The sequence below is a fragment of the Acipenser ruthenus genome, chromosome 8 (genome assembly GCF_902713425.1).
Source record: "Acipenser ruthenus chromosome 8, fAciRut3.2 maternal haplotype, whole genome shotgun sequence".
Lineage (NCBI taxonomy): Eukaryota > Metazoa > Chordata > Actinopteri > Acipenseriformes > Acipenseridae > Acipenser > Acipenser ruthenus.
The window spans coordinates 37914656-38199600 of record NC_081196.1 but is presented as its reverse complement, the minus strand read 5'-3'; the positions used below and the strand labels follow the sequence as shown (position 1 = coordinate 38199600).

Genomic DNA, 284945 nt, shown 5'->3' with positions numbered 1-284945 from the left:
CTAAAACCTAAACATACATACAAATGACACATTTCAAACCAGTCACCGCATATGTATTATAACGTCTACAAGAAAAACCGAATGCCATAATTTTACACTGATAACAATAGCGGTAACATACCACTTAATACACTTCAAATAATTAACTACCGGCACCAGCACCGCTGTTTATACTTGTAAAATATAAACACGTAGTTAACGTATTTGACCGGCGTTATGTTAACAAATAATTATAGTACTGGATATTTTCTCAAATAATTGCGGGCTGCCCCTGCAAAAAACTGCAAAGCGACAGGGATGTCGTGTGCAACATGTCACAGTACATAGAAGCACTGGACTATAAACGTTATTTTATTGAAATACAACAGAATAATCAATAATGCCACCAGATACACAAAGTTTACATGTTTATCCACACAAACGAGGTGAAAATGTCTATGGATGGGGAAATAAATTAGTCGATTAAACGTAGATTTGAATTAGGGCGAAAAATCGCCATTCTCCTACCTAACCCAGGCTGTAGAAAAAGAGGAAGTCAAGCGGGCAGACGCTCTATTTCTTCCGGAGAAAGGCCCGGCGCCATATGGGAAAATATACTTTAAAAACATAAAACCCGATAAAAAAAAGTATATAACCTGTAGCATTTACAGCTAATTACATATAAAATATGGAATTAGTTTTGTAAAAAATAATAACACCATACTACTTGCTTATTTGAAGCGTTATATAAACGAGATATATAACCGCGACGTATGATGGGTAATGTAGTTTATTTACTGTTAATAATTCGTGCGTGGCAAAAATGGTATGGCTGTATAATACAGTTCCGGTAAGACATATATACCTGGGTGTATGGCTATAAACGTGTGATAGAGTAAAAGTATCTTTTACTGCATAAAATATAAAACTAGCAAATTGATACCTCAGTGATATTGTAAAAGATGCCGTACGGTTTTATAAATATTTGCAATATATTATCTTGCCGTCCTAATGCTATGTATACCTCGGCTTATGACATTTAAGCTATACTCAAGATCAATTAATAAAACTATATAGCAGGAGCGTGCCTATTTTGGCTCACAGATAGCAAGCGGGTTCAAAGGGGAAGGAAGGTTGTGCCTATCTTTGCGCAACAGTTCTCAACAAGATTTTAATAAATTAAACATCTATTATTATTATTATTATTATTATTATTATTATTTATTTCTTAGCAGACGCCCTTATCCAGGGCGACTTACAATCGTAAGCAAACACATTTCAAGCGTTACAATACAAGTAATACAATAAGAGCAAGAAATACAATAACTTTTGTTCAAGTAAAGTACAAGTTTGACAAACCACAATTCAATAATACAGCAGGTAATAGTGATAGTTACATCAGGATATGATTAAATAGTGATAGTTACATCAGGATGTGATTAAATACAAAGTACTACAGGTTAAAAACTTGGCAGATTACAGTATTCTGAAGTACAGTATTAAATGCAGTAAAATAGGGGCTGATAAGAGCAAAATAAAGCACATTTACATGAAGGGTGATAGTGTCCCAGGATACAAACAGAGGAGTTCTACAGGTGCTCTTTGAAGAGGTGAGTCTTAAGGAGGCGCCGGAATGTGGTCAGGGACTGGGCAGTCCTGACATCTGTAGGAAGGTCATTCCACCACTGCGGAGCAAGGGTGGAGAAGGAGCGGGCTTTGGAGGCAGGGGAGCGTAGCGGTGGTAGAGCTAGTCTTCTAGTGCAGGCGGAGCGGAGAGGTCGAGTGGGGGTGTAGGGAGAGATGAGGGTCTGGAGGTAGCTGGGTGCAGACTGGTCAAGGCATCTGTAGGCTAGTACAAGAGTCTTGAACTGGATGCGAGCGGTGATCGGGAGCCAGTGGAGCGAGCGGAGTAGTGGAGTAGCGTGGGCGAAGCGAGGCAGAGAGAACACTAGGCGGGCAGCAGAGTTCTGGATGAGCTGGAGCGGACGGGTGGCGGACGCAGGGAGGCCAGCACTTCACATCCATGTCTTCTATGAGCGATGTAGCCCTGCGGATACATACAATTGATCTTGCTGTAAACAAAATGCATAAGCATATTTTTTTTATTGGATTTAACATGGCCCTGTCTACTGACTGTCAGGCATGAGAAATGGAGAGCTGAGAAGCAGATGCTAGAGATTTTGCATAGAAACTAAAGGGAACATATCTCAGGGAATATGATGCCCAGTTTGTGTTCAAACAATGACATATGATAGATGGAGTGTACTAAAGGTGGTGTATCCTGTGGTACACACAACATTTTAACGGGAGGGGTGTTGGTCATGCAAATGCTGAGCTGTTGTTTTCTATACAACCATATTAAATAAAGGTTTGTCATGTATTAATGGTACAGATGAACCTCCGTCACCACCGTGGACAATAGAAAAGGCTGCAAGTATATATTGTGCACTTCATGTCTATCTAGTTTCATCAGTTAAATGACCATCACTATCAGTCATAACAAGCCTGTTTATGTTACAAAACTATTAAACAACTGAGGTTCACGTTGCTATCTTGTTGAGTCGATCTTGTTGAAAAAAAGTTATTAATTTAATTAAAAAAAAAAACATCTGGAAAATAAAAGGACATCTTTTTGTTTTTCACAGCTACATTTATAACCTCCCAATGTTGCAGGTAGCTACTTCACAAAGTGGCAAGAAGGCTTGTGTGCAGGTAGATCTTTGGGGAATGTAAGCAAAACCTCCTCTCGATCCCCCACCCCCCACTGCATACTGATCCCACCAGAGACAGCTGGCCCTTGTCAGTCAAAGAGGGACAGGGGAAGTGTCCTTAACTGTGCTTAATCACTTTAAATGGCTGCCATATCACCCTCAGAATCATCAGCTGCTAAAGTGAGAATCATCAGGCCGAATGCGACTGCTTCCTTAATCACTATTATTCCTCAGTGTCTTGGTGCCCCAAACAGTTTCAAAATACTCTGTGCATACCATATTTAAAAATCCAAGTAGAAGATATAAACTACAGGTGATTCCTATAAAATGGTATCAGGAATGTGTAACAAAAACATCATTTGGGGAAAAAAGGGAGATCCACTTTATTTCTTTTGTTTTGCTCCTGTGATGTGTTAAAGTGAGGATGACAGATGACATTCATAACCTCCAGTTCCAGCTGCTATATGTTCAGTAGATCACAGTGTGGAGGAGGATTAGAAGGGACAGAAAGCTTGTGGCTGAAGAGTACCTAGGGGATTTAAACAAAACTGATTTCCTATTAAGTCTGGTTTCTGACTATTTCATAGTTTAGGCTGCATGTAAAAAAAAAGCATTATAGAAACACTGGATCAGTGAAAAAAGTGCCAGAACCTACCATCTTTCTTCTCAAGATATTGAAGCTAACACTGTAGCAAAGTGGTGCAGATGCTTTTATTATTGAACTGCATAACTAATGATATAAAACTAGTTGCATAGCAACTGTCATAGTGTTCCTGCTTGCAGATAAAGAGATCTATCATCAATCCCAGAAGCTTCTGTAATGCAGATATTCTTTGGTGTCGTTTACTTGATTGGATTAGCATTAAAAACAATACCCCATCCTTCATAGATGAATGGGTGATTGGGTCAGTAAGTGCTGAACATCTACTATAATCTCTTCTTAGTTTCAGAGTGAAGTAGGAATGTTTAGTGTTTAGAGATTTAGTCTTCAGTGTTAAGTGATCTGCTGAACTAAAACTGGGAGCCTTCTGAACAAATGCTGACAGGCTAACTGCTTATGGTAGTAATGTTAAAATATAGCCTGCTATAACAGAGTCATGTTGGCAAATGTCTGTCTCTTCTGTGTGTCTCTTTTCAGCATTTCACAATTGTGACACAAATCAGTTTTTGGTTTGTATGGGAGAAAGGCAATGGGTCATTTTGGCAAGTTACTTGTCATTTTTACTATTTCCGAAGAAGCTCCATTTTTTATAAGGGCTTTATTTGACCCCCCCCCCCCCCCCCAAAAGACTTGTTACACATGCAGATGTATGAGACAAGCGTCTGCAACTTTACACTGGCAGTACCCTGTAGGTGGCAGCAGCTCTGTTTTTGAAATGGCTAGAATCCAGAATGAGTTCTGGCAGTCAACCTGTGTGGAATTACACTATCCCCAGTTATGTACTGTACAGCCATGGTGCAGCAGCAATACCAGCAAAGGAAATCTCCTTTCAAAAGAATATCTGCTGCTTTGCATTGCTCAGTCTTTATCTAGTAATTGGTATGTAATTGGTCTCCCCTGTAAATGAAACATTTATGAAATAACAAAAACAAAAAAACATTGTGATTAAGAAGAATGGGCAAGTGCACTTCCTATAATAATAATAATAATAATAATAATAATAATAATAATAATAATAATAATAATAATAATAATAATAATAATAATAATGCAATTATATGGCTAAGAGGGATATTAAGATAAAAATACAACACACAAACATGGCAATGAGGTTATTATTTGGAAAACTTATTACCTTGACTTCAGCTCTATCGTGCATTGATAATCTTAATTTCTAATGTGCATGGTGATTGAAACAGGGTGATTGTAAAGAAAACAAATTTCACATTTCTATGGATTCATTGGGTGGGGGTCCTCAGTTAGCATGCCAAAAGTCATTGGGGGCCTTGAGCCATGTTTGGGAGCCCTTGTCATAGGCATCATAAACCACAAGGCTGTACAGTTTTTAGTTTGAAACCCTGAGTTTCATATTAATTCATGCTTCTTTCGATTGTTTCTTTAGATGCTTTTGTTGTATTAGGTTTTTATGGTTCTGGTTTCAGGTAATGCATCACAGCATAACTTAAAAAACAGGCTTAACAAATCCTCCTTGATCATTTGTTAATCAGTGTTTTAAAAAAAATTGTCTGAACAAAAAACCGACACATATTCAAAACAGGATGTCATAGGCATGACCTTTGAACTGCATCGGGAAGAGACATATCCTCTTCATTTTGTACTTTATTTGTCTTACCCTAAGAAGTGTGTTATATAATAATAATAATAATAATAATAATAATAATAATAATAATAATAATAATAATACATTCCACTTAGACATCCTGTTCCAACATGATTTTCTAACCCGTGAGATAGGAGAATGACACAGAGAACCAGTGGGAAGTGGGAATTAAACAATGGTAAGGGGAGGGTAGTGAAAAATGTACCGCAGGAAATATTGTAAACATGTGGGCATTTCATTCAGCAGGGTTTTCTCAGTCACGGCTTAGCATTTGGAATACAGTTGTATTCTTCATCTATGACGTGAGCTGGGATGGTCTATTTCACAATATGTGTACAAATGTAAATAGATTTTTTTTGCCATTCTCAAAGCTGCTTCTGTATTATGATGTGTAAAACATTGCTATATGAGAAAACAACTCTGATCTTACACCAGCCAAGGAGCAGTTAATCGGTATGAAAGTGTACAGCTGTCAGCACCCCCAAGACTGAATACTATATACTGTGATTTACTCTGGGCTGGATTCCATTTAAAGTGATACTCTCTGAGCCATGTTATTTCCCTGTTCTATTGTGCAATTCAATCAAACTTCCACACACAAGAAGAAAATATGTCACTGACCTAGGGAAAAAAACATAGTTGACATATGTTTGAAGTTTGCCATCTAACAGTGAAGTCATTTAGTCTGCTGTATTTTTGTATTGAAACCACCACCAAGCAATGAGGTCCAAACGCATGACCCACCCAGAGTGGTTTATATGACAGCAAATGTTTAATTTGAAATAGAGGGTCAGACTCTGCCCTTTCCCATCTTATACCTTAAATATCTAAACCTCCTCTTATAAAAGATTACCATGATGCATTTGCACAGTCATTATGCAGTTTTCACATGCTGTTTCCATGGTTTGCCATGTTTTGCCATGTTTTGTTAATAAAATTTACCCTAATTCTCTGGGCTTTACAATGCTTACCTATGCTTTATTGTGTTTCCACTATGCTTAATTAAACTTTGCTGTATTTTTACCATGGGTAACCTTTATAAGCCAGGTGATTTGTTTGCTGATAATTCTGCTCTAAAAGCAGTAGTCCTATCAATTTCCCTTAAAGCTGTAGTTCCTGTTCTTTTCACACAGGCGCCTGTTCACATTTTGAATTGTATTCATTACACTTTTCTAGACTGTATTTTATTTACCAAAATAGACTTATTTTTTAAACAAAAACAATGTTTAAATAAAGCTTTATAAATAGGGCATTTTTGTACTGTACAGAAACATATACTGTGTAAGATAAAGCTCAGATGGCTATGGTTTACCAGGCTTGTTTTTGGGGGTCTGGAAATCTGACTGTTGTGAAGAAAGAAATTATCTGTTAAAATCCGGTAATGATGGTAGCTGAGATGAATCAAGGAGTTGTGGATTTTCTTTTGCCCCAGGAATTTCCCGTGGACATTGGTCTTCATCTCAACAAACCTTTATCGTATGGGTCAGTAGATTTATTAATGTGCTAGCAGTAAACCTACACTATATATTCATCTGTATTTTCAAAGCTTTGGCTCCAAATGTAGTTGCAATCATTCAGAAGTTTATGTATGTATCTGTTGAAAGCCTGGGTTCCACAAATAGCCTTTCCTTAGTTCCTAAATGAGATGAGTCATTTTATATGTTAATTCGCAAAGCAAAGAGTTGGTTTTATATTCAGACCACTATTTGAGGTCTATTTGGGACGACAACAAGGGATGCATGTACTGCACAACATGAAAAGCTAGTTATTTGCCTGCTGTTATGTGTGGAGGTCCAACTCAATTTTTCATAACAAGTTAGTGCTTTGGTTTTATAACAATGGGCCTGTATGAAAGGTCACGTAAGTTACCCATGAAATAAAGGGGGCAGGGGGAGGTGTCTCCCAATTTATGTTGTTCATAAACGTGCCTCCCCCCCTCCCTCCGACTTCCTTCACATCTTTCCAGATTTGTCTGACCCCGCTAACAAAATGTACGTGACACTCCCCACTATTAATTACATGGATGACACTCAATTTTCAGACACTTATTGAGGCATGCCAAGATATGTAGTAAGCAAAACAAAGTATTCACTATAGAAAGGTGGTCTTTCTGAACACATGGTCTTTATTTAATACAGGTATGTCTGTTCTAGCACAGCTTGTTTGAAGTCTGCTGAATGAATCTAAATAAGAGTGCATCAGGTAAGATAACTCTGATATTTCCTACCCATACCGAGTTTACTTTTAATGCTATATTGCAGCAGAGTAGGGGGAGGAAATAATGAAAATGTAGTGCCGTGTGTTGTGTTGTGTTCACTTGTTTTAGTGAACAAGTGGTTTTTGTTACCATAAGCGGATTAGCTGTAGCTAAGACTTTTGCAAAGTTTATTTAGCACTCCAACTTGGAGTTAGGCTTTTGTTTGGTTTATGTTGTTTTTGTACATTAATAAATATACAGGCAGCGCCTGTTTTCACTTCACTTGCTGTTGTGAGAGTGCTTCTTTTACCACATGGTATAAAAGACAGTGAAAAAGGTCCAGAACATGACAAAACAATCCCTGGTTTGTCACAATATATTTGCAATTAATAATTTGTATTTGTAGTGTGTGGATTAAAACAATGATGTGAGTGCATAGCCACAATGTTGTCACCTTTATATTTTCTACTGGAATAGCTCCTTTGCTGCAACAGTGCAGGACTGGCTGATTACACACTGTTGAGTCTGGAGAACCTCTTGGTGCTCATCTCGCTGCTGTGGGATTTGATTGGCTCTGCTCACTGGAAAGCCTGTCAGATCCTGAGCACCTGGGAATTGTACAGCTTTGCAGCACAGCCAATTAACTGTGCATCAGCTGATTCACAACACATCTGTTAGGGCTATCTTAAACTTTTAAGACACACTGCTAATCAGGGCTACATACTGCTGCTTGAGACTACCAAATGTCTGTGAACATGTGGGTGGCAGTGTGTAGGTGTAGGGGTGATGCAGGTGCTCCAGACAACGACAAACACAAAGTTCACAGTTCAAGATCTTTTATTTTATTTTTAATGGTTGCCTTGACCGTATGAAATAATAATGCAGGCTCTACCCAACTATGGGTATTGCCAGCATATAAACCAAGGGGTTGCAGTTCCGAAATAATAATACAAAACACAGACACACAACACAGACACAGACACATCTCTGGACAGTGCGTGTTCTAGGTGCAGGTGCAGTGATTTAAACAGTGGTGCTTGTTTGTATACAGGTGCAGGGCAGACCAGGCTTTATCGCTGGCACTTCGCTCACCGTATTAGGGCGATGACTCCTGGTATTCCTGGTTGGGAGGGAGATTGTTGATTCAGATTCATTCGCTCTCTGTCACATATTCCACCGCTCAGAGTGGAGCCGAAGGAACACTCGGCTGAATCTACCTTGCCCATTACACCTCCCTCCCGGGAAAAGTAATTCACATTTTGATGGTCTTTCCCTGCACGGTGTGTCATGAAATACATGAAGAGTTGCAGCGCCAGATACCACGAGTTATCCTGGCATTGCTATCCTTCATCGTGCTTAACCATCTGAGTGGGGCGTGGTCAATGACAAGATTGAATGAATGACCCAAGAGGTAGTAGCGTAAGGTCTGAGTAGCCCATTTAATGGCCAGACATTCCTTTTCTATGACCGAGTAGTTGCGCTCCCGATGGAGGATTTTCTTGCTTATATACAGGATCGGGTGTTCTACTCCGTCGACCCGCTGGGACAAGACTACCCCCAGACCAACATCCGAAGCGTCGGTGTGAAGGATACATTCCTTTTCAAATTCTGGTGTGATCAGGGCTGGGGCTTGGCAGAGTCGTTGCTTAACGGTATCAAATGCCCCCTGACATTCTCCTGTCCATTTAATTAAATTTGGTGTGCTCTTTTTCGTGAGGTTCACTAGAGGGTTGACCATTGTGGTGTACTTGGGGATGAATCGTCGGTAATAACCGGCCAACCCCAAGAGAGACCTCACCTGGGACTTGGTTTTCGGGATTGCCGTGCCCATGAAAGCCTGGACTTTGGTGGCGACGGGTTTCACCTGCCCATGTCCCATAATAAATCCTAAATATTGTGTTTCTTCTTTGCAAATGCCCATATCCAAGTTGGCTGTCAGCCGGGCTACCCTCAGAGACTGCAAGACGGCTGTGACCCCAGCCAATTTGCTCCCGCCAGGTGGAGCTGTAAATAACCATATCATCAATATACGCTGCTGTATATTCATGATGTGGGCATAAAACCTGGTCCATTAGTCTCTGACAACACCTGTAAAACTCAACTCTTCCCTTCTGCCTTTAATGCACTTTAACTTGCACTTATCTGCTCCCTAGTTTACTGTATTTAATCCTGCACTTAACCCAATCTGTAGTATTTTGTATTTCACTTTGCACTTGTATCTAACCCTGATGTAACTATCAACACTGTTACCTGCTCTTGAACTGCCCCGATATCAAATCATACTGTTTTGCATTTGCTCTTATTAGGACTAAAGTCATTGTATTTTGTATCTTGCTCTTAACTGTACGGTAATTCTTGATATGTATTTTTTGTATACAACTGTAAGTTGCCCTGGGTAAGGGCGTCTGCTAAGAAATAAATAATAGTAATAATAAAGGCAGAGGGTGCAGCATGTAGCCCAAACGGCATTGTTGTGAAATGAAACAGACCACCAGGGTAGAAAATGCATTTTTCTCACGTGATCTGCGGGTTAAGGGGATCTGTCAGTATCCCTTCGTCAGGTCCAAAGTCGAGATGAACTTTGCCGTTCCCAGTCTGTCGAGAAGCTCGTTGATCTGAGGCATGGGATATGCATCGAACTTGGCAATAGCGTTCACCTTGCGGAAATCAACACAGGAGGGGTTGGTGTCGTCCTTTTTGGCGACCTTGTCGACTTTCCGGGATCCGGTAAGGTCTCTCTTGAACCGTGGTACCTGGGGGAGAGATAATGTCATATTCAACGAGATTAGTTCTGCCGGGCACATCTGAAAAAAACATCCTTGAACTCCTCAATTAACTTACGCAGATCTCTCTGCTGACCTGGGAGCAACTGTTCCCCCATCGGAATGTTATGTACGCTAGTGGCCTCTATACAAAATCATCCTCTACCTTGCCTGGAGATATAAATAAGGCCTCCCTTGCCTGTCAGGGCTTCAATAAATTGACATGGTAAATTTCCAGTTAATTGCGGCGATCGGGCTGCCGAATTTCATAATTGACTATCCCTATAGCCCGAATCACCTTATATGGGCAGTGCCATTTAGCATATAGTTTGGATTCCGATGTTGGAAGAAGCAGCATTACCTGGTCAAAATGTCAGAATTCATGCATTTTGGTTGTAATGCTGCTGTTGCCAGTGCTTTTAAATTGTCCTGGGCCAAACGACCGACTGACCGAATCCAGGCGATCACGGAGTAGGAGCACATGCTGCACTACATTTTTGGATGATCCATGCTCTTCCCACCCCTCACTCAACAGATTGAGGATGCTGCAAGACTGTTGGCCGTACAAGAGCTCAAAGGGGGAGAACCCTGTTGAACTCTGCAGCACCTCTCTCACTGCAAAAAGGAGGTAGGGAAGGAGCGCTGCCCAATGTTTCTGCTCTTGATTCACAAATCATCTCAGCATCTTGTTTAATGTTTGATTAAAACATTCCACCAAACCATCCGTCTGTGGATGATAAACAGATGTCCGGATGGGATGTATTTTTTATATTTTATACACCTCCTGTAGTATTTGAGACAGAAAGTTAGTCCCATGATCAGTCAGTATCTCTTTGGGGATCCCTACTCTCGACATAATCTTCAATAGTTCTTTGGCTATTGCAGCTGCACTAGTGGACCTCAATGGAACTGCCTCCGGATATCGCGTCGCATAATCCACCACTACTAATATATGCGTATACCCGGAATCAGAAGGTAGCAAAGGACCCACTATGTCCATTGCAATGCGCTCAAAGGGAGTTGAAATAATTGGTAGTGGGACCAAAGGGGCGCTGAGACTCTTGGTATCGTGACTCCTCCCCCTTTCTGAATGGCCAACTTTCGACTGACCCTGGAATGAACTGCCCAACCATTCAGTACGAGGCACGCAGTTTCTGTTGTACAGTGTCCTCACAGGTCGAGAGGGAGATTGTTGATTCGGACTCATTCGCTCTCTGTCACAATGCCCCACAATGATAATGTATACACGATTAAAATACACTTTAAAACTCAATTCAAACATCATGTAGAACAAACTTTCTTATGGAGGCCTTTAGTTGTTTTAAAAAAATAAAATGAAAATAGAATTCTCCAGGGTATTGTACCTTTGTACAAAAATTGGTCTTCTAGATTATATTTCTGACCAATTTGACTTATTTTTTATACTGTATGTTCTAAACATAAAATATATAAAGAATACATTTCATACAAATTGTATTTTAAAAAATGTGCTTGAAATATAATCAAATTACTTTTCGACAAACCATGTGTCTGCAGCCTTGACTGTCGGCAAATAAATAGATTTATTCAAACTCGAACCTTTAAAAACAGTTCCTGTGCAGAAATGTACTGAACTAACAGGGAATATTAAGCATATGGTCTGCAAAGGATCCCTTAAATTAACATAGTGAGTTATTTAATAAACATTTTATGAAATTAATATAGGATTTTCCTTTTAAAAAGAGAATGGTGCAAAACTTTGTTCTGCAGAAGATGTGTAGTGAATGATACATTGATCATGTTGTCCAACAAAATACCACAGTAAAAAAATTAAACAAAAACACACACACACACACACACACACACACACACACACACACACACACACACACACACACACACAAACAGTTTCAAAACCACAGGTTGAAGCTGTAATAGAACCTCATAGGAGAAAGAACTGCCAGGCAATAAATAACTGGTTTAGCACATTGAAGTGTGCTACAGAAATCAACCCACCTTTGCCAACGTCTTTCAAATATAGGCAGTCACAAAGGTGGAATTCTTGGTTAAGGAAAACTCTACTTGCTGGCCTTGATTTCAAATAATCTTGCAGTTTCATGGTCATTTCACCTGGAGAGTGAATTTGTCCCTACCTGTTCAGGGGCTTCATTACTGTCAGTAACCAACTAGCTGCTTCCCCTGATGACACTGCTGAGGTGCAAGCACCTAGGAAGTGCAAGTGTAACAGATTTCCTGGAAGGCAAGTCAGACAAACAGAGAACTTTCTTTCACCTTGCGTGGTACCAGATGTCATGCTTTAAAATGAAATACAAGTTTGCGATATCACATATTTGTTTCAAAACTGCATATTTGAGACCTTTATAGGAAATGAAAGTGCACCACAGGTAAGATTTATGTTACTAGCACCAATTCCAGTTTACATAAATAAAACATATCCTTTTCTGAACCGATTACAAATGTTGTCTTAACTACTGCACCCATCCTTTAACAAGAAAGCAGTGTGAAACTGTTGTAAATCAAAACAGGTTCTTGACACCAGGCTGTATTCATTTTCTCTGCCCTGGGTAAGGGTAAAAATAAAAAAACAAAAACCTCAGCCAAATTCAACTTAATATCTTCCTGCTGAAATGAATCCATTTTGTGTGTCTGAATTCCCAGATTGCCGTGGCTGATGGAAACAGAAAAGAAAACTCTGTGATGATTGTTTGTTTAACCTAAAAAAAACATTTTTCTCATTAGAAATGACATTTAAAAGCTTAATTGTACTTTTAAATATATAAAAGTAGCCAAAACTCATGACACAAATAACACTGTGTTATGTAAGCCCAGATACTAGGTATTCATTTTTATTGTGGCAATATGCTGATAGTATCTGATGGGTAAAACTCATCTAGCAACCAAAGGTTTCCCATCCTTTCCTCCTCCTCTCTGCTTCAAATAACAAACCAACTGATAACAAGGTTTGTTAGTGACATACTGACTGTATACTGTATATAGATAGATAGATAGATATATAGATAGATAGATAGATAGATATATAGATAGATACAGCTGTAAGAACCATGAAGCAAGCAGTTAAACAAAGAAATACAATCTAATGGACCATTAGCAATGTCTTCTAAACAATTAATTCACAGTTATGAGGGAGTTTAGCTGTTTCTAAAAGCACTTGGGGACATTTTAATTTAATCTAGACCTATATCTAGTAAAATACCTAAATAAATAAAACAATAAATATAAGGCAACCCAAGCACGTCATGGACTATTAAGAGCAAGTCCAGAGGAAAATACCTCTTCAGAGAGGGACAAAAATGTAATGGTGCAATTCTGGACTTGCTGATTTGCTGTGCTTGGCCCACGGGCAACACTGCTTTTGCCTTTGAGCTCCCATTGATCGGAACAAAATCAGCTAGGCATCGTCTAGCTCATCATTCTTCATCAACCCTACCAGTGAGGCAACCCACTAATCCAGCTGGAGAACTCCCAGGCTGGGCAATACCTCCAGGCTTCAGCAGCTTGGTAATATCCCTTGCTTTCGCCTGGACGGTGAAAACAAGGGGTTGATTTGACAGGAGGAATGGAGAGTGCCATTTTCAGGCAAAAAAGTTGAAAATGAGGTAAACTTGATTTAAAAAATCTATATTAAAATAGTAACTGTAAAAGTTTCTCAGGAGAAGACTTTATATTCTCATGTCTGCAACTAAGTTATTTTTACTCTGATTTACTACACTTGGCTTTGCTATTACTGTGGTATACTGCAGCTGTAAACTTTAATAAGGGTAGGTACAGGTAGAAGTTCTAAAATCCTGTTCTTAAGATAACTGTCTAGTGATCTTCCTGGGTTGATTTGACATCATCCAAGGCTATTCAATGATTTCTGTTTGGTTGCTATGCACGTGCAAACAGGGAGATGCATGTGGGGTTGGAAGGTGTAGTAGATTTGCAAAGGTGGAAGCCTTTCACCCAAAAAAGTTTGGGTATAATGTGAATATGTGTTAGTATACACTTAGGGGATGTAGAAGTCTTTTTTCAAGAAGGATTTTAGGGACCCTTTGGAAGTCTGTAACCCCATACTGGACAATAAGTTCTGCTCAGGGTCAGATATTATATGACAAATCCTGTTACTCTGTGATAAAACAATACAGTTTGGAACAACAAAAGTCATAAAGAGTCAATTGACAGTACAGTAACAGCAGCTGGGCACTACACCAAATGTATGACTGAATTTGGTTGAAGTCTGACTTTACTAAAAAGAATTAAAACCAGGATCTTAAAACAAGGAAAGAACGAAGTCCTTGTCCATTCTGACTTTGCTGTCTATGTCCTGCTTTAAGACAGGGATCCATAAGCCTTATTTTGATACAATATTATCTTGTGGTTTTAAGCCATTAAAGTAAAAGCAATGATACATATTTCACATTACACAAAATTCCTGTTAAAAATATAGCAGCTAATAATAACTGCAACCTATATGGCCAAGCATCAGTCAAACATATAAAATAAATATCTAATATGCTGTTAGTCGATTCTTTTTATTTTCTAATTTCAAAAATAATGGAATTGGAATTGAAATTGAAAGGGTAGTGCCACAGGTTTATTAGCATCAGTACTCTTTTTAACTGCTCCCCCTATCATTTTGTAGTTGAATTTTCTATGTTAATGCATTTTCTTCACAAAAAAGTGAATCATATATAAAAGTAAAACATAGGGCTGCTCTCTCATTCATGTTGTTCTTCAAGTTTTAGAGTCCCTCAATTGGCTGGTTAAATAACAGGAAAGCGACAGTACCTGGGACAAATCCTCAAGACAATGCTAGTCCCTGGAAACTACTCACCAAGTCCACAGTATAGTTGCTGATGTAGCGTCTTCACAATAAAATATTTTGATGGTACCAGTGGCAACTGTCTGTCATGTAGTAGCCATGCCTTTCAATTTCAAAACCAACCTTTACTCTTTATATTGGATTCTTTTGGCCAAGAATCCCTGCTAACGTTTTCATCAAACTCCTCTTCTCCATTAAATAAAGAAATACAGACAGGAAATGGTCAGATAAAATAAAGTTGGATATGTCTTTCCAGTTTTAATGACATTAAAACAATAAAAAAAATACATATATATTGATATTGATTAAAGAAAAACTCATGAAACCATTCGAAAGCATGGGGAGTAGGGTTGCCAACTTTCATTTATTTCAAAATTATGTGCCTATCAAAAGCTGAAATTGTGCTGCTCATCATGGTGACATCAATTTGTCCAACTGCTTTGTTGTTTCAGAAACAGCAATTGATAATTAAAGGCACAGCAGTCTGTCACAAATTTGCATCATTGGCAGAGCCAGTGGTGGCCTTTCAGCAACGTTGGCACTGTGTTAACGGGCAATGCGTGTCCAGTTTTCAGTGTACTAGGAAACCGGACAGCAGGTTTAAATGCATAATACATTAAATACAGTGAAAAACAGGGCATAGTACATTAAATATAACATAAAAAAATAATGCAAACACATTAAATATAGGCATAATACATTTGATTTTTTTTTTTTTTTTTTTAATTTATTTTTTAGCAGACGCCCTTATCCAGGGCGACTTACAATTGTTACAAGATATCAGATTATTTTTAAGGCCTTACATAATTATTTATGCATAACAATTGGCAGAGGATCGTTGTTACCACTTTAGTTTTGAGTTTTAAGTGAAATAATGTAGCTTTTGATTGTGGCAATATGCTGTATTGGAATAGAAAAAAATGGAGATAAAAAGCCATACTACTATTTTGACACAAATCATATCCTTAGGTTAGGAAATATACTGGTACTTGTGTTTACAACGTATTTACTTTTACAATTTAGCTCATCAAACAATTGGGGCCTGTCATTACATGGATGGGGCAGTAAACTTTTGAGATATTCTGACCTGGTGGTTCATAAATTATTTATTATTTATTTCTTAGCAGACGCCTTTATCCAGGGCGACTTACAATTGTTACAAGATATCACATTATTTTTTACATACAATTACATTATTTTACATACAATTACCTATTTATACAGTTGGTTTTTACTGGAGCAATCTAGGTAAAGTACCTGGGATTGAACCCACGACCCTCCAGTCAAGAGTCCAGAGCCCTAACCACACTACTCCACACTGCTGCCCAAATCTTATTATATCATAGCCAAATCTCCTAGAGCTTTAATCTTCTGTCGTTTTTGTAAAAAAAAAAAAAAAAAGTACAATATTTGACATTATGAAACTAATAGTTTCTTGAAATACAAATATTATAGGAATGATTATGTTTTGATGCATGTTGGTAGCAACCACTGCATTCCTTTCTTTTCCATCTTCTGCCAAAAAAAAAGTATCGCGAGAACTGCCCCCTTGTTTCTCTTCTCTGTAGGGTTGGTGCTCCAAATAAAGTCTCGCGGTAGTTACTGCTGTTCCATTCCACGGGCCAGTGGAAGGTGTCGGTTAAAAGGGCTCGAATCGAGTGCAGAGGCGGACAAGAGTAATACCACACGGAAAAAAAAAATATATATATATTAAAAATAATAATTTATATATAAGTTTAATCGGAACGGAAAAAAAAGAAACAGAGGCAGATAAGAGAAATATCAAAGAAAAACATTCTCTGCTAACAAAACAAATAATTGATATTCTTTAGTTATGAGTCATGTGGCCGTCGAAAATGCACTTAGTCTAGATCAGCAGGTGAGTTAAAGATATTATTTTTATTTAAAATTTAACCGAGAAAGTAACTTTGGGTGAAAACGCTGTGTTGTTGGTGTGGCCGGTGTTTCACAAAAGGGATAATCTGGCATGTCTTCTGTGCTTTCGGGTTTAGCTCTGTAAAGTAAAATGGTGGTGGAGGAGGAGGTAATGGTGATGATGGCGGAGCATCGCATTTCAATTTAGACTTACAATGGCCGCCTTTGTTCTACTACTGGAACCGGCTTTTCGGTGTATTCAGATTACTGCTACTTTAAAAACGTAAAACCAGAGCACGACCACTTGAAAACCATTGTCTTCTACAGGCTTCTGTATTTTCCAAATGTTGAAAAAGTATCTACGCAGTTAAAAAAAAAATTTTAAATGGGCCTTCCCGGCTTTATTCTTTTTTTTTTTTTTGCAACAACGCAATTGATTTTTTGACCGGCTTCAATAAGGTTTTTAAGAATCAAAGTAAGGGATCTGTTAAAGTTTTACACTAAATCTGTTTTTATTTAAATTACTCTTACTTCAACCATTAACCCATTTTTTTTAAATTAAATATTTAATTAAATAAATACGTAATGGAATTTTACAGTGGCCCTTTTTAATAAACATTTAGTTTTTATATCTAAATTGAGAACTTTGAAATTGGCCGTGGAGTAACTTCATATTACAACTAAATCGGTATCTGTACACAATTAAACTAAACAATTAACAACTAAAGTGTTGGTAAAATAAAAAAGGGTTCTAGAATTATGTTTAATAGTTTGTTAGTTACCTTTATATATTGCGGTTTAAGTTTCTTTATTAATGTGTCGGTATTCTGTCCGTCTATTTATTCCTTTTAATCGGTTATTTGTTCCATTTACATATGAATTTATGCGAAAGTTTAAACCCCTTGTCGGAAGCTGAACTTGTAATTTGAATTCCAAGTTTGTGGAAGGCAGAAGATGAAGCTGCACACAGTTAAAATAAAACGGCGTACCGGGCAGTTTGTTTTCTGACTAGCTGCAACGAATCTGTATGCGTCAACTTTATTTTTTTTATTTTTTAAAAAAGCAAAAATGTCAAACATCGTATGTAAATCATAAATCTTTGTTTGAAAATCGTAAACATTTTTACATAAGGTTAATTACTGCGTAATTTCTGCGTCATCTGAAGTAGGCCGGGGAAGCCGGTCTTTCCCTGCGTTAAATATTTAAACACGTGATTGTAGAATAGAAGCCAGAATTGATAAGAGCTGCTGGTTGGCTTGCCAGCATCTAATCATAAACCCAAATAGCTTGTTTAACAGATGGGGGTGGAGGTTAATTTTAACGATTTACCCATGGATTTTTGGTGGCAACACACTGTAGTCATTGGCCTGTTGACTAAATACCTGCTCAGCAGTTACTTTTTAAAGTACTTTTATTCTTTCTTTGCAGTTCTGTGTGCCAGTGGTATTCAGTTTAAGTGGTTTGTCAGATGTGTTTTATTTATAAATTATGTAACCTAGTCCTGAATTTGTATTAATTTATTTATTTTCCCCAGCTTGCTGGCCTAGACTTGAACTCCGCTGCTGACGGACAGGGAGGTGGAGTGTCAGGCAGTGAGTATCTTATGCTTTTTTTAATTGAACTTCAACTTAGATGTTAGAAATAAGTGTGCCAGAGGGTTGTACACTTGGAGGCAAACTTGACTCAAGTTCACAGTTCATATTCTTGTAAGCGTGTTTTTTACATTGGGTTAGAGCATCCTTCTTGAAACTAGTTGGCTGTAGGTTCCTTAGTGTGTATTCTTGCCTACTGGTAGTTTACGTCGCCCTTTTTTTTTTTTTTCTACCTAGGACGTTACATTCCACCCCATTTAAGGAACAAAGAGGCTTCTAAGAATGGTAAGCACTGAGCTAAGATTTTTGTCTTTTTCCATGGACATGTTATCCTGGTGTCTTTGATCAGTGACAAACATTAAGTAGGAGAATCTTACCAAATTGCAATCGTTAATATTTCAAAAACAATTTGATTGGAAAACAAGTAGCTATGTATTGCTCTTGTATCATGATAGAAGTTGTACCACATGAAGAGATTTCACAATTCAACCAGAAAAAATACCTCAATTTTGAATTAAAGTATATGCTTTTCTGTACAAGTTTAACTTTTAGAACCTGAACCAGAATTGACCCACATTTTGTGAATCTTCCAGGCACTTTTACAGAAAGATTACTCTAGGATAGGACAAATGGTGCGTCTTACTGTCCCAGTCTGCTATAGAATTGTTTTCTAAACCTATATACAGGTCTGCTGTGTTGAGTTCAAATATTTAAGTGTGTGTAAACACATACACATTATATATATATATATATATATATATATATATATTAAAAAAAAAAAAAAAAAAAAAAAAATAGAATTGCCCCCTGTTTTTAAAGCAGCATACTTGTTAGATTGAGACCCCAGCATTTTTGCATGGTTATATAGTAATAATTGATCTGAATCTTCAGCAAGTCCGACTTGGAAGTTGAACTTGAAAATAGGTCCGGTTACAATATGTGAAACTGGACTTGAGAAACAGTGCAAGCCAGACTTACTTTTAAGCCTGGGTAGGGGGTGGCTTGAACAGACTTGGCATTTCAAATCATAATCTAAACCAGTGGTTCTCAAACTTTTTGGGCTGTGCCCCCTTTTCCTGTTGGTAATTGGTACTTGATACCCCCTCCAACAACACACACATGTACATATACAAGTTTAAAAACGCTTACTACATAGTAAGCTGATAAACATACATTGCCAGATGGCAGTGGACTTCATCCAAAAATATGCAGGAGGCACCAGTCAGATGCACCGTGCCATCTACGAACTTTGACATGCCTGGAGGTGTTGGCAGAAAGATTTGTTTCAAGTTTATATACCGTATAACGGGAAACTTTGGCTGGTATTAAATTTGGCGGATTTGCTACGCTGGGTATTTCACAGCATGTTCGCAAAAAGTCAGTTTTGCATTTTATAATTAATTCCAGAGACATTTAAATTAATGGTTACTTAAATGTCTGCTAAAACAGTATCTCATTTACAGTAACTCGTTATAGCATCTACAATGTAACTGCAGCAACTTGGAGAACAACAAAGAATGCCTTCTAATCAGTTATAGTATATCGCGCTTATATGGTCTTTAAGAACCAGTAAACTTATGATGAGCATTTGCTATCTCTGTTTTAAAACTATGATTCACATCATAACCCAATGGAACGATCACAGTACTACCGTGCAGTAATTGTAGGGCAGTATTGCTACATGTGAAATCTTTAACAATAAAGCTGAAATGAAAATGCTTTTACTTGCTTTGAAATAATTTCAAACTGGTTAATAGACTAGCAAGCACCGGCAAAATCAGCTCAATTCTATGTGGTGCAAAACGTTTTGTTTCTGGACATTTGTGATGCCTGCATTAGTGGTATCAACAATAACAATCAACCATTTTGGTAGACTGATGCAAACAATTTTGGCTGTTACTTTATACAAGGGTTTAATTTATTTTAAAAAAAAAACACACACAAATACTTAACATGAACAGTCCTACTACAGGAGCAGGCGCAGTTTACACTGCCTCTGGGTTTCTGATCGCATCAGATCAATTCCAGATTTAAATCTATTGATGGAAATGTCCGGTTTACTTTTAATGTTTCCAAACAAATTGGTTTCATCACTGCCATTCTCATATCCACTTTGATATCTGACACTATTTCTCTTGGTCAGTGCTGCTTTAACCTGTTCTGCATACCAGTCTGACGGAGGGCGTGATTGCTACGGGTACTGTATGAAGTCCTCTGATTGGAAGTATTATTGGCGATCCAATCAAAATAGCCAATAAAGCCCAAATAAAGTATCTGGTCCGTGACCCCGTTCCACGGTTCTAAAAATACTAACAGAGTAACACTGAAAAAAGACTCTTTGGATACGAAAGTTTGAATTTTACCTATATTTAGAAATAAGAATGGTTCATTCCACGATAGGACTATTTCAGTGTGTGTCTTTATATATAGTGTGTGTATGAATGATTGATTAATAGGATTCAAATGTGTTTTTTTTTTTTTTTTGTGACAAATGAGTTATGTGAGTATGGATCATGCATGACTGGAGGATATTTTTGTGAAGTGTTAATAGACATTTAATTTTTCATTTTTGGCATAATATCCTCCATAGTCATGCATGTCACCGTTTTAAAATCGGGTCTATTTAAACGGCAACATGGGGATGTGTAGTGTTTAAGACGGATACGTTGCTGTTTGTGCACAAACATCAAAATTCTCCCAAGGATATGTGCATTGATGGCTGAAAATGAATCTGATTGGCTATCTCCTTAACCCAAACAATATTACAACTACAGTAAACACTGCTAGGTACAGATTTGATACATTAAACTAGACCTCGTTTTAATTAACACTGTACCTTTTAAATCGCATAAACTCTGTAGTCCCCATTTACTGCAGGGTTGAGTTCATGCTCCCAAGACTTGAGACAGTAAATGGCACAGAGACAGGGAGAAGTGTATGTTAATCCTCTATTGAAATATAGTAATGGTATTCAACTAGGTCGACAAACATACTTATTAGCTTAATAACAGTTCAGGAGTTAACTTTACAATTAAGTTGGCCATATTGTTAGTTAATTGTTACACGGTTGTATAGAATATTAGTCTTTCTCTGATTTTTATAAAGGCACATGCTATTTATTCTCGCTTTAGATTTCCTGTTCAAGTCCCACTTAAGTCTAACTTCAAGTCCGACTAGGTTAGGTCTTTTTATATTGTAACTTTCTCAAGCCAGACATAACCTAGTCTGACTTGACGCAGTCCAGCTTCGTCTGACTTCAAAACCAACCTTATTGCAACTGGCTCAATAGACTTTTTGTAGACTATACTAAAAGGCAGTAAGCATTTGCTTGTTACTGCCTTTTGAATTGTAGTACTGGTTTCATTTCTTTCTTTTTTTTTTTTTTTACAGCAGGAAATGCTTATACTTCTGGTACATACAGCGGTTATTCACTACCTACAGTAAGGAGCTGTAAGTTTCTCTTGTGACAGCTTAAGAACAGAAAAGCTCTGCTTCATGTTGCGTGCATAAGGGTTCAGCTTCAACATTAATGCCATAATTTGCTATGAGCTACACACTAATTGCAATTTTAAAGTAACAGACTTGGGCTTTAAGTTGTCTGTCAATATCAGGATGTTAACATCTTATTTTTCCTTGATTTCAGTGCAGTATACTTGCGGGGCTGGGCTGTTTGAGATCAGGAGTAGGTTCTGTTTATATAAGAAAAGTTCAACTGTCTGTTTTTCCTCTCCTATAGCTCGATCCTGAAGAGGGGAATGAGGGAGAAGTTAAAACTTAAAAAAAAATAATAATAATAATAAATACCAGTAACATTATTTAAGGTCAAATGGGTCTAAAAGTTGTTATGCAGCAAATCAAGTAGCGGACTGACATTTGTGGGAATTGCGCAGTTAAAATATTGTGTATCATTAAGCACAAATGTTGATGGAACGACTATATACAGTACAGTAATGCATTTTTAAGAAATATATAAATAGTCTAGTTGTATCGGTAAGCAAGTCCTGATGCTTTGTTTATTTAAATACACCCCTAAACTCATTTGACATTTTTTGCTGTGACAGTCTTGCATCTCCATGGCAGAATGGAGCAAGGCAAAGCTAGGAAACTGTTTCTTGTTTTTCTAAATAGGCTAACGGTGTACAATAGTGCTTTTGTTTCTAAGTGTGGTCTACACTTGGAGATCAAGTACCTGACTTCTAATAAACAACATGCCGATGCCTTGTTGGTTATTGCAGTTAAAAAAATATTTCGCCTAGTACCCGCCTCAAGTATGGATTAAATCAAGAGACAAAGTGATGGCAGGGGGTGGGGGACAGTTGATGCTGACGTGAGACTGTTGGATCCAAAAAAATGTAAGATATTCCAGGCCTCATCAACTCCTTTGGGGCGTGTGTGCAACTATTCTGTATGTCTGCTCATTTATCCCTTTTGATTTAATTTGTTTTATTTTAGGCAGGGTTCCTGCGGATCCTTAAAGTCTTGAATTTAGTTTTTCAATTTTTTGAAAGGTCTTAAATATGACTGATTTTCAGTTGAAGGTCTTAAATTATGTTTTTCTATAAAAATAAAAAACACGATACCAGAGATCAAGTTCTGAAAACTGCCATGCGTATCAGAGTATTAAATAAGAAACCGCCCGTACCCTAAACAATGATCGCTAGCAAACATGATTGTAAGTAAATGAAAACATGCAACAAATAAACTCAAATATCAGCACGAACAGGGCACAGTGAATGTTCAAGATTTAGATTTTGACTATAAACCGACTACACTTTTTTCATCACGGACTTCTATTAATTTACCGAACCAAAGAAGTATTATCAGTGTACACTTGTCACACAAAGGATTCGGTCAAATTAAGTGAAATGTAGTAAGCACATACACCAATGCAGATCATCAGAAAGTCTATGTGCTACTAGAACTTGTCTAAAACTTTAGGCATTTAAATTTTTATTTTAAACGGTATTGTAAAGATGTTGCAGTCTCCTTGAGTTGATACTACTAGCAAGCTCAATTGTGTTGTGGGGATTTTGGTTTTATGTATTAAAAAATGAATACAATATTCCCATTTAAAAAAAATGCTGCTTAACCTTTTTTTCTTCCTCTTGCACTCCAAAAAAAAAAACCTGCAAGCACCGTCTTCTCGTCATTAACGTTCTTTCAGTGGGTGGGCACTGCTTTTCAAAACGCACTCGATTGGCTATTGCTAGTTAGCACTTTGCTTCTCTTAACTAATAGGAATCCCTGCCGTCCAAACTGATACACGTAGCCCGGTGATTGACACCTCGGAGGCAGAGCAGCATTTTTATCCCCAAAAATAAAAAAATGATTAGTGTCTTGAAATTAGATGAGTGGCGTCCCGACAAATTTAATATGTCAGAAAATTTTAGTCCCCGACAAAGCAATTTGTGAAATGTGTGAGGGACTACGGGCCGATTTCTTGACTAATACTGCCAGTAGCCAATAGGACAAGCTAGCAGCAATGGTGACGAAGAGAATTGTTGTGCCCCGCAAGGTGTGGAGCCTCAAAATTGAGGAAAGGATGGTGGAGACGTGGCAGGAACACCCGTGTGTCTTTAACATAAGTGACATTTCCTATCGTGATTGCTCATTGAAGGAGCAAAGATGGAGGGAAATTCCTTTGGAACTTCAGGTACCTAAGTAAATAATTGTTATAACTTAACGCTGAAACAGATATTGTGTGTGGTAGTGTGTGCTCTCATTAGAAACAATTTCTACAGTTGCTCGTATTCAATATCCCTTTCAAACCCCTACTGTATGCTTGTATTGCTAATTTAATCAAATACGAGGAGGAGGAGGTGTGTGTGTAATAGAGAATGTAGATTACGTTGTTGCATATTTAAACCTATAACAAACTTGTAGTAGCTATTAAAGTTGTGTTCTAGTCTGTTCAAAAGCGCAGCACTTGCTCATAGTACAAAATATTTACGAAAGTCTTCAAATTATTCATCTGGCGACCGCTTGACGGCCAATCTCCCACGCCAATCTTTTAATCTAATAAATATTTTGTACTAGGAGCGAGTTGCGCTTTTTGAACAGATTCGATTTTATTTTGGATGCACCTCGACTCGAGTTGGTTCAGAGCACAGACGTCAATGAAATAAATATTGACATTGCTATAGCCTAATGTTATAAACTTTTTTTATCGCAATATTGAACATTTGTGTAGTATATGTCCCTGAAGTATAAGTTTGTATGCTGGAAGTTGCAGAGTATGACATTAGCAATATCCACAGTCCTATTATACACATAGGTATACGGTGCCATTCAAAATGCATTATCGTATCTATTCAATTGTATAGATACGAATAATGATACTGTAATATGTATTTATAATTTTTGGTCAGTGGTAGAAGTCCAAACGCAAGCAGAAAGCTGCTGAAACCTCGTCACAGTGGGAGTGGGGCAAAAGACCTCACTTCCAGGCAGAAATTGATTTTAAAGAGTCTTGAATTCTTAAAGCCATTTCTTGTGCACCGTCATAATGAAACCAGTTTGGAAGCAAGTAAAATATTTTTATAATGAGTATTTTTCTAGTATTTAATGTTTCATATCAGAGAAATATTAATAGCAAAATCTACATAAGCCAATTGCACGTCCAAATGGATCTTCTCCACATTTTCTTCTTTTATCTGCGCAAAACGATGCACAGACAACAGCGATCGCCTCCTCGCTTGAGTCCATGATTCTCCCGAATGATGTCTACGATTCTGCAATGAAAATAGGCGCAGTCCGCGACAAGATATCTCGTATAGTGTGTGTGTAGCTTGCAATCCCCCGATCTACAGTGAGAAATCGTAGCTTAATCGGCACGTGTGCGTGGCGCTGCGTCTCCCGAAACATTGAAAACATTGTCTAGTGTAAACCTGGCTTTAGGTGAACAATGGGAATCGGATCAGAGTCCCCATTGAATCGGTTCTTTTGATTCACCCTATGAACAAGCTACGTGGCGCACAGGAGTTGAGTTACCAGTCTATCGAGTGGCTGATTTATTTGTTGTAACAAGGAAACCGGGTTGTCTCCTCAACTTGTTGAGTGTTATGAAACTGAAGACTATATGTGCCATGTTGGATCCAAATTCCCGCTTACTTAGTGCATAAGAACTCTGTGTGAGCCAAAATGGCGTCGGTTACATCCTCCAGACCATAGCTATTTATCTCTGATCCAGACGGTGTGTACTTTCTAGAGAGCTGCTTCACTCTGTCAGTTTTACAGTTCTTCTTGGTTTACTATGTATGTAACCTTGTGTAAGTCTGCCAAACAAAAATAAATAAAATGAATCGCTACTAGTTGTAGCCTATGTGTTGCTGAATAAACACAACGGATTAGTTCCACAAATACCACTCGTTCGAGCCTCTCTTTGTTGTAAAAAACAATGTGTGATTCCAAATGTATAGAAAAAAAAGTAAGAAATGCAATATATATTTTTATATATTTTATTTATTATTAAATAATTTGTCAAACTATATTTAATTTAATGCTTATAACGTGTCAGAACGTAGGTCAAGTGAGTACTGTTTTTTTCAGCTTTGACAGCTCTCAATGTCATTTAAGATTTCATATATAATTGAGTTGTTTGTTGATCAGCTGGAATGAACTGCTGCTCTATTGATTTAAAGAAAGATTGAACAATAACCCTTGTCATCAACTTATTGCATTGGTACTGTGTATTGTACTAGCATCAATGTTTGATTCTTTTACATACAGCTTGAATAAATAATTGTTTAGATGGCATTTGAACTAGTCACAATTTTAGTATTTACGTTTGGTATACTTGATGTGAAAATGGGTCTTAAATTTTCTAAAGATTGGTCTTATTCTTAAAAAGGTCTTAAATTTGCTCAGCTGAGAGCTGCAGGAACCATGTTAGGGTTTTTAACCCTTTTAGGGTCCAAGCTATTTTTGCCTGTTTACTGTTTGATTTGTGCTATAACTCTTAACTATATAAAGGTTTACAGGTACGTGTCATACATGAAATGAATGTGCACAACATGTCATACATGAAATGAATGTGTGCACACACTAGGCTTTCATGAAAAGTTAAATAGTCTGTGACTTGCCCTGTTTAGTACAGATAACAAAAAACACAGAAGTGCTTTCTGCAAAATGTATTTATAAAATTTCTTAGCATGGCAAGCTCAAATCTGACGATGTACAATGAAACTTAAACATGTAGGGAACATAAGAAAACAAATTGGATAATAAAGTAATTATGGCCATATATACAAAAGGGATCAAAAACAGTAAAAACAATTGAAAAACGTGCAAAAATAAATGCATTCAAATAATTTGTCCGAAGCACCCTGATCATTTGGTGCAAGACAGAGCAATTTACTGTGGCTGGCTAAAAGCCCTGCAAGATGGCAACCTAACCCTAACAGCTGACTAGTTTTTGTGGCTCAGACTCACAAGACCAAATATATTTATTGGGAAAATAGTTCCTTGTGCCTTTTTGATGTTACCATTTCTCGTTTGTAAAGATTTTGTCTGAAAATTGTTTGTTTACTGCACTGAGGTAGGTCTGTCTTGCAGTGCTCTCTCCTGACATGGTCCAATGCTGGAAATGCCTCATATTTGAAGCTGACTGCTCTTCAAACCGAGCATTGCCGGCAGGGCTTTCTCTTGCAGTGCCCGAGTAAAGAGTTAGTGTTATTGTACACACTCATTTTTTTTCAAATTTTCATTGTATCCAGATTAGGGGTGTAAATCGTTTACAGTTTAAACGTTAGTGTGAAATGTTTTTCATTTTGCTTAATATTTGAACTTTGTCAAATGTGCAGGTCAAATGTTAAAAAGTGGGTGTCTGCAAATGACTGCTACTCCAGGTGTGTGGTTTTTTTTTTTTTTTTTTTTTTTTTTTTTAAACTTCCTGCCTACCGGTGGCATCGCTGTCCTTGAATATTCTCCCAATGTCCAGCATGCTTTTGGTCATGTGATTTAGTCTGCTTCTACTTGAAGCTGGATCTAGTGTGGAGTAGGTGGGGCCCAGACATGCAAGCGCAATGTGATAAAATTCGGGCTGAAAACATAACGCGGTTGAGACGATCGCAAATGGCATGCAAACCAATTTCAGTTGTGGAGGATACCGGATTCAACTAAGGTCTTTTGTTGAGCCAGATTACAGAAGATGTTTTTAATTTTTTATTCTGAGATTCGTGTAATTTGTGTATTTTTTTAATATAAACTTAACATTGCTTCTATTTCATTTTTTGGTCTATTTTTTATTGCAGACAGTTGGATAAGTACAAACTGTATTTATTCTTTGAATTAACGTGATACTGTACTTGGAATAGTCAGTGTGAACGTAACTAGTTACTGTTTTTATACAGTAAGTAGGATAAATTAGCAATTTGAATTTGAGCACTGTATGAGTAATTGGACTGCATAACATTTCTGTAGTAATGCAATTAATGCTCGCCTTCTAATCAAAATGGACCATTATTGTACCCCGATGCACTTTTTTTTTTATAATTGTATATAGAGCACAGGCGCTCCTTGTTTTTACGCATGTAACTGTTTTTAGAATTATTTGCCCTTAATTTCTAATAAGAGCAATGGACTCAAAATGAAACCTATGCTGTGAACTGTCACATAATGAGAGGCTTAACTTCAGGCGATCGTAGTTCACGCTAGGAGTATTGCATACACACACTGAATGCGTCATTGGAAAGCCCCTAGTCTGTACTTTTTTAAACAAGCCAGGAAGGTGGCTTTTACGGTGCCAGAGTAATATGCATGTAACCACCGCGGCACCGGCGCCCTAAAATCCACGGGCTGAGTGTAAAGAGTTAAATATTTGCATAAGTATGTACAACGGGTCATTTTGGCCACATTTTTTACGAGTCGGGAACGTAACCCCTGTTTATAACATTGTTCCTATGGGGAAAATGTGCTTTGACTTGCAACCTTAGACTTAAAATGCGACTTTCAAGAACCAATTGTCAAGTGCGAGGACTGCCTGTAATTTAATTTGATTTAATTGTTTTTTTTTTTCTTTCAAACAACTTAATGGGCTTTTAAATAGGCCGAGCCTTAATTTCATGTACGTACAAGATCACAGCATGTTAAGCGACTAATAAAGCTATAATGAGAAAGTGTTTTGCTGGACACAATATTACAGTCGTTATGACGAGTAACTATTTAAATTTAATAAAGAATTGCTTCGGCATTTAAATGAAAGCCCATTTAGTTCATAGGAAAAAAAAAAAAAGTAAATGAAACCAGTTTTACTATGAACGCGTTTCTCAGTTGATTTGAGATACACTAATGGATTAACAGCTATCAATTGTGGGGCTGCTACGATTTAAATCGATTTTTTCGATAGATTCCATTCCTCATTTTATATACATCGATATAAGTACTGGATATTTAAGTTTATCAACGAAACTACACAGAACACCCTGCCTTGCTAGTTACAGTATTTCTGCCACAGACGAGCAGTGGGCGTGCTCTTTTCCTGCTTGTGTTAACTAGCTTTGTATGTTTTGCATAACCTTTTCGCAGGAGCTTGGTGGTTGTATTTATATTCTAATATAAATATGTAATCCAGCTAGAGCACTTATTCAGCTTGTTTTTCTGAGGTTCTTAGATGTGTGTAGTATTTAAGTTAACCTGGAATATGTACTGATACACAAGAAATGCAACACTTGGGTCTAATGAATTTAATCAAATATTTTAAACAGATGTCAAACAATCGCAGACTGAACAAAAAGATAAAAAAAAAAAATCATAAGTTTGCTATGAAACGTGACACACTGAAAACATTACAAAGTTAATATCGGTGTATGACCTCCCTGAGCATTAATGCATTCCTGGCAGCGTTCATGCATAGACTTGATCAGCCTCAGGATAGACTGCTGTGGTATATTCTGCAACTTTCCTGTGCAGCTGAAGCCAGCTGGCGAAGGTTTGCTGGTTGCGGTTTTCTCCTGTGAATGGAACTGCCGATTTTGGCTTGCAGGAACACACTGTTGACTCAAGGACTGTCAATGAGCAGTAAGGTTGCCCTCAATCTGCACCAGAGGCGTTCTTGTGTTAAAGGAGAAGGAAACAAGTTTTCTTCCAGGACAACCTTGTACTTGGCTTGATTCATGCCAAAGCTGCCCGATTCCAGCCTTGCTGAAACACCCCCAGATCATCACCGATCCTCCACCACATTTCACAGTGGGTGCGAGACACTGTGGCTTGTAGGTCTCTCCAGGTCTCCGTCTAACCATTAGACGACCAGGTGTTGGGCAAAGCTGAAAATTGGACTCATCTGGGGGTGCTTCAGCAAGGCTGGAATCGGGCAGATTTGTCTTTGTGAAGGACGCATGAATCAAGCCAAGTACGTTGTCCTGGAATCTTTTTTGTTATTTTGACCAGTTGTCATTTTCTGCAAATAAATGCTCTAAATGACAATATTTTTATTTGGAATTTGGGAGAAATGTTGTCAGTAGTTTATAGAATAAAACAAATGTTCATTTTACCCAAACACATACCTATAAATAGTGAAAATGAATTTTGCAGTGGTCTCAATTTTTCCCAGAGCTGTGTGTGTGTGTGTATATATATATATATATAATATAAAAATATATAAAATTGTGTGTGTATATATGCGTGTATAAATCTAAACTTTTCAATTGGTGAAATTGTCAAGTGTTGTACAACCAATCAAGGAAATAATTGCTACAGAGTTATAAAACCCCTTTTGACACTGGTTATTGTAGTTGAACATTTTATATCCTCTTTACAAGTTTCTCTATATACATGTTCAGTTGGATAACTACTTTTCCAGCTTGCTTTGTGTCCCCTGATGCATTGTCATCTCTATTGAACACTTGGATTTGTCTTTTTTACTTTAAGATTCTTCTGGCTGGGACAATGGACAAGGAAGCAATGGCTTTGTGAATGGATATCATGATGATAGGGATTCTCGGATGAATGGTGGCAACAGCTTTGGAGGAAGAGGAGGATCCACACGAGGTGACAGAGGTGGGCGTGGAGGTTATCGTGGCAACAGAGGTGGTGGCTCCTTTAACCAGTGCCAACCAATTCAGAATACAGGTGGGAAGTACATCATGCCAATGTTCTGTCCTCAAACAGTTGCAAGGACATGAGAACAAGTGGGACATCACTTAATTTAGTTAAATGGTGAACTGATGAGCATTTTATTGACTCCACGTTTCAAGCTTGCAAACAGTGGCATGAATGTTTGGCATTTATCCTTGAGATTCAGAACGGTAGCTCTGTCAATAAGACCTTATTTGCAGAACCATTGTAGGTAAACAAATTAGTTTTGTAGCCAACTACTCAGGCTGTGTCCGAAGGTTCATTCGCTAGCCAGGGATCTGAAGATTGTTTTAAACCTTCAAAGGTTCTTCAGATGCCATTCACGCATTTTTTTTTTTTTTGTTCTTCCTGTTAACAAACTGTTTGACAATATATTAATACTATAAATGACATTAAATGTCATTCGCATGCAAAATTTGATCTTTTGGTTTGTATAACGCATATTACGTAAACAAGTTATTAATCTGCTACCAAATTGTTATATGTATAGCAACTCTACATGGCGTCACTGCCGTGTATGGAGCAGGGTATAGTATCCAAAGCAGTGGGCAGGGTACCTCCTAGTGGCTGTATTGCTTCAGTAAAATATGTACTGAATACCTAGTGTACAAGACAGTGTAAAGTGCTATGGTAGAATGTTTGAAACATACAAAATATACGCTAACTTTGAAAACTTGCACTGTCTGCCCTTCCTATTATCCAGAGGCAGACCTTTAATTTTTTCATTCACCATCTCGATAGCAAAGCGTTGCATAGTATAAGCTGTATTGAAAGAAATGTCTCGAAACCCCTCTGCTGAAGGGCATTTAACAAAAAAAATCCTAGACTACCAAAAAAAAAAAAGTTGAATGCAAACTGTGCTAGCGACTCGTATCATGGAGGTATAACCAATCACTTGGACCATTTGACAAGCGCAAGTTCATATTAATATTTTTAGTAATAAAATGTGACTAACCTGCTTGGAACAGTGACTGTTAAATATGCTTTGTTTTGCCTAAGTCTGCTGCAGTTGGTGCTGCTGCTGCAATGCAAGCTTACTGTATCGCAAGCAGCATCAATTACGTGTAAATGTGTTTTTATTTAATTATAAACAAGTACTGTTCTCCTAATGTATTTTTAAACATGTGAGTTTTATTCCATTTATATGGATTACCTGTTAATAGGATTTTCAATCAAATAAATAAGTAGCCATGGCGATGTCACCAGTAAATTATGCAAATGAGTACCATCGATGGTTCAAACCTTCCTTCGGTAACGTGTTCCAAACCTTCGAAGGTCAAAATGTACCCTTTGCTGCAGCCCTACTAACTACACAAGGCTTGTGCATCCCGCCTTATTGCAGAAGGTTGATGGGTGTCCCTTCACTTGCCCACCTGCTGGTCTAGCATACATGGTCTTGATGCTTGTATTCTAAAATGTAGTCGCAGTGACTTGCACTTCATGGTGTGGAAAACCTAAATGTTATAAAGTGGTTGACACTTTTCTGTTTTGTGGTCACGTGAAATGCTCATTTTAGGTCTCGACATTAATAGTTATTAAATGGCCAACTTAAAGCTACATTGTCACTAATATAGTACATGTGTTTCTAGGCTTTGCATATGATAAAGATAACTCTGGATGGAACAAAGACCAGAGGGACCCCTACACTAGCTTTGGAGGGCGTAACGATAGAGGAAAGTCCTCTTTCTATAGTGACCGTGGAACTGGGTCAAGAGGAAGGTAAGCAAAGTCTATGTGGTAATTATAAATTAACACTAAGGAGGGGGGGGGGGGGGGGGGAGAAACTCTCCAGCTATAAGTACTGTTGAAAGACTATTTTAAAGTGGTGCTAGGACGAACATGGTATTATGTTTGGATGTTCGTCCAAGAATGATTTGTTCAGATATTTTGTTGGTTTGCAAAAGGTGATGAGCCATTAAATGTAAAAGTAGAAAAACATTGGAGTTATGTTGTGTAGGACTTTTTGTTTTGTTCCTGAAAAAATAAAGGACACCACATTATGTATTAAATAGCCTAATGAATTGGCCAAAGGCACATTTTGATTAATTTAACATTACTTGGATACTTTAGGCCCTTTTTTGTAGCTGTTGAAGCTAACTGAACCAAGAATCAAATTGTTTTAATAAACATTTACTTGGCTCGCAAAAATGTGTAACAGGTGCTTTTCATACAATAAAAATAAATAAACTCGCTGTTTTTAGTTGTTCACTTATTAGTCTACATGACAACAGGTTGACCACAAAAGCAGAAACATTTTTTATTTATTTTTTAAACATTTCCCTTGCAAGTTGGGGTGGTGTTAGAAAACGTGAGGCTTGTTGCTTCCACCATAAGAGCGGGTCTTCTGTGATTGGCTAGATTGTTTTTTGCAAAAACTCAATCTTCAGATCGATAATGGAGGCTTGTTCCTCATCTTTGTCCCCAAACTGCTGTGGTCATGTTTTGCTTTCTTTTGGGCCTCACGTATTTTTGAAATGAGGTCGGTGCATCGGTATTGCAGACATACAGATTCTCTTCCCAAATCCAAAACCGCACCAGGGACCTCAGCTGGAGCACTATTTGCCAGTTCTGGGTTGCATGCGCATCCTTATCTGGACTCTGTCTCTTGACTTGTTTTTGCACTTCAGAAAAAAATAAGCATCTTAAATCAGGGATCAGGAGCAGCTGTTGGCACTTGTACAGATTTTGGATTAAAATTAAGAAACTTCTCCAATTTTAAGTTTGTATGTCTAACAGCAGTTGAATCATTCATTGCTGGTTTAACCCTTTGCGGTCCTATGTTGGACCAGGTCAGACATTACAATTTTCTCTTTCCGGTCTGTCTGACCCTGTCTGACATCAAAGAGCAGGTCTCCTAGTCATTTTTTCTCCAGGAAAAAGCCAAGAAAACCATTCAATGGCAGAGAGACCGAGAGAAGCCCCCAAAAAAAGGCAGATCTGAGCAATACACATAGCCCCGGCACCACAGAGATAACATGGCCATAAACAAACAAGATAGCTGCTTCTGCATCCAGCGCTCAAAGAATATCACAGACATTTGCAGAGCTTTTTGAGGTGTTACAGTAATAAAATGACTTTGATCGCATTGAGGAGTTTTATTACCAAACGACTGATCAGGAGATGATTTATCAGTATGCACGACTGAAGAGTTATGTGAAATACAGTGAACAAGGGGTGGGGTAGGGACAGGGCTGGAGATGCAGTACCGAGTAAAGCCACATTTTCCAGTTTGGACATAAATGCAATGTGTTCACCACCCCCAGCTTGGGCACTGCCATAAGTCACGTTTTGCACATTTTTACATTTCACAGCATAATATATTAACAAAATCCCACACATCTGACTGAGCCCTTGTTCCACTTGCCATTTATTGAAGCTGTCGCGCAACTCCTGGTAATGTGGTGAATAGGTGCAAGACAATACACGTTGTGATGCGTATTTTTCAATTATGTAATTTCTGGCAGACTAACCGTTTACACAGATGAAGCAATTACTTTGCTAGTTTAGTAACTGTTGTGCAGATTCTGGCAAGGTGGTACAGTATATCTGTGCAATGCAAAACTGATACGCATTCGAATTTCTGCCAACTAATTTGACTGACAAATTTTGTGTTCAGATACATGTAAAATGTTTGTTCCGAGATTTCCCAGCACTAATTTTAAAATGAACATTACACTTAAGTTAAAGGCTTGTTGAAGTTTTATGATGGGTTTATGCTTTGCAATTACTTTGCATAGTTCCTCAGCTAACTGCAGTGATGCAGAATTCCTCCATAAATCAAACTGATTCCCTTTTAACATTTTTCTAGATAAGTGGTAGCAAATCTTCATAACACAGCGGAATGCAAGAGTTTTGTTTTTTAGATGATGGTTATAAAAGCTTTGACTGTAATGTCTTTGTTAAACAGGTTTGACCGTGGAGGATTTGGCTCCCGGGACGGTGGCGGAAACAGCCGATGGGTTGAGGACAATTCCCGTGACGAAGATTGGTCAAAACCGCTGTCGCCTAATGAACGTGTGGAACAGTAAGTGGCCTGTAATGGTCATTGGGGTAGATATATAGTTACTGCAGTAAGGTAATCAGTAAGTTAGCATTAGTTTAACTTTAAATATCCAATTAAAAAAAAAAGCTGCACTTTTTTTTTAAACTATGATTTGTCTCATAAATAACTTGTTGTATAAATGTCATTGCCTAACTGATTTGTAATGGTACTGTGTCTTTCAGAGAGCTTTTCTCTGGAGGCAACACAGGAATTAACTTTGAAAAATATGACGACATTCCCGTTGAGGCCACTGGATCAAATTGCCCTCCACATATTGAAAGTGTAAGTCTTTACCTCGTATACACAGCCATTTCAGATTTGTCCTGGAAACCTGATATTGGGACTTCAGATACATTTTGTTTTGCTTTTATTATAACCATCAAACCTGTTCTGAAATGTAAGGGAGTGGTGGAAACTAACCCATGAATATTTCAGTTTTGTGAAATGTGGTCAGAGATGAATTTTGGCTTTTAAGAGAATAAGTGTGGGTTTATTTTTAAATGTTAAAGGTGAACCTTCATTTGTATTTCAGTTCCAAGATGTGGAAATGGGAGAAATCATTATGGGCAACATAAATTTGACCAGTTACACTCGACCTACTCCAGTGCAGAAATATGCTATTCCAATAATCAAATCAAAGAGGGACTTGATGGCTTGTGCTCAAACAGGTAATTGCATTGGGATTATGCCCATTACTTGGTCTCTTTTAATAGTTGTATGTTTTATTTAAGTGATGTCGTTGTAATATTTAATTATGCACTTCCAGGCTCTGGGAAAACTGCAGCGTTTTTACTTCCAGTTCTCAGCCAAATCTACACTGAAGGTCCAGGAGAGGCTTTACAAGCGGCAAAAGCCAACCCTCAGGTAATATTTAAGCAGTAAAGGCCTTGATGCACAAGACTCTTCAGAGACAATGTGTTTTTAGTATGCGTGGCTTGGGCAACAATATGAATGTCCAATGAAAACGTTGTTAGGAATAGTGTGTGTGTCTGAATAAAGACAGAACAAAACACTAAGGGTTGCTTTCTTAGGATTTTGAATGGGTTTTTCTTTTTGTTTTCTGTTTCAAAACTTTTGTTCTGTTAGAAAAAACTTGCCATTTTTAGGGAGCCAAGTTCCTGAAAACTGCAAAGTCTAGCACACAAACATTTAAACTTGTCTACCTCAAACACACAAATATACGTATCCCTTAAATTCACAAACCCTGGTTCTCAGCTTTTTCTGGATAAATGACTAGAGACCTGTTTTTTTTTTTTTTTTTACGTCTTTGATATCTGACAGGGTCCGACATATTGACCACAAAGGGAAAATTGCAATGTCGGACCAGGTCCGACATAGGACTGCAAAGGGTTAATGTTGTGATAAGCAATAAAAGAAAGGAAAGAAATTGCAGGCTTTGAGTCGGATAAATAGTTTTATTGGAGAGAAGTTCAGAGTTGCAAAGTTACAACCAGACATCTTAAAGGTTACATGGTGACAACAGTTTGCAGGTATCCTCTCTCCAAGCATGGATCAGAGCAATACAAAGAACATTTCAGTAATTTCAGTTTAAATGCAGTCATGATTTCTTTAAACCAATCAGAAAGCCACAAATCTCTTATGAGTTTCTTTGAAATCTCAACTGTGGGAATGAAGTGTTGGTCAGAAGTGTTATTTCCCTATAACACCTAGAGTAGGACACAAGTGTTTCTAGAGTTAAGCTTCTATCCTACAATTCTGGAGGATGTAGAGATCAAAGGTACTTTACCAGCAGGGCATCTCCCCAATTGTCCTCCTTTCCCAGAGCCGACCACAAATTGTCCCAATACCGAATTCATTTATTTCTAAATGTTCCAACAAATGTAAACCATTATTTCAGTTCTATATCTGGATTATTTAAATGCTGCACTGGAATTCTGTGAATGATAAACCATAAAATGGATATCTCTCTCTCCTCTCTATCAAATGATTAATTCTCTTGCAGCCAGTATATCCATTTTGTACTGTAAAAAAGTAAGTTGGCAATAGACTGTATATAGCAAAAAATAATCCCTTGTTTGAGTTTTGCATCTTAAGAATCAAACGCCCTTTTAAACATTTACTTCCTGTTTTCTTAACTCTGCGTACATTAATTTTACCATTTCTCAAATAATGCATTCAGTTGTAGAAATTAACTGTTACAAATGTACATTAGGGCTTTTGCAATTAAATGAATGATTTTTCAATTGATTAGTCCTCATACATAGATGTAAATACTGGATAATTGATTCAATAATTACATTAAATAGCAAGGCACCGAACACCCTGCCTTGCTATTTACAGTTTCTGACAGACAAGCAGTGGGTGTGCTGTTTTCCTGCCATTAACTAGCATCTAATTTGCAAGTACGTCCCTCTGTATTCAATGTAAACAAAAAAAAAAAACCTTGCTGTCTTGGATCTAGAGCAGGACAACAGGCTTGTATTCCTGGCAAACGGCCTGTAAATAAATTGTGCACATTGAAGAAAACTGACTGTATATAGGCTTGCGCTGCTTTGGCATTTCAAGATGTTACCGTATGAAGTAACGATCAGCTTGACCTGAAGTGGTTATGCATGTTGTGGTAAGGAAATCCAATTTGGTGGTGATTATGATTTAGGCAGGGATTTCCACATTGTGTGTGGTACAGCATTAACAAGAAGCAATCTGTGATGCAGCAGCTGTCGCTGAATAAAGATGTTTTTCATAAACTCATGTTTAGTTTATATACATTCCAAAGTACTGTACTTTGTTTGGAATAAATATTTTAGTAACACCCCTGTAGTATGTTAAACTTGTTTTAGGCTAGTTGCAAGTGTGTGTGTGTTTTTTTTTTTTTTTTGGGCTGATGCTACCAAGGAGTAATTTATCCCTTGCATTCAGTTGTGCGTAAGCTTTTGCTTAACTGCAATGATATAAATGTTGCGGGGAGAGGAATGGAGCAAATGTATATGTATTGAGGCTTAACTGACAAATTCAAACAATTGGCTCATCTGTGCATTTTATTTCAATGTGTGCATCCCAGTAAGCGTAGGTTGTGGAAAAGCTGGCTAAGGGTTTAACTTGTAGAAAGATGGGCCTCATTTACTGACAGATAAACCAATATTTTTATTTAATTGGGCCACCTGCTTATCTCAACGCCAAACTGGTTCCCCCTAGATATAAAAATATGACTCAAGGGGTATAGGGGTCCTTCTCTAAAGCAAAGCATTTCGTGCCGTTCCGCCATAACTACAGTTCACCAGTAATGAGTGGTTATTCTTGCCATGTCTGAGGCATTTATTTCACGCCCATGAAATTCTGTACTCTGGGAGTATTGATGTCTGTAAAGTGTTATACAGATTTACCTGATGGTGATGGTTATATCTTAAAATGAGATGCATATTGATTTAACTTCATTTATTTTATTAATTCTCTCTAGGAAAATGGAAAATATGGACGGCGTAAACAGTATCCACTCTCTTTGATTCTGGCCCCAACCCGAGAACTGGCGCTCCAGATCTATGATGAAGCAAGAAAGGTATTCCTATTTGCTCTCTGTGTGAAATAATGTATTTATTTTTAACTTTATGGGTCTACTTTAAATGTAAATTCTCCATGTTTTTTCGTGGGTAGGTTATGGAATAAAATTAGGAATTGACAGGTGGAGTCAGCTGACTAAGCAGTAGTGTTTTTGCTTTTCATAAGATCTTTACATCACATCTGCTTGGTGATTATTAAATACCTGTGGATGAAGTAAAACAAAAGATAACGCAGGGTTTATATCATGTACTGGATAGTGGTCCGAGAGGTAAATCACAAGTGTGGAATTCTTTTGGAATTGTAACAAATTAAAATAATGAACATGTGACTGGATTCGTTGCTTGTAAAATGTTTTTGTTAACGACCGCCATAAAACTCTGGTACATCTCTGTGAAAGCACAGGTGTAGCTCCTTTTCAACTGTTACAAAAGGAATAGACAGGTATTTTATAGTAAAGTGTGCTCGTTTTAATATGTTACTATGTTAAAATATATGCAGACCACTAGAGAGCTACCACGCTGTATTGCCTTGTGTAAACTCAATCAGTGGAGAATGGTAGAGATCTGTGTGAAATGTGAGTGTGTGAGTCGGTTGACGCAGGCAGTAGGTAAAGAACAAACACTTGTGGGTTTGGGTCGGTTTGAAGGTCTTAAAGTGGGTCAGGTCGCGGGATTCAGGCCAGGTCCTGTAGTAGCAGGTACGGGTCAGAAGCGGGTAATAAAAATCAGACCCGCGCAGATCTGGTCGCCTTTTAGTAAAGGCCATATATGCAGTGTTGTTGTCCTCCTGTACAGTACAGGTCACAGAAAAGCCAGTACAGACGCACTGTTAGGCTGATTTTAAAACGTTGTCATGTAAAAACAGTTAACCACTTCAACTCCAGATGTAAAAATGAAACCTTCGCAGGTACCAGATTTTGAAAATGTTTTCAAACCTGTAATTGTTATAAGATGTTAACATGATGAAAAACAAATTAGCTAAACCTGTTTTTCATGAACCCTTTATGCTCCAGTGTACTACATACCCACGGTCAATCCTAGTTTATTTTATTTGTCTGAACAATGAAAACAAACACTGCTAATAACAATAACCAGTAAGCGGTAACTTTCAAATATAAATAAAACAACAAAACGTGTGCCATTATCGACTTGCTGTGAAATGTTCAATCAAACAGAACCCGGGGTTGCCTTCGCAACCACTGCACATTTTTTTGTGTCCTTTCTTTCGTTTTCACTTTCGTAGCAGACCTTGCACCTTTTTTGTGGTCTCTGCTTCCCTTGTGTTGGAGAGATAGTCACAAATGCGTGTACAGGTCTACTTTGTGCAGGCATTGTGATGGATCTTGCTGCTGCAGACTCCTGCTTCATTTCCTTGTACCCAGTACTGTGTTTTGTTAGTATTTCGTCATAGCACTTCCATTTCAAACCAAACACCTTCCTGTTTGCAGCTGGTTTACCTGTAAAGTAGCTGCATGCTCTTTTGTTTGTACAATAACAAAGGTAAGTGATTTAGCTTTTTGGGAACAAAAGCCAAAAAGCACTCCAATGGAGAACGCAAACTCTCAGGCTCCATAGGGGGGTGCACATCTGTGTAAACGGGTGCAAAATCAAGTGATGGAGAACTGGCATGGCAGGGATCAGTAATAAACACCCAGTCCCCTGCTGTTCTTGGCTCCACATCCTGACTCCTCGTCATAATCGCCGAGTGATGTAAGCATCACTGTCGCTGGTATTGAAATCCTCCAAACACTCTTCGAAATCTTCATCACTCCTGTTGTCGCTCTCCACGTATGTTGACATGTAGCTTTTGCTAAAAACATGTTACAACTACAGTAAAACTAAAAACAAATCTAGAACACTGTAATATATATTAGTGTGTGGGACGAATAGGCACAATTTTAAAATTGTGAAAGTTGAACAAGTAAGAGTTCATAAACAACAGTAATTTTTAATGTTGGACAAATATTTAAACAGCTTAAACGTTTGTGTAGATGTTTCACGGAACACTTGTCTTTCCACTATCTAACACACAATGCAAGACTGGTAGAAGTCGTGCTGCTCATATTTTATAGCCGCCTTTTGGCTTCCATGATTTTGTGTTCGCTTACCAGCTGTGCTCAATCCAAGCATATTTCCTGGCTGACTTAATGCTCACATTTTTGGGAGAGCTTGGCTTTAGTCCACAAGACTGGATGAACGGCATTGCTGACGTGCCTGTGTCATTGTCATCTGTTCTAGTTATATTTAATTAGTAATTATTGTGTATTAGAGCAGCTGCCACTTCTGCCCTAATGACCCAGTGGTTGAGACTTTTGTGAGATTTTATTGAAGAGGTGGTGAGTGACACCAGCAGTGAGCTCTTTCAAAACTATTTTTTTTTTTTTTTTTTGACACAATTCCCAGGTAACCTGTCCTTGGTTTAGCGAGGGACTACTGTAAATTAGTATAACCAGTGGAATTAAAATGAGCAAACAAATGTATTGCTTATTTTGTTTACTTTAACCTGCAGTTGGGATTTAACTGTCCCACAATGTTGGGCAGCTGGCTCTTTGAGCTAATATATATTTAAGAAAAATGTAAATGTGTGTTTTTTTTTGCAGTTTGCTTACCGTTCCAAAGTACGTCCATGTGTAGTGTATGGTGGGGCTGACATCGGACAGCAAATTCGTGACCTGGAAAGAGGCTGTCATCTCCTGGTAGCTACTCCTGGTCGTCTTGTAGACATGATGGAGAGGGGAAAGATTGGTCTGGAATATTGCAAGTGAGTAGGCAAATTTTATTATTTACCAGTACTCTGACCAATCCATTGCCCATTGTGCCCTGACTTGTATCACCAAACCTGATAATCTATTTTAAAAATGCGTACTTTATCAAGAGATTGATTGATGCTTGAAACATTTCAAAACAGAAGTACCAGATGTGCTTGGATTTGATTCAGTGCAAAAGCTGCACTGTTATATTTAATTGAGCTGACGCTTGTTTAATTAGACCCAACATCCCTATCTACAGATGCACATTTGCTTTTCTAGCACTTAACTATCATTTAAATATTGGGACTGGTTAGGGTTGGCACTGACCACTCCTTAATGGCATTTATACTCTATTTTAATTCCAGGTATCTGGTGCTGGATGAAGCAGACAGAATGCTTGACATGGGTTTTGAACCTCAAATTCGTCGCATTGTTGAACAAGACGCCATGCCTCCAAAAGGAATCCGTCACACCATGATGTTTAGTGCTACTTTCCCTAAAGAAATCCAGGTAAGAAAACTACCAGATTTGATTCTAAAACGAGAATTCTATGTATAACAAGTGGCTGATGTGCTGTAATTTTGAAATTCTTCAGATCCTTGCTCGTGACTTTCTGGAAGAGTACATTTTCTTGGCTGTGGGCCGTGTTGGGTCTACCTCCGAGAACATCACCCAGAAAGTTGTTTGGGTAGAAGAGGGAGATAAGCGTTCCTTCCTGCTTGATCTGCTAAATGCTACAGGTAAATACTGATTGTACTGCTGTGAAGTCTGCTTTTGTTCAATTTAGCTGTAGTTGTAATTGTGTTAATTATTGAAAATGAAGTTCAGCAGTGTGTGGTGTGTGTGGTTTTTTTTTTTGTTTTTTTTTTTGTGCTGATTTAAGGTTCAATGTTTGTTACAGAAGTTTCAGATTCATTAATTGAGTCAATAATAATGTGACTTCTTTCAAATTCAAGGAAGCACTTCCTATAGTTGGCCTACTGGCCAAGAGCAGGTCTTGGGAGAACTATCTTGGCTCGCATTACAGCGGAGTAACATGCTGAAATGCATGCAAGATGACAAGTGCTGTAGAATATGCTTAAGAGGCACAGCCAATATCACTGGAGTTACATTCCAGGCTCCCAATACTGTATCCCTTCAGGAAACCAGTTACAATGGCCTGCTCTGCCCCTCCCAAGTGGTAGGCATGTTTTTGTAATTTTGGACGTACAAGTGCATATTAAATTGTTTAGTTCTGCTTGAAAGTATTATACGTTTATTGCGAGATTTGGTTTTATTCAAAGTAATTCCGAGTGAGGTTCAGGAAAACGCAAGTGAAATCTCCGACAAACCTGGTAAGTAGGCAATATTTTGTTACTATATTCAATATTAAGTGATAGAATGCTTGTCATTTCATTTATTGGCACTAATTGTGTAATTCTAATTGAGCTTTGCTTTTGTAATGTATTGTAAATGCCAATTAAAAGACCAATGCATAGCAACATTTTGAAAGAGCAGCCAAATTGACTTGTTTCAGAAATACTATTGCTTTTGCTGGAAGTTGTTTCTGACTTATGGTCTGACAACCAAATGTCTAGTTTCCCTTGAAGCTTCTTTCAGGGTTTCCTTTTAATCTTTTACTCCCAATTTTAACCAGCTTATTGCAAGTTGTATTTTAAAGCCCTCAAATGCTTGCATAACTTTGTGTGCTGTGACGTGTATGTTAGTGGTCCAGACTGTGAGAGGAAATTTAACATGTCCTGAAAACTCTTGGACAAAATGCATACAAGGAATGCATACGTTTTGGCTTAGAAGAAAACTTAACTTAATTTTAAATCAGCATATTAAATGGCTTGTGTTTTGAATTTAAATGATTGAAACAAGGTGATGGCTTTTTTTCCCTTCCCTGTGGCTTCCTCAGACAAATCCTATGTGGACTGCTGTATGTTGCATATTAATGTAGACGTTGGCCAGGTTGTAGTTTTGATCTGATTTCAACTGCTGTTACAACCGGCTATGCCAGTCAGTTTTAACAGGGACCCCAGAATACCGATTTTTACTGGTAGTTTATTGCATTGTACTCATTATTTAGCCAAGGAATTAATCTTTGCCCCCCAATTTGATATGATAGCTATTTTCTAAAGAAACAAACCCTGTGACAAACATTGAACCCTACTAACAATATATGCAGAAATAAGATTGTAAAGATTGCATTTTGGATATGTTCCATTAAGTCTGCAATTTGGTCTAAAGTTACTGTCATAACTTGGCAGTCTTGAATTGTAGAGCTAGTATTTAACCAAGTTCATACCCTGTTTTTACAGACCTCGTTGTTTTGTAAAATGATGCGTTCTACTTTGTGGTTGTCAATGAAGGAAACTGGCTAATTATGAATTAAGTTAAATGTCATGAAACATGAGTTTTTAAAATCAAATGCAGTAAATCTAGATATCCCAACTTGTAAATCTGGCACTGATTTGGCATGTTGGGCTGTAACCACTGCTATTATGCAAGTACATGAAACTGTAGCAAGAATGTTTTTGTTTGAATAGGCAAGGACTCCTTGACTCTGGTATTTGTGGAAACCAAGAAAGGTGCAGATGCCCTTGAAGACTTCTTGTATCGTGAAGGCTATGCTTGCACCAGTATCCATGGGGACCGTTCACAGAGAGACAGAGAGGAAGCCCTTCTGCAGTTCCGTTCAGGAAGGTGCCCAATTTTGGTGGCCACAGCTGTAAGTGCCAATGAGTTGAACATTAACAGTTAATGCCTGTGGGTGGGGGGGGGGAGAACAAATATAGACTAACTGATTTTAATTTTGCAGGTGGCTGCTCGTGGCTTGGACATTTCTAATGTGAAACATGTCATTAACTTTGATCTTCCAAGTGACATTGAAGAATATGTCCATCGCATTGGCCGTACGGGCCGTGTAGGAAACCTTGGTAAGCAATTTAGTTAAGCTATGATGCAACAACAGTTTTACTGCTTTTTCCTTCTGCTCATTTTTATGGCATCTAATGAGTTTTTACCAAAGTCATTAACCCTTTGCGGTCCATTGTCGGACTGGGTCCGACATTGCAATTATTCCTCACAGGTCCTTTGTCGGACTGGGTCCGACATCATTATAGCAACGCAATAAACGGGTGTTTAGTCGTTTTTTCTCCGGAAAAAGCCGAGAAAACCATTCGAAAAAGTCGAAGAAAAAAAAAAGGCGTATCTCATGAATAGTCATACATGGTATCAGATAACGGGGCGTTCATAGTAAACAAGCTGGCTGAGTGCGTCAGCGCACAGAGACTATCATGGACATTTGCAGAGCTTTTTTCAGATGTTATAGTAATAAAATAATGACTTGGATCGCATTATTGAGGAGTTTGGTGATAAAACGAGTGATCCGGAGATGGATCGGTATGTACGACATTATTATTATTATTATTATTTATTTCTTACATTGGTGAACGCTATAGCAAACGAAAGGGTGGGGCTGGAGATGCCTAGTGAGTGCTTTGTTGATATGCAGGGCCATTTAAACCCGTTTGACTGTGAAAAAATACTTTTAAACAGCGCGTATAAAATTAACTGCGCGTGTGAATTAATTAGACCTGGCGTGCCTGACGCGCAGTTAATAAATGGACTGCAAAGGGTTAAGGCTGCAAGTGTAAAGGGCTTTTATAGTGTTTATTGAAACGCTTTTATTTTGGAATTATTCATTTCATAGACAAATCGCAATTATTGAAGGGTTGGGATGTTCACTTTCTCTGGATAACTGCTTTATTTTTTATTCTCCTCTTTTAGGTCTGGCAACCTCATTTTTCAATGAGAAGAACAGTAACATTACCAAGGACCTCCTTGATATTCTTGTTGAAGCCAAACAGGAGGTTCCCTCTTGGCTGGAGAGCCTGGCTTACGAGCACCAGCACAAGAGTACCGGACGTGGGCGTTCCAAGAGGTAAAGTACTTCCCTTTTTCCTGAGGTTTTGTTTATAAAGTCACTTTTTTTGCTTGTCATTGTCACTACTATCTACACACAATCAGCACTGCTATAACTAAGGATTAATTAAATGTGTCTTCCATCAGGTTTTCTGGTGGATTTGGCGCAAGAGACTATCGTCAGACCAGCAATACTGCCAACAGCTTTGGCAGCCGTGGAAGCCGTCCTGGGGGAGGTCATGGTGGAAACAGAGGATTTGGTGGCGGTGGTGGTAAGCTTCCTCCCCAATATATAGAGCGGTTACTTGGGTAGATTTAAACTTGGTGGTATTTGAATGCCTTTCAAAACCAACTTGTATAGTTAGTTCAGCTTGCATGTAAGTGGTTGCCTATCCTGGCTGAACCCCATTTGATAAGTTGAAAGTACTGTTTTGGATTTTTATATTTTGACACTCATGGCAATCCCATCCTGACATGTGATTTATTTTCTTAGGTGGCTTTGGAAACTTTTACAGCAGTGATGGTTATGGAGGAAACTACAACTCCCAGGTTGACTGGTGGGGAAACTGAAGATCACATCATCACAGTGGAGGTCACCATGCCAAACTAGCTGAATGGAAACCACATGTAACTTAGCCAGACTATACCTTGTGTAGCTTCAAGAACTCTCAGTACATTACCAGCTGTGATTCTCTGAAAACATTCTTAAAGGGAGCTTAAACTAAACGAAGATGGCCTGCAGAGAACCAGAGCATCACACCTTATAAGACAAAACATGACGGCTTTTTTTTTTTTCTTCAAAATGCCTATAGAATCTTGGACTCTAGAGTTTTCAGCTGCACTTCATTTCTTTTGTAAACTGAGGATCATTTGTTTGTTAATGTACTGTGCCTTTAACTTTAGACAGAATTTTATTTTTTATTGTCACTGGCTCAAGTTGGCCAAGATCAATTGTTTTTGTGAGGCATAAAAGCTTGGACTAAATCAAACCTTGGCAAATACTGGGATGATATGACTTGAGTCATTTTTGTTCCATTTGAACTTCAAATTGTCACAGGGACAAAGTTTATCAGGTTGCCTACAATAAAGGCTTTAGCACAAGCAGCTTGTAAAAACACCAGAAGCGTTTGATAAAGGTATTGATTCCTTGTGTGGCAAACTGTTTTAAGGGATTAAGAGTTCAGATTTTTTGCTCACTCTATCCTGGATAGCTACCCATTAGGGACATGGTAGTCTTCAAAAAGCCATTCCAGGTGGTGATCTTAATAACCAATAATACACCTCGGTGCTTTTAAAAGCACTGGCTTTTAGATACACAAATGCTGGAACATGTTACTCCACTCTTCAAATGACTTGACAGTGTTAAGGCAGCTAGTGAAGTACCGCAAACTACCCATAAGTGGGGCAATTTTTTTTTTTTCCTTAACACATTCTTTTCAAGGGGTAATTTGAAAAACAATTTTTTTTAAAAAGATGTTTCTAAACTTTACATATGGGTAATCTTAGACAAATGCCTGCCATAATGAAACTGAAGTAGAATGGCTATAAAAGGACCACAGAGCCGAAAGCAGCCCTGCAGAAAGACTAGGCTGATTGTCTTATACGCATGCTAGTGTTGATGTTTTTTGGTCAAGAGGATAAAAACGGAGGAATTCTGCAGCAGGCTTTATTTTATTACAAACGTATAAACATTTTCTCTTTCAAGCTGCGTTTAAATTCTGACGGACTTCCTCGGCTTACTATTAACTTCTTGGGGAGAAAAAAGGCTCCTAAAATTAAAGTAAGCTGTATTGAGGATTGCGGAGGTCAGAAATGTACTAAGAACTGCACAAGGTGTTGTGGCATTCAGAGTGCAGTTTTATAAACCAGAGTTTGAGTTGCGTAGGTTTCCATTGCATAAACTGGCTGTATAATCCATTTAGATCTGGCCAAAGAGGATATATTTTTCCTCCTGATGGTACATTAATGCTGTAAACTACTTGGAGTTAAACTGCCTTGATGTGTATTTAAAATCATTGGACAGGGTGCCAGCATAAGCTTCTTTTTGGAAGCAAGGTGGCTTGGGGAAGAAAATAGCATTTAACTTAAGTGCAATAGATTTATTCTCAAGTGTGTTGTGCCTTGTTCTGAAATATATACTGCTTTGAAGCGGATGCAGTGACAGTATTGAGGTAACTTAAGGTGACTGGTGCTATTTAAGTTTAGGCCCTTTGTATGTCGTGCCCATCACGGTTTACAAAATTATTTTATTGCACATTTAAAGAGTTTTTATATAAATGTCTTGTGTGCGTGTCCTTAAGCTTCCAAATAGTGTGGAGATTGTGAAACGCAGCTTGTTTACAAAAGGGGAAGGGGCTTGATACTTAACCAGGATTTATTTGGGACCAGGGTGATTAGCAGTTGGGGAATTTAGCTATTTGCACACAGATTTCTAGATTCTACTTTTTTGCTGCTAGTTTTGTGTAATTTATTAAGCATTTTTTTGAGAAATATTTATTTTTATAAGCCTAAAAGTGATTTCTTTGAAAGTTTCAAAACTTGACCAAAAGACAGTACAAAAACACTGGCACTTGAATGTTGAATGTCACCCGTATGCGTGAAATTTATATATTTCGGGGTAGTGTGAGCTTTTTAATGTTAGTCATATTGGACTCGGTGTCAAATCCACACCTGTTATTGGCCGTTAGGCCAAATGTTTCTATAGAACAATACTAAATTTGGCAATCAAAATTTAAAAAAATAAACAAACATGCCAAGGTTTGGATAAAAGTTAACAAAATATTAGATTAAACACATTTCCTAAATGTTTATCAGTTCGGTGTCCAGATTCTCCAATTGTGTGTTTGGTGTTCTTTTTATGTAATTGTTTTTTTCAGTGAACGTCTGGCACATGGCAATCTTAAAACATGTGGTTATTCTCTTTATTGCATATTTGGTGCATCTGGTGTTTTTATTGGAACATTTAGCAGGTTTCAGCTACAGCAATAAGTCTTAACTGGATTGCAGGCGGATTGAGAAACCGCAGGCTGGTCTATGATGAAATGCTTTTGAACTTGCTACATGTTTAAACTGAACACTTTGAATGCCATAGATTTAGTGTTTGCTTTATGTAATAGTTTAGAAGCTATGCACTGCATGAGGTGACTCAGCTGTGCGTCTATTGTACGATTTTATCAACAATAAAAGTTTAAACTGCAGGATTGGTTTATTTTTTTCTCCAAACCCCCCCACACACATACAATGTTACTGGCCCTACCCTTATCTATACATGATCACGACTGCAGCACTGCTCTAACTTGTACCAATTTAAAATTTAATTGGGCAGAACACACTGTGTATCTTTACACAGGTGGATCCTATCATTCCTCTACAGATATTTCCTACAATAAAATCTGTTTTGTCTCTTTAACATCCATTTTAATTTCTTTACAAATCATTGTCCAATGTAATTTACCCCTTGCATTATGAACCCAGGTCTCGAGCTTTATTTTATAATGGGTGATGATGGATGCACAACATGAATGGAGAGATTTGACAGGATTAATTATATAAATGTGTTGTATTTAGGGCTTCTGCCCCCCCATTGGCATATTTTGACCTGCAGGATTGTAAATACATGCACCAATGATAACCTCAATGAAGATTACTTGGCTGCTTTTTGGTACTTCCATACATATAGCAACTGTTATCTTGCAGCTTTAGTGTATTTCAGTGAAGCAAAACATTTGTGTAATTGTTACATTTACAACATTTTACAGTAACTTCTATATAGCTTATTTTGAACATGGCATATAACATTAAGTCTTTTATGAATCACTTAAGCTTTAAGTGAACCTAAAATGGCAGTTACCTTTTAAAGTACAACATGTAACCATTTCTTAATCGTTGTTTACCTCCTTAAGACCTGAAACCTGAATATTCTATACCAAAGCTGCTCAGCCAAGCCTGTGACAATCATAGCCAGCCCCCGAGGGAGTAAAATGACAGCGCTTGCAAATCTTGATGCTGTTTTTTTCTTTCAAGAGCTGACCTGACAGGAGGAGCCTATCAGAAGTATTATGACTGATTTTTGCTAATTTGTTTACATTATTTATGCTACAGTGTGTTGTGTTTTTTTTTTTTTTTTTTTTTTTAAATTATACACGTATATTGTGCACTACAGCCTGTTTGTTACATCCCATTGCGGCCTTGTGCCCCTCGTGAAGCCGGCGGCTTGAGTTGCCCCTTCCCAGGGATCAAGCAACATAAGTCAACTGACTGCTCTCTTCCCAGACTGCCATAGATCCTCGACCTCAGACAGCTCTACCTGTATCTGACCCAAAGGAGGTTCAAAATGTTGAAAATGAACAGCTGTTGCAGTCAACTGGTTGTGAATGGGTTCACCACGATGTACCTCAAAGATGCCTTTTTCCACATCTCAAGGAAATACCTGTGGTTCGCCTTTCAGGGAACAGCGTACGAGTTCTGGGTCTTGCCATTTGGTCTCTCTAGCTCCCCGTGCCTTTTCGAAGTGCATGGAAGCTATCCTGGTCGTACAGACAACACAACAGATGGTGAGCCTCATTTGCCTCCCAGGAATTAACCCACTGTCCCCTCTGGCTCGCCATAATAGGAGGTGGGGACCCACGGGCTGTAGATGCCTTGGCACACCAGTGGCTGATGCTACTGTTGTAAGCCTTCCCACCGATCGCCTTGCTCCTGCTGTGTCTGGAGAATATCAGGCAGGACTGGGTCAAGGTGCTCCTAGTAGCCCCCTATTGGCCCAGGAAAACCCTGATGTAGCTCCTGAGTGGTCAGCTGTGGAGACTGCCCAAGTGCTGTGACCTGCTCAGTCAGGCATGGGTGATCTTATGGCATACTGACCCATCGAGCCTGTAGCTCTGGGTTTGGCCCCTGAACAGCTGCATTTAAGCCATAGGGCAGCAGTGTGGAGAAGTGGTTAGGGCTCTGGACTCTTGACCGGAGGGCTGTGGGTTCAATCCCAGGTGGGGGATACTGCTGCTGTACCCTTGAGCAAGGTACTTTACCTAGATTGCTCCAGTAAAAACCCAACTGTATAAATGGGTAATTGTATCTAAAAATAATGTGATATCTTGTAACAATTATAAGTCGCCCTGGATAAGGGCGTCTGCTAAGAAATAAATAATAAATAATAATAATCTGTGTCTGTCCAGTAGGGTTATTGACAACTTACAAAATGCCAGAGCAGTGCCCACATGTTCCCAGTACAGGTAAAAGTGGAGCGTCTTTCAGACATGGTGTCTTCCTCGTGGGTTCGACCCCACGATTTGTCCCATGGCAATAATATTGCATTTGTTGCAGGACCTGTATATTGAGGGGAAATCCCCCTCTACATTAAAGGTCTATCTGGGATCTACTTCAAAATTGACTCGGTCTCCCCAGGAGCTCAGCTTCCTGGCGGGGCAATTTGTGAAAGGGGTTTGGTGGCTTCGGCCACTTATGAAGGACATTGTTCCTCATTGGAGGTTAAACGTGGTTCTCAGTGCACTCTTGAAGCCTCCATTTGAGCCCATGCATTCAGCTGAGCTGAAGTATTTGTCATTCTGCAATATTACCTTTGAGACGGCTTTGGTATACTCACCCATTAGGTAATGTTTATATTTCGTACTCTGGTTCTCTGAAATAGAAATGAAACCATTTCACAGGCTCAGCTGAGCAGCTTTGGTATAGAATATTCAGGTTTCGGGTCTTTAGGAGATAAACACCCATTAGGTAATTAGGTTACATTTCTATTTCAGGGAACCAGGATTATGCTTTAACCTAATGTTTTTCTTGCAAATAGTGTATTCATGCATGCTGGTGTGGGAGATGTTAGTTTGGCTGTCTGGCAGGCTGTCACATGGATCTGGTTAAAATAATGAGATTTCTGACGAGGTCATCTGCATGAAATATGCTGTTGCTCTGTTCTAGGAGAGACCGGGTTGTGATTTGATCGGGGAACAGAGATTTTACTCCATCACCTCTAATCCTCCTTTTCATCCAGAGAATTTGTCAGCCATTAAGTGACAGCTTAATGAAGAAAATACATTTAAAATAAATTAATCCTAGTGGTCAAGGGAGAGAAACTAAATCCAGTCATCCACACGCCATGCAGGGAGCAAACAGGCTGGCAGTCAGGCACAGCAGCAAGGTAAACGGCATGTTTGTGCATGTTTACTTATTTACTGAACTGTTCGAATTCCAATATGATTTGTTATTTATGTCTGTTTTTTATGCAGGACACACACATTGTATATTTTGTTAACCATTACATGCTGTAAAATATTCTTTTATAGTCATGTTTTTTTTATATAGAATGTTTTAATGTTCTTTTATAGTCATGTTTTTTTATATAGAATATTTTAATGTTCTTTTATAGTCATGTTTTTTTTATATAGAATGTTTTAATGTTCTTTAATAGTCAGGTTTTTTTTATATAGAATGTTTTAATGTTCTTTTATAGTCAGGTTTTTTTTATATAGAATGTTTTAATGTTCTTTTCAGATGCTACATATGTATTTTATAGAGATGCATTGTGTTTTCCTGTGTAACGGAATTAGTATGAAAACACTTGAGCGAAGATTTCTTACTGTTATTTGTTATTATTTTAGATCTTTCCCACTTCTACTCATCCCCATTTAATCCTGAAATGCCACAAGTGAATAGACATTGTGATGTTTTTTCTAATTTTAAATGGTGAGTATTGATTTTATATCTACATTTGGAACTACAGTAAATTGCAAAATGCATCTAAAAATGAAATTTTATATCCTGTGTTGTATGGTGGTTTTGACACTTGTTCTCTGGAAGTCTGATTAACAGCTATGTTAGGACTGACAGAAGTTCATGTGACTTATCAACACTGAGACGGCTTTCTGTGGGTTATCAAACACACTCCTCCCGTCTTCTCCCAGGCCTGAGCAGTCAGGAGTAGTGCGAAGCTTGGAAGCCTGTGTGATAGATTACACTCTTTATTCCTACCTGTCAAGCAGGCCTTTCATTAAGACTTCTTATGTATCTGTATGCTTCCTGCCAGGTATATAAAGGCAGAAGAAAAGCTGAGAGAACATGAAGCCACATTGTGGCTTGGAACTTGGTTTCAGGAGACTGCATGGCACACCAGGAGAGACTTGGGGTTTGATACAGGAAAACTGCCTCAAACTAGGTCTCCTGGAACCAGATTTCAATCACTGTTCCTGAAAAACTGGCTTTGTGTTTCCTCTGCTTAATGTGCTAAAATCTTGTATTTTTAAGTTGTCCAAATAATAGTCCTAGAGGACAACAGGCATACACTACCACAAGTTTATATACAATAATGACTGCATACCTACTGCATAAATAACGAAGACAACTACATAAAATGTTATCGAAGCCGAAACATTTTAACTGTGTAATTCTAAGGTATGTTTCTATGCAGAAAGGCTACATTTATGTGACTAGACCCCGTTCCTTGTATCAAACACAAGATCTGTCCAGCAACACATAATGTATTGCATATAAATATTTGGGATTTTCAAGCACAGTATGCTACAGGGGGTCATGGCAAAATATTGTACTATATCTGATATAGTAATGTACATACAATATATATATATATATAAAAAAATTCTTTGGATGTATTTATATGTGTAAAACATTTCAAAAACAGTTCTTGACATTTCTTCTTCCTTCTCATTCCCTTCTAACCCCCTTCTCCAGTCTCTTTTCTCCTGATCCCCCCTGTCCTTGCCCCCTGGGCCTGTGCCCGTTCCTGCCCTGCTCGCTGCACCTGTACCCCGGAGCGGAGCTGCACTGTGCTGTGTGACCGCTCCAGCCTTGCTGACCTCCCCAAGGAGTTCCCCTGCGAGGCCGTGTCCATCAACCTGGACAAGAACAACATCAAGTTTCTGTCTGAGAGGGCCTTTGGCACCCTGCCTTCCTTACGCTACCTGTCGCTAGACCACAACAATATCTCCTTCATCACGCCAGGGGCCTTCAAGGGTCTGCCCAACCTGGTGGAGCTCAAGATGGCTCACAATGAGTACATCCGCTACCTGCACACCCGGACCTTCACTGCCCTCAAGCGTCTGGTCAAGCTGGACCTCTCCAACAGCAACCTCTTCAACATTCCCGACCGCATCTTCCTGGAGCAGGTTGCCCTCAGGGAGCTCCTCTGCTTCCAGAACAACTTCCGCCGGATCCCAGGGGCCATCCGAGGCATGGAGAACCTGACACACGTCTACCTGGAGCGCAACAGGATCGAGGCCGTGGCCTACAACTCCCTGCAGGGCCTGAGCAACCTCAAGTACCTGAACCTGCAGGAAAACCACATCAACATCATCCACGACCAGGCTTTCCAGGACTGCCGGCGGATCGAGTACTTCTACCTGAACGACAACCTGTTGAGTGACCTGCCCCGGCACTCATTCAAAGGTCTGAGGCGTCTGAAGATGCTCAACCTGGGCGGCAACCTCTTCACCAACATCTCCAACACCTGGTTTAGTGACCTAACAGAGCTGGAGGTGCTCTACTTGGACAGGAACCAGCTTACCTTCATTGAGGAGGGAGCCTTTGAGAACCTGACCAGCCTTATCTCCCTCCACCTCAACAGTAACAACCTGACCTCCCTGCCCTTTTTCGTCTTCCAGCCCATCTACTTCCTGGGACGGCTCTACCTCTTTCGTAATCCCTGGGAGTGTGATTGCACCATGGAGTGGCTCAAGGAGTGGATGGAGAACTACAAGCTGGTCAGGGACATTCCCTGCACCTCTCCCCCCTCGGTAGCTGGGCTGGACCTCAGTGTGGTGGTCTTCACCAAGTCCTTGGATGGTTTTTGCCTGGACCCTGCCGAGCTCAGTGTGACCTCCATCGCACCGACGCCCACCGAGGGCCTGCACTACACCACAGAGAACAAGTTCAGCAACCTCATCTCCAAGCTCTTGCATCAAGAACTCAGAGAGCCTGGAAACTCCACCGAGACCTTCAGGAATGCGTCACTGCTGGATGGAATAGATGATAAAATGTCTGCTGGAGTCTTGCACTCCCAGATGAATGTGCTGCTGCAGGCTGTCCTGCCCTGTTTAGCACTCTGTCTCCTCAATCAGTGATGTTATGGTTGCTTTCCTGATTGATAATCAGTATGTGTCCTTATATGTTGAACTGTGCCATCTTACAAACACCCCACAATTCATTGCTGGAGATCTGGCAGCACAATGGGAAGGCAACTTTGTTTGGACCTGGCTGTTTTCTGATGTATCATGTGCACTTTCCCTGCTTGCGGACGGTATGTTACTGATAAAGCACACTGATCCTTTTGAAAACCATTGTAACTTCATGCATCAATCTGGGTAAGACTGGGGGTTAGATGCAGAAGGCCTTGCAGATTGAGGCAGTTCATCTGCATCTAGAAAGGAAACTACACAAAACTGGTTGGATATTAAAGCCAACAAAAGTTTGTTCTGAAGCCTAGAATCTTACAATCATGTTAGTTTAATAATTAATTTGACTGAATTTGATTTGGATACACTACTTTATCAAGCAAGAGATCCCCTGAAAATATAATAAATTAATTAAAAGTGTTTTAATGGATGAATACTTAAGAACGTGACTTTAAATAAGACCTATTCTGACTTACAGACTATATAATTGCATGTGCTTTGCATAAGGTGTAATATATAATAAACATTTTAAATAACGCTAGACACAATATCTTATATGTTAGTTCTAAATAAGAAAGTGCCGTTCCTGTATGTGATTAGTGTAGAATTCTGGCATATTCAGGCAGGCAACCTTTTTTAAGTGCCACAAAAACCTCTGCAGGTTCCTTCTGTTACCGTACAGATGGTATGACCTGTTTTGTTCATTCAATTCAATGACTTTGGATTTCCAAGCAATTCATAAATGCATTAATCTTCTTTAAACGTCAGGCTGATCTGCTTTACGCAGAGCTGCTCTAAAAGCCCTTCGCTCACTTAAACAAATGGAGGAGATTTAGCATTTTGTTTCTTTCAGTTATGGAAATAGCTAGGACTGATACGATCTTTCTCTTCTTGAAGTTTAGCACAGAGCACAAAGGAATTACAGGGACAATTATGGTTCATTGTGTATCTGTTTTTTTTAAGGCTGGATGCAAATAAAGGGAAAACTTGCACGTAAGATTTAAAACTATGTTATTTCTTTCATGCCTGTTTTTAGCTAAGTAGATTTAAATTAATCTTGCACTTTTATATAGAGAACAGATCCGGCCATTTTGTTTGGTTTGCAGAATCAAACCTTAAATACAGGACATGCCTCGTTTGCGGCACATATTTGTGTTTATAAATTAATCTGTTTGAATATAACATCACAGACATAAGGCCAAAATAGAATGCACAATTATCCAGTTGTAAATTGTTAGTTTAGACATTACAGGTAGTCATTACAAGCTAACTCTTAAATGCACAATTCCTCTTCCTTTGAGTTTCTTCAAGGTCCATTGAATTATTAATGCCAGATTGCTGCAAGAGAACTTTTGTTATTATTGGTGACAAGGCAGGAAAATGTGCAAAATCCTATGCTGAGTGTTTTGTATACTTTAAAGACACAGTGTTTTTGTATGTGCCATGTTTGTTGTTTAATGTTATTCTCTTAAATAAACAGAGAAATAAGCCAATTACAGAGTTTTTGTTAACCTTCTTTGGTTGTATGTTATGAAATACATACGCAAACGTTAAGGAATGACAGGCTCGGCTCAGTTCACACTGCTTTAACGCATTAGTCTGTTTTAATGGATTAAAACTCAATATGAAACAAACACGATTATATCCTTGTAGACTGTCCTTCCAGTAAGGATTTAAAATATTATATATATATATATATATATATTTGAAAATGTTATTGTGCCATTTTCATAAAGCTGACACTGTGTTTCCATATATATTTTTTGCAGACCCATAGGCCATAGACCCATAGGAGTTGTTGTCATATGAGTTTTGATTCAGAATAAACACTACAGACATCAGATACAGAAAGTTTATTATCCTGCTGGGGAGGCAGTCATGAAACTTGGTATTAACATGATTTAGTGACAGCAGGAAACTACATTTTTGATCCTCACTTGGTAGGCAAAGTCAGTCTCTCTCTAATCATCTCTAGGATTTTATGTGCAAGTTAATTAATATCAGTAATTTTTTTTTGGGGGGGGGGGGTAATTAAACACAACATTGCAAAAATTCCATCTCAGAAACATTCAGAGCAATTACAAATCAAACATTAAAATAGCATTTTCAGCTACTTATTGTAAGGAATGTGCTATTATGGGGGTTAACTGCTGTTATGCACATTGCATGCCTGTTGAGATAGTGCTGAGGTTCCTCCACAACCCACTCTGTTCTTGACAGGACTGAACCTTTCTCTTAGCTTCTACAAACCTGTTACATCACCAGTGATGAAGTACAGGGGAGAACATGTAATTCCTCCTGTGACTGACTGGATAAAATCAGTTGTGGCAAGAAGTCTGAATAAAAACTTACAATACAAAAGTCATGTACCTGGGCAGTTTCATTTGAGGAATGACTCTGCATTCCCTCCACAACAACTGAAATACCTTGCAGACTTGTCATGTCCCTACAGCAGAGTCCCTCAAAGTTTTGCCCTCAAGGCCAGATGACATCACCTGGAACAGTGCAATGCTAGACTGCAACGTACTGGAGCAGCAGGGGAATTGAAGGTATTACATTCTACTGCTCTGTTCTCTAAATCTCTGTTTGGGTTCTGTATTTTAATGACATTTCATTTGACATTTTGAAATGAGGGGTTAGTTAAATGTAAAAGTAAAAGTGCTCCTTTTGTAGCTCTCATCTCTTGGTCACCTCTTTGTTTGCCAAAAAAAAAAAAATCAGGTATGTGCAATGAACATGCTGAGCACTGCAGCTACCCAGACATGTCAAGAATATTGCCGGAATGAAGGAATGCAATGGAACAAGAACAGGTTTTCTATTTAGGTAAAAGGTCAATACATATTGTTCACCCGAGAGCAGTAGAACTACTGTATTAACCAAATCAATTACTCGGAGCTGCGACATAAAACAAGCAGGCTTCAAGAGTAGAGTTGGGACTGTGTTGCGTCCCACACGAATTAGAATATTTTTTGTACATATTTATGAAGGTACTGCCACCCTATTGTTATAGATGTTCAATCCACATTATTGTGTGGAGAGTTAGTGGTAGGGTCCTGCATTCAGGTTTAACTTTAAATGTAATAAAGTATAAAATAGAATTCCTTTGTGTCTGTGTAATACTGTGCTGCATGTATTGTTTATGAGAAAGTAAAAACTGGACGACTGTGAATGTAAAGAGCAAGTGTGACACCTCAAGGTGTGGCCAAAGACGCACACCGTGCGTTACTCAAGCAGACTAGATGAATGCCTTGCTTCTCCTAAACGGAAACTCACAAGCGTTTCCAGTAAATGATTGAATAGCAACAGCTACCAGCTGGCTTGGTGCCTTACAGAGCCTGTTCCTGTTGTGGTTTTGAGTCTGCAGCTTTTAATGAGCACGTTCACCATTCAGCTATGGAATATTCTGTATATATATATGAGAGAGAGAGAGAGAGAGAGAGAGAGAGAGAGAGAGAGAGAGGAGAGAGAGAGAGAGAGAGAGAGAGAGAGAGAGAGAGAGAGAGAGAGAGAGAGGAGAGAGAATGAATGTATATATAGTATGTATAGTTTATAAAATATCTGAAATGAGGATAAGGGACAGTAAAGTTTAACCAGTGTTTTTTGTTTGTCTGTAGTTACTTGTGGGTGATAAGCACGTCCAACTTATTAACAATTTTGCTTGACATTGACCAGTGCTCATGTACAGTAACTGAGAGAGGTACACTCAACTTGAACAGAAGATCCTGTTGTCAAGGTTTTTATCCCTCTTGTGTCCTGTAAATGTAATGTTGGCAGTACACTGTAATGTCCAGTTTGAGACATATATGGAATTGTTTTTATAATGTCTCCCCTGAGAATAAATGGAATTCTGCCTGGTGTGTTTTCCTGCATAATAAATATGGGATATTTTCCCTTTTCTTTACCTCAGAAATTGTCTATTTCTGCATGTCCCCTGGCATCAGGAATGGTATTTTATCCAATACAGTACACTGATCCAACTAATGTAGGTGGTGAGGAAGCGTTGCAGACTGCAGTCACCCCTTTGAGAGTTAATTAACTGTATGCCTACTGCCTCTTACTGCTGCCCCTCAAGTGACAGGTGACTCTAAAGGTTTATGGGCACACTATATAGTTAATGGGGATGTGCTATGAGAATTAACGGACCCTGAACATGTTAGGAAGTTTATAGCAAATACATTGTGTTCAATTTGAGAATGCACTATGTTTGTAAGTGACTGTTTAATGGGATAGGTAACACAAGGAGAACACCTTGGTATCCTGTTGATTACTGCCGATATATTTTTGGTCATTATATTTTAGGTGTGTTTTGAAAGGAAAGGGTAAGGAGACAAAAGACAGATGACTGTGCATATATAAAAAAGTTGAATCAAAGGCGTTTTACTTGTTGAACACAGAAAAGGAAGTATATTTAAAAAAAACTGTTCAGACTAGAGCTGCTCATTTTCAGAGGAATTTACACAGGGCAGTTAGAAGACAACAGTGAGATGCACACAGCTTTTTTTAGTTTTGTCTTGATGCACAAACTGGCTCTTTGTTTACACAGTATTTGCTTGCAAATTGTGCGCACCTCCTTGAAACAATTACATACAGAATAAAAATCAGCATTTTTTTTTTCTTTTGATTAAACTTAATTAAAACATTAATACTCTCAGACGACACATTTTTTTGCAATGGTGAATCCGGTACATTTTCTTCCCCCTTTTTCTTACAACAAATTAAAATCGAGACAATTTACAAACACATCTCCACTACATGATTAATAAAAATCAGTTGTTTATAAAGTTGCCCAAAATGCAAGGGATGTGCATAGGTTTACATTTTTTTTCCATAAATATTGAATTCCCTTGGGTGCGTTTGTGTATTTTCCAAACTAATGGAATGTACTCTGCTGTTGATAACAGTAGTTTGACACTGATAACATCAACAGCATGAAAGCTTAAGCTTGCAACTGTCCACATGCATAAGACCTCATTCAAATCTCTAAAACATTTATGTACCTCTTTAAAGAGACAGTATTGCTGTGAGGGGCAGGCGTGTTAGAAGAAAGGTAAAAAAAAAAATGAACCGCTTTAAGAAAAAATAAAAACACCCAAATGAATGCATTTTAATACACATACACACTCCTTTCACTTGCCTGATTCAAACAAAATATCTAAGTGAATAAATGAGCAGTTTTTAAATCATGAAATAACACTGTAGTTTTACCTACTTAACATCTGTCTACACCAGGAGATGGGATATCATACAAGGCAGCATTCAGTATGCAGGTTACGCTTATGTTCGAAATTGAAATCTCTTCCAATTTAAGTACTGTATAACTGATGACAGATACTGTGTTATGGGATGCACATATATTTATGATAAATAGAATATGCTTTGTTATTATTTATTTTTACATTTAAAATCCGTACCTGTGAGTAATGTGATACTGTCTCTTTAAAAATTCTCTATAAAATGTTGCCTCCTATCTATAAGGACATGACAATATTAAAAAATGTTATGCAACACTACGTCTAGGTAGTCTGTAGGGGCCGAGACCTATTGACTTAAGGTCATTTACAACGAGGTTTCTCACTGTTTGAGGTGTTGTTTCAGGGAATGATGAAGTTCTGCAAAGAAGCATTGCCAGGAGGGTCTAATAGACCCAGGAGACAGGCACCCACTGTGGGGTAGTGCACACAACGTCGATAGCTTCCTCCAGGTGTCTGATGGTCTCATCAATCTCGTTGTTGATGATCGTCAGGTCGAAGTAGTGCGCGTACGTTTTCTGTAAAATTTCGGATTCCTTCTGCAGCCTCTGAAGGGATTCATCCTGAAAGAACAAGGAATCAAACTAAGATGAAGGACAAGGCCCTGTGTATAGGTCTGTTTCTCTTCTAGCAGCCCTGCACACATGGGTACTCAAGCAAGAGCACAATCTTATATCCTTCAAGGTCACAGTTCTGTGTTTTTAAGTTATTGAACTTATTAAACATGTCTTTGCATTGGACTGTTTCTTTGACTATGACCTTCAACACACAAGCTTTCATATAGCAAGATTATTTCAAATTTGACATGAACTCTTACTACATGCTCTGGAAGTTTGTTATTTAATGGCACAGACAGATGCACTGCTACCACCCCCCTTTTTTTCTGCTGCCCTGATCCTTTTTTACCTTGCATCAACCTGGTTTTTGGCATCAGCAGAGAAGTCAGACTTTCGTCTTTGCTAATGAATATCAGTACAGTGAAGCAAGGCTTTATCCCATCATAATAATAATAATAACTTTGCTATGTAATTGAAGTACTCCACCCCCTCCCATCTCTGTTTGGTTTAGAATAGCCTGAAAATTGTTTGCTACTGTTGCCAAGATGGATTTGTTTTGTTTTGACACTGGTCATGAACACACACCATGGACAATTAAAACATACAGGTGCTAAACATCCAGTGACTAACACAGATTAATATCTAATATCCATAGACTAACTACCACTAATACTTACAGGTAATTTTCTGCACCACCTGGGAAGCTAAGCAGAATGAGAGGGAATGCAAGAAAATAAAGGAAAACCATGCACAGTGGACAGCAAAACCAAACTATTTATAGAGGGGAAATAAAAAAGAGAACAAAATGATAACAAAACAAACAAAAGATGAGAAAGTGGATATATGATAGGAGGTGGTAGACACTATGGAGGCATTTGAAACGCATTGTACAGGACAGCCTGCCAACCTGTTTTACATAGAGCAGATGATGCAAATACAAGACACACAATTCAAGCTATAAAGAACTGTTAGTGTATGATACTATGTGTTTATACAAACAGCTACTGCAGTTCTACTTGGGATTTAGGGTCATGCAAGCCCTGCCTTGCCACGTGTGCAGTCAGACACTATCAATCCTAATAGAACTGCAGCAGCCGTATATATAAAGCCTATTTTGAGGAAGTGGCCTGTACCCATGAAAAGAGGATTGCGATGAGGACAGTAATTCAACAGTAAAGAAAGACGAAACCAAAGATGGCAGCAGTGGTGGTTTTGTTTTTTAAAGGGGTCACTGGCCAAAAGCTCAAAAAACAACAACACTGTTGAAATGAGCAAAATATAAAACCATTACAAAAGGTAGATAAAATGATGCAATTCTGGAAGTACAGAACACATAAGTGAAAATGGACTGAACAAGTTTCAATATACTGTTAGTAAAAGATACAAACACACAGGGACCAGCATGAAGAACATGAAATGGCTGGAAATGTGCACAGATTCATAGAGTTCTAGAATTCTCAGGAATGAATGTATTCCTAAAATAGATTCATCTATTTTTCATTTATCCACCCCCAGACTACCTAGTCAATTAAAACCTCCGGTTTCAAGAAGTTGCAGGAGAATATTTTTTTGGTGTAGTGGCAATATAGAAAGCTTTTAAAACAAAGAGGAAGCTTTGGTTGTTCCCCCATATTTTGGTTCAGTTAATTAGAACATATGTGACTCTGCAGAGATCATATTTTGTTATAAAGTTTAAACCCCTCTCCCTGATTTTTGTGTTTGCTGTGCCATCTCAATCTATTTGCAAGATCATTTCAGTCCATTCTTTGGTTAATCCAGAAGTGCATGCCTTTAACATTTTAATAATGTGTTGTTTACTCAGTCTCTGGATGTTATGTGCATTACAATAATAACAGCTGTGTAAGCCTGCCTGATGTAAGAGGTAAGCCAAGGGGAACTGGAATGAAAAAAGCAACTGTTTTGATTGTGGCCAGGGAGCAGAATTAGTATTGAAGAAAGAGCTCAAAACAGTGGAAAGCCACAGCAAGCTTTTCATTTTCAGTTCCAATAAAATGCAAGCACACTCCTGATAACAAAGACTTCTCTATTTTCTGCATTTTTCAGGGGGGGGGGGTTTACTCCCTTTTAGATCTATTTCATACCCAAACCATGAAACTAATTAACTAACTGCAGGAGATAAAGCACCCCTATGCATTACTGTAGTAGCCTGACGCAGATAGATCAATTACACTCCCATTCAGTCCTGTTAATAAGCAGCAGAGTGGGGAGTGCAGATAATTGCATTCTGGGACTGTGTATTTTGTTTAGCAGTGGGCTCTCACCTCATTGATGCCAGGGGTAATGGTAGGTGCAGCAATGAAGACAACGTAGGGAGCAAACTCGGCCGTTCTCAGGACTTTCAGAGCCTGTCAACAACAACCAAAAATGAAAAAACATAATCAGTCAGCTGACTTCAAGAGACAGTGAATTGCAGGTGTAACTGACAAACAAAAGAGCACTATAGAAAGACTACAGTTTGTAAATAGACAAATTGTTATTTAATCCAGCCTCCTACCATAAGAACGATTATATTTATTTATGTAAACAGCAGCAGGTCGTTTTCAAAACATCAACAGCTGCACGCCAGTAGAATAGTGCTGGGGAGCTCAGGGGTGAGATGGCGTACCTGTGGTTCTACGTCTAGTATTGCTATCAGTCCCTGCTCGTGGATCTTGCGTATCGTTTCCAGTCTTGTCCCGTACATGGCGTCCTCGTGGCTGCCGTACTCCAGATAATCGTTGTTTGAGATGTCCTGCATCATTTGGTCATGTGTTACAAAGTAGTAGTTCTTGCCGTTTTCTTCATCTTTCTTTGAAGGTCTGGTTGTGTCTGTGGATATTGCAACATAAGGAGAGTGGGTGGGGGTTAGTTCACAGCGTAACTTAAAAACAAGTTCGATTATTTCTCAGTAATGGAATGGCAAGTAAAGCAAGTCACACTAGCCACTAATAAATAAAAAGTGTTTCTTTAGAATACTGTGTTTATTTTTGTAGTCTGACCGACTTGTTTTAGTCTCTACTGTTTTTTTTTTCTTTTCTGCAGCCGACCCTGCCTTTGTTTCCCTTCTTGGTGTCAGTGTGCAGGACGGATAAACATGACAACCATTTTTTTAAAAAAAAATCTCTGTTCTTGGCTTCAATTATGCTGTTATTACAGGGTTATAGAACAACAAATGTCTGTTGTCGTACGGCAAGTACTGGTACACAGTCCTATAATTCTTATACAGGTGCACTCCACTTAGAACGGACTGCAAGGGACAATGGGATTAGTAGTTTATAAACGAAGTACATAGTAAACACAATTCGAAATGTTGTATGTAACTGCGAACATAAGTACCTTAAATATAAACAACACAAGAAAGCTTAATTGCCAAAGAACGGGAGTTTATTATTTGTACAAAACATGCCCCTGTGGCCCATACAATGTTTAGTACCATTTTACGAATTTATATTTTCGCTGAATGTATACATTATACGTTTAAACTGTATAACGGATGTGCCAACAAAAACACAGAAGAATAAAAGTAAACAGCAACTGTTGTTCCTGTCTGACGTCACAAATGCCACCGTGACTGTCATTTACTGTCCTGGATGTACCTTATTTGCACAAAATATCAACCTGTGGAACAGGAAAACTGTACGTATTAAACGAGTCAGTTTTAACCAGTGTAATTCCCCATTAAAGCCCATGTTGTTTGGCAGGGACAATCCTCCTCAATATGTTGTAAAGGGAACTCTGTTCTAACAGTGCACCTGTATATTGCTTCATTATTTTTGTATTCATGAGGTAGGTGGCTGATTGTGATGTCACAGTTTTGAATTTACTTTGCAATTGAATGAGAGGTGCAGGTAAGGTCAGGTAAGTTTTTTTTTTTTTTTTTTTTTTTTTTTAAGTAGGTGACTATCGTACTGATATTAAGAGTAAAGCACAGTAAAAACACAGTACGGTACGGCTGATGTTATGAACTGGGTTTCACCACAATGTGTCAGCAGGCAAAATGTGCGCTTCGATTGGCTGAATGATCCTCAGCAGTCTAGAATGCCTTGTAACATGCCAAAGCAATACCATTAGCCCTTGTGATACATGGAACATTATACTGTAAGTGTAAAATAACACAAATGAAAACAATTACTTTACCTGTGGCCATTTGAAGCAGGGACAATACGAAATACAATATCCAACCTTTTCCTTTAAAGGCAAGGGTGATGTATGGTCCAACAACACTATTCCTACACACACCCACTAGGGAAATATAGGCTACATTAGAAATCAAATTTATGCTACCTATACCTTGGCACAATGCAAGATGAGGTAATTAGGATTGGGATTGGTTTATGTATCTAAAGCCTGGTTCTCACTGGATCATTTCAGTGCTTCCAAGATTGTTTACTTTTTACACGGTTGATCAAATTAGACAAGCCAAGACCATTTACTGACTCTTTTCAACTTTTTTCCACCGGATATCTGATCCCAGATTAATTTTAAATGAGCTAATCTCACAATAAAAAATATAAACTGGATGTATTTATCTGACGAAACATGCAATAAATTTGCAAAACAGAGCATCCTAAGCCCCATACAAACTGCAGTAATCTATTTTAGTTCCCCTTCCTATCCCAATGTATTGAATTTTCTGCTATAGATCACATGCTAAACGAGCCCACCGAGACGCACTATTCTTTGGGTCTCAGGTCGGTTTGATTAAATCGCCCCAGGAACGACTTGCATCTATCTCACTGATCCTCAAACCTGGCAGCAGACAGTTTGCTCAAAGTGCAGTTCATCTCAGTAAAACCAGACATTATGTATTATATTCTCGCCAACATTTTACAAAACAGCAACAGTCAAAAGCCTTTGATACTTCTGTATTCAGAGAATGTGCACCTCACAGAAGAGTTGGCAGCTTTACCATTAGAGCATTACCAGAATCAATGTCCCTATTCCCTCTCCTCGTAGCTTAAAATAAAATGGCTTTGCATCTGCAATAAAACCTGGAGACTGTATTTCAGCCCTGGAGTGGTTCTTACCAGCCCAGATAAAAAGCAAGACTGAGTGTTGTGGTCTCAGCATGAGTTCAAAGTTGATTGAGGGACAGGGCTACAGTATCACAGCTGGGACTAGGCTACGCTGGGTTAACAGATCCACGTTTCAGCTAACAATAGCTGTATGCTATTTAAATCTTTTCATTTTGAAACATGAATGATGAAATAGCATCCCACTACTAGACGCGACTTTTTGTGAACAGATGTTTCCATCGAGCTGTATGCGATGCCTATAGTTCACACAAATCAGAAATAACCTCATATATAAATGGAGCTGACATGCAGAGATTTCTAGGAGACTTACAGAAGTCTTTGAGAACAAAGCGGTCAGCTGGTGCTTGCCTCATGACTGGATAAATACTGTGACACAGCTGGCGGGCCTATTTGCTGAGATTCCTGAGTATGTAAATTGCATTATAGCTTATCCCGTACAGTTCAATGTGATCCAAGTTATGAAAATGGAGGAAAAAAGCATGGTTTCCTACTTGGAAACCATTTAGACATCAAACCTTTAAATGGGGGACTGCTACTTGCCATTTTTTACATAGTTATTATTTAAAATAACTTACATAGTTATTTATTTCTTCAATTTATTTATAGATTTATCTAGTTCTATGATTGAATCTGAATCACAACTGGCTATACAGCCAATTATATGAACTTACGTGGAATGGGGTATGCAAATCTGTCGGGATGTTTTGTGATGAGTGTGTTCTTGATGTGTCTTCTACCAACTCCATGAGCACCTGTGATTAAACAAAAACTAAAACATTAGCCCGAAAAACACCGTTACAATATTTTTCAAGGAAAAAAAAAGAAAAAGAAGTTACCTAATAAGACTAATGTTTTCCTTTTGAATGCAGGCAATTTCACTACTTCTTCATATGTGACGAGATCTAGTTGGTCAAAGACTGAAAAGAAAGAAATCAAATACGTAAGTATACAAGAGAGAGAAATCTAATGCGGCAGTTCAATTCTAATGACTTATTAACAACACTCTCATGCCCATTACCAATAGGAAGAGGTGCCTTAAAAGATTGAGACTGTGTAGCAGCACTTGACAGTAATCCCACAGTCTGCTATTATCTCAAAACAAACTACTGGATACAATACTGACTGTGAAACATGCCACGAAACTCCTTTTAAAATAGCTTAAGTTTTTTTTTCTTTTTAGTGCTCGTATCAAGATATTGTTGCAATCTTATTCCATGCTTCACAGGCCTAAGTTCCCCATCCTTTTGAAGAAATTATTATTTAGGGGAGACATGGACGAATATGCATCAAGAAAACAGGTTTTAGCGAACCAGCATATATCCAGTTACCGACAAAGGTTACAAGACAATTGTATTCATTTTTTACCTCGTAGGAGCTGATTGTTCATTAAAGACTTACATTAAGCAGCATTCCACAAAAAATCTCTACAGGAGGGATGACCAATTCTAGTCATGGAAAGCCATCCCACCCCAGGTTTAAAAATAAGATCAAATTAAACACTGAATTACTCTAGGATAGGGTGTGGATGTTTCACTGGTTCAATTAAACAATTGAGAAATTAGACGGCGGAAAGATTTAAACTAATCAAGCCAAATTAGCCCCTTCAGAGTAATAGTTTAAAAAATAGAAAGAAATGACTACTGTGGATCTTTTTGTGGAAAGCGGTCATTTTAAAGCTACAGTATTCTATTCTGTCTTGCTCCCCCAAATTGTTATTCTGCTGCAACCCTGCCAAATATACAATCTTAATTTCCTGTTAGCACTTGATTGTTACTTTACGCAAGATCTGAATGCTGTAGTGTCGATACGAGAAACTGAGGATTAGTGTTACAACGCTGGCACACAGACAGGGGATACAGGCACCTGGACACTCGAAATAATGACTTTTTTGCAGCACTCCTAGAGCAGGATTAAATAAGAAAAATATAGGGTTACTATAGATGCAGCACCATTTTCAGTACCTGAAAGACCATGCCTCCAATACAACATGGCTATATCGGTGCTATAAATCTGATGTTATCCAGGTCCTGAATGGTGCTTGCTTGGGTTACAAGCAATTTTTCCACATACAGGGAAATGACCACAACACACAATTTAGATGGGCTGGGATGGCCAGGGAAGCAGGGGGCTTACTGTTTTCTCAATGTGCCCCGTATCAGGTGCTAACAAAAGTAACTGACTGGGCACTAAGCCACGTTAGGTACAGTAATGTTTGGAAACAGCAAGTGGAGTCCTCGCTATTCCCTGAATTCAGACAAAAGGACACGGGAACGCTTGCTCTCACAGGTGCCAACAGGAAAAAGACTTTCTAATAACACAACAGAGAAAGGGAGCGAGGGAGGGGTGGGGACAGCAAACAGTATTTTTTGGTTCCACGCTGGTGTTAAAGAAACCCAAAAAATATTAAATAAATCCATACATACATGCATTCTCACTAAATAAAAAAGGTAAGAAGCAAAAAAAGAGGCATTGTCACTCAGTGTTACTTACATGCACAGAGGCCATTGGGAGGAAGACGGCATGAAAAATGTACAGGGGGGTCATTGAGATATGGTTCAATTACATCAGTTAACCAAAAATATGTATCACAGAAAAAATACACACAGTAAAGCTAACATGCAGTATTTCAAAGAACACAGCAAATTCTAAAGTCAGACTTAGCAGTGCTAACACTGCAGTTAGATCAACTAACCATTGTTGAGAGCCCAGTGGAAGTATATAAAACATGCTTTATTTTTTAATTTTTATAATGTAATAAAACAACACCTTCGCCCAACATGCAGATAACACATATTGACTGATTAGCTTATATAAGCCCATAGGGTCATGGCTATGCAGTACTACAGGCTGTAGAGACTGAAATGTTCTAGCATCCTGAATCTAGGTCCTATAGTACATAACGATGATTTCGGACTGGCAAACTCCTGACTTCCCTGCACAACACTGTGAAATATTATTTATTTTGAATCCTTGTAAATCAAATAATGTACGTTAATTAAGTTTACAAATTTGAAGAGAAACATATTCCACAGTCTTCCATAGAGTAACAATTGGAGCATGACTTTTCTGCAATCTAGTAATACAGATACGTTGGCCACAGAATCATAATGAATTCAAGAAAAACAAGAACAGCTATTTAATATTTTTTTTTTAGTGTTACCAAATTTAAATTTGGCTCGATTGTAAACACGGTATGCTACATACATGCATCATCAGACGGTACAGAATTTTGAATCTGAACATGAATTTGGCCCAAGACACAAGAACTCTCCTGAATCTGGAAACAGGCTGAAAGCAATAAAATCATCTGGACCTCTGTTTAAAACTGTAAACTAACATGACACTTTTAATATCACATTGCTGAGCCCCCAGTACCACTTCTTACAGCACAGCTTGTGTTCCATGGAAAGAGGACTTTGTTGTTCTGTCTGATTAGGACAAAACCCTACTACTGAGATCGGACAACAACTAGGCTAGATTCCTTGTACAATGGATCTGGAAACAAAAGCTGAAGGTTGAAATTAAAACGATTCATATAAATACAGGCATTTATAAAGAGTACGGAAGTATGAATAATTGATGATCTTCTCCATTACACTGTAGTCTGCCCAAAGTGTGTAATGCAGAACAAGAACTGGGCTCCAAGGACACCTTGTGCATGAATTGAGCCCTTACCTATTTGTGGTTGTGACCTTACACATTTTGTTTCCAAATAAGCACTAATCGTCATCATGCAGTCCTGCAGTACAACATGAAATATACTACACCAAAATAAAATAAAACAAAAAAAAACACATCATTGGTAGAAGAACAAAAACAATCTGTGCTCTATTTTTACAGCACCTGCGTTGTGCTTTGCTAGGTATTTGTCTTTGTACTGCTTCTTCTTCTTGCCAAACCAGGTACAGCTGGCTTGTTGCTCCTGTTTGGTTTTCTCCATTGCTATACAGGCTACACGCCTAAAAACAAAGGAGAGAGAGAGAAAGGAAAGCACAGGACAGTTAGCTTTTGTACCCGCTATCCTGAATGTCACGTGACTAGATACATTTATAAACTGAATAGGGGAGTTTCTATTTTTGATATGGTGGGTTTACGATGTAAACACCATTCTGGTTGTAACTGGCTGTGACTTACAAAACTGGACACACAGCAGGGGCACACCATTACCTACATTCATAGCACGTTGTGCAACAAAAACTCATTTCGCTGCCTTCAATAGACCTACCAATCAGAAGCCAGAACTGAATAAGCAGGTCACCATGACCAAGATGATCACTCTCAAGAATGCATGCAAATGAAAATCCATATCAAGTTTCATCACTTTTAAATCTAAAAAATATACTTTTAACAGAAACACATGTACATCACTGCCGGCTAATACAACGGATCTTTAAGTTTCATTGTATGGCAGAACTCACCATTCCTGAAGTTCTGGAGACGGGATGAGGCCTGCTGTCCCGTTCTTAGCATTTTCCAGTTTGCCCTGCCACCAGTTGTGATCATCCTTACTGATAATCTGGATGATGTCACCCACCAGGAACTTGATGCCTGCTTCCTTGCAGGGTATAAGATCATCCTTTGCTGGATCGTACTCAAATTGTGCTCTTACATATATCTGCAAGACAACACGTCCGTTAAAACAGACAAACACACACCAGTCCAGTTGTGAACGAGGACAACACAATTGCAGTGCGGTTTGTCTAGCAATCTGTTGGTACAGCAGGAAAAGCAAGCGGTGAAGATGTAAAAAGTAAGGTGATGCAAATGTGAACACGGATGTTGAAAGCTGTTTCCTGTATTGTTGTTTGAAGACAACATGCAGAGGTTTTTACAAGTTAAAAAACAAAATGAAAGAGTAGGGCAAGCATCAGTATCCCAGGGTTTTGTCAAAACCCACACTGAGATTCTAAACTTAAGGATCCATCCACCCAGCCCAGGATTCAAAATGGAACATACAAAATGTTGCTTGTTGTAGAAGCTCATATTAGGTGCTATAATATATCCCCCCACCCCCCTCTAACGCAGGCTATTTGGTGCAAGATGCTTACTGTGCTTGCATACAATTCCAAAGGTAAACCAACTGTACATTTTAAGTTGTGCTACATTTGCTGACAATTTCCCCTTCCCATCCCTAAACAGTGTGCCTTATCAAACTTTTCATAACCTACTGCTGCCACCAGATGGATGCTGCCTTAATCAAAGGTGTTGTAATAAATATAATTTCTATAGTTAATCATACTGACATCAGTCCTTAATCTGACACAGTAAGCATGGAGATTATCAAAATGATGTGCCATGATACGTATGTATCAAAGACAGAGGACTCATATTGGACAGCAGCAGAAATGTTGTCATCATAAACTAGATTTTCAATCCCAGTCTGAGTTTACCCAGGAAGGATCAAGAAGCATTGCTACGGTATATTATCAAAACGTCAAACTGCAAAAAAGTTATCCAAGCTTTTATCTCAAAACCACATCTCCATGTTTCTGAGATAAAGGGAAGGAGTTGTTAATAAAAACTTTAAATATTCAGTTTAAAGGGTTAAAGAACACTTCTGTTTACAAGTTCTGTGAATGCAAAGTTTTAATGAAGCGATCAGGTGTGTCTTTAAAACGTAGCAAGACAACGCATCAGGTCTGTTGTCAGCAGCCAAACAGACAAGGAGAAAATTAATTGTCCTCTAAAGAGCATGTCTGACAACAAAGCAAGACTAATAATTCACTGCACAAGATTTCCATGTAGAAATGGTTATAGATATATATAAAAAAAACACTATAAATGAGGATACACTGAATTCCTTAAGCACTGAAGAATAATTATTTCCACTCTGTGCCTGTAGCAAAAGCATGTGTTACTCAGTTTTTAATGAAACAAACACCCCAGCGATCTACGTCTTAAAGGCACCCCTGAAGGAACAGGATGAGGGTATTATAAAAAAAATAAAAAAGGTTTAAAAACATAAATAAAATAACATATTAGCATCTTGTGCTGTGCAAGATTGAGAATATACTAGGGATATACTGACACCAAATGCTATTTTTTTTATTTTTAAAATTTTTTTATAGCACTTTCTGAAAACAGCAGCTGTTAAAAACTAGTCTCCAGTGGCAGCTATACTGTGTTAACCAGAAGTAATCTCACTCCTCCTTCCATATTGTATGTATTAAAAACATGATGGTATATTCTAGTTTGGTATTAGTGTGTCCCCCAGGTTATACTATGCCTAGTGTTAATGGATGGAAGTGTCAATTTAGTAAGCTGTGTGCGTTAAATGCGTCATGCTTTTGCAAGGTTAGCACATACAGTAAAGTATGAAATGGGAAGGGGAATGGGTGAGCTAACTACATACAGCTACAGTATGCCTACAATGAAAAAGGTTTTATTTCACAAGTCTATTCACCTGTCGTCCTTTTGGTTGGGTAGTTAATGGAATGTCCTGCAGAATAAAGTCAACCCATGAAAGAAAAAATGTACCGTTTACTGAGGTGGAAATAAAAACACACTTGCAGCATGTCTTCACATTTTCATTCAAACTAATTGTGCACAGTTGACAACGATCAGTGTTTGCAGTGCATCAGTCCGCTAAAGAACACCAGACAGATCACTGATGCAACAAGCTAGAAGAAGCAGATAAGAGGCCACCACCTTCAGCACCAAACCAGATCTTCATGGAGAACACGCTATCTCAACTGCATTACACAATAAAGATTCCTTAATATACTCAAACCCTTAATATTCCAATGGATATCATTGAATCACTGGCTTTAGAAAAAGGTAGCGGCACTTTAGGACTGTTCAGCTGTTTTGGTATTTAAAAAAAAAAAAAAAAAATAAATAATAATATTATATATATATTTATATATTCTGCAAAGCAGTTGCAGGTACACAAACATGAAGAACTCTGATATTCTGATTACAAAGGGCACACACGGTTTGAAATGAATTTCTGGATGTGCAATAATGTAATGCTTTTGCAAAGGATAGTCATTTCCCTCCCTACTGCAATAATTTATCACCAATGTGACACCTTATTTAATGCTGAAGATGCTGGCTGGCCCAAGCTTCGTTAGGAATGCACAGGAAGTCGCAGCCTCTTAATATTGAATTGCCAGGCCAGTGCCTTTACAGTGCAAGTACATGGAACACAACAGCAGAGGGCACACCAATTTGAGAACTCAGATAGCGGAAACTACACCAGTCCTCTCAGAGCTCTCCTGCAAAAAACACTGGATACTCCATGACAGGAAGGATTCTTAGGCTACAGTTAATTAATTAATAAATAATAATAATACTAACAATAATAATAATACCCAAAACACTTATGAATGATAACACACCATCTCCCTTTGAGTGTATCCATAATTTTTTTTTTTAAATAACCCTAGAACTGTAAGGATTTCATCAAAAGAGGTCTAAAAAAATACATACATACATATATATATATAAAATAAATGCATTTGAAATAATACATAGTATAATCAACTCCCTGAACTCACACATCTTTAAAGTTCAAAACAAAAAAAAGGATCCATCTTACACAAGTGTTTTAAAAAATAAAATCTGTACCACTCAAGTTAACTGGCATTCAAGAGAAGTCCCATCAGACACAGAAAATAAAAACACAAAACTAAAATAAAACAATGACAGATGAGCACCAACGACTAAAGGCTGGATTTTGTTTTCTTCATTGGAGATGGAAGCCTTACCAAAACGGAATTGTTAATGCTGGTGTGCCCATTAGCTGGGGACTGTCTGGAGATGGAGGGGGACTCTCTCTGAAATAAGACACAACATTCAGTAACAAGAGAACAGCAGTCAACCATAACACATAGCGGCAACAGCCTGGGAATAAAACAAACACAGAAGCCAAAACGCTACATACAGTACTAGGTATCAGAAAAGGGGGCTTTGAAACTATGGTTTATTAGACATTTGTGTTTCTGCACATACTGCACCCTGATGACCGATTGACTTTGGTAGTAAGAGCACAACACAAGTCCTGAAGTTTACTCCTGCTTAGGAACACCCTGATCTAACAAGCATCTACATGTCTGCATCTTTAGGGAGCTGCTGGTCTTCATTATGAGTTGAAAAAATATCATGTGCAGGGCGCTTTGTGAACACAATGTTATCTTCACACCCACTGCTCCTGAGGAACACTGGCTTAATTGCGCATATTACTGTTAGTCCTTGAATCCCTGGCACTACCTGCAACTTCAACCATTAAGCACCTTGGCTACTTAAAAAAAAAAAAAAAAAATCACTACTACCCAAGATCTATTTGAATGATTTATTTATTTATTTATTTATTTATTTATTTATTTATTTAAAAATATTTGTATTAGGTGTTATTTCACCTTCACGCCCTGACCACAAACGTTGTCCTGCCATTTATGGGTTTTTCTCTGCATAAGAAAACAAAAAGACAAGTCACCAGGACAAAACTGAAGGGTTATAGTAGTTGTTTTTTCTTACATTAACATCATGCAGTTCCTCCCATAGCCACTAAGTGGAGATGAACAGCAGCAATTGAGAACATCCCATTTTTTTATGAAGGCAAATTAAAGATATGAACCACATACAGTACGGTAAGCACTAATGTGAAGGGATACAACAATCCCCAACATTTAGCATTGTTAATTTAATATCAATGTCATTATCTGCAGTTGAAAGTTACGCGTCAATAAAAAGAAGCAATTTGTGAAATGGACGAATTTGCATTGCTTTTATAAAATGGCTCACAATTGACTCCATCACCAATGCTTTAATAACATTAAACTTACAGCAGCAGACAACTTGATAGAGCACGCCACACTCTAAATCAATAAACATGTTGGACTAGAAGACTATCCATTCCAAGACAGGCTACTGTTCTGGTACAGAATGATGAAACTTGTGCTACAGTGGTATTTAAACCTCCTTGGATGCCTGTAAGCGTGGCACATAGCGTTTTCCTGGCAGTGCGGATAATGGTATGTTTGTTAGTACATGGATATGGAGATGGGGCTGAGCAGGTTCAGCCATCTCCCAGGGTTCCGGTATCTTTGTTGTAAAATTGGTGCGCAGAGAATAACAGCACAGGCAGAACCAGTCTCTCAGAAAGCATTAACAAACAAACAGCCACCAGCAGGCAATTAGTAAGTCACAGGGGCTTTGAGAAATAAAACAAAAACCACAAACCCCACAACAGCAACAATATGAACACACTTATTAAATCCATTACCTCACAAGATGAAGACTGATTGCGATAGCTTGGCACAATCTTGAATGTGATGCTCCCTCTCATTTCCCTCTGTTTCAAAAAGGAGAAAAAGCAGGAGGTATTAAAGTCAGCGGTGCACTGGGTACCTCTTAGATTAAACTTCTACAGACAGGACTGGTGAAATAAACACAAGAGTTAGCAGCCAGGGCTGCTTCAATAACAGCCAGTGCAACATGCTGGAAAATAAAAGCACCTCAAAAACACTGCCTACTACTATATAGAAGACTATATAGAAGGTTCTATAGGGTCATTCTTTTTTCCTCAACACTGTAATAACCAACCTCAACTTTATTAGAGAGCTATTTATTTCCAACAATGTGAAAAGAAAATCTTCAAATCACATACACCAGATACATGCACTACCCTCCAACAAGTGTTGCGACAGATAAGTAAGTAGCCAATTTTACCCTACTCTTCTACAAAGATGAAAAGTTTATTTATGGGGTCTAAAACAGTGGCAGATCTAAATACTTACATACATGAATATTTTGACGTATTATAACCTTGGGGCCTTTATTGATTATTTAAAACAGTACTTAGATCCGCCATCGTTTACATTAATTGAAAAGACTCCCAGCAGTTCTTCGTGAGAGAGTGCTTAGCAGGTTGCGCGGCAAGTGTCCCTCCAAACACGCATTCAAGATCAATGGAGCCAATGTGATGCTCCCTTTGGAATCCCCAACGAAGTAAGACAACTTCGCACAACCTGTGCTCCTCTGACAAAGCATGCCAGTGCTTTTTACCAGGTGAGCCACTCAGGGACCCCTCCAGGTTCAGCATTTGAAGTCAAATTACCCAGGTCTGGTTACATAAACAAAAAACTTTGGAATCTAAGACGTATGGCTGGCTAAGTTTAGGAATACAGACATCTGGTTTAAAGAGATACTTGCGCTCACACAGTTTAAATATGGGAAAACAAATGGCCAAACAAAAGCATTCTGTACATTCTAAATAGGTTTATGAAACAATAATATGCAAATGATCCTTTTGTCAATCTGAAACGTCTGTCAGGTAATGCAAATACCTCCAGTAGGGAGGACATTGCTCCAAAATGACACATATGCTGTTATTGTTACCGGTTTCAGTCGGCAAAACACAACACTTGGAAGTTTGCAGAATTAATCCCACATATCTCCACAGCGTGCTTCTGTGTCAATGGGAGCTGCTAGTTTTACTTGTTCCACTTTTCTTGTCATCCAGAGTTTGGTTTTAAAAGAAGTAACAGATCCAGACACAAGCCCTCACTCACTCCGTTTACTTACAAGCATCTTTTGAAGCTGTTCCACGGTCTGGTTGGCTACACTGATTCCATTTATTTCTCTGATTTCATCCTCGACATGCAGTGTGCCTAGAAGAGGAAGAAAAGCATGAGAGAGAGAGAGAGAGAGAGAGAGAGAGAGAGAGAGAGAGAGAGAGAGAAGGAGCGGGCTTCATTATAAAACTTACCGCACACCCTGTCGTGGGTTATTTTGCTTATAAAATGGCTACATTTTTTACAAAAAAAATAATTACACAAACTAGCTTTTTTCAGGAAAAAAATAAGAAATATATTATGTATCCTTCCACTGAGAAAATATAGTCCCTGAAGACTGTTTGATTGTAACATATATTTTGTCCTTTTTTTTATTTGCCATAAACATTACATTGAACAATGCCATTTATAGAACATTTTTTGAGATTAAATGACATTTGGGAATTGAAAGCAGACTGATTTCCCACATCTGAGGCTGTTTTCACACCGATGCCGGTAACCGGCATAATTTCCCTCGATTGTAAACCAGCATTAGATGATAAGTGGACTAAACGACTTCCATGTCAGTTCGCGCAGTGCCGCAGTCCTTCCCATCCGCGACGAGCACGATAGAATTCTATGCCGAACCCGACCTTGTTTAAAAGCCCAACGGTTGTGTCAGCAGAGAGCAGGAGATATTTTAATTTTGTTTTAAATATGTTTCTGAAATCGGAGGGTAGTGGTGAAATGTATCTGTTGTGTCGAGTTTCAAAATGGCATACTCGCTAGTCAGTTTTATACAGCGATATTTAGTTTAATAAGTAGATGCTGCTGCTGCATATACAGTATACTACATGCTGAGTGAAACTTGCGTGGTGAATTCTCAGATGGCTTTTGAATAGTGTTACTGCTACTGCTTGTCTAGTTTTCTTTCTTCTGTTCTTTGACTAAATAAATACCACAGTATATTTGCCAATTTTTCTGTAATTCTTAGTGACAGAGATGAACAAAAAAAACCTGATTGTTGAGTGATTTAAATGCTGTTTCAGTTGCATGTTGACATTTTTACCTACAGAAACACTGTTTAGATAATTGTTACTATTAAGGCGTAGCATTATTAATACATCAGGTAAGTAAGTTGGTCTATGATGTCATAGCCATGCGGTAAGACAATTATTACAACACAGTCATATGATCTTGTTCAGCCAATCACAGCACTTAATTTATCCAAGCCATTTTATAATTTGCATTTCACACTTCAGCTTTGGTGACTTTCGCCTGGGCAGCAGTGTGGAGTAGTGGTTAGGGCTCTGAACTCTTGACCGGAGGGTCGTGGGTTCAATCCCCAGTGGGGGACACTGCTGCTGTACCCCTGAGCAAGGTACTTTACCTAGATTGCTCCAGTAAAAACCCAACTGTATAAATGGGTAATTGTATGTAAAAATAATGTGATATCTTGTAACAATTGTAAGTCGCCCTGGATAAGGGCGTCTGCTAAGAAATAAATAATAATAATAATAATAACTGGACTGTCAACACAGCCTGCTTGGAACTATACAGGCAGGTTGGCTTGCATGTGTCACAGGGATAAGACCCAGGCATAATGTAAATAGCAAGCAATGTACAGAAAGAATGTACAATTGCTGGCTCAGCTTGTTAAAGACAGTAACTGGACTGTCAACAAGGCGCACTAGGCTGCAGTGGGACTTTACCAGCACTAGGCTGTTGTACAAGAAAAGACAGAAATAAGAATTTTATTTCAGCGATTCAGTAACTGAATCAGCACTTTTAAGCAAAGGCTAAAAAGCACGATAAAGGTATATATATAAAGAAAGATAATACTTATCAACTCTCTGATGTAATCAGGTTCAGCTGAAAAGGAAAATGGCGTCGTTGTCAGTGCGCGTAGATATTTTATGCTCGCGGGACGGAGCAGCAGCCACGTCACACTGCTCTGACGAGTCTCTTTGGTGTATGTTTTCAGGTTCGGGTGTCTTAATTGGAAACACCCGCTTTGTAATGGTTAATATTCCCTACTTGAAAGGGAACAGTCCAATATCTTTCTCTCTCCTAGCCCAGTTACGATGTAAACAAGGCAGCGTCTGACTGGTTGAGCATTTTATATCTAGGGTCCTGGTAACCATGGTAGTAGAGGCACTTTTAAGATTACTCAAGACTCACGGATTGCAGTTTGGAGATCTGATACAAAAACACACAAACTCAATGCAGCTGCCTACTGTAAAGAACTTTACTCCCTGAGTAAGAGGTATATTAATTCACAGCCTCCTATTTTCATGCCAGATCCGAAGTTTGGCCCAGCTTTCAGTATCAAACTCAATTTGAATCTCCCTCAAGACCTACAAATTCCAATAGGACTGTGAATCGCCCAAGCAATCTCGCCTACCTCTGTTGTCTAACCCCTCTTCTCATCTGTCGGCTTACCTTCAGCCATCTTCACTGTGTTAAAATGTTTCAGTATATCTTTGCTTTATATGTGGACCGTTCAATCAAAACTGAACCCAAACAAGCCCTTACCTTGCCTGTGGATCATCCCGCCATGCATTATTCGTGCAACAATACAGTGGTTCAGTTCATTCATTTTTAGAGTGATGCCCTGTTTGGAGGGGGGTGGGGAGAGAAAAAAAAATCTATGAACATTTTGTTAAATACTTGACTGTTTATTAGATTGAAAATATTATTTGATACACTGACGAAGGCATTAGCCTAAACATTTGTCTACTTGGCTTTACCTATACTTTGATTTTTTTTTTTTTTTTTTTTTTACAAGTGAACACATCTTAAAGATCAAGTTCATACACAATATTTGAGTAACTGCACTAAAGGCAAGGGGGCAGAAATCAATTTGAGGCAGCATCCTTCAAGGCTATAGTTGATCATATCAGGTTTTAAGTTGGTATGTCTAATAATTGGGATATGAAATTATATTTATGTACAATCTGGCTCTCTCAACAACTGGAATGTGGGGTCAACAGAAAGGCTTTTAATAATACCAGCCAAATGGATTACTAAGCAGAGCAAACAAAGGAAAACATGAATCACAGCAAGATAAGGAAGAAAGCCATTTAATTTAATAAGCACTCATTTACCCTTCACAATCAACATATCTTGTGGACGAAGGCAAATTTTTTTACAAATGTGAAAAGAAATGACTTACCCTAATGGTGCCAATGCAATCGATATTGCTTTTTACATGCAATTTAATGCAATGCAATTACCTGTATCATCATTAAAATGTTGTTTTTTTGACCACATACAGCCCAATCTCTCTATCATTTTACTATTCATGTGCAGTGAGGCGGGTTACTGCCTTTACTATACCACTAATCATCAATCAGGCAGTCCCAGCGGTGGGCCTAACAGACATCACCAGGGAATAATGGATATACAGAAGAACGCCCCTTCGATGGAAGGTCCACCTGTATTAAACCTGGTCGGTGGGCAAAGTCATTTTTAGGTTCTAGGGTGGTCCCGACTGCTGAAATGCCACATTTCTAGAACTCTGCTTTAATGTATTTTTAATGCTTCTGGACCTCGCCACCACGCCAACATGATCCAAATGCCTTACCATGGGCTCGTCCGTGTTCTTTTGGAACTGGACCAGGCGCACGCGGGTGACATTCTCCATGTCCATGTCGCCGTTGGCACTTTCTGGGGAGTCTCCGTTCAGGTAGGGGGAGGTGGGCGGAGGCGTGACTCTCAGCGCGTCGTCACTGTAAACCTCGTGGGCCACAACGTCATGGGTCTGCAGCAAGGCCTGCGGGGTAAAAGAAACAGGAAAAACACGCTAACATGGTGTCCCGTACATAGTGAAGACTCGAAGGTACCGCACATAGTGAAGACTCGAAGGTACTGCACATAGTGAAGACTCGAAGGTACCGCACATAGTGAAGACTCGAAGGTACCGCACATAGTGATGACTCGAAGGTACCGCACATAGTGAAGACTCGAAGGTACCGCACATAGTGAAGACTCGAAGGTACCGCACATAGTGAAGACTCGAAGGTACCGCACATAGTGAAGACTCGAAGGTACCGCACATAGTGAAGACTCGAAGGTACCGCACATAGTGAAGACTCGAAGGTACCGCACATAGTGAAGACTCAAAGGTACCGCACATAGTGAAGACTCGAAGGTACCGCACATAGTGAAGACTTGAAGTTCCCCTGTACTGCATGTCTATAAAAAATACTTCAAAATACACACCAAGATATTGCAAATTAATTCTCATTTTCCACAAGGTAACACTCCATTGGGGTTGCACATTAAAGTTTGACATTAACAAGCACAAAGCAGAAACACAAAGCCTTTACATAGCCATATTGTGTTGTAGTCCTGGTTATTTCTTTTTGTTATACAGTGAATTTGAGAGGAACTCACAACATTTTTCAAACAGTATGTCTTTGTCCCATAACATGCCTCGTGTGCTATTTCAGACAATATATCAACTTTCCCACCACTTCCTCGTCGCCGAAATTCCTCCACAGCCTGCTGCATAAAACTGATGCAGTAAGTTTGAGCATAACCTTTAACCATAAGTTTCCCTTATCTAAAGTACTGACTAACATGTCACGTTGGTTTCTGCAGCTCACTTACCGAAGAAAACGAAGGTCATTTCGCAAAGTATTCTATGTAACTAGCCACTGATGTTTAAAAGTCTCCGGCAAATATGTTCTGAGCGCAGATTGATTAATGAATTACAGTCAGTCTGGTCACAGGAACTTACAGGGCTCTGTCAGGAGCCAACAAATGAATCAATGAGCCCTTATCCAGCAGCACTTGGCTGGCAGCCTGCTCAGTGATCTCCCCTCTTCTTCCGTCCCAGCCCCAATGAGGAATGCACCAGTGATCACTCTTAAAAGGTGCCCTCCTCACGTGTCATATATATATACTGTATATATAGTTAAAATGTCTTTAAAAGACGGTGGCTAAAAGAACTTCCCTCTGAAAGCCCACTCATTTCAGCCTAAAGCAAATGAATCCTGGCAGTCAGATAACCAGGCTGGCTCCCAGCTAGAAAACAGTCCATAGAGAGCATTGCATCAGTATGCAACATTTGCAGCACAAATGTTTGGAATACAAAAAGCATAGCTCTCCCCCAGCTATGATTGTACTGGAATCAAGTGGAGATATGCAGACAATAATGGCATTGGACTTGCACATGTTGAAAAGGACATCATGGTACACATGCCTCATCCACTATTTAGAGAAGTGATTTGCAGTAACAGAATGTGTCTGTCCATATGCTTAAGTGTATCTATAACTGTATAACAAAACATATCGGAAATCCCCAAGTACGCATCAAAAAAGCCCTCCTGAAAGCTTTCTGTGAAGCAGAACTCACTGTCTCACACCCGAGTTAAGTCACCACATTTATAGTACTTAATTTCCCCACTTGTATTTCGCCTACACTTCAATGTGTTTTTCACGCTTACTAAAAGCAATTTACAAGATGCCACAAAACAGCATATAATTAAATAGTGTCTTTAAATAACTTTATATACAGTACAAAAACAAAAAACCCTGCCGACTAAAAAAAGCAAAAAACAAGGTCTAGTATAAAAACAGGAGGAGAGAAGCCTGGCAAAGAACTAACACAGCTAACCATATTACAGGAACTGGAAATGCTCCTGCGTTCTCACCTAGGCCATGGGGATGTCTGCACAACCCTGTTCTTTTCACATACACTTTCCAATCTGTTTCTCCTTCTGCCGCCTCCTCCTCATCCTGTTGCACACTCAGCAGTCGTACAAGCTAGCTGGGATTTCACCAGCCTGTACCTGACAGTGCCTCCCTCCGCTCCACTCCCCTCCCCTCCCCCACCTGTTGAGATAAACTGCTGGCAGGAGGGCTGTGATGACATCATCATGTAACCACAACTCTTTGGGGGGCTTTATAAGTAACCCTTTTTCCCCCGTGCTGCTTTGTTATTTGGTAGCTACGCTAAGGGAATTCCTTTAAATCTGTCTCCCTCTAGTCTGAGTGCTCATTAAAGAACAGTGCAGTGTAAAAATGCAAGACAAAGTGGCATCTTCAGGAGCTTAGCAGATGACAATGTTGGTTAGTGATTATTTTCTTTTGTGTTGTAAGTTATCACTATTGCATTTAGATCAGGGTTAACACTTTGTATTGCAATGGAAAAAAAACCATCCTTAATCAACATGTACTTAATTAGCTTTTGAAAGGAGTGACAAGATTAAGCAGCGCAGACCAGCTTAAAGAATCCACCAGCTTCTGACCCATAACCCCTCCTATAAATCTCTTCACTGCACCACTGGCATCGCAAGCTAATTACCACACAGCAGATCTGTTTGAAGGTACCAATACACACACACACAAAATGTCTGGTTGTGCCACAGGCTCAAAATAACCATATCCCTAAGATAACCAATGCAGTCAATTCTTGTTAATACACAATTCAAGGGACCAGCAAACAAAGTCTTATCAGTAATTCTTATTATCAGGTTCTAAGCCAAATGCATATGGTCAGTTTCTATTGAAGTTACAGTAATTGTTATTGTACCCCAGTTTTTCAGAATGGTTGACAAAGTGTTTGTGGGAATGTTGAAATCTGCAGCAACATCTTTCTTTTTCTTGTACAGTGATGCATTATCCACCGCTTTCAACACCTCCACTTCGATAATGCACGTTTTTGCATGAGCAAAGACTACTCGAAATGCATCATGGGATCTGTAGTCCCCAAACAGCACTAAAATACAGAACAGAGGCGCTAATCTGGATGCAAGTGAATACATTTCCTAACATCCCTTACACTCAACTGTTAAAACTATGGCAATTCATTTTATAACATATTTTTTTTCCCCTGGGAGGGCTCCAAAATAATTTGCACTAACAGGAAATTCATGTTAAGTGTATTCGTATTATAAGAAGTAATTTACAATAAGCAACTGCTAAATTTGTCCAAGACCCTTGTAGAGAATTTGTTCCATCAGGAAACTCATCTAATCAGAGTTTGTTTTAATGTAAATGGACTATTAAATGTTTCTGCCTTATAATGCAAAAGGGAATATTGTCTTTCCTATTAAATCTTTTTAAGATATCCATGTAAAAAAAGACATTTAATAAATTAACTCTGACATAACTGCACTGGACTTCACTCCCAATACATTTGTGTGCTGAACTCACCATAAAATGGGGCTGTGTGAGGATCCGCTTTAGTTCTTTAGCATCAGTGTTCTCTGGGTAACATGAAATCTCTTCCAGTACCTGCAAAATATATAGAGTTTGAAACATCCTTGAACTTATACTAGATATGCAGTGCATAGCTGGTTATTATTAAAGCTCAGCTATCACGTGAAGCAAAAAGAAAATAGAATGCAAATAATCCCCCTTCTCGGGTTTTCTTGAATCAATCTGACCTTAAAATGATCACATGATACCACAAAAAGGTAGTGGTATTAAAAAATGTGAATCACAGCCATTTATGATCAAGCAAGTCTTCTCATGAAATCATTCTGTATTCCTGCAAAATGTGAGATTGAGCATTATTAACTTTACTGATTCACTCCTTATAGTCCTCGTCTTTGACAGTATATTATTCAATCAATGTTTAATTGTCTAACTGTTAAGATACAAACGTAACTATGTGCAGTATTATTTAAACATAGAAACTTTTTTTTCTTTTTTGTCTTCTTTTTTTTTTCTTACTGTTCATGGTACTGGTCTTTTTTCTGACCACATAAAATGCCAAAATGCTTTAAAAAGACACTGACAAGTTAAAAGTTTTAAAATGCCTCCGGCTTACATATTCCAGATGTTTCAAAGCTGTGCTGGCTTCGTCTTCAGTGGAATTCTTAGTGTAAGAAGACACACAGGTGAATTATACAATGCTTTCTACCAGCTCTACAATGATGATTTGAATTACTAAAAGACAGGTCATGTTAGTAAAGCTTTATCCAGGTCTTAGGCTTCCGCTCATATACTGTCAACCAAATCAAGAAGAATCAGTCAGAGGTAGTTGGTTAGTTTTGCCCATCATCAGTGATCACCAATACCCGCGCACCCTGGTCATCTTGAAAACAGTAACTTGCAGAAGATATTTTTTAAAGCATTTCAGTATTGCTTGTGGGTGAGAAGTGTAGAAAAGAAAAGCAGTGCAAAAGGAAACTTGCAATCTTGATTTACCCCAGAAAGAAACAACCATATTCTGGAAGCGTTATGGATTCATGCACGCCATAAAACTCACCCTGCAAATGGTAGAAGTTACCATTAACAATCATCCTGAATACACAGCGAGGTTTATACTGTACAGCTAAGGAAATACAACTATTTCTAGCCAATAAAAAAATGCTGTCAAATTTATGGCCAAATTAACAGCTTTTGATGTATTTTTACTTAGCTAAAAACCCAGAATAAACACAGCATGAATGGGTGCACATTATTACATCTTTCAGGTCATAATTAATAACACACTACAGCTGTGCAGTATGAACTTGAAGACAGTTGTTAAAAAGTCTCTTCTGTGATGAACAAACAAACATCCCTAAAGGAAATCTGCTAGACTATGCCCCCCTCCCCTTTATAGATTGAGACTATACACTTACTCCTTGTCTTTATCTAAGATCAATGATAATATGTTAAGACCTAATACTGCTGACAGTGATTGAATGATGTAGGAGAGTAACGATGGCATAGGTGCGTTAGAGCTGAAAGCTTGGTGTTAGTGGAGCTGGTTAGTACCCGTGGGAAAGTGTTCTGTACAGCTGAGGTCAGGTAATAGCACAGATTAGGAGGTACAGTGTACTCCGTTTATAAGAATTACATCCGTCCCAGATGATTTGATTCTTATAAGCGGCTGAGTTCCTGCATGTATTCACAGGGACCATACAAAGTAATGTTTAGTTAGTTCTCCAACTGAAAGCTTGGTTTATTTTGTTTGTTTGTTTTATTAGTGGTTGTTTTCCCACTGCACTATAAGAAAAATAAAACCAGTTTTAAACAGTCCAGACTCCAGCCTGATCATTTACACTGCCCTCGGCCACGTCACATTACAATTAGCAAAAGCGCCTTTAACTACAGTATACAAATGTCAATCACTGAGGATAATCCATCAAAACAAGTCCTCGTGGGTAAGCAGCTTGTTATATGATCACGATTATGTTTACTCAATTTTACTACAGTATACTTGAGAAACAATCGTCTTGTGAGAGTGCTTAGTTTAACTGCCGTGTGGTGTTACGTGTAATGGTATTTTACTGTCTGGACTACCACTGCATTTAAGCATCTGTAGTTTACTTAATTTCTGTTGCGATGCAAATCTCACAGTTTTTCACTACGCAGAGATGCTTTTTTTAAAATCTGTGTTAGTAAATATACATTTTACAAGGTTTGCTTCCTTATTTACTGAAAATAATTTTAAATGGATACATAAAAAATGTAATTTGAACTTTATGAAGTCGATTGTGCCTTTTGTTCCAGTGCTAAGATTAAAGCTTCACTCTCATTCCCTCAGATAATCTGGCGTTTCTTCAATACCAGAGAATCAGGCCTTTGCATTATAAAACATGTTTTAGCATTTAACACTGTACGTTCTAAACGTCATGTGCTTTATTCTGACAATAGAATTGTGATTGCAATCTGAAAGATGATTCTGACTGCATGCAATAGAAAAGCTGGGCTCACCCCGGTTAAGAGAAATGAATCGTGCGGTTTCTCAACCACATTCTCAACCACATTGAAAACAGTACAGTGCTTCATGCAAAAAACACAATTATCATCTCTTTCATATCATTTCAAAAGCATACCTCTATCAAGAACTAACACAAAAGGAGAACATATACACAACAATGGGTGGTCGAAGCATTCAGTTCCAAGAAAGATATTTATGATACAGTAGATTCCAAGAGCTTCACCACAGAAAACACAATCTGAAATGTGGACACTTATAGTATCGAGGTAACCTTTATTTAAACTACTAACATGTTCTCCACGTTTGTTAAGAATGAAAACAAATTCCTTCTCAAATGTGGACCATAGTGCCTGAGCCAGCAAAGAAAGTTATTGTCTAGAGGCAGGTACATTTTGCATCCTTTTATAATACACCTTTTTTTAATTCTTCACCACGGCGGTCTGTCTCTTCACTGCAGTAAAAGTCTGGTGAGCATCTGAAAATATTCACGATATATACATCTACCAAATACTTTTAACTTTAAAACCCTGTTAAGTAAATCCACTTAACAGGGCCAAACAGACAGATACACAGGTCACAGGTACATACTGTAACAGACATAACTTGAAGGTCATATATGAGTTTGTTCATTTTATTACTATAGAGACAATCAACTAAATAATTAAATTAAAAAAAAACACGTTAATGTAGGCATTTATCAAAGTAAACATTTAGAAAATAGGCCAAAATGTTTGTCAACATTTGAATGTGGAAGCTGAGTTCCTACCACATGTTGACTGGGCCTAAGGCTCCTATTAGTGCTGCTAGTTTTACTACTCATCAGCATGAATGAGTCACTGGCCAGCTCACCTCTTTGGCTCTCTGTACTGCATCACTTGTAGGATTCCTGATCTGCGGGGAGGACTTTGTGTTGATCTTGTCATACAGCTGCAAGAAACATGAAATAGAAGACAGCGTTAGTCACCAACATGCATTTCCTTTCAGCCCTTAAGAATGAGCAGTTATAAAGCCCTGAACATGTACACTGCTGTGCAAAAGTCTTAGACATGCTGCATTTTTCTACACTGATGCATTATGAGCAACAATTTACTCAAAGCCTACACTAGTGTTTTCTACTCTTAGAACAACCTTGACTTGCATAAAGAAGGAAAATCATTGAGTGAAATAGCTTGCATCACTCGATTTTCATGGTGTGGTATCCGAAGCATAATCAACAAGTACAGAGAAACATCGTCTGTAATTGACAAACCCAGGACTGGAAGACCCAAAAAGCTGTCTAACATCCTTAAGGAATAGAAAGATGATGAGCGTTGAATTGACAACAGAACTTGCAGAAGGCAAAGGTGTCGTCGTCCATCCATCCATCCAACAGTCCAAAGCACCTTTGACCATTGTTCCATAGTCTAATTTCTGTGTTCTTGTGCATATTTTAGCCTTTTAGTCTTGTTCCCCTTTCTTAACAGATGTATTCTTACTGCAACACATCCTTTAGGTCAGGGGTTCTCAAACTTTTTTTGCTGCGCCACCCTGATGAGATTTTTTTTTCTCTTGCGCCCTCCCTCTCTAGTAAACAGTACAACATTTAGAAAAATGTGATTTTCCTAAAATAACATATTGTAATGTCACGTGTAAAATCAAAGCAGGCTCCACACAGGCAGTAGCTTCATGCTCGAATTTAGCAGGTCAAATAAACAATTAAGGAAAAAATCAAAGCAAAACAAAATAATAAAAATCTCTCTCTGTGCTAAATTCCAGTCTACCTGTTTGCTCTCACTCCCACAACTGCGCTCATTAAACAGCCCCGTCCACCAGTGGCGTGGCACGGCACAGCAAAACATTATGCAATACAGAAACATAAAAGACAAATAAATGGAGTAATAGTTAGGGCTCTGGACTCTTGACCGGAGGGTTGTGGGTTCAATCCCAGGTTGGGGACACTGCTGCTGTACCCCTGAGCAAGGTACTTTACCTAGATTGCTCCAGTAAAAACCCAACTGTATAAATGGGTAATTGTATGTAAAAATAATGTGTAAAAAATAATGTAATTGTATGTAAAAATAATGTGATATCTTGTAACAATTGTAAGTCGCCCTGGATAAGGGCGTCTGCTAAGAAATAAATAATAATAATATATCTTTTAAGATGGATACACTTTATTACAATCACTATTCGTAATTGTATTAACATGTAATGTTGTATTTTTTACCAGCTGAATTTTTTCATTATAATTTTATTATAACTTTATAAAAGATTTATTTAATAAAATGTTGCACCCTTGTTTGTCCGTTTTCTACATTCTGCAGCAAAACCCGTAAATTAAACTAAAAGCTAAGACACCCCCCCCCCCCCCTATTTATAAACTGCAGGTGATTTAAATCTAGTTTTTTTACTTTTTGATTTTATTTGTGAACAAAATTTTATTTGTGAACAAAATGTGTTTGATATTAAAACCCGCCGCCGCTGCACTTTCAAATGAAGGCGGGTGAGTTGCGATAGGTCAGAAACGACACAAGCTCTATGGAAGGGGACTGGTCAGATTTAACAGGGGGTTGGTCAGATTAAAGATCCTTGCCTGGGTAGTTGATTGAGTCAATCATTCTGGAGGCCCACCGAGTCTGCCATTTACCGCAGAGCTTTTACAATCGCAGATAATAACCTCATCATGCCCCCCTAGGGGGGTGCGCCCCACAGTTAGAAAACCTCTGCTTTAAGTCCTGATTTCAAGAGTGACCTTAGTACTCTTGAGTTGATGGACAACGAAACATGTGCCTTCTGCCAGTTCTGTTGTCAATTCAACGCTTGTCTTTTTATTCCTTAAGGATATTACCTTCAAGCATTGCTCATCCTTGTTAGACAGCTTTTCAGGTCTTCCAGTCCTGGGTTTGTCAATTACTGATTATGTTTCTCTGTACTTGTTGATTATGCTTCGGATACCACACCTTGAAAATTGAGTGATGCGAGCTAATTCACTCAATGTTTTTCCTTCTTTATGTAAGTCAAGGTTGTTCTAATAGTAGAAAACACTAGTGGAGGCTTTGAGTAAATTGTTGATGCTCATAATGCATCAGAGTAGAAAAATGCAATATGTCTAAGACTTTTGCACAGCAGTGTACATTTCCATTTCCTAAACCTTGTATTTAAAACACCGACACTTTTCAAGACAATTATATCAATCTGGATGACCTAATTATATGACTGCACAAAAACACTTTTTAGGGTTTGGTCAGGATTTTATGAATGACACTTCCACAACTTTTCAAGTTCAGCAGTGATTTCATTCACCAATACCATGCCAGAAGAAGTCACACATGTATTACAGGATAATTTTACAGCCCTGGGGAATCACCCTGGAATTCATCGACCCCAAGTTTTAAGGGTTATCCCAGGATCACCAAGAATAGGTAGCTGATGTAAACAAGGGTGATTCCCTTCCCAAACACTGTAAACTGTTCCAATAAAATCAAGCTATCACTAGCCCTGGTTATGTCGAGAAAGGATTTTATTACTGGTATCTAACTCCTCGGAACTGCAAAACACAAAACAAAGCAGATCCAGATCACCTCAGATTAGACTTTGTTTCTGGTTTCCTTCTTAAATTCATTGCTCAGAAAAAAAGGGTTTACCAAGCGTGAGGTTTCAGCTCTACAGGAAGTTTTGTGGGAACTACAGTGCACTTGCTCAGCTAAACACCAAGTACAGTTAGCAAGGAAAGACCAATAACTTTAAATTTTGTACCTCACCGGAAACCATACAAAGTAATTATTAATATTTTTTGTTACTTTGTAACTACAGATACACAAGCTTCTTTGCCACTTTGTTTAGTGACTTGCAAGCTCAAATTTAAACACAGGCTTAATAGGTACCAACTGAAAGTCAGTAGGACAGTAGGTTAGAACTAGGTACGCATTTCAAGCCTTGTTGCCTTTAGTAAATGACAGACATCTCTCAACCAAAGCATGGTGCAAGGGGACATTGGTGCAACTCCTCTGACTGTGCATTTTCTACAAAATGTCCCTAACTGACCACAACAGATTTCAATGAACCTTACAGCAAGAATATAAAATAACATTATATGATCAACACACTGTGCTAGTGTGAAGTGCTGTTCTATGTAATTTTAATTTAGATTCACTTGAGAAACTAAACAGATCTTCCCTAACCAGAAGGATGACATCTGTCAAGAAGTGTCGTTTCTCTGTAAAAATGCTGAATTCTGCTATTTTTAATATCTCAATGACAAAAGACATGTAGAGAGGTAGATAAAATAAGCAGACATTGCAACAAATCTTACAGGCATCAGTAACAGCCTTCTATGACTCATGGTAGGAGGCACAGAACAAGGTTGCCCATAGTTTGGTAATTCCACCTTCCTGGTTCCACTGTTCTACAGTGAATGTTTTGTTTTCCACAGAAGCACTGTAATGTGGCCGACTTGCTGTACAGTATAAACACCCTGTGCTTGGGAAACACTGAGATCAGCTCCTGTTGGGAATATATAGAGGAGCTGCCAGCTGGCAGGCCAGCCATGAGGTCAGAAAAGTTCTCCACAGGGGAAGCATTATGTAGAACAAACTTGTGTTCACCATGCGGAAGTCCATGAGAAAGGAAAACAAAAACACCAAACCATCGTCAACAGAGGCAACACATTCGTAGCTGGGTTCCTGACCTATTTAATCGAAGGACAGCCTTTGTTTAATTACCTGCAAAAATATATATGAATATACCTTTCAACATATACCTTGTAACCTAGCATACAAAAAGCCAGTGTCTTGAAGGATAAATCTAAAACTCATTAATTAAGAATTAGTTACTTTCCAAACAAGGCAGGAGCAAAACAGAAGCTATCGTGAAAGCTATCTGATGTTCAAATACACAGAAAAACAGTGTTTGTTGCATTCAAACATAATTGAGTAGAGCGCTATATTGTAATTGAAGCTGCAGGAAGCAAACATTCTAAAACAAACAAATCTTTGTCTGTATCAAATAATTAGTGCTGCATTATGTAGCTCAAAAGTATGTTCTGACCAAGTTTCTTCAGCCCTCACAGGGAAATAAAGCAAAAACAACAACATTAAAATGTGAGCCTTGTCTATACAGATGCTTGTTCTTATCAAACATACAGAATATTTGTTCTTATCAAACATGGAGAACAGCAGCAAAAGCTCTACAATTCTCTTGCGTGCAAAGAAACAAAAACATACAAACTTCACCTAAACTAAAGTTTATTTTGCAGAAGCAAAAGGTCAGAAACATGAAATTACATTGTATCCTTTTGTTATTGCTGGATTAGAAATGGACGTTCTTTTTTTAATTTTCGCTGCAGTAGTTGTGAAAAAAAAAAAAACCTGGCAAACTTCTGTTGCAAAAAAAACTCCCAGAGCAGTCCTTTCCACTGTGTAGCCCAGGCTGCTATTTAATTAAACTGACACAAACCTCACAATCCAGCTGCACCAAAGCAACCCACCACTACAGCAGTTCAACAAAGCAGAAAACCCAGCAAGTTTCAGTACAGCTATGTAGATTAAAAGGTTTCTAGGGTTTTCATCATCTTGACGGTTAGCTTTTTAGTTAATTTGAGAGATTCTATTAATAGGTATTTGAAATTACAGTGAGAGCTCTCAGGATACATCACTGGGCTTTTACTATTTATCACAAACAGACACTCTTCAGTATGAAAGAAAAGCATATTACATATAATATTATACAGATTAATTTATTTTTACCCCTTCCCAACCTTTTTTATTGATGTTTTCCTTCATTCTGAATAGTCTGTTTTTCTATATTGCTCAAATGGCCGGCATTTTGCTCGAATGCATGTGTTTTCTTGCCATTGTGCTTGTTCTTGGTACCTGAGAAACAGTGTTACTGTAGCCCTTCAGCTCTGTTGATTGCACCTGCTTCTATACCATACCATGGTTTAATTTAGTATTCCACTACATCACTCAGTAGCCCACTGTGCCAGGGAGGACCCTTACGCTGGTTCTTGAGTGGATGTGTGCAGCTGGGACGCGCAACAGGAGACGCGTTGCCAGGCAACCAATTGAGCAGGCAGGCTCGAAGGCGCTCAGCTGATCGGGAGGTCCGGATTGGCCAGGGGGGCGTGCCTGGGGAGGCTGGGCGGAGCTCAAGAAGAGTCTGCGCTACAGCTCAAGGAAACTGCACCACCATGCTACACAGAGGGGCGCTTTGTTTACATTGAGGAGCCCTTCAACTGCAAGACGGTGCCTGTGAAAGCTCTGCCCAGCCAGGACTCTCGTAAAGACCCGGAGTCACTGGGAAGCCGGGACTTCGGGAGCAACAGCAGTAGGTTGGTTTAGGGGATGTTGATCCCAACCAGTATGGAGAGGGTTTCGTAGTGTAGTAGGTTCCTGGAGCGGGATGCCTCTTTTAATGAGACTAGCGCTCGCCTTGTGCGGCTAACAGTTTATTTTTAGCTTTTCTTTGCTTTCTTTATTAAATTTGACACTAGGGCTACCATTGCTGGTACCCTAGTGGCAGCACCTGTGCATTTATTAAATCTGTGTGCCTGTGAGGTGTGTTAACACCCAATGTTCTGTGTCTGACTCGTTATTATTCAGTGAAGACCCAGGCACGTTACACCCTGTTACACCCACCTTGTTGTCTCATTGTACAAATACAAACTTTACACTGCTGTTTATATCCATGTGTGCAACTTAGAGGATCAACAACATACAAATTGAAAATATGATTCACTCATTTGTTCTCGACATTACTAGTGGATTACCCCTTGAGCCAGCTTTCATTTCAGGCTTGGACTTTTAGCATCCGACAGCGAAACATAAATGTCTTTTGCAAGTAAACACACCACCATCTAAATAATAATGAACACATGTATCTAATTCCATATCAGGTTGTGGTATGCATGCATGCAGGAATGGTTGATACAACTTGATTGGTACCTGCATAAAGAGTTTGATTTACTATACGTATGTATTGGTTTATTTCACAATCATCTGCAGTCATTGTCTACCCCAAATAAAAGTAACCAGTAGTTTACTATGCATTTACCATATGCTTTCAAAAGACAAGAGGCTTAATAACAAGCAAGAACCACAAACTTGAAAATATCACACATAACCATGACTGTCTTGCAGCCTGGGCTATTGATATATTTATATACTGCAACATTACATTTTTAATGAGATGCAAAAGATTAAGGAGGAAACATTTTTTGCTCTGAGGATCATAGAGGAATGTGATCTGATTCTATTGTTACCATGCAACGAATTGTCATGAGTCAAGCGCAGCCAGCACAAGCTTATCATAATTCAGCTTTCCATACTATGTGAAAGTGTGCAAACCATGATTTAAGACAGGGTGCTAAACTGTACTTCAGGAGTTCAGCTGCAGCAGTGTCAATAGTGATTAAGTCGTTTTATCTCACCTTTAGATGAGACATATCTTAGCCGAGTTAATGTTTCTTTTAGACAGGTGTCCTATTCACAGAGCTTTTTTTTCATCTTTGTATCCTCATCGTTACATACGGTACTAACAGAAGACATCCTAAGGGTCACTTCCAAAGTCTCATGTTCTGTGATTAACAATTATTCTCCCCCTCCTCAAGTTACATGTGATGTGTCTTATGAAAGCTAGTTCCAATACTTGTTGCTCATAAATCTGAACAGTTACAAGTATTTTCTATACAAATCTGTTATTCAATAAGGTACTACTAAGGTATAAAATACTTGGAGAGAAAAAAAGAAGACAAAAAAAATCAAACCAGGTCTAATCTTCTAGGTTTTACATGATGATTCCCACAGGTATGATACCTTTTCCTGCAGAAAATTGATTTTAAATATTTGTTACCTGCATTTATAACAAAACTGTTCATATACAATACTGTACATAAGACCATATTCACAAAGCTTTATGCAAGAGTTATTTAAATAATGCTTTAAAAGCATGATACTGCATGAAGAGTAGTTACTGTAGTGGGCATCACTGTGTACAACAGCTCTCGTTCAAGTGCACCATAATAATTGACATGTGCAAATGTAAATTGGTCCCTTGGACAACGAAAATCCTATTTATTTATTTGCTTTTACAGGTAATCCATATCATTGGAATAAAACATTTCACATGCTTTAAAAACGTTATATAGAGCAGTAATCATGTTTTTATAATTAAAATAAAAATACACGTTGTTTATGTATATGTAATGGATGCTGCTTGCGATGTATACAGTAGCTTGCATTGCAGCAGCACCTTATTGTGGACAATTAAAATACCTGCAGCTGACTTTAGAATCTTCAAAAACAAACAAAATAAGCAATGCACTTTAGTAACAGTAGCATTGCAGGACTAGATGTGACCTGAAGAAGTCCGCCATGTCTGCCTTAATCCTTGCATGAAGACAAAACAGATTCAATTCAGTTGACCCGACAGCTGTTGAAATTCTACAACACCTCTCAGTTTTATACCTGATCAAATCAAAGAAAAACTTTCCAGCAGTCACAATATTTCCACGGGGGGAGGAGATTATTCAAGCAATCTTGTAAGCCTTGCAATTGTAGGCACACCTTTTTCCCCCCAGGAAGAAAAATGAATCTAAAAACAGCAACAAGTATTTTTTAAATAGTGTCTATAGTGTTGCTGCGACTTAAGTTCTGCTATTAAGTGCAAATAACAATTAGTCTATGACTGCACCAGTTATTGCTAAGTAACCCTAGGTAGTGAAACAACATCATGTCATTGCTAATACTGTTGTTTTTTCAGGGACAAGAGTGACAAGCAGCTAGTTTAGCAAATGGAGGATCCATTTGAAATCACAATCTGAATCACACATTTCTTAAAAATATTAAGTTCCAGCAATACTTTTATTTATTCATTTTATTTATTTTTTTTTTTTAAAATGTAGTAGTCGCCAATTGATTTCCCCCCGTTTTTCTCCCAATTTGACATATCCAATTGTATTTTTAAAGCTCAGCTCACTGCTACCACCCCTGCACTGACTTGGGAGTGGCGAAGATGAACACACGCTGTTCTCCGAAGCGTGCGCCATCAGCTGACCGTTTTTTTTTCCCCACTCTGCAGGCCCACCATGCAGCCAACCCAGAGCTACAGAGTCGGAGGACAATGCAGCTCTGGGCAGCTTACAGGCAAGCCCGCAGGCGTCTGGCCAGTCTACAGGCGTAGCTGGTGCGCGGTGAGCCCCCAATTGTGTGCCGCGCCCTGGGAACTCCCGTCCACTGTCGGCAATGGAATAGCCTGGACTCGAACTGGTGACCTCCAGGCTATAGGACGCATCCTGCACTCCACACGGAGTGCATTTACTGGATGCACCACTTGGGAGCCCCAAGCTCCAGCAATACTAACAAAGAAAATTAAATAAATGCATAAACATAATAAAACACATGCCAGAACTCTCATGTGTGCCCAAACAAAACCAAGTTGCTTTTTTGTTTGTTTGTTTGTTTTATAAACACAAGCTTCACGCTTCCACTTTCTTTAGACACTGGATGAAATTCTTCTATACTTTTTTCCTCTCAATGTCAGTTCAGTTTTCTAACAGGACTCTGAACTAGTTATGGTCTAGTGGCAACAAGCAGCCCTCAAAAGACACCAACCCACATAATTACTGCACATTTACTAAAATACATAGAGTACAGCAGATACACCCAGATTGAATCACTGTACCCTGTGTGCCCCTTTGTTTGATGCCAAGTCACACGATTAGTGCTCAGTATTAAACACTCTGGGCACAACTGACAATCAGTACATTTACATGACAGAGCGTTTTCCAAAAACTGATGTTTTCCAAAAACTGAATCAGAAAACTGATTTTCTTAAAACGTCACTTTCCTGTGTTTACATGATTAACGATAGAAGATCTAATTAGAATTCAGCTGTATACATGGATTGAAGTTTTCAGAAAACGCAGTGTATTTTCGCATGCAAAGTACTGTAGTAGCCTAAATACGATTTGAACAGACGGGACATTTCTGTGATAAAATGGAGACAAATCCAATAATTCACGTGCTTTGTCGAAGCGTCAGGTCTTAAATTCAAAGATTACTATCCTATACCTCTATTCAGATTCCCCACAATGTGCAATCAGCCTTTCCAACAGCTCATCCTGTTCTATATTACCAGTTTCTTTTGCAGACATTATTTTAAATTCTCACGTCATTTTAAAGCTGGAAAACATTTGCTGCTTCAGTATGGGCTATTAACAAATACATGCAGACTTTAACAAATGCATTACTTTTATTACTTTAGTATTACTAACTAGACAAATGGATGCATGCAGACTGACTACAGATTATTATTATTTTCTCTGTTTTCTAAAACCACGTGCAGGAATGAAGGTCAGAGTTTGCACATGTGCAGTACTCTATTGGAATAAGTTTTCCAAAAAGTGTGTTTACATGATATACATTTTGTTAGTTTTCAGAATTTAATCTGAAATTTCTAGGTGCTGTTTTCTGAAAACTGACTTTTGGAATATTCCAATACATTTTCCGAAAACTGTGTTTACATCGGAATATCGGAATTAGTTTTCGGAAAAAATATCTTCCCGAAAAAATATCGGAATTCTTATGCTAATGTAAACGCACTGATTGTCTGACATTTTAGTTTATAATTCTGGGCATATACTCAACATGTAATTCTGAACACTACAGTTGTGTGGGTAGTGTGTCTAGTCAGCAACCAGGAAAGCATCCACCTTTTGTATCTACAGAGGACAGTCATTGCTGTGCAGTCAACTCCATTATTATTGTTCTGCCTTCTCAGAGATACCAAATGACACAAATCAGTAGCCTCTGCTTCATATCCTTTAGTGGGCATATCATTGCCTTATACGAAGCATCTCAACTTCCTCAGACACTACTATCTCAGAGAGCATGGTCTTACTTGCATATCAGAACACACATTCTCCTGAGCTGAACTTCCGCAACACAGTCTCAACAATTGTCCCTATAAGTAAACAACTCTTAATGGTAATGGGACTATACCAAGAAAAATGTATCCAAAACATCAAACTAAACTGATACTTAGAAATGTTTCCAGTGAATACAACACACTGAGTAAGTGACGATGATAACTCACTATATATTTTGAAGAACATTTATTACAAAAAAACATGTCTGTATGACATGAACAAAAAAAACAAAAACAAAAAAAAAAAAAAAAAAAAACAATAACCCCCTAGAAACAAAGTACTATATCGTAAGTAAAAAACCAAGACCAATGCAAGTTCAGATTTCCAGGAGCGTGTTTGAGAACACACACAACACGCAGGTATACACAAGAGGCACAACACTAACTCTTAGCAGCAAATTGGGCTCAAACTTTAATGCTTTCCTAAAAGCCGGGTGCTCAGTGATATCTTAATGTATAGAACAGCTTCCTAAATGGCAGAACTACCACCGTGTAAAGGGATCCAGACTCACAAAAGAAGATATTGTCTTGCTCCTTCTGTGTGAAAATGTAACTTGTAAATGGAGTGACATCTGTATTCAGAGACCACCATGGAAAGTGTCCCCAGAAGGCGGCCCACACAGCTCAGTGCTGATAGAGGCGGTCCCACTACAGATCCTTTTAAAGCAAGCAGCTGGATTGCAGAGCTAGCTACTCCCTCTCCCTCTGTCTCGCACAACACCCCTCTTACAAGATCTTTGCTTAGCTGCTAATAAAATATAAATATTTTTTTTCTTCTTTTTGTTGCCTTACCAATTCACCATTTTTAAAACATCTGTGACGTCACCCATCAATCCTTTGATTGATTAATTTCTACGAATCTTCTAACTAAAAGTGGCTGTGTGGCTTTGAAGAGAAGAGGAGTGCAGGGCAGATATATTGCTGATCAACGAATCCACAGTTTGTGTTACAAACCCACAGAAAACTGTTGACTGGTCAACGAAACCACAGTCAGCATAATTCAACACAAAAGCAATTCAACACATGGTTTTTTTTCCTCTCTTATAGAAACCACAGTCAACACCTTGGCAAACCTCCTTGTAATAACTGACTTAGACAGTACTGAAACAGGTCCCTTAAAACAATATTTATGGGCCAGATTTCAGTTTTGTTTGCACCAGTGCAAAGTTTCCCTTTTTTCCCTTCTTTTTTTTAGAACAAGGGGACAAACAATGTTAATGTTATAAAACTAGTAAGAAACACGGTTCCTTTAACAGATTCTACCCAAAACATTGCTGTTTCTTGCTAGCTTTACAACTATTAAAGGCAAACTTTACACTAGTGAAAACAGAACAAAAAATCCAGCCCTATAACTTCACTTACTCACATGCACTACTGTGACACTCCTATGTAAATTAGAGTAATATGCAGCAAATGCCCAAATCCATTTCACATGCATCCTTCAAAACCATTAAAATCTTGTTAAGTATTGTTATATGCTCTGGAGTCAATTATCTATGTTACAAAAGACACCTGTCTTATTTTAATTTCTGCTGGCAGTTTGTGCGTTTCCTCAGCACTCCAACCCATTATTGAGAAATTAAACTCTGGTTCGTGAGAGTCATACAAGAGACAAGGAGACGACATGTTATAAAGAGCTGAGCAAAACCAGTTTTCTACTTTGCACTAAAAAGTGTCCTTAATATACAAAAAGAATTCCTTACAATTGGCTGTAACAAAGCTGGCCTTTAGTTTTAAATCCATTGTGCCGGACCCTGGCCAGCTCAGGTTTATGAGGCAAATTAGCATTCATTAAACAATATTCTGTCTTCACAGGGGTGTTCAACAATACCTGCAGTCTTTTTACACCACCTTAATGTGAAAATGCTCTGCTTTTCAAACACTTTTTAGGCAAAGCTTGAATTGACAGAGAAGCTGAATTTCTCCTGATATGCACACATGTTGGAAAATTGAGTCTTTGAATTTTAGCACTATCCAGTTAACCTTACCAGGGTGTAAAACCAGTCATACTAATCAGTTACACATTGCCAATAGCCATTCAAATGAGTTTAACAATCACCAACAAGGACACAATTTTACGGGCCTATAAATCGTACTTGTAAAAACAAAATTACATCAGAATAAATACAAAAAAATGAATAGAGAATAAACTCTGAATATTTCAATTTTCTGAGGCTATAAGGTTATTCCAGTTCAGCAGACCAAAGGGGGTTACTTGAGCTCTTATGTCAATTCACTATTTTTTGTTGGAAACACCCTTGAAATTTAATATATAAAAAATTAGGTAAAAGGTCATCAGGCCCTTACTCACCGTTTGTGGCATGAGCTACACAGCTCTTCTTTACATATGTAGTTGGCTAGTTATATGATAGGCATCTCTGTTTCTAGATTCTGAAACTACTACTCAATAACATGCTGAAGAACATCCTAAACACGTGGGGTGTCTCCACTATATAATGAGAGCTCATCACTTGAAGAGGTTCAAAACTGTACACAAAGCATGTGGCCCTCTACAGTCAAAGCAAAACATGTAGCCAGTTGAATTTCAGATTCCAGTTTGTACGTACTAAAATACTTTAGAATTTATATTGATGCGTTTCATGAAAAAACTACAGCATACAATTAATCAATTAGAAATTTCCAACATTCATTTGAAAGGTGATTACAAAAAACAACACTACCCCCCCACCCCCCCAAAAAAAATAAATAAATAAAGTACACATTTCCATTTTATCAGCAAGGCACGAGTAAAATAAATACATCTTAACAAACCATGCTTTTCTAACAGAAAGAAAATAATTACACAAAAGGCTAATTGTGCCATATTTTTAACTTCTGAGAATTAAATATATTTAGAACTTTATATGGGTGTCATAAGGACACACCATTTTTTACAGATTAGGGTGACCTAGATATTACAATACTTATATCAGATTATTATACCCATGGATTTGTGCTACATCCAGGACTGAGACAGGAGAACTACTGCCTGTCATACTGTGCATTATTGCACAAGTTGTTAAAAGCATTATTTATTTGAGATCTTGTTACTTGATTCCAGATTCAATATTCAGTTCATTTTATGCTGCAAAAGGAACTACAATGTATGATTTGCAAATCAAAATCCTGACAACCAAATAACTTGTGTTACAATAAACAGGGATATGACACAAGCTACCAACAATATCATCCTCTTCACTATTGCTTAGTGTTGATACTCCATGTCTCTACATTGCAATCTTTTTCCTTTGACATATCCAATAAAATCAGTCAAGTGGCTTGATATGAGCACAACCTTTATGTGTTTATTGTTTATTGATTTTTTTCTCCCATATGTAAAACTATAAGAAAATATGTCCAGTAAGCAAGCGTTGAAAAGGGCGCAAGCTGAAACATTTGTCTACATCTTGAAACAAAAAAAAAAAAAGATTAAGAAACAAAGTCAAGCAGAAAAACATTTTGGCTGAGAAGGCACTGCCAAAACATTTGTCTACAGGACTTGTTTTTTTTAAGGTTTTACATTAGAATTCTGATTGAGCGTTCTGAAGTTTTGATAGATTTGTTTTCAATGTCTCTATAACCTCTGTTAGCTGTGCTGGACTCACATCAAGCAGTGTGTGGAGGTGCTGGTCCTGGAAGACGCTGTGCAGGAAGTCCAGGTCTTTCTCACTGCAGTCGGTCAACGCGTGGATCTCCTCCAAGCTGTCCAGCACCTGTGAAACAGCCCCTGTGGGCAGACAAACACAACTCACTGTGACCCCCTGGACATGACGCCAGCGACCTTTGTACCTGAAATGAGCTTTTTTATGTGTGCATTTCTATGTGTGTGTGTGTGTGTATGCCAACACTGATAAAAACTCTCTCATACAACAACAAAAAAGGCACGAGAGAATTCCTCATTCTCCAAATACTATATTATTATTATTATTATTATTATTATTATTATTATTATTATTAATTCCCTTTTTGCAAAGTGGGTAACTGGAGCTTTGCTTCATTGAGGCAATGGTAAATAAATAAATAAATAAATAATACACTAAGTACAGTACATTCATTAAAATAAAAAAGGTACTTACAAATCTGAGAGTTGAATATTTTGTAAATGAGAAACAAGTTTGTTTATTGAAAATATGATTCTCTATAGTAAGGTGAGTGACGTATACAACCTCTTTAGGTGTACAGCTTACATGAAAAGCACCCTCCTCGGTGCAGTTCAGCTCTGAGACTCGCTTGGCAGAATATTAAAGCAGCGCTGTACTTTAATCCCATTTCTGTATTTACTTTCTGCATCAGCCATGCTAACTGACCTGGAAAAAGCCCTGATAAAATGGATTGGGGTTGCCTTGGTAATAAATTAGCGCTGCCCCATTCCAAATGGTCTGGGAGAGAAATCTACATTAATGCCTAATGGTTGATGAAGCAGTAATCCACTGAAATAAGTTTATTTTGGTTTATAAAATGATAATGATTTCTTCATTTTTTATATTAACTATAATGATTGTTTATAACATACTGTTGCTTTATATGTTGTAAACTTGTACTCATGTTTGAATTTCTAACCCCCCCCCCCTTTACATGAGTATTCAGTTTTATTGTGATTTAATGGAGTCTGAGGGATGAAACAAATGTGTACAGAGATAGTGAAATCAACATTTTTAATGGCATGCTGTTTTGAAAATAACTGTGAAGGATCCAAACATTTTAATACTGCCTTTCCTTTTTTTTGTAACAAAATGTTTTCAACGTAATAGTGGCTTACAGATTGATATGAAATGAGAAAAACACAACACACAGTTGGTGCTTTTTACCCACATACAAGGATAAACATTTATAATACAGCCCTGTGATATTTTATTTATTTTGTCTACTTCCCATACTTCCCACATAGGTGCCTGGGACTACAGCAGTATTAAAAGGCTAGTGAAACACATTGCCTGGTAAATTAAGAGACACACAGTTATATCCAAACTGAGTAGGAACAATGGGATACCTACTTTCTGCGGCTAGGAGTCCTAGAAGGAGGGCAGCATTAGGATAAACAACAAACATTGACAGGTTTTCAGAAGTGAACAGTTTGAACAGGCTGCTGAAGCTACACGTTCTGAAATGTTTTATTCAGTATTGTATGGCAAAAGTGTTTCTTAACAAACTAAACAGAGCGAGGTAAGGAAGTGGAGTGTACTGAACTAGTGACTAGCCAGGTAAAAATAGCTTGTGTATTAGGATGTCATACAGTGCGTCATCCTCATTTCCATAGTCAAGTTATGTGTGACAATCTGTGGCACCTGATAACCTGGCAAAATAGGAATAAAAACACAGAACAAATGTTGATGCAACAAATATTCCTGTTTTGCTGAGGAACCTAAAATATAGTCCTAGAGACAGCTTTAAATTAAACAGTGTTCATTAATAAAAGCTATTTTCATACAGAATCTATTACACTGTACATGTACAACAGTATATTGTGCTACCACACTTTATACTCTTAACACTTCAATACTACAGAAACTTACTTGCACACAAACCAGATGCCATGCATTCATTTCCCAAAGTGATATTAAGTGGGGTAGAAATCAACTGTAGGACTGTTAAATGTGAGTGATATTAACCAGAGTGTGACAGTAACCAGAGGGATATTATCAGGAGTGTGTCCTTATTGACATTATATTCTGTCCAGGACATTTCAACATGGTGAGAATAAGCGGAGAGTGACATCGACGCATAATAAATTGGTTTGGACTGATTAACGCAATAATTTGACGCCTTTTTGACTTGACTTATCAAAACTGTTTGTGTTTCCCAGGAAATAAGACATTCTTTAAAATCAATGTTCTCATGTCTTATTAGCTTTATTAAGATGAATACTGCCCCACCCTCTGTATTGTGCAGCGAACCAGAAAGCTGGTTCAAGCAGCAACAAAATTGAAAACACAAGCAAAGAACCAAAAGATCTTCAACAGAGAAGAGGGGGACGAGTAGTAATATTGTTAATGCTTAAGAAAATGCATTTTAAAACCTTGACTAGCATTTTAAAAACATACCCAAGTGGAACAGGTACAAATCAAGCAACTCTAGGGGTAAAAGGTATATAATAAAATGAACAAACAACAAAGGCACAGAATACACAGTGAAGGCTAAGAAAGGTGACCTGTTTTAGTTAATTTTTTTAATTGTTTTTCTATTAAAAAAGGTGTGAATGTGGTGCACAAAAGTCATATGCCATCATGCCATATATCATGTGACTGTTAATCAAACTGCAAGTTATAAAGATAGCCTGAAGTATAGCACGGTATGTTTATAACCACTGTTGCTGACCATGCACTGGAAAGCTAAAAAAAGATCTGGAAAAATGACATCTTTCTTCTGGACTGGAAATGAAAGTCTGAGAGAGCGAAGAGGATCTTGCACAAGAATCAGATTTCTGTTTGAACGCCGAGGAATTTAAAAAGGGGGGCACACACCGTACTGGTGCAAGTTTTGGTTCTCTGTTACCAACACCAGGCATTAAGCCTTGAAAAATAATTTTGAAGTTTGCCAGTGCCAGTTGCTACTATGGAGCACTGTTTTAAAATAAAGAAATGAAATGGCACAAAAGCGCTACTCTTTCTTTTTGACAGAAAGATATTGCCGTTTTTAAAACAGAACTAGGTGTCTGCTCAGATGGAGGTGCATCATTGGCACAGTTTGCCTGGGTGAAATTAATGGCTTGCATCCTCAATTGAAAAGCTAAAATCAGGTATTTTTCAGCTCACATTTCAGATGTAAAAATCTATATTTGAAGGCGATCAATTTTTGTCGTTTCCAGGAAATCGTGTATGCATAATCCAGAGGAAGGGCCGACAAGGCAGTTGTTTGTCTGAACGTAAAGGGACTGTGCCAGTCTGGGCTGCTGTGTTTGGCAGTTTGGTTGATGAATAACATTAACCGATTGCTTTTAAAAGGGTGAAATAAATGCAATTCATGTTTTTAAGACACTGAAAAGGTGAAACGGAAAGAGATTAAGACTGGATTGCACTACGTGATGTACACTACAAAGCAAGTCTAATACAAAAAAATAAATAAAAGGGTGAAATGAATGGTACTGCTATTGGCAAACCTTCACTGGCAATACTGAACACACAATTAAAACAGCAACCAAGCTTGATAGTAATTACTGTAGAACCTCTTATCAGAAGTGGGGGCATGGATACAGTTTGCACAGGAGGAAGTTTATTCCCATTAGTATTGATACTGGTTGAAAATGTTTGGAAATATCCCTTCAGTTGGGATGAGAAAGAAGACAGAGGCATCTGGGTGGAGATTAACCCATCACTTACCTGAGGATGTGGGGTCTTCAGAGAAGTCAAGTAGCTCCTCGGGAGGGTCTCCATAGAATGAGTTAAACTTGTGGCTGGAAACTGCTGCTAGCACTGCCCCCTGTAACAAGATCAGATTTAGTTTAATAACGACAGCTTCTAGTTCTCCAATGAATAATAACAATGATAAATAGCAGTTTATTGAATAGAAACTGACTGGGCTATTTCTTGTGGTTAATAATGTCATTTCTGAAACAAAATGATTGTAAGAAAATTAATTATTGCAAGCAGGGTATTACATTACGAAAAGGTTCAGGAAACAAATGACAGCTTCCAAAATCATACATACATATTTTGTTTTCGCACATATATTATACATTTCTAGGAATTAGTGCAAGAGAGAAGGACTTTCTCTGAACAAAGTTCTCTGCATTTCCAGTATTTGTGGTGTGTCTCCCTGCATCATGAATCCTCTTTTATAAAAGTGCACAAAGTCCATAATCTGACCTGTATTGCATTTATTATCATGTTCCTCCAGTGGTCTTGGCATCATAAGGTGCTTTATTAGCTGAGGTTGTTGTACAAATCTTGGTGTGGGAGGGTTTGCCTGGGTGAAATTAATGGCTTGCATCCTCAATTGAAAAGCTAAAATCAGGTATTTTTCAGCTCACATTTCAGATGTAAAAATCTATATTTGAAGGCGATCAATTTTTGTAATTTCCAGGAAATCGGTGTATGCATAATCCAGAGGAAGGGCCGACAAGGCAGTTGTTTGTCTGAACGGAAAGGGACTGTGCCAGTCTGGGCTGCTGTGTTTGGCAGTTTGGTTGATGAATAACATTAACCGATTGCTTTTAAAAGGGTGAAATAAATGCAATTCATGTTTTTAAGACACTGAAAAGGTGAAACGGAAAGAGATTAAGACTGGATTGCACTACGTGATGTACACTACAAAGCAAGTCTAATACAAAAAAAAAAATAACACCTAATTAGCTCTTACCCCAAGAACTAACCATAGGTATCAAAACAATTGCAATTATAAGAACAGACAGCACTCTGGTTTCACAGTAACACAAAAGCACAAGAGACCACATTGGATATCCTGTGACCAAAGTACTGCAACCACAAACAAAAAGCAACTAAAAGGACGCCACTCTGTATTGCCCTTCATTACATGAACTTTTGCCATTGCGGAGCAGACATACCATGGAATTAGAGCAATAATAGTTAAAGCGCATGTGTCCATTTCTCCACATTTATATGACATTTGGCATGTCAGTTTTGCAAAACCGTGGAATTTAGCACACACAAATGCAAATGTCATGTGATCACTTATCTGATTTCAGTCTGCAAATAGACTTGAGATGAGCTCTCAGTTGGAGTGTGGGTGGAAATGAAGGTCTGTCTCTCAGTCATATCTCTAATGTACGTTTCCTGGCTCAAGCTCTGAAAATAACAGTACTACTTAAAAAGACCCTGGTGTCAAAATGGGTTACCTTTAATTTTCTTCTGGCGTTGAATTTTCTCAGTTGTTCCACAGTCTCAGCGAGGTGGATTTTGTAGGCATAGCGGTCCCTCTCCTGCAAGAAAGGAAACAGGAGGTTAACTGCTTTACCTGACAGTCTCCCAGGACAGCATAATGCAGTCTAGATGCAGAGTATAGGGCTCATTCCCACTGTACTTGTTTTAGACACACATTGCAGCAATTGCATTTTCCTGAAAATCTAATATGCTGCAGTCCCCTGAAGTCATGTGCACAGTACAGACCAACTTGTGGTTTCCAAATTAAATAACAAGAATCAAACTAAATTCAAAATGTGGTATGCAGATAAGCTGGAGGTGTTTAAATAGCTTCCAGCAAAGTATTCTGCTGTTCAGGGACATAATAACCTTAAACAGAAAGGGAACCAATCTACTCGGAGAAAGGATCCTTGAGGAGGTCCAGAAGCATTTAAACTAGAAAGGAAGGGGGGAGAAAACAAAAAAAACAGAAGGGAGACCACATCAAAACAAGGGCAACAACTCAGGTAAGACAACTATTAAATGTATTTACCTTAATGCTAGAAGTCTCAGAAACAAAATGTTAGAACTTGAAGCTACTGCACTAACAAGTAACTACGATGTGATAGGTGTTACAGAAACTTGATTGCCTGAGAGTGATGGAGACGAATATAAAATTAGTGGATACACACTGCATAGGAAAGGCAGGACAGAAGAGGCCGAGGGGTAGCGCTATACATAAGAAATAGCCTTGAAGCCCAGGTGTTAAATCTGGACAAAGAAAACTACGCCAAATCAATATGGGTCAGAATAATGGACAAAAATTCAAAGGGCATAATAATAGGAGCATGCTATAGACTGCCAAATTCAGACGCTGAGCAAAATATTCTGTTATACAATGACATTCGAAATGCGTGTAGAAAAGGGGAAGTCATACTAATGGGGGATTTCAGAGAGCCATTGGCAAACTCAGACCACAACATGGTCTCATTTGAAGTATTTTTTAAAACCCCAAAAGTATTGACTAAAGCTAAGGTTTACAATTTTAGAAAAGCAAACTATGAAGGTATGAAACAGAGACTAAAAGAAGTAGATTGGAGTAAAATAGAGAAAACATACTAGAGGCGCTAAACAATTACATCCCAAAAGTAGACAAATCTAAATCTAAAACAAAATGGCCAAAATGGTTTAATAGATCAATTAAAAAATATATTCAGCGAAAAAAGGCAATGTACAGAGTGTTTAAAAGTGACCAAAAGCAAAGTACACAGAAAGAGTACTTGGAACTGCAAACACAAGTCAAAAAGGCAGTTAGAAAGGCCAAGAGAGAGATAGAAATCAATATTGCTAAGGGGGCTAAAACCAATTCCAATGTTTTACCAATATTATAACAGCAAGAGAACATTCAAAGAGGAGGTTAAATGTCTAAGAGACACAAATGGCAAAATCATAGATAAAGAAAAAAAATAGCAAATATATTAAATGATTACTTTTTACAGGTTTTTACAAAGGAGGACAAGGACAACATGCCCCACATGTCTATCTGTTCCTATCCAATTTTAAATAACTTTAGCATAACAGAGGCAGAAGTGTTAAAGGGACTGGGAGCTCTTAAAATAAACAAATCCCCTGGGCAGGATTAGATCCTCCCAATAGTACTCAAAGAAATGAAAGAAATTATTTACAAACCGCTAACCAAGATCATGCAACAGTCTCTTGACACAGGGGTTGTACCGACAGACTGAAAAATTGCAAACGTAATACCGATCCAGAAAAAGGGAGACAAAACCGAACCGGGTAACTACAGACCAATAAGCCTGACTTCTATTATATGTAAACTTATGGAAACCATAATAAGATCTAAAATGGAAAATTACCTATATGGTAACAATATCCTGGGAGACAGTCAGCATGGTTTTAGGAAAGAGAGATCGTGTTTAACTAACCTGCTTGACTTTTTTGAGGATGCAACATTGACAATGGATAATTGCAAAGCATTCGACTTCGTTTATTTAGATTTCCAGAAAGCTTTTGACAAAGTCCCGCATAAAAGATTAATTCTCAAACTGAACGCAGTAGGGATTCAAGGAAATGCGAAGGAGGAACCTCAAAATGGAGCGAGGTAACCAGTGGTGTACCACAGGGATCAGTATTAGGTCCTCTGCTATTCCTAATCTACATTAACCCTTTGCTGTCCATTGTCGGACTGGGTCCGACATTGCAATTATTCCTCACAGGTCCTTTGTCGGACTGGGTCCGACATCATTATAGCAACGCAATAAACGGGTGTTTAGTCGTTTTTTCTCCGGAAAAAGCCGAGAAAACCATTCAATTGCCGAGTGGTAGCGACAGTAGCCGAGACAAGTCGGAAAAAAAAAAAAAAGGCGTATTTCATGAATAGTCATACATGGTATCAGGTATCAGATAATGGGCGTCCATAGTAAACAAGCTGGCTAAGTGCGTCAGCGCACTGAGACTATCATGGACATTTGCAGAGCTTTTTTCAGATGTTATAGTAATAAAATAATGACTTGGATCGCATTATTGAGGAGTTTGGTGATAAAACGAGTGATCTGGAGATGATCGATCGGTATGTACGACTATTATTATTATTATTTATTTCTTAGCATATGTGAAAGCTATAGCGAACGAAAGGGTGGGGCGGGGCTGGAGATGCCTAGTGAGTGCTTTGTTGATATGCACGGCCATTTAAACCCGTTTGACTGTGAAAAAAAATACTTTTAAACAGCGCGTATAAAATTAACTGCGCGTGTGAAAATTAATTAGACCTGGCGTGCCTGACGCGCGATTAATAAATGGACCGCAAAGGGTTAATGATTTAGATTCTGGTATAGTAAGCAAACTTGTTAAATTTGCAGACGACATAAAAATAGGAGGAGTGGCAAACACTGTTGCAACAGCAAAGGTCATTAAAAATGATCTAGACAGCATTCAGAACTGGGCAGACACATGGCAAATGACATTTAATAGAGAAAAGTGTAAAGTATTGCATGCAGGCAAAAAAAAATGTGCATTATAAATATCATATGGGAGATACTGAAATTGAAGAAAGTAACTATGAAAAAGACCTATGTTGACTTAGAAATGTCTTAATCTAGACAATGTGGGGAAGCTATAAAAAAGGCCAACAAGATGCTCAGATATATTGTGAGAAGTGTTGAATTTAAATCAAGGGAAGTCATGTTAAAACTTTACAATGCATTAGTAAGACCTCACCTAGAATATTGTGTTCAGTTCTGGTCACCTTGTTACAAAAAGGATATTGCTGCTGTAGAAAGAGTGCAAAAGAAGAGCAACCAGAATTATCCCGGGTTTAAAAGGTGTGTCGTATGCAGGCTAAAATAATTTAATCTATTCAAATCAATAAGCTAATAACAACCAAACGAGCAAGATGGGCTGAATGGCCTCCTCTCATTTGTAAATTTTCTTATGTTCTTCTTATGTTCTTAAGAAATTTTACAAACAAGAGGAGGTCATTCGGCCCATCTTGCTCGTTTGGTTGTTAGTAGCTTATTGATCCCAGAATCTCATCAAGCAGCTTCTTGCCAGGGTGTCAGCTTCAACAACATTACTGGGGACCTGGTTCCAGACCCTCACAATTCTCTGTGTAAAAAAGTTTATCTAATCTCCATTTGTGATCCCTGGTCCTTGTTTCTTTTTTCAAGCTGAAAAAGTCCCCTGGGTCGACATTGTCAATACCTTTTAGAATTTTGAATGCTTGAATCAGATCACAGCGTAGTCTTCTTTATTCAAGACTGAATAGATTCGATTATTTTAGCCTGTCTGCATACGACATGCCTTTTAAACCCGGGATAATTCTGGTCGCTCTTCTTTGCACTCTTTCTAGAGCAGCAATATCCTTTTTGTAATAAGGTGACCAGAACTGAACACAATATTCTAGGTGAGGTCTTACTAATGCATTGTAAAGTTTTAACATTACTTCCCTTGATTTAAATTCGCCACTTTTCACAATATATCAAAGCATCTTGTTGGCCTTTTTTATAGCTTCCCCACACTGTCTAGATGAAGACATTTCTGAGTCAACATAAAACTCGTTGGTCTTTTTCATAGATTCCTTCTTCAATTTCAGTATCTCCCATATTATATTTATAATGCACATTTTTATTGTCTGCGTGCAGTACCTTACATTTTTCTCTATTAAATGTCGTTTGCCTTGTGTCTGCCCAGTTCTGAATGCTGTCTAGATCATTTTGAAATACCTTTGCTGCTGCAACAGTGTTTGTCACTACTTAATTGGACCAGATAGATAAAACAGCTCACTTTCTTCCTCTCTATTTACTTAACAGATTTTTTTATTTATTTATCCACAAAGTACCTACAAATAACACATGCTGGTTATCTGTCCAAGGCCCATTGCAAGGAGAGAATTGAAACAAAGTTATCATGGTGCTTAAGATTATACTCAATTGGATGAAATGAGTATGAGAGACAGGAATTATTATTAAAGAAAAAACAACATTTTATACTAAAAGTGCAGACGTGCCTCAAGTAAAAGGAAAATGTCCATGCAGAGAGCATTTATATATACACTACAAGGTTAAATATATGGTCAAGGATTTCCAGAGAAGAGTGCAATCAATGTTGGTTTTTATCATTGATCTGCCAGCAATTGAGCATGGTGGATCCTTTATCAATCTCTAACACACATTTGCAGAAGTACAACACGTTGCTGCAACCAGGCTGAAACAAAGTTATTTTCCTGGAAACGCAGCGCTATTTGAGCTCAAGGCACTGCAGAATCTATCAAGGCCCCTACCTTGAGCCAAGGGTGGTTGAGTGCCTCGTAAACAGTTATCCTCTCTGCGGGGTCCAGCATCAACATGCGGCGTACCAGGTCTTTGGCACTTTCAGAGATATGGCTCCACTGCCTTGGGTTCATCTAGAAAGCAGAAAACAGAAAAAGTAACATTAACAACCCACTACCTTAGAAACGCAAACAAACAGGTGGATGCTGCTGCAGTGTTCTGGGGCAGGCTGAACAAGTAAAATAAATTAAAACTAAAAACAGAACACATACTGTATATATAATTCATTTTGCCATTCTTTTAGGACAAGTTAGAAAGTTTGTCCGCAAGACTGCCGAGGTTGTGGCCCACCAGGCAACAGTATATTTTTCTTTTTTATTATTAAAAAAATTTAAAAAATGAAAGAAAATGATTTAAAAACCCTTAGAAACTTTTTTTCTGAACAATGTAATGCAGAGTTATCCAGAAAAGTGGCAGCTTGTCTTGAGTTCACGCTAGCACCAGCGTGGAATAAATAAAAATAAATAAAAATAAATAAATAAATAAATAAATAAACAGCTACTACCTTGTATTTCCCCCTAATGATGGCCTCAAACAATCTTTCCTTGGTCCCGTAAAATGGCAGACATCCACTGAGTAAAATGAAAAGGATGACCCCACATCCCCAGACGTCGACTGGCTTTCCATAGGGCTCCCTCTTCACCACTTCCGGGGCCATAAAATGAGGCGTTCCAACTCTACCTACAAATCATCAAGCAGAAGTGGTGTTAAAGTTATTGAAGTCACAGGTTACCATGAGTGGGTACGGGGCAGGCAGAGGCAGATCCAAGATGAAGTATACCCTGCACGGTAGCCCCTTACACCCGCCTTAAATATACACTATTTTATTAATTGTTACTTAAAAAAAAAAAAAAATAAGACGTTTCGGCCAGCTTTGCCTTCATCAGAGAGTACAAGCAACTGAAGAAAAAATACCTTAAATACAAACAATTCAAATATCGATCAATAATTATTATATTTAGAAAGCGCAGACAGTACAATTTAAAAAATAAATAACAATAATAATAATTTGCATTGATGCCTTGTCGATTTAATCCGTGCTTTTCAACTTACTCTTTCGATGTTACGTTGTGTATTTTTGATGCATTATTAAAAAGTATGGGGTTCAGCAGAGCATGTGTAGTGATTGACTGTAAAAAGATAGCTCTGCACATGCGCACAATTAGCAGGGGACACTGAATTCTATGGGGAACCGAATTCAATACCACACCTGCTTATTTTGAAAACCCTGCCTCTTAATTCACCCCAGTCCCTGCGGCGCCTCAATATTTCAGTATAAAAATCGACATGAATGTAGGACGCAGCATCTTTAAAAGCAAGCACTACCAGCATATGCAAACCTCATGTTCACCACACTTCTCACATCCTTTTTAAAACACAAAGGCTAAAAAAAGTATACCACCTGTCTTGCTTTATAACCTACTAGCTAAAAATTGTATCAAGCAAAAGAGAACTAAAACAATGTCATAAAAACACTATTATTGTAACATTATTTCTTTTCTGTTTTAATTATGAAAGAATAACAACACTGGATGTGAATTGTATGACACTTCATCCTCCTTTGTTTGGGGGCTCTTTCCATAAAAACCTTCCTCCCATCTCCTGCCCATCAATGAGAAACCTTGGTGGTTTCTAGGTTACAGTTAATTATGCTAGTTTAACAATATAAAGTATTAAATATTTAATACTTGTGGTATAATTAAGAGAGCTAATTCCAGGCTATTATGTACTATATTTATCTAATTGGTGCTGTCATTTGCTAGTTACAACAATGTCAAGGAGAGAATTATGTTTTTCGGCTTGGCAAATACGACACAAACAGACTTTCCAATGTAACTGAATTGGTAGATCCTTTTACCAACATTCCTGTAAATTCAACCAGCCAACTACTGATGCAACTGATATCGGTCAAGATGAGTTGAAGTTTGTATCTTGTGCTCTTTTTCAAAGTTGACTCAATTATTTAAGGGGATTAAATGTAAAAGGGGATTTTAAAATGTAAGATTCTGCAAAGCTGCTGTCGCTCATCTTAATGAGTCATTTAAAATGAACGACGGAAATGCCTCTCTTTTTTTTTTTTTAACCAATACTCCCTTTCAAAACTGCTGCTGCAAAAAAAGAAGTCTAGCAGCAGCTGCACAATTCCAAAACAACAATGCTGATTGGTCACTTATTGGTATGTCGTCAGGAAGCCAAAATGATTTGTTGCCTGGCAGAAATATGGAGAGAGAAGGCACTGATGGCATTATTGTACTGAATTTCCCTGCAGTTCAGTCCATTACTCTATTTGTAATTGCTCTGGATTGTCTTTGTCTGGCACATTCTTCTACCAGGCCAGATGATCCATCTTCTCCTGTGGACTCAGAAAGACTGAGTCTTCATTGAATGGTTCTCCTGAAACTCCCTTCAATTATTTATCATCAAGCTTATCAGCATATCTTGGCGTAGCTGCACCCTGAAGAGTGGTAAACCCGACTGCCTGTTCCCACTATAGATCTTGTGTTCTGAACTTCAATGCTGATGAAAATGGCTGGATACATGGCACTGGATATGCAATCCTCTCTTTTTCCGCAGAGCAGGGAAGGACAGCACAAACAACATGAGAGCTTATCCATGATTTATCAGGCAAGCCTGCATCAAGCCTGCATAAAGGACCATTCTCTTAGGGGATGAGTGAGCAGTCCAATCTCCATGGCCACCAATCCTTGGACTCATCATGATACTGCCTGCAAAGACATCTGGAGCCAATTGTACAGAATTGTGTTTGATGTAGGATGTTGACCATCTCCTCCAAATTTATTTCACTGATGACATAAACAGGTTTCAAACCAAGGCCTGCCACAACTACAGTCCTCTTTTGAACCAGTATGTGCATTTATTGACCAATATCACACAGGATTGTAACTTTTATTTTTAAATCTACAATTATGCAGATCACATGCACATAAGCTTCATTAGAATGAATCATACTTTTCTTGATTTTAATTTCTTGCTTTCTTTCTTTTTTAAAAGGTCTGGCTTTTATCTAAAGCTTCAGGAAGCAACAAATGCTTATGTACCAAAAATCATCGCTGAATGATTTGGTTCTGGTATCTCTGTCAGGTCATTATGGAGTGAATGTCTCCACTTAATGATGTAACTTGTATCCCATAACAATACAGAATGAACTTTTTTGTTTTCACTTCCCTGATTCTCTGAATAAAAACAAGGAACTGTGCTTTCTTTAAACATGTATGTCAAGATCTTGTGGTCTTTTTATTTTTGGTTGAGAAACCATTAACCCTTTTTTTGTTTTCTCCATAAACAACAAATCACTGTTTTTAATAATACTAACAGTTAATTAAAGAAACAATACACACTACACAACCATCAATACAAACAAAATAAGTTTATCTTAAAATATACAGAACCACAGATACAGATGATTTTTTGCAGTATGTGATTGGTTCTCGCTCTACCATTGAGCAGTGCCTCCTTTAGATGATTTAAATTCTCTGCTAAATTTCGTCCTTTTTTCTAAATAGGGACACACTTTGCAATCTGTCACATGAATACAATACGATGATGTATACAATATAAATTTGCCCAAGAGAGTGCTAAATTCACCTGTGAACTTGGCTATTCTTGATTACCTGTCAAACTGTGGGAAAACATAACTATTCACTTTCAGCAATATTTTACATTGGTCAAAATGTTCTGTTTGACTCATTTTGTGCTTGCTCTTATGTTAAACATGTATAAAGGCAGCTTGGATGAATTTAAAAAAAGAATACCTCCAGCAACCAATCCGGATTCTCCAAGCTGTATAGCCACTCCAAAACCTCCGAGCTTCACAGGAGCTGAATTCTCTTTCGATGCAAGCAAAACGCAGTGAGGCTGTAAAGAAAGATAATGCCTGTTAATGAACGGACGCACTGTAAACATAGCAGGCATGGGAGGCAGGGATAAAACCAAAAGACAGATTTCCAATTGACAAGTGCTTTATGCCAGAGCCACTTCCAGGCTTTTTCCTCCTAAAACATAGGCTTAAGGATGAGCGTGTCTATGTGTTTGTGTGTGCGTGTGTGTGTACGTGCCCCTGTTCCATGCTGCCACAGGCTCACACTTTATCTTGCATACATATTTAAAGAGTACATGTTCTCCTACTTACACCCAACCAAGCATTCGGTGTCATAATATTGAAAACATGAAATGGAGCATATATTATTCAGACATCAATTATCCCAAACGGCACCTTCAAACAGGGTGGTATATGCATTAGGGATGTAATGGTTAGGATTTTCCCCAAACCAAAACCAAAATATGCATCAAATTCCAAACTGAATAATACCGTGCTACTAGTACTAGCAGGCATATGCAAACACTAGGCCTGTGTACCGCAACCCACTCTAAACCATTTGTTTAAAAAAAAAAAAGCATCCTAAGAAGTGAAAAGCTGAAAAAGTTGAGTTTGTCCCCTCTGTTAAATTACTCTGTGTAGACTTGATAAAAAAATGTAATAAATTATGCTAAACTGACTAAAACAGCCAAATACTAAAGTATTGTTAGTTAATATAAAATGTTAGTTGAGGTCCCAAACCATTGTGAAACTGGAAATAACTGCCGACAAATATCTAGAATCAGATATTTGCATCTAAATCATCTAAAAAAGCATCTAAATCAGAAGCTTCTGTGAGCAGGTTGGTTTATTTTTTAAGTTAGCTTCATTTACTGTGCTTGTATTGATTTTAGTTTAATTTGTCTGATTACTTTGTTGCTGCATTCTAGCTGCATATTGATTGAATTCAAGTACTTTACCCATAGAGGCATATGTATTATAGTAACAGGCTCTAATAAACCAGCATAAAAAACGAGAACTTTGCATGTGTTTTTTAGGGTACTGGCGGCAGGCCAGAGTTCTAACTTTAGTATTTTGCTGACATAAATCTAGGTGACATTTTAAATTTGAAGTGTTTCCTCAGAAACTATGTTAAAATGCTGCCAAACACCTCTCACTTTGAAGCCAATATGTCAACTGCCTAAATTTGCAATTTGGTAAATCTGAAAACCATGAGCTGCAGTTCAACTCAGACGTGATTTGCCACTTGTGACACAGCGATAATGGGGGTACAAGGAAAATAATAAATAAAAAAGTTGAATGTTTCTCATTACATTATTTTAATCTTTCTACATTGCGTTTAATTGTATTATATACATTGGTATGAGTGATGCAATGACACTGTATTGAGCTTATTTGTCACAGCTGACAAAAAAACAAAAAACGACATGTGTGTAATAATGGTATGTCCTGTTCAGTTTTACCGTAAAACCAACTAGACGTTAAAAACAGCTGAAAGAGTTGATAATAAAAAAAAAAGAAAATGGAACCGATCATAACCGACTTGCACCCCTAATATGCATGCACTTTGCTCTACCTTCCTTGCCACTCCAAAGCCCTCTCTTCCAAAAAGTACCGCTGTCATCACAGACGGCATTCTTCAGTAGCAATTGCTAACATCTTGCAATATGCAAGTGTACAGCTAAATGAGACATCTTTCTAAAACTGGCACCTACATGCATTCTAGGACTAAGCACCATAAAACAAAAACAACCCTTCATATTATAAGGTATATTTATAAGACATAGATACAGGGATCAAGACATTACCCGGTGGTAAAAACCTTTAATTAAAGTGTAATAGCAGCTGTACATCGCTCTCTTGTATATGACTGAAGATTTAGCCAAGCTGAGTTACTGTGTTTTTATTTCCGGTAAAGAAAGAGAGCCACAATTAAAAAGCTTAGTGGTCTACCTCACTTGCTGGGGTACACAACTTAAGGCTTGATAAAATTTGACATGCAGTTGCACCAGTAGCTATGAGGTGTTCAAATACTTCTACCTATACTTTCTGAGTGAGGCCAAAGAGGTTCAAAAGTGCATTCCAACATTCCAAGGTGCATATTCATAAATGTACTAATGTGCCAGTGAATGCATCGGACTCTAATGCATTAACTGGCACATTTACTACAAGACCCATTGTGAATCCATCTCTCCCAAAATGTAAGACTGCAACTCTTCTCCTACCCAATAGGCAAGCTAAACTTACGTCTGACACACAGCTCCAAGTTTAACCACAATTAACGAGAACTGAAAAATGTCTTTAGAAATCAAAAACATCAGTTGTTAGAAATAGTAATAGTTACAAAACAAAAAAAGAAAACCCTTTGGTTCATCCTGTTTAATAAACAGTGTATTTATCTTCTTAGTCTGCATAACAACATTTCTGTCAGCCGTATAAAACTCAATAAATAATGTGTGTGTCATTCTGTGACCTCATCGCAGAAGAACTATGAGAACTTGTTTTAGGAGCTCACTTGAAATGTCAAATAATTATTCACTATTTCTCAGAAAGAAATTATTACCAAACCAGCATGGCTATCTTCTCAGTGTTGTTTGTTTCCAAATTGATAATTTGCACATTTTTAAAAGTGCATTTAATATTTTCAGCAGCATTATACATGGTGTTAGAACATTTTTTTCATTTTTTTTTAATATATACAGACGTGCTCAAATTTGTTGGTACCCCTCCACAAAAAACGAAGAATGCACAATTTTCTCTGAAATAACTTGAAACTGACAAAAGTAATTGGCATCCACCATTGTTTATTCCATATTTAATAGAAACCAGACTTTGCTTTTGATTTTTTATTCAACATAATATTGTAAATAAGAAAACAAATGAAAATGGCATGGACAAAAATGATGGGACCGCTAACCTAATATTTTGTTGCACAACCTTTAGAGGCAATCACTGCAATCAAACGTTTTCTGTAGCTCTCAATGAGACTTCTGCACCTGTTAACAGGTAGTTTGGCCCACTCTTCCTGAGCAAACTGCTCCAGCTGTCTCAGGTTTGATGGGTGCCTTCTCCAGACTGCAAGTTTCAGCTCTTTCCATAGATGTTCAATAGGATTCAGATCAGGACTCATAGAAGGCCACTTCAGAATAGTCCAATGTTTTGTTCTTATCCATTCTTGGGTGCTTTTAGCTGTGTGTTTTGGGTCATTATCCTGTTGGAGGACCCATGACCTGCGACTGAGACAGAGCTTTCTGACACTGGGCAGTACGTTTCGCTCCAGAATGCCTTGATAGTCTTGAGATTTCATTGTGCCATGCACAGATTCAAGGCACCCTGTGCCAGGCGCAGCAAAGCAGCCCCAAAACATAACCGAGCCTCCTCCATGTTTCACTGTAGGTATGGTGTTCTTTTCTTTGAAAGCTTCATTTTTTCGTCTGTGAACATAGAGCTGATGTGACTTGCCAAAAAGCTCCAGTTTTGACTCATCTCCTGGGTCTTCTTCCATGGAGCCCACTTTCGCTCAAAAAGCGACGGATGGTGCGATCAGAAACTGACGCACCTTCACCTTGGAGTTCAGCTTGTATCTCTTTGGCAGTTATCCTTGGTTCTTTTTCTACCATTCGCACTATCCTTCTGTTCAATCTGGGGTCAATTTTCCTCTTGCGGCCGCGCCCAGGGAGGTTGCCTACAGTTCCATGGACCTTAAACTTCTTAATAATATTTGCAACTGTTGTCACAGGAACATCAAGCTGCTTGGAGATGGTCTTGTAGCCTTTACCTTTACCATGCTTGTCTATTATTTTCTTTCTGATCTCCTCAGACAACTCTCTCCTTTGCTTTCTCTGGTCCATGTTCAGTGTGGTGCACACAATGATACCAAACAGCACAGTGACTACTTTTCTCCATTTAAATAGGCTGAATGATTACAAGATTGGAGACATGTGTGATACTAATTAAAGAAACTAATTAGTTTGAAATATCACTATAATCCAATTATTTATTATCTTTTCTAAGGGGTACAAACAAATGTGTCCAGGCCATTTTAGAATATATTTGTAGAATAAGCAATAATTCATCTCTTTTCACGGCTTCTTTGCTTTATTCTATGACATACCAAAGGCATGCAAGTATACATGATAAAAATAGCTTTTAATTTCATCACTTTTCAGGAGGAATGAAGCATTATTTCAATGAGCTGTAAGGGTACCAACAAATTTGAGCACGTCTGTAATGTTTGATAGAGCCAGTCAATAAAAAGGAGGAGTCAGCAGAATTACTCAAAAAGTAGGAAACAGTTTGTGGTAGCAGCATGACTAAAACAGAAAGAAGAACACAGAGTACTGTGTAAAAGTTGAAGATTGGGACAGGAAATGTCATGAGCTATATGCAAATAATTTATTTCTAATCCCATTTCACTTTTGGAAGGAAGGCACGTCACATGCCAGGAGCTCCACAGGTGAGTATTTCTCATTCCAAACATACTTTGTGCATAATTAAATAATACTTGTGTAGATTTAAGCAATGGAAATCAAGACCCTGTGCTATGGTACTGTATACCTGGTTCATTTGTGAAAAGTGCAATAGCCTGCTGTCATTCAATTACATCTTCCTTGTTGGATATGCACATTTTTTGAGTTTTGCTTGCAAGGGAGGAATTTTAAATTTCAATTACATTTCAGCAACAGTCTTCAGTCCATCGTATTTGTAGTTCAGAAATAATATGACAGAAGTGCATGGGGGATCTTTTCCTGAAGACTGTTTTGTTATGTGTGGTGGCAAGACATTACACATCAAGGGAACTTGACGACTTTTTTTTCTGTTAATTACAAGCAAGACATCTAATTATAAATAACAATTATGATACTGTATGCTGCTTCATGGCTCACCAGCTTTCAGTGACTGAATTGCTATTCAGTACAACTTTCATTATATGCTACTGTCCAACAAGTTATAGGGTAAAGGAATCATTATGAAAATAGGGATGTGGTATTTATTGCCAGTTTAACCACTCTCAGACCCATGGCTCAGTAAATAGACGAATAACCTCGCTGACCCCAATAGAGCAACAGAACTCCAAATAATGTACTCCACACTTATGACAGGGTAGGCTATTTGTTCTTCATTTTACCTGTTTTTGCAATGGTGACTGCAATGACTCATGCCACATTAAATGTTGTAACCAGATATTTAGTAAGCAGTGGGTAAGAAGAATGTGGTTAATGGTTGGAAACATGTAATGTTTTCAACCATCTTCTATATTGTAGGCTACCGGCTACACTATGTTCTTATAACAACAACAACAACAACAACAACAACAACAACAACAACAACAACATCAGGAATAATGTACATACAACTAGGCATAATAAAGCTGTAATTCTATCAAGGGTTATGATGACTTATTTATAAATTTCATCCGAAATTCTCAGCAAGAAAGATTGAATTGCATGACAGCAGTCTATTGCTCTAATTACTAACAGCACAGGGTCTTGATTTCAATTGCTTGACTCCACAGAAGTAGATTATTTTTCTGCACTAAAATATATCTACACCTATATCTATCTATCTATCTATCCATCCCTATATTTATATATATATATATATATAGGATGGATAGATAGATAGATAGATAGATAGAGATATAGGTATAGATAGATAGATATAGGTACAGTGATAGATATAGGTATAGATAGATAGATATAGGTACAGTGCTCCCTCGCTATAACGCAGTTCTCTTGGGACACAAAATATGACTGTTATAACCAAAGTGTGTTATAAACAGGGGAGGGGGTGGGGGGCACCACAGGACACAATACAACACAACTGATTAGGAGGCTGTGTGGTCCAGTGGTTAAAGAAAAGGGCTTGTAACCAGGAGATCCCCGGTTCAAATCCCACCTCAGCCACTGACTCATTGTGTGACCCTGAGTAAGGCACTTAACTTCCTTGTGCTCCGTCTTTCGGGCAAGACTTAGTTGTAAGTGACTCTGCAGCTGATGTTTCAGTTTTTTATTTTTCTTAAAAATATTTCCCAACATAAAACCAATGTCACCTTACAATAATTGATTTTGAGTTTCAGTGTTTTAAAATAAAATATCAAACAGAACGAAATTTCAATGTACCATTTGTAATTCAGTAATATGAGAGAATTGGGTCAGGGGTCTGAATACTTTTGCAAGGCACTGTATATATATATATCATGCTTACTTCCCTTCGCAATCGGAAGATGTCCAGCAGTGCCATCAGCTCAGAATTGGCAGAAAACAGTGGGACCCTGGTACACCCATCTACTGTCCGGAGAAGTCTGGTCAGAAGTGGCCTTCATGGAAGACTTGCGGCCAAAAAGCCATACCTCCGACGTGGAAACAAGGCCAAACGACTCAACTATGCATGAAAACACAGGAACTGGGGTGCAGAAAAATGGCAGCAGGTACTCTGGACTGATGAGTCAAAATCTGAAATATTTGGCTGTAGCAGAAGGCAGTTTGTTCGCCAAAGGGCTGGAGAGCGGTACACGAATGAGTGTCTGCAGGCAACAGTGAAGCATGGTGGAGGTTCCTTGCAAGTTTGGGGCTGCATTTCTGCAAATGGAGTTGGGTATTTGGTCAGAATTAATGGTCTCCTCAATGCTGAGAAGTACAGGCAGATACTTATCCATCATGCAATACCATCAGGGAGGCATCTGACTGGCCCCAAATTTATTCTGCAGCATGACAACGACCCCAAACATACAGCGAAAGTCATTAAGAACTATCTTCAGCGTAAAGAAGAACAAGGAGTCCTGGAAGTGATGGTATGGCCCCCACAGAGCCCTGATCTCAACATCATCGAGTCTGTCTGGGATTACATGAAGAGAGAGAAGCAACTGAGGCTGCCTAAATCCACAGAAGAACTGTGGCTAGTTCTCCAAGATGTTTGGGCCAACCTACCTGCTGAGTTCCTTCAAAAACTGTGTGCAAGTGTACCTAGAAGAATTGATGCTGTTTTGAAGGCAAAGGGTGGTCACACCAAATATTGATTTGATGTAGATTTTTCTTCTGTTCACTCACTTTGCATTTTGTTAATTTATAAATATAAACTATTAACATGTCTATTTTTGAAAGCATTCTTACGTTACAGCATTTCACACCTGCCTAAAACTTTTGCACAGTACTGTATATATATATATATAGTTGTTGCTAGAGTATTTTTTGACTATGTAAAAGTAAACTAAATTAATGTTTTGAGAATTATTATTTATTCATTTTTTTAGCCTATTTATTCTTTTATAAAAGCTTGCCAGGGAAAATGTGCACTGTAAATTTGCAGTTTTACAATGCCTGTGCTTTACCATACTTCTTAAAGTTTCCATTCAATGACACAAAGTCCTAGGCAGGATGTACTATCTTTAAATATTGTTAAAGATATTTTGTCTTGCTATTAGTAACTTCCATTTTAACATTTCATACCAACAAAAGATTATGCTTTCTTGTTTTACAGGATTGAAGATTACTTCCTTTGTCAAACACAAAGACAGCTATCCACTACAAAATGACAATCATTAATTTAGGGACTTCAAATGATTCACTCCTCTACAGCTTTACAGAGAGTACAAGCACTGTAAATACAACACTGGAGCCCAACACCACCACATGCGTTATAAACGATGACTCTATGAGCATTCCTTTAGCCTTGGTCTACTCACTCATGTTTGTCTTTGGACTGTTAGGAAATGTCTTAGCCCTGTATGTCTTCCTCTGCGTCCACTCAAAGAAGAACTCTGTCCATGTTTTCCTTGTCAACGTAGCTGTTGCTGACCTAATCCTGATTATCTGCTTGCCTTTCCGCATCATCTACCACAGCACCAAAAACCAGTGGATGCTGGGCCAGACCTTCTGTAAAGTGGTCGGCAACATGTTCTACATGAACATGTACATCAGCATCACCCTGCTTGGGTTCATCAGTGTGGACCGATACATCAAAATCCAACGCTCTGTACAGCAGTACAAACTGCAGAAGACCAAATGGAGCATCATCACATGTTGCATCACCTGGGGTATGGCCATTGCTTTCATTATACCCATGATCAGCAAACCAGAAGGCAACGAGAAGGACAGTAAATGTTTCCAATACAAGGGCAGACAGAATGCCAAATGGAAAGCTTTCTTTAACCTTGCAATGGTTGTCGTCTTTTGGATAGTTTATATTTCTCTAATGCTCTCTTATGGTCAAATTGCTAAGAAGCTTTTCAAACTTTCTATGGAGAAATCAGACCTGCCCAATTCCTACAAGTATAGACGAACGGCAAAAAAATCATTTTTTGTGCTTTTTATCTTTACGGTGTGCTTCGTTCCATATCACATCTTTCGTGTAATCTACATCTGGTCCCAGATCTATGGCACTACCTGCTACTGGATGAACATCATCGACAAAACCAATGAGGTGGCCCTGCTCTTCTCCACTCTAAACAGTTGCCTGGATCCAGTCATGTTCTTTCTGCTGTCAGGCTCTGTGCGCAAGATGACCGTCAGACTCCTGTGCAGAAACATTCCATCATATGCAAGTACAACCAACAGCTCCACCACAGAGCACCAGCAAGCGAAAGCTTCCCAGGCGACCAGTAGCACTCGGGCGAGTTTCAGCATAATTCATTCATTCCTCCAGAAACGGTCAATTACAGGAATCTAAAGGGACCTTCAACATCTGCTGGAAATCCTCAGCTCCTAAAAACAGGAACATGACTTTGCTAAAAACTAGCTTGACTCCTGGTGGAACAGTGTGAGACACTCCTAATGTACTATAAGGTTGAAAACAAACTTTTAAAAACAACAAGACAATGAAACTGTCTATCCTTGACAGATTTATACTGGGTTAAATGGTCTGCTTAAAACGATAGTAACGTCCATTCTGTAAAGGAATGAAAGACATTAAAACATGGAATATAAAACAAACTACCTGTATATAAACATGGAATATAAAACAAACAACTACCTGTAGATAAACCTGACTGAACCAGCATCTCGTGAAATATGACATGCTAAGGCAAAGGAAAATTTAACAGAGAGGAATAACAATAACATAAATTTAACTCTATTACCTACCAAGAAACTATTCAGAACAATTGGTGAACTGTCCTTATGTTTTTTCTTGCTAGATTTATACTCACTCGATCACACGAGTACATGAAAATTAATTAAGTATTTGAATAGCAAAATACATATTTGTGTACAGAAAAAGGCTATTTGCGATTCATGTTTATTTGCCGTATCTTTCAAAAAAGATGGGCGTGTGTCTGTCATTTTTCTACAAGCTAAAAAACAGGTACAGCTATTGGCTAAAACAAACACATGGACAAAGGTGAAGCAGAAAAAATGGCTACTGGTAAGTTTAAACCAACCTCAAATAGGGAGTTCAGTGTGGAAGTATTTTGACCAGCAAGATGAGAATACAGTACAGTGTAATATCTATACAACATCACTGGTATACCACAAATCAACTGCTAACATGATTAACCACTTGAAATACAAACACCCAACAGCTGCCTTAAAAGAAAGCGAAGATGGCGGAACAAAACAAACGACAATTACATATTTTGCTTGCAGCCGACGCCACTGTGATAGATTCGGAGAAAACAACGGATCTCATCGCAAAAATGACAGCGAAGGACATGCTTCCAATAAGCTTTGTACACGGTGAGGGATTTCGGGAGCTGATGGGATTTATTGAGTCAGAATATGTTGTGCCAACACATAAAACCGGAACTGCTAGACTTGAAAAAAATAAAAGATTGTGTCACTGCTGTTAGTGAGAAATTGGAAGCTGCAGAAAAAGAGGCAATTACAACTGATTCATGGACTGCATTAAATACCGAGTCCTATGTGACTATTATATGCCATTACATTACCGATTGGAAACTACAAAGCGCTGTGTTGCAAACTCGAGCTACGACTGACAGGCATACTGCAGAAAACCGTGCAAACTTGCTGAACATAGCTACTGAAGTGTGGGATATTAGAAACAAAGTTGTTGTTGCATTCATGACAATGACGCTAATGTAGTTTTAGCAAACACTGAATTTCCTGACTGTGAGTCAAGTCCATGTTTTGCACACACCTTACAGTTGGCTATTAATGATGGCTTCAAAGTTGGTAGTGTCAATCAAGTCATAAGTGGTGCAAGCCGTTTAGTATCACACTTTCATCACAGCATGGTTGCTAGTAAGGCTTTACAAGCAAAACAGCAACAGCAGAACGTGCCTGAACATCACCTTGTGCAATATTGTCGAACACGCTGGAACTCGGTGATATGTTTGAGCGTCTACAGGAACAAAGATGGGAAATTTCTGCTGTATTATCTGACAGAAATTTCACAAAATTGGCTGATGCACGTACACTCGAGCTGACCGATGGAAACTGGCAGATAATTGAGGAGCTTCTGCCGGTTTTACAGACCTTGAAATGCGCAACAACTGCTCTTTCTGGGGAATCAGATGGGTCCATCTCAATGGTGTACCCCATTATTACCACACTGCTGTCAAAGCATTTGAGATGTGTGCCTGGTGAATGCCACAAGGTGATGCGGTTCAAAACAGCAGGTTACAGAATCACTTGAAACGTGAATGGCAGTGTCAAGCTTAGAAACAGCTGGAAAAGTAGCACTGATTGCGACAGCATTGGACCCACGACATAAACACTTAAAATGTGTTGATCCCAATATACGGCTGGCTGGAAGAGCCAAGTTAGGGGAACTTGTTTCCTGTCTACCAACGAACAGAGACATTTCAGAAGCACCATGTCAGGTCATTTCACTGGATCAGGATGCGCTTCTATGGTGGAGGACAAACAAATGTCGTTTCAAGAAGCTTGGAGCATTAGCGGAGGCATATTTGTGCATTCCTGCAACTTCTGTCCCAGCAGAGAGGGTGTTTTCAACTGCAGGACTTATAGTAAACATGCTACGCAGTCGTCTCTCGTCTGAACAAGAATATGTAAATGTAAATCTAATATGTAAGAAAAACAGGAATGGTTTTGGTGCCAACTGTCTGTTATACTTTTTTTTAGTTATACTTCGCAATTTTTTTCTCTACGGATAAAAGAAATGTGGTCATATACTTTCGTTACGGAATTTTGGATTTTTCTTAAGAAAGGAGAAACAATTACTTGGACTTGCAAACTAAAGGCAAACAATAAACATGTTATAGTTTTTATTTCATGCAAAGTAATTATTAAAATGGGCAAAAAAGGATTAATGGATTTAAAAAAAAAAATTGTAAAGACAGTGTCAACATTTTTTGACATTGGACTGCAGATTATTTTAAAAAAATGCATTGCCTACTTTGTTTTTAATTGAAAAACACACAAGATTTAACTACTGTAGTTTGTAGTCAATTCACAAGGTTAAAATAAGGCCTTTCTTACTTTTGGGATATTTTTCTGCTTAATACAGTGTTTCATACAATGGCTTTGATAAAGTTTTGAAAATGAACGAATATCCGAACGCATATCTAAATCTCGAACCAATATCTCAACATGAAAATTCCATGTTTGTCCGAGCACTAGTTTTAAAAACAGTGTATTTATTTATTTCTTCTTCTGCATCATCAGGCTTCACAGTACTGTATTCTATATTCATATTTGAAAAATAAACAAATAATAAATAAATATCATTTTGGGGTTATTTTGTGATCACTTTGAATGAGAACTGTAAGAACAAATTTATTGAGCTTATTGTGGTTTGTAAGTCAGAAAAAAGTGACACCAAATCCACAAGGCAACATGCATGCCTTCTGTTAAACATATTTGTTATGCATATAATGTTTGCATAAAATATAGTTGTATTCGATGGCTGACAGAAGCTCAAAAAAGATGTTAATTAGATACATTGGAAACAGTTTGTGACAATAGTATAAAACTGAAGAAGCCCACTTCACTTTTGGAAGGAAGACATTGCTTCAAAAGGCATGACTTTTCTTAGTTTTCTTTTTCTTATAAAAACATGTATTTTGAACAGAATCAAATAATCTACTTGTGTAGATTTAAGCCATTGAAATCAAGACCCTTTGCTATGGTATATCTGATCCATTAGTAAAGAAAGCAACAGACTGCTGTCATGCAATTAAACCTTGCTTGCTGGAACTGCACATTTAAGGTTTTATTTCCACAGGAGGAATTTTAAGAATAGCATTACACTTCGCCAACTCAGTACTAAGAATAGTTTTTGTATTTCAGAAATAAAATTCCAGAAGTGCAAATGTGCATCTTGTGTGTATGGGGTTGTGTGAATGTGTGTTAAAATAGACAATTTTTGAAGGATTGTGTTTTTGAAAACTCCACAACAAGAAAAGCTGCCTTTATTTTGATTGCCGTCATCGATACAACTGAGTACCAATCAATGTGGATTAACTTCCACACCAAGTGATTTGAAAGTACATTTTTTGTTATAAGCCAGTTTTTGCATTTGACTTTAAGGCGAGGTCACGGTGAAGGCAATTTTTGAATAGAGCATATATGGGCTTCTATATGTGTTCCATAGTAACCATTAACCTACCTGCACTCTGTAAGGAGTTATAAGCTAGTTTTACATTTGACCGAAGATTTTGAAAGGTTTTTAAAGAAATGCGTCTGGCAGCCATACTGGTTTAGGCACAAACATCATTTTTGAAAAAGTCAATTGTATTGACACAGTGATGATGCTTGTCAGCTTTGGAGTTAATCAAATAAACAGTTTTTCAACTGAAGCGGTTTTAAATTTAAGAAGAAAATGTAGGTCTGGAGGCCATCTTGTTTTACAAAAGAACACCATTTTGCCCTATTTGAATTCCATTGTCCCCAGGATGATGCCTATCAAGTTCACAGTTAGTTGGTTAAACGGTTTTCAAACAGAAGCAGTTTGATTTTTGGGCCGCGTTTCAGCGAATTTGGTGGCAGTCATTTTGATATTAAAATTTATCGCAGCAATTTCTGCTTCGCAAAACTTGAAGCAGGTTTGGTTGTTGATGACATATGTGAAGTTTCAGATGAATCGATTCACTGGTTCCCAAGAAGATGATTTTGAAAGTTTTTTCAGAAAAATGCGTCAGGCTGTATCTTGGTTGATGGAGAAGTGCAATTTTTTACCATCTGAATTGTATTCAGCCCGGGATGATACCTGCCAAGTTCGATGTTGATTGGTTACACGGCATTTGAGCTGGAGCAGTTTGTCTAGGGATGAATAAAAAAAAAAAATAATAATAATAATAAAAAAGTCTTTACAATAACAATAGGATTCCCAGCCATTCTGGGTTGGAAGCCTAATAATATTACAAGAAGGGATGCAGTGAAGTTCAGAAAGGTTAATCAAATAATGCAAAAAAAAAATCTGGAAGCTGCAGTTTTTTTTTTGCCATCTAAGCTCCCTGACGCTACTTTACTTCCGAATTCACCTCAAATGCTGTAGTATTAACTACTGTAGCATTAACTACCGTAGCATTAACTACCATAGCATTAACTACCGTCTTAGTTATTTTATAGATATGGAAGAACTATGGTTACCAACAGGGGACTATAATGTCCGTAGTCGCAGGCTCACCAGTCAATCTATAAAATACGCAAAGTTGAACACAAACATGTAGGTCCAAACAAAACTGGCTACTTGTAGTAGATTTTACAGAGATAAACGGATAGCTGAAAACTTGAGCTACATTTTGACTGTCACAAGCCCTGTCCTGATCCCCATGCTCGGCGAGTGTACTGTTGAATTAATTCATACACAATCTATTTCATATGTAAGACATATTTATTATTAATTTCTTACAATTGTTACAAGATATCACATTATTTATTTATTATTTTTTTTACATACAATTACATTATTTTTACATACAATTACCCATTTATACAGTTGGGTTTTTACTGGAGCAATCTAGGTAAAGTACCTTGCTCAAGGGTACAGCAGCAGTGTCCCCCACCTGGGATTGAACCCATGACCCTCCGGTCAAGAGTCCAGAGCCCTAAACACTACTCCACACGGCTCCCTCCCTCTGTAAGCAGGTTCATTCAGGTCTGAGATATGCTGAGATATAACCAATTATAATAATCTTGTGGAGTAGTGGAGAACCTATATTACGTTCTTAAACAATAGAGAAAGCGTAAATGATTTATTATTACTCTTTGACTGTTTCTAAAATGTATATTGTGATAGTTACCGATTGTTACTCATTTCTTATTAAATTAATATTTAAATATTCTTATATTTTAACCGGTCAGCATCACATGTAACTTTCAAATTTATGCACAGGTGTCTAATAAAATCAACACATTTGAGACTGTGGAAACACATGTGAACTAGTAAGAAACTATTCAGAACAGCAGGTGATCTTTTACTTTCTGTAAATGTGCCGTTTCTTGCTGGTTTTATACTCTCACAATTTTTGTATTTCTGTCAGAACACTGGCTGTTGCAATTGTTAAAACCGGCAGCAGAAACTGTGCAGCATTGCGATGTGATATATAAAAACTACTGCCTAAAACTGTTTTTGCTGGAACAGCGCAGATATCACTAACATTTAGGATCATGTCTCTCACTCTGAGTGATAGAACAACACTGCTGAACAGTTTATTTTCTTAATTTGCTTACCCTCAACTGGTTTGAAGGCCTGCCTTAAGATACAATACATGATTTATAGTGTCATTATTTCACAGTCATCTACATTAAACATCTTGAAAAACAATCTGTAGGTGAGCAGGAGGTCAAGACAGAAAAATGAAATAAAAAAGTCCTTGGGAACAGACCTCATACCTTATATTCACAACTTTTTATTGTTATTGTTTTAACACTTGGTTAACATGCAACAGGTTTCAAACCTGTGTGGAGGGGGGCAGGGGGCAGAACAGACCGTACTACTTTAATTTTTTTTTTTGCAGTGTCCCTATAAAGTCTTATTTAAAAAGTACAAAAAGTGAGGCTCACCATATATATATATATTTTTTTTAAAGTACAAGGTTAACTCAAAACTTTTCATATATTTTACTGATGGCTGTGAACTGGGACGCTTTAAGGTTCTGTACATATTAACACAACAAACAAGAGGGGGTAGCAAAGAGGACTGACCCTTACATGAAGAATTACTGCAGGCTATGCACTATACCCCAAGAGGAAGAGGAACTGGTAATAACTTCCCTAAACCGGAGCTTAATCTGCAGCAACTTTAACATGATGTAATTGTGGTGATTTGAAATAATCCACTTCTGAATAGAAATACACGCTAGTGAGAAGAACTAGAATCTACTCTCAACCTTTGTTAACTTTCAAATAATGTATCTAAAATAATATATGTATTTGTGATTAAACCTCTTGCAGAGAACCTACTGAATCAATCGTTTGTTGATTGAAAGCCAGATCAGACATTTCACTCCCTCATAAAATGCCCTTGCACTTCCCAGGCTTGCATTATTTATGGCAAGCATATAAGATTTATAATGCACAAAATCTTATCAGCTGCTCTGCAGAATGGATGGCGTGCTGCACACAAATAAAAAAATAAAATGATAGCTAAAGGTAACCTTATTTACACGATGAAAGTCGATGGGAAAGACTGTTCTGAGTAAACTATGTAATTTGTATGTGCATAACATGTATACATGTATATAAAAATCTGAGTTTTGTATTCAGCATGTCAATACTGTTGACCACTGAAGGAATATAACACCAGCACTGTGTATTAATTGTCAATAAATAACTCAATTTGTAGCACTTCAACACATTTTGAATAGGTTTAATTTAATACCTGCCAACAAAAAACATGCAAAAAGTACTCAAGAGTACTTGTACAGACCAACTACAAACATGGGTTCACGTAACAGGTACGCATGCATACGAATAAAAAAAAAAAAAAACAAGTGGACTTCCAGATTGTTTTTTAAGACGCAAAAGCATACTGGCAGAACATTTTTGAACAGGAAAGCATTTTTCATAAAGGCAGAAAGGGTGCTCACACTTGCAAGGTCAAGCATATTATCTGCTGTGACCCACACCTGCCTAACCTCCCGATTTTCCCCGGAGACTCAGGGTTTTCTATTCCGGGTCAGGGTTCCAATTTAACTAAAAAGTCCCTCCCTGCTAGTGCCACCATTGGCTGTGTCGAGTTTTTATTACAACATGGAGAGCGACAGGTGGAACTACTCCAGTTCATAACAGCAATAATTTTCTTTAATGGGCACTTGAAACAACGAAATGGTAGCAGGGATCTTTATTAAGCCATCCATTCAGAGAAGAGGGATGCAGTTACAGGGAGTGATGTTGTGAAGCTCGCTGACACTTCACTTCACTTCCTAAACTGAGAGCGGATGAGTTTAAAAGAAATACATGTACTGAAGCAATATACTTAAAATAATATTTTCACCCCCTCAGTTAAATACTGTTGTGTTGTCACGCTAACACTAATAAAATTACAGTGTTCAACAACACTAATAAAGTGACAGTGTTTTGGTTTTTACTTTTGAATCCCCAGGACAGGAATATGGTGGTAGGCTATTGAAATAAATACAGAATGTGGGCGATTTGTTGAACTGTAATAACCAGCAATACGGACAAGCTAATTCTGGAGAGTACCAAACCATTTCTGCTGGTACTCGCGTGACAACCTAATGATAAAAGTTTTGTGAACCCCTGACTATATACCATTTTTAAAGTAACATTGTGGTCCTGTGTTTAGTTTTAAGGAGTGCACAAATTAATATTAGTTTTGAGTAGTCTGGGTTTCTTTGTTGAAACATCATGAAACTTGTTAAATGTGCAATCCGCCACTTAATTCAATAATGGTACATTAGAAAAGTTTTTTTTTTTTTTAAATGTAAGCTACAAAATGTGCCTAACTCCAGTATTGTAAATAAAGTACTGTTTTAATTGACTTCCTCTTTAGACCTGCCCTTCTGGCAAAGACCACAGGGTGCCTTTAACAGTGAAGGAACAACAATATAACTACATGCCTTTCTATTTCACTAACTATGGCAAACGATTAATATTCAGTTTCCCTTTTCTTCTGATAAGAAATATTCTACCTTCATGCAGCAAGACCTTATATGACTAATGCACAGAAATGTTCTATCTGATGGTGTACTCTCAGCTGGGGAAATGAGCACAGCTCCACCTGTTGGTGAAGGAGTATAGTACAGGTAAGCAATGAAGGTTCCACCAGGTCTTTGTCTCTTAGAGCACACCAACAAAAAAATTAATCAAATGTAAATAAAAGCCAAGTTAAAAAATGTATTTCTTTTTGCAGTGTGCTTTTTTAGCCCCTATATTCATTTGAAATGACCAAAAGGTGTGTATCAGTGTGTTCCTGCAAGTGATCACTGTATTCATTGTTTCTAAGGCTATGCACAATTCAGTAGACTTCAACAGAAGTGTGCTTGTGCTACCAAGGGGATTATCTCTGTTCATCCTTTTTAATTTGATGGTTTACTTGTAAATACAATGAAACTTTGCTTAAAAGCAACATCTGAACAAAGGCTTCCCTGCAATTAAGGCCATATTTTTACAATCCCAATTCCACTGACTTCAGTGTTATCACTGAGACCTACACCAGCACATTTTGTTGGACCCTTGACTGGCCTTAACAAAAAGGCTTCACTGTATAACACTTCTCTAGTCATGCATTTCAATATTTACAGGTTTGCTCACTCATGCCACCCACGCTTCCTCAGAGTGTATAAGCTGTGACTGCATCTACAAGTGTTTCTGACATGAACACCACCCACCGGACACAGGAAACTCCTGTAAAATGATGCTCTGAAACAAAAACGATATCAAAACCCCAGCCTTCTTATGTATCTATACAAGTAAGAGATATAAAAGCTGTGAGAGATCATCAGTACTTAAAAATACTCTGAATTCTGAAAAACATAGGATGTGATGTAATGGATAGATCACAGCATGTGAAAATGATGTGCATACCTTGCTCGTTACTTCCACAATCTGAGGCATTTTCTGAGAACTGATACTTCAGACCCAACGCAGTGTGAAAGCCATTTCCTCACTGAGACCTACACCAGCACAGGTACGCTACTTTTTTTTTTTTTTTTTAGATAGATTTTAAATCTGTTTTTCATTAAAAAAAAAAAAAAAATACATAAATAAATAAGACAAATGGCTATCCCGGTGTTAGAGCGACAAGTTTGTTCTTTTTTTGTGATAACAGCAAGGTCGGGAGATTAATTTTCCTCCCTGAATTATGCCATTTTAGTTCCTAAAAGCGTCATTCCTGTTTACACACAAAAGACATTCATTATATAATTTAAGTAGGAGTTGGTGTGATAGGAAGTTAGGGGTCATTCCCAGATAAACTCTGAGAATAAATACAAATGGATATTTTTATGTTTATTTATCCTAACTGTTGGAGAAATCAGTTCCTTTCACAAAAGATATTAAACTAAAAGTACTATACATCTTACAATACTTGTCAGATTAGTGTTTTTGTATCTGTTTTGTTTGTAGATATGACAGACCCTTCTGTCATTGAGACAGTGATGGTAAAAAAACAACAAAAAACAACTGCATGTAACCCTTTGGTGATGTTTATACATAGTGACCAAAGCTAATTTATATATATATATATATATATATATATTAGTTATAACTCTCAGCAAAATGTTAGTTTATAGACTACCCTAGGATTAAATGGCTACAGTGCCTACTACAGACACTTATGTATACCAGTAATTCACAATTGTATTCTGGTCTGTTGTTCTGAGTTTACTGGTCTGCTGTTTTGTGTTGGGAGTAAAGCAAATACACATTTCAAAGGCACTTTGGTTTGTTCGGTTTTGACTGCTGTGGTGAAGACAAAACAGGAAACTCAAGGAATGTTGTTTTTGTTTCAGCTCAATGGCGGACATATGCAATATCACTTTTGACAACTATCAAAAAGATATCTTCACCTGGTTGTACAGTGTTTTAACCATTGTTGGATTACTTAGCAACGGTGCTGTTCTAAGGGATTTGTGGAAAGCAGAGAAAACAGTGACTGGGATTTTCACAATCAACATGACAGCTGCAGACCTGCTTTTATGCTGCAGCTTCCCATTCCGGATAGTGTATTATCAACGCAGCTCGGAGTGGGAACCAAATGCCTACTTGTGCACAGCAACCATTTTTACAACTGTATCACTTTTTTACATCAACTTGTACTGCAATATTTGCTTCCTAATGTGGATCTGTATTAACCGGTACGCCAGTGTAGTGAGACCACAACATGTATTTTTTAAATTATTCAAAAACCCCAAAATGTGCAAATTCCTTTGTGCTCTCACATGGATTGGGACACTCTGTGTAACCTTATCGAATCTCATTCACAACCTTCCAAGAAACTCTGTGCCAGCTAAATCCTGCTTCGACCTCATTGCCAGCAAAACCAGGAATAATTACAACCTGTTACACGCCTTGTGCATTGCATTGTTCTTTTTAATTTTAATCATCCTATTAACGTTTTATACCCTGCTGGTTTACCATCTTCAGCGGATGCAGGATGGAAATTTAGTGATGAGAAATCAAAACGTCAGCCTACAAGTGCGGAGAAAGATCCTGGCTACCGTGCTGGTCTTTGTGGTGTGCTTTGTGCCGTACCACATAGAGAGAGCCATGCTCTTGCTGTCCAGTTCCAGCGACTGCACGTGGCAGAGGAAGCAGTACAAAGCCAAGGCTGGCACCATTCTGCTGGCAGCTCTCAGCTGCTGCGTTCTCCCCCTGCTCCACCTCTCTTTTCACTTCAGATGCTGCAAAGCCAGGGCTGCTTCTAGCACAAGAAATATCCAGAGTTGCACTGATGCAGAGCATGCAATTGGCCACTGTTTACCAGAAACTACCTGCAGTTAAGAATACCATCCTGAAATAACATTGTAACGACTCTGCTGGCAAATCTGTACAGCCTCCAGCATCTAACAACAAGAATAACTATTTTGCATCATATACGATATTTTAATATATCGATTTGTCCATGGTAAGCAAGCAGGCAGGCAAAGAGAAAATGGAATATCTGTCCCATAGATCAATAAAGTACATGAGGTGATAATATTACTGGGTCACGGTGAAGATAAGTGGAAATCAATAACAGAACGCTTTAATAAATAATTCCTAACCAAGTTGAGAATTAAATACTGTATACATTTCACAGCTGGATGTCTATACAGTATGTTTTATTATTATTTGTTTATTTAGCAGATGCCTTTATCCAAGGCGACTTACAAAGACTAGGGTGTGTGAAGTATGTATCAGCTGCAGAGTCACTTACAACAGTGAGCCAGGATTTGAACTGGGGACCTCCTGGCTCAAGCCCTATTTTTTAACCACTGGACCACACAGCCTCACTTAGACTGTACTTGTAGGTCTCTTGATCTCCTCCTACCATGCACTGGACTTCCCTGACCTATGCACCGTGTTAATGGATCCTCAGCTAATGCACTATCGCTGTATTACTGCACTGTTAATATGTCATATGTAGATATAACTTCTTGTAACTAGTTGCATCCTAGTTCATTTTGTATTTTTGTGGTATTGTTTGTCTTACTATGCTGTATTTAAATACTAAGCTTGCATTGTAACCCTGTAACACACCATAAGTCATCTTGGATAAAGACATCTGCCAAATAAATAAATAAATAAATACTGTAGCTGACAAGACAGAGAGTCTCAAGGAGTTTAAACACTAACCACAGCACAAACCAACAGTAAAACCTAGAATGTCTCAAAAATACATGTAGGAGTGTTATTTCCACCACTCTGTCAACAAACAATGGTTTAAACACTTTGGTGACACTACAGTGTCAGCAACTGTACAGCACAATCCCTGTTACATGTGTGCCTCCTAGTGGTGCCTCAAAATAGGAAAAGGTGCTTTTACTGCATTAAATGAGATCAACCTGTTTTAACTTGCAATGGATGCTACTGGCCACTAGGTGCAAAGCTATGACCAGTAAAACAATGAATGTAGAGCATCTTGCCAGCTAAAATTACTGTACAGGTAGCATGCACGGCTGTTTTTATTTTTACTATTACTATTATTAATAATAGATTCCTTCTGAACGCTGTTTATATTTTCTTGTGGGTCTTCATTTGTTTGTTTGTGTTAATGCAGAAAATGAAAATACTTAAAATGCAACACGACAGATCAACTCCTGCATCCTGGCATCTTTGCATAGTCTGTTTTGCAGGTAGGGCAAAAAGCATTGTTTTTGAAAGTACTACATGTGTCAATTTACAGCAAATTTAAAATACAACTAAGAACCAAAAGATCTTCAACAAAAGAAAAGGAGGAACAGTGATTATATTGATAGTCTTTGTAAGAAGTTAGCAAATACTGCAGATTATTAAATCTTGAAAAGCACTCCTTTAATACATACAAAAAAGAGCATAATTCTGATTGTACTACTAATGAAGAAAGATGCCTTGTGCATCAAACACAGCATTTGCAAGCGTCATCTATCGACATCATGACACATGATCTTTTTGAAATGCAGTAAAAAGAAATGATTTTAAAATTAACACAAAAAACAAATATGTAAGATTATCTATCTATATGGTAAAAGTATATGGTAATTTCCTCACTAAAAAACATGCCTTTCCCATAGCAGTAGCAGGTGGTTTTGTGTGTGTGTGTGTGTATGTGTGTGTGTGTGTGTGTGTATGTGTGTTTGTAATACTGCCCTCATCTACTGAGCTTCCTCTCCACGATGTATTATCTTCAGCAACAGCAGCAAGAAGATTCATGAGGACTGTCTCCCCTTGTCTTTGTCTGGTTTAAAATAGAAACCACTTTGGTAAGCATGCATTTAATTGTATTCAATCAAGGTTATATTAGAATTGTATATGATAGGCAGGGGTATATTTTAAAGTTAGAACTGAATGTTTCCTAAAAATGACTAAAACAGATAGACAAAATTATTGTAAAAATCATCTTTGATAACTTAAAAAACACTAAAGCACAGATAAGGTAAAGCTAAAACCTTTGTTTTATTTGGCTTGGTTTCTTGTTTTACATATTTTTGCCAACCAAAGATAAAGCAATGTTAATGGATGGTTAAATATACAAATAACTAACCACAGTAAACTAATAACCAAAAGGATAACACAAAAGTAAAGTTTTGTAACGTTCCAATCAAGTTGGTTTATAATTTAGTTTTCTGTAAAAAAAATTGATTTAAAATTCAGATATTTGGACACGTATTTTTAAACTGTATTTACACTTTAGTATTCCGAGATATACCGATCCTTTTCTTTTTTTTTTGTAACCACTTACTATACACACAACTAAATACGGATGTCATTTAATTGAGGGGTTCTGGTAACATGATAAACCATGATAACCAACTTGAGTAGTTTATTAATATCACAAATATGGAGATACAGCTTTATTATGTTTTTGTGCATTTAAATTTGCTTTAATACGCAGCTATAGAATAAAAAAAATAAATAAGATATTACACCAAAGGGTTTCCTCCCTGCCAGAACATGTGGGAATGTTGCTGGGGCCATAATTGAATGATTTATGATTAATTAGGCTCCAGCCACAGATGTATAAAAAGGGAAATCACAGGTGGTAATATCAGAGTTAATGTTGGTGAAGGATAGTGTTAGTGTTTTGGTGTGTGTTGTGCTTTGTTTGGACTGAAGGGAGTATGTACAGTCGTTTTCGTCATTTGTTTGAATCATTTATTTTGGGCCCTTGTGTCTGTTTATTTGTTACTTTAGTGTGTTTGTCTAGTTTTTTGTAAATAAACATGCACAATAGCACTTAAACTTGCAGCTTCTAGTGTCTGAGTCTCTCTCCATGGCGGAAACAGCCTTGCCAGTGACGCTAACCTGTCACATACCCCTATTTAGGAGCCAAATGTGTACATCCTGTACTGAGTGCACTGTTTCAGAGCAGATGTTTGCATGAGCTTATAACTTGATTTGGTATGGTATTAAAAAAAAATAAAAGTAATAATACAAAAAGATAGAACTCTTGTAAAACAGCAAGCACATTTAAAAAATGAATGGAAACACCTTTAAAAAAAAAAAAAAAAAAAAGAATTAAAAGGTACTAACCAAAATAGAAACTAGCGATATAATTGAACCAGTTAGCTTAAAATAGAATTAAAAAAAACACGGATTAAGCAGAGTTTTATTGATTTTACCCTAAATTAAGAGTCAAGGAGAATAGTTTCCTGTGCTTTTAACAAATTGCCAGATAATCTATTATTGCAGATTAGATATCTGTCCTGCTTCATGCAATGAGCAGTGAACACAAACATCAAAACATTTAGATCACAGGCGATATCCCACATCATCATCATCAAGCACTGTGCACAAACATTCTGAGGCAGTTTAGACTTCCAGTTACAGCACTGAGAGCCACAGACAGTGTATGCATCACTAACCGTAGGCTTTAAAATGTTGAAAATGATCAATTTGTTCTCAGCACCCCATGCCTATTCAAACACCTTGGATTTAACAGTATCAATTGGATACGGCAGATTAATTAATACAATCTGAAATACAATAAGAAAAAAAAGCTTCTAATCAGCCACAGAAGCTGATTTTCACATCGTGTACCGGGGGGTTCTGAACCCCTCTAGAGTACCTGCAATCTGGGGCTTGAGCATCCACAAGACTAGCCCAGAAACAAATGGACACTGTTTGAACCCCCCCCCCCCCCACACACACACACAAAAATAAAAACACACAATTACAGTATTCAGTTTCCATCCATTCTGAGTGGTTATTATATCATTTCATTCATTTGTTTTTCGATACACTGTATTAAGGTTACTGGATCTTCTCCAGCTTACTTTTTGGTTATGCACTCATTTTGACAGTCCACATATTTGCAAATAATACATGTAAATGGGAACCAAGTTCAACTTCCCCTCCCCAAAAAGGAACTCTTTAGATGGTGCAATGTGTATGTGGCATTAGGTACAGGATCTTACATTGAGTACTGAATGACACTTACTTAATAATAATAAATACTGTACAGTGTCAACTAACCAGGGCCTGGTCCAGTAAACACATATCTTGTGTTATAAATAGATGTACACTTGCATGTGTTTGCTGAAACAAAGCTTGTGTATTTTCTATTTCAGTGGTTCTCAATCTGTGGTCCGTGGACCACTGGTGGTCCACTGTCTCCTTTCAGGTGGTCCGTGGAAAGGTTACAGAATTATGGAAAGGAAGCAGCAGCATAATTTATAGATCCCATTACAAACCCAAAATTTGAGACCTTCAAAACTCAGCTACAGATGCAGGAAGAAAATGCATACATGGATAATATCTCCAAGTAAAACAAAAATGTCAAAAATATATAGGTTTTGGAGTGTCTAACAAGTATTTGTTACTAGGGAGTTTGTGTATTGCGCTCACGTGCACTCAACACAGCAGCTTGTAAAGTAACACACGACAAGGTGTGCGCTATGTTGCATTAACACACCGCACAAGCCCTGGAGTGTTATCCTGCTTATATTATAAAATGGATATAGAAAGTCTACACCCCCTTGAACTTTTTTCACATTTTGTTGTGTCAGTGGCCTCAGAGTTTCATGCATTTAAATGAGGATTTTTTTCCACTTGTCTACACACCACACTCCACGCTGTCAAAGGGAAAAAAGTTTTTATTGAGAAAAAGATTATATATTAAAAATACAAAACTGAAAGATCATAATTGGATAAGTCTCCACCCCCCGTGAGTTGATACTTGGTGGAAGCACCTTTGGCAGCAATTACAGCTGTTCGTCTGTTGGGATAGGGAACCGAAGTGATTGCATTTTATCTTGCTCTTAATTGTATTAATACTTGTACTGTGATTCTTGAAATGTATCTTTGTTTACGACTGTAAGTCGCCCTGGACTGGGCCACTCAAGGACATATACCTGTTTGTTCCTTAGCCACTCCAGTGTAGCTTTGGCTGTGTGCTCTGGGTCTTTGTCATGCTGAAAGGTGAACTTCCATCCCAGTTCCAGCTTTCTTGCAGAGGGCAGCAGGTTTTCCTCAAGGACTTCTCTGTACTTTGCTCCATTCATTTTCCCGTCGGTCCTGACAAGTGCCCCAGTCACTGTCGATGAGAAACATCCCCATAAATGATGCTGCCACCACCATGCTTCACAGTAGGGATGGTGTTCTTTGGGTGTTGAGTTGTGTTGGGTTTGCGCCAAACATAACGCTTTGCATTTAGGGCAAAAAGTTCTATTTTTTAGTTTTGTCAGACCACAAAACTTTTTGCCACATGGCTACAGAATCTCAAACGGGATTCAAGGTGGACTTTCTTGAGTAATGGCCTCCTTCTTGCCACCCTACCATACAGGCCAGATTTGTGGAGTGCTTGGGATATTGTTGTCACATGCACACTTTGACCAGTCTTGGCCATAAAAGCCTGTAGCTCCTGCAAAGTTGCCATTGGCCTCTTGGTAGCCTCTCTGATCAGTCTCCTTCTTGCTCGGTCATCCAGTTTGGAGGGACTGCCTGATCTAGGCAGGGTCTTGGTGGTGCCATACACCTTCCACTTCTTAATAATCGTCTTGACCGTGCTCCAAGGGATAGTCAAGGCCTTTGATATTTTTTTATACCCATCCCCTGATCTGTGCCTTTCAACAACTTTGTCCCGGAGTTATTTTGAAAGCGCCTTGGTGCTCATGGTTGAGTCTTTGCTTTGAAATGCACTACCCAGCAGAGGGAACCTACAGGAACTACTGAATTTATCCTGAAATCATGTGAATCACTACAATTTAACACTTAACTTGGTGTGTATATGATTTTCCTCCGCTTTGGAGAAAAAATAGTCCCTCAAACAAGGTTCAATTATTTGTTGTAAACATTAAACTGGAGGTTTTCCATTGATTGTAATTAATTAAAATGAATGAAGCCTCCATGCTGGTCTGAATCGCTCTGTTAACAGAGCTGACATAACCCACAATGTTAGCCTTGTTAGTGACCAAGCATTTAAAAATGCCAACCCACGCATTACTACTGCTGACCTGGAGAAGCTAATACAAAAATACATGACTGGCTTGGTCACTACAGGCTATCATTGCAGTTTATGTCAGCACTGTTTACGGAGCGATTGAGACCAACACAGAGGTTAAAATAACAAAACTGAGGGCGCATGAGCTGCAGAATTACGCACTGAAGCACAGCATTATCGTAGCAGACCGTTCAGATTTTCAAGACAAACTGTTTAAAGTCGATTACCATGTCTTTATTTTTCATCAAATAAAAAAAAACACCAGCTGCCAAAACATTTTTGTTTTCTTCGATTTCATTAAGTTGTTGACTTGTTAAATCTTTGTGTCTCTTGCTTTTTTTTTCAACAGAGGTTTCGCGTCTTGTAATTCTATGCACTTGTACACCGTCATGCCTCCGAAAAGACCAAATGTGAAGAAATCACCTCACACAATAATGTGTATATTTATTGCGAGTTTTATATGTTGCGTATTGATATTTTATTAATTGAACTGCTTCGGCAAAAATTAATTCTGCCATGCTTTGTACTATATTGCACAGTAAAGAAATCTCAACAGCCAATCAGCATGCAGCATCCAAACACTCCTTTTTATAAACAAAGATTATAGATGGAGATTTGTTTTTTTCCCTTTTCTGTAAATTCATGTTAATGAAAAGTAAACCAGAACCATTCTTTAAAACTCTAATTTTAAAATAACTTTGCTCACAGAAACAGCCCCCCCCCCCCCCCCATCGCATTGAAACAAAGAAAGGTAAGTCTACGGTTATTATTAGTATTCTAGTGATTTTTGTATGTGCTTATTTTTCAGTCAGCTATACTATTTATTGTGTGGTCAAGATAAAAAAAAAAAAAAAAATTCAGGTGATCCGCGAACAAAAAAAGTTTGAGAGCCACTGTGCTATTGCATTAACCAAGGCTTTACTATTATCCCTTCCAGATCAATGGCGAATGCAAGTTCCAACATGTCATGCTTGGAAACCTCCATCGCCACCACAGTCGTCCTTCCGACCCTCTACTTCTTCATTCTCATCACAGGCCTGCCAGGCAATGCCCTGTCTCTCTGGATATTTCTGAAGAAGATCAAGTTAAAAACACCCACCCATTTCTATCTGACCAACCTGGTCGTTTCTAATTTGCTCTTCTGCATGATCATTCCCTTCTTGTTTCTTTATTATGCCAAAGGATACTCGTGGAAAACAGACATGGTGATCTGCCAATTCACTGTCGGGATCGTGACCCCCATTCTGTACATTAATATCAACATCAGCATTGTCCTACTGAGTTGGATTGCCATCAGCCGCTACGCAATACTAATTAAGCATAACAAAAAGACTTGCTACTGTTACCCTTCTGTTTTGAGAAGGCTTTTCCTGTCTGGCTTCCTGAAAGGTTTCCGGCAATTAAAGTTTGCCAAAATCCTATGTCTTTCTGTGTGGATCATTGTGGTTGGCGGGACAGTCCCGCTGGCAGCATACTATTCCATCACTGAAGTTGGAGTAGAGCACATCGAAGCCTGCTATGGTAAGCAGGTGGAAACTGGAGGGAAAACCTCTCAATTGGGTAGTCTCTTTGCCATCAGCCTCTCCTTCATCTGCTTTCTGGTGGTTTTTGTGTTGTACTTGTCTATAGCGAGACATGTTTACAACATACAGAAAGGTGCAGCTATCCCAGGAAGACATCGGGTTTACAACAAGGTTTTCAGGAATGTTCTGGTCATTCAGGTAGTGCTGTTCGTCTGTTTCCTACCACACAACATCTTCAAGGCTGTGTTTGTTAGCCTGGTGGGGACCTGTGCCTGTGACAAGCTAACAACCCTGGTGGAAGTGAAAAACATTCTCCTGTGCCTTACAGCATTCAGAAGCAGCCTGGATCCCCTCACGTACTTTCTGTTGGATAAGACATTTCGAAGGCACTTCCATAATGCTCTGGCTAGTTCCCAGACAGCTCAGCCCTCAAACTCCCAAATCACAGTCCAGGTTACAAAATGTATAGAGACTCCAAAAGGAGAACAGCCTTTACAGTTCAGACACAGAACTATGGAGACACAAATGCATACTTCAGAGAGCTTTGTACAGTACAGCACATCTGTATTGTCCAGTTCGAAGTGGGATTCTGTTCATAGGTTGCAAATCTGCACTTGCGAATGAAGACACATGATCAACTTGAGAAAGAGACTCTGTTATTATGCTGGAGTGGGAAAGTGAAGATAATTACTGTAGTTTCCTGAGAAGAGAGTACAAATTTTGCAAAGACTCAATTGCAAACCCATGCTTTGAAATAACAATGCGTACGGGTCTGGCAATATAGAAAACGACAAGTGCCTTCCCTTGTTCAAATATCTCTTTAAAAAAGTGATGCACAGATGCTGTTGAATTCCTGCTCAGTGTACCAATGCAGTGCTCGAAGTAAGCTTTTTATTTTAGGCGCCAACAGGCTCTTATTTTTTTCTTTATGGTCGCCAGAAAAAGAAAATGGTTGCCCATAACTGCATTGAAGTTTATTAAATATAAATAAAAATTATTGTTCAAAATAATATAATATTAATGTATACATTTTTAACTATATTTTTGCCTATATATGCAATACTTTGCAGATTTGTTTTTCTGCACAGAAAAAAAAAAAGCAGTTCAAAACAAACTTTAGAATAGGTAATAGTGAACAGTAATTTCATTACTATGCTTACTTAGAATAACTGCAGTACATTACCCCAGATTCGTAAACTAATCAGCTCGGAGCCGCTGAAAACAAAAAGCTGTCAGACAGAGTTTCCATTTGTAATTTCCAAAAAATGACAAGGAGTTGTGTGGTTGTGGAATGCCACTGCCACGACTGTATGAAAGACAAGCGGCTGTCATTTTTTTAATTGCCAAAGCGGCGTTTAAACTTTAAGCTTAGATAGACGAGAAAAGTGTCTGGCTGCTGTACATCGGCAGCTGCCAAGATGGATCTCAAGAACCACCTGCAGCAAACATGTTCATGGTAAACATAGTTGTACTTACAGTATAAGTTACAGTTATACAATTATAATTTATACACAGACAAATCTAAAATATAATAACCACAATACTGTAACACTTTAGAAGTGCAGGGATGGGTTTTATCAATAAGCAGATACATGAAGGTACTCAATTATTTATTCTTCTTATTATAATTATCATCATCACAGGGGTCATAGATACAGTGTTTTTGTTGTTTTTTTTAATGCCCTTGACTTGCAATATATAAGTGATTTTTGTTGAAGCACTCAACTTTACCAACGCGACTAGTGTAAAATGTACTGACTTCTACGAGGACAGAAGAAAAAAAAGATGACTTGTTAATTAAATTTTTAAAAGGTATGCAAAATCTGCTTTTTTATTTTATTACCTTTAATTTTATTTGTGCTCTCCTGTAATGCCGGGACGAAAACATGCTGAAAGTAAAACAAACCTTTCTGATTGTACAGTAGTTGTAGCTGTGAAGCTAACCTATTTACATAATTAAATACCTGCACATTAAGTGATCAGTTTGCCACTTCCATTTAGACTGATGTAGTGAAAATTGTAATAAAACTATTTAGATGCATTTTCCCTTTTTTTTATTTTATTTTTTTTTAATGTCTAGAGATTCTGCATACAGTAACATAAGGATCTGTATGGACAGATGCGCCTGTGATGCAGGCACTAAACATTTTTAACATGGGTCCAAATGTATTTTAATAATAATAATAAAAAAATACAAAATTGTCGCTACTTTGAGCACTGATTCAATGTAACCCATACACAGACCTTGCAGTCCTAAAACGCTATTATTTACTGTTTTATTAATATACAAGTTAGAAATTAACAAGCTTTATTTAGTCCACTGTCCATTTCATGGATGAGAGAGAGAATAGTGCTGAAGAGAATACTTTTAAATGATGATGATAGCACTGTTCTGAATTGAATTCCAAGAGGTTTCAGGTATGATTTTTTCACAGTAAACACTGAAAGTGGCACGGCTGATGTCACGAATAGTTTGTGAAATAAAGAATGCAAAACACACGCTATGGCTGAAAGATCCTGAGCAATCTATATTAAAATGTATATTATATATGTTGCATAATCCAGTACTGTGAGGGTATTGATCTTCAATTTTACATTTCTCTATTGTCACCTTTGTTAGTGTGGAGCGGTGCAGTGTGTGTGGCAAACTTGCTACAGACAATGGTTTTGTCATATACCTCATAATATTGTAGTTCCACAGGAACTGGGTGCTGAGGGGAAAGCCTAACCTCTAATGATGTCACAATGGTCAGAGTTCACTTCTGCAATTCAGGTTAACAACACATTTCCAGGAGACCATACGGTGCACTCAGTACATTACTGAAAGACCGTGGCGGCATGATTTACCAAAAGTTACTTGGCTAATTGGAGAATGCCTGATTGCATTTCACATGTAAGATATTGTACATGTTTCCAGCATTTTTCAGTGCAAACTGCAACACCCTGTGGTACTCTCATACTGGTCTCCTGGTTTCTTTCAAGTTGCATGTTGCATGCATAAACACATTGATCTTAGAACTCCCACCCCCAGACTCGGGGTGTCTGACCCTGGCTCCTTTTCTAAATCTGAACCAAACGTCTGTTTGTCAGCTTAACATTATTCGATGGTCAATGCTGTTGATCAGACAGTTGAAGAAACAGCTGCTTGGATTTGTGCCGATTTTTGCTCTCCATAAAGGTACCGGCTTTCCTTAAACTCTGGAGACGTGCAATCAGTACAAATACAAGGAGCTGTTTCTACAACTGGAACGGCAAACTATCACCAAGCAGCATTACTGCCCCTCACCTGGGTGTCATCACCTGTTTCCTGCGGAGAGCTCAATCTGAACAATCAAAGAATTGATTGTTTATCTGGATCATTCTGAAGCCTTAATGGCGTATTAGGCAAAACACACAATCTGTTTTTACCAATATGGGAAGCGGGCCTCTTCGGTCTGCACTGGGTGCGGCTGTCTTCGCGTCAGCCAGAAGGAAGCTGCAGTCAAAGCCTGGGATTGCTACATGGAAGTGAAAGCAGCCGGGTTTACATGAGAGAGGAGCTGTGCTCATTCCAAATGTTATGCTGGACACAAAATCATTAAAGATTCCAAAAAGTGAAATGTGATTTTTTGTGTATTTCTGTTGGGTTGTTTATCACAATAAATAACTAAAATGAGTTTGCTCCATACTGCAGTAGTCAGCACATTAATTGTGCAAAAAAGGTACATTTTGTTATTATCATTTCTGATGTTCTCTCTATGCCATACATTACTCAAAATAGTAAATACTGTGATGTGTCTAATTAGTGTTGGAGAACACCAGGCACATTTGCTGTATCCCACCTTGTCCATATTTACCCATACATCATAGGTAAATAAACCATGAACGGGACAATTTATTTAATTTTTTTTATGTGTGTCCAATTATTATTTTATCCCCGATTTTCTCCCAACTTGGAATGCCCAATCGCTTTTCCCCTACCACAGCAATTCCCCACACGGCTCAGGAGACCCCAAGGTTCTGAGGACGTCCTCCAATGCCACGACCAAGCCAGCTTTCTTTGTCACCCAGGAACTCGAGAGCAGATGTCAGCGAGCTGCCGACCTGTGGAAAACAAAGGCAGCCCTACAGATGTCTGCCTTTGAGCTCACAGCAGGGTTCGCTGTAGCAAGATGAGGAGAAACAGTCCCTGCCGGTTTTGCCTCCCTAACCCACGGGAGCGCTACAGCCAATGCGACGCTCCCATCGGAGTCCCCAGCAAAGACCGGCCTGCTTCATGCTCCCTCCTTCATCAATGCTGATGCTCTGACTGAAATGAGTGGCATATTGTGGGAACAGAAAACCAGAATTGTTTGGGAGGGAGTGTTCTGGATGTACTGCGATCCTTATAAGACATTGTTTTTTCTCTTGGCAAACGCTCCCAAGTAAATGTTGAGAGATGTATTGCCCAGCTGATTTATGACTCAGGACATGCGATTACAAATGTTTAAAAATATAACGCTGTGATATGGATAACAAGGGGCACAGCAAAGGTAACGTAATGTATTCCTTATAAACTTTGTAGGGTGTTCTGTAACACCTCAATTCCCATCTTGTTAGAATAAAATACAATAAATAAAAATCAGAAAGATGTGCATTGTAAATAAAAAAAGAAAACAAATGCTGTAATAAACATACAAAATGGACAGGAAGAAAAAAAAAGGAAGCACAGACTGGATGAGATAGTATCTAAAATAGCACTTTTTAAAAAGAGGGAAAAGTACTTGTGTAAATAGACCAATTCTTTTGTCAATGTACAGTAGAAAAGGCCAGTATATTAATTAAGTAGTTTTGTATCAAGACTGATAAATAAATAGTTCTACACAATTCTGTAAGCTAACCTTGTGCTTTTACAGAGCCTTTTCGTACTGTATTTCACCACTTTAGTGGTTCCAGGTTATCAGCATTCAGTACAGCAAATTCAATCATGGCTTAGATTGCTTTAAAAAAAAAAAGATGATATTTAAGGTACTTGAGCAAAAACCACTGCATTGCGTGTAGGACTGTAGATAGATCTTTTTTCAGCCACAGTAGCAAATATAGATCAGCAGTCATGCAGCAAGACCAGTCAGTCACACAGGCCAGAAAAACATGACTACAAGTATAAATAGTGAAACGAAAACGTATCTGTATGCTGCAAGCTGAATACTGCAGGACTTCACTAAAAGAAATAAATGTGTCCCCAGCCCGACGACTAGGATAGTAAAACATGTCATGATAGTAACTTGTAGAGGGGGTGCCCACAGAATAATGCTCTCAACAGGATCATCATTCTCTTCTAAGAGATGCTCAGGAAACAGTACATGAAAATTAAGGAAACACAAACAACTTAAACATCAGAAGAAATCTATACTGTGGAAATGAGGACACAACCCATCTGTGAATATGCTGCAGTCTTCAAGTAAATTGGACCCACACCCCAATTTACTTGACCATGAGTTTAAGTTAAGTGTAACATACTCTTCCTTCCTTAAAATGCCTCTTAAATACAGTGATCTGAATTATTATTTGTTTATTTAGCAGACGCGTTTATCCAAGGCGACTTACAGAGACTAGGGTGTGTGAACTATGCATCAGCTGCAGAGTCATTTACAACTATGTCTCACCCGAAAGACAGAGCACAAGGAGGTTAAGTGACTTGCTCAGGGTCACACAATGAGTCAGTGGCTGAGGTGGGATTTGAACAGGGGACCTCCTGGTTACAAGCCCTTTTCTTTAACCACTGGACCACACAGCCTCCTACAGTGCACTTGCTCAGCTAAACACAGAGTACAGTTAGCAAGGAAAGACCAATAACTTTAAATTTTGTACCTCACCGGAAACCATACAAAGTAATGATTCATATTTTTTGTTACTTTGTAACTACAGATACACAAGCTTCTTTGCCACTTTGTTTAGTGACTTGCAAGCTCAACTTTAAACACAGGCTTAATAGGTACCAACTGAAAGTCAGTAGGACAGTAGGTTAGAACTAGGTATGCATTTCAAGCCTTGTTGCCTTTAGTAAATGACAGACATGTCTCAACCGAAGCATGGTGCAAGGGGACATTAGTGCAACTCTCTGACTGTGCATTTTCTACAAAATGTCCCTAACTGACCACAACAGATTTCAATGAACCTTACAGCAAGAATATAAAATAACATTATATGATCAACACACTGTGAAGTGCTGTTCTATGTAATTTTAATTTAGATTCACTTAAGAAACTAAACAGATCTTCCCTAACCAGAAGGGTGACGTCTGTCAAGAAGTGTCATTTCCATGTGAAAATGCTGAGAGGGTGGGTGCACTCTGCATCCGTTCCTGTTATAAATAAGTAGCTATACTGTGGGTTTTTTTTTTTTTCTCTGAAGTTACACCTCCAGCATGGTCTTCAGCTATTATTTGTTAATAGTGCTTTGATGATGGAGTTTTTCCACCTGGAACTCCATCGTTGCATCCTGCTTTACAAGTGAATGGAGTAAAGCCCTGGAATAAAATGCTTCCTCTGAAATTGACTCACGTCCATCACAGGGAGATGTGGGAAGCTCTTAACGTCTCCAGAGAAAAACAGGGCTGCTCTCTGCAGTGCTATACCTTGAGAGGTGATTCAAAGTTATGAAAATTGAATTATAAATGATAAGTCCACATCAGGAAGCACAATTGCTTTTCTAAGAAGGACTTTCTCTTAGTTTATCTTAATTTTAAGTGCATAAAGCATATAAGTTAGCCTAATATGCACTGTCCTTGCTTTCTAGATCTCACACTTTCTATATAGGAAGTGCAGCAATCCTCTTCAAGGAGCAATCATTAAATGTTGTTCATTCATGCCATAAAAAAAAACCAAATACATGTTTACTATAATGTGTGCATTTTTTTTCCCGCTCTGTAGTTCAATGCTTTGCAACTACTGCTGGTAGAAGCTACTTTTAAACGGCTTTACTGATAGTGAAAAAAGACAGCTGTATCATCAGAGGAACCAAAACTTAAATCTCATACTGTATCTACAAGAAAAAAAAGGCCAAAGCGTACTTTCTGTATGTCATAACCACAAAAAGCTGCTTAGAGCAGGCTCAGTGATTAATACTCAAACTGACAAGTTCAACTCCTACACCTTACTACTTACTCATTTAAACCTAGGAACAGCAGCATTGAAACATCAATGCACCTGTGTCTCGACCAGTCGGCTGCCACCAAGATCAGTATTGCCACAGCCTTTTGGATTTTGTAAGCACACTTACAAAATCTGGACAAGGTCTTCCCTCAGGCAGTAAAATCAGGCTTACAAAGATGGTTCTGAGGAACTGTGACAGAGAGCGAATGAATCCTAGTCAACAATCTCCCTCCCGACCTGTGAGGGTGCTGTGTAACAGGAACAATGTGCCTCGTACTGGATGGTCTGGCAGTTAATTCCAGGGTCAGTCGGAAGCCAGCCATCCAGGAAGTGGGCGGAGTCACAATGCCGGAAGTCATCGCCCTAATGCGGTACGCGATGTGTCAGTCATGGATTGGAGGAGACGTGATTGAATTTGCTATCGCAGGGGGCGTGACTAAGGGTATATCCGGGGATGTGATGCTGTAATCTGTTCCTTTGTTATGGTTATCTCAAGGACCGAGAAAGGAAACAGACCATTAATATATGTATCGTGAGTGTTAAGTGTTTTGGTTTGTCTGTTGCTAACTGTCTGCGTTTGTCATTAGTACATGTCTAACATGAACCCGGGAGCTGTCGCTATGAGCCAGCACCAAACCCGGACTACACTGCACCTGTAAAATATACTTGTTGTCTGACACCACACCTGCACCAAGAACACTCACTATCGGGAGTAGTGTCTGTATCTGTGTTGTGTGTCTGTGTGTTACTATTATTTCGGCACTGAACCCTGTGGTTTATACGCATTGTTGTGTAGAGCCAGCGTTATTATTTAACGGTCTCAAGCAGACCAAGAGAAATAAAAGTTTGAACCGTGAACTTTGTGTCCGTCATTGTTTGGAGCACTTGCATCACCACTACACCTGCGCACTGCAAACCACGTGTTCACAGGAAGATTTTGGTTATTCAAGTTATTCTGGGAGTCTGTTTCTTTCCCTATCATGTTGTCAGTCCAGCATTCTCCCTGCTTATTTGTGACGCAGACTGCAAAACAATCAGCCTACTGGTGGAAGTCAAGTGCTTCCTGCTTTGCCTCGCAGCACTCAGACGCAGCCTGGACCCAGGTGGGTACCTTGCAATGAACAAAACATTCAAGAGGCACGCTTACAGTCTCCTCTGCAATTCACAACCAAAGAATGCAGGTCTAATTTATGCATTCTGCATAAGATATGACAGGGAACTGATCTACAGCAGCAAGTCTACAGCATCATTGCCCAAGAAAAAACACAACTATATAAACAACTCCTCTCTGTTTTTTGGAGGGCCTAATTCATACACCTATTTGCTGTGTACTTGTTAAAAATTGATGCTTCACAACTGCTTCAAACTCTGGATGTTTGCAAAACTTGTATGCATGGGACAGTGAACAGTATCTATTCTTATTGCAGAGTATCTTGTTTTTTTAACTACAGTGCTTCTGATCTATCCATTTTAAAATCTAATGTGGGCTTACTTTGTTAAAATATCTGTTATATCATACTGTATGCATCTACTGCATGTTTAGTGCTCAACTGACGATTAGTAGCCTTGAGGCAGCAGTCTGATCTCACAAGCTATGCATGGTTGATCAGGTCAGCATATCAAGTCTCCTTGTACTGTACAGCAACAACTAGCCCAGGATTCAAGCACTGCCTCAGCATTCACAATGTTTACATGCACTTAGTATTCCAGAATATGTCCACAATTTATGATTTCCATTACACGAGAGTAGATGTTAAAACTTCATGCTGATTTGAACTCGGCTCTCGCCAAGATAAGCACCAACTAAGACGTAGCTTTACAGTAAACTAATGTGATCCATATGTGTCTCCATCCATTTACGTTTCTTCTTTTCAACTGTTCCACTTAATCTTTCCAATGCAAAGCAGAGATCTGTATTTACTGTGTTCCATGCAGTTTTCTCACAAGCTCTTGGCCATTTAACTCCAGGCTTGTGCCTGTTGAGGTTCTTTTCTCTCTTATGCTGGTTTGTCTGACCGGGTTCACAAGGATCATTAGGTTCATCACTAACTGTGTCCATGCAAGTCCTCCTCATGTCTATGACAGGGGTGCTGATATCCTGCGAACTGTAGTTTGCTTCCTGTCGCTGGATTTCATTCGACTGACTTGACTGACTTTGTAAGAAGTACTGATCAATGCGAGGCCCTTGTCCCTTCTCCCTCAAGCATTTCATTCTCCCTTGATGAATCTTCAAACCCCTGACCGTTGTCGCCTTGCTCCAGCCGCAGACACAAACCTGGAGTTCCATGTCTTTGCTAACTGCAGATCTTGAACTAGTCTTTTTTGAAGTACTCTCCATACTCATATCTGTTTCCGTTCCTAAGTCGTTAACCGTGTTGTCCAACGTTGAGTCATCTTCCGCCCCCGCTCTCGCAGACTCTAGGGGTATTTTTCTCTTTAATTTCTTAGAAGCCTTGGGCGGGTGTCTCCAGCATAAAATAAATTGATAAATCAATAAATACATAAATAATTAAAATCACAAAAATGACAAAAATACATTCATGGAATCAATATGCTACAGTAGATCCTGCAAACATATCTTCAATGCTGTATACAAGTTGTCTCTTATCACTAATACAGCTGCTTTTTTCACATGTGTCACAGCAAGCAATTTAATTGAAATCAGCAAAATGTATCTCCAGTCCAATATCATGTTGATAAAAAGCAGCAATGCATCATATTCTTTTAAATGAGATTCACTTCTTGTATTGGGTTTACTGACTGCAAATTCCTATCTTGTCTATCTCCTTACTTGAACTAAACCAACACGAGGCGGATTTCAAAGTCCATTCACCTCCCTTGGGCTGAGATGGCCGTCATGTAGACTATCTGCCAACATAACCAACACTCCTCAGGCACATTATTAAATGTAATCTCTTGCTACAGAAATCAGATTCATGGGAGACACTAATAAAATTCAACCAAACTTGCTATATTACAACTACCAGACTTATCTAAAAGTGGTGTAAGATGGCTCTGCCACACTTTTACCCACATAGCACTGGGGTGCGGAAAATAAAGGGACAGCAACAGTGAAGGTCCAAAAAGGGACTTCTATCTGTGTTGATTTAACAGATAGTACTATCACAATGTTTTATCTCAAAGCTCAAAATGTGGTTTTAATAGGCTTACTGCAAATAAATAAGTCAGCTTATGTGTTATCTTGCAGGAAATGTGGTCAAAGTTCAACGCAAGTTCATTTTTTTTTCTAGCAGAGAAATATATAGACTCGGGAAGTAAGAGCAAGCTTTGGACCACACTGGGCTAGTGTATCGGCCACGGAATCAAAATTCAGGTCAACAAAACTATTTAGCCTCTGCATTGAAAAATAAGGTTGTCCAAAAAAAAAGTATTTCTATTATTAGTTTTAAATGGACAACATAACATATTTAAGCATTCAACCTAGATGGGTTATAATTGGGTCACGTCATCTTTGCTTAAAAGACAGCATCAACATAAATATTTAAAAGATCATTGCCTGTCAAAGTCTGTTTTTCTTACTTACACCAGCTCCCTAATACTCTGATTCTACATTTTCTTTTGATGTAAATCTATTTAGATAAGTCAATCTTCTCTCAGTAGAATGAGAGGTAATGAAACACCACAAATGCTTCAGAGAAACTTTAATACATTCTACAGAGATCTTTCCCATAAAATAAAGGTTTATATATAAACAAATATACCCAATACTAATCATTAGAAATGAAGAGAATATTTTGACAGGAAGCTGTTTTCAAAATGACCGCTTGTGCACCAATAGTATAGGAATTATTGGCTACATTGTGAAACAGGTAACACAGCAATAATGATCTATGATCTGGTACGGAACAGAAAAGTCAGAGCCCTTATTTATGTATGTATGTATTGATTTATGTTTTTAAATCGCTCTTCCTGCAGTGATTTAGAGCAGTGGTGTGCAAAGTAGGGGGCGTGGAGAGTCATTAAGGGGGCACGACTATGACTAAAGGGGCAGCTCTGTATACAAAATAAAACCAATATATATATGTAAAGGATAGACATTTTTAAATAAATACATAAATGACAGCTAATTAGTCCAAGCTATTACCTTTCAAATTAGCTCACTCTAGGGCTTGTTGAACCGGAGAAATGATTTTGAAGTGGCAAGTGTCAGTGAAACTGCAGAGAACAGAGTCAAAATGCAGCTTCCATGTATGGGGTGCGAAGTGTAAAAAAAAGCACTAATATTTTAACAGTGTTTTTCCCGAATTTAATGTAAATCGTGTATTTTAACTGCTGAATGATAATGTTTTTCAGATGTATCTGTCTGGTAAATGTTGAATGTTGAAAAGATTTATAGACTGATTTTAAATGTTGAATTTACGATACATGTTTTCAACATTTATAAATTATATCTGAAAGTACAATTTTCAAAACTTGTAAGAATGTGTTTGTTAACACTAAATCTGGACTTTGGGGTTAAATCTAAGAAAAAATATGTGATTTGCATTAAATCCAGAAAACAAACACCTATTAAAATATAAAGTTAAGTTCTAGCGTTTTATTATGTGTGTCGGGGGGGCACAACAAAATGTATGCTAAGTAAGGGGGGCGGCATATAAAAAGTTTGATCACCACTGATTTAGAGAACAGACCTCAAACCCCAGGGCACTACAGCGGCCATTTTGAAAAGGGCTTTGAAATAGACTTTAAAGTTGTAGGTGTAAAACGTTGTCAGGATATTAACAATGAAAAGAAAAATTACAGGTACTTTATTTAAACAGTTGTAGCAACACCTGGGGACGTATAACACTATATTTTTCGGAACCCCGCTACTTACTCTTTAAGAGTCATTATATTATTTGAATGCTAAGAATCTTTGACAACTAATTAAATAGTTTCAGTGTGTTATGTTGAAAAATGCATACAAATTGACATAGATATACATATGTTGAATTAGTTATTTTCCTAGATCAGTATAGAGGTCCACAGTGTTGTAAATCCCCCTGCATCTACTGTTTTGCACAGATTAATTTTAATCAGATTCATGAGTTTTAAATGGACCAGCCGGTGCATAAGACTGCTGACGCAGAAGAAGATGCACAAGGTACAGGAACAGACTATCATACAGGTAAAGGAAGCTGACTACATTGACAAGGTTTGGACTATTGTGCTCTACATTGTCCCAGTGTAATTTCAAAGTACACGTTTATCTTCATAGACTTAAATGAAATATTTTAGCTTTGCGAACAAATGCTTCTGCCGCCTTCTTCAGAGCCTTATTCCTCAGGAGCACGAGGATCGCCAGCAAGGCTGTCTGGTGAGAGCCACCTGACGCAGTACTGCAGAAACAAAGCTGTCAAGGGCAGACGTGAGGTGAACAATGCAACCTGCATCCAGTCTGCATCCACATCACTTGATTGAGCCAAACTTTACTGAAATCACAAAGAATTTCACTAGAACTGCGTGGAATTATCTAGAACACATCTTTTTGAATTTGTAATACAGCAAATTTGCTTCTGTTGTTTTAAAAAATAATAATCTTCAGTGGAGTGTGTGAAATTAGCTTTTGGCTTTCCACATGGTTCCCCTATTCAATAATTTAGAAGTAGATATTCCTATTAGCGCAAGTGGTAATCATCAGTCCTTTGCAAAGGGGTCAGCTTTCCCTTGCCAGTCCCAGTAGACTTACTCCTATGATAACGGACTGTGGTGGGATGTAGATAAACAGCATGCATTGCAGCCCTGCCAGGACAGGTGCTCTGTGCTGCTGTCTGATACCCTCTTTACAAGTTTCTACATCCCAGTGTCGTCAGATACTGTAGTGATGCCGTGTTGTTCTTAGCTATATTGCTTAAATTATTAAATACATTAATGCAATACCTGAAATTGCTAGAACACTACCTGTTACAGCAAGTTGTACAAAGTACTGCACGTTTTGTAGATAATTTGTTAATATTTCATATTTTAATTCTCCCCTCTCATTCTACTGTTTCAAAGCATTTCAAAAAGGTGGCAGAGTACTGCAGGGGATGCACTAGTTTTAGCAAGATGATATCTATCTTCAGTTACTCTTGACAATGTGTCTGCTGCTTGATTAAAAGTCACAAGCTCAGTAGTCGAACAAGCTTATTTTATTGTAATGTTTCTTTGTGCATTACAAATGATGATGTGTGACTTTCCTTATAAAAGTTTTCCATAGTAAAAGTATAGCAATGTTTAATAAAGCATAGTGAAAGCATGGTAAAGAGTAAGTAAGCACAGTAAAATCCAGAGGCATGGTAAAGTATATTGAACATGGCAAACCAAAAGCACGAGGAAATGGTAAAACTGCAAAAACGATGTACAAACAGAACCGTATATAGGGAACTTCAAAACTATAGTCTCTGAAATGAAAATATATTATCAGAATGTCCACCTCTGACTTTCAAAAACTAAAGCAATTCTCATTCTGCATTAATACACAGACATTTCTTAATATGTACACCCTAGGAAAGGGTTTGTTCTGCAGCTGCAGATAGCAGATACACCACATTTATTGAACTGCGTCTGACTCAGCAGCTAAGCATAATGGTCGGGTTTCATTTCTTCTGAATTTCACACTCTGAAAACAGTTGCATTTCCTGTCACCTTTGCTTTTTGTTTCTGCATTTAATAACTTTATTATTCAGGCTACTGTATGCAGCAGCACAATCAACCCTGAAAGTTGTGCTTCTCAACCCTTGCTAAAATTAATGCAAGGCAATGAATCCAATAACAAGTTACTTCTTTCACCTAGACAGGTTTACTTGTTTCATGCTGAATTTTGGAAGGTAGGAAGCAAGTTTAATACAGTAATGCATTCAAAAAAAGTTTATTAGGTGAAACATTAACATCTAAAAGCACTAAGGATACACCATGTAACAAATTTTTTTTTTTTTTTGGTTCCTGGGTAGTAAGTGTTATTTCCTAATTGTGTATGCCTCAAAAGTATAGAAAATGGCTATTATTCCCCACAAACTTTGCTTTTGTGACCAGGACAGTGATATTTTGAAATTTACCTATTTTCCAGAACATTCCAGATAGATTCAGTGCTGAGTAAACTTGGGGTAACTTCTAGAACTTTCTAGAACATTCCAGTAAAATAAATAGTAGTATAAATACAGGGGCCTTAAGCCCACCAGTTCAGTTTAGTTCCAGCTGCCTAAGTGGATACATATCTGCATTTTTCTGAGATGGCATCAAGGTCATAGGAGACTTCAAAATGGTGGCATTCCTGATGGATCTCCAAGGCGGTTTTACCAAGTTTCCCTGCTATCTTTGCCTTTGGGACAGCAGGGACACCAAGGCGCACTACCACAGGCGGGACTGGCCACAGCGGACCGAGTTCTCTGTGGGGAGGAACAACGTCAAGTGGGAGCCACTGGTGGACCCCCGGAAGGTGCTGATGCCACCACTGCACATCAAATTGGGCCTTATGAAACAATTTGTCAGAGCTCTAGATAAGGAGTCGGCAGCCTTCAAGTACCTTCAAGACTTCTTCCCTAAGCTGTCTGAGGCAAAGGTCAAAGCCGGTGTCTTCGTCGGACCACAGATAAAGAAGATCCTGGAGTGCAATGAATTCCCCAAGAAGCTCACTAGCAAGGAGAAAGCGGCTTGGAACAGCTTTGTCGCAGTGGTTCAGGGCTTCCTGGGCAATCACAAGGCCGAAAACTATGTGGAGCTGGTTGAGACTCTGGTGAAGAACTATGGCACAATGGGCTGTAGGATGTCCCTCAAAGTCCATATCCTTGATGCTCATCTTGATAAATTCAAGGAGAACATGGGAGCGTACTTGGAGGAGCAAGGCGAGCGCTTCCACCAGGATATACTGGACTTTGAACACCGCTACCAAGGACAGTATAACGAGAACATGATGGGAGACTACATTTGGGGGCTGATTCGTGAAAGTGATTTACAGTATAATCGTAAATCTCAAAAAACTACTCACTTCTAAATCTTTTGTAGTCATTTTTGTATTACTTTAGTATAAATACATGTTAATTTGGATTCATATGTTGTTTTTTTCTGACTTTATGTGAACGAAAAGACACGAATTCACCCGTTTTCTCATTGGAAATAGGTAAATTTCAAAATATCACTGTCCTGGTCACAAAAGCAAAGTTTGTGGGGAATAATAGCCATTTTCTATACTTTTGAGGCATAAGCAATTAGGAAATAACACTTACTACCCAGGAACAAAAACTGTGTTACATAGTGATATTAAATAGTTATATTCTGCAGTTTAGAACTAGATCAATGAGCCTTAGTGGACCAAACAACATGTTCTCTTTCCCAATATTTTCCCAGGATTTCTCTCTACTAAAATCCCTGAGAGTTGGCATTACCTGACCAATGCTTATGAAAGCCCAGCCAAGTTCAAAATAAAGGTCAAAGTAACAGTGTGCTAAATACAAAAGTGACCTACCTTCACATCCCGGTGAATGACATTATTGTCATGGCAATAGCGTAGTGCTTCCAGAATCTGTCGCATGTAGTGACTGTGAAACAAGAAAATAAGGTTAAAGAAAACTGACAGCTGAAGAAGGTTTTCAAAGTAATTAGTAAATTAATTTGAAGCAAAGCACGTTGAAGAGATTATGTGTCAGATGATTGAGACTGAGAGGTAAGGAGACAGGTTTTTTTTTTTTTTTTAATGGCCATAGACATTGCATGCTTCTATTCACGGGTGGAACGCTTTCTGTGCACTGAATGAAAATCCTTACAAGAGATGAAATACAATAACTGTTTTCAACTGTAGAGACTAGGGATGGGAATTTCGAATAGTTCCCTATTCGAATACATGGAGGCCAACACTTTTCTGTATTCGAATATCCGAAATAAATAATAAAAGGCAAATATGTATGTGTAGTACAGCAGACAGCATAAAATGTGTAAGCCACTAAAGTAAGTTCACGCTTCGGAGGAGCAGGCCGGGTTCACGGAGTGTACAAACAATGTCCAAGACGAGATTTTTTTGTTCAGGTTACTTGTTTTATTCAATAACCTATAAATAATTAAAAACAAGAATCATACCCAGTTGTACTTTTAATGGTCAGTGCAAATGTTGACATTACTCCATCCATTCACATTAAGTCAACAGTAGATGTTTTACATTGTGCTGCAGGCCAGAGAGTTAAAAAAAACTACTTCCACGTAGTTTTCTCATAAGTCATTGCGTTGTTCTAGCTTAGCATTTATTATTATTATTTATTTCTTAGCAGACGCCCTTATCCAGGGCGACTTACAATTGTTACAAGATATCACATTATTTGTACATATAATTACCCAATTATGCAGTTGGGTTTTTACTGGAGCAATCTAGGTAAAGTACCTTGCTCAAGGGTACAGCAGCAGTGTCCCCCACCTGGGATTGAACCCACGACCCTCCAGTCAAGTGTCCAGAGCCCTAACCACTACACCACACTGCTACCCGTATGTCTCTATATTCACCATAGAGCTAAATCAGAGTTCTAATTTCAATGTTACTAAAGTTAGGCTTCCTTTTTAGTGCTTGTTATATCCATTTGCCTAGCAACATCAGCTGTGTGCAGTCATTACATGGGAACTCTAGCGGGGGATCGGTTAACATTAGCCCGAAAACGAGGCAACAAAATTGGCAATCATTTCAAACAGAATTTTGCTGTTACAAGCATTGCATGATTAAATGGGGTCCTTACGTTTAATATGCCAATCTCATTCACATGAACGTGCAGGGTTTAACACTGACTTTGAACACTTGTCAAGCGGCAGCATTTAAAAAAAAAAAAAAAAAAAAAAAAAAAAACACGTTTGCTTCTATTAGTAGCTAATAGAAGTCTTTTTCGTGTACTTGAATATGTAATATGCTATTCAAATAGTTTTTTATTATCGTGTATTCGACTGCACTGACCCATCCCTAGTAGAGACCATATTGTTCATGCTCAGAGCTTGTGAATCCTTTTTTATATGGAATCATCATCAATGTGTTCGTCCAATTAAAGTAAAAACTGCTCCACATTTACTCCACAGCTTCCAGGAAAGTGTTGCAGGTTTGTGGGTTTTGGAGGTGGGACATTTGTTGCCCCCACTCAGATCGCTTGCAACAAAAATCTTTGTAGATATGCAAATTATATTAATATGCTACCCAAAATGGTACCAATTTACTGGGAATGAGGAACAACTTGGGATGGGACATTTATTTACCACCTTCCGGCGCCTCCTTAAGACACACCTGTTGAGAGAGCATCTGTAAACCTCACAACTCTCGACTATACTGGACTATATGGCACCCAATTGTACCAGTACTTGCATCAGCTTGTACTTGCACTGAACTGCTCCATACCTTGCCATATTCTACTACTGCTCTTAATTATAAACATTTCCTGTATCTTGTACCTGATTTTACTCTTATAGGTATCCATATTCACGTTTTTTGTAATTGCTTTTATTTGAAATTGTTCTTATCCATGAATGGACTTTACTCGTATAAACAAATATTTTTACTATAAGTTTAGCTGCTCTTAGTGGAATTCGCTCTTAAATGTAATTATTTACAGTATTCCTTATTTTGCTCTTATTTGAATTTTATCTTATTTGATACTGATTTTATTGTACTTTATAAGTGCTCCTATCTGTAATGTGGTATTTTATTATGTGATATTCTGCAACAACTGTGAGTCGCCCTGGATAAGGGCGTCTGCTAATAAATGAATAAATAAATAATATTCAATGTAAGACCACTATAGAAAATAATTTACAACTATTGGCATACTACCATATCTGAACAGTCAGTACCATCATGTAAGTGACACAGATTTAGAAAATTAGATTTTAAGAGGATCACATTAACTAGATTAGTCAGTAACCTAAACTGTGTACTGTAAAGCAGTGTTTCTCACACTTTTTAGACCGCGCCCCTTCCTCTTCTGTGGTACCTGACGCCCTGCCACACACATGTACATATACAAAAAAAAAAAATCCAACATGCCACTTTCACTTCCAAACATAAAAACGCACTGTGTGTGTGAACTGCTCATTTTCAATCATCAAGAATGCGAAGCCCGGGGGGGCTCCCGAGTGGAGCATACGGTAAAGGCACTCCGTGTGGAGTGCAGGATGCACCCTACAGTCTGGACGTCTTAGGTCGGCCAGGGTGTCCTTGAATCACCGCGCACCAGCGACCCCTGTAGACTAGCCGGGCACCTGCGGGCTTGTCTGTAAGCTGCCCAGAGCTAGGTTGTCCTCCGACGCTGTAGCTCTGGGTTGGCTGCATGGCGGGCCTACAGAGTGAAAAGAAGCGGTTGACTGACGGCACACGCTTCGGAGGACAGCGTGTGTTCGTCTTCGCCGCTCCCTCAGCGCAGGGGTGGTAGCGGTGAGCTGAGCCTAAATACAATTGGACATTCCAAATTGGGAGAAAAACGGGGTAAAATTAATTGCCGACTACTAAATTAAAAACAAACAAACAAACAAAAGGTTTGTAAAGCCATACTGTACAATATGTACTCCTTGATGTTTCCTCCACTTAACTTCGGCCTGCTCTTTCGCTTCACTGCTGGTGTGGCTAGAGCCAGTGAAACTGGCTTCTCTGTATGTCACTGCAGCTGTGTTATTTTTTTTCTTTTGCAGTACCAGCCATCATAATAAGAGCAAACTTAACACTGCAAATAATAGTTTACTGATTGTGACCAATGCTTTGTGCACACAACGCAGTAAGTCAATAAACAACGTACATCAGATAGCAGTGGACTTTGTCCATTAAAAATATGCAAGCTCAAAAGGCAAAAGTCAGATTCACAGCGCCATCTAGAAACTTTGACATGCCAGGAGGTGTCAGCAGTAAGATTTGGTTTAAGTTAATATATACCGTATTCCATCGAAATTTAAGACACACTTTTCCAAACCAATTTTTTCTTCTCAAAAATGGCCTGCATCTTAAGTGTGAGTACAGTGATGTGTGACTGCCCGAGTACACAATCAGCAATGTGACTGACTGTCTGAGAAGAGGCGAACAAAAACTTTACTGCCCCATGACATACAGGCACCATTTTTTCAAAGAAGCAGGAGTCATTGTCTGGTAGATATTAAGTAATAAAGAGGGCTCCTAGAACTCCAAAGATGATGTCTAGGAGAAAGTTGTTTTTGTTACAGGCATGTTAAAATTACCAGTATACAATATGATTTACCAATATGCCTAACAGATAAGTTTGCAGCATTTCATGGCAAAAAATGTGGTATTCCTTTGTATAAATGGCTCTTATATGCATAATTGAGTTTTCATCTTTGTAAATGCATCTTTATTTTATGTTTTATTTTTTCCTCAAATCTAAACATCACCTCTTGTCTCCAGCATAACGGCCTGGCTTTAAAACCCCAAGAATTTCATTTTGAGGTATAAAGAGCAAATGTGATGTTTCTAAAGTGGGTAATGCAAAACCTATGTGGGTAAGGAAATGTTACAACTCTCTCTGTGAGAGTAAACTAGACCAGTGGAAATGTAGAATTTTATTCTACTTTTCCCCTCAGACAGGAGTCAATTTAAACAAATAATTATACCCAATACCTCAATTGAACATAAAAGCTTTCACACTTAAAACTAAGGAAGCACAATTTTAGCAAAGGTGGGAAAGGGAAGCCAATGACACTGGTGAAAATGCAAAGCTGACAGAATGCAGCAGGGGCTGGCAATTTACACAACAGCATCACTGCAGCTCACATCCTGAGGCGTTCGTCCACAAAAGTAAAAAAATAAAAATTAAATTTTATGGAGCAAGATCAAGCAAGTGATAGGTATGTTCGACTGCATACTTTCCTTTTGAAAACGGTGAGCTTTAAGAAAGATAATTTAGGTGGAGTTCCAGTTACTGAAACTGTGGTAAATCGATCTGCCGAGTCGTATTATGACTGTAGGGGAAGGGGCTGTCAGACAGAAAATACCGCATAGCATGGCTTACAGTATGTCAATACCTACACAACCGAGCACTAAAGAAATATTGTGGTTTCTACAGTAGATGCAAGCCTTGAACTTTATACTTAAGAACTTCATACTTAAGCAGGGGGTTTTTCTTTATATTTGCTTTGCAAATTGCATACTTGAGTCTCATATAGAGGATTAGTTATGATGCAATTATTTTTTTATTTTAATTTTTTTGTTGTTGACAGCTGTCAGGTTTCATTTGGTCTGTTATTAAATACAAATAAAAACTGAATACATTTAAATAAAAACATTTATAGTAAAATCATCATAATGAATCCTCTATGCATTTAAATATTTTAGGGCTCTCCAGTTGTAAAAAAACAATAAAGTTGAATGCCTGCTATGAGATATTATATTTGACCCACTGGCCCAAAGCTTATAACAGGGTGGGTGGAGTTTCTCATTCAGGAGATACACAATTACACATTTTGCTATTTTAAATACAGTGAATCTTGAATTACCCAGTCACCAAAAAGAATGAAAATATTTAGCTGCTAAAGACACGCAGCTGCTCATTCAAAGCACCCCTGTTATTAAGGCGTTAATGAAGAATGATCAAAACTATATGTATAATTTGTAAAATGAAAAGTCTCACAGCTTTAATGTTTAATTAGCACCATCTTTTGGCTTACTACATGTATTACTAAATAATAATAATAATAATAATAATAATAATAATAATAATAATAATACTATCCCTGACAATTCATGGGATCAGATATGTAGTCATATTAACAGTATTTTTCCAACAAATAGTAAATTAAATCTGGGCAAAAGTTCTAAAGATGCATCATGTATCCTTTCAACCAGTCACAGCGGAGGTATTTGTGGCCCATTTCACCTCATAAAAGACAACTTGCTAACTAAATATTTTCCAGTTTTTGAAGAGGGGATTATCTATTCAGGGATAGCAAGGTAGCATTGCCAAGCAAGACATCCCACAAGTGCAGTGGTAACCCTAAATGTTATGAATTTGCTATCAGTGCAGAGTCACTGTTTCTTCAATTTTACAGCAAAAAAGTTACACAATGGTGACTGCCAGTGGTATCACAATTAATGTCAAACTAGTCTTGGCAATCAGCACTGCACAAATCTCTCAAAAAGCTTAAAGTCCCACGACGAACCATCACTTCAGAAGAACAAACCTCCTCGTCACTTAACTCATTTTAAGATTGCAAAGGCACTAAAGTTAAATAAATACATACCTTGCAACCGCTTCACTGTATACAAAGCCAGCGTCTGCTCTCTTTACAATTTCAAAGCACAGGTCTGCACCATCCATACTGCAAGACAAATAAAAAAGAAAAAAAAAACATGTTATAAAATTGAGATTAGGATTAAGTGGCATTTTATTGACATATTTGGGAAATTAAATTTTAGGAAAAAAGAAGAAACGGCTATTCGGCCCATTTATTCTCATTCATTTCCTAGTAGCTGACTGGCCTCAAAACTGTCAAGTTGAGTCTTAAAGGATCCAAGTGTACTAAGTCTATCGCCTCTTAATTTCCAACTGTGTCCTCTGGTCCTGGTTTCTGTGCTGCGCTTAAAAGTATTGGTTAGTGTTAACCCCCCCATTATTCTTTGTTCAATTACATGACCTCATGGGCTGTTTTTGTGTTCATCTTTGCTGTGGTTTCTTCAGTGTCAGACAGGATCATCCTTTTCTGAATCCACGTTAGCTGGTCTTCTATGATGCCAATTCATTGTAGGGGGGGGGGGGGGGGGGGGGGGAATTACTACATGGAGTTAAAACTTTTCACATATTAAAATGATTACTTTATACTATGAATGTGAGTAATATTTAATATGCTTTTTTTTTTCCTGGTTTGCTCAAAGCCTTCTTCAAAAGGCTAAGCATACTGGTAACTTTATTTATTAAAGTTAATTATCCATGAGCTCAGAAACAAAAAACATATCATGAGAGAATAACCAGATAACAAAAAAAGCAGATTCACTGTTCCTTTTATATTACTATTATCATGATCCTTGTTTTTATATAATCTGCTGTTATTTACACTCGAAACACTAATGATTTCAGAAGTAAATTGCAGTACATTTAGTGAAACGTGCCCCAGGGAAGTGAACACAGACCAGTCAGATTACTGAGCTGACAACAATAGATCCGAGGGCTCCCATGACTTCAATACCTCCATTGTTTAATTACTTTTAAATTTAGTGCCATTAGGCATGTCTTAACATGAGACCATTTGTTCTATTTATTTTTTTTAGTTTTTGTACAATTAAATCTTTTTAAAATGTACCGACGTCATTTCATACTAAATTCGACTATGCTAAAGCAAAAGGAGTGGAATTACATTTAACAGGAAAGGCATTTCTATCCTAGGAGACTGATAAGATTTTGAAAGGAAATGTCTCTGCTGGCTTTAGAGTAGGGGCTCACAAACTGTTCAAGGGGAGGCCCAGTGCCTGTCCCTGCCAGGGTAGCAGCATGTTCACGCTCACTAGCATCCGATAGGGATTCGAAGGAGACACAACTGAAAACGTGAGGCTATTTTACATTTTTCCAATAAACAAAAAGAAACAAATGTTTGTTTCAAAACAGTGTTGTGTCTAAGATACAACCCACAATAATGTGCCCCGAAGATTTTTGACATTCTGCTACCCTGGTCCCTTTGTTCAGTTAAAGTAGAGTGTTCAAACGAAATTTTTGATTTCAACAAACAAAATACAAAATAGATTACATTTGTTTTTTTAACTAAAAAGTGTGTTTATCATGTAAAATGTAGTTTAACGCACCAAATCCAGCTACTTTTTCTACCAGGCGGCCATCTTGGATTTGAGTTACGCCCTTTACTGAACTTGAGCCTTCATAATTTAAAAAGAACTTTACCAATAAAAACATTCTTCTAAGCGACATGGTGGTTTTAAATTAAAAGGCCAAATTTGTAAGCGTACAAGCAACAATCCAAAATACCAGGAGTTGAATTCAGCTTATACAGAAAGAGTGGAAAGAAAACAGGCACAAGCTATTTTTATTTTTGAATAACTACCAAGTATTGTTGTACTCTTAGTTACTTTAATGTACCTCGCAAATGTCTTCCAAGCTGCACTGAAAGGAACATTTCCTGGTTGAGGCGAGGTAGGGTAGAGTCCTGCGCGGGTCCGATTTTTAGGACCCGCTTCCGACCCGGACCCGCTACTACAAGACCCAAACCGAACCCACAACCCGCTGTAACACCATCTTCTTACCCGCGAGCCGACCCGCTTTAATAAGACCTGCAACCCGACCTGAACCCGCAAATGTTTGTCCTTTACCTACTGCCTGTGCCGACTGACTCTCACGCTGTCATTCACACAGATATCTCTGCCATTCTCCATAGATTGAATTTACACAATAGGCTATTATACAGCATGGTAGCTTTTCCTAGTGGTCTGAATATATTTTAACATTGTAACATTAACTATCTCTACTTACTTTACTATAAAATACCTGTCTATTCCTTTCGTGCCACCAGTTGAAAGGGAGCTACACCTCTGCTTTCGTAGAGAGTTTTGTGGCTGTCGTTCACAAAAACATTTTTACAAGCAACGAATCCAGTCACGTTCATTATTTTCATTAGCTTTGATTCCAAAAGAATTCCACACTTGTGATTTACCTCTCAAACTATTATCCACTACATGATATAAACCCTGCGCTATCTTTTGTTTCACCTTGTCCAAACGCATTTTTTATATCACCAAGCAGACATGATAAAAAGATCTTGCAACGTATCAAACAAGCGAGAACAACACTTAGTCAGCTGACTCCTCCCTAATCCCTAATCCTCCCATTTACCTTCTAATACGTTATTTGGGAAAGGGTTACAGACGAGTACGCTGAAAGGACAGAAAAGATTTTGGGTGATTCAAATTCAGACCTGAAATTTTTTTTTTTTGACCTGCACCCGAACCGCAAACTGTGAAAAAGTTCACAGTCTCCCAACCCGCTTTTGCAGTTCACCCGCAGGCCCCACAGGTACCTGACCCAATGCAGGACTCTAAGGTGGGGTCACAGGAACCTTTTGTGTACCTTGAAGAATTTAGTGAACTAGTCAAGCTACAAGGCTAGATCCGCCCCTGTTAATCACTAATTGATTGACTGTGTTCACTGATAAATAAAACCAAAATCCTGCCAATATTGTCACATTTTGTTGAATTATAATAATTAATGTCCATTTTTACAAACAAACTTTTTTTATTCAAAGCTGTAGTGGTTAAACTGAACACTGTTATATGAGGAGGAGGTTAAATGTCAGCAAAACTTGCAAAGAAAATGTACAAAATGAAATTTACTGTTTGCATAAGTATTCAGCCCCTTAAGTCAGTACTTAGTAGAAGCACCTTTTGCAGTAACAACTGCTGTGAGTCTTTTGGGATAGGTCTCTACTAGCTTTGCACAGTAGGATGCTGACATTTTTGCCCATTCTTCACGAGAAAATTGCTCCAGTTCTGATAAGTTTGTTGGGGATTGTCGAAGGACTGCAATCTTCAAGTCTCGCCATAAATTTTCAATTGGATTCAAGTCAGGACTTTGACTGGGCCATTCAAGAACATGAATTCTCTTCTTGTTCAACCACTCCAGTGTGGCTTTGGCTTTGTGCTTCGGGTCATTGTCCTGCTGAAATGTGAATTTCCTCCCCAGTTTCAGAGTCCTGGCTGACTCAAGCAGGTTTTCCTCAAGGATTTGCCTGTACTTTGCACCATCCATTCTCCCCTCTACCCTGACAAGCGTCCCAGTCCCTGCTGAAGAGAAGCATCCCCATAATAATGATGCTGCCACCACCATGCTTGACAGTTGGGATGGTGCTGACTGGGTGATGTGCAGTGTTGGGCTTGCGCCAGACGTAACGCTTGGAATTTAGACCGAAAAGTTCAATTTTTGTCTCGTCTGACCACAAAACCTTTTTCCACATGTCTGCAGTATCATCTACATGCTTTTTCGCAAATTCCATACGTGCTTTAAGATGAGGCTTTTTGAGTAATGGCTTCTTTCTTGCCACCTGTCCATACAGGTTAGCTTTGTGTAGGGACCGGCTTATTGTTGATGTGTGAACACTGACTCCCATCTCAGACACAGAACTTTGCAGATCTCTCAAGGTCATTGTTGGCTTCAGAGTGATATCCCGAACGAGTTTACTGCTTGCCCGGCTGCTCAGTTTGGGAGGGTGACCTGATCTGGGTAGTGTCTGGGTGGTTTGATGCATCTTCCACTTCTTAATGATGGACTTCACTATGCTGAGAGGGATAATTAGCACCTTTGAAATTTTCTTGTACCCTTCTCCTGCTCTGTGCCTCTCTACCACTTTATCCCTGACTTGTTTCGAAAGCTCCTTGGTTTTCATGATTGCTTTGTTGGATCACTATGTGAGTTGCAGCTTGAAAGTCTTTATATATCTGAGGGAAATTATCTACACATTAAACCACTTTGAGTACACACAGGATGAAACCATGTGAAAACTTTGCAGGGGGGTGAATACTTCTGTAAACCATTGTGTGTGTGTGTTATATATATATATATATATATATATATATATATATATATATATATATATATATATATATATATATATATTATATAGAGATCAAGCAGGTGCAGAGGTATTCTGGGGAATGTAGTCCTGTACCCTCTAGGACTACATTTTCAGTTATATTTTTCTCTCGCATGACAATATAAAATGAAGTTTAGCCAAAGCAATTAAACAACATGCATCAATAGAGACAAAATACAAGAGAAAGAGAAAGATAGAGGGAGGGGAGAGAGATAGATACCCCAATGAGTGGAAATATGCTTAAGCACAAAGTGTTGTCAACACTTTGTGCTTAAGCATTTGTTTATTGCTTTCTAAATAAAACCTGATTTCTACCAAATATTTATTCTTTCTTGATTATATATATATAAAAAAAATCCACCCGATTTTTTCATTAAAAAATTCTACCCGATTTTTAAAAAAGCATTCACCTGAATATGTGAAAAAATTCACCAGAAAATCAGACGCCCCAAGTATCAACCATAAACAATAATGTGAGTGTCTAGGCTGTTTCTCTCAGGCGGTGGCAGGAAGCCACATACTGGGCAGCGAGCTCTGCCGTCTGCTGCTCTTCTCCTAACAGGACTAATATTTTCTCCGTGTCAGTGAGTAAAGGGAATTATGTGGCTTGATTGGCCAATTTGAGGAAGAACGTGTCCCTGTTTTTTTTTTTGTATACTGGGGGCAGTGTAACAGGAAGTGCATCTCTGTCTCGATCTCTCCCAGTTCACAGTGACAGCACAGCCTCTTTTATCTGGCTATCCAGGAAAGTGCCAGCCAGTTTCAATGGCCAGACTGTGGTCACTGAGTCTGTACTTGGTCAGGATCTGCCTTTGTTTTGTATTTTTGAACCTGACAAGATATACTGCTTGGGTAAACATTTTTTTGGGGGCCAGATAGCATTCTAGTTTATTATATGATTTAATTTCATTTTTTCCCAATGGGATTTATATTTGTTTTCCAAGTTTAAACTGATTTTTCTCATTTTTGCTGCTGGGAATTTTTTGTTGGAGTTGTTCTGAAGCTCTCTGGTGTCAATGTGGCTCAACTGGCTGTGTGCTTCAGTACCAGTTTGTTGAGGGGATTCTCTTCTGGGGACAGTGTGGTGCTCTGCAGTGCTGTGTGGTGGTAGGACTACGGATCAGCCTGCTGTAGATGGACCCAATAATTCAGCACTCTCTCTCTCTCACTGATTTAAAAAGAAGACATTTAGATCTGCTACTGTTTAGATTGATTTAAAAAAAGGTAGGGCAATGTCCCCTGCATTCTGAAAAATAGGCTTCTGTAAAATATTCAGACTTATTGCGTTTGTAGTACTGGATCATTCATATTATTTAAACCAGGTGACCTGTAGATGATCCGAGCCTTAAATGGAATCTGTAAGGATGCCCCCCTAAATAACCTAGGGCCGGTTCTACTGTACTTACAGAAGACTATAGTCTTTACTGTTTTTCCTCCCTACAGTAGATCACAAGGAAGAGCAGACTTCTGCTTAATTTAGCAAAGCAGCATGAATATATCTCAACCATCAGAGCTTTTTGCACAGTTCAGTCAACCTCTAACTGGAGGAAGAACTTTAATCAAAATTTACAGGTACATCAAAGCACCCCCCCCCCCCCCCATCCCATCCCATCCCATCAGTAAGCATTTTTATATTCTTGTGATGTACTGTGGGCGCTGAAATAATGATTAATTCATGATTCAAAGACATTTTCACCTTGTTCCATGAAAAAAATCATCGGTTCAAAGGATTTAAACCATGCGAAACAACTCAAAGCTGGCATAATGTATGTGCTCCAATCTCACTACGGTTACCCAAACATCAGGTAATGCAGTTAGCTGACTCAGTAAAACAAGAAACATCATTGTTCACAAGCAGCAACTGACACAGCTAGTATTTATAAACAACTTACTTTTATCATTAACCCACAATGAATGTTTTCCCCATGGAGAAATTGGAGGAACCAAGTATGCGTAGAGAATTTCAACACTGTACTGCATGACAGTTTAGATCTCAACATCATACACCATTTAGGCAGTGCTTGGCATTTCTCATATCACTAAATACACTGTGTAACAATTTTTTTTTTTTTTTTTTGTTCCTGGGTAGTAAGTGTTATTTCCTAATTGCTTATGCCTCAAAAGTATAGAAAATGGCTATTATTCCCCACAAACTTTGCTTTTGTGACCAGGACAGTGATATTTTGAAATGTACCTATATTCCAGAATATTCCAGATAGATTCAGTGCTGAGTAAACTTGGAGTAACTTCTAGAACTTTCCAGTAATATAAATAGTAGTATAAATACAGGGGCCTTAAGCCCACCAGTTCAGTTTAGTTCCAGCTGCCTAAGTGGATACATATCTGCATTTTTCTGAGATGGCATCAAGGTCATAGGAGACTTCAAAATGGTGGCATTCCTGATGGGTCTCCAAGGCGGTTTTACCAAGTTTCCCTGCTATCTTTGCCTTTGGGACAGCAGGGACACCAAGGCGCACTACCACAGGCGGGACTGGCCACAGCGGACCGAGTTCTCTGTGGGGAGGAACAACGTCAAGTGGGAGCCACTGGTGGACTCCCGGAAGGTGCTGATGCCACCACTGCACATCAAATTGGGCCTTATGAAACAATTTGTCAGAGCTCTAGATAAGGAGTCGGCAGCCTTCAAGTACCTTCAAGACTTCTTCCCTAAGCTGTCTGAGGCAAAGGTCAAAGCCGGTGTCTTCGTCGGACCACAGATAAAGAAGATCCTGGAGTGCAATGAATTCCCCAAGAAGCTCACTAGCAAGGAGAAAGCGGCTTGGAACAGCTTTGTCGCAGTGGTTCGAGGCTTCCTGGGCAATCACAAGGCCGAAAACTATGTGGAGCTGGTTGAGACTCTGGTGAAGAACTACGGCACAATGTGCTGTAGGATGTCCCTCAAAGTCCATATCCTTGATGCTCATCTTGATAAATTCAAGGAGAACATGGGAGCGTACTCGGAGGAGCAAGGCGAGCGCTTCCACCAGGATATACTGGACTTTGAACACCACTACCAAGGACAGTATAACGAGAACATGATGGGAGACTACATTTGGGGGCTGATTCGTGAAAGCGATTTAGAGTATAATCGTAAATCTCGAAAAACTACTCACTTCTAAATCTTTTGTAGTCATTTTTGTATTACTTTAGTATAAATACATGTTCATTTGGATTCATATGTTGTTTTTTTCTGACTATGTGAACGAAAAGACACAAATTCGCCCGTTTTCTCATTGGAAATAGGTAAATTTCAAAATATCACTGTCCTGGTCACAAAAGCAAAGTTTGTGGGGAATAATAGCCATTTTCTATACTTTTGAGGCATAAGCAATTAGGAAATAACACTTACTAGCCAGGAGCAAAAATTGTGTTACATAGTGATATTATTATGATCTAGAGACGTTAGCGGCAATTAGAAATCGCTTTCAGTTGAACATCATTTTCACAGCATAGTAAATTGAAAATGATTTTAATTGGTCCTTTAAAAAAAATATGATGACAATATCTACTGCTTGGCGCGCTGAGAAATACAGGCGTAAAACTGTATGAGACAACAGTGGACAGCTGAGATCACTATACTGAATTAATCAGAGCCTGAAACTCATTATCCTGAACTCAAACCCATGCAATCTCATAAGGGCGTGCAACCCTAATTTGCTCCTTCTTTTTTGAATTTTGACTTGCAATTAGCAAAGGGCCCTTATAATGTGAAATGTAGTATGTGTGCAATTTACTTTCAACATGGACTAACCATAGATTACCCAAATCTGTGCATTATTAAACTGCGAAACATTGAGGGAGCTCCATAATTACATTCTAGAAACCTGTTCTGTCCTACAAAAATCTCTAGGGATCCCACGGTTTTAAAAGTTTATTTTACTATTAACCTCCTGCAAACTGACACACAGATATTTAATTAAGGCTCAACGCACAGCACATTGCATTGGAACTGTGATTTAAATGTTAAAAGGGTTTTAAATGCTCAGAACTGAATACATTATGATTTCTCATCAGTGGGAAGGCTGATCTAATTTGCAAAGCTAAATGTTTTAAATTACACCAAAGGCTTTAATAATTTTCACTGCAACATCTGATTTTGAACCTCTGATCATTTCCATAGCAAACCGATACAATTAATTGATTAAGAAATCAGTGCAGGTGCCTGAGACAAGTAAAAGTATATTTTTGGTGACAACCTTAAAGGTTCACATATTATAAAAAGTGTCCTGTGTAGGCCATATTATTTCATGTTCATTATGTCTTGACTACTGTTTCCAGATACACTTAAATGATGTATACATAAGGAGCTATACACAAACACTTTGTAGTAATTTATAAAATGTGATGGAAGGTCTTCTCATGGCTTTGCTTACTGGTTACAAAACATTCTGTAAAAATGTAAGCCTAAAGTTTAAACATTTGGAAAATAAAACAGAAACAAAAACGCCCCGAATGCATACACTATAGTTTAGGACATGCACTCTACTGTGACAGATTACAGTGATCACAAAAGAAGAAACATCACTTCATTATTCTGCTACAGCATGCTATAATCAACCTAATTGGAGACTGGTGAGTGTACTGCTAAAATCAACCTTGTTGGCTACCTAGCTTTGAACCTACTGTTAACAATGTAAATCTTTGTGCAGACAGATTAAAAAGAAAGACTGGAAGATTAACAATGATGGGCAGGTAGAGGAAAATGCCTGCATGCTGTCAGCACAAAAACCTCTTCTTTAGCTGAATTTACAAAAACGTCTGAAAGTGCATCCCTGTGGATGGATCTTAATAACACAATGTGTACTCCAGGTGTTTTAGCTGGGGTATTTTTTGGGAAAAGGAAAACGCTTATGAGAATCAGTTTAAAAAAAAAAAAAATTAATAAATCTAAAAATATATATTTTTCATTTTTGTACACTGCAGTTACACCTCCTTTCAAACACCCACCTATATATATATATAGTAAGATAGTGTAGTCCTGTGTGAAGAGGACTACATCTCCCAGAAGGGAACAACCTTAAATTGTTAATTGTTTTATTAGTAATTATCCCCTGCACCTGGCTATCATTGTAAATTAGAGCCAGGTGCAGGGTATTTAAAAAAAGCAGAGCCAGTCTGTTTGGGGCTGCTGTGTGAAGAGCTTGCTTGCGAGTGTGTGCAGGCGTACAAAAGAAAAAGGTAGTGTGGCTCCTTTTTGGAGTGTGCGGTATAACATTGTGTTTGTTGTGATTCGTTTGGCAACAGGTAAACAGCTTAGCTGTGCTGTTTTTATTTTAGGTTCCTGGTTTGTGTTTAGCTAGTGCTTAAAAAGAGCCATTTTTAAGCACTAGTTTTGTTTGGTTTGTGTTTATTAAAAAAATAGTGTGAAGCGCTTTAAACCTCAAGTCTCCTGTGTCCTGGGTCTATTTTTAAAGGGGCAAAGAACCCGAGTAGAAGCAGTTTGTTTACAATATATATATATATATATATATATTGGAGCATTGACTAAATTTACTAACAGGCAGAGCCCAGAACGATACGGATGGGGGGGGATAACTTACTATTCAAACACCATGTAGAGCATTCCATCGGAACTGTACGTCTCAAGCAGTTCGACAATGTGCGGGTGCTTCAGCATGTGACAGATGCTTGCTTCTCTCTTCAGATCTGGGGAAAGAGTGGGAGCTATTAAGACGACATTGTCAGCATTTCAATTGCAGCCATTTCTAATAAGCCATATAAAACGAGTGTTAATGAATTATGTAAGCAAATGAATTTAGTTCCTCTTATTGTTAGTATTATTGATCCACCTTTTTGTTGCGCTGAGAATCTGTTGCTTCTATACTTTAACAAAAAATGTAATGAGTTCAAATACAACGCTATAGATAAACTGCTGCATCCTGGTACCTGTGTTGTAGGTTACATGGTCTGATAGCAGATAAACCGCTACGTTTCATCTATAGGACTGCTTTACAAAAATCTGCAAGAAAATACAAGCGACACCATCATATTCCTAGTGCTTATAAGAGGTAAGAAAATGGATTCAAATGTTGGCAGTTCTTTAAGGACGGATTGTCTGTGTGCATATGGATGCACACAGACATTGGATTAGCTGGCTTTACTACTTCAGAAAAGACAACCTTTTTAGAGCTCTTATCTAAATGTCAAAACTGTTGTCTAAGCAGATTAGTCAAAGCAAGCGTACCTACCTCATTAGGAGAAAGTGGTCATTAGTAATTATAAAAATGTCACACCGAGAATGAAGAACACCGGCTTGACAAATCACTCCTAAAACTATTAAATTATAAATCAACAGGCAGGCTGTTTCACAAGAAGGCAGAAAGTCATGCCTTCAGTTCTACCATCATACAAACACACAGCACAACCACACTACTGAACACACAAGAGGCATGAATGTAATGAGTACTATGTCCAGCTAAAACAGAGAATCATGTGTTATGCTTAAGTGTGTAAACACATTCCACTGTACATTTCCCTGCTGAGTGTGAGTAAGTGTAAACAGGCACCCCTATTAGTCTAAAGTTGCACTCATTACATAGCCAGCAGTGGGTCAATAATGTACGGCATCACTCAGGTAATAAATGAAACAGATACCACTTAATTGTGTTGAGTTTTGACTTTTAAGCATCAACAGTGGAGTATTTTAACAACCCAATTTTAAAACAACCAAAAGAAACATGGGTTCACATTTATTGTACAGTACATTGATTGCCCTAAAATCAATACAATGAACTCAATTCCCAGACTTAAAAATGTTCACATTGCATTCCAAATGGATAACCAGTATGACTACAAAAACAGGAGACTCATTGGAGATACAACAATGCGTTCTATTCCTTGTGTTTTCTTTACGAATGGGTTTTATGGTTCTGACTTGAGTGTGGGTGAAAATCTGAATGTAATTTACAGTACCCTAAACTACACTTTATTTCATGTAAGTTAAATAGGAATGTAATTAAACAATACAACTTAATGCAACATACTTTTTATCTGACAAGCCATCTAATGCAAATACATTTCTGGTGGCTGTACCACATCAATATGAGTGTCTACAACTTTATACTATTGATCCACATGAATTGCTCATGCGACAGTGAGTCCAGTCAGATGCACTGTAGTAGTTACTGTGCTGCATTTTAGTAAGGGTCTGTGTGTTGATGCTACAAGCACTATCATCCTGTGAACAGGAGTATTCGTACACACTTAAATCCCTGATCAACCACCAAAGACACTGCATACTGTACAGTACATGGTCTTGAGCTACTTCCAGTAGATAGAGATCTTTACTTTCTCACAGTACTCTTAATGATGAGCTGGTCACCAAAAAGTACTATTGCAATATAGAGTCTCTTCATAAACCTAAAACATATCATAACTAACATCAGTAAATTTGATAAATTTTACGTATTTCCTTTGCATTCTTAGGACAGTGCATTCTGAGAAACAGGCAGTGAAAAACATCTAGAAATACTAAAATAAACTGGATAAATATGTTGCTCGGATTTTTATATTTGGAGTGTTTAAAACATTACAAAATCAGCAGGCCTGTAATCAATTTGTACATGTTTATGGGCTCTGTCCAACAGATACATACTGTATATGGCAAAGCTGACTGCAAAAACCTTGCTGTGTCTTTACCACACTGCCACGAGGTCAGAACCGTACAAAACAAAGCTTTAGGAGCCAACCAGCCTACTGCTGTAACAGGACAATGCTTTGGGATCAGCAGGATCCCAAACAGCCATTTCAATTAGCTAACAGTGAAGCAGAACTGACAAGGCAAATAAAGCAGAAGGCCTTCAGCCAAAATGGGAAAAAAAAGCACTGCTCCCGGAACACAGCAGAACTAGGACCAGTGCCCTTTTTAAAAAAGGAAAAAAAAATGGCAGGGGGGGTTGTGAGTTGTACTGTAACTACTGTACAAGCAGAAAACACAAGGTGGCAGAGATTTAATGCACGGACAAGTCAATACATCGCAGCAAACTGGATACACTCAGTTCCATTATTGTTTGATGTATGTAATCATCTCTAGTACTGTACTCAACAAGCAAAAGTACAAATAATCTTGCAGAGCCAGGTCTGCCACTCTCTACAGTAAGTATCTCTACGTGTGGAAAGGCAGTCTGACCCTCTATGGTGCCCTTTCTCTGAAGCCTGGAGTGCTTAGTCAGCCTCCTTCGAGTCATTAAACTTTATAGCCGACACCCGAGTTACCCACCTACAGATTAAGGAGAGGAAATCAGAATTTAAAAAAGACACACAGAATCTTAACAAATACACTTAGCGTCTGCTGCTTTGGTAAATGCAGCCTAAATAAGATATCTAAAATGTTCATTCAGAGACATCTCTAAATCATTTTAAGATCTCTAAATAACTTTCTGTTTATTTAGAGATATCTCTAAATAGCTTCTTGTTCATTTAGAGATTATTATTATTTGTTTTATTTAGCAGACTGCTTTATCCAAGGCGACTTACAGAGACTAGGGTGTGTGAACTATGCATCAGCTGCTAAGTCACTTACAACAACGTCTCACCTGAAAGACGGAGCAGAAAGAGGTTAAATGACTTGCTCAAGGTCACACAATGTCACACAAGGAGTCAGTGAGTGTGTCGGGATTTAAACCGGGGACTTCCTGGTTAACCACTGGACCACACAGCCTCCTGAGATATCTCTAAACCTAAGGCCCTATGAAATCGGCATTAACGAGAACACAGACGGAATCACGGATCCAAAACAATAGTACTGTATGGGAAAAAAAAAACTTTTGGCAGTAGGGCATGAAGCTTGAAATTGCATATTAAAAAAAAAAAAACCTATGTGCGCAGATTTTGTACAGTGTGAGGAGGCTTCAAACTAAGACACACGCACACACACAAAACAAGAACACATAAATAGCTACATATTTTTTTTATTGCATTTTTCACTTCTCCGCTGCCGTACATAAGTTGCTGCCTGTTGCTTAGAGACATGGCATACTACTAGTGCAGTCGCGCCCCCCCCCCCCCGGCTCAGTATACGATTTAAACATGTCTAAAAGGCATGCTACAACTGGAAAATTCTCATCCAAAAAACTTAGAAACGACAGACTGACACCAAAGCTAAGAGTTAGTCAGCTCCCTAATGAATTCTATGAAATCAGGGGTATGCTGTTCTGCATATGCTGTCAACATACAAAAATCGACTTGACCTGAAATATACGTGCAATGATCATCTCATGTCAAAAACCCATCTGAAGAATTGTGACAAATATGATGAGAATCAGCGAGGTTCCCACTCTCTATAGACAACAACTGCAGACAGTATGAAATCTACAGATGCCAGACGGGAGTTAGTTGAAGACCCATGTTTTGGGCGATCGAGCTGGCTTATGACATCCAATTCACAAACTATATTTATTAACGTGGAGGACAGACGCACGTTGTCTTTGGACATAGCTGGGATCAAAAAAAGGACAGGAATTAATTCAGTTAAGCAGCTCACTTGCTCTTCGTGTTTAACTTTAGTGTAGTTTTTACAGCACGGGTAATCTCAAACAGCTACTTTAATACTATAACAAATGCATAACGCAGTTTGTGGTAAGTGGTTTTATACAGAACTGGAAACCCATAAGATATATACAGACCAGACACAGCAAAAAACAATAATAAAAAAAGGCCGTCCGCATTAGCATTAAGGTGAACTACTCCACTGCTAACCATAAAATCACCCATCAGCCACTACTTTCTGCTGTCTTGGAATCCACAGTAACTGACCTGCTCCCTTGCAGTATTTATAGTTAAGAATAAACACGCTCATTAACATTTGCAAGTGAAATACGGGTTTCCATGCGAAACTGCACGTGGTTTTCCCATATGTTTCATCATTTACACGAGTAAATGAGATTTACCCTATCCCTCTGGCCGTTTTTTTCAGGCACAAACCTGATTTACCCGAGTAATTCAGCCAAAAGCGCACGCGCATCGCCATTTCACATGTAAATTGACCCGCATGGAAACCCCACAATTGCTGATTAAAAAAAAAAAAAAGACAGAATTACATTTCTTTAAATGGGGAAAAAAAAAAAAAAAAAAATCAGAACATAATAAATCCGAAAATCTTAAATAATAAAACGGATTTCATAGGGCCCTATAAATCATTTAAATATATCCTGTTAATTTAGAGATATTGCTAAATGGACAGGAAGTCCATTAGAGCATTTTCATATCTTAAAATGATTGACAGATATCTCTAAATGAACTGTTACTTAGAGATATCTGTAAATGACAGTTTGGCGCACCAAACGGTACAATGGTTTATTTACAGATATCTCAAATTAATTTAAAAGTTATCTGCAAATGAGTTACAGATATCTCTAAATATTTCAAGATCTCTTAAAATGCAATTTGAGATAACTGAATGATAAGTTGGCTTGCTATATTCAGTCAACATAAAATAGTTTGGCAGCATAATTAGCATTTCAGTATTCAGGAAATGCACTGCGTTGAAAACTTCTTGAAACTGACGAAGAAAAAATTATTAGCAAAGCAAATGTGACATGTGATTCTGTTTAAAAATGAACCACATTACAAATAGCAATGGATAAACCTGGTTTTACTGAGCTTGTAACTATAACGGAATATTGAATATAAACAACAACATTATTTACAGAATTGGTGAATGGTTTCTATTTAGTCTTGACTTGTTACAACAATCTCTCAGTGTTTAATAAAAAACACCTCTTGCCACTATTCAATGCGTAATGTTTAAATCCTCAAATTTATAAAGCTAGTGTGGATCAATTGTATTACTAATCAATCTAAATCAATTTGAATACCCAAAGTCCAATACACAATTGCCAACACATTATAATAATAATAATAATAATAATAATAATAATAATAATAATAATAATAATATTTATTTTATAAAGCTTCTAAATGCATGCATCTCTAAGTACTGTACAAACACAAAAAACACAGAGAACCATATATACATACAGCATATTAAGAGTATACATAATATAAAAATAATAAATAAAATAAGGCTCATAAACTGAGCCACCTGCATGTAAAATTGTTCCAATGAATCAATATGATTAAAGTGATATGCTCCCAGACAACAACAGCCATGAGCCATAGTTAAAAGGGCTATTACCTTGACATTTGTATTGCAGTGAAATACTTTTTCCAACAACAACAATGTGCTATTTGTGAAATACCGTGGACCTCGAGAATCCACAATTTGTGAATCAATTTTAATTATTATCCCTGAAATTTCCCTTCTGAAAAGGATAAAGTGGAGGCGGTTGTATGTATGTATGTATGTATGTATGTATGTATGTATGTCACCCTAATTCTTAGTGTATAGTATTCTGTACACACTGTTGATGTACTGTATGTTATGGTCATCTCAATGGAAACCCACAGGGCCTGTCTCTATAGAAAAGCAGTGTTCAGGTTTCAGTTTGAGCTACAGCTACCACTAGGTGACTCACAGAGCTCAAACAGATTATTATGCATTGAAGACTGCATTCTTTTTTTTTCCAACAATGTGCTTACATTTTTTTTTTTGGATCTTACTACTGTATATGGCTTAATATTAAAAATAAAGCACCTACATCTGGGTTGGGTTTTCAAACACACACACATTCTCAGCTTACAATGTCACACAAGTAAGAGACAGGGGAGCACTGCTCTTTGTTAACTGCTACATTCCTATCAATAGCAGCAACCCAGTCAACTCCTTCCATCTCCTAGTTTTAGCTGAAGCCAGGAACCATTTCCTTCAATCCCCCTTCTGACCTCCTTTTAACAGCTGTGACCTAGTTGGCAAACATTGGATGTGAAGATTAGTAGAAATACCTTAGGCTTTTCATATCAAAGAAGATTACTGCACATGATTCAAACAGACAGTAGTAAGGAACTGGGGTTTATTATTAACACAGTATCAACACTGAAAGAAATCGATACCTTTAAGAAACAAGTACAATCTGACTGCATATCACAAACAAACCTGATAAGAATGTAACCCACACAAACCAAGCTGTTTGAAAACGCTGATTTTGTTGCGGTCCTAAAAAATTGTACTAACCAGCAAAACTACTATCTGAGCAGTTTACCAGTACAATAGGCTACAAACTACAAAAGCACAGCCTGTGTTTCGGTTACGGATTTACTGAAAGTACTAAAAATACAAAACCTGTTTCCTTTATTTAAAAAAAAGCCAATTATAACGAATTTTGAAAACAGTAGCACATATGAATAGTAAGAAAGAAAAATAACTGTGTGAATTTCTATTTGTACATTAGCTATGCTCTTTATGTCTGTGATATAGTCCAGGGAAACATTAAATAATTTGAATGTGTTTGTGTATTGGTAAAAAAAAAAAAAAAATCCCTTTATTTTACCATCTACCAAAAACCTGAATAAATAAATAAAATCCAAAATAAATAACGAAATAAATAAATAAATAGAAATCGAAACACATTTATTTATTTATTAATTTAGTTTTTTTTATTTATTTATTTTTTTTAATTTTGCCACAATCTTTGCACTCTCATTGAGCGTCAATCATACTGGAAGGGCGGGACAATCCGGTAAGTGAATCGATAATCTAGTAACTTTGCTTTGGGGGTTTGGGTAGGGGCGTTGACAGCAGTTATATTCTTGCAAGTTACAACCTTGGGCTGTGTACATTCAGTCAGTCATTTTTCCTTCTATAAAAGGAAATTGGAAAAAGGGAAAACAACTTGTTTTTTGTTTTAGCTCTGTGGAGCAGAGAAATAAAAAATAAACAAACAAACACAAAGTCGTTTTCCGATTTTATAGAATTAAATACAAACGCGATTTTTGGCTTGTTTCACCATCAGGTTTGTGTAGGGTGTTAAGAATAAGAACATAAGAAAGTTTACAAACGAGAGGAGGCCATTCAGCCCATCTTGCTCGTTTGGTTGTTAGTAGCTTATTGATCCCAGAATCTCATCAAGCAGCTTCTTGAAGGGTCCCAGGGTGTCAACTTCAACAACACTACTGGGGAGTTGGTTCCAGACCCTCACAATTCTCTGTGTAAAAAAGTGCCTCCTATTTTCTGTTCTGAATGCCCCTTTATCTAATCTCCATTTGTGACCCCTGGTCCTTGTTTCTTTTTTCAGGTCAAAAAAGACCCCTGGGTCGACATTGTCTATACCTTTTAGGATTTTGAATGTTTGAATCAGATCGCTGCGTAGTCTTCTTTGTTCAAGACTGAATAGATTCAATTCTTGTAGCCTGTCACATACATGTCATTCTTTATCTGTTTATGTTTTGCTGCAAACCATATGCCCTGTATCCCACAATGACCCAGTAATTGGGGCAGCAGTGTGGAGTAGTGGTTAGGGCTCTGGACTCTTGACCACAGGGTCGTGGGTTCAAACCCAGGTGGGGGACACTGCTGCTGTACCCTTGAGCAAGGTACTTAACCTAGATTGCTCCAGTAAAAACCCAGCTGTATAAATAGGTAATTGTATGTAAAAATAATGTGATATCTTGTAATAATTGTAAGGTCGCCCGGGATAAGGGCGTCTGCTAAGAAATAAATAAATAAAATACAAACAGATTTGTTTTTATATACAGTAGTTGTAATTTGGTCACCTGAAAGACCTGGAGCTCATTTGTATATCATACAATGTCGTACTATATAGCGTTTCTATATAACGTTGCTCACACAGATTGCATGTGATAACTGATCGAAAGGCCTATCATATTTGAACTTACGATCTCGCAATATAGAAACGAGGCTCCCAGTTGTTGTCTGTGCAAAATAAATCTCATTGAGCTCAAGTGAGCTGCGTGATAGTACTGCTGGAAACAAGGGCGCGACTAGTGGTATACAAGGTTCCCGTTGCAGGAAGTCAGTTGCTTCGCTCGCTATGCAGTTTACACTCCTTTTAAATGTTTTTTTTTTATTATTATTATTATTATTTAAAATTAGTTAAATGTTCACCTATTTAGCAACCTGTTTTTAAGGATGTTAATTTGAATGGTTTCTTCAGCCGTCCGTTCTCAATTCTATGCTGACTCTAACCAGCAGACCAGTACGGATAATTGAACTCACCAGTGGCAGTGTCCCGCCCTTCCAGTATGATTGATGCTAAATGAGAAATACTAGAGTGAAAAGATAGTGCCAAAATGAAAAAATGAACTAAATAAATAAATGTAATGTACTTCAATTTTTATTTATTTATTTATTTATTTATTTTTAATTTTGCCAAGAATTATCTTCCATACAAATAAACACGAATAACGTAACAAAAAAAACCCCCAATAATTTAATATTTAATTACTAAACTGATGTAAATCAACATAATATTCATAATAGTTTTTAAAGCGTTACTTGCAATGTTACAAAGTAATCCACAGCTCCACATGTATTATCGATAGTGAAAAATTAGGCATCGCCCCAGACTTAAAAAGAATAAAAAGCAATTCATTTAGAAAATTGAGTATGATGATGCTGTTCTGTGTAAAAACATAATTCTGTCCACAGCAGTTACAGTATCTAAAAGTTCAGTCAAGAGAAACTACTTCCATTTAAAAGACCCCTATCACACAGCTTGAGAAAGACTTGCAACAGTGACAAGCCAAGTGAAATGAACAACTAAACGTTATTCAAATGCCAAACACCAGAGTCTATGACCTCTTACATCCAGGCCAGAACAACAGACTAAGAACTCTAGCAGGGTTCCATAGAGCAAATCTGAATAAAGCCGACTTATTTTACTCCAAGATAAACACAGCAGCCTGCCAAGCACTGGTTACACAACCAAAGAAACGTAGCACTGCAGAAGGCAGGGATCCAAGCCCTGAACAATTGGTCCCCATCCATTCTGTCAGATAACACATAATCGCTGACGGTTTTTCAGCAGGCACTACAGGCCTTCATTCTCTAGCTTTTTCATTTTTTTCTTTTGTTCACAGAACACATGTACACAAATAAGTCTGTACAACAACAGAGCCCGACAAATCCTGGAGAGATACAAAGAAAACTGACTATGCAGCACAAAAGCTCCCCAGATTGACAATCAACATGCTGACACAAGCTTCAATAAAAAGTTGCTTTCTTAGAGAAAAATATTGTGATTGCGTACCTGCATGTAATCAGTATCATTATGATTCCCCAATAGTATTGTCATGTTCCGATCTTTGAATGTGTTCTAAAAGAGAATGGCACAGTAATGAGCGACAATATAGATTTTTACCAAAACGTGAGACCTCAAGTAGAGCATTACTATAAAAAATACATAAAAAACCTGACACTGCTTTAGAGCGGACTGGCATTTCCAGCAGCTATTTAAAACGCTTCACAGCAACGTCCAATTTGCATTTTCTTTAACATGCGCTGCCTGAGAATACATTACCCTTAATAGCATTCCACAGGCCACTCTCTTTCTCTCTCACTGGAGGATCTAAGTTGCAATCGGACCCGGGTCACAAGTAAAGTGAGTTCGGCAGGCTCAGCTCACTTCCTCTGCGGAGTATTGGTACCTTTCATTTAAAAAAGCACACTTGTCAAACACATGTAGAGTAGCATATTTAGCAGAAGAGCTGACTGATCACAATCTCGATCCAGCAATGATACTTCTGGAATCATACAGCAGGACCTGTCATATCCAGCGTAATTGGTTGCAGGGAGTGCATGGTTCTGCATACATGTATTTTAAATGCTGCTCTAAATATTGAATGATGAACAACGGCAAGGGCACCCAAAAAATTCCCCAAGGGCGTATATAATATCGGTATCACTTAAAGTTTGTAAAACACTCAGATATACAGTAAGCAATTCATTTTGCGCCTGCTTGGCAACTGAAATCACTAGTGATTCATGCAAGCGGTGACGCTTCACTATAGAATGCACACTGAAACTGGAATGAACTGAGTGTGGGTAAGCATTGAGCTGCAAGTTTTGTATTAAAATAAATAAACATGGTATTTTAGCATCCACTGCTGTCAATGATCAATCACTTTGCACAGGCCGCATATCTGTCGCAATCACTTTCTACAGAAACCTAATCCATCACACTACAGTACATTTATGTAATAGATGGCTTTACCAGAAACCAATAATAAGCATTGAGTATCAGGAAAAAGCAGTGCACATGAACACACAGCACGACACCCGATATCCAGAGCTTTTCATTCATTATTTTTGTAATGTAGGGATTATTGGGTGTAAGCATGATCAGTACTTAAAATAGTACTGACATTCAAACAGAGTAAAACAGAGAAAAAACACCACCTTGGTTTCTGTTCACATAGCCTGTATTATATTACACTGATATGATTTTTTTATTCTATCTTTGTCGATAACTGACTGTGATAGAGAGAGAAAGGATCGATGCTGTAAATCTCCCTCCCGATTAGAAAGGGCGCTGTGTAAGGGGGAAGGTAAGCTGCCTCCTAGATCTGCCACCTCGGTGGTAGGTGGAAACCGGAAGGTGACCATATTAGGAGAGGCGCATAGCTGCAAGTACTCAGGACGATTCCATTGCAGTCAGCTGCAGGGCAGCCCTCTATTGGAGAAACCATGGCGACGCGTTGACTGCAGGGAGGAGTTTGCTGGGTACAAAGGGGAAGCAGCTACGTCAGTACCTCCTCTTGCGCTGAGAAACTGAGCCACCAGCCGGAGCGTTGTGTTTTTTGGATTACGTGTTGTTTGTTGTGTGTTTTCAGAGGCGGAGTAGGAGCGCAGGACTGCAGTCACGGAGCCAGTTCCAGATCATAGTGTGGATTACAGAGCACTCTTATGCACAGGGGATTTCATTGTGGACACTTTCTGTTTGGGTTTTGTATTTTTGTTTTGTGTGTCAGCCAGCTGTGTTCCCCCCAAATACCATCGCTGGTAAAGGGGAGGTTTATTTCAATAAACACAGTCGTTTTGGGAGAAATACTGTTTCGGGACTGTTTATTTATTCAATACACCACTCGCATCCGTCACACTGACACAAGCAGTTTGAATTTTAAATTTTCAAGGAACTTCGTATTAATTTACAACGTAGCAATGGTACACTTTAATCATTTTATTAGTAGGAACTCACAGCCATCTTGAATCAACGCCTGCTGAAAATTAAGTAATGACATACAGTAAGTGGATTACCAAACAAAAACATAACCAGGAATACAAAGTTCACTTTATATTGTGAAATAACTAACGTATATCATGCAGGACAACACAAACAGAGGCACACATTCCAATAATCATGAAATGTCAGTGGCGGCCAGTTATCTGACTTCAGCATTACACAGTGGGTCCTTCAGAAAATTACCTTGCAAGGCTGATTACTGAAAGCATGATTGATTAAATGTCACTGGGAATTCAAGTGGGAATGCATAGTTTTAACAGGCAGAGAAAATACAATATAATGAGTTGTGTATCACGGATAGAAGTCAATGTTTTATTGATTCTTCAAGTGAAAATCCTCTCCTTGGATATTTTAATAAAATGACTGGGACAGATAACAGCATTGCTTCTTTGCCACTGTGACACCCCAATGCCCCACGACTGAGCCTTACAGTTAAGTAGTTTGTTTTTAGACCTTGTACTGTAGTAGCCAAGAAGCTCAAGCCAGAAAGATACTGACCTGACAGAAAGGAAGCCAGCCAGTAATGCTGCTGTATTGTAAACCCACTGAGAACAACAGCTGAATTCAATCAAAAAGTGATTCAGTATGCAAAGCACTCAGTACAGCAAGAAAATGAACCATAAAAACTGCTCTATACACCAGGGTATAAGACATCTCCTTTTGGGGCGATAGGTACATATCTCTATCTAGCTATATCTATATGTATATTTATAGGGCCTTATCAAATCTGTAAAATGTTTTTGTATTTACAAATTTATTGTTTTCTGATTTCCATTTTTCCATTTTAAAAAAAGGTAATTCGGTGTTTCCGTTGGTTCGTAGTGTTTGGGAGCCTTGCTGATTCTCTTCATACTTGATGTGATTGTAAATCGATTTTTGGCATTAAAATATCTTTGCAGGTATCTTTTCAGGTCCAGTCAATGAAACATATCATGGTTCAGCGTGTGAATCGATGAAATCGGCATACCCCTACAACTGAATGCTGACAGCATTTGCAGAGCAGCATTTGCAGAGCATCGTAGAAGTCATAAGGGAACTGACTTACTCGCAACTTTGGTGTCAGTTTTTCATTTCTAAGATTATAACTTCATCTGTAGTGTACTAAAAAAACACCCGCTCTATGCCGCGTCTCTTAACAATGACCAGCAAAGTAGTTCATCCCCAAGCTGCTGCAGGGTAGCTACGACTGCCTGTCCTGTACTGTACAAAATACGTGCACATTTCCCTCATTTCAATCTTAATTCGTAATTTTATCGTACAGCACTGGATTATCCGATGATGATCTCGTTAACGTGGATTTCATAGGGCCCTATACATACATACTTATAAATATTTTGTTTGCTTTATAGAGTGCTTCAGAAATGCAATAATCCAGTTTAATAAAGCATGGAATGTTCAAATTAAAAAGGGGCCCCACTTTAAAGTAAGGAACTGCAATGCTGACAATTTTACAGTTAACAGCATTAAAACTTCAAGCAACTAATCTAAACAAATAAACAAATAAATATATAAATAAATAAATAAATAAATAAATAAAATGGTCCTTGCTAATTTTATAATAACTTTGCTTCAGACTGCCTTGCGACAAAGGTGTTCATGCAGATGCATTATGCAAAGAGCTGCTTTACAAGGCAAGCAGAAGCAGCGAATTCCATGGGGGTTGTGATCACGTACAGAAGAGCGGTCTCCATGTTTCATTATGATAACACTTCACTGGTGACAAGGCATCAATACACTGGGTTCTTAAATGACAACTTGGCAGAAACGGATGACACGCTGAAAATGCAACTATGAATGCAAAAAAAACCCAAAACAACAGATTAGATTTTCTAGGAAGCATACATTGTAATAATGAAGCCCTCACGAGACTATGTGTAGCTCGTAGAGTGAAAAGAAGCTTAGAAGAGTGAGGAAGCTTGTGTGCCTGCAGTGGATCTTTAGAGAATGTAAACAAAAGGAAAGATGACTGAGAACAAGTATCGGATTTCTAATTAATATTAACCACAGTGGTTTAAGTATAAATAATTATACCATGACCACTGACAATACCGCATTGTATGATAGCTCTTTTGTAAAATACCTCTATTTGTAGTCTCTTGAATTAACTAAAATGAATCATTAAATATAGTTTTAATATGTGCAATGGTTCTTTCCAACTTACCCATAGTTACAGTATTGGGATCACCCTGCACTTTTAAGAACACTGGTTTGTTTTTTTCATCTGTCAGAAGTAATTTAGAGCCATAAAAAAAAATAATGATGTATTTAATATTTCTTTATAGTAATACGCTGGGCTGCAGCAGCAGGCTTAGTGTGTTTAATGGGTCTGTTCAGACCATTTGTAAGTGTTACAATTAGGGCTGTCAAGCGATTAAAAAAATGAATCATGATTAATCTCACGATTGAAAAAATGTAATCTCAATTAATCTCGGTTTTAATCTCATACTAAATTGATACAATTACTACATCCATCTAATTTAAATGTGTTTTATTACTGATGCTATTATTATTATTATTATTATTATTATTATTATTATTATTATTATTATTATTATTATTATTATTATTATTATTATTATTCCTTAACTGTAAATAAAATCTTTAAAATGTACTTATTTATGCCCAGCCATCCTAAAAGTGGCCTGCTCCAGCAGGGGCTCTGCGATGGCTTTGGTCTACTGTGAACGCAGCGGTCCCCGAGATGTCTTACGTTTGCCACATACACTCGTCACAGAACAGGTGTGATTGTTACTAGGACAGCAGAACCAAAAAATATCGTTGACAGAAAGCGGAGACAGACAGAGGCAGAAGATTCCAAAATACAAAACAGACTTTTATATTTGTGCTCTAATGTTAAGACACTACTTAATTAATGTCGGATTAATGTGAAACAAGCCTAGTTTCCATGAAACTTTGTCGTCAGAGATATTATTTTTCACACATATCTATAAAATGTAACCTGTTTTGTATTTTGATACATTATATTAGGAAATGTTCGATAAAGTCGCTATCAAAATTAAAGGTTTCCTTCATGGGGCGAATACAGTCCTTTGTTTAAAAGTAACATGCTTTTAGACATACAAAACTGTATCATTGTGCTCAGCAAGTTAACAGCAGATTAATATATTAGGTTGTGTAGCCCCATTCCAAGTTAAATAAACAATCTTATGCATTATGTGTTTAATAATTATGATTATGTGTAAATCACATGTTTAAATGGAAACAGCTGGGTTTTTTTCTAAACTGGCTTTTTGTATATTTAATAATTTTTGATTAGATGACAATAGAAAGAAAACAACAAGCTGTGATCTGCTCTGCAATAAATACACCCAATGTTTTATATGTGTAACGATTGTGTTATTACATACTGTTGTTTTAATGGCTTCAGGAGTTGCTACAGCGTCAGTGAATTGAAGAATAAAATAATCTGGTAAGCCTAGATGTGAATATATGGTCAAAAAGCACTTTACTAGAAGGAAATATTTTGATTTATGAAAGGCTTCATTTTTTTTTTAATTGTATCATCGTTAGAATCATCGTGATGTGTTGTTAGTATATGGTCAATAAACTTGAGTTCTGAGGGGAGAACGTACACAATTGAAAGTCTCACATGTTTCTTTTTAGCTATTGAGTTTCGCTTTTGTTGAATTTTATTTCAGTGTATTTATGTATACATTTCAAATAAATTGAGCACTATAAATGTGTGCAATTAAAATAAATAAATATATATATATATATATATATATATATATATATATATATATATATATATATATAAACCAGACATCTCGTTATTTCGGACAACCTGTCTGTCTCTGGACAGTTTAGCGAGGGACTACTGTATTGTTTAAAACAGAAACATTTACAAAAACAGGTTATTATTTATTTATTACTTAAGAGCACAGAACAGTTATTTATTTTTTGCCACAGGGTAACTAAAATACGAACTGAATTGTAATACCAAGATGTATGTTATTGGATTTTGTGTTGCTGACAGTTTCTTTCAACACCATGATCAAAAATGCAGTATCAGTTCACAAAAGGATATTCCTCAGAGGCTTTCTAAAGGCTGCAAGTACCATCGCTTGGTTTAGAAGCATGTTTGCAGTAGAAAAATGCAAAGGCAAAATTACTGTGATTGATGCAAGGTAGAAGTGAATGGACTGTTCAGGTGTGAGGCTAGGTGAGAAAGCCGAATAGCATTGAGACTTGTTTTGTACAGGACTGGTAAAAAAGTGATCATATGAAAATGCCCTTTTCCTTCACTTTCTTCAAAGGAACACAAATATAGTATTAACCGCTGTATACCGTAATTACGAGATTTGTGGTGTAGTATAACAGGAACAGTATCAATACAGCAAATGTGCTAAATCGTGATAAAGGGCAAAACCGGTATACCGACTCACCCCTAAGGCCTACCATGGTAATACACATTTCCACTGAAAAATAATACTATACCAGGCGTATTGGACCTGCTAGATCAGGGGTGGCCAAAGCTGGTCCTTCCACTCCTGCTCTTTGTTCCAGCCTTGTTCTAAACTGTTTAATTTAACTAAATAAGCCTCCATCCAGATCCTGAAGTAGTAAACTTTACAATTTTCCCTGTTAAACCTGGAGTGGAATGGCCCTCCAGGACCGTGATTGGACACCCCTGTGCTAGAGGATCGACTGCAGCAGTTAGTGAAGCGGCCTGGCCTGAATACACTAAATAAAAGAATGGTCAAGGCATCCACTGCAGCTCTTCTCTGCGAATGATTATTATGGCTTTAAAACGAAAGCTGTTTTGTTTAACTGCATTAAGAGAGTTTAGGCTTCTACCACTGGGATAATAAACCACTACACCTAGAATCTGAGGTGATATGTCAGATTTATAAAGAACACAATTCCAATCAACAAATCAAAGGTCCCACTGATCAAGCAGGAGATAAGTACAGGTGAAACAATTAAAATGCACAACACCCCTCTGGCTTGCCTCTCTTCCACACTGAATGGTTATGAACAGTCAGGCAGCCTGATCATTCTGTATCCTACTATATGCATTATTTCACACACTGCATAGTTCCCATTATCACAATCAATATCTACTTCCTTGATGTTATCTGCTTTCTTAGTGGTTAGCTTCTCTCCCTGACCCGTACACTGCTATAGCAGTGCACAAAAACCCATTACCATGATTACCAAGTGCACAGAATGGTTTCTGTTTACTGTAGCTTTGATTTGCCTTTGCATGTCAGCATCAAGGACTGGGGAGTTAATGGCTCAATGACAACCTGCATCATTGATTGATCAGGCACAGCAGTGACACTTCTCCCAGTCCCAATTCATTTAAAATCCAGGTTCCTTCAGCAAGCATCACTGATGAAGTGACAGGGCTAATTTTCTTGCACAACTAATTATCATCATTAATATTGAAGGAATCCCTTTTTACAATATGCATACCTCAGTGGTGGAACTATTTGAACACAATGGATCAGGTATAACACTACAACACAACTACAAGTATTATCCAGTATAATAATAATACAAAATCACAAAATTGGAGAATCACCAACATAGAGATTTAAATAATTTATATGTGCCAATAAACTTATTTATTTTATATATATATATATATATATATATATATATATATATATATATATATATAGGTTTTTACTGGAGCAATCTAGGTAAAGTACCTTGCTCAAGGGTACAGCAGCAGTGTCCCCCACCTGGGATTGAACTCACAACCCTCCAGTCAAGAGTCCAGAGCCCTAACCATTACTCCACACTGCTGCCCTGCACTGCTGTAGAAGTACAACCAGCCGATTAGACACAGTAAGGCATGATGGGTTATATAAATGGCACTCAGCTCTTTATATTGCCAAAGATGCAATCATTGGTCTGGAGGGCGTCGCCTTTAAGCTACAGCAAGAGGTAAAATAGCTTTTCTGCTGTAGCTTTGCTCTGCTGTCACGGGTCAATTCAGTCAGAAAATGTATTATTTCCCTTAAGTAGTGGATAATAGCTACTTATCTGAAAGGGAACAAGATGTTCCATCTCAGTGAATGTATCCTGTTGAAATATTGTCAAGCTTTGCTTATGGTCCTTTGTTTGGGTGCAACAGAAAGGTTTAAGCTACTCTGCAGAAATCAAACAGGGATACAAAAAATCTACATTTTACAAGTACATGTAGCAAACCCAAGCAAGAGGGACTTTTAGTACTCAGGAGAGAAACAGTAACTCAACATTTCCCCATTAAAAAAATATGAAAAGCTTTTAACTTCAGCAAATTCACACGTGAATAGCTCAAAATCTGTGTTACAGCATTTTCTTCCTGAAGACTGCTGCTGTGATGTCATTCAAATCACTGAAAATGTTCTACTAACAAAAAGAAAAACAAATGTACCACCATTAATAGCTCAGAACCAAGAACATAAGAAAGTTTACAAACGAGAGGAGGCCATTCGGCCCATCTTGCTCATTTGGTTGTTAGTAGCTTATTGATCCCAGAATCTCATCAAGCAGCTTCTTGAAGGATCCCAGGGTGTCAGAGATTCCACTACTTCAACATCATTGAGTAATAGGCTTCAAATTGCATTTTAACTGTTGTATTTTACTGTCGCTTTGAAGATGTTTGCAGTCAATTTGACAATGGCATTGTTAAAAAATGGGAACGTTATTCAAATCAGCCTTTTTTTATATAGAAAATATAACCTCCCTTTACAGGGTGGCTAAATCAAGTGCATTTATTTTCATAGCAGTTCAACCAACCTCAAAAAAACAAATTCCATTCTAATACTCCTGCTCTCTAATTTGCTTTTAATTCTGCTGTCTGATTTAATTCTACATCTATTTAATACACCTGATTTGTTGTCCGTCTTCTCATTCTTTCAGTTCCAGTAGCTCTCACGAGACATGACAGAGACCAAGTGATAGACTCCCCCTTCCCACTTTCCTTCACTGTAATACACAAGGATCTGAAAATGTCATGTTTTAAGACTGGTGTTCTAACAACTGTTTAAATAATGGAGAAAAAAAAACCTCCTAGAAACTACTAAAAGCACACTGAGCAGATTAATAATCCCAGAGACAGGATTAATTAAGTGTTTGTGCTAATAGTCTGTGTTCTCTAAACTCCCCACTTTAAAGAACTTGACTCTCTCAACTTGACATGCTCTTAGGAGCTCTGCCTTCCAACTTCCCATTCACACCAATTAGTCCAGAATACCGTAGCTATTTGGGTTTGACAGGACCCTGCTGCAAATGAACTTGCTGTACAGTAGCTACAGTACGTCAAGTTTCAAAAATTCCACCTTTCAGTATTTTGAAACGCTGCAGGGTTATCCGTCATCTTGTCAGATCTGCTGTTTTTCCTCAAGAATGATGGCCTCATCCATCATTCTTGAAACCTGCACTCAAACAAGTTAGTGCTTTGATTGCAATACCATGCACTTGCTTACCTCTACTGTATGTAGAAGGCAATCAGTCAAAGGGTCAGAAAACCTAGGATCCCAGCTGCTCGAGTACAAAGAAAGCACATCATGTGGTGACCTTTCAACCCCACCTGGTCTAAAGTACACGTAAGAAGAAGAGAGGGCACGCATAGAGTTGAAAAGCCAACGCATCATAACATTTTTATCCTTAATTGATTTTATTAACCTTAAAGTTGTTGGGCCAGATTTATCAGTCTTTACACCAAAATGCAATTTGATGTATACTACTTGTTTTGGAATAACAGTTTTATTTCTTAAGAAAAGAAAGACAGATAAATCTGTTGCACTGTGTCCCCATGCCAAAGGGCCTGTCAGTGTGACATTGTACCCTTTATTATACCCTTTCACACCTGTCACTAATGCAGTCATTATTATGAACAAGACTTGGTGTGATAGATGGAGGGAGCTTTGAAGTCATTGTGCTTGCCACAGCCAATCCAAAGTGTGGCCCTCTGCATTATTAACTGAGAAATAAATATCTACTGTCGTTCAGTAATCACCCACAATAGAGGGAGAACATGGCTTATGAGCACTGTAATGTATGGAAACATCACATGCAAACGAGGGATCTGACTATAGGTAAGAGGTGGCAGCAAATCATTATCTGCATATATAACCTCTGCAGTGCTTAGGTGCCTTCTGCTACTCTTTAGAAGGCCTTTCAAAGGACTGTGCATACAGATCTCAGCATAATTCTTCCTTCAAGCCTGCTGCAATCATGGACGCAGCAACCTTGAAGGTTACTGGTTACATTTCTATTTCAGGGAACCAGGGTTATGACAATAATCTAACACTCCCTTTCAAGTATGAATGTAACCATTACTGAATCGTTCAGTACACCAAAGCCATCGTAAGGGCAAGATTGCCACACAACCAGAATGTTACAAGGCTAAGCCGAGGCTGCCTTGTGCATTACCATTCGGAACCCCAGTAACAAGTAACGCTTTAGTTCCAAAACCAGGGTTTTGAGGATCCACAACATTAAGTCTGTAGAACCTACTAAAAAAGTATGGGGAGTCGCCCACACCACTGAATTGTAAATGTCCTGGAATAAAGCCTATGAAGTTGCCATGCCCCTGGTGGAATGGGCAGTGAGCTTTTCTGGAGGGGGCAAGTTGGCTCTCTCATAGGCAGTCCAGACTGTATCTGCTATCCATTTGGACAGCCTCTGGTTAGACAGGGCTTGACCATGGGACTTCGCCCATAGCACAATTGTTCGAACTGCTTCCAACTTTTCGTCCTGTCAACATAATACGCCCATGCCTGCACTGGACAGAGCGTATGGTGCTGCCTATGGAGCATAATTGAGAATGCCTGCATTTCACACATCCGCTTTGCAGAGGTGATTGCAAACAAGAGAGCCACTTTGAACGATAACAATTTCAGCTCAGCTGAATGCAAGGGCTCAAATGGAGGCTTCATGAGTGCATTAAGCACTACGTTAAGCCTACAGTGAGGAACAATATCCTTCATAGGCAGCCAAAGCCGCCAAGCTCCTTTTAAAATGTGCCTGCCAGGAAGTCAGCTCCTGGGGAGACAGAGTCAATCTTGACATGGCAAGCTGAAATAGCTGCCAGATAGACCTTTAATATAGAGGAGGATTGCCCCTCGTCAAACAGGTCCTGCAAAAATTGCAGTATAACTGCTGTGCGACAGATCGTAGGGTCGAACCCCTGAGGCAGGCACCACGGACGAAAGCCGCCCCACTTGTACCTGTACTGGGAATGCATGGACGCTACGCAGGGTGTCAGTAACCCTATTGGAATTTCTCCCAAAAGGGGCTCACCTCAGAGTGAAGTCTCACTCTGAGGCGCTGGGCACTCCCCTTGAGAAGATGTCTGCCGCCCAGTTTATCACCCCAGGCAGCTGTAATGCCCACAGTGAGAGGAGGTTCTCGTGCGCCCAGAGCAAAAGCTTGCAGGCCACACGATGGAGACTGGGAGACCTGAGGCTGTCCTCAGGTACGGACAAGCACATGTCTCCCTCAAACCACCTGCAAAAATTTCTGTAAGGCCAAGTAAACTGCCTGCAGCTCCAAAACATTTATGTGGAGACCCGGCCAAGGGGGGTTGCCACATACCTTGCGCACCCCCCCTGCCATTCCACACAGTGCCCTAGCCCCGGCTGGACACGTCTGTGGTGATGACCTCCCTTCTGGTGACACTGCCTAGCGCAACGCCAAGGCGTAGATGGGCAGACTGTTTCCACCAAGAAAGTGCCTATAGTGGCGAGAAACTGTCAATAGGCTGTCGCGGTTCAATGCGGGCTGAAAAACCCTGCTGCTGAACCAGGCCTGCAGAGGGCGCATACGCAGGAGACCCAAAGATGGTAAGGTCTGAGTAGTGGCTGCCATCAAGCCCAGACGTTTCTGAAACGTCACTACCATGAGCTCTTTGTTGAGCTGAAATAGCTCTAAACAGGTGGCTATTCTCTGCACTCTACCGTCCGACAGAGTGGAGAGTATTGACCTGGAGTCCAAGCATACTCCTACGTAGGAGGTTGTCTGAGAAGGCGTGAGCTGGCACTTCTCATGATTCACCGTAAGGCCCAACCGTTGAAGGTGGCCAGTGACAAGTTCCGTGCGGGCATCTGTCTGTGCTGGAGACTGGGCACAAATGTCTTTGAGTCTCAGTAGGGCCAGGTTAGCCTCCATTGTAATTTTTTTGTTATGTATATTTCACCCAATAATTAAAAACTTACTGTTTTTAATTTAAATTATATAAATTTCTACCTCATAACCGACACTCTGTTAAATAACATTTTCATAAAAGTTTTTTTCCTGAAGAAAAAATAAATCCTAAGCAAACAGTACTAAGACAGATGTGGAGTGTTTTGCAAATAGAAAACAACTATAGCATTTGTTTTTTAAACTTATATTTCATATTTCTTTAAATTCTGATTTTAATTACAATGTTGGTTATGAGTGTGGGGTGTCGGTTATGAAAGCTCTGTGTTGGTTATGAGTTTCTTTCTCAGCACTTCATCTTATAGCTAAATCCTTGGGTGTAATTCATTGAAACATCAGAAGAAAGGGTTACAGACTGCAGGCCGTCCTTCTATATCATATTCCAGTTGACATGGTACCCTTTGAGCCCTTTATTTAAATACATTTAAAAACTATTGCCGTGAAAGTATTTGCCCCCTGTCTGATTTTCTGCATTTTTCACGTTGTATTTGGTCAGATTATTTTGTGGGTTGTAGTTGTATATAGAGGGAGTCTGAGAGAAAAAATGACACCAAAGTTTGGTGCTTCTTTCATTTGTTTGGTGTGCAAGGTAATCAAACATGTAATCTTCAGGCGTGAAAAAGTTATTGCCCCCCCCTAGTTAACTCAACCCAATTAAAGGGATAATTAGGGTCAGCTGTTTGAGTACTTTGGTTAACAACCAGGCCTGATTTGGGCCAGCCCTGCTCAGTATAAATCTGACTAACTTTGGCCCTTACCATCAGAGTGAAGTTGTCAGCACACAGGTTCTAGAGGCACATCATGCCACAAACAAAAGAAATTCCTGAAGACCTCCGGGAAAAAAAGTTGTTGATGCCTATCAGTCTGGAAAGGGTTACAAAGCCATTGCTAAGGCTCTGGGGCTCCACCAAACCAGAGTCAGAGCCATATTATCCAAACGGAGAAAGTTTGGGACAGTAGTGAATCTTCCCAGGAGTGGACGGCCAAAATCTCTCCAAGAGCAAGGCATAAAATCGTCCAGGAAGTCACATAGAACCCTAGAACAACATCCAGGGATCTGCAGGCCTCTCTCGCCTCGGCTAAGGTCAGTGTTCATGACTCCACCATCAGAAAGACACTGGGCAAAAATGGGATTCATAGCAGAGTAGCATGGTGGAAACCATTGCTCACTAAGAAGAACATAAATGCTCGTCTCAAGTTTGCCAAAAAGCACCTGGATGATCCTCAAGAGTTCTGGAACAATGTTCTACGGACAGATGAGTCAAAAGTGGAACTTTTTGGCCGACATGGGCCCCGTTATGTCTGGCGAAAACCAAACACTGCATTCCGCAGTAAGAACCTCATACCAACGGTCAAGCATGGTGGTGGTAGTGACATGGTTTGGGATGCTTTGCTGCATCAGGACCTGGATCCCTTGCCATTATTGTAGGAACCATGAATTCTGCTCTGTATCAGAGAATTCTACAGGAGAATGTCAGGCCATCCGTCCGTGAGCTGAATCTGAAGCGCAGCTGGGTCATGCAGCAAGACAATGATCCGAAACACACCATCAAGTCACCATCAGAATTTGTATTTTTCAGTTTGTCTTTCCAGCTTTCTTATCTTTTCCTCAATGAACTTTGCTTTTTCTGTGGCCTTTATGGTCTTTCTTCTTTGGAAGTATTCTCTTCTATCTGTCTTCCCTTCCCAAGACTTTCTAGAGGTGCACGGTGATTCATGTGTTTGGACCTGGCCTGCTCCAGATACAGAAGGCCTTTCTGCACTCTTATTACTCTGATTTACAGGATGTGGTGGTGTTGATTGTGGAGTGACAGCGGTCAGTTCTTTAAGTTGTCGGTCTCTCTTCTGTTTTTTATGAAAAGCCTTTTTCCAATTCTTTCTTCTACCTCTCTGTACCGTATCTGACACTTCACTTACTGGTATGTATTTCTTTTTACTTCTTTCCCTTTCCTTTCCTAGGTACTTATTTTGTCTCTCAATATAATTTTTTCTTCTTTCCTGTATCTTCTAAACTTCTCACAAATACACAGCTCAGCCTTGCTATATACAAAGACATCTTATTAATATATCTTAACTATCAGCTCTGAGAGAAAATATGGATCCGGAAGAGAATATAAAACTGATTGTAACCTTAACTATATCTATATAATGGGATTATAGTGTTATTAATGTGCGACACCCCAAAAAATGATTTGAAGTATACAAGTAAATAATATAAAAATCATAACCGACACTAACTTCTCATAACCAACATTCTTCTTGTTTTTGAAAAGTGTCGGTTATGAGAAAAATTGTAAGGTGTCGGTTGTGAGAAATTTGACTTCTTTGTCCATTTACAACAAACAGGGCAGCCATTGTTTTCCGATTTCAATGTAATAACAATGAGGATAAGGTAAATTTATATTAAATACTTGTACATTTCATAAATATTTTTATTTCCATGTTTTGCTAGCGGTGTTGGTTATGAGCTACACAACTGTGCCAGGCTGCACTAGTGAGTTAAACCGTAATATTTTAAAAATAATGAACAGCATAATTACCTCTTTCTCCAGTCCTTCCCTACAGAAACCCTTGACCTTTCACCTTGTTTGAAAGATTTATTGATATGTTATCATTTCTACACAAAAAGTCAGTGGGTGTCGGTTATGAGATTTTGTGTGCAAAACTGTGGGACATGCATAGAATGGTGTACAGAAAATGACATAGCTTTTCTCATATTTAACATATGTTTTTTAAACAACTTAAATATTTCTTTCAGATTTTTGTATAAAAACATAGCATTATAATAATTAAATGTATAACATTTAACTCTGAAAATTAAAAATCAAACTCTGGGACAGGGGTCGGTTATGAGATTCAAAATATGAAAGTACAAAAAAAGGCAAAAACATTTTTTAAATGTATTAAGTTATTGTGCAGTGTGGTTTAAAATGTTACCTTTCTAAAAATATATACATTTTCAATAGAAAATAAATTTGTTTTGAGAAATGTGTCAGCCGGACACCAAGTTACATAGTTATTTGAAAATTCCCCAGCAGTTTGATGCGTTCCAGGTTTTACTATGATCTAGAGCAGCGTTCTTCAATAGGCGGCCCGCGGGCCAAATCCGGCCCACGAGAACCTTTCTTTTGGCCCGTCATGCATCAGCTGTCCTTCATTACAAAAGCTGAAATTGCTGATACGTAAGATTATAAGGTCGCCGCTATCTACAGGGTATTTGCTTCCCCTAACAAGCGGCTTTTTTGGCAGCCCAATACAGGAACAAGTCAGCTGATTGGCCAAACTTTATTTCTGATGAGCTATCATTTTGGTATGCGTCTCAAATCTCCGCCCATTTGCTTAGTTTTAGTGCCTCATTGGTTGAGCACTGAGAGAAGGCTTTGTCCAATATGAAAACAGCGGTAGTAATATTATTTTCTTTAGTGCGGCGAAACTATCTGAATATTCTTACAAACATTGCTGCACATTCATTCAAAGCCAAAAATCGACGTCTGTGTCAAACGGCAAGTGATGTGTGGGATTAACATAAAAACAACAACAACAAAGTGATGCTTCAGATTTGGCAAGCGAGTCAGAATCGAGGGCTGCAGCTGCAGGTAATGCACATCACTCGAAAGTGCTTAACACTTTCCAGGCACTGGCCAACCTAGCAAGGTAAATGCTACGTATAGTGATCAACATTTTGTTTTTGTTGTGATCCTAAATGTTGTTTTTTTTCTTTGTAAAACCCCCCCTTTTCCACATATATTTTTTGAAGAGTTTATTTAAGTTAAATTTGACAGTTTTCATTTGCATGCACAGCTTAAAAAAAACAAAAAAAGTAAACCCCAGTAATGCTTACTTTATGAAAATGGTTCATATGCCACTTTGTTTATTGCGAAGAAACTACAATGGCAGGGATAAAAAAAGAAATGAAAAAGAAAAAAAGCAATAAATAGTATTGGAAATTGCTTTAATTTTGTAAGATTTAGCCGGAAATTGTGCAGCGTGTGATTGGAACAGGAAAGTGAAAGTAGTTGTTGTATTAATTTAACTTAAATACGTTATTAATGTACTTTAGCTTAGGTATTGTATTATGTTATATGCTTGATTAACCTATTACGTTTGACCTGCTGTCAGAGCAATAACTTTAATAAACACCAGATGTTTGTCTCCAGTTTATTGTAGAACGTCTTGGGAAGTTGAGCAGGGCTGCTGTATGTTTTAAAATGAGAAACAGTTTGGTTTTATTATAGAAAGACATGAAAAAACGTAAGTGCAAATGTCTATATTTTCTTTATTTTTCATATGATAAACCAAGTATTGTTAGGAAAATTAGCAATGCGGCCACCAGTAAGTGTTCAGTCACAGGAAATTGGCCAAAGAAATCGAGTCTGTCAAAGATCTCTTATTTGCGCTAAAAAAAAAAAAAAAAAAAAAAAAACCTGTTTGGCAACAGTAAGAAATGCACCTGCAGCACACCTCTCAAAGATGGCACGGTGGATATGCACTTAAGTTCATTTTCCCCTCTGTTTACTGTCATGCCATGTATTTAATTTAGAAACTTTTCATTTACATTTAAACACATTGGAGCTAGAACATACATCTTTAGACATCGTGCACACTAACTTTTAATCAGGCACTTAATAAGATGTTTTAATAAGATGTTTATACAACATAAGTGCTTTCGTTAGTTAACTTGAATGCTTGCTGCGCAGTAATTTCAGAACATTTTCTAGTTTTAATACAATTAAAATGAATAACATGCTGTTTAAATAGCATTACAGTGATATTTGTATACTTGTTTGTAAGATGTCGTTTGAATACTGGTCAGGAAATGATATTTTCCTTAATATTTTTATTATTAATGGAGGTCAAACATTGTATCTTGTCAAGTAGTTATTTCTGAGATGTACTGGTTGGTGCAAGTGCAGTGTTGCAACGTTTTGTTACTGTATGTAAAGTGTGATTGGATAGTCAGATTTTCATGACCATTTAAACAACCCCCACCACTACGCACATCTTGAGCGCCCTTGTGGCCCCCCAAGGTTTGGACATTGCCTTATCTGGCCCGCCAGAGAATATAATTGAGTACCACTGATCTAGAGACACGTCATACCTACAATAAAACCTGGAATGGCTCAAACTGCTATGCAGTGGGCGTCATTATTTTCATTACTGTCAGACAGTTTTACAGACTCTTTAGAATACATGAGGATGTTTTACCTTCTGTGCTCAGGCCAGGACTGGAAGTAAACTTGGCCACATCCACGATCTTCACAGCAAACTGCTGTCCAGTTTCTCTGTTGATACATCGCCGCACAACACTGAATGGTCCCCTGGAAAAAAAACAGAGTTACAATTATTTCAGGGTTGAATTGAATTTAACATTTCTAGAGGTTTTAAGAAAACGTGCACTACTGAACACTACTGTTGTAATACAAAAGCTGTTTAGGCACTTCTATAAAAATAATTAACACAGTCCATGCCACATGACCTTTTGAGATGCTGGGCTTATCTGCCAATTTGGTCAGTAGAGTTAACTCTTATTCTTAGTGCTGAGTAATTCTTGTAAATGGAGACCTTTGGCTTCACCTAGGAAGGTCAGCAGACACTGAGATAATAATCATTATAGTATCCTAAATGTTTCTATTGGACTCAATGACCAAAATGTGGCGCCTTCCACATTTAAAAAACTGTAGGCTATATTGTATACTGTATGTCTTGTACTGAACCTCTATGAATTCCAGTTGCTTGACAAAATCCCTTGAGTACACCTAGTCAGTAATGTCAAAGTGATTTTATTGAACGGTGAGACTCAGATTATAAAAAACAGAATGGGGGACAAGGCAGAATGAGCAGGATTTTCACTTGCACATTTATTATACCTTGCAGTCAATTAACATGACATATTCATAACAAAACGTGGTTGGCAATTTTTTTTTTTTTTTTTTGCATTATCTCCGCTTGCTTAATTCCTCGTTGCCAGCCTGGTCCTGCCAATCTACCAAACGTGTTTCCATCCATTTCAGTTAGATCTCAGAACTCCCTCTCTCAGCCAGATGCCTCTCCCCTGACTACCCCAGTGTCTGAGTCAGCAGTTCAAGCCAATCACTTACACTCTTGGGATGGCTCTGCTTTTCAAAAGGGTCAACACAGCAACACTGCCCTAAGAAAAGTCGTACAGTACAATATTCAATTTGTTTATTTCCATTTTGTTTTAAAACTGGGACTTTCAGTGATGACACTGATAAGTCCCTTAGAAACAAATGTATATCCAAGGACCAAGTGCTCCAAATACTGTACATTTTCACCTGGTTTTAAGGAAATCTCCAAGTGCACTGGATGCAGTCTACATACAGCCTGCTTCTGTGGTAGTGTTCTATAAGGAATCAATGTGTAATGTAGGTATAAACTCACTAGATGCGAGTGCAATTGTATGAACCAAAATGTCCATGTCCATATTCTCAAATGTATTAAGACGACCTGTATACAACACGACAAATTTTACAGTAGATCATCTCTTTGTGAATGCTGCTGTTTACAAATGTTTGACTACTGGTTCTAAATCAAGCAACAACAACAACGACATTTCAAAAAGATCAGCAAAGCGTCTTGCATCTTCTACGGCATGCCAGGCTGTGTTCAAATTAAGGATATCTATCTAAATAGGGGTCATTACTTTATTTTTAACATATTGATCCAGAATGTTATAAATATGTGCAGTAAGCCCTGGTTTTCTGGTATCCTGTTGAAACAGATAGGACTGAGCTAAAACAAGCTCAAGTGTCTTCTCTTTCCTGGATTTCGCAAGAGATTAGGCTTATCTTGGCGAGAAGTTCTCAGATACAAGGACACATGGTGTTTTGTGAACAAAATAAATGGATAATTCAAAAAGGGGAAAGTCTGGATACTGTGTATACTTGTTATAGTGTGTGTTCAAAACACACTCATGTTTATAAGGTACCTTTAAGGCGGATAATGCATCAAAATCCACAGCAAAGCCTTGACAATTCCTGTTGGAACTCAGCAAAATGTGGTGTTTGAATATAACTATATAAGCGATCTCTAAATATATGAATGTGTATGCTTTAGAACAAATGGCAGCAGATGGATTTTTCTTTTCTTTTTAAGATGGCTTTGGATTGTAGCTTCAGTGACACAGCAAGTTCATGTGCAGTTCGGGTACAGCAGCTTATTTTAAATGTTTTAAAAATTACTTGGTACAGACAGATGATGGATTGTATACTGTACCACGAAAACCCAGTGCTTAGCATTAGACAAGCTGATCTGAATAAGCAAGGTCGATTGTACTGTGTTATTTAGGGCAGCAGTGTGGCGTAGTGGTTAGGGCTCTGGACTCTTGACCGGAGGGTTGTGGGTTCAATCCCTGGTATGGGACACTGCTGCTGTACCCTTGAGCAAGGTACTTTACCTAAATTGCTCCAGTAAAAACCCAACTGTATAAATGGGTAATTGTATGTAAAAATAATGTGATATCTTGTAACAATTGTAAGTCGCCCTGGTTAAGGGCGTCTGCTAAGAAATAAATAATAATAATAATAATAATAATAATAATAATAATAATAATAATAATAATAATAATAATAATAATAATAATAATTTAAAAAAATTAAACAAATAAATAAAATAAATTAATAAATAAATTATAATACACACACACACACACACACACACACTTACTTGTAGTCAAAAGTTTACATACCCAAATAGAAATTTATAATTTCTAGAAATTTCACGAAAACAAAGAATTTTAGGAAAAATCTTTTGTAGCAAAAGTTTTGCTTTTGTAGATGAGGGAAAAAAGTTAAAAGAAATAGATGTCTACTATTATTTATTTCAGCAATTTTTTTGCAAAACTCAAAAAATGCCAATTCAAAAGTATTCATACCCTTTAATAGGATAGTCTACAAGGTGCTAGAAATTTCAATGATAATGCAGAACCCAATTCTAGAAAAGTCTAGAAAATGCTGGCTTGTAGGTGAACAGAGAGTATAAAATAGAATGATTGCTGTCATTTCCAATAAGTCAATATGGGAAAGTAAAGAGCTAACTGAAGACCTTAGGCAGAAAATGATTTATTGTCATAAATTTGGAGAAGGATACAGTAAGATTTCCAAGCATTTGAGTATCCCAATTTCAACTATTGTTTCTATTATCAAGAAGTACAAGACTTATGGTACTGTCACAACTCTCCCTCAGTCTGGAAGAAAGAAGGTTCTTTCACCAAGAACAAATAGAAGTATTGTGAGGAAGGTTAATAACAAATCAGAGATTGACTGCCAAAGACATTCAAAGTGAATTGGCTGCAAGTGGGACTGGGTTTTCCATTTCAACCATAGGTCAAGTATTGCATGGTGAAGGTCTCAATGGTCGCAGGCTAAGGAAAAAGCCACTCTTAGGAAAATGTCACAAGGACAATCGCTTAAAGTTTGCAAAACTGCATTTGAATGATGGATATGAGTTCTGGTCAAAGGTTTTGTGGAGTGATGAAACAAAAATCGAGCTATTTGGTCACGCTGATATTCGTTACGTTTGGAGAAAGTCTGGTGAGGTGTACAAAGAAAAGAGCAACATACCTACTGTCACATGGAGGTGGTAATATCTTTCTATGGGGTTGTTTTTCCTCCAATGGCGCAGGAAATTTAGTTCCAGTACATGGTAAAATGGATTCCACAGCATACCAAAAGATACTGGCAAATCATCTGAAACCCTCCGCTACAAAACTTGGTTTAAAGCGCAACTGACACGACAGGGCAGCAGTGTGGAGTAATGGTTAGGGCTCTGGACTCTTGACTGGAGGGTTGTGGGTTCAATCCCCAGTGGGGGACACTGCTGTTGTACCCTTGAGCAAGGTACTTTACCTAGATTGCTCCAGTAATAACCCAACTGTATAAATGGGTAATTGTATGTAAAAATAATGTGATATCTGTAAAATGTGATATGTTGTAACAATTGTAAGTCGCCCTGGATAAGGGCGTCTGCTAAGAAATAAATAATAATAATAATAATAATAATAATAATAATAACGCTCCAACACGACAATGATCCAAAGCAGACATCAAAATCTACTTCAGAATGGTTAAAGAAGAATAAAATCAAGGTTCTAGAATGGTCTAGTCAAAGTCCCGATCTAAATCCGATTGAGAATCTTTGGTATGAGATGAAGTAGGCTGTGCACAAGAGAAGTCCTCGGAATTTGAATGAACTGGAACAATTTTGCATTTAAGAATGGTCAAAAATCACTAAAGAATCATGCTAAAAGCTAATTGACAAATATCCTAATCGTGCCTCAGCTAGCTATTCATTTCATTTTCCTTGTCAGGGTGTGAATACTTTTGAATTTTTTTTGGAGTTTTTGCAAAAGAATTGCTGAAATAAACAATTTTAGACATCTATTTCTTGTAACTTTTCATAAACCCAAATTATCATAAACCCAAAAAGTTATTGGAAGGGAAAAACTGTAGAGACAGGCAACATGCCATTAGCTAAATTACGATGACTATTGTAAAAAACATATGCCCTGTGACCAAAGTATAGGCTATGCCATGAAGAGGTTTTGTGTACTGTAAGCAGTAATATGCTATTTTTACGAGTAAAATCATGGACTTAAGCATTTTTCATGACCACACACATTATAATTTCCAGAACCAAAATAAAATATCATACTACGATGCACAAGCGTTTTACAGCTGTATCGCAATAATTAAAACTATAACGACGATGACAAAAAAATATCAGTTGCTCATTATTAAACCCTGCCAGTGTGTGTGGTTCTTTGAATAGCAGATGCAAATCCAGTTTTGAAACAATGAAAGTAAATTGTTTAATAAACTATCTATCTTCGGAACAAGAACACATTCTAACTCAGTCGCAGCTCTAAGTAACACTAAAGGCTGGTTTATACTTCCGACTGCGACTCAATTTTTTGGTCTCAGTCAGTGGTCTCCGATGGTCGGAATGACATCTGCGCACAGGGTCAGATGATGTTGAAAAAATCCAACATCTGTCGCATGGTCACAAGCCAGTGAAGCGCGATAAAGCAAGTTTTTGAGGAACCCAATAAACATTAACAGCAGAACAGGATTTTAAACTTGCCTCTAAACTGAATGAAATTAAAGCGTAAATGAACCTTTGCTAAAATGAATATTGGTGCTTACATAGGCTACCATGCACAGTAACCACTTGTATAATTATAACAACAATAATAATGAATACAATGCTTTTTATTTGTATTATTGTTATTCTTTTTATATATCGGAGTCACAAATAAGTTAACGGCGCTATTTACTTTCTGTATGCAATTACTTAATCCATCAAATCAGTAACGTTGCTCTGATCAGAACAGCTGATCAGTTTGTTAGCTGCTCATAAAAATATATGAGCCAATTTACACATTCACTCCATTCATGAAATGGCCATTTTAAAATCCCGTCTCAGTGTCGCAGGACTGTGGAGCCTGTTGGCAACCCTAGTCACAAGTCGACACCGGCATAACGTAGACTGGCTGAAAGTATGACCGACAGCTACGACCACTTTGCTGATGCAGGGGCACTTCCCAAATTGAGCATTACTATCATGAGGATCTACAGTCGACTATATATAAACTACATGGATGAGGTACAGTAGAAGCAGTTTCTACGACTTCAATAAACAATACAGGAATATTACATGCAGCTACAACACCACAGCAAATACCTTAGGACTGTACTTCAGTAAACAAGACCACATTACTACAGAAAGCAATCTTCATGCAGAATATAATATAACTCCATTGACAAAAAAAAAAAAAACAAGAGCTAGTAAAATGACACTGTATCTGCAAGGAAGTGGGAAGTGCATTTAGACAGTGTCCCTGCCTTGTCTCGCATATCAACACTCATATACTCCAACTCTCTCTGCATGGGCAGTGTTTAATCTTCCGGTCAGGTACAAAGTGAAAATATGTTATATGTAGCAGAACAAATTGGCTTGGCAAACAAAGCCAGAATCGGACGAGAGTGTGTGGAGGAATTGCATCAAACAAACAGCAGGGACAGAGCGAGAAACACTCTACAAATTCTAGAGTGAGTATTGGTTTAAGAAATGTAAGTGTTGGGCTATGGCAAAGTGGTAATTAGTAGCAGGTGTATAGCAGGTGCGGTGCGGGTGCAGTAATCCCAAGAACAAACAGACAAAGTACGGGTGAAATGGTTAATTTAATGATTATTAATCCAATGGTTTGATGACCAGCCAGCAAATAATGAACTGGCAATACACAACAATGTGTATTGCACAGTAATCAAAAGGGTTGCAGTCCCTTAAATAATAAGCACAGTACTAACACACACAATTAGACACACCTCACAGGTCGGGAGGGAGATTTACAACCAGAACTCATATTTCTGTCACAGGGGCTCCCAACTTTTCTTCTCCACAGCAGAAACGTGCTTTCAGTGTTATAACCTGCAATAGGAGCCACGTCCAAGTATACTAAAGACAAACAGCTTCTCAGCGTGTCCTGATTAAGATGCCACATACCCAGTAACAACTGGGCAGGACTGGACTATTGAGAATTGACAATGTTTTTACAGTTTGCTTGCGATTTTTCATCATTGCTTGCAATGGGGTTTCACCCAAAAACTACAATACTGTTGTAGACCGGTTTTCTTATGTTGTGCATATTAAAAGCACACCATCTGCTTATTTAGATTTCAGCTTCACTAACACCGTCCCTAGTTTCATCAGCATCTTCTTCTTACACCACCAATATCAAGAGAAGCTGAATAGGAGCGAATGAACATAAGAAAATGTAACAGAAAATAAAACGTGCATTAAGGAAACCTACACAATACTAATGGTAATTAATTCCATTAAGCAAGTGTTTAACGACTATTGTTCACTTGAGGATAGTTAATTAAACGTACAGTCTTAGTTTAGAGATACAGTTCTGTACAGTCCCGGAATCAGGTTGTTACATTTAATTAATTTATTAATATTTTTTTCACTTTATTCCAGCAGCCAAGAATAATGACTACAGTCCAATTAACTGATGCTATAACATTATTGTACATTTTGCAAAAGTGAGATGGTTTCCCTGCAATAAAACTGCAGGTTGCAGTGCATGTAATTGGTAAAAGCAACAAAATACTCTACTTTTGAAAATGAAAACTAAAGCCAGCTCTCAAACCTGCTGTAACAAAAAGCTTGCATAAAATGCATCTCCAGGATGTCAAGTTGGCCAAGGTGACATGAACAGGATTTTTCTGCTGTAATTTAAAGCTTTCACATTTCTATGCTAGTAGAATATCATAAAGGCCACAACACAGACATGCATAGCACCAGAATGTAATATTCTAGTTCCATCTGGCCACCAGGAAGACTTAACCACTGGGCAAAAAACTGTGTCAAAATGGCTTAAGGTAATAGCCCTGCTCTCTTCCCTGGTCTGTGCTGAAATGAACTGCTGTTGTGGTTCTGGATATTGCAATACACTGGTACACCCCTTCATTTCACTGGGATTTGGTCTTTCAGTAACAGAGACAGGTTAATGATTTACTGTCAATGAATAGCAATAGCTCCTAAGTTTTCCAAATTGCACAGATGCTCCACCTTCTACTAATCGAAAATGTGTGGAACAAGCACTTACTAAACTTTATGCGCACCATGATAGTGCTCACGTGCCTGGCCATCAACCTGAATTGCAGCCGAGCTTTCTAAACCTCTAATGCAACTCCCTGGGACTTCTGAGGATAATACACTTTCCATTTCTTTTACTTGGACCCACTCTACTGGAAGACAAAGCATGCACTGAAAGGCACTGGTTATCCAAATTAGTATAATCTTTTTGGATTTTGAAAACAAAAAATCTCAGGTTGTCAAGCTAGCCAGATCACGTTTCAGAAATAGTCGTGTTTTGATAAATGCCACAGAACACACTAAGGTTTTTCACCTTATACCTGAGGACACAGGTAGGTCCATCAAAATGTTTCTGAACAGCAGCCGATACATCTAGCAGCCCACGCCAAGTTACAGTTTTCACAGCTGGCAAACAAAATCAGGATACACTAATGGGCACAGCAGGACACGTGGCTCACGTGGTGCACGTGGCTCCTTCCTGGATACAAAGTGACAGGGTCTTGGGTTAAAACCAGGATTTCAATTAGGCCCTATTTTTTCTGTGCGAGAATTTGAACTACCCTACAAGGAAAACACACATAAGGTCAAAACTCCCATTAAGGCAGTGGAAACCAAAACAAAACAAAAAAGGCAAAAAAAATGCAAACATACAAGTCTTCACTGAGTGCACAATAAAAGTTTTTCCAAAGCATGGTATTATGTGTTGATTTTAAAGTGCATTACTTAAATCTAACAAATAATACGTCTGACAAGAGCGGATGCAAAATTCTTCTTTCAGAGAAAAGCAATTGCCATAGGGATGAACTGTCACTCTGACCCACTGATCCTCCTGGAGCAGAGACAAACACAATCATCCTTACTACCGATCAAGCTTCCAGTACAAGTGTCTACTGTGGGATCAAGGTTATTGTGACGTAATGAAAAGTCTAATGCCATTTTCCAACCTCCCCCCCCCCCCCCCCAAACAGGATTTGATCACTCCTCTGCCACCACAGCACTGATAAGTAAACAATATAATCCTGAAATAATAGATGCAGAGTCAAGCACTGCACAAAGTAGTCAATGGCAGCACATCAATTGAGACCCCTTGACCAGCAGTAACCCTCCCTTGAATTTAAGCATGTAGGATACTGAATAAACCTTCTGTTTAAAGACTTGAGACCCTGCCTGATCTTGACCCCACTTCCAGAGTAGCCGACAAGGTCATGACATCTTGAATGCTACCTCAGTGGAGCTGCTCTGTATATGACTGGATCAATAAGCCGACCCATCAGAGAAAGCTAGTAAAGACTGCAAGCTTTAAATTACACCACTACTTTGTCTGTTCACTTATTGAGAAGAGTAATTTTACAGTCCTCTCGAGAAGCAGACTATTCTCTGCGAGTACTTGGATGTCAGTTCCTATTAATTTTCAATACATGATGGCAATTTAGTTGATCTTGATTCTTCCCTTAAATCAGATCGCTCATAAAACTAAATCATGGTGTTCTGAAGGGAAAGACGAGACACACACTAGCCAGGCACAGACACAAAAACATACATATATTTCAACCACTAAAGGGACTGAGGAAATGTGGTGCCAGTCTGGACACTCCCTCTATTGGGACCAACTTGCCATTGAAACCCTTTTAGGAGACTGGCCTTTATGGTGAGTGGGTCTGTGATTGAGAATGCAGGAATTTACTCTGAATTATACTAAAACATTTATGTTTTTTACTCCATAGGAGCAGCAACATCAATATCTCTTTGCCGGGATGTCACTGTGTACAAGATTTCTATTTTCAAGCATGAGGAGTTTTACTCCAGCATTTTTAGCCTTGAACCATGAATTAAATAAAAGAATGTTACTTTCCAGTATGAAATCACGTTTTTTAAAGTAGAAACCTACTTTCTTTTAATGTGTTCGGACAGCTTGAAAACGAAATATTCATGTTTTATATAATATCTGAAACAAAAACGCCAAGTTATCATAAGTGCCAAGCCATTTAAAAGTGGAGATATCAAAAACACAAACCAAGTTTCAAGAAACCATTGGGGCAACCTTGCCCAGCACAAAGCAAATAAGCATAACTGTAAAACCGATGGGGGACAAGGCCACAATGCTCGTTTTTGTTTTGGGGGAAAGAGCCACACACAAATGTATAAGCGTAAAACTATAGGACCAACAGCACTATGGAATACAGCCTGTATGAATAGTACTGAATGTACTGAAACTTGTTTTCAGTACTGTATTCAGTTTATAGTTTTTCCTTTTTTTTTTTTTTTTTTTAACGTTTTTAAAAAAATTGTGAAAGCACTGAACTGATATGTATGTGCATACAAATAAAAAACAGTGCATCACTTGTTCGAATCAGTTTTACATTTAATGTACTTGTGTACAACACTTCAGTACCGCTGTCAGACGTGCTTTGCAGAGCGACGTTACGTACAGTGTAAAATGCAGGTTTGGGGCTATCAGAAAAATACTCATTTTCAAATAAACCTTTAGAGTGCAATATATGTTTGTGTATTGCTGTTTTTGTAAACATCTGAACGCTCACTAATACAAACCATTGCTATGTTCCCCAGCTGTTCGGATGAACAGGCTTCTACTGTATGTTATTCTTGTTAATGTTTAACTGTTGTTGAAATTATATAGTAAGTTCTGGCACTTTTTTTGGGGGGGGGGGGACGGGGACGGGGGGACTCGAGTACTGATATTGTAACTTTTTCATGTTTAGGAAGTAGTACTCAGGGAGACGGTGTTGAACTCTCAAAATGTTTTTTTTTATTTTTTATTTGAAACTACAGAGAATTCCTGACAAACTGAACGGACAACAAGTCCTGCAATAAAGCAATTGTCCGGGTCATTCCAGTATTTATTTTTGTTTCATACAGTATTAAAATGACAGTTTATTTCTGATAGTGAAAAAGAAAAATATATCAAGATAGATAAAGAAGGAAAGAAATGTCTACGTATTCATTTATGTATTAATTTAATTTATTTCAATATTTATTAATGTATTCATTTCTGTTTTACTTTTAACAAATATATAGGCTAAATCCTTCAGGATTAGCTAATTCTCAGATATTAACGTTCCTTTTTGTCCAGTGGGGACCACAAATAGCGTTACTCTCATCAACCAGTATAGAGAGGAAACCGTACTTGCTTGCGCCAACAGGGACCAAAATGAGCATTACACTGACAAGAAACCAACATTTTTTAGAGATCAGGATCAGAATCTCAGAATAATTATGATGATGGTGATGATGAAGAGGACTCGAAAAAATCTCCAAAATCTCCAATATAACAAAGTCCCGAGAATCTCAGCTGGCTGACTGCATCTTTCAAAATACTGCTTGTTTTCTCAACTAATTATGTAGCACTGATAACAGTTAACACTTTTTTAATTTATATAAAATATATTTTTGCAGGCAAATGTTCCATTTTAAACCAGAAATAAATCATTTAATATAAATGATATAGATGTCACAATAAATGTGTTCCCTAGTATATTTCCATGTTGACAAAACAAGTTAATTGTAATTAAACTCGGATGTCCTGTAATATACATATGCATGGATAAAAGTGGCTGGGGTCTGCAAAAAAATACGTTGGGAGAAAAAGGAGGAGGAGAAGGACATTTTTTACCTTACGTTGGCGACTTATTTCTCTTACTGTATGACAGTGTGACAAAGATCGAATGATTCTTAGTGTTAGATCTCCCCTACCCCCTGGCCTGAGAGGGTGCTGTGTAAAAAGAACAGAGTACCCTGGACTGGATGGCCCGACAATTCATTCCCAGGGTTAGGTTGGAGGAGCAGTTGCTCTCATTAACCAAGGGGTCATGGTTGACGGTACTGTAGTGATGTGATCTGTTCCTTTGCTATGGTTAATGCTAGACTGAAAGGATAACTGTATTGTGAACCATGAGTGTTTTGTTTGTCATGTCTGAATTGTACTTGTTTGTTATTTAGACGGCTAACACGATGCAGAGCTGTCGCCAAAGGCCAGCACTAAAATTGGACAACATCACTGCACTTTGTTTCACCACTGAACTGTATTTTCACCACGAGCACTAGAGCACGCACTGTGGACAGGTGTTTGTGTCTGTGTTACGTGTGGGTGAAAAATAATGGGACTATTATTATAATCAGGACCACCCCATGGATTAAAACAGAGCAATACACGCCGCTGAATTGCCTGTTAACATTGTTATTATTTACTGCTGTTTCGCCATCAGGCAATTGGATTATAAAATAAAACACCATTGCACCTGGACTATCACTGTCTGTCTGTTTATTGATCACCTGCACACTGTTAACCACTTTGCAACAGAGAGGTACTGACTTTTTTTTTCTACATTTCACCTAAAAGTATTGGGAACTACAAATTAAAAGTGAAATGGTGCTTTTGGCTGATTTACTTTTGCTGCGCCAATACCCTGAAAACACGTAAACTATCCTTGTTGTATAGAGAATCTGGCAGTTCTCATGCTTCGCTGATAACTTGGCGCAAGGAACTACCGTTCCTCTCAATGGAAGATAACTCTTAACCATAACTTTAAATACATTTTAAAATTGTATGAGTCATAAACCACATAAAAATAAACAGCGAAGCACTTAACCCAGTATCTTAACCATTCTCTTAAAGCCTGAAAGATTTACATCTCGCTCCTCCTTCAATAGTGTATGATGATAAAGAGTAAATAGCAGGGTCCCGAAAAATATCTTTTCATTGTTAACATTAACAACTTTTTACACTTATACCATTAAAGTCTGTTTCAAAGCTCTTAAAGCTCTTTTCATAATGGCTGCTCTAGTGCACTGATAGTGTCAGGATTATTGCCCAGGATCAGTTGTAGCAACACGTGGGGACGTATAACGCTATATTTTTCAGAACCCCGCTACTTACTCTTTAAGATGCCTAAAAAGTCACTGGTACAAATAAAAAAAGGTATTTCGAATGCATATAATTAAGCTGTGTTTCCCTCCAATGTATTAGTGTGGTTCAAAAATGTTAACTTCAACCCATAACTATAAAAACACAGAAAATGTATTATTACAAAAAAAAAAAACTTTGAGAAGACATTTAAAATAAATGTAGAATGTCAAATTATTTTCTCCCTTCCATAAAGAAACCCAGAGCTGTCTTTGGTCTCTTCCTGTAATCTAGGACCTCCTCTCCCAAATCACGCAGTAAAATGGGATAAATGTGAAGTGCATCCATTTCTCAGGCCTAAAGAAAGATTTCAATTAAAGGTGTACTGAAACAACACAATTAACACAATTCACAGGAGTCACAAGATTGCATAAAATCATTGATTTTTAAAATTGTATTTTAGCATTGCAGGAATCTCGTTTTTACCAAGTGTTGTGTCTCATACTTGCCCTCGTTGACCAAGCTGTAGTATATATATCAATAGCACACCTGTGACCTCGGGGCCTGAAGGGTGTGTGCAGTGGTGTAGTCGAGGGTATACGCAGGTAAACAGCGTTTACCCACTTTTAATTTGGGCAATATAGCGTTTACCCACTTCTCATATAAGGACACAGAGTTTACTCATTTCTACTCTCCTGTGATATGCAAATCCTGGGTTAGAGACAAGATATTTTAACAGTGAGCATCTGTGTTGTGTTGCTGCGTGCGAGACTGACAGCTGAGAGCTCTCAGTCAGAACTATACCGTGAGCAGGGGGGTGTGGTCACTGGACTGCATGTTCTGTTTGTGTGTGTGTGTGTGTGTGTGTGTGTGAGTGTTCTGTGATTGCTTGTTTATGTTCTGTTAGACACACTGGACCTGCAGGGAGGTGCTAGTAGCCTTCATCCTAGCCTGACAAAGGACGCTCACACAACTGTTCAGTGAAGCGTGCCGCCGGGTCTGTGACTGTTCACATGTGAACAGCACCTGAGAGGGGACAGAACTGCATGAGGGGACTCTGGTTGGCTGAGAGTCAATAACAATGAATCTGTTCATGTTTATCCGTTCAACTCCACCAAGCAGGGTTGTGTGTAAATATCATATTAGTAAACTGCATTCAGCCAGCCTATACATTTCAGGGACAATTATTTATCTGGAATTACCCTAACCTCCCACCTTCTCTCTCTATGCAATCCTATCAACTTGCAGTTCAGTACAATTCAGCTGCCTTTCTTCCCATCACACGGCTTGAAGCCCAATACAGGAGTGCTGTGAGGTTATTGATTGCAAACAGAGGTAGTGGAGTGGGACTTCCTTCCACAGCTACAGTACTTCATTGCTGCAAGAGCAGGGAGAGGCGATGGAAGCAGTAAATCGAACTTTCAATTTCACAAAGCAATTAAAAACGGGGAGAAAAAAAGAAAAAGGAAGGTGCAGCAGCATTACCGTTCCTGGTTTACAGATTACAGTACTATTACATATATTCAAAAGACACACAGTAAGAAAAGTTACAGGCATTAGTCAGTCACACCAGCCTTCACAGCAGCCTTGTCCATATAGAATAGGAGCAGATTGCACTATAGCCTTTGCATGCCACTCTGCAGAACCCAAATCATAAATGGAGATCAACAGGGAGGGGGAAAAAACATCAAGCTTGTTAGCATTTAGTATTATAAGTAGCACAATGAGCATACTGTAGCTGTGAAATGTAGTTCGTACTGGACTGGACTCATATTATAGGTCTACATTTTGCATTAACAAAAAAATAACAACAATTGTAATAATAAAAAAAAATACTATATTTTAGTAGAAGTCATTTCTGTCTGAACTATGGTTGTTCATGACTTAACATTTTCTGTCCAAAGCAAAACACTTTATTATTATTATTATTATTATTATTATTATTATTATTATTATTATTATTATTATTATTATTTTCTTAGCAGACACCCTTATCCAGGGCGACTTACAAGATATCACATTATTTTTTACATACAATTACCCATTTATACAGTTGGGTTTTTACTGGAGCAATCTAGGTAAAGTACCTTGCTCAAGGGTACAGCAGCGGTGTCCCCCACCTGTGATTGAACCCACGACCCTCCGGTCAAGAGTCCAGAGCCCTAACCACTACTCCACACTGCTGCCCTTGATTAATTTAAATTAATCTCACAAATCCTAACTAATTTAACTACCATTTTAATTTGATGCATTGATTCACCAATATGCAATCGAAGCTCGGCAAACTTAAGGACAGATGATCAAGAAATCGATGCATCAATTAATTGTTGCACCACTAAATACACAAGGTACTCTAAATTCATCACCACAGGTACTGTACACTTGCTGTGACACAGAAATCCAATCACCTTCCATTATCATCCAATTGAAAGGAAAATGCCAGTAGTGCAAGTATAAGCACTAAAGAGGAAACATTCCTGACTTCAGAACTGTCAATGCTGCTGCAGAACGAGCTTCCAGAGTCGCATCTCCCATTAATGATTTCATTTTAAGATGGATAAGTTTGCCTCTTTTCAACAGGAGACTCATTTCCAAAAAAAACAGGTGCTGTAAAATGAAAGCTACTAAAACAAAGTCTTTTTATTTTTTATCAGTTTGTCATTAATACAGTAATATATATTTTTTAGCTATTTAAGTGTTTCAGCTATTGAACTAAAGACACAAATTCTTGCTAATTGTTTTTTTTTGCCATAACAAATGTGTAAAAAAATGTAAATTATAATCTAGTACAATACAGTCAGCACTCACATATCTGACCCTATAGAATTTTGACTTCAGTGACTGTTAAACTCGTGTGACGCATATCTGATTATTTCATCTGATTTGACATGTATGTAGGTGAGCACGTTGTAACCTGTCCCCCACCACCCAAACAACCCCCTGCCCTGCACACTGGGAGACTGGTTTCCCATGCCAGGAAAAAAAAAAAAAAAAAGTGCGGGCTGTGATAGTTAAACAAGTCAATTGTAACATTGAAGAGATGTTCTTTGTATCAGAAAACTGGTGATGGAGTCAGAAATCGCGTGACAGATAGGTGCATATTACATTCTATCTATATATATATAGATAGAATGTATATATATAAATATATATATAAATGGGGATTGATTGCTTAATACAAGGACGGTAAAACGTGACTGACGTGTATCTGAGCGTCGTATATCAGAGTGCTGACTGTATCAGTATATTTTTTGCTAGTTTTAGAACATTTTGTTTTCTCCTTAGAGGGATCTTAGTATGCAAAACATATCTGAGTGTATGGAGGTTTCAATGAGACCAGCTGTTGCACTTTTTATAAACAGTTCTTTATGGTCTCCTGTTGTATTAATGCTATTTATATTTATACAAACTGACACAGTTCAATCAGCAAAACATGTCTGTGTCTCTATACACTGCCCCTAAATCCTTCTATTGCAATACAACTTCAAATCAAATAATCACTTAATAAGCAAAGCTATTTCTCAAGGTGACCTACAGCACTGTACTACAACTGTCTGTGGCATCATCCTTAATTTAGATATTAGAAGAAAATTCAACTAAAGGTCTTCATCAATAAGGCTACAGTGATGGAAACCAAAAAAAGCTGGCGACACACCACCTTTCATTGTAAATGACTGCTACCACCAGCAATCAGCATGCAATTCCCAGGGGGAGTGGGAAGAGGGGGGTGGGAACAGCGCTGACACTAATGTAAGAAAGAGTAGGCCGACCCATAACACTATCAGCATGAATATTTATCACCCTGACAGGGAAGAAAAAAAAATGACTCTCTCTCCAGTGATTATTGCCCTTCTCCTGTCTGCACAGACACAATCTGCTCCATAATCACATTCTGATGACTTGATTTAACTGACCTCCTAACCCATACAATGTCAAGCCCATTTTAAAAAAATCAAAAAAAAAAAAATCAAGGAGGGCGCAGCATCCAATTAGCTTTCCAATTCCACTGGCACACAGCTCGCAAGTGCTACCATCAAGCAAGCCATTCACGCTGGGGATTTCATTTGCTGTTATTTAATAAAGACACACATAAGAACAGTCTGACTCTGCAGATTAACAGTACGGTGCAGTACTCAAGGAAGCAAGGCAGCCTTGGCTCCACTTCACAGTACAAGAGAGACTTGGTCATAAATCCACTCAGTGCTCAAGTCATTTCCAAACACTGCTACGAAAATGAGATTGGAGACGCTGGGTCCTCCGACGGAAGCAAGCAATGCTAAGGCAAAGGTGCATATTCAGAGAGGAATAATACAACTAAGTGTATAAAGACTAGCGAGAAACTACTCAGGACATTAAATTAACTGCTGCTTTGTGCAACAGTTGTTTCTGCACAGCTCAAGACATCAAAAGTTTGACAGCAACCATATAGTTCCACCCAAAGTTGCCATTTTAGAAGCAGCGCTCTGCAGTGATTCAGAAAAATATGTACTGAATACCTAGTGTACAAGACAAAGAGGTGCTATAGTAGTACAAGTATGAAACACTAATATTTTAATTTCAAAAACTGAGCACCATTTCAATAAGTTGCTGCTGCAATGCAAGCTTACTGTAGATATCACAAGCAGCATCAATTACCTGTACATTATGAAAACATGATTACTGTTCTAGATAACATTTTTAAACTACATGTGAATGATTTATTCCATTTGTATGGATTACCTGCAAGATAATAAACTAGTAGCTTTGTTGACGTCAGCAGATAATTATGCAAATTAGTACCATTGAAGGTTCAAACCTTCATTCGGTAATATGTTCCGAACCTTCGAAGGTCAAAATGTACACTTCATTATAGCACTAATTCAATTATATATTAAATTTAAGGTCTAAAAGGACGGTTTCATGTATTCCCAGAAAACCTAACCTACCTGATGGCTCAATTCATCCTCCTTCCAAAGTAACCAATTCCCACTTCTGTTAAGTGTCTCTTGGGTGAACACTACAGTACCTTTACAGATGGGCATCCCTACAGCGAAGGGTCATGCAGAGTGAGGAAGCGTGCACCAGGACTGCCCTGTCTCCTAAATCTTCCATGACCTTGGGACAACCTGGAAATCACTTTACAACAAGAAACACTTATCTTGACTGACTGACTTGACTGGAATACTGCATACTTTGTCTTGTGTCTGCATCACACGATAGAATGTGATGCATTAAAAGAAGCTAAAAGAAAAAAATCATCCAGATCTCCAAACGGTAGCCATTTTGATGCTGTCCCTGGTATAATGGCCATGACTGCACAGGATGTTAACCATCAAACTCTTATTAACATTTAATATCCTCTGCTGCCGCCCCTACTCCAGTTACACAGTAGAGTTTCTGTGAACTGCCAGGCGGTTACTGCTGGAATAGTAAATGCTTTGATCACCCAAAAATATTTCCTTGGGGCAATCGTCACTATTAATGCTACTGACACATGCGACAAGTTCTGCTTAGTAAAGCAGTGGACCATTGATGAAGCAATTCAGTAGTTAAAACAAAAAAAGTGCGTCCAGGCTGTGCAAAGAGGCCAAACTTTGCTGGGGACCCTGAGGTGGGGCATCACATTGGCTCCGACGCTCCCGGGGTGGGGATGGAAAACCGGCAGGGATTACTTCTCCTCATCACGCAACAGCAAACCCTACTGGCCAGACACCGAGCACATTCAGAGTGGATAAAAAGCAGGGCTGATCTCTCTGTCTTCCGGGATCGGTAGCCCGCCCACTTCTGCTCTGGATTTCTCAGCGTAAAAGCAATTCTGGCTTTAGGCTTGTGAGATTGGAGGACGCTCATACGCCCTCAAAACGTCCATGCTGTGTGGGGACTCGCTGCGGTGAGGAGAAAAACTGGACATATCAAATTGGGGGGGATACACCACAACAACAACAACAACAACAACAACAACAACAACCACCACCACTCAATTTATAAAAAAAAAAAAATATATATATAAATTGCAAGCAGCGTCTGGAAACTGGGACGGCAACTCATATCAAAAGCCTCCCCTGCTCCAAAAAATAAATAAAAATAATAAAAAAGGAAATTAAGCAGCCATAAACCTCCATATGGGCTGTATTGCTCCATATTAGGACACTGCTCGACTCAAGACATAAAAATTTGATGGCAACCATCTACAGTAGTTCTGCTCAAAGCAGCCATTCTAGATGCTATGCTCACCAGACAGCTCAAAGCAGTTCTCTTCCACAAAGAGGTGTAGAACCACCCTGTGACCTCATCGGAATTCTCCCCAGGATGACAGAACAGGAGCGCAGAGTGAACAGGGACAGCGATTGATCTGCTCAGATTGTATTTAGTGATGCTTGTGATACAGTACATGACTGTGAAACACCCAGCAGGGTATTCGACTACTGTACACATGCTGTGAAATTAACAGCCAAGATGCTGGATATAATGGTGTTATATAAATAATTTTCCTATAGGAGATCACGCTTTAAATAAAAATGATAAAACTTTTGTTTGGTGTGCATTGTCCACAAAGTCTAAGTTAATGGGAAAAGTCAATATTTAAAATAATATCATTATTAGGCTATAATTATTAATTAAAATTGTACAGGGCAGAAAAGGGTATGGCTTCTTTATTAGTGACTAACAGAAACACAACAGAACAGTATTGGCAGACCATGAGATAATGTTATGCAAATAAACTGAAACAATGCATGGCTTGTGATTAACTGTGTCTCATTTCTTGACTATGAAATAGGAGGAAATGTACAGGAATTTGAAAGGGTTGAATTCAGTAGTGGGAATTCAAGTCATATTAGTATCTGAATAACAAACTGCAACAGTTAATGAACTTCAGAAAAAACAGAAGCTCCAGACAGGATTTTACAGCAGCTACTCATCAATTCATGCAATTACTGTTTACAAAAAAAAAAAAAAAAAAAATCTTGTTTCATTTAATAGCATGCTGACTAGCTTTGCCCATCTTTGGACAGGCAATCTAAATCTAGATGCATGGGGCATAGTAATCAGAAAATGCCAGATTGCTGCAAAATAGTTGGCAGGTAAAAAGCAAATTGATGAAACTCCATTATACTCTTTGATTTCTACAATTATCCATGCAGCGTTTGAGTAAATAAAGAACACACACACCTGCCAGGGTTCATAATTATCGATGCAGAGGGTTTGTATGTTTTGTTTGCTTTGTTTAAAACACAGTTAAAAACATGCTGTAAGGACATTATTAATTATTTGACATGGACAATTTCTACATTACAGAAAACTGAAAACGGTCTCTTCCTGCCTACAGTACAGTGGTGCGATGCATCTATGAGAATAATCAGAACTGGTTTCCTGGGGGCAGGTATATAAAATAGTATCTTAGCAAACCAGGACCACGTGCATTCCTGTGGTTTCTCTCATTGTACCGTTTACACTTCAAGGCAACTAGCGATGCTCAGCACCTGGGTTTCAGTAGCCTGAGTAAACATAGCAGTATTGATCGCAAGGTTGTGGTCTGCGCTCTCAGATAAGGCATAATGTTACCACTGCAGTGCTGTATATGTACCATTATGCATTGTATAAAAAATCGCCAAATAAACATACAAACACCTATCTTTACAACAGCTGATGAAAAACTTTACATTATAGATGTTTTATTTTAGTGCTCAGATTTACAGTTGAAACTATGGTTCTTCCCTACCTCTGGAAAAAAAAAAAAGATCACCAAGCTGTAACCTCTGGAGAATTTATAAATCTGAAAAGCTGCAGTCACATAGCCCTGCTGACAAGTAACCTACAACCTTCTTTGACACAGTGGTCTGTCCCAGAATCAAGCCGCCACAATAAAAATCCCATCAGTGTGCATCGACCATCCTTGTTTTTATTTGTACAGATTATTGATGCTGTGCATTAGTGAGTGATTTTAAAAAGACTAGCGTGCATCAGAGAAACAGGTGATACAAGGAGGTATAGGAATAGAACTATTCAAAAGGATGAGGCAAATAATTGAGTGTTAGATTTAGCAGGAGAGTACTTTATTTTGTATGCAGGTCAATGAAATCCAGAAGACGAAGACAAAAAAAAAAAAAAACCTTACACTGTATAGTTCTTGTTGTTTAAACACCAACATAGCCTATATCTTTCACATGCATATTTCCAATAATATTTAAACATTTAGATAAAACACACAAACACTTTTCTTTGGGTCTGCAAAAACACATGGTTTCCTCCAACAAAATACTGCTTCACATGAAAGTGATGTGTTTTCTGAAATGGCCTGTCTACACTCACATCCAAACACATGTTATTCCTCCAATTGTGTCACTATAATAATTTTCCACTTTTCATACATGCCAGCCCCCTTGGGTATGGTATCCAAGCAGCTGAAATCAACACAGACAGGACTGTTATTTCTGTGCAAGTCGCACATCTACAGACATCGCTGTATTACCAGTCATGCATAACACAACAATACCACAAAAAGGCCAAAGCCTTAAAATAAAAAAAGTCCAGGAGAACCGAGTCTGGCCCCTGGCAGGGATCGTTAACATAAAATGACAGCTATTCCATAATTATTTAGGCAGAAAGAATACACCCTCTGTTACAATTCACTTCAGAATGAATCAAGCCAAGTTGTTAACAAAAGAGCCTTTATTTTCTGTCATGTTGACCCATTGAAGTGCAAATAAAGTTATTGAGCAAATAAATACTACAGCAGGAGCAATCAGTGGCTATACAACAGGCAAACTTGTTAAATACCTCAGCCTCATTTTATTTACAAGTGTATTTTTACAACAGGCAGTATGGTTTGAGTTAGCCTTGTACAGCAAGCCCATGAAACGTGAGACAAGTTTCAGGCAACTTTCGCTGGCAAATGCTGGAGCAGCTACTTGCAAGGTGGCGTTTCTTTTTTTACAAGGCTGTTTAGATTTAGTTGTGTTTTTTTTTTTCTTTTAAACTTTGTGGCACAGGGTAAATTGTCTGAAAATATCAGGCAATGCTTGATATGTTGCCAGAAGCACTTAAACAAGCCTTTAATAAGACTACCTCACATTCAATACAAACCACAACAATTAGCCTAATTACACAAATATATTTATGCCACAGTTAATTTAGCTAAAAAAAAAAAAAAAAATTACCTGTTAATCTTGTACTAAAAAATAAGAAGCACAGTACATAAAAAATGCATGTACTAGCTTTTATTACTTTTCATAAAATGTCATGTAATGAAAAACGAGATCCTGAGAGAGTTTACCTTTCTAATTTCACTTGATTTAAACAACGAATACTCCACTGCATATTGTAACTAACGCTCTAGAGTGGGACAATGACGAAGACAAGCCCTTCTACAGTATACAATGTGAGCTCATGATAATGGATGCAGGGTGGTATGGAGTACACAAGCACAAGACCCCAACTGAAAAGTACTATTGCAACTCACTGCAACCTGGAGGAATACAAACGGGACCAGTAGTAACAAGCAGGGCTACAGGAAAGGGTATATTTTGACCTTCAAAGGTTCGGAACACATTAAGGAAGGAAGGTTCATACCTTCGATGGTACTAATTTGCATAATTTACTGATGATTTTTTTTTTGGTTGTCTGGGTATTTAACAAAAAAATCCCAAACAGCAGAGGGGTTTCGAGACATTTCTTTCAATACAGCTTACGCTATACAACGCTTTGTTGTCGAGATGGCGAATGAAGAAATTAAAAGTTTGCCTCTGGATAACACGAGCTGGAGGGGAGAGGGGCGGACAGTGCTCAGTTTTCGAAATTAAAATTATTAGTGTTAGCGTATATTTTGTATGTTTCAAACATATTGTACCATAGCACTTCTCTTACACTGTCTTGTACACTAGGTATTCAGTACATATTTTACTGAAGCACAACAACCTATACGTACCCCACCAGTGCTTTGGCATAATATACCATACACAGCAGCGGCATCATATAGAGTTGCTACGTATAATGATTTGGTGGTGGATTTTAATACAACAACTTTCGTTTACGTAATATGCATTATACAAATCAAAAAATCAAATTTTTGTGTGTGTGCATGCGAGTGACATTTACTGTGTGATTCATTGAGATGAACGGTAGTTCTCGCGCCAAGTTATCAGCAAAGTGAGAGAACTGCCAGACTCTCTATACAACAAGGATAGTTTACGTGTTTGCAGGGTATTGTATTTTTGATACAAGTTAAAATAAACAATTGGGGCAACCTTGGCCCCCATTGGTTTTATAGTTGTGCCTATTTGCTTTGTGCTGGGCAAGGTTTCCCCAATGGTTTCTTGAAACTTGGCTTGTGTCTTTGATATCTCCACTTTAAATGGCTGGGCACTTTTGATAACTTGGCGTTTTGACACATTTCCAACGTGTTTTTGTTTCAGATAGTATTCACACATTGTCAAACGGTTTCTGTTAACAACCTTCAAAGGTTTAACACTACCTTCAAATTCCTGGCTAGTGAACGAACCTTCAAACACAGCCCTAGTAACAAGTTTAGCATCCAGGTACTCTTCAACAGAGCACCTGCTACCTGTGTGGGCTGCAGATCAATCACATTCAATTGGTTCTCCACAGCTATGGGAAACATGGTTTTAGTTAAGGCCAGTATGAGGTGCTGGTCGCAGAAGGACATATCTAAATGGCTTAAATGGACATATATAAATGGTTTAAATGGACATATCTAAATGGTTTAAATAGTTTTGTTCCACTGGGGTAAATTAATTAAAATGATGAATGTGTACATACTTAACTGTCAATTTTTTTCTTCTTTTTTTGCATCAACCACCCCCTTACCCAAGACAAAATAAAAACCTATCCATGTAATGTAGTACAATGCAGTATTTGACAAAGCATAACCGGTACAAAAACTGCATTATCATTCCGCCCTGATGGAACTGGAGCAGTTTCATATTACTGCAGGAGGCTAGTTTGGAAAATATAAGTTTAAATACATTTCTCAGTAATGTCTACAGTATAGTAGCAACAACCTGGCTATGGCTTACATACAGTATAATACTGTAGTGTTAAATCTTCAGAACTGCCAGACAAATGTAGGAATAGCAGGAGCAGCATCCCTATGCATGACAACTCTTCACATTTTACTTGTCTAATATGAAAATGTAAAAAATCGCTAAAATGCCACCTGAATTCTATTCTTAATATTGCTTTTCTCCTTAATCTTTCTTTCAGCAGCCAGCCACAGCTGTCTTCCAGCACTGTCCCCGTTTGTCCCATTACCAGTAAAGAACAGCGGATTAGGTGACAGGTGGAGCGGTAGTTTTGTACTTGTAAAGCATAATTAAAGATTCCTTCCCTGCTGGGTCTACAGCAAGGCAGATTAAAAACAAAATTACACAGTATGCATTTTTTATTTCAGTCAAACAAGAATGGAGAAATAATTGTGTATAGCAAATTCCTGTAAGTTTTACAAAGACAGGCTGCCAAAATACTTGAGCAGTATTCTAATCTAAGCCTTTGCAGACAGCTCAAATCTGAGCATTTCATTAACAGTCAAGGCAAAAAGGTCCCTTCGTGGAAACAGTTTTCTGCTTTTTGTTTTAACAATTAGCTTTTCTATTCAAGAAGGCTCCAGGAGAGGAGGAGAGAAGCAGTGAGGGAGACAGAACTGTAACCGCAATAGTTCGGCTGCATAAATGATTAAATAAAGTAGTCGATAAAGCCCATTACATTTTAATGTGCATGATACTGTAGCTAAAAAAAAAGCATTCTGAAATGGGAACACAATTTGCCAGGCACACCAGTGAAGCTCACTCTGTCCTCTTCTACAGACAAGTTAGCCATCACAAACTTCATCATAATTACTGACCACAAACTGTTGCTCAGGTGTGTCAATATACAAAATAGGAATAGACCAATATAAACAAACTCGCCTCAAACAGATACGGCATCACTTGACTCCACTATTCTTCAATCCTCAGTTGTTTTGTGTGTTGAAATACAAAAATGAAATAGTAAATCAAGCACTTGGTCCAAATGCTAAACGTGAGATCTGTGTCATATTATACAGTGCCTGCGCAAAACAGTCTTTATCTGTCAAAGGAAGGTTTTACTGACAGAAATTTGGATTTTAAATAAAAATAATGGTGTTTTCAGTCCTAATTACCGTCCGCTTCCAGTTTGATTAAACCCTAAAATTTGTTTTGTTTATTTTTTAAATTATTAAAACCTTATTGTACAGAACAGTGAGCTGTAAAGTAAATCCTTCACACAAAAAGTGTGAGATGCAATAATTAGCCCAATAATTAATTAAATAATAATTAAAATTAAACTGTATATGTTTACATTTAAAGCACAAATAGCCTTTACTACAGCTCATAAAACTTAAACGCTTAATGAAAAGTGCAGACTTGAGCAAGCTTTAAATACACCAATCTAACTGTCATTAAATGTCATTAATAAAATTTTAAAAATAACTCTGTACTTCACCGGAAGCCAATGCAAGCAGGCAAGAACTGGTGTAACATGTTAATATTTTACCTGTCAGAATTCGTGCAGCTGTATTCTGAACCTGCTGTAAGAAATTGATGAGTTTACAAGGTAGACCAGCCAATAGGGCGTTACAGTAGTCCAGGCGGGGTGAAACAAACGCATGAATAAAAAAAAAAATTCTTCAGATTCTGCAAGATACAAATGGACTTGAGATATATTCCGCAAATGATAATAAGCAGACTTCACTACAGTGGAAATGTGATGCTGAAAACTAAGAGTAGAATCAAATAGGACTCTAAGACTTTTCACAGCTTGAAAGAGCTAATGGGGGGGGGGGGCTTGCCAAAGGTCATTGGTTGTGGGATTTTATTTAATGCTGTTTTAGAGCCAATTAAAAGAAATTCAGTTTTATTTGAGTTTAACTGCAAAAAAAAAATTGGACATTCAAGCCCCTATTTTGTCAAGGCAAGTTGATAGTCTGGAGTTTACGTTTACATCATCAGAACACATTTTAAAATAAATCTGGGTGTCGTCGGCATAAGAGTGGAAATTAAAACCATGTTGTCTGATCACATTACCCAACGGTAGCATATACAAATTAAAAAGTAAAGGACCACGAACAGAGGCCTGTGGAACCCCAGAAACAGCAACAGAATTAGCCGATTTTGATCCTCCAAAGAACACAAATTGATGCCATGAGGTTAAGTAGGACTGCCACCAGGAAAGTACTGTGCCAGTAATGCCAATAGTTTTCTCAAGGCGATCAAGAAGAATTGTGTGATCAATGGTGTCAAATGCAGCAGATGTATCCAAAAAGACAATCCCTGATAACAGCCCCTCATTTGCATTCAGCAGGATGTCATTAACAACTTTTATGTTGTTTACGAAAGCCAGATTGAAATTTTTCAAAGAGATTATTAGTTATTGTAATGCTTGGACGAACACAGGATTTTCATGATCGGATCTTCACTCAGTTTAAATATTCATTCAAATATTTGTTCGTTTTTCAAAAAGTATTAAAAGCCATTATATTGCTCTCAACGCAGGCAGAGACAGCACAGCAGCAGGGGCAGGGGGAGTGTCCGTGGCCCCTGTGTGTGTGCCTTTATTTTACAGCAAGACCTTACAATATGATACATGTTAAAATAGAAACATATCCCAGGAGTAAAGAATAAGTTGTGTAGGATTTACTTTTCCCCAGTGAATTCACTACAAAACAAAATGCCAAATAGCAGTTCAAGTTAAACGTTGTTTTGTTTATTCCCGAAATAAATAGTACATAAAGTTGACAACGCATTTGATTCTTTCATTTTTTTCATTCCTTGCCATTGCCGTTTCTTCACAGTAAACAGTGGCCATCGACACGTTTTCATAAAGTAATAACATGAGGTTTTTACTTGTGCCTTTTTGTAGCTGAAAACTCGCCGTTTTGGTTCTCATTTAGCGATGGTAAGTAAGTGCAAGGTATTTTTGTCATTTGTAGCTAATACGAACATCTGATTTTTGTATCCGAATACATGTCAAAAAATATTCATTCGAATATTCGGATATTTGTCCCAGCACTAAGTTATTGTCATCTGTCTTACCACCACACCTCATTTTTTAAAATATGAATTTCAGGTAAGTGACATGAAAAATGGCCTGTATTTTTTATTTTATCTCATTGCCAATGACGTACCCACCCTAGAAAGATGTATTAGGACCTAGTCTGTCCCAAAAGCACTGTAAAAATCCCTTGCTGGGGGTTGAGCTTTTTCTAAATTTAATACAGATGATTGACTAAAAAAGGGTCACAAGTACCATAAGCATGTTCAGCGTGTGTGTGTGAAACAAAATGACAACCCTTGATATTTCTGAAGGACATTACACTTTTACTGATAACCAAATAAAAAGAAACCGCTTTCTAAGTAACACAGTTATAAAATGTGTCCAGTTACTGCAATATGCCTTTCATTTCATTTAGGCCTTGTACTTTATTTCCTGCACAACACCATATACAGCTACATACTGTAGTACCATGTTTCTGAGTAATGTCACAAAATGTAGAGGGCTGCTAGCCTTGGACCCATTCAATTCCCTTTGGGAGTGAAGGTTTGACTTGTTTAAATACACAGACAGCCAGGAGTGCAACTATAATGCAGCATCAGCATTCAACCACTTCGACTTACATACCCATCCCCAAACAGTCAGTCATTCTCCCTCACAGCACTTCAAACCACACTCATTAACAAGTTTCTGTCCCCAAATCGATCTGCAATATTAGCGTTATTGGGAAATTTTAAGTTTTACTAAACTTTCAAATTGGGTCAGTCATCTGCACCTTCTACCACTTGAGAGAACACCTTTAAAAGAAGCATTTTCTCATACAGTTTCTGTGTACTGATAATAAAAAAAAACGTCAGAGTCTTGCAGATGGCAGCTGACGCAAAGCTTCATTAACTAGCAAATCCTGTTCCAAGGACAGTTTGAATCATCATAGATCGGTGCCCGTGTAATCTGAAGTCTGGCTCTACTGCCATAGGGCCAGGGGGTCAATCACAGTCATGAAGTCACTGTGTAGCAGGGCCATGTTTGCAGACGGTGTATTGCTCCTTATTGAGGAGGTACTGTGTGTTTATTAGCATTATAAAACATGAGTTACAGGCATGCAGGTAAAACTATGAAAAAGAGACATCATACAGTATAACCAAAGACCGTAGCTGGGTTTTCTACCGACTAGGTTTACATTCTTTTCCATACCAACATTTATTCAGCATTAATAGAGACAAAAAATAAAACACTACACACCAAAATAAATCCGCCCTCAAATTCTAAAAGCACAATTTTTAACTACAACGACCAACATTCTCCAATGTAACTAGCTTAAGAAACTGACAGGCGTCGTGCTCATCCAAGTTCTTCCTAAAGAGGTCCTGCTGTGTTTACCCAGCTGGTAGCCACAGGAGCCAAACCTGGCAACACCTGTCTGGGTCTGGCAGTAAACCGCCTTAACTGGCTAGACACTTCTTTAAGGCCTAAGAAATGTCCATCAGTTTTACTGCAAGTCACCCCACTGCAGTATAAAAGGCTTGTACGCACATATGGCATATACAGTATACACACACACACACACACACACACACACACACGGCAGGTCATCGATTGGGACGTTGATGCCAATTTGGTCTGCCAGCTGCCTGTCTGCCCCTCCCTCTCACGGCTGAATAAATGCTGTCCATATGGCAGACTGACAGCAATCCTAAGCACAGATGAAAAACTGTTCCGTCCTTCTTGGATGTATTAGTCTTTTACTGCTGTGTTATTCCCCCAACTCGTGCGCTAACAAATTTCAATGAAAGAATTAAAGTCTCCCTGTACAGTTCCTCAAACCCAAGTCATATTTTTTCTTTCAGTACAAAGTGTGTGTGTGTGTGTGTGTGTGTGTGTGTGTGTGTGCAGGGCAGGGGGTTGTTTGGGTGGTAGGGGGCAGGTTACAATGTGCTCACCTACATACACGTCAAATCAGTGTGATATGCGTCACACTCGTTTAACCGTCACTGAAGTCAAAATTTTATAGGGTCGGATATGCGAGTGCTGACTGCAAAATCATTTTGGCAAAGCCTCCTGTTTAAAGTTATTCAGATTCATGAGGGTGTGCATACTGAAAGTTAGGTTTAGGGACCCATGTGCAGTACTTGAAATCCTGATGCAGGGGGATGAATATACCCTAAAGAAAGTACCTGGGTAACCCCCATGATACAGAACACAATACTGACTACAATTTACATGCTTGGATTACCAATAACCGCTGTAAATCCTAAATCAAAATCCTGGAAAAGATGCATCATCAGAAGGAAAAGCAAGAAGAAAGTAAACAACATAAGCCATTATCAACAAGGTTTACAGGTGTGCTACAGACCAAACACTATTGTTGTGAATTTGTCACGGTGCGAGAACCAAATTAGACACAATGAGCCATTTAAACAGGACAGTACTCGCAAGTGTGTAAACTCCCAGGCTTTTAGCAATGCTCAGGTTTACAAACACTTTTGACAGCGGCCACTGACAATCTGGATATTTCGTAATAAACAGGCCTTGAAGTGCTGTGTAATCCTTTACATCATGTGATTTCTTTGGAAAAGGGGGTGGGGGGGGAGAGAGACACACAACAGCAACACAGCACACACAGTACTGTAACTATCAGCATACAATGACTGGAATCCCTTGCAAGGCATTCAGAAGAGAATAAATGTTAATTTATTGATTTGTTCGCTTTGCTCTACATTCTATGTTACTGAATGCCAGCTACTGTACAACTGTCTAGCTCCAAAAATACAAAGTCCAACATGTTAACAGAAAGGGAGCAAATACTTTAACTGGCATTACCCACTTCTACCAGGCAAGACACATTGACAGCAGCCAGCAAGCTAATCTGAACTGCTGCACTATTACAGTTAACCCAAGAGGACCCAATGAAAGCAAACAGGTAAGCTGTATTTCACAGCTATTATGACGATGTGACTAACTGTCCTGAGAGGGTGAGCGAGTGATGATCATTTCTGGGATGTAACAACTGGTGTGTATGCATTACTCGCTGAAGTGCATGCACAGTGGCAGGCTGATCTTCTAGGAAGCGTTACCCTCTGCCACAGTAATAATAGCACCTTACTAATCATTTTGTCAATGATGATGAGAAGTAGACCCACCGGCGCAGCTCCAGAAGGATGCAGTTCTTCCCAGGACATCAGTCATATGGTTTATCATCTCACAATGGGCAGGCAATAATGAAGATCTCATTTCAGCATGATGGACAGAATTAGCAAGTGTTCTGAAATTACCACAGTCTGCCAAATCTCACACTGAAATGTGATGTCAAGAACACAAACCAAAATTCTACATGCATGGCAAAAGAAAACCAGAGGAACGAGGCACATCTCAGATGTTTTTATGACCCTGAACAGGATCAGAAGGCTGTCTTTCTAGTTACGCAAGGAAATTAAATTTAAAATCATTGGTAAAAGAAGATTTGATTGAATGATTTGTTTTTATCGTTGGAAATGTGAGCAGGAAAATACCACAGCAGTGTTCTATTATGTTAAATATAGAATTATATACAGAATTAAACTTGACTGTACCATTCCCATGAAAAAAATAATACTGTATACAGTAGCCTAATTGTGCAATTTACATCTTCGGACTGGATTGGTCTGGTATGCAAGAGAAGGTCAAGTATTGAGTTGGGATAACTGAAGTGGGGGAAAAGGGGTCTACAGCTTTGTCATGGGAGCCTCAGAAAAGGCACTTGACCAATATACACAGTATATGCATAGGGTTTCTTCCTTTCACAGTGAGGATAATGGTCGTCATGGCAATTCTAGGGTTAGCCCAAGTTGAGTTCAAAATATAACTAGTGCTGGGACAAACATCCAAATATTCGAACTAATATTTTTTTACATGTATTCGGATACAAAAATCAGATGTTCGTATCGTAGAAAAAAAGGCAAGGGAGGGTTAGGTCGGCCAGGGGGTCCTCAGCTCACCGCGCACCAGCGATCCCTGTAGCCTGGCCGGGCGCTTGCGGTCTTGCCTGTAAGCTGCCCGAGAGCTGCGTTGTCCTCCGGCGCTGTAGCTCTTGGGTGGCTGCATGGTGAGTCCGCAGTGTGAAAAAAGGGGTCGGCTGACGGCACACGCTTCGGAGGACAGTGTGTGTTCATCTTCTCCCTCCCGAGTCAGCGCAGGGGTGGTAGCGGTGAACTGAGCATAATAAAATAATTGGCCATTCCAAATTGGGAGAAAATAATAAAAATTGGCAACGACTAAATTTATATAAAAAAAAAAAAAAAAACACTATAAAAACTGGCAACTCCACTGTATAGAAAACAAATCCTTGGATTAGCACAGTGATTTGTTACTTGCATTTGGGAAACTGCTGGTCAACTTTGAGCTAACTGCCTATTAATTTCCACAATTCCATGAGCATTATGGGAACATGTGCTAATAGAAAAAAAAAATGTAATGGTTGTGCAGCTGCACTACATCAAAAGCCATTCATCACAGAATACAGGCCTACTTCAAAACAACGAGCAAAAGCCAGAGAATTACAATTATATATTCATATATTCACTTCATGTGTTGATGCACGTACATCATGACAAGTAATACATATGTATTTATTGATTCATATTGTGTCTTGTGGCTAACTCTTGGTGGTCTTAGAGAACACTTCGGCTATAAAAATATTTCACTTGCTTCCCGAGGGGTGTTCTCTACTGACTACTGTACTGTGTGTGACATACATTATATATATATATATATATATATATATATATATATATATATATATATATATATATATATATATATATAAATAAATTACACATACACACACACAGAGTCAACCTCGGTTAACTCGACATCCCATGATGCCATTTAGTGTCAACTTATCCAAGATGTCGAGTTAATGGCATTTAACTAAATATTCACAAGTTTATTTTTAGTTAAATGAAAACGGTTGAAAAAACTGCAGTGAATTACAGTATAAAGTACTATACAAACTCGATTGAAATAAGAATTCATAAAATAACTACAGTGTTATTTTTATAAAAACAATCCAACCACAAACTGTTGACTATACTTTTAGGTATTGGCTTGTACTGTCTAATTTGACGGCTTAAATAGTAGAAGTTGACAAAATGTACATTATACAGAATTAGGTCGGTAAACAAAAACACAAACAAAAAACTTTCACACAGAAATCAAGCATTGTCGATTATTTTGCACGCAAAAACATGTGCTTTCAAAGTTCAGCTGACAAGCTTGTTATCCTGAATAACCTGAGCTTTAAAGCGAATTGAACGAGAACTCATTTTTCGCTTCTCACTCATTGTGAACTTATATAATCAGCTGCACTTGGTAGTTGCGAATAAATGAATGAACAATCCGTTTCCAGTCAGAGGTCAGTCAAGTAAAACAAGAGTGTCAAGTAGAGTTCAGTCACGTGAAACAACAGTGTTGAGTTATCCACTAGTCTTTTTAATAGTTTTTATCCCTTCGGTACCGGTAATAAGTGTCGAGTTACGAGTAAAGCGTGGTGTCGAATTAAAAAAGAGGCAGGATGCATGTATTTTATATGGAGAAAATCCGGGACCAAGACTGTCTGTCGAATTAAGCGAAGGTGTCGAGTTGTCCACCAGTCGAGTTAACCGAGGTTGAATGAATGAATGAATGAATGAATGATATGATATATATATATATATATATATTAGGGCTGTCAGTTAATTGCAGTTAACTTCTGAGATTAACGGGTTAATTTCCGATCTCAGGGAATGACCAGGGACATATGGGGTCAGCAAATCTTGAAGATAAGTCCAAGACCATGTAAGGCCTTATAGGTAATAAGAACTTTAAAATAATAATAATAATAATAATAATAATAATAATAATAATAATAATAATAATAATAATAATAATAATAATAATAATAATAATAATAATAATAATAATAATAATAATAACAACAACAACAACAACAACATCAGTAATAAAACAAACTAATGAGATGCAAGCAGTAATTGGATCAATTAAATATGCGATTAAAGCCAAGATTAACTAAGATTTTTTTTTTTTTTTAATTGCGAGATCGCTTGACATATATAGCACCATAGTGTATTCATTATTGGCTCTTAGGAGCCATTTAGCATTTGTTGCACTCTAGTCTCCAAGATTCAATGCAAATGCAATACAGTAAAGCATTTTGTTTCAACCCTCCTGGAATGGTTTCCTAAATATCTTCTGAGGAAAGCGACCCCTAACCTAACTTAAAGGAGGGCACACTATAACAGATCTGATACATCAGATTTGCTCAGTAAATCAATCGTGAATCTGTTGTGTGCACTATGCACATCATCATATTCAAAACAAGACGACACAAAAAAAAAAAAAACTTTCCATAATGGAAGATAATAATCATTCCACCACCGCAAACAAACAGCATGTCTCACTAAACAGTCTCAAAATCTGCAAAAATCAGTAAGATTTCTTCTTGCATTAACAAAATAGGAAACTAGAGATACAATGGAATTATGAATTGAAGCAGGCAGAGACTAAATAAGTTTAGTGGAGACCTAGCCAAGGCAGTCCCTTGTCTCTGGAAAACGCATTTAAACCAAGGTGCGGGGGCAGGAAGTGAGGCATCCCCAAGGCCATTCCTTTGCATTTGAGAAACGGCCAATACTGTAAGTAAAAGTACCAGAAATGAGACCAGAGACAGAAATGAAAATGTCAAAGATCAACTTGTTTGTCCAGGATACATAACCCTACAGCCACGTCGATCCTTTAAAGATAATTTTTTTAAAACACTGTAAAGTAAAGCACTTGATTCAGGGCTGGACCGGTTCCCTTTCACTGCTCTCAGTCATGCGCTTGAACACCTTGTTAAGATTTGTGACTAAAAGGATCACGTGTCAGCAATCAGGCTCCTGCTAAATCTGCTGTGAATTGATCAGACTTATTACACAAGTTATCCAGACAGTATTAAGTCCCATCAAATAGGAAATAAAAATCACCATGGGGTGAACCCAGTTTACCATTACCAGTTTAGGGCAGATCTAGAATGGGACTGATTGGTTCTAACTGTGTGAATTTGACTATCCCTGTATTTATTTCATTACCATTTTGTGCAGTACTGAACCTGATTTTATTCTCTTTCCTGTGGCCAAATCTCTGAATTGACCATTTTTGGCAGGCTGCTATGTGGAATGCATTTATAGGGTGCTCTACCCAGAATTCTAGCCAAAATAAATGAAAGCATGAACACACATATCTTCAGGAACCAAGCTAAAAAGTTGACATGGTGTACTACAGTGTAGCAATTTCCTTTAAGATCAGGTTGAATGCATCTGAAAGATGGATCAGCAGCTCATCTTTTTTTCTTCCTAAACACTTTCAGCTCCCGAGATGTTGACTGCTGGTTATCTACATGGTCACAGTTTAAGACTACAGATGGACAACAAGACTACACCTAGAAAGTGTATATAAATACTCCATGCGTCACAGTAGAAAATCAAGCCCAAGATCCTTCTCATTCTACATGATTTACCCCCCTTTACCCCACCTTAAATAAACTGCCTATAGACATACCCCAATAGTTCAAGAGATTACATTAACTATGAAAATAATGCATGGCCACATCAATCCATTAACAGCACTGGCCATGGATGAGTGTCACTACCACAACCAGGGTTCTCCCCAGGAAGTCTGTACAGCCGGACGGCAGAACATTATAGCAGGGAGCACTTTTAACTTGTCTTACCTTAAATATATAATACAACAAAGAATTTGAATAATGTGTTGTCTTTCGTTGACGATATCTGGTTGCGCTTTATGTTCTACATTTTCTTTTCCATTACTGTTTTATTACGGTAAATTACCATGCTTATTTAGGCACTCTATGGTTTGACTGGGGAAAGATAATGTAGGTTTATTGGAGTTCACAAAAAAAGAAAAACGGAAACCTTTTCACTTCCTTTTTAGCTTAATTATTGAGCTTATTGCTTCATTTAAATTGTTTTCTTTTTTAAGTTTTCAGGGCATTTTGTTAATGCACGTCTATTTTTGTTTTTCGCTGTTCTACCTTTTTTGAATGCACCTGTTCATTTTAACACAACAGTACTCACACACGTTTGGTCACCATCATAACTGTTGCATGAAACCGGAGTGTAACAATCCAGCACCTCTGCACTTAAACATATGTATGTCAGCTGACAAGTGTTCTGCTGATATCCCATCACGCCTTTCTTCTTAAAGGCGTACAGCCTCTATATATGAACCCCGATCGCCAGCTTATTTTGACCCCCTGCATTTATTGTCACTATTTTTGCTTTACAAATTGTTTATTTATTTATTTATTTTTAGCAGTCATTTTCTACGTTTTAGCGTAAGTGCTTAACACAGAAATCTGCCCCTTCAACTCTCTGATTGGTTAAATGTTGTGTCAAGACATAACACAGCTGTCATGTGGTTCCAATATTTTTTTTTTCACCCAGCAACGCGCAACTGATCTAGTCTGCTTGAAGCACAATCAATCCTTATTGTTAAAGGCACAGTAAAATCTGCAAGACGGGCGGATCAGATCTTTTCAGCCGGGTGGCGACAGCCACTTTACCGGGCGACCCGCCCGGCTGAAAAGGCCTGGGGAGAACCCTGCACAACACGATCAATCTGGGTTATTCCAGGACTCTCTTGCTTTCTAATGAAAATCACAAGATCCCACAAGATACAGTATGTATTTCTTATTTCAAAATAAGAAAACCAACACATACCCTTCAGGTTGTCACAGTGGTCATCTAGCACAGATCTCCTTGTTTCCTTAGTCTTAGTACCAAAGCATGGTACTCTGCTTACATATGTTAAAAGTGGGTATACTCTTAATTTGTTATCCCTGTTTTGTCTAAAAGCAAGCAGAGCTCTATGTGGTGAGATTAAACATACTGTAAGGCGCTATACAGATGTAAAGCTCTTGTTAGCATTAGATATTTGAGGTTTTATAATTGATTTGCTGCCCTTTCCTTGTGATCTATCCAGGAGGCTCTTGGTCTCAATTAGCTTATTCCAGGATAAAATGTTCACATGGCACAATCCTGGTTAAAAGACAACTTTTTAGGTTTTTCTGAAGTCTCAACCAAAGCATGCATGCACAGGAGAAATACTGGTACTGTTCAAGTTTTGTTGAACACACTGTTTTCACAGCTCTTCTCCTAGTAATCTCCTTCCACTACCATCAAAATGGAGCTGCTCTTTACATTCCAGAAAGCTCTGTCAGACATATGTGGGCTTCTGCATAGTGAAACTGTTCTTGGAAATCCTGGACAAGACTCAGCTTGTGGTGTCTGGCACCGACACTGCTGCCACTTCCTGGAAGTCAGAGATTTTTAATTTATCTGTGGTCTTTCTGGGTTTGGAAGAATTACATCCCCTCCCAATGGAACAGATATTGGGAGGTGTGCCGGTAGTGCCTTTCTGACAAGCCAATTGACTGTACCACAAGGGATCAGAGAATGATCTCAATGACACAAATCGGTGAATACATGCTTCAGTTGTAAACCAATAAAACAAAGGAGCAGGAGAGTAAACAAATAACTGCAAAACTTGTCACCAACTAACAATTTGTACAGTGTGATAAAGAGCCAAAACTGGGAAGTTTGTCATGTTAATTCCCACCACCAGCATTCCTTCTATGGCTAAAATTCACACATTTTTTCGCAATAACTGGCAACAACCTTCGCACTCAGTTTATTAACTTTCACAAGTTATTATCATAAATATCAGCCTCAAATCGATACTCCACCATCTCGAGGTAAACCTATCACTGAGAGCATTCTTGCAAAGCATTAACAAAAGCATATTTGCGTCGGTCTTGCAGCCGATTCTCTGATTCCCCTCTGGAAAAATGCACGTCACATGAGTGCAGAGCTCGCTTGGGCACCAGCGAATCTACTGGTACAGGGTGGGCAAAGCAGGCGTCTGGCAATTCTGTCTCTATGCAGAGTGCTCTGTGCTGCTCATGAACTTTGCCATACTAATCAGTGAAGCACAATCTTTCTGCATTATTCAGAAGTATAAATACTCCGGTAAACAAATAAAATTATACACTATACTTTGACGGTTCAGTACGGTTCTGAATGGCCAGTTCAGAAATATCATCATCAACCGTTTTGAAACTGGTGAAAGTGTTGAAAATACACATTTAAGTGTATAACAGAGTAATTGAAGATGACATACCATGTGCATTTTTTTTTTTTTTTTTTTTTTGCAAGTTGAGTTTATTCATCTTGGTGACTTCACCCACGTGTCTCTGCTGAAACTCAACATGGCAGCTGCACCAACAAAGAAATAAAATGCACTGTTTCAGTAAATCAGAGCTAAAAAACTGTTTTGCTGTCATTCCATTGATCATGTATGAGTCAATACCATTAAAAGATCCCACTCCCAGTCATAAACATGTAGAGAAGAAGAACGCAAGTAAGACAGCAGCAATGGCAAAGCACTGCATTCCATGTTTAATTATTAATACACTGATAAAAAAAAGTGGGGAGAAAAAACAGAATGGGCCATTTCTGAAAAACTGAATTTACTATTCCCAAAAATTGAAAATCTGTAGCTCTAAAGATGGCTACAACTGAAGGCAGTACTGATGCCAGTGTGTTATACACAAGTATAAAGCAATTATATGCAGGCTACCAGTTAAGCATGCAGTCTATATCTATGATAACAACTGACAGGGCTGCATTTATGAGAAGATCTTAGACAGGCTAAATATATGCTTCATTAAAAAAAAAAAAAAAAAAAAAAAAATAATTATATATATATATATATACAGACGTGCTCAAATTTGTTGGTACCCTTACAGCTCATTGAAATAATGCTTCATTCCTCCTGAAAAGTGATGAAATTAAAAGCTATTTTATCATGTATACTTGCATGCCTTTGGTATGTCATAGAATAAAGCAAAGAAGCTGTGAAAAGAGATGAATTATTGCTTATTCTACAAAGATATTCTAAAATGGCCTGGACACAGTTGTTGGTACCCCTTAGAAAATATAATAAATAATTGGATTATAGTGATATTTCAAACTAATTAGTTTCTTTAATTAGTATCACACATGTCTCCAATCTTGTAATCAGTCATTCAGCCTATTTAAATGGAGAAAAGTAGTCACTGTGCTGTTTGGTATCATTGTGTGCACCACACTGAACATGGACCAGAGAAAGCAAAGGCGAGAGTTGTCTGAGGAGATCAGAAAGAAAATAATAGACAAGCATGGTAAAGGTAAAGGCTACAAGACCATCTCCAAGCAGCTTGATGTTCCTGTGACAACAGTTGCAAATATTATTAAGAAGTTTAAGGTCCATGGAACTGTAGGCAACCTCCCTGGGCACGGCCGCAAGAGGAAAATCGACCCCAGATTGAACAGAAGGATAGTGCGAATGGTAGAAAAAGAACCAAGGATAACTGCCAAAGAGATACAAGCTGAACTCCAAGGTGAAGGTACGTCAGTTTCTGATCGCACCATCCGTCGCTTTTTGAGCAAAAATGGGCTCCATGGAAGAAGACCCAGGAGGACTCCACTTTTGACAGAAAAACATAAAAAAGCCAGACTGGAATTTGCTAAGATGCATATTGACAAGCCACAATCCTTCTGGGAGAATGTCCTTTGGACAGATGAGTCAAAACTGGAGATTTTTGGCAAGTCACATCAGCTCTATGTTCACAGACGAAAAAATGAAGCTTTCAAAGAAAAGAACACCATACCTACAGTGAAACATGGAGGAGGCTTGGTTATGTTTTGGGGCTGCTTTGCTGCGCCTGGCACAGGGTGCCTTGAATCTGTGCAGGGCACAATGAAATCTAAAGACTATCAAGGCATTCTGGAGCGAAACGTACTGCCCAGTGTCAGAAAGCTCTGTCTCAGTCACAGGTCATGGGTCCTCCAACAGGATAATGACCCAAAACACACAGCTAAAAGCACCCAAGAATGGATAAGAACAAAACATTGGACTATTCTGAAGTCACTATTCTATGAGTCCTGATCTGAATCCTATCGAACATCTATGGAAAGAGCTGAAACGCAGTCTGGAGAAGGCACCCATCAAACCTGAGACAGCTGGAGCAGTTTGCTCAGGAAGAGTGGGCCAAACTACCTGTTAACAGGTGCAGAAGTCTCATTGAGAGCTACAGAAAACGTTTGAGTGCAGTGACTGTGGTTGTGCAACAAAATATTAGGTTAGCGGTCCCATCATTTTTGTCCATGCCATTTTCATTTGTTTTATTATTTACAATATTATGTTGAATAAAAAATCAAAAGCAAAGTCTGGTTTCTATTAAATATGGAATAAACATTGGTGGATACCAATTACTTTTGTCAGTTTCAAGTTATTTCAGAGAAAATTGTGCATTCTTCGTTTTTTGTGGAGGGGTACCAACAAATTTGAGCACGTCTGTATATATATACAGTACTGTGCAAAAGTTTTAGGCAGGTGTGAAAAAATGCTGTAAAGTAAGAATGCTTTCAAAAATAGACATGTTAAATGATTATATTTATCAATTAACAAAATGCAAAGTGAGTGAACGAAGAAAAATCTACATCAAATCAATATTTGGTGTGACCACCCTTTGCCTTCAAAACAGCATCAATTCTTCTAGGTACACTTGCACACAGTTTTTGAAGGAACTCGGCAGGTAGGTTGGCCCAAACATCTTGGAGAACTAACCACAGTTCTTCTGTGGATTTAGGCAGCCTCAGTTGCTTCTTTCTCTTCATGTAATCCCAGACAGACTCGATGATGTTGAGATCAGGGCTCTGTGGGGGCCATACCATCACTTCCAGGACTCCTTGTTCTTCTTTACGCTGAAGATAGTTCTTAATGACTTTCGCTGTGTGTTTGGGGTCGTTGTCATGCTGCAGAATAAATTTGGGGCCAATCAGATACCTCCCTGATGGTATTGCATGATGGAGAAGTATCTGCCTGTACTTCTCAGCATTGAGGAGACCATTAATTCTGACCAAATCCCCAACTCCATTTGCAGAAATGCAGCCCCAAACTTGCAAGGAACCTCCACCATGCTTCACTGTTGCCTGCAGACACTCATTCGTGTACCGCTCTCCAGCCCTTCGGCGAACAAACTGCCTTCTGCTACAGCCAAATATTTCAAATTTTGACTCATCAGTCCAGAGCACCTGCTGACATTTTTCTGCACCCCAGTTCCTGTGTTTTCGTGCATAGTTGAGTCGCTTGGCCTTGTTTCCACGTCGGAGGTATGGCTTTTTGGCCGCAAGTCTTCCATGAAGGCCACTTCTGACCAGACTTCTCCGGACAGTAGATGGGTGTACCAGGGTCCCACTGTTTTCTGCCAGTTCTGAGCTGATGGCACTGCTGGACATCTTCCGATTGCGAAGAGAAGTAAACATGATGTGTCTTTCATCTGCTGCAGTAAGTTTCCTTGGCCGACCACTGCGTCTACGGTCCTCAACGTTGCCCGTTTCTTTGTGCTTCTTCAAAAGAGCTTGGACAGCACATCTGGAAACCCCTGTCTGCCTTGAAATTTCTGCCTGGGAGAGACCTTGCTGATGCAGTATAACTACCTTGTGTCTTGATGCTGTGCTCAGTCTTGCCATGGTGTATGACTTTTGACAGTAAACCGTCTTCAGCAACCTCACCTTGTAAGCTGAGTTTGGCTGTTCCTCACCCAGTTTTATTCCTCCCACACAGCTGTTTCTGTTTCAGTTAATGATTGTGTTTCAACCTACATATTGAATTGATGATCATTAGCACCTGTTTGGTATAATTGTTTAATCATACACCTGACTATATGCCTACAAAATCCCTGACTTTGTGCAAGTGTACCTAGAAGAATTGATGCTGTTTTGAAGGCAAAGGGTGGTCACACCAAATATAGATTTGATTTAGATTTTTCTTCTGTTCACTCACTTTGCATTTAGTTAATTGATAAATATAATCTATTAACATGTCTATTTTTGAAAGCATTCTTACTTTACAGCATTTTTTCACACCTGCCTAAAACTTTTGCACAGTACTGTATAATTTTATATATATATATATATATATATATATATATATATATATATATATATATATATATATATATATATATATATATAAATCAGAGGCAGAACCACAAAAAACAAATTGTAAAACTGTTGAGATACTTGTGTTGGAAGATTGTTTCAAAACTGTATAATGCAACAAAAACAATTAAAATAGCTAATGCATGGCCGAAAGTTTCGCACTGATAGTATCTTTTCTGAGTCAAAACAGCAAGTTTCTCAGTATCTAAAAAGCTTAGAGGTCACGCTGACCACCACAGATGAAATTCACTGATCAACTCCTGAACACAGAGATTCAAATGAATGCAAGAATTCCACAGGGGAACCCCGGCTCAGCACCAGAAATGTTCTTGTAGACATTACCAAAACACTGTTCTGATGTACTGACACCCAGGGCCCCATTTCCTTTCCATTTTAGCTGATCAGTAAGCTCTATAATAATATTTACTTTTTTTTTGGGGGGGGGGGGGGCAGGTGGGGGTTTGTACTTTATTATTATTATTATTTATTTCTTAGCAGACGCCCTTATCCAGGGCGACTTACAGTTGTAAACAAAAATACATTTCAAGAATCACAGTACAAGTATTAATACAATTAAGAGCAAGATAAAATACAATGACTTTGGTTCTAGCAAGTACAAGTATATGACCAAATACGATTCAATAACGGAGCAGATAACAGTGCCAGTGATAGTTACATCAGGATATAATTAAATACAAAATACTACAGATTAAATGAGACTTGACAGATTACAGTACTCTAAAGTACAGGATTAAATGCAGTAAAATAGGGAGCAGATAAGAGCAAGTAAAGTGCATTTAAGGAAGAGTGATAAGTGTCCAGAGGGAAAAGAGGAGTTCTACAGGTGCTGTCTGAAGAGGTGAGTCTTGAGGAGGCGCCGGAAGATGGTCAGGGACTGTACCTGTTCAAAAAACCTACAGGCAGCTTCTTTTACACTTGCTGTGGCTCTGAAGACTTGGTAAACAGAGCTTGTTTACTTCTCTTAATCTCTTGTGATTTGCCAGGCGTAGGACCAGCTCATTAAAAAGATGACGTGGCCGGTCTGAGACTGTGTGGGATTCAACCCAGGCGCAAGCATTATGAATGAGCTGCAGTCCCTCCGAGGTGCAGGGGAAAATTAATAAAGTGCTGCCTCACTGGCCTTATTTCAAAGAAATCTGAAATGGCTGTAGGGGTTTTAATTCAGAAAACTATACGATCAGCACAACCAATTATATCACTTTGTTGCTGTAGGCTGTGTCACAATACAAGGGATCGAAATTAACAACTACCCACCCACCAAATGCTGGTTAATTTGGACTGAGGAGGGCTTAGGTCGGCCAGGGTGTCCTTGGCTCACCGTGCAACAGCGACCCCTGTGATCTGGCCGGGCTTGCCTGTAAGCTGCCCAGAGCTGCACAGTCCTCCAACGCTGTAGCTCTGAGGTGGCTGCATGGTGGGCCTGCAATGTGCAAAAGCAGCGGTCGGCTGACGGCACACACTTCGGAGGATAGTGTATGTTCGTCTTCCCCTCTCCCCAGTCAGAGAGGGGGTGGTAGCAGTGAGCTGAGCTTAAATATAATTGGCTATTCCAAATTGGGGAGAACATGATAAAAAAAAAAAAATTGGCGACTACTAAATTTAATTTTTTTTTATAAATAAATAAATAAATAAATAAATAAATAAATAAATAAATAAATAAATAAATACGCAATGGTGTTTAATAGTGAATGGTTTGTTTAAGTGCAGTGAACGCTGAGGGAAACATTCTAAATTTTAAAATAAATGACTCGGCAGGCCTGGTCCTTGATTAGAATTTGGATTATTTACCACCTCGTAAAACTACACTTAATAAATTATTGATTTCCACAGAGCTGGCTGAAAATGGAAAATAAAATTATTACAATACAGTGTCTGCCACATTTGAATTAATTCTGTGTGTCTGCTAGAAAGAATGCACCGTCATCCACTTTGCTGTGAGACTACCGGCAGCACTGTTGCACGAACAAATAAATAGATAGAAAAAACACAATATTTAAAAAAGACAAATTAATAGTTTCCTAAATTGGTCAGGTCGAACTCACTGGCATCCGCTTTAAATAAAAGAAATACAATACCTATCACCCAAACACATTGAGAGATATCAAACCTTTTGAAGTGCAAATCTTTTTTACTGCCCCTTATCACACATGCACAGGACTTGTAAAATGAAAATCACCTAACAGCAGTGTGGATCTCAAATTCCAGAGGGAGTATGCACATGCACGCACACACACACACACACACAGAGTGTAAAAATATGGAATGGACATCTAGTGAACTGCAACAATGGCTGGATTTACACACAGTTTAGACACTCCAAATTCTCTCTCCACCTTCATGACTTCTGTGATGCAGCATGCATCAGCAACTTTAAAAGGAGGGTAAATTGCCTTCTCAGGCAAAAAAGCCATACAATTGATCAAAAACTCTGTGCTTTATAGGGCTGTCAGTTAAGCCTCAAAATAGCAATCGATTAATTGGGCACACAAAATATAATCATTTGAATAGATGATTGTACCGCCAACATACATTTTCGCTCCATTCCTCTCCCCCAACGTGATTATTTTAATATCATTGCAGTTAAGTAAAAGCTTGTGCACAACAATTGAATGTGAGGGGTAATTACTCCTTGGTAGCATCACAAAAAAACCCAAAAAAACACAACATTCGCAACAAGCCTAAAGCAAGTTTAACATGTTACTAAAATATTTATTCCAAACAGATTACAGTACTTTGAATGTAATCTATATAAATTAGACACGAGTTTATGAAAACCATCTTCAGGATCACGCATTGCATCTTCTTAATACTGTACCACCTAACCTTCACTATCTGTGAAACACAATGCGCAAACCCCTCCCTAAAACATAATAATAATAATAATAATAATAATAATAATAATAATAATAATAATAATAATAAATTTACTAACCACAACATTCATACCCACTATAGGTCAAGCTGATTGTTACTCCAAAATTGCATTTAACATCACTGATCGTTTACTTTATTAACAGTTCATTGTGAAACTCCAAAGAAGCACAAAGTATATACAGTCAGCTTTCTTCAATGTGCACAATTTACAAGCTGTTTGCCAGGAATACGGCTTTGTCTGACAATGTCTGATACTATTTTTTGCATGTGGACCAATAGACCCTAATATTGGTAATAATAAATGCTATGCAGCAGCCATAATTGCTATAAACATATATGGAGTTGAAGAAAAGAGATTCACATGCCAGTCAATATAAGCATCACATACTATATTTAGTTTTATTTGCTGGAGCAAGATTATCCAGGATTGCACATTGTTTTTAAAAGCAAGATTCTGTACTTTGCATTAGGGATACAACAGTTATGATTTTCCCAAACCAAAACCAACATATAAATAAAATTCCAAACCAACGATAATGACAAAAGATAAAACCAAGCAGAAACAAAGCCAATTTGTACAATGAAAAAGTGTTGGCAGTCTGAGCACTAAGCCTGCGGCATTTCCAGGACCCCATCACACACTTTGCTGCATGTAGACTGTTCATATTAACATACCCTAACTTTTAATTTATGTTACCATATTCAAATTATGACAAGACTTACCTGAAGGATTCTGACAGCCCTCAGTAGGGATAACCGCTGCTTCATACACACTAGTCTGGCTATATAGGGCTGTTTTCTTGTCACGTTTCTGAAACAGTCTGTTGATGAAAAGGACTGGTGTTCGTACAAGCAGGCATACATCAACACTCAGCCTGTGCACCCGAATTTAAGCCTTTTGTCAAAAAACAGCTGGATGAGTTGATGAAAAACCAAACCGACCATAATCAACATTCCTATATAACTGGCAAACTATGAGGATATTTAAGGTAAATTATTTTCCCACATTGTAGCAGTGTTAACAAAATTAAATCAAATTAAAAGTAACATATTTAACCAAAAAGTAATTTCAGGTATCTATCACATTAATGTCAACCTTCATCTACAGTATGACAACCTGTAGTCTCCTCCCAAATTATGGCCAAAATCCAATTTATTGCCCTGGGGGTATATAAAAATGATTACTGCCATAATTACCTTCAGATACTTTCCAACACTGTTGAGTATATTACCATGAGAAATGCTAACAATCAGTTCTCTCAATGGCAAACATGATTATGAAGACTTGTACACCATGTTAATGGTACAGTTTGTGGACACAAAAAAGCAGATGCACCCCACTGCCAAATATAAATAAATTGTTACATGTCAGATAGATTACTCGTGGGATCAGCATCCCCGATTATATCAGAGGTTTAGCTGAAGTAAATTAACACATTTTAATATCCATTAACATGCTTCTTACATGCAGACGTCAGAAATGCTAAACATTACCATGCTATAGTACAGCATGGCGGTGTGTTTGATAAGACTGACAGCACATTAGACCCGGATGAACATATTCTTCTGGACACGTGTGGCAGAGGACAAGGCATCAAGGCGTACAATGTCAGTCTAGTCAGCATCCCCGCTAGCGACGTCAGACACCACAATAACAGAACTGATCCACAAAGGTGAAAGCACATTTAACCAGTTCTTTGCAATATTATTAATTACATATTACAAATCAATCGATGACTGTAAAGTATTTGCCCAAAATTCCAGTACATCTTATCCCATGTACAGATCATCCTGTGCATAGAACACCTCACCTAATTTCAATGTTCAAAAATCAACACACACATACCTGGTACATTTTGTAAAATGGATCCTCCTATTAACTTCACTCCTTCCTAAAATTTGGATGAACTTGACACTATTTTTTCCGAAAAAATATTACTGAAATCACTAGACTTTTAAAAACACATTTCTCTGGCTGCATTTTTGTTTTATATATATATATATATATATATATATATATATATATATATATATATATATATATATATATATATATATATATATATATATATATATACACACACACACACACAGTATATATATATATATATATATATATATAGTTTGCATTGAATAAAAGACATCCATACATAAAATATCTTGGTATGGTATGTTTTACAAAGAAAAATATAACACTTTCTTTTAAAACGTGGCATTTATTTTCTTGGGGAAAATTCTCTAAAACGGTTAATGCTCAGAAGTAAAAAACATAAGTACACCAAACAATTTTTATGGTGCAATACATTTTTATGTTCTCCATAAACTACAGTCGTCTACTGTATTCAAATATTAAATGATTAAATCACAGCCTTCCGATGTCCATCCACATTTTTAAAAGTATTAAATGCCAAAAAATGCTCACCTCTTGATATTAAAACAGGAAAAAGCCATTAAATGAAATTGTCAAGACGGAGTACCCCCCATGGATAATTTGAAATTAAAGTATAGGCATCAAGCGTCGTAAATCAAGCACCTACTGCATTAGAGAAGTAAAAAATGGACAACAGGATTGAAAAATGGGGTTTAAAAATGCTGAGAATGACTGCTGTCCATTGCTTAATGTTGTCCTGCACTTAAAACTACTGACTGTGGCAATTTTCTCTGCAACCCAGGCTAAGCTGACCAAGTGGTCACACTATAAAGAAGTCATTAAATAATAATTGTATACCGCCAACCATAAATACAAAGCCATTACATTGTGTCATAAGAGGATTAACCCTAGATGTCTGTGTTTCTAACGAGATACTGTTGTATTTATTTTAATAACATTTAAAAAATAACCATGAGCGTTCTTATTATCCACACTAGCTATTTTTATTTATAAAACAGCTTTTTTATCCTGCATCTCCACTCAGTTTAGGGGGTAGAGATGTAGATCTGGTTAGCTTGATTGTCACGTGCTGAATTTCAATCAGACCGTCAAGATCAAACACCTGCAATGTATTTAAGCTTTTGTTAAATCAACCAGTCCCAGGGATGCCTGCTGCCTATGATACTACACATCTTCATTCCATAGAGCAAAATGCCACCCCCTCAGAGGAATTTCTGAACTGCCACACATTATAGAGCCTGACTGACTGGGATCATGGCACATCACTGCCTAAAAAAAATCTTTATTAATTTATACAAAAAGTTATTATTATTATTATTTTTTTTTCAAGACTAAGGTTTAAGACTAAAATAACCACACAACACACAGATAAGGGTTGCCTATTTCAATGAAACACGGGATTACATTTTTGAAAAACTGAAAAAACAACAAAAAAAACAACACACACTACTACATCTGAAAAAAAATGAATCCGAAAACACAAAACAATAAAACGGATTTCATAGGGCCCTACTCATGGGAAAGATGTACTTCAATGCCTGTGCTTCAAATGGAAAACATAAATAAGAGAAAAGTGCCCTCAGAGTAGAAGACACCCCCTCAACTATTGCTTAATGTAGAACGTGTGTTACTATAGTTCATTAGAGCCCTTTTAAAATGATCTGAATTAAATAAAATGCATAGTTACACCACACTTATTCTGAAAAGAAATGCAAAGATATACACATTAGCATATGAGATTATTTTACATTGAGTGGAGTTATCGTTCCTATACTACAGTCTTGATCTTTTCCTAGACCTGCTTACAGGTCTGCAGTGTTGGGAGTTATGGACAATTCGGATTTTAAAAAAAAACAAAAAACAAAACTTGTACCTGTAGGAGACAAAAGCAGATACCGTACATCTGAAAATGTGAGGCACAGTTTCTGCTTTCAAGTTTCAGCTGGCCTGTGACATTTCTGATCTGTCATCACACCAAATTCTCTGCAAAGTACAGCACAGCACCTGAGGCATGTTTACATTTGTTGAGAGATATAGCTTCCCAGCTGTAATTTCTCAAGTCCTTGGGTGCGAGTCCTCTGTTTGCCATGTCCTGTTCTGTGGAAGAAGCAACACCCTCATACAGCCACCTTGCACTGCTGTTGTGGAAAGAACAGAGCAATGAAACTTGGCAGACAGAGGTCCCAAACCTAGTCCTTTTACAAACATGGCATCCTTTAAAACAGTTAGAAATGCTTTTTCCACAGCAGCAGTGAAAAGTGGTCGAAAGACGTTACAGCTGCTACTTAACATAATGATTTGTTTATAATTGAGTGAAATGTATGCCTTTCAGATAAGGAATTAGGAAATTCCACAACCCTGCCAAATACAGTGTATTAAGACAGCTTCAACAAGTAATTGACATGAACACACACACCACTGGCTTCAAAAAGAACCAGTTTACAAATAGCTTTAAATCTGCAGGTGGTTGTGGCTGTTCTATTGAAAAGCCCTAATAAAATCACAGAACGTATGTGTGATCTCAATTGTAGTACAAGAAGTACACATATTACTTTTGCCATATGCCTAAAAAACACTGATGCAGTCATCAAAAATAACAATTTAGGCAAAAGTACATGTATACATTAGTACAAAATCTGAGCTTTATTAAAACACTTAGAAGTTTGTTAAATGCAACAATTAATGGGATACCCAATACTGTTGAAGGGTATTGTATGTTTAATCAACTTTATCATTTAAAAACATACAAACCGGAGTCCCTAACCCAACATTATCTGACAGAACTTGCTATTCAAATCAAAACATGTCTTGTGTTGAAATGAATCGGTCCTTCCTTAAATGTAACCACATGCTGCCATTTGCAATTTCAAGACACGCACACACAGGTAACCTCTATCAATTGCCCACCAAAAGTTCACAAAATGTAAAAAGAGATACATACAAAAACCTGTAAATGCTAAAAACTCAGAAGTGATCAAAACAATAATACACAGCACACCGTGAACATAAAAAAACATAAAGTATCAAAGCTCAGGCACTAATAAGAAAAAGCTGATGGTACTGTAGCCCCACACGACTCTCTATTCAAGTGCCTGCAGGCCTTCACGATTAATTTCAACACCTGGGAAAAGAGTAGTCGCATATTGCTGCCATCTTTATTTCACTCACAGCTCACTTGCTGCAGGGTTTTGTCTAGGTTTTTCTGTCACACAGACACAAGATCTGGTTGATACAACACAAAAGCAACATATTGCATAGAGCACTGGAGAGTACTGATGGCCGCTCTGTACATCCGGTTGATTAAAAGACAATATGTTCAGTAGCACTCTACAGGTCAGTGGTTTAGAGGCCCTCTACTATATTGTAGTTAAAGAAAGGATGAAGGAAGAAAGCCGAATAAGAAACTGTATCCTTCCCCAGGTATGCCATTGGAGGCTGCTGAATCAGTCTTCAGCTATAGCTGGGGTGTCGGTGCCTGTACTATAGCAGGGTTCTCCCCAGGCCGATCCACCCGTCTTGCAGATGCTACTGTGCCTTTAACAAGAAGGATTGATTGCGCTTCTAGCAGACTAGATCACTTGCGCGTTGCTGGGTGAAAAAAAAAAAATCTTGGAACCACATGACAACATTTAACCAATCAGAGAGTTGAAGGGGCGGGTTTTCTGTGTTAAGCACTTTGAGAGGCTAAAATGTTTCATGCATCTGTTATGATGGTGACTAAACGTGTGCGAATACTGCTGTATAAAAAAAAATATATAAAAAATGGTTAAAATGAACAGGTGTATTCAAAAAATGTAGAACAGCGAAAAACAAAAACAGACGTTTGCGTTAACAAAACACCCTGAAAACTTAACAAAGAAAACAATTTAAATGAAGCAATAAGCTCAATAATTAAGCTAAAAAGGAAGTGAAAAGGTTTCTGTTTTTTTTTGTGAACTCCAATAAATCTACGTTATCTTTCCCCAGTCAAATCGTAGAGTGCTAAATAAACAAGGTCAAATTACCATAATAAAAAACAGTAATGGAAAAGAGAATGTAGAACATAAAAAAGCGCAACCAGATATAGTCAACGAAAGACAACACCTTATTCAAATTATTTGTCATATTATATATTTAAGGTAAGGCAAGTTTATTTTTCTGTTAAAACTGCTCCGGGCTATAATGTTCTGCCGGAGGCTGTACAGAATTCCTACGGAGAACCCTGGATAGTAACATACATTTATTGTTTTGTATCCTATAAATCAGCTGAAGTATAAAATATAAAACATCAAAAGATATGTAGCCTAAACCATTGCAACTAATGCAAATCACCATGCATTCATTAAATACAGGATTACCTGCAGGCAGGGTTATATTTTTTGGTTCAGAAACTGTACTTTATCTGGTTGCCAAAAAAATGCAACAGGCAAATGACTACAGTGTCACTTCACTGTTGAGACCTTTTCTACAGAATCAGAAACCAGAAATAAACAGCAAACGCTTTCATCGAGTAAACACAGTAATTGGTTCTGGCACGAAAACTTTGCATACTCATAATCTAGAGGAACTCTGTGGAGGAATACATTCACTATCAATTACACTTTTACAATAAAACATGATCATCTATCCACTATGTCTGAATCCTAAGCACATATCTTAACATGAAAATACCATGTTCGTTCTAGCAGTATAATAAATATACATGGATAGAACTAGTGTTCTATAAAGTACAGTACCTAGTATGTCTTATGATACGTATTACTATAATATACACTAAGCATTTCATTTAATGGTCTGTCACACAATACATTGTGAACATGATAACTGCTCAATCCTAGCCTCCTATGTTTCGGGTTGCATTTGACTATAATCTTTCACTCCCTGTCCTCTTACTGCGCGATTATGAGGACCCTCTATGCCTGCACTGGGTTACATAAAAGGTAATGGCTGCAGTTACCGGAATACATGATTCTAGTTGATAATTGTGGACTCCTTATATCAATAGAAATATTATGTACAGTACTTCTCTATTTACATTTAGTTATTTTATATACTTACTTAGCTCCACTATTTCCAGCCTGGGACAGGCTGGAATTAGTGGAGCTGCTCCAGAACCTCAGTTCTGGATCTCTCCAGAGAGCTCCAGTGACCCAGCTCCAGCTCCGTTCCAGCTCCAGCACCCCGTGCTCCAGCTCCGCTGCAGATGCAGCATCCCCAGCTCCAGCACCCCCAGCTCCAGCTCCGCTCCGGCTCCAGCATCCCCAGCTCCAGCTCCAGCTCCACTCCGGCTCCAGCATCCCCAGCTCCAGCTCCAGCTTCAGCATCCCCAGCTCCAGCTCCAGCTCCGCTCCGGCTGCAGCATCCCCAGCCTCAGCATCCCCAGCTCCAGCTCCAGCTCCGCTCCGGCTGCAGCATCCCCAGCCTCAGCATTCCCAGTTCCAGCTCTGGCTCCAGCATCCCCAGCTCCAGCATCCCCGGCGGCTCCAGCACCCCCAGCTCCAGCTCCAGCTCCGCTCTGGCTCCAGGATCCCCAGCTCCAGCTCCGCTCTGGCTCCAGCATCCCCAGCTCCAGCGCCGCTCTGGCTCCAGCATCCCCAGCTCCAGCATCCCCAGCTCTAGCTCCGCTCTGGCTCCAGCATCCCCAGCTCCAGCAACGCACCGGCTCCGGAGCTCAGCTCAGAAAACTGGCAAGCTCCGTTTCGGCTCCCTGGAGCTGACTCCAGGGCTCCAGAGCCAGAGCATGGCCAATCCTAGTCAGATCCGGCAACTTGGCTTGAATGTGGTTACAATGGATTTTCATCACCCAGTGTGGTGGAAAATAACCCTGTACCTTCAAACCATATGACAAGTAAAACAGACTGCAGGTGATCCTATATTAAATGCATCAAGTACAGATCAGTGGTAGTTTATATTAGTTGCAGTGGACTGAATGAAATCAGCATGCAGTTACTTAACCAGACGATTCCCAACACCCCTAGTATGTGGAATGACTGGTTTATAATAGTAAACAGAAAAGCTACATAATAACGTAAAGAAACAGCTGGTTCCTAGGTTCTCTGTCAAGACAGTTCTCTGTCTCTTGCTGTGTAGAAAGCATGTACACAGATTAAGCGTGATGTGAAAGAATGTAAACACCACCAACACCTGCGAGAACACAATTATCGTTCAGATTGAAGATAAGAACTGGTCATATCATAAACCCTTAACTACAAAGACCACACCCACACACGTTCAAAAACATTTCACCCCATAACTTAGTAATAGGAATGCATGGAAAATCACATCTTCGACTATTCCGCCCACACTGAAATAAATCAATAGATTAAAAGGAAATAAATATGATCTGGCGCACTGGCCACATGGAAATGCACAGCATTGACAGCAACACAGCTGTTTCCATGCAGACATTTGAAACTTAGAATCACTTTGGTTTAATACTACTGGCAGAAGATGATTATTACAGAACAGTACAACTACAAAGAAAACAGCTGCCTTTGCTTTTTATATATTTATTATCAGATCTTGGGGCATTTCAGTTCCATAGCAATGGAAACCCAGCATTTGTGATCATAAAAGGTGATGCTGGAATGCATAGTATTAGTAAAACATGAACATACTTCTGCATTTCTCCATCACTGTTTTCCCTATATTTGGTGATATAAACACTGTTTTCTCTTTAAGTAAACATGGCAGGGAGCAATAATACAGTTTCACTGTATATTTTGATTCGATTTTTGGCTCATGTTGGATTATTAAAATGGACTAACCTTATCCCTAACCTTGGAGCGGAATCATATTCTTGCTCTAATTTTTATTTTATTTTTAATTCTGGTGAATGTCTCCATTTGAAGCATCATAATAGTGAGGCATTTTGTATTTAACGAAGTCTGCTACAGAACAGAAAACACTGTCAAAACCATGATTACATGGCACATTGACACATATTTGTGGCCCAGGCATTTTAAACACTGCCACATATTGCCGTAAAAGTCTGAAATATAATTTTTGTTTGTTTGTTTTTTTGCGGATGACTCAGCAGTAATTTAAACGCATATATTTTTAACCAGACAAGTAAAACATTTGAGCTGTAGCTGAACTGCCAGTCGTCAAAAGCATTCTCAGGTCAATTTAAAAGGCAGACTGAATGCATTTAGTATAAAGCTCAGCTGTGTCTTGCCCTTGGATCACAGCTATCTAGCACAAAGCATACTTTTATTCGTAGCATAAATAAACATGTGTGTTTCTATTGCATTATAGGCCATCAGAGGAATCTCTGACTGTGTAAAATAAAGACCCGCGTGCTGGTCTATATTCCATTACTGCTTAGTCATTTTTTACATTTTGAATCCCAAAACTCCATGTGAGAGGCAGCTTGTGCTCCACCAGTAAAACGAAAACATTTTTTTTTTTTTTTGTAAAGGATGGCACAGACACTTCAGAGTACGATGAAAAGCAACTTGTGCAATTTATTTATAGTGACCAACAACAAGCATTTCCTTTCCATGGTAAAGGTGCCATGAGGGTTTACAACATAGGAGCTCCGTAGACATTTACTAAACAAAAAATAACAAACAAACAAATAGTTACCAGCCGCTACTTATTCTCCACTCACAGTCTTTCACTCCTTGGCTGTTTAAATGTTAGAGTTTGCCTACTACAGGCTGTGTAGCCTGAGCATATAAAGCTATGTCCCCTCTGTGCTAGCGTCACCCTGGACTGAAACGGCTGCTCGCTCCATCCCACCACATCACAATCACAATCCTTTTCTCGCTGTGCTGCTGAGCACCTGTTAAATACCTATAGCCCCGCCCTTACTAACAGATGCACCAGTTAGTTTAGGCAATTAAATCTGGCCTTCCTAACACTTTGTAACATCCTCCATTTTGCAACGCGCTGCCATTACACACACACACTCCTGCTAACAGGGAAGTAATTATTAATAATAATAATAATAATAATAATAATAATAATAATCTCTATTCTTTCCACAGGTTAACAATGAACATTTTTGAAGAACAGTGTTTAACAAGCAATTAACAATACAGTTCACCGTCCTTTTGTTATGGTTCAGATGTAATTAACCAGTTCATTGTCCCATTGTTTTCCATGGCTGTTGGTGTACACACTGATGTTCCGGTCCTGCTGTTGATCTTCAACCTGGCCAGGTAAGTTTATCTTTTATTTAACAACAGTCCTTAAATTCACAGTCCAAGAGTCCAATCAGGTCACAAAAATCTAATGACCAGGCCCTAGTGACAGTCTTTGTCACACTCCACCCCACCAGGAGGCCTCTCTCTTTTTTGCACAATATTATCATATACTGTAGGTTTTCTATCCAGGTGATTTTTAAAAACAATTAGACCTACAATTCAAAATGTAATATACATTGGCTTGTTTGATAACGGATTAAAGTGTTTAAACAAGCCTCATGGAGTAATCCTTACTTCTCTCTCTTTGCATTATGCTTTTAAAACGTCAATATGTAACACAATTTCTGTTCCTGGGTAGCAAGTGTTATTTCCTAATTGCTTATGCCTCAAAAGTACAGAAAATGGCTATTATTCCCCACAAACTTTGCTTTTGTGACCAGGACAGTGATATTTTGAAATGTACCTATTTCCAATGAGAAAACGGGTGAATTTGTGTCTTTTCGTTCACATAAAGTCAGAAAAAAACAACATATGAATCCAAATTAACATGTATTTATACTAAAGTAATACAAAAATGACTACAAAAGATTTAGAAGTGAGTAGTTTTTCGAGATTTACGATTATACTGTAAATCACTTTCACGAATCAGCCCCCAAATGTAGTCTCCCATCATGTTCTCGTTATACTGTCCACTGACAGCTCATCCAGGAGCCTCAAAGCCGTGCTGCTCCATAATGGTAATAAGTACCCGTCTCTTCCCCTGGCTCACTCGGTGCACCTCAAAGAGGATTACAACAGCATCAAGACCTTGCTGGACGCCTTGAAGTATGATGAGTACGGCTGGGACCCCCGGAAGGTGCTGATGCCACCACTGCACATCAAATTGGGCCTTAAGAAACAATTTGTCAGAGCTCTAGATAAGGAGTCGGCAGCCTTCAAGTACCTTCAAGACTTCTTCCCTAAGCTGTCTGAGGCAAAGGTCAAAGCCGGTGTCTTCGTCGGACCACAGATAAAGACTAATCTGGAGTGCAATGAATTCCCCAAGAAGCTCACTAGTAAGGAGAAAGCGGCTTGGAACAGCTTTGTCGCAGTGGTTCGGGGCTTCCTGGGCAATCACAAGGCCGAAAACTATGTGGAGCTGGTTGAGACTCTGGTGAAAAACTACGGCACAATGGGCTGTAGGATGTCCCTCAAAGTCAATATCCTTGATGCTCATCTTGATAAATTCAAGGAGAACATGGGAGCGTACTCGGAGGAGCAAGGCGAGCACTTCCACCAGGATATACTGGACTTTGAACGCCGCTACCAAGGACAGTATAATGAGAACATGATGGGAGACTACATTTGGGGGCTGATTCGTGAAAGTGATTTACAGTATAATCGTAAATCTCGAAAAACTACTCACTTCTAAATCTTTTGTAGTCATTTTTGTATTACTTTAGTACAAATACATGTTAATTTGGATTCATATGTTGTTTTTTTCTGACTTTATGTGAACGGAAAGACACAAATTTGCCCGTTTTCTCATTGGAAATAGGTAAATTTCAAAATATCACTGTCCTGGTCACAAAAGCAAAGTTTGTGGGGAATAATAGCCATTTTCTATACTTTTGAGGCATAAGCAATTAGGAAATAACACTTACTACCCAGGAACAAAAAAAAAAAAATTGTTACACGGTGTTATAAATCAACATTTTAGACTCTGTTCTTTAGCTGTGGTGCAGTTCTGTGCTAATTTTTTAAGATAAACTTTATTTCCCCCTTAAGAAGAACAGCATACAGTAGAACTTTTATACACAATTATACACTTGCCAGAGCAAATGAATTAAAAACCTCAAATATTTTTATGCATTCCAGCTTCAGCGCTCTCTATTCTCTCTCCATCCCAGCTTTTGAAGCAGTTGGAACAGACTGAACTTCTGGCTACAGAGGAGACATACATAAAAAGCACAGGGTATAGCATCTGCTGGGACCAGCAAATCAAAGTCAAGCCTCAACCAACATAAAACTCCTACACAGCAAAATCGTTTTGAAGGAAGTGTGCAGAATATGAAATCTGTGGTTTCCCTCCCAGATGCAACACCGACATAAATCAGAGCTTTAACCCTCTCCATTGGGTGTTCCTCAGTGTGACAGACAGTGAAATAATGTTGAGCCTTTAGAGGGATGCTTTGGATAATCTTATTTATTTAGAAGGAGAGGATGGATAATACAATAAAGGCACCTCTAAATTCCTTTTAGGTATTTCAGTATATATATATATATATATATATATATATATATATATATATATATATATAGATAATGTAAAATGCTAAAAACCCTACCTACAGTATCAGGAACATCAATCTTTTTCTCATCACGATACGCAAAAACAAACCATTTTTAAAGAGTGAAAAAAAGTCTGTTCCAGCCTTTTACGACGGAGACTGTGACGCCAAGACCTGTCAATCCCCTTTGCTTTACATATTTGGGGCGTTCACTCAAGGTATTGTCATGGTCTTAATTCAAAGCATAAATAGAGTCCCCTGTAGCAATACATTATGCTTCTGTATTGAGTTTGCAGGGCCACCCTTTCATTCAGGATATTTCCCCCCCCCCCCCCACACACACACACACACACACACACACACTACATTTATTGCAAAGAAACAGCAATGGCAGGAGTTAAATAAAAAAAAAAAAAAATTAAAAAAATAACTGTGTCTACATGATGTACTATTTTTGCCTGAAATACCCACAAGAATTTTTTTTATTTATTTTTAAACTTTATGGCATCCTTTGTTTTGTTATTAAATTCAGTGGGGTAGAATAAGGCCTTCACTGAAAATACCATGTTCATCCGAGCACTCATTTTATATAAGGAAGCATGTACAGCGTTTTGAAACTGGACAGTGAATAGTCTGCACATCCCATGAATTCTCCCTAGAATTTACAGCCATGGTCTTCGCCACCGGACACAGGGTCAGGATTAGGGAGCAGGTCTTCCTGCAAGATCCTCAAATGGCAACTTCCTGCCTTTGAGGAAACTGTCCAGAAAAGGGTTCATTCTTTTTGTGCGACACCCTCCACTGACTGACCTAACAATCACACAATACAATTGTGTACCAAGCACGAAGGCAATATCTTGAAGCATTAGGGTCTTCATCATCCAGAAACCAAAAAGTCATCATCTTACAGCGGGTCACAGGTAAAAGTGATGGGTGGTGTTAGATTTTGCCCAAGGAGTTTCCAAAACATGGACAATTGGAAGTTGCCAGATTTTGAGATATTAGCTTTAGTTGGTGTGGTGGCCAGTTGGTTTGCAAACTCATACAAGCTCCCCTCACAGGGATGCTTGCATGATCGTGGTGTACACATTCTGAAGCAAAACGCAACTGAAATTCTGGAAGCTTCATTCATGTGACTTGTCAAACACTGAAAGACCAATAAAACCATTTCTGAATCCAGCTTTATTGAAGCTTTGAGTGAAGTCAGTGAACTGACCTGAAAAGTAGTGTCACTCCAGTGTGTATTACTGCGAAGCTCCGGACACCCACACACAATGCACTAATAATCACTCTGCTGCACATACCTGGGTCTCTTCTCAGTCTGGGAGTTTCAACTACTTTTCTCAATTCAATCCACACAAATGAATTATTATTATAGTGTACAGTACATTAAAATGTCCAACAGAATCTACTGGCCTGCACCCAGTGCTGAATTTCAGAGCTTCCCTTGTTTAGGTAGAATATTGAAATGACGAAGTGTCACGAGTTTGAACTACAGTTGCTCTTATTGTATACAGCACTGATTCACAGATGAATAACTCTAACCCGAGTCTGTAGGTTTACTGATAGTTCAGGCAGTGGATGCACACATGAATAACAGATGTACCTGCTCGAACTTGATCTCCTGGCACTGGGTGTGGGAAGTTCAAACCCTGACATGTGTAATGTGGGTTATTTTTTTCAACACAACCTCAAAAGCAGCTGCAGGAGCCATGGCTTTATAATGTGCCAAACATAACTATTTACATGAAAATTGCTCTGTGTCACACATCCATACGATTGTAATAACTGGTTACAATAGGTCACATTTTGCATAATATGATTTACTATTGCTTTTTTTAATTAAATCTCTATATATTGTCATTTCCATTAATTTATATTGGTGACTGGATTTCTTCTGTTTTAAATAGGCCTAAATGTTTTTGTAAGCCCCTAGGGGACTATGGCAATGCAAGCTGACTGGGAATGAGATATAGAGACCTCAATCAATTCAATTCCTGTTCAAATCAATAGCTCCCTCTGTGTTCCATGACAGGTGTTGACAGCAAAACAAACACCAAGAACTAATCAGATTTGGATAACTGGCAATAACAGAGGTGTAATGAATGTATTTGCATCATTAGGTAGATTATCAAAACCAGAAGAATTCTATTTTGCGTAATAATGCAACACATGTGGAAAGGGAAATTAACCTTGACTTACAATTAACCCCACAGGTGACATTCTTATTCAATCAGCTTCTGAAAAGGGACACTCTGTTAGTATCAGGCAAGACTATTTTATGGCATGCTACTCATTCAAACCAAAATCTGGTTGCAACACTATGGGGTACTGGAAATGATCACATGTCAACAGCACAACACACAGTAATGAGGGCAGGCTTAAAAGGACAACTTCATATCCTTTAGAAACTTAGCTCAAAGCACTTTAGACACTTTCTTTGCACACATCTTTCTTTGGCATTAATGTAACGCAACACTGAAACAGATCACATATTGTATTTTATCAAAAGTGATGCAAAGTCAGGTATTTCCAATGGCTTGGGCCATCTGTGCTACATTTTCACAGCCCAGTGATGCTGCGATGTCAGATTGTATGTTTTTACAACATTTATAAATATCAAGAAATGAGTAGATATAAGCATATACTACTTCATAAACTAAATTTATAAGGTGTGGTTTTTTTTTCCTTATTACTGATAATAATTAAATGAGTACCTATTATTTTATGTATAAATATTTATTTCGAGAAAATAAAAAAATCGAGAGTAGTGTCCATTATTGCTTATAAAGACCCTGAGAATAAACATGTATTGTGTCATTGCAATCAGTCAGGTGAAACAATGTCTTGTAATCTGACCAAACATCAACATTTTTCAACAAAACTTTCAGGAAGTATTGCAAGGTCCCTCAGGTCATAGAATAACGCATTTTTATATATGTATCTCTAAGCAGAATATATATAGGGCTACTGATTTTCCACGATCGCAGAATCACAGGCGGAATCGCAGAATTGGCATTTTGGGAATGGAATTCTGCTTTGCAACAGCACCTTAAAAAAAAAAATGCGTCAACAGTCTTTTACCGCTGTTATTCTCCTATAAAAAAAATAATGGCTTGCTTTGAAAACTACACTTCCCAGAAGCCCTGCAATGACGCTTGTATAAAACGTTTTTGTAGGTTTATTTGGATCATTGGATAACAAGAAAACAGGTGGTTTTGTGGGCGTTACACTGTCTCTGTGCTGTGTGAGTCGAGTTGTTTAAAAAAGCAACTAGCTGTTTTGTGAGTTATGTTCTGTGGAATCATTTTGGAGTTGATACAGAAAAGTGAAAAGTACCTGAAAAAAAACAAACATTGTCAGCTCCCCCCCCCCAACCACCCCCTTTTAAAAAAACTTAATTGAATTTATGCATTCATTTATTTAGTTATTATCGTAAATCCGTTACTCCGTCACCCGCTCAACACAAGGAAACGGCACGGTGGTTGAGTTTTATAACTTATTATTTCTAATGTATCATTAACTCCTTAATAGTACGTACTCAGAGTGATTTTTAGTTTTTTTACTCGTGTTGCTATAACATGGCTCTCTCTACTCTAGCTACTGTAGTAAGAACAGAAAATTGTGAAAATTGTAGATTCAACAATGAGTGGACCAATAAATATTTATTTTACCAACTGTACTGAATGCAAAGCCAATGTGTTTATTGTGCAATTAATGTGTCAGTAGTTAAGGAATACAATGTGAAAGACATTTTGAAACCAAACAAGGAGCTTTCAGAAATACGTATCCAGAGGGCACAGTAGTTAGAAGCTCAAAAGTAGAAGTGCTGATCTCTTAACAGTTATACTATTAATATGTCACATACATTTTAAAATGCTTGTAATGGTACGCCATTAAATTCTCACAATGTTCTATTATTAAAGTACTATTCATATGGTAAAATGTGTAAGTCTTGTACAATATATGAACATTAAAGTTATGTAATATTTATTAATCCTAGTTGAAGAGCCCTGCTCTAACTAAGGCACCTCTGTCTGTTCAGGGTATACGAGAAACACATGCAAGCAGTTTTACAGCAAGTACAGCATAAACCAGTCTGCGTTGTTGCAGATGAAGCTACAGATGGGAGAGATAAGGAGTCCTGAACATTGTATTTAATTTGTAATTTTATGAAAATGGTATATTTTTGTAATAATGCCACTCGTTTTCGACTAGTCTATATTGTAATGCCAGCAATAAGCTGTTTTTTCAAAACACCTTTATTTGTTGACATTGTTACTAGTGGACTGCTTTAAGAAATATTTTTTTCCTGAAAACTACAGTATCTTAAATAAAAAAATTAAAAAATTCAATAGATTTTTTATGTAAAAATGTTATTTATGTTAAAATTACATTGTTAATTCTTAATAAATTGGTAAAAACTGAAAAAACAAAATTGACTATTTTGAAAAATGGAATTTGCCATTCCCAAGAATGTAAAATCAGGAGCCCTATGCATAATACTTAACTTAAAAAAATAATAAATAAATAAATAAATAGTGTGTTAAAAAAAATAAAAAAGCGACAAGATTGTATGGTTACTGAACTACTTTATAATGTTCCCCAGAGTGTTCTGAAAAAAAGGACACCATTTGCAAGATGCTACTATAGAAAATGGATTTTTAGTGATTTTTTTATAGGAAGAGAGTCAACTACAGCCAAAAAGCACCTGGTCCTGGGGGAGCATCCCACTGAAAATGCTTGATCCTGAAAAGGGTTAATGCTGTTGATATTCTAGTCAATAAAAGCCACCCTAGAGACAATTTTTGGTCATGTTAAACAGAATTTAAGAGGATGTGACATGAGCTACAGTACAGCACTCCTCGTTGAGGAGTTGCTCTTAATTTGTGGTGGTGCTTGTATTATTGAATTTGTTTTTTTAAACACTGTCAGACTTGTTTTGGAAAAAACTATGCCAAGCCCACAAAAAACAAAAGCCCCTTCCCTGGGGAGCACACCCCACCTTGATACGCCAGTTAAAGGCAAAGTTCAGATATTTTCTGTATAGCTGTAGTGGTGTAGTGGGATTAATAGTTGAACACATAATCCTAAAATCAGTTTCAAACACAGTCAAAGTGTCCCATCAGATCCATAGCTTGTATTGTAAAACTGTGTTAACCTTAACTACTTTCAAATTGATTTACACCAGTTAATATCCATTTACAGAATAAATAAATAAATAAATAAATAAATAAATAAATAAATATGCAAAAAGTTATTTGTTTGCTTCAGAAGGTACAATACTGTTGGCCCTTTTTTACTTCAAACTGTTAGGCCTATATACAGCCAGAGAATTCCTGTTACTTCCTGAAATGACCTGTCAACTTGAGAAGTACAAAATGCTGTTTGGCAGTTGAAGGAGTCAAGGACAAAGAGAAATAAAGAGCTGTGCTGGAAAAACTTAGAGTCTCTTGAATGTAGGCCTTTCCCCCCCACATCAATTAGGCCCACATTAGACGTACAACATTTTATAAAGGGGAGGTTCAATGACTTGCACAGCTTCACCTAGATTCAAATATTGCCAGGCCCAGGACTGTAAATCTAGACAGCATTATCCACACAGAATGTGATTTACTGCATGTATGAATACTCAGGCTTATTTGGATCACACAGTGATATGTGGGGAAGGAAGCAGCTGTCCCTATAGATTAAACAACCACTGGGGAATGTAAACAAACAAAGAAAAACTAGTTGTCTTGTTCAGCTTCACCTATGAAATAGAACACCAACAAAGTATATTGCACTGTAAAACTAAACAGGACTGAGCTGTTTAGGTCAATGGCAATTCAGACAAATCTCTTACAGTAGGTGGTGTCCACAAATGTATTCTCTACAAGAGATCTCATAGTGTTCTCATAATTACTTTATTACATTGTTCAAAGCCAGCTTCCACAAGGAAAAGCGTGAAACCATTTTCATATTCACACAGTGCTATATTATGTCAACAGTGTTATCAAGTTGGCTGAACAACAAATACAAAGTACACCACTTCCTTATGGAAAAAGTTCAGATGTTGAAGAAAAGAAACATCTTAGAGCTTTTCCTTTCTCAATGACTGGTAATAATCAGATTCTGCAGATTATTGCAGATTTTTTATGGACCAAACCTGTGCCTTTCAGGACCGGATTTGTGCATCCCTGTTATAGGCTAGAGATTTGTGGTCATCATTTTGAACGCACAGCAGCTTCTGCAACGCCTCATTCATTCCTTTGGTTAATAATGGCAGAATAGCTACTTTTATCAATGACAGCTTGCATCTGCAACCACACCATTACCTAGGGGAAAATCAATTTTCTTACATTCACAAGCAACATCACTTGGCCACCTTCAACCCACACCTGCATGGACGCACACTATATATTTTAATTTGCTGTTGCTTCCTGGTACCTAATCAGTTCCTGTTCTGCAAGGTATTCTAATTTAGGGTACACCTTGAGTTTTACTTTGAGCACTGGTACCAGACTGCTTGTGTTTAAAGCAAGTACTGGCCATTTCACATTTCTCTTTTTAAGATATTACCCTACCCAGTCATAGTGTTCATAAACAATGGTGTGGGAGGACTCCACAAAGTTGCTGTAGACACAGTGCTCTGTGCCAGACACCAGAGTATACGCAAATCTATAGGACCAGTCTGAAGAAGCCAGCTTTGCACACAGGCCGACAATATCCTGACAGGATTTTAGCCCAGCTGGACCCCTTGAATCCTGCAAGGTAATGGGCATTGTCTCAGACAGACTCATGATTTTAGTCTTCTCTCTGTGGCAGTCCTTTAGGGCAATGCACAGCAGCACAGAATAAGAGACAGAACAGACCTATGGTCGGTGCAGACTTTCCTACAGTACAGCAGGACTTGGTGACACACATACAGGACCTAGCCCTGATCTGCAGGTCTGCTGTATGCCAGTATGGGTCACTAACCCAGAAAGACACTATTTCTTCCACCACTTTTCTCTTTAAACTAAATATCACCATATTTAGCACCTTCTGTTCGTTTTAAAAGTAATTTACTGTCCACCGCCACTTCAATAAAGCAGTTCATATAATTTACAATCAGACAGTCACAGATAAATAGTCCAACACCCACACACACATTTTACTTTCAGTCAACATCAAGGTAAAGTGTGCTAGGAATAGGGGACGGTGGCGCAGTCACCTTGTATTACCTGATGTGAAGTTCTTGTATTGGTTTTGGATTTAACCTTCTGGTGCACAAACATGACCCATCTCTCTACTTGTTCAGCTACTCTATTAACACCGGACCATTATGCAATTTAGAGATAAATATGCAACTTAGTGATATGCAAACACACTTGCCTCTGGATCTGGCTTATGCTTTTGCAATTCTAGGAAATGCATTCAGATTAAACCCCCAACCCAACTACCTGGTGACAGCATGTGTGATAGGTGGCAAACTAGGCTGGTGTATTTCCAATGTCTTGGTTGGGTTTACAACACAGCCTCTATGACGTTTCTCCTCTTACTGATCAGAAATCTATTCAGATAAGAATGCTAATCATAATTAGGTAAATCAACCTAGCAACCGCAATTTTGAGATGGAAGCAACTATGTAGCTTGGAGTTGAAAGAAACTATATTAGCGGTACAACTAGAGTTTTAAGAGGCCCCCCAGATTTAAACATTTCAAGCTAAAGTTACACTGCCCACTATATGTGCAGCTCAAACACAGCACATTTAAAACATAAAACATGTGTTTTATCAACCAAAAATCTGACGTACAACAATGCACTAAATGTATCTTTGCCAACTCGGAGATTGTGGCTCCGTTTTAATTTGTTGTTGGCCACAGGCAGACAAAGCAGAAACAAACTTATATTAACCACGAGTATTATCGGACAGGCACTTATTTATTAATTAGAGGAAAGTCATTTGTCAGCAAAATATGAAAGACAAAGTCACCATTAGCACAACAAATAAGGTCACATACTACTAATATGCTTGAATCATGAAAAGAAAAAAAACAGCTCAGGAAGAAGCTCGTGCCTTCATAACAAAGTGTCCAGCACCGGTTTTAATTTGTTTAAATTTTAAGAATGGTGTAGATCAAGTGGCTGTTAAGTGATAACAAACAGCATCCAGTTCCAAAAACTGAACACCGTGTGCATGTCTAAATAAGGAATGCCTACTGCTTTAAAACTTAATCCCCGTTTTGAATAATCTTGTTCTGAATGTATCCCTACAGAAGTCTAAGTATAACCACGCAATACAGATAAGGGATGCAATGGGAGGAGGGTAGCTGGAATCTAAACACAGGACGAAGTGCATTCTTTTTAACAGTGACCGTCTGCTGCTAGGAATACTGTAAACTGACAAGAAAATAAAGTGTTGAATACAAACATACAGGTCATTATAAAACGTGCATAGTGTCCGTCAGCGACACATGGGCAACCTGCTGCAGTCAAGATGGCAAATGAAATTGTGTTCAGTGTTTCTGTATGTTTGTACTACATTTTGTTTATGGTAGTGTCTTGGTACAGAAAACATTTTGCATACTAAACTGAGTGGAAATTGCAATATGCATAGTGTGTCACCATAGAATAAAATGACAACAACTGCTGCCAGATGTTGCATCTCAATCTTGAAATGTCTCTTTTTTGTATGCGTCTAGTCTCTCCAATACAAGATAAGATGTCTTAAATGCAATGCATTGCAAGCAATCGCATTAAAGGAAACCTGGGTCAACCAGTCACTCATTTGACTGGTGAAATCACCAACTATATATCATCATCTTCCAATAGACTTGGTCGGTGCATCACACAGGGCAGTCATTTCCAATGCACAGTCTGACTACGTGCACAAGAGGGAGAGCACATTATATAGAAGCATTATTTTCTACCGGTAGTTTGCGAAAATAAGAATACGAGTAAAAAAAAAAAACTAAACCATATGCGTAAAATACACATACTGAAGCACCATGCATTTCATTTTCTTTACATTACAGCCACTTACTTTCCGATCACCTCACAGAGCTCGTACACATCTTCAAACAGCACATCGTCGTCGGCCATGGTCCAAAAAGGCTGGGGAAATTATCCCCAAGCACACCCAGCCAAACCGGTATATTTTAAATCAGTTAAAGGGTCACAATTTTGCGCTGTCCTTCTTAGGGGGGAAGGGGGTTGAGGGGGGGGGGACGTTAAAAAAAATCTCAAAACGCCCGTTCGAAATCCCAATAATTAAAAAATCTCCTTTCTTCTCGTTCCCCTGGAAAAAAGACGGTCAGCTCCTGGTGATTTATTTGCATTTAGTCCGTTTCTCTCTCTTGCTCTCCGGCCCCACCTTCTCTGTGTCTCCCGGCTACAATCCCAAATCCCCCTGTTCCAGCCGATAAACACGGAGATTTCCAAACGTTTTAAAAAAAACACCCCGCCTCTCTTACGCCTGCGTCTGCGCTGCCTTCTGGAGCGAGCTCAGTATACTCTCTCCTTAGCGGTCCCTCAATGTGTAGATGTATTTTATGTTAAATAGAATTTCGTGGAAGAAACCCAGTTTATTGTACATCCTCCTTGACAACTCACACGTCGGTACAACGTGGCTTACTTTACTAGTCACTCATATTTGGTGTTTTTTTCATGCACACGTTGTTTGTGTATTCAAGTGTACTAACACTGTAAAAAAATGGATCTCCCTGTCTCAGTTTTTTCTCTCTCTCCTGTCATTCCTCTGCTGCTCCTGCTTGCGTCCAGAACGGCACAGACTCCTCCCTCCCAAGGTTATGAAACTGACTCCCGCGACTCCATTGTGTCTCAAATAAAGACGCTCAATCATGCACTACAGTATAGGGCAGTTAGAGCCAAGATGGCGAACAAGACTCTTTTAGGGCGCAGTTTCCAAACCTCATTTTTTTCTAAACCTTTGCTCCCTCCGTCCACCAATCAATGCCGACACAGCACAACCCGCGCGCGCCCCCGAGCACACTGGCCCAACTAGTGACGTCAATGCTTTCCTCATGCAAGCTTTTCTTTTCCACCCTGCCAAGTACAAGGTAAGAGAGAATGGAAGCAGCCAGCGAGTGGTTGAGTGGCTCACCTCACCTGTGTAGAAAAAAGACGTGGGGTGAGTGATGGAGGTGCGGGCTTGGCTATCCTTAGTTACGATGTGTGTAGATACGGAGGCTTTGGAAACTGTTAGGAATTAAAAACGCCCATTTTACTTTACCAGACTTGGACCCCTTGGTCACTACAGTGCCCTTCAATATATTATTGTTACATCGTCAATGGATTTAAAAAAAGTGCAGTGGCACTGTATTATACAGTAAACACACACACACACACACATATATATATATATACAGACATGCTCAAATTTGTTGGTACCCCTCCACAAAAAACGAAGAATGCACAATTTTCTCTGAAATAACTTGAAACTGACAAAAGTAATTGGCATCCACCATTGTTTATTCCATATTTAATAGAAATCAGACATTGCTTTTGATTTTTTATTCAACATAATATTGTAAATAATAAAACAAATGAAAATGGCATGGACAAAAATGATGGGACCGCTAACCTAATATTTTGTTGCACAACCTTTAGAGGCAATCACTGCAATCAAACGTTTTCTGTAGCTCTCAATGAGACTTCTGCACCTGTTAACAGGTAGTTTGGCCCACTCTTCCTGAGCAAACTGCTCCAGCTGTCTCAGGTTTGATGGGTGCCTTCTCCACTGCAAGTTTCAGCTCTTTCCATAGATGTTCGATAGGATTCAGATCAGGACTCATAGAAGGCCACTTCAGAATAGTCCAATGTTTTGTTCTTATCCATTCTTGGGTGCTTTTAGCTGTGTGTTTTGGGTCATTATCCTGTTGGAGGACCCATGACCTGCGACTGAGACAGAGCTTTCTGACACTGGGCAGTACATTTCACTCCAGAATGCCTTGATAGTCTTGAGATTTCATTGTGCCCTGCACAGATTCAAGGCACCCTGTTCCAGGCGCAGCAAAGCTGCCCCAAAACATAACCGAGCCTCCTCCATGTTTCACTGTAGGTATGGTGTTCTTTTCTTTGAAAGCTTCATTTTTTCGTCTGTGAACATAGAGCTGATGTGACTTGCCAAAAAGCTCCAGTTTTGACTCATCTGTCCAAAGGACATTCTCCCAGAAGGATTGTGGCTTGTCAATATGCATTTTAGCAAATTCCAGTCTGGCTTTTTTATGTTTTTCTGTCAAAAGTGGCGTCCTCCTGGGTCTTCTTCCATGGAGCCCACTTTCGCTCAAAAAGCGACGGATGGTGCAATCAGAAACTGACGTACCTTCACCTTGGAGTTCAGCTTGTATCTCTTTGGCAGTTATCCTTGGTTCTTTTTCTACCATTTGCACTATCCTTCTGTTCAATCTGGGGTCGATTTTCCTCTTGCGGCCACGCCCAGGGAGGTTGGCTACAGTTCCATGAACCTTAAACTTCTTAATAATATTTGCAACTGTTGTTACAGGAACATCAAGCTGCTTGGAGATGGTCTTGTAGCCTTTACCTTTACCATGCTTGTCTATTACTTTCTTTCTGATCTCCTCAGACAACTCTCTCCTTTGCTTTCTCTGGTCCATGTTCAGTGTGGTGCACACAATGATACCAAACAGCACAGTGACTACTTTTCTCCATTTAAATAGGCTGAATGACTGATTACAAGATTGGAGACATGTGTCATACTAATTAAAGAAACTAATTAGTTTGAAATATCACTATAATCCAATTATTTATTATCTTTTCTAAGGGGTACCAACAAATATGTCCAGGCCATTTTAGAATATCTTTGTAGAATAAGCAATAATTCATCTCTTTTCACAGCTTCTTTGCTTTATTCTATGACATACCAAAGGCATGCAAGTATACATGATAAAATAGCTTTTAATTTCATCACTTTTCAGGAGGAATGAAGCATTATTTCAATGAGCTGTAAGGGTACCAACAAATTTGAGCATGTCTGTATATATATATATATATATATATATATATATATATATATATATATATTATCAATCAAGAAACAAAGAGCTTGTAATTTTTTTTCCATATAAAATACAGTTTGATGTACAGTATTTAATTAACAAGGGGTCTAAAAAGCTGTGGCTGAATGTATGACCCTGATCAGGTACAAGAAGCCATTTAAGATTTGTGCCATATACTCTAAATTGGGTCCCTGCTTTAAATTCTCACTCACCCATCTTTTTTATGCACTCAATGTATATTATTTACCAAAATATGGTTCCCAACCAATGCTGTCAACAGGAGTTCGTTAAAGTACTTATGTAAGCATATGAAATCTGAACCATATCCTTTAATATATACTGTAATTTGTATTGTATGACCATTTAATGTGGAAAAAAATGATAAATTACTTGCCTATAACAGTTAGTCAGTGGCCTTGCATTCAAACCTAGGATTATCCTTGGGCTCTTCATGAGACCACACTGCCTCAGGAATAACATTATTCACAGCTGTTCAGCTTCACTCTTTGTATTGTGCTGTATTGTGTTAATCACTTTTATGTACCTCTTAACATCCGAACCTGGGCAGGTGTGAGATTCCATGAAGAATCAGGCTGCGTTTGTTTTCTTTAGTTAATGCAGAGTATGCATTCTGAGAGTGAGACGTGAAGCTGGCAGGAGTCACACCTCTGAGCTGTGAAGCTGGATGACAAGCCTTCGCTGTAGAGACTCATCCTGAGGGTATTAAAGAAAACACAAAGGGTGGTTTTCTCAAAGAAGAAATAAGAAATCTTATATTAACACTTATTGAATTTGTAGTTGAATATTAATTGTTACTGCTGATATCCGTACAAAAGGAAAACCAGCACATTAGTTTGGTTTTAGAAAGTATCAGCATTAAGGTAAATAAGGACTGCTGCATATCCTTTAAAGGTCTGTTGTATCTAATATATTGTATGGCATCCTCAATAAGGTTTTTTGCTAAGGAGTTATAATCTTTTTTGTAAACCAAGTGTAAAGAAAATGAATCGACATGGATTAGTGACAAAACATAAATAAAAGACGATAAGCCATTTAAAAAGCTGTTATGAAAAAAGTTTCCAGCAGGTGGCGTTGGCATATGTACTTAATAGGGTTAGTTCTGAGTGTAACCTGGAAGAAAGGTGGTTTGGTGAAGTGGTTCAGATGCAGAATTAGGAGATCCTGTGTTCAACCTGAGGGCAAGGGCAACCATACTGCTTTCATTGTTTCCTCATCAGCATATCAAACTGGTTGTCCTTATAGGGATACACCAGTCCTCAACAGTCAATTCACTTTAAAAATTATAATTCAATAATTAACTATTTTAGTACCTGGGTTTCATTAACAAAGTTTAGGACATGGTTGGATCACCGATCTGGACTGGAATGGACCTTGTTGTCCATCTGCCTTTTGTAGATTTTCATTCCCTGCAGCTTTCAGCTTTCTCCTGAATGACAGTTGTATTAGTCTATAATGTGTGTGTATGCATGTGTGTACTATATATAAAAGAAGACTTGTAAATCCTGGCTTCAGCAATTAACCCATGAAGTGCCATTGTCCTCATTTGAGGACAGGGCTACATTGCATTTTTTTGGAAAATTTGTAACTGGCATCTACCTGTTATTTTAATATTCTCTTTAGCAATATTGTTATGATAATTTTATTTTATTTTATTAACCGCAAAGGTTTGGTGTAAATGTAATGTATCAAATGACATCAGTACAGCATGTGTCCTGATTTGTTTCAAGAAATATTAATTTGGTACTTAATGGGTTAAAACTCAAGCGTCATGTAGGTTTCAAGAATCAATAACGTTGCCTTCTTTATGAATAAGTAATTATTCCAGCATTAGTGCTTTAGTGTCATCAGTATGAGAGCTATCTCGGGGATTGATACACGAGAAGATGGAGTTAAGTGAAGCTGCTTGATTCCTCTGAGCTTTACTCTCTGCTAATTTGTGAGGAGACTGGAGTGCATGGAAATTATGTTTATCAGCTTTTAGAACATTAATAAATAGTTTTAAAAAAAGCAAAGCAGTTTTAAAATAATGTGCCGGTGTTACGAAATAGCAGCAGGAATGATCAAATACACGATTCATTAATATTTTATTTAAAGTGGTGACTAGTCAACCTATTTTTTGTTCCTCTATTTAACTGTCAAATTAGCAGTTGTTCCATCCCTACCTGTAAGTATCCCAGTTTTGTATAATATATTACACTTAGTATGGTATGCTATCCTCTATGAAGTACTGAGTTCACTTGTCGTACAGACTTACACTCATATTTCAGTACAGATTCTTGGTTACTGTCTCTTTTAATCAATGTAGACTCATTCTGGGGCTGTTTCTCATATTTCCAGGGCCTCTGGTTTAGCCGTGGGTGACCCAATGTTTACAGTCATAGCTCCTTGTTAGCACAGAAAGGTGTCCTTCGGTATAAGTGCTATTGATTCTTTCATCAAATTAAAAAAATGCATTCAAACCTGCCTTTCTCCAGTGCTGCAACGTGACGCCCAGATTACATTGAGTTTCCCTGTGCAGAGCTCATTTTTGTCAACTGTATGATAATGGTGAGTAAAGCTGAGGTAGTCTTACTGTTTTGCGATCTGTTGTACAAAATACAATTGAGATGTGCTTGCATTTGTTGTCTGAAAGGTATTATTATTATTATTGTTGTTGTTGTTGTGTGACAGAGAGCGAATGAATCCTAGTCAACAATCTCCTTCCTGATCTGTGAGGGCGCTGTTTAATAGGAACAGAGTGCCTCGTACACCTTGGTTTATACGCTGGCATTGCCCATAGATGGGTAGAGCCAGCATTATTATTTCAACGGTCAAGCTGACCAAAAAGGAAGTAAAAGAATTGTTTGAACCGTGAACTTTGTGTGTCATTGTCTGGAGCACTTGCATCACCACTACACCTGTGCACTGCAAACCACTCGTTCACATGTTGTTATTATTATTATATGGCCTACAATAAGACAGAGAGGAAACAAATAGACATATTTTTTGTTTTTTTCTTTATAATAGGTTTACAATAGAGGAATTCAGTTGATTGCTCAAGCAAAGCAATAGTAAAACAAATCTTATATAATGAAAACACAACAAATTCACTATTTACATACATAAATACATACATGCATACATACATGCATAGAGTACATAGATGCATTAGTAGACATTGTAACTGAATTATTCATAATAATTTATCTCCACATCATATTAACTTAGCTCCTGACATTTTTCCCATTGAGTAATGGTGTTCATTTTAATATTAGTATTTCTGTAGTTTCTTCATATGGTAATAAGGCAATAGTTATCTGTTAAAAAATGTGTAATACTTATAGCAATAACCCATAGTTACAGGTTTTTATACCAGATACAGTAGTATTTATAGTAGTATTTATGTTTAAGTACTGCATGCTGTGTATCGTTGGGGTGACCTTTACTACAATCTGTGTTGTGCTTGAGTGACCCATATCAGAAAAAAACTCCACTAACATACTGTAATACTGTCAAAATGGTACCAAACTATTTAAATCCAGGTACAATGGAACCATAGTCTTTTTTTCACATGGGAAATGTGGCTGTGTTCATCCAGCAGTGCTGTGAATCTAATTTGAATAAAGAGATCAATATGACGGATGTTATCTTATCAGCTGTAGCAGGTGCAAAAAAAAGTGGTGATAATCTTAATTGAGAGCAAAACTGGGTGATAAATAAACAGTGTCACAATAGTCAGGAACAATAGGTGCAGAAGTCTGCCCTGCATAGACTGTGAATGTGTGCCTGCACCACCATGGTGTCAGCGCCTTTCAAATCTTGGACAGCCAAGATTCTTCCAAGGCAAGGCATTAGTGATCGACAGGCTATGTAAAATATATCTGATTTAGGGTGTGAACTTCCTGCTTTCCACCATCATGGTGACAGTAGAGAGTGTCAAGTTCACAGATGAACTTGACCCAGGAGGACTGAAGATCAAAGTGTGCCCTCTGTTCCTGACATATACTCTGTGAGATGAAAACACGATAATATCGCCTTTATTTTTTCATTAATTTGGCCCTTAATTTAAATTGCACCTTGTCACAGGGATGGCTGTGTGGTGACATCAGGCCAGATGCAGGAAGAAAACAAAGAAGCAAGTACTGCAGGGCAAAAGATGCACCATTTATTTAAATACCAAACACAAATAAAATAAAAGGTTTTAACAAAACAAATACTGCTCACAGAGCAAAATAAAGGTTTTAAATAAACAAATATCGATCCCCAAAACCATATACTATATATATATGGCGCTGTTGTGCAGGTCTGTGCCTGAACAAGAGCTCCCGCCTCGAGCTCTCCAGAGTGAGTACAGTGAGTGAGATATTAACAACATAACTTGCTCACGTAGTTCGGAGTGAAATAATAATAATATAAAATGCGGTTATTTTTGTTTATTATTGTTGTTGTTGTACAAGTAAGTAAACGTAAAAATGAGCTATTTTAACTATATTTATATAGAGAATAAAAAAAATAATATATAAACTATAAATATCCTTAATTTTTGTACATTGCAGTTTAACCTCCTCTGAAAAACACTATCTATAAAATATATTCTATATACAGTTAATATGTATTGATAATTGATTTAATATTATTAAACATCATTCTGCTATAAACAGAATGGAGTGACAGGTAAGAATGTGGTTATTGTTTATTATTATAAGAGTGAGTAAATGTCAAAAAGGAGCTATTCTAACTATATTATATAAAACTAATATTATTTCCAAATACCGTTAATGTGGATTGATGCGGTTATAACTGATTTTATATTATTATTATTGTTTGTTTGCTTAGCAGGTGCCTTATCCAGGTTGACTTAGAGTTACAATTATAATTGCAATATTTTACAATAAGTTATGTGCAATTATAACCATGTAAATATAGTTTACAAAGCATTACAAACAGTGTAGTTAACGGAGAGTTTTAAGGTGTAAATATAGTTACAAGTAAGATCAAATACAATATGATTACAATTAAAGCAAATGCAACCTGTGCAGATACAAAGAAGTGCCAAACAGACACGTGCAAGAACAAAACAAATATTTGCTGGCTAGCTTTTCTATTTGTTTGATTTATAGTAAGTTAATAACCATGAAGTGAGTTTCTTAATGTACAAGACATGTCATCTCACACGAGGATCACAAAGCAAAGCACAACAGTTCAGGCTGATATTTATACAAAAGACAGAATAACTTACACAACTTATATAGTAATATACATCATGCTGTTTCTGTTTTTTTCCTTTCATCTACCAGCAAGTTCATCTCCACCACCCCTTCCTCAGGTGTCTACTGGAAAGAAAATCCACACAACACCTGTTAAGACTGGTTGACCATGATTATTCAGCCATGTTGAACAGCTCCTGCATTGATCCAAACAGTCTGCTTCATCCAACAACCAAGCAGCACATATCTAGGTATGTGAAACACCTGGCAAAGATGAAAAACACCAGCTCATTGCTACAACACCAGTCCTGAAAAGCTCCAGGAGACTCAGCTGCTGTGGCATAATTTAACTGAAGGCAGTGCCACTGTACAGGTCCCAGTGGTAACCGTGTCACCTGCAGCTGTCAACCCACCTGTACTGCTGTTAACACCTACTGCTCCATCCACTGCCTTAACACCTGAGTCAATGAAAAAAAACATGCAAGAAACTATGGACAGACAACATCAGCAGCAACAGCAGGTCAAGAAAACCAAAGAAGGTACTTTTACTGCTCTACAAAAGTGTTGATGCCACAAAGCAAAGATTAGAGCAGAAAAAGAGGTCTGGCCGACTGTGCAGGTTCTGCAGATTGGCATTAAAACAGGGACCAAACAGAAAAATACATCTATTGTCCTGCCAGGGTGTTTAACCTTTACAAAGATCAGGGGGTGACACAGGAAATGACCTGGTCTGAACTCCAAGCATTGAAAAGCAGAGATGGCAGAGCGAAAAGGGAAAATAAAATTGGTTGGACAAAATAGTACTATAAATACAGTTGTTGCTTGGACAACATATACAAAAAAGGACTGTAAATACAGTTGTTTGGAAATATCAAAACACTACTGTAGGCTGTTATTTGGACAACATAAAAAACTAATGTAAATCTAGTTGTTTGGACAACATATCAAAAACAGTACTACAAGTGTTGCAGGTGTGCTTTAGCACCTTATTATTGATTTATCTGTATTATTTTTGGTCATGTGTATTATTATTTATTTTACTTTAATCACAATATGATTTTGTATATTCACTCTGCACTATTATTTATAGAACTTCTGTGTCCAGCTGACACCCCTCCCTCTAGAGCTGTTACAGCCTGTTTGAGTCCAAACTGCTTCGGGACACTGAGAAGAGGGATCCTGGATATTTGTATTGCTTTAAACAATTATTATTTTGTTCATTCTTGCTGCTGTTGATATAGCTGTATTACTTCTATTGCTATAGCCATTGCTAACATTGCTGCTATTGATACAGATATCATTTTGAATAATATTGCTATAGTTACTGTTACCTTTGCTGTTATTGAATTAGCTATTACTTTTATTGTTAATTGCAGGGATAGAAATAAGACTCCTAATGGATAGCATTTTGGTCCATTTCAGGTTTTACTAACTGCAGGCCCTTGTAGCTGTTAAAAAACAAGTCTGCAGGTCAGAACACCTGAAATGGCTCCTACTGCTATACAATGGGAGTCTTATTTCCACCCCTGCTTATGTGCTTAGCCATTTTAATAGTGTATTTTTGCATATTTAAATTTGATTGCTTTTAATAGTATTAGAATACAATTTATAAACCTCCTTTTGATAATTACTTTGTCTGGCTTCCTTGTCTGCGTTACCAAGGTGTTATAACTTATAACTTATAACTTACCACAGTGACACACACAGCATAAATATAGTTGTTGCTTGGATATATCAAAATACTGTATTGTAAATATATATTTAGTTTACATTTAAATCTATTAATGTTACACATGGTTTATTCTTTAACTCCTAATAATAAGCATTATAGTTTAACCAGCTTGGTTGTTGTACAATTATAATATATTCATTTAAAAGTAAAAGCATGTGCTCACTCACTCACAGATAGATTTACAAAAAAAAGTACAAATGGAGATTCTACAGAAGTGACTGGAAAGTTCTTGAATTTGCAGTTTGTTTATTTGAGGTCACACAGGGATAGTGATCAAGTGGGAACTCTTTCAAATGTTTTCAGAACAAAGGATTCTGGCATTTTTATTTTATATTTTACAAAAGCAGACTCTGAAAAGTTGTCTTTGAAGACTGATTGTCTACAAATATTCCATAAACTCTCACAGGTTATTCCACGTTGGCCAACTGTGTAACTAAATATATAAATAATATGCCATATGTATAATGCATTATGTTGTTGCTTTTTATATTTTATGTATTTTGTTTAATGTTTTATACTGTATATAGCTTAATTTGCATAAAAATATCCTAATGATTTCTAGATCATTACATTTAAGTATTATAGTCTCTAAGTGTACTGAGTTATGCCAGTCTCTGCAGTGCTTCAAGTATTACTGTTATTATTATTATCATATAGGTTAAACTTTTGATAATACTGTGAAATGTTATATATACACAAGATAAGCTAAGTAACAGAAATATAATTATAAGTCGCCCTGGATAAGGGCATCTGCTAAGAAATAAATAATAATAATAAAAATAATAATAATAACAATAATGTGTTGTGCAGCAAAAAGTTAAATAGTTAACAATAAAGGAGTGTTTATTCCAGTCTCCTAGTGCTAATGATGTGTAATGCCCAGGGACAAAAAAAAAAACCCCTGAAAACAGCCTTCTGCAGCTGGATTCTCTGTTACACCTATTCTCGACTGGCCGTGCACGGTGAGCCGAGGACATCCTGGCCGACCTAGCCCTCCTTCCCCCCTCAGCCAATTGAGCGCCGCCCCCTGGAAGCTCCCGTCCTCTGTCGGCAAAGGAATAGTCTGGACTCGAACTTGCGACATCCAGACTAGCGAGCGCATCCTGCGCTCCACGTGGAGCGCCTTTACTGGATGTGCCACTCGGGAGCCCCCAATATGTGTTTTAAAAAGGGACAGAGTGGATGCTTTTAATGTGCCTCAGTAGGGAGTTCCATAGTGGGTGCTAGATGGCTAAAAGAACGTGATCCATACGTGGCAGTTTGAACAGACGGTACACTTAGTAGGTCAATCTCCACAGACCACAGCATGTTCAGACTACAAACATAACAAAGTATGAGATCAGAAAGATAGGTGGGTGCAGTGTCATGTAATGCTTTAGCAAGTTCAATTGAGAAATTAATAACAAAATTAAAGAGCCAGTATCACACCTATATGTGTTAAGTTATAGCAATACCTGTAAGATGTATATTGTACCTTTCTGTTTGTTATCACAGATCACTTGAAATAACTCAGTACTTTTTCAGCATTATGAACTGCTTCGAACAAATCCGATCTAATGTGAATTTTGGTGGTATGTTTACATCGTTGGCTGCAGTCCTGAAATTAGCATCCTTATTCTTTCCAGGTATGTTGTAGCAGGTGCACCACTATAAAATTCAGAAGATACACCTGTTATTCTCACTCGAGACTTCCCCCGAGCTAAATACCAAGACCACTCTGGTTTTTAGGTCAGAACCAGTGCTCGGTTGTCATCTAACCCCCTTTCTATTTATTCATTCGTTCAAGAGCTGAGGCCTCCTTTTATGTCAGGTGGCTGGGTTCTGATTGATTGTTAATGATTCCCACCTGACACAATAAACCTGGGCAGGGAGGAGAATCTAACCCCATCCCTGCCAATATTTACAAGGGCAGAGCCCTGCTCTGCCACAGGTGCATTTTCCCTTCTGGAAAAAATAATTCTAATGAGGATTTTGAGTAAATAACTCCCAAGATCTTCAATTATCTTTCTTTTCTATTAGCAAATGCTTGGAAATTTTAAAAAAGCATAAACCGTGAGTTCTGATCTAGTTTAAAATGTGTATATGTGAACATTACATACTGTTATGAATTAAGTAACATTGCTATGAAAAACATTAGGTGTATCCAGGTAAAGTAAAGTAAAGATAAAGTTCACTGTGTTGTTACAAAGTAAATGTTCCAGTAATTGTCAGTTTACATTGTCAAACTCTTAATCGCGTTCCAGTGAATTGGTTTATTCCCCACAGTGCAAGCAAGCTATGAAATATTAAAACACCTCCACTAGATACAGAATATTTTATTAACCAGTTATTCGGTACAAATTAGTACAGAGTGCTTGACTTATAATAAGTAATAGTAAATGTAGAAGTTTAAAAACACATTGGGGTATGTTTTCAATTTTTAAGTTACAGGGCGGAGGGTGGGAATACCACAATGTGCGCCAACCATTATGTGAAAGAGCCATTCTTATAGAGCTTTTAACCTCATCTCATTGACAGGGGTCACAAACTGTAGCCGCGGTGTACCACACAACATTTCCCTCTACATTTAATCTGGCTTTTAATTAACATATTTCTGTATAAACACTACACCTAACATTTATATTTTACAGGAATATGTGTAACTGTGTTTTCAAATGGTTACAAAATAATTAAACATTTCACACTGACAATGCAACAATTTATGAAGTCCTTACCGAGAATATTTTCACTAAACCTTTACCTAAGAATACATATTTGTATATCCTAATAGACGACAACTCAAAGAAATCAAAAGTATTTTCTGTAGTTTCTGTTAGTATTTTTGATGGCCACAGTGTGTGATATCAGAGGGTTTGGAAAAGAGCACACTCACAGCAGGATGCAGAGTCTATAATTCTCCTTTTCACTAACACACTTTATCTCAACAGAACATCCTTTACAGAGAAATGTTTTCTGATTCTGACCAGCCAAATGGCAAACGCCTTCTCTTTCCAGTCTGTGCCTGCTCCTAATCAGCAGAGAACATGAAGGTTGCTGCTCTGAACACTTATCCTGTTGCCAGGGGAGGTGGCCCTGTTGCCTTGAGGATTCATTCAGGACCGGTCTTAACAAGTGGTGTGCTATCTGTCAGCACACAAGGCCATCAGCGCTTCAGTGTGTGCAGTGATGTGACTCTTAGATCACGGAGGCATTGCTCAACTCAGGGACTGCACAGGTGAATTTTCTGTGCTTGTGAAAGGTGCCAGATAGGTGGTTACAGGTGAGCCATTCGTGTGCATGGATTTACAATGATTTAGCTAGTGGATTATCAATATAATGATATGGGCTACATTTCCAAACTATTAACTCCAGTCTCTGTTTTCTCTGAAAGGAGAGAAACAATTGTTCATTTAATTTCAGGTCTTTTAAGCACTCTCAAAATATAGGTCATGGTGATCTACTTCTTCATGTTGCTGATAGCACTAATTTACAGCCGTGACCAGGATGCATGTCACTGACATGCTTATTTGATGTGCCCTCGCTGTCCAACGACTGGCCTTCAACCCAGACTCTTCGTCAATTCTGCTGTCGTTCTGAATATCTCTCACCACTTCACTGCCCTCTTTACCTGCACTTCTTTTCACTAATATGTTTTGTATTTGAAAAACACGTTAAGTGAGAACATACCACAATATATGACAAAAACAAGTGCTCTTATTATAAACACCCACGTAATCGGGACCATGTGTACAGCACGCTGGAAACAATCCTGATCATATCAAGCTTAACTGATTCTTTACAGTGCTCTGCAATGCTTTAGTTAAGCTTTTACTGTACTGCAGTGCATTTTGCTATTGTTTGTGTACAGCATAGGGTGAAAGCAGTAGCTTTCTTCACTACTGCAGATCTGGTTGCAATGTGTCAGGAATGGATAGTGATAGATTCAGTAGTTGCAGGGATAATATCCCCCCTGTGTTGATAGTAGGATGATTGATGTTAATAAAGTTAGAACATTCTTTAAGTGATACTTTAGACAGATTTTGAAGATGCCTTCAGTCTGTCTCCAGCATAGTGGTGTAGTGTGGTGTAGGACTAACCAGTAATGAGGTCTCTATATACCTATATTAACTATAGGAGGTAACCATGTCTTTTCCCATAGCTGTTTGAAAAATGTGAGAATGAGGATTCTGTGGGTGGCAGTTTCCTCGCTTGTCTGTCTACAGTCTCTGTGTTCTTGCTGTGTTGCTATATTTTTGATGCATATTAGTGTAATGGGAAGTGACAGGAAAAGTTGTGATTTCAATTTTTCTTTATTACAATGATGTACGACACAGGGAATCCCAGTACTTGATGGAGGGTAGTGTATATATCTTCCTGCCATCTGGAGCACAAACTAGTGTGTAATTCTCCAAATGGTATCCATGATATATAGTACAGGGGTTAAGACCCCCTAGGGGTCACAAAAAGGTTTGATTGGGGGGGAAGCAACCACATCACAAGCAAGCCCACATTTATATGTATTTTCTTTACCTACTCAGTCCATTGCATTGTTAAAACATTTTATAGGAGGGTGTGTTATACAAAATAACACAAAATGTTACCGTAGATGTTTCCATTTCTATAATGTATTAGTGATGGTAATTATGTATGTTAATTAAAAGTGTAATTATGTAACTGTTTAATTGTTTTACTAGATCATTGAAAAGTGTGGAATGTGGTGATTGATTTATTGATTGTCCAATCACCGCTGGCCACACCCTATATAAAAGCAAATGGAATGTATGTGTGTGGAGAGCGCATGGAGAGCGCAGGGCTGTGAGCAGGGCTGTGAGCAGGGCTGTGAGCAGGGCTGTGAGCAGCAGGGCTGTGAGCAGCAGGGCTGTGAGCAGCAGGTTGTGCTTTCTGCCCTGCACCAGGATAGCTGTAGTTTTGGTGCTGTTTTGTTTATTTGTGTTATAGAGTTTATTTTGTGTAAGAGTTTTGTTTAAAACTTGTATTTGTTTTGTTTAATAAAAGTGTGCCAAGGCGCTTTAAACTGCAAGTTCTGTGTCTGGGATTGCTATTTCTGCCGCTGACCAGCCTTGACCGACCGTCATTACACCACATGGCTCTATGGGGTATATATTCAATGCGTTTCCTAAGTCCGAATAGCCTCCTCTCGTTTGTAAACTTTCTTATGTTCTTTTGTTCAAACAGGCTGCTGGATCAAGTCAATGACAGGGAAATAGTTGAAAAATGTGTATTGTGTACTTGACTCTTAACTCATATATACCTTTCTCATAAACATGCGCAACAAAAGCATAGCAGAAGCATGTTAAGTCATGGTAATTAAAAGTAAATGCATAGTGGAGCTGAAAAAGAATGATTAAATGAAAAATGTTCATACAAAATTACAATTAACATTTTTAATATGGGAATTACGCACAAACGACACACACATACAACCATGCAGCCTTCAGTGAATTGCTGCTTCGGTTTTAATAGGCTTCAATTTGAAGGTGAGGCCCTGTGAAAAGTGCACAGTATATTTCATCTGGCTCCAGATACTTCCTGTTCCATACTTCTACTGTGATAGATTGAAGAAGAAGAAGTTTATTATTTTGAGATAATCAGAGTGAAAGACTGTCCCGATTAATAAATGTTCGTGAAACAGTTCTAAATCTGGTTTCAAATAATATAGCTTCTCAAGATTGTTGTGCTTGATAGTTGGCCCTTTTCACAAAACTTTAAGAATGTTCATAAACATTCTCTTAGGTTAAACTGTTGTTTGAAAACTGAAGGAAAAAAAAACATTTGAAAACGTTTAGTGAAATTGGGCTTTAAAAAAGAGACTGTAGTGAATTGACATCCCAGCCCATTAAATTGCTAGTTGTGAACCGCAAACCGTATCGTTGAAAGATTAACCTTTAACCATTCAACGTAAGAGCAAGTCTTGTAGTCCAGAGGTAAGTATGGGTCTTATGCTAATGTTACTATTATTATCTCAGCCGCTAGGAGGAGATTTATTGCAATGCATTCCTTAAAGTTTTGTGAATAGGACCTAATCATTATTTATTTTCTTGAAATGTATAGTTTTCTTTATTGTTGTTTCAAAGATTTATACTGCATACACCCTATGACAATTTACTCAACCTCTCTCACTATTTAAACGTACAATGTCGCCCCCCCCCCCCCCCCCCCATTATATTTGTACAAATATATACTGGTCAGAACTAGGACAGAAGCCTCAGGCCTGTATTGAAGTCCCATGCATTTTTTTAGCAGGCTGTAATTTGGAATTGTCAACTCCATGATGCTTCACTTTGCATAATTCTATTCACTTTTGATGCCTAATTGAATTTCTTTGGCAGATCATTCCCTGAGTCAGACAAAAGGCTTATACATCTCGAAGAACAAAAAGTTACTCATGAAGGAGGCCATATTAAAATGAATTGGCTATTGTGTACCAGAAAGTCTAAATTGTACCCACTGGTGGCCCAATTGCCCAGCATTGATTTAAACCAATCCATCTATACAATACAGAGAGACGATCCTGCTCTGCTGTAGCTACTTGACTCTTAACTCACATTTTATAGAGATTTTCTTTGCTTTATTTAAAAGAAAATGATTCACAGCAGACCATTTACTGATAATGAGTAAATAAAGCTAACCAGTAGTGTCTATCTGTGACTGTTGGCCTATCTAATGTAATATGGCCTATCAGTTGCATCAAAGCTTGGAACTATTTCTGCTAAAGATTGCTCTGTCCAGTACAAGAAGGGGACAGAAGAATGGGATATTTTTCATTTTCATTTATGGTTTCTATTTTGTTTGATAATTCACTGATGATAAAAACAGTCCACCTTTTAAAAGGTGGACATAAAAATGCTAAATATTCTGCAGTTTCGCATTTAAAGTTAGTAACCATTTCAGTAACTAAATGGATCTTGGGTCATTCTCTGATCATTGCGACTAATTAGTGATGTGCTCTCCACGTTACATTACAAATCCCATTTACTTATTTTTTGATTCACTAAGCCTCCTATAATTACTGAGGCCAGTTTGTTGACACAGAGGATGTTCATGTTGCATCTGAAATTCAATTTATGTAAATAGAAAGGAATTGCATTTGTGAAGTGTTCATGCTCTAACCATGAAGAATATTTACAAACACGACCAAGAAAGGAATTCAGCATTTTATTTCAAAGTCCTTTTCAGTGTATTGTGTACCAATTGACTGAAAGGTGCTTATGAATGAACAAAGCTGTGGATCTGTGCTAGGTTTTTGTTTGTTAGATTCTGCACCATGATTGCCTTTTACCTCTCAGGCAAAGCAAAACCTGGTCTTCACTAGTAGAAATCAGCTGGATAACCAATTTCAAATGAGGCTGACAGTTTCCAACAATTGACGTCACCAGCAAACCAGCCGTTGCTGGTATTTACAACAGGGATCAAGCAGGTTATAAAGACAACTACTTTAATAAAGAGACAGTGGGTTCTCATTATTAAGGCTGTGGTTTCAAAAGCCCCACTGACTTACAGTGTGACCCCTGCTCCTCCAGCATCTGCCAACCAGCTGTAACATTAGGGAACAACAGCAGAACCCCAGTGAGTTGTGTCGTCTCAGTGAGGCTAAGCTGAGTGGAGCGATTTCCAAACAAAAAACACACAAAAACTAGAAAACGAAGAAGTCAAGAGTCAGTTATGGCCTGGAAACTGAAGAGAAAACTATTTTCACAGTATGCTCTATACTGGTTTCACCAAAATGCTGTAGCTGACTATAAAACAATGAATATCACAATGAACTTAATAAGTAAGTGGCCTTCCTGCTCAAGAGGTCTTAAAAAGGGATGTGTGGGGACTGACTGGAGGGGGGGAGCGACTCTTGTTTTTTAAACTTAAATGTATTATTTTCAAAAAATGAACACATGTTAAATATGACACAATAACAAAAACTAGAATTGTGTATTTGTGTATCTTCTGCCATGACATTACGCAGGCCACATCATCCTCATAGCACCTGCACTGTGCCTTGCCAAAGCTGTTTAAGGGGTCTCCTTGAAAATGAAAATCATAAAAATGAATCATATTCCTATCTAACTGTGTATTTGGACAAGTACATTGAGAAATATTGCCCAAATCAGGCCCTGTGATTACTTTTTAATTATGTCACAGCTATCCTAGCAGTATTTTAAAAACAGCAGATTACAAAAACTATGATAACTGTGTGTAATTATTAATGGCTAACATAAAATGCCAAAACCCATCAGTAATCTTTCTCAGTGTGTTGTTGTCTGTTTTGTTGTTTGGTTTTATTTTAAAGTTGCTATAAGGATAGGGGTGCCAGAATTTAAATTTACTCCTAGGGTTAGTTTACTTGCGTGACAATGACTTTGCTTGTAACATACAAAGCGTGATCGACGGACTAACTCCCCAGGGGCTCGATAACCAATCGGCAAACCATAAGATAGGGAATTCAAGACCCTTGTTCTTGCCTATCAGTCTCTTCACCACACTGCCCACTCTTACCTTCACTCCCTCATGTCTCCCTACACCTCCTTTTGCCCTCTCTGCTCCTCCTTTACTGGCCGACTGGTCATGCCTTCCCTCCACTCTCCATCCTCCGGTGCCCACTCCTTCTCTTCCATAGCCCCTCTGTGGGGGAACCAACTACTGGAGAACTTCAGGACTGCTCCGTCTCTTACCGCCTTCCGCCGTCTCCTCAAGACCCACCTGTTTAGACTGCACTTGTAGATCTCTTGATCTACCCCTCCTACTATGCACTGGACTTGCCAGACCTCAGCACCACGTTACTGGATCCTCAGCTAATGCACTAGCCTTGTACTATTGCACTACTAACATGTAATTGTAGATATAACTTGTTGTATCCTAGTTCATATTTTATTTAGTATTTAAATATTAACCTTGCATTGTAACCCTGTACTCTCCTGTAACACCTGTAAATCACCTTGGATAAAGGCATCTGCCAAATATAGAACTAAAAATAAATACATAAACATATGTAAAAACAGGTTTCATGAATTTTCTCTCTTGAAACACAGTTCTATGCTCAATTCCACACTTCTGCAAATGGTTATCAAACATGATGGTGTGCAGTTTTCTTAGTATTAATCATTAGATTCAGTTTGGTAACACAATAGCACAATTTTCCATACCCCTGCAGATGATTGTAAAATGCAGTGCCCAAAAACTACTACTATTCATGGGTGCAACTTCAACTGGCAAAGCCATTTTGGAGTTCTGGTTATGACTTATTTATAAATCTGTTTCAGAAATGTGTTTTCATTCATGCCTGAAAACACGCCAAAATGACAGCCTTCTCTGTGGATCCAGCTCTCCAGGCCCTGCACCTAAGCTCTTTTCCTCCTTATCCTGTGTCAGTGCGAAGGCCAATGCAGCGCTTATTATGGATACCCAGCCAAGACTGCCAAGTGAAACGTTCTTCGCATTTATTGATGAGATTATTATCCTCTGCAAGGGATGAAACCACTGGAGATGGATAGAGTGGAGGCGGTCATACATATGCGTCTCACTGTCTGTACACCTGTCCATATCTCACATTTACAGTTCTACATATATCTTGAGTTACACTCTAATTCTGATGAAACTTGGTTTATGTATTCTTTAGTTACACAATCAGAGGACATAAGAAGGTGCATGTAAATCTGTTCATAGATACTATTCTGTACATACTGCCACGGTCATCAACTATTCACATCATGCTGATAGCTCTAATTTTGATTTTCCAGCAGTGGCAGGGGATCTGGCTGTGACAGAGACAGAATGATTCTTGGTGATAAATCTCCCTCCCGACCTGTGAGGGCGCTGTGTAAAGGGAACTGAGTGCCTGGACTGGATGGCCAGACAATTCATCCCAGGGTTAGGCGGAAGTTGGCCAACTAGAAAGGGGGCGGAGCTACAGTACACCAAGTCATGGACCTGGAAGGGAAGCGATGTGGCAGCTGTGGATTGGAGGAGCTGTTGCAATCGTTTACCAAGGGGGCGTGATTGACGGTATATAAGGGGATGTAGCGAGGTGATCTGTTCCTTTCTTATGGTTAATGCTAAATCAGAAGGAGAACCGTATTGTTATCGTGAGTGTTTTGTTTGTTTTGTCGTGTCTAATTGTACTTGTTTGTTGTTATTAGACGGCTAACACGATCCGGAGCTGTAGCTACAGGCCAGTACAAAACCTGGACAACACTGCACTTGTTTCACGATTAATTGTATTTCCACCACGAGCACTACAGCGCTCACTTTGGACTTATGACCATGTTTGAGTATTGTGTGTGTATTAAATACTGTGTTTATTGTTTCGGGACTGAACCCCGTGGTTTTACTGAGTAATACACATTGTTGTGTATTGCCAGTTAACATTTTTATTTACTGTTGTCAAGTGACTTTGGATTACGAATAAACCATAATTTCATCGGTAACTTTGTTGTTGTCATTCTCTTGAGCACTGCATCACCTCTACACCTGCGCACTGCAAACCACTTTGCCACACTGGTGACATAGTTTGGTACGTTTCATTACACTTCATTCCCTGGAGTGTCAGGGATGAGATTAATGCCCAGCTGCTCATCAAAATACTGAACCTAAATAGCTTGAGCTGCACTCAGGTGCTCCAGTTAGATGGATGTTCCTTGTGACATAACAACGAGGGCATGCAATTATATACTATACTATTTGTTCAGTTTAAACCAAAAAAACTTGTATTTAACAAAAGCTTGCAAATCAAGCCTTGTTCAATTAGAGCACTTGTGAGGAGGCTGTGCAGAAGTCATTTCTGCTGTTCTCAATTGGGCTTCACTGTAGTGAAAGAGGCTGATCTATAAACATCAGCATGGCGCCATGTCTAACCGTAGCAAGACTCTCTTTAATGTAAATGAACAGATGCAGTCTGTCATGGATTACTGATTCATTGATCCATGAAATGGTCAGGTTGCTTGGCTAGGTACACCAGTAATAACATTGACAGAACGTTGTTAGTTCCGATTAAAAGACGGAACTCAGAGTAAACCACTCCTTACGGCTCCTATAGCAGGGAACTCAATACAGAGAAGACATTCAAACGTTACAGTATTTAAACCAGACCCACCCACAAGACCTCCCTCCAGTGCCCGGTAAGGTGACCTGCAATCCTGCTAGCTAGATATACACTCCTGGGCCCAGAATGCACGTTTAATACTTTTATTAACGTATTACTTAACACATTTGACCCATTACCATCATGCATTTCTAGCTATATTACATGCATCTATCTGGATTGGCTAATCCACACCAAACCACGGTGCATTGACGTCAATAGGAGTGCCAAGTGCTGCCACCTGTTGGCAGGTCCCTGGATTGTCACATGATTATTATAATACTGATGAATAAGAATAAGAATAAGAATGATAGTTGATTTGGAGGTCATTTAATTTAATTCAAGAGTTTTTAGAGACATCATTAACTGCAAGACTAAAGGTCATATGGCTTGTATATTAATTCTATAAACCTGATACAAACAGGATATCATTTTTCTGCCTTGTGCAACAGCCAACAGAACACAGGTTTTAACATTGGAGTGAATATAATGATATCTTTTGATGTAACAGAGTCGGGAGAGTGAACACTTAGTAATGCAGTCTCGTATATTGACATTATAAATTAGCATTTTACAGAACATTTTATGAAGCAGTTTAAATAGAAAATCGGGGGACATTATTATTATTATTATTATTATTATTATTATTATTATTATTATTATTATTATTATAACAGTATCCATTGATGTGTTGTGGCCCAACATTTCTACTTTCCTTATCCTTTTGTTTACATAATATTGTTTGTCAGTCTTGGTGTTCCCTTCCTTCGGGCCTATCTGCAGTAGCCTTTTCCAG

The 284945-nt window shown here is 38.2% G+C and overlaps 6 protein-coding genes across 30 annotated transcripts; 5 read left to right on the top strand and 1 right to left on the bottom strand.

The window, feature by feature from the left end:
* The first annotated feature begins 16353 nt into the window (after positions 1–16353).
* Positions 16354–47708, top strand: LOC117406451 (putative ATP-dependent RNA helicase an3). Of its 6 annotated transcripts, none has more exons than XM_034010473.3 (20): positions 16354–16632; positions 18163–18220; positions 18458–18505; positions 21611–21670; positions 30086–30205; positions 31882–32011; positions 34200–34316; positions 34517–34616; positions 34867–35002; positions 35101–35198; positions 37753–37851; positions 40453–40613; positions 40968–41112; positions 41198–41342; positions 41886–41936; positions 43134–43315; positions 43406–43523; positions 44377–44530; positions 44659–44783; positions 45005–47708. In XM_034010473.3, the coding sequence occupies exons 1-20, from the start codon at positions 16588–16590 to the stop codon at positions 45079–45081; spliced, it is 2169 nt and encodes a 722-aa protein (XP_033866364.1). In that variant the 5' UTR covers positions 16354–16587; the 3' UTR covers positions 45082–47708. The 6 variants fall into 6 exon arrangements, with proteins under 6 accessions (XP_033866364.1, XP_033866363.1, XP_033866360.1 ...); XM_034010472.3 differs by having other exon boundaries at positions 30086–30214; XM_034010469.3 differs by having other exon boundaries at positions 30086–30286.
* Positions 47709–50363: 2655 nt separating this feature from the next.
* nyx (nyctalopin) lies at positions 50364–55128 on the top strand. Its single transcript, XM_034010597.3, has 3 exons — positions 50364–50662; positions 51123–51207; positions 52210–55128. The coding sequence occupies exons 2-3, from the start codon at positions 51186–51188 to the stop codon at positions 53595–53597; spliced, it is 1410 nt and encodes a 469-aa protein (XP_033866488.3). The 5' UTR covers positions 50364–50662; positions 51123–51185; the 3' UTR covers positions 53598–55128.
* A 2871-nt stretch (positions 55129–57999) lies between these two features.
* On the bottom strand, positions 58000–263890 carry caska (calcium/calmodulin-dependent serine protein kinase a). Of its 20 annotated transcripts, none has more exons than XM_059028903.1 (30): positions 263148–263890; positions 198599–198711; positions 171677–171782; positions 161793–161870; positions 156058–156130; positions 112971–113073; positions 109703–109878; positions 109149–109271; positions 104347–104430; positions 102872–102971; positions 100550–100567; positions 99161–99282; positions 85503–85580; positions 82770–82817; positions 82151–82231; positions 78573–78761; positions 77522–77600; positions 75018–75103; positions 73717–73785; positions 72851–72898; positions 72200–72268; positions 70894–70929; positions 68909–69105; positions 68334–68449; positions 65327–65407; positions 65162–65242; positions 62081–62283; positions 61737–61820; positions 60132–60158; positions 58000–59460 (listed from the first exon to the last, which is right to left on the bottom strand). In XM_059028903.1, exons 1-30 carry the CDS (start codon positions 263204–263206, stop codon positions 59284–59286), a joined length of 2904 nt encoding a protein of 967 aa, XP_058884886.1. In that variant the 5' UTR covers positions 263207–263890; the 3' UTR covers positions 58000–59283. The 20 variants fall into 20 exon arrangements, with proteins under 20 accessions (XP_058884886.1, XP_058884887.1, XP_033867506.1 ...); XM_059028904.1 differs by having other exon boundaries at positions 65327–65392; XM_034011615.3 differs by lacking the exon at positions 60132–60158.
* LOC117407059 (probable G-protein coupled receptor 34) lies at positions 117355–124674 on the top strand. The gene is made up of 2 exons (XM_034011634.2): positions 117355–117491; positions 120515–124674. Exon 2 carries the CDS (start codon positions 120566–120568, stop codon positions 121700–121702), a length of 1137 nt encoding a protein of 378 aa, XP_033867525.1. The 5' UTR covers positions 117355–117491; positions 120515–120565; the 3' UTR covers positions 121703–124674.
* Positions 130827–132871, top strand: gpr82 (G protein-coupled receptor 82). The gene is made up of 2 exons (XM_034011635.3): positions 130827–131047; positions 131871–132871. The coding sequence occupies exon 2, from the start codon at positions 131875–131877 to the stop codon at positions 132859–132861; it is 987 nt and encodes a 328-aa protein (XP_033867526.1). The 5' UTR covers positions 130827–131047; positions 131871–131874; the 3' UTR covers positions 132862–132871.
* On the top strand, positions 134724–141126 carry LOC117407058 (probable G-protein coupled receptor 82). Its single transcript, XM_034011633.3, has 2 exons — positions 134724–134801; positions 139917–141126. Exon 2 carries the CDS (start codon positions 139921–139923, stop codon positions 141124–141126), a length of 1206 nt encoding a protein of 401 aa, XP_033867524.1. The 5' UTR covers positions 134724–134801; positions 139917–139920.
* Positions 263891–284945: the final 21055 nt, after the last annotated feature.

Excerpts from the sequence above, each read along its gene's own strand:
- gpr82 (XM_034011635.3), top strand. The coding sequence starts at position 131,875 with ATGGCGGACATATGCAATATCACTTTTGACAACTATCAAAAAGATATC.
- nyx (XM_034010597.3), top strand. The coding sequence starts at position 51,186 with ATGTTTTTTCTAATTTTAAATG. Across the intron at positions 51,208-52,209 it reads GTTTTTTCTAATTTTAAATG|TCTCTTTTCTCCTGATCCCC; the intron begins GTGAGTATTGAT and ends CCCCTTCTCCAG.
- LOC117407058 (XM_034011633.3), top strand. The coding sequence starts at position 139,921 with ATGGCGAATGCAAGTTCCAACATGTCATGCTTGGAAACCTCCATCGCC.
- LOC117407059 (XM_034011634.2), top strand. The coding sequence starts at position 120,566 with ATGACAATCATTAATTTAGGGACTTCAAATGATTCACTCCTCTACAGC.
- caska (XM_059028903.1), bottom strand. The coding sequence starts at position 263,206 with ATGGCCGACGACGATGTGCTGTTTGAAGATGTGTACGAGCTCTGTGAG. Across the intron at positions 104,431-109,148 it reads TCAACCACCCTTGGCTCAAG|GAGAGGGACCGCTATGCCTA; the intron begins GTAGGGGCCTTG and ends CCTTTCTTGCAG. Across the intron at positions 60,159-61,736 it reads TTACCCCTGGCATCAATGAG|CTTCCCAGGTGGTGCAGAAA; the intron begins GTGAGAGCCCAC and ends CATTCTGCTTAG.
- LOC117406451 (XM_034010469.3), top strand. The coding sequence starts at position 16,588 with ATGAGTCATGTGGCCGTCGAAAATGCACTTAGTCTAGATCAGCAG. Across the intron at positions 16,633-18,162 it reads CACTTAGTCTAGATCAGCAG|CTTGCTGGCCTAGACTTGAA; the intron begins GTGAGTTAAAGA and ends TATTTTCCCCAG. Across the intron at positions 40,614-40,967 it reads ATTGGTCTGGAATATTGCAA|GTATCTGGTGCTGGATGAAG; the intron begins GTGAGTAGGCAA and ends TTTTAATTCCAG.